Genomic DNA, 288358 nt, shown 5'->3' on the forward strand with positions numbered 1-288358 from the left:
TTCGAAATGTGGTGCTACAGAAGAATGCTGAAGATAAGGTGAGTAGATCACGTAAGTAATGACGAGGTATTGAATAGGATTGGGGAGAAGAGAAGTTTGTGGCACAACTTGACCAGAAGAAGGGATCGGTTGGTAGGACATGTTCTGAGGCATCAAGTGATCAACAATTTAGTATTGGAGGGCAGCGTGGAGGGTAAAAATCATAGGGGGAGACCAAGAGATGAATACACTAAGCAGATTCAGAAGGATGTAGGTTGCAGTAGGTACTGGGAGATGAAGAAGCTTGCACAGGATAGAGTAGCATGGAGAGCTGCATCAAACCAGTCTCAGGACTGAAGACCACAACAACAACAACAACAACAACAGTGTGAATGAACAGGGCATGTGGTCTGTAACTGAGGAAAGTGTCATGATGATCTTAGCACTAGAAAAGATTCCTGAATAGTCCCCAATTCGGATCTCCGAGAGGGGGACTGCCAAGTGGGAGGTGACCATGAGAAAAAGATTGAGTAACCAACGAAAGGATAACATTCTAAGAGTCGGGGTTTGGAATTACGGAAGTATGAACATGGTAGGGAAGCCAGTAAATGGAAATGCAGAGGCTCGATCTTGATGTAGTGGGAGAGAAAAGTCTTTCTGGCCAGATGAGGACAGAGTAATATCAACAACATCAGAAAATGATATAACAGGAGTAGCATTATGGAAGGCAGGGCAGAGAGCGTGCTATGTGAACAGTTCCGTGACAGGCTTTTCTCATGAGAAATAGTGGAAATGAGCGTACGGCATTGTGTGCTGGGAGCCCCTCTTTCGGGGAAGTTCGGCCACCGAGGGAAAGTACTTATTGCATTCGAAGCCACATTGGACGACTTGCGCGTCGGAGCTGGGGATGAAATAATGATGAGTGCAACACAACACCCAGTCCCTGAGCAAATCTCCTGCCCCAGCTGGGAATCAAACTCGGGCCCTTGGCAGGGCATTCCACCGCGCTCACCTCTCAGCTAACGGGGGCGGACTTCTCATGAGAATCGACAGCAAACCAACACCGACAACGATAGTTCAGCTACACATGCCGACGTCGTAAGCTAAAGTTGAAGGGTTGGAGGAAGTGTACGAGGATACCGAGCGGGTAATGCAGAATGTAAAGGGAGATTATATTCTATATTTAGTCATGGGAGACTGGAATGCGGTTTTAGGGGAAGGAGTAGAAAAAAGAGATGCAGGAGAACATGGGCTTGATAATACGAACGAGAGAGGAGAAAGACTAATTGAGTTCTGAAATAAATTTCAGCTAGTAATAGCGAATACTATTTTCAAAAATCGGAAAAGGCCGGGAGTTACAGGACGACCTTAGTTAGATTACATCATGGTGAGGAAGGGATTCCGAAGTCAAATACTGGATTCTAAGGCATACTATAGTTTAGTAGTGATGAAGGGTAGGCTAAAGTTTAAAAGACTAGTCAGGATGAATCAATACTCAAAGAAGTGGGATGCGGAAGTACTATAGAATGAAGAGATACTCTTAAAGTTGTCTAAAGCTATTGATAATACGCTAAGGGACAGCTCAGTAAACACTCATTTGAAGATGAACGAACATCTCTAAAAATAGCATCATTCAAGTCGGAAAGAAAAAAATAGGTACAAAGAAGGTAAGTGCGAAGAAACAATGGGTAATTGAAGAAATACTTCAGCTGATCGATGAAAGAAGGAAATACAAAAAAATTCAGGGAGATTCAAGAATACTGAAATGCAAGCCCCTTCGGAATGTAAACAAAAGAAAATGCAAGAAAGTTACGGCGAAATGCCTGCAAGAACAATATGAAGGACTGATATAGAAACGGCTGCTGCAAGGACCTACTCACCTTATAGGAAGGTCAAAACAATCTTCTGCGAAGTTAAAAGAAAGGGTGGTGACATTATGTATGCAACGGAAATTCCAATGTTAAATGCAGAGCAGAGAGCGGATAGGAAAAAGAGTGCATTCAAGGGCTCTATGACGGACAAGACTTGTCTGATATGATAGAGGAATAAACAGGAATAGATATAGAAGAAATAGGGCATCCAGTATTACAATCACAATTATAAAGAGCATTGGAAGACTTAGGATCTAACAAGGCAGGAGAGATAAGTAAACTTCCATCAGAATATCTAAAACCATGAGGGGAAATAGCTACAAAACGACTATTCACACTAGTGTGTAAAATAACCCATGACGGACCGAGCAATGGAGACATCAAAGCAAACTAAACTTACAATATCATCATTACTACCCAATAGGTGTCTACTAGTATGAAACATAGGCCTTAACTTGAGAAAAATATTTCTGAGAAAGTACTTCTGCCTCACAGCACTGTACGGTAGTGAAATAAAGATTGTGGGAAAACCGGCACAGAAGACAATCCAAGCATTTGAGATATGGTGCTACAGACGAATGTAGCAAAACAGGTGGACTGACAAGGACCGCACAGAATAGAAAAGAAAAGGAATATGTGGAAAGCACCGACAAGAAGATATGTAAGGCATCAGAGAAGTGGAGGTGGGCTGCAAGTACTACTCTGAGATGAAGAGATTAGCCTCACCCACCCACATCCTGTAGCAACTCATAAAACTCCCCTACCACCTCCTCCATCTTGGAACACCCCCAAATTACCTAGTTTCACGTAAATTGGGCACTACCCCCCCCCCTCCCTGTTTCCCCCCGCCCCTCCCCTCCCTGGTCACTGTTCTTGATTCTCTGCCACGCCTCTCCCATCACATTCCCCCAGTGCTACAACTCCACACTCTCTAAGTCCTCTCCCAACGAATCTTTAATCACCATTCCTTATCCGAACAAGAAAACCGCCCTGATATATCTCCTTCCTACCAGATCTAAAAGAAATCACCGTGTATTTCTGGTCAGAGCTCCCTTCTTCTTCTCTCCTTGCCACCCATATCCTACAGCTTGATGCGGAACAGCATCCCTCTTTGCTCTCCTGGATTCCTTCTCCAAACATCCGCCCACACAAACATACTCTTACGCACCACCACAACAGCTATGTTCCAAGATACGTCTGTTCCTGGCAGTCTCGGCCCACTCGTCTGTTACCTCATCTATTTTTCAGCTTAATCAGTCAAGATAACGTCTTTTTAGTTTTTTAACTCATGCAGCTCACATTTTGTCTTTTATCATTTGCGACACATTCATTTGCCATTTCATCTGTGTCAATATTTTAATTAATCAACAAATCCAACTTTCATATTTTAAATTATGCAACTGTATATATGTCTTTTTCTTATGTCAAACATTCACTTTTGTCTACCACCGTGTCCGGTTTCATAACATGTTTTACAACTTTCACTCTCATACGGCTGAAGAGCGCTGACCTGTACCCTCTGACTGCCTATCCCCCGCCCATATGGCGCCAGCGGAATGAAGTGACAATAAAGGAAAGGAAATTGTGCATGTTCGCTTTCAAAGTTAGCAAGAATTTAGACATCGAAATCAGTGCTCGATGGTTTGTATCTCAAAGTGATTTTGCAGCCTTCTATTTCGACAGTTAAGATTTAAATATCTTCAGCTGCAATGATGTCTGTTGCCAGGATCTGTAAAATCAGTAGGAAGAAGGTACCACTTCCATGTCTTTGAGGGCAATATGCGGTCTGTTAGGTCTAGACCTCTACGTGAGCTACGAAGAGTCCCTTGTATGCACACCATAGAGCTTTTATTCTGCTTGCACATCACTTATAGCAACATCTCTTTTGATGATAAAATACCTTGACCGGGATGACGTTCAGTTGTTTTTCTAAAAAGTATCCAGATTTTATCTCTGGTATAAAAGGCTGCAGTTGAAAAACTACGATCTGTTTCATCCGTTGAGATTCTCAATTGCGTTGCAGTATTCGACGAGGCACCGATCTCGTTCACCGCCAGATAATTAAACATATTTGACGCAGTACTCAGATGAAGACGAAAATTTGTCACGAAGGAGCGAAATGGATCAACATATCCAATCAGTCCGAGGACAGCGATAGTATAAGAAATCAGAATGCGTGTAGGTAGGTGGAAGCAAGTAAGCGCTGTATTAGGTTTGTTGCTTCAGTATCTTGTTGTGTCCTTTTAAGTGTTTTCTAGATTTCATCAAGCAGTTAATTTTGTCTTCAAAGTTTACTCGAAAATGTTCCATAACATTTGTTAAATTCGTCGAATGAAAAGACATCTGTAAGTTAGACCGTTTTGAGTGCAGTGATTTTAAGTCTCTGTAGGTTGGACCAGAAAATATAGTTACTGATGTGAATTGTTTGTAGCATTTGAACTATTGTTGTTGTTGTTGTGGTCTTCAGTCCTGAGACTGGTTTGATGCAGCTCTCCATGCTACTCTATCCTGTGCAAGCTTTTTCATCTCCCAGTACCTACTGCAACCTACATCCTTCTGAATCTGCTTAGTGTATTCATCTCTTGGTCTCCCTCTACGATTTTTACCCTCCACGCTGCCCTCCAATACTAAATTGGTGATCCCTTGATGCCTCAGAACACGTCCTACCAACCGATCCCTTCTTCTGGTCAAGTTGTGCCACAAACTTCTCTTCTCCCCAATCCTATTCAATACTTCCTTATTAGTTATGTGATCTACCCATCTAATCTTCAGCATTCTTCTGTAGCATCACATTTCGAAAGCTTCTATTCTCTTCTTGTCCAAACTATTTATCGTCCATGTTTCACTTCCATACATGGCTACACTCCATACGAATACTTTCAGAAATGACTTCCTGACACTTAAATCTACACTCGATGTTAACATTCTACATTCCATTATCCTTGTTTTTCTTTTGTTGATGTTCATCTTATATCCTCCTTTCAAGACACTGTCCCTTCCATTCAACTGCTCTTCCAAGTCCTTTGCTGTCTCTGACAGAATTACAATGTCATCGGCGAACCTCAAAGTTTTTATTTCTTCTCCATGAATTTTAATACCTACTCCGAATTTTTCTTTTGTTTCCTTTACTGCTTGCTCAACATACAGATTGAACAACATCGGGGAGAGGCTACAACCCTGTCTTACTCCCTTCCCAACCACTGCTTCCCTTTCATGTCCCTCGACTCTTATAACTGCCATCTGGTTTCTGTACAAATTGTAAATAGCCTCTCGCTCCCTGTATTTTACCCCTGCCACCTTTAGAATTTGAAAGAGAGTATTCCAGTCAACATTGCCAAAAGCTTTCTCTAAGTCTAAAAATGCTAGAAACGTAGGTTTGCCTTTCCTTAATCTTTCTTCTAAGATAAGTCGTAAGGTCAGTATTGCCTCAAGTGTTCCAGTGTTTCTACGGAATCCAACTACGGAATTTGAACTATCTTTTGTTTTTATGTCTTTTACATTGGTAGTCGTCGGTGGCAGTACTGTTTACCATTCTGTGTTTAGTAGCACGTGATGCAGTCGACGAATGTCGGTGGCTTATCAGCAGTTCAGCTTTAAGTGGATCTCGCTGAACGTTTGTGGCCGGTGCCGGACCGTGATTGAACCGAAAACCAATTTGCATCTTGATAAACAAGCCTCTCTGCGTTCGGCGAACTCTCCGTGGAGCTGCCTGCGAAATGCCGCGAGTCGTGAATACTCACTAAATGCCTCTACTTACGGGCAGTTAGGCAGGCTGCAGTTCCTCTCACTTGGGGGGGGGGGAGGGGGGAAGAGGGGGGGGGGAGTACATGGGATGTATCGAATACTTGTCTACACTAAGAGTCATTGTAAAAGTTCAAGAAGCTATGATAAACAGTGATACATTGTAAGTGAAATATATATGTAAACTAGACGTTCAGGTTTCTTAATATACCTCGTTGGTCATTTGGGACACATCGCCTTAACGAAATTTGTTTTCTGGTTATTATTCCGCTGGTAACTGTGTTCGAATAGGAAGCGTTACCACAATGTATTCTACTTACTAATTGTGCTCTAATAAGGGGATCTTTCTATCGCCCACCAGAGACATCTCCTGATGTAACCGAGAACTTTAGAGAAAATCGCAGTTCACTTGTACGTAGGTTCCTCGATCACAATGTAATCATCGATGTAGATTGTAATAATCCATCAATCAACTGCGAAAACCACAATTTTGTTAGTGGTGCGCGTGGTAAGACATCCTGTGAAACACTGCTTAAATGCCTTCACTGAAAGCTCCGTAGAACAGATAGTTCGAAACCCCACTCGAGATGAGAATATATTAGATCTAATGGCAACAAATAGACCTGACCTCCTTGAGGATGTCCAAATAGAAACTGGTATCAGTGACCATGGCGCGGTTGTGGCAACAATGATTACCCAGTTACAAAGGACAATTTAAACAGGCAGAAAGGTTTGTATCTTAGTAAACTAGATAAAAAATTAGTAGTGCTATATTTGAATGAAGAACTCGAATCTTTCAGGACAGGACAGGAACAATGGCTCATGTTTAAAAGAATAGCTGACAATTCACAAGGTGGATATGTACCCAGTAGAACAGTTCATAATGGGAGGGAACATCCGTTGTATACGGTCACTGTAAAGGAACCTCTACAGAAACAGATATTACCGCTGAATAAGTCTAAAGCAAAGCATAGGGCTATAAATAGAGAGCTGCTGAATGAAACCCTTTCCGCGGTCAAGAGAGCGGTGTGTGATGCCTTCACTTACTACCGCAGCAGAATACTGTCAAATAATATTTCACAAAATCCAAAGACATTTTGGTGGTATGTACAGACTGTTAATGACACGAAAATTAGTGTCCAGTTCATAGTGAATGAGATAAGAACTGAAATTGAGGATAGCTAAGCATAAGCCGAAATGCTTAACTCCGTTTTCAAATGTTCCTTTACGAAGGAAAATCCAGAACTGCCCCCACTGTAATCCTCGTGCCACTGAAAAGATGACTGAAGTAAGTATCAGTGTTACTGGTGTTAAAAAATAAGTAAAATCATTAAAACAGAACAAAGCTTCTGGGCCCGATGAAATCCCTATCAAATTTTATTCTGAATTTGCGTCTGCGTTAGGTTCTCTTCCATCTTTAATGTATTGTAGACCCCTCTAACAAAAAGTTCTTGGAGAAAAGCACAAGTCACACTTGTATACAAGAAGGGTAGTAGATGTTATCTACAAAATTACCGTCCATTATCCTTCACATCAATTTGTTGTGGAGTCTCATAACATATTCTGATCTCAAACATAATGAGTATCTAGAACAGAAAGATCTCCTAAAGGGCAACCAGCATGGATTCCGAAAACATCGATCATGTGAAACACGACTCGCATTTTTCACTCATGACCTACTGAAAGCTTTGGATCGAGGCAGTCGGGTAGATGCAGTATTTCTTGATTTCCGAAAGGCTTTTGATTCAGAACCATACCTACGCTTACTTTCAAAAGTACGATCATATGGGGTATCAAGCAAAATATGTGACTGAATTGACGACTTTTTGGTATGGAGGACGGAGCATGTTGTCTGGAAGGACAGTCATCGTCAGATGTAGAAGTAACTTCAGGTGGGACCCAGGGGAGTGTGTTCGGACCGTTGCTGTTTTTGTTATATATAAATGACCTTTTAGACATTGTTAATAGTAACCTCAGACTTTTTAGCAGTTTGTTCAATTATCTGTGATGAAGTACTGTCTGAAAGAAGCTGAATATTCAGTCTGATCTTGCTAAGATAGCAAATTGATGTAAAGATTGGCAAATTGCTTTAAATGTAAAACTGTGCACTGCACGAAATCAAAAATCGTTGTATCCTATGACTGTTGCAATCGGCAATCTCATACAAATACCTGGTTGTAGCACTTTGTAGGGAAATGAAATTGAATGATCAAAGCAGGTGGTAGACTTCGCTTTATTGGTAGAATACTGAGGAAGTGCAGTCAGTCTACAAAGCTTACAAATCACTCGTGCGACCGGTTCTAGAATTGTGCACAAGTGTGTAGGACCCAAATAGGACGAACGAATGTTGTTGAACATATGCAAAGAAGAGAGTTCGTTTGAGCCTTGGGAAAATGTCGCGGGATACTGAAGAAATTGAAGTGGTAGACCCTTGAAGATAGACGTAAACTATCCCGAGAAAGTCTATTAACAAACTTTCAAGAATCAACTTTCAATGATGGCTAGGATTATATTACAACCCCATATCTATCGCTCATATTGGGATCTTGAGAATAATACAAGAATAATATCTGCACTCACAGAGGCATTGGAACAATCATTTTCGCTCACTCCATACGTGAATGGAACGGGACGAAACCCTAGAAAGTTACAATGGGACGAACCCTCTGCCATGCGTCTCATGGTGTTTAGCTCGTCATGTGCTTCAGTAGAATGTATTAATATTACAAGTACGAGAAAGTTGTTAATAAGGTAAGGAATCCAAGACTTCGTTCTTTAATTGTAATATCCATTTGTGTACAAACATTTTAGGCATGTTTACGTTATTTTCTTTTTACTTTAAACCACATTTAATTCTACATAAAGAAATGGTTTCATGTTATGGTGTGCCGGCCGGAGTGGCCGTGCGGTTCTAGGCGCTACAGTCTGCAGTCGAGCGACCGCTAAGGTCGCAGGTTCGAACCCTGCCTCGGGCACGCATGTGTGTGATGTCCTTAGATTAGTTAGGTTTAATTAGTTCTAAGTTCTAGGCGACTGATGACCTCAGAAGTTAAGCCGCATAGTGCTCAGAGCCTTTTGACCCATGTTATGGTGTGAGTTTGCTTCACTATTACCATATTTGTCCCATACCTTCGCTGTAGTACGAAACAGCCGAAATACGCTGCCTGACAGAGTACGTGAGTTGCTCCTGTTTGGTGTTGTTTCCATTTACGAGGTCTCTTGAAAAAATTCCGGAAGTTTGCCCAGAAAATTTTTCTACGCTTACATTTTACTTATTGGGCATGGTCTCTTTTCGAAATACTCTCCTTCACAATTGATACATGGCTGCCACTGCCGATTCTACTTTCGGAAGCAGTCTTCATAGCCCTCGCAGGAACGGGCGAGGCGCCGTCTGCAAATATTCTTTTATCTCATCTATCGTTGCAAATCTTAGTTCTTTGAAAGGGGTTTCCTACATTGACAACAAAAACAAATAAATATTGGATTACATGTGAAAATTAACCGCTCATGTGATATGTAATTTTCTCTCATGTGTATTATTATTATTATTATTTAAAATTCTGTGCGTTCTTTTCGAGTGCAAAGATTAATAAAGATGCACTATATCACCAATGAACTACATAGATGAGAAGGAACCACCTTTATGTCATCTTTTATCCATTGTCACTCTCTCTCTTGCCTTCGATGCGAGTAGTCGGACATCTTGGCGAGTGCTGTGCAATGTAATCATTATTGTACTTGTAATCAGATAATGTTTTAATTTCGTGCTATTATTTACTTTTAATTGTAAGAGGTGAGCCCTATCTCATGTCCGCTTCCTTTGAATATCCGTAATTCAAGTTATTTTCAGCGCAACAATAGCAGCCGCCGTTGCAGCCAGAGCCGCCATTACGTGGCAATTTTAATTTATGAAATTAGCGGAAGCGAATTGTTCGCCCGCTTCAGTTATAATACACATTTTTCCACAGCCGCTAGCCGCTGCAACGGAAGACATAGCTTTAAGATTTTTATTTTCGGTTTAACAGCCGAGATCCAGAGCCACGACCCAGACTACAATGCATTACGAAAGAAAATGGTAAGAAATTATTCTCTCGCGCGTGTGTGGGCAAATGCAAATAATAATCAGAGGTCTCATGTTTTAGCAGAAAAGTTTAGCCGAGGCAAGAACCTAAAAAAATTCATTTTTAAACTTTTATGTAACGTGTTACAAGGACAGGATGTCTTAGAGTTATTAACGTGATTAATGATTTCGCTAAGGATAAACTTTCACTGAACAAACCATCTTACAATAAGCAATTTAATTCAAATCAAAGAAAAATCAAAATTACACTAATAACCAAATTAGCAATTAATTTTGAGGGAAGCCCACTACGTAATTACGATATTCATATAGAAAGAATGAGAAAAATATTTTATAGTGTCACAAATCACGCGAGAGCTCATGAGCCTAGGGACAAATTTGGTTGCAACAAGATGCATTCCAAGATGCTGTGTCAGGATTTCATTCAAGAGCCAACGGAAATGTTACATTCTTCTACATTGTCTCGGACAGTCTGTCTTTGATTGATACAGCTCACTTTCGATATTGTTCCTGACATGAGCGCCGTCAATAGACGTCTAAGGGCGTCCTGAGAGAGGGCCACCTTAAACTTCCGTCCGGATATTTTTAAACCGTGCGAATGTTCGTAACACCGAATGCGGCTTAAGCACTCATCACTGTAGACTTCCTGCATCATTTGGTGTGTCTCTGTAGAGGCTTTCTTGAGTTTCAAGCAAATTCAAATGCAGAGGCTGTGCTCCTGTAAGTCTGCCTTCTGGAAATATGGAAACTGTGAGACGCAATGTTCTACTCAATACAACACTGAACAATAACAAACAGCCATACAACAATGGCACACCCAGCAGTTACACATTAAACACAGGCGTACGCAGGGATGCCAGACACAATTTACTCCGACAAACCGTTGGCGCGAAATTACGAATGTTCCGGAATTTCTTGGACAGACATCGTGTAAGGGGCGGGAGCAGCGTTAGATGACGTATGCACACTATGAAAGACTGGAAGATGCCGCATGCCATTGTGAAACAGCGTAATGAGCACGTGACACAATTTCGAAGGTGAACCACTGTGGTCATCCAGTTGGCAGGCTGATCGAATCACGCAATATCTAGATTTTTGCGGAATCTGGATGCGACAGTGCCCCAATGATCGACAACATGGGGATGCGAGGGTTGGAATACTCGTCTTAATGGTTATTGTGCGCAAAGATCATCCTAACCTCTTCACATCTGTGCTTCCCGCCCGCAGAACAGTAAATCAATTTCTGTAACATTCTGTGTCATCTGGCAACATTGGTCGGAGATACGCAGAAGTCAGACTAGAAAATTACCGTCCTATGCATAGCCTGCCGTTAACACCAGAACAGAGACTGCAAAGTTAGGAGCTCCAACTGGTCAGGGTGGACTGGTGATAAATTGTGCTGTGCTGTGCCGTTCCGAGGCACCCCTCCACGATTAGCGTCGGCAAGGACGGTGGTGACGTAGGCAGAGGTCCCTTCCTTCCAATATTTGGACAGGAACAATGGCGTTACTCCCGGTATTAGGGTGGGGCGAGCCATCGGGTAAGACTCATGTCACAGTTGGTAGCCTGCAGACTAGCCCTTGTAAAAAGGGTATTCCTGTCCAAGAGAAGTCTATTAGTATCAAACACAGGCCTTAACCCTTTCCGTCAAGAATTAGTTTTCTTCCTGAAAAAATATCCAGTTCTTCGAATTAAATTATGCTTTTTCAGATGTACAAAATATTCCGAGGTGCCCCCCAAGCGCAGATACAACGCGTCCCCAAATGAGGACATTGTGTTCAAGTGGATGCAAAGTTAAGTCTGAAAGTCAAAGAATTTTATTTGATTTTAATTCACCGAAATGCATAAATTACACAAATGAAGCATTTGCATAACGATTGGACTTCACGATATCCAGTGTTTTGTGGCCTTATACGGTGAGTTCATTTATTTGGATAGGAGCGTATGGGGCCTGAAGATGGCAAAATGAATTGCTGAAACTGGTTGCTTTCAGAGTAAAATAAAATTTCTTAAAGTATACGGCTGTTGGTGAAGTTTATTGACATTGAAAAATTCATTTTATGTCGATTTTGAGATGGGCAAACGGCCCTATAGATTGTTTTCAGCACCTACTTGATGGAATAGTTTGAGGTTGCAAAACCGCCTATAAACCGTCGAAAATGGCTCTCGAAAATCGTGTTCAATTTCAAAAGTAGCTAACTGTATGTTGTCTTCGGGTGCAAAGACCGCTAAATGCCCAATAGCCGTGGCTCTCATCCTGCCATGTCCGGATGCAAAGCACGTGAACAGACATCAGAGTTACCAATCTGGACATTCAAAGCTATCTTTCAGTCTGTTACTATCAGAATAGATACTTGTCTTATTGAGCTTTAGGTTGGCTGCGCTTAACAAATTCGTACGCAACACTAACATTCTCGCTGAAAACGCATTGTCGTTTGGATGGGACGAGTGTTTCGTGATTATCTCAGTGTCACTTATCATGCAGTTGACGGCTTTTGCGTCTAGTTTACTCAGCTTTTAATAAGCCGTATGATATAAAACGTCTAACATTACCTCCATCATTATCCTCTCGTTCAAAATTATCGCCACGATCATCGGATAGATCGTCAATCTCAGATTAATTAATGAGCTATAAAACTTCTTCTTCTGTAAGTGGCCTTCGTCTATCTTAGACTCGGGGCATTGTGAAATCACCGCACGATGACTAAAAAGACAGCCAAATAATGTCCTAAATTTCTACGCTATTATAACTTTTCGATCACAATGTCCTCATTTGGAGACATGTATAAAGTTATAAATGTGTCACTTACCTGTCGTTCTGAAAGACACCTTTAGTTTTCACCTTCAAGAGTGCACCTTTCTATTCACATATAATTTTTTTTTTTTTACCTCCACTCAGAAGATATTAACCAGCTGATGGGAGGTACAAAGATTATTGGGAAGCGTCCTTAAGAGTGTGCACATTCAGTTTTGTTTTGTGCTACCACAGATTGACAGGGAGTGTCGTCACTGGTCTCAAATAAACTCTCTTCTTGTGAAAATATGAGGACAAAAATGACAAATGGCAAAATTTAACGAATTTTAATACACTAAGCGTTTATTTAGTGTGTTTTTATATGACGACATCATGACTGATAGGGTTAATTTGAGGAATTAATGTCTCAGAATGTACGTCTGGAGCACAGCATTTTGTGGTAGTGAAACACGGATTGTCGGAAAACGGGAACGGAAGAGTATCTAAGCATTTTAGATGTGTTACTAAAGGCGAATGTTGAAAATTAGGTGCACTAATAAGGTGAGGAATGAAGAGGTTCTGCTTGTAATCGGAGAGGAAAGGAATATATAAAAAACACTGACAAAGAGAAGGGTCAGGTTGATAAGACATCTTTTAAGATATCAGAAAATGGCTTCCATGTTACTAGAGCGAGCTGTTGAGATCAGAAACTGTAGACGAAGACAAACATTGGAATGTATCCAGCAAATAATTGAAGGCGTAGGTTGCAAGTGTTACTCTGAGATTAAGAGGTCGGCATAGGAGAGAAATTAGTGACGGGCCGCATCAAACCAGTCAGAAGACTTGTTGTTGATGTTGTTGTTGTTGCTGTGGTCTTCTGTCCAGAGCCTGGTTTGATGCAGCTCTCCATGCTAATCTATCCTGTGCAACGCTCTTCATCTACCAGTACCTACTGCAACCTGCGTGCTTCTGAATCTGTTTAGTGTATTCCTCTCTTGGTCTCCCTTTACGATTTTTACCTTCACGCAGCCCTCCAATACTACGTTGGTGATCCCTTGATGCCTCAGAATACGCCCTACCAACCGATCCCTTCTTCTAGTCAAGTTGTGCCACAAACTCCTCTTCTCCCCAATTCTATTCAATACCTCCTCATTAGTTATCTGATCTACTCATCGAATCTTCAGCATTCTTATGGAGCAACACATTTCGAAAGCTTCTGTCCTCTTCTTGTCTAAACTATTCATTGTCTACGTTTCACTTCCATACATGGCTACACTCCATACAAATACTTTTAGAAAAGACTTCGTGACACTTAAATCTATACTCGATGTTAACAAATTTCTCTTCTTCAGAAACGCTTTCCTTGCCATTGCCAGTCTACATTTTATATCCTTTCTACTTCGACCATCATCAGTTATTTTGCTAGCCAAATAGCAAAACTCCTTTACTACTTTAAGTGTCTCATTTCCTAATCTAATTACCGCAGAATCACCCGACTTAATTCGACTACTTTCCATTATCCTCGTTTTGCTTTTGTTGATGTTCATCTTATATCCTCCTTTCAAGACACGGTCCATTCCGTTCAGCTGCTCTTCCAAGTCCTTTGCTGTCTCTGACAGAATTACAATGTCATCGGCGAACCTCAAAGGGTTTATTTCTTCTCCATGGATTTTAATTCCAACTCCGAATTTTCTTTTGTTTCCTTTACTGCTTGCTCAATATACAGATGGAATAACATCGGGGAGAGGCTACAACACTGTCTCACTCCTTTCCCAACCACTGCTTCCCTTTGATGCCCCTTGGCTCTTATAACTGCCATCTGGTTTCTGTACAAATTGTAAATAGCCTTTCGCTCCCTGTATTTGACCCCTGCCACCTTCAGAATTTGAAAGAGAGTATTCCAGTTAACAATGTCAAAGCTTTCTCTAAGTCTACAAATGCTAGAAACGTAGGTTTGCCTTTTCTTAATCTTTCTTCTAAGATAAGTCGTAAGGTTAGTTTTGCCTCGTGTTCCAACATTTCTACAGAATCCAAACTGATCTTCCCCAAGGTCGGCTTCTACCAGTTTTTGCATTCATCTGTTAAGAATTCGCTTTAGTATTTTGCAGCCATGGCTTATTAAACGGATAGTTCGGTAATTTTCACATCTGTCAACATCTGCTTTCTTAGGGGTTGGAATTCTTCTTGAAGTCTGAGGATATTTCACCTGTCTCATACATCTTCCTTACGAGATGGTAGGGTTTTGTTAGGCCGGGCTCTCCCGAGGCTGTCAGTAGTTCTAATGGAATGTTGTCTACTGCTGGGGCGTTGTTTCGATTTAGGTCTTTCGGTGCCCTGTCAAACTCTTCACGAAGAACACTTATGACAAAAAAAGGAATAAGACACAACAGTACGTTCTCATGTATTACCTGTTATATGACAGTATCGTGATGCCATTTTTCTATATTGCAATTCTTGCCCTCACATGACACGTGTCTCTATGATCTGTTAGCGTGATGTTGAGGCACTCTGTGGGCAGCAAGATCCTCAGATCTGTCCCAGATAGTACATGTGTGGGACCACCTCGGACGCAAACTCCATTCTGTAGCCATTTTCCAAGATACCAAGGACGATTTACATTTGATGTGGGGCACTCGCGCCTCTGCAGGGGCTTGTTATTTTTTCAACATTCCGTGATCTTTTCCTGAATAAAAGCCAGTGGAAAGTATAGCTCTAGTTTGCAAAACAAAGTGACACGAATTTATTATCGACGCTGTATGGTTGGCTGTGGGCTCTGTGAAAGTTCATAAGGACTTCATTTCTGAACGAGTAATAACATTAGGTTGCTCTAATACCACACGGCGCTACGAATAACAAAACATCTGAGCTCAGGGACCAACAATCAAGGTAATTAATCTAAATATGTTTTACGACATTTAGTGATATCATTAATTTCTGAACAACGTGAACACATTGAAAGATATTTCAAAACGGGATGCTTGCTGTATACAAAATTGACATTACTCACGAATTATAGCTATGTAACGCCATTCTTTAGCAAACATAAATTTTGTATACGAAATATATATACACTACTGGCCATTAAAATTTCTACGCCACGAAGATGACGTGCTACAGACACGAAATTTAACCGACCGGAAGAAGACGCTGTGATATGCAATTGATTAAGTTTTAGAGCATATTCACACAAGGTTGACGCCGGGGGTGACACCTACAACGTGCTGACATGAGGGAAGTTTTCAACCGCTTTCTCATACACAAACAGCAGTTGACTGGCGTTGCCTGGTGAAACGTTGTTGTGATTCCTCGTGTAAGGAGGAGAAATGCGTACCATCACGTTTCCGACTTTGATAAAGGTCGGATTATAGCCTATCGCGATTGCGGTTTATCGTATCGTGACATTGCTGCTCGCGTTGGTCGAGATCCAATGACTGTTAGCTGAACATGGAATCGGTGAGTTTAGGAGGGTAATACGAAACGCCGTGTTGGATCTCAATTGCCTCGTATCACTAGTAGTCGAGATGACACGCATCTTATCCGCAAGGCAGTAACGGATAGTGCAGACACGTCTCGATCCCTGAGTCAACGAATGGGAACGTTTGCAAGACAACAGCCATCTCCACGAAAAGTTCGACGACGTTTGCAGCAGCATGGACTATCACCTGCGGTTACCCTTGACGCTGCATCACAGACAGGAGCGCCTGCGATGGTGTACTCAACGACGAACCTGGGTGCACGAATGGCAAAACGTCATTTTTTCGGATGAATCCAGGTTCTGTTTACAGCAGCACGATGGTCGCATCCGTGTTTGGCGACATCGCGGTGAATGCATATTGGAAGCGTGTATTCGTCATCGCCATACTGGCGTATCACCCGGCGTGATGATATGGGGTGCCACTGGTTACACGTCTCGGTCTCCTCTTGTTCGCATTGACGGCACTTTGAACAGTGTACGTTAGATTTCAGATGTGTTATGACCTGTGGCTCTACCCTTCGTTCGATCCCTGCGAAACCTTACATTTCAACAGCATAATGCACGACCGCATGCTGCACGTCCTGTACGGGCCTTTCTGGATACAGAAAATCTTTGACTGCTGCTCTGGCCAGCACATTCTCCAGATCTCTCACCAACTGAAAACGCCTGGTCAATGGCGGCCGAGCAACTGGCTCGTCACAATACGCCAGTCACTAGTCTTGATGAACTGTGGTATCGTGTTGAAGTTGCATGGGCAGCTGTACCTGTACACGCCATTCAAGCTCTGTCTGACTCAATACCTAGGCGTATCACGGCCGTTATTACGGCCAGAGGTGGTCGTTCTGGGTACTGATCTCTTACTGATCTCTCAGGATCTATGCACCCAAATTGCGTGTAAATGTAATCTAATTACAGTTCTAGTACAATATATTTGTCGAATGAATACCTGTTTATCATCTGCATTTCTTCTAGGTGTAGCAATTTTAATGGCCAGTAGTATATTACTTCGCAAGGTTTCTATAGCGCCTGCATAACGAATTCAGAACACGCTGTGAAGTCACCGCTAAGCTCTCGGCGCTGACTACGAACAGAGTGGCTGAATGTATGTCTAAAATAAGGGAGGAGTGAACTAGGATGTACACTTGATTCCCCACAAGTATAAACTGAAATCAGAAGAAGATAAACAACTTCATCTGTCAACTGCAAATTCCAAATGCAAATTACAATTATCATTCTGCTTCCTTATAAATTACTCTCCCTGACTGTATGTAACCGAACTCAGTAGTGGAGACTTTACACCTGCTGCTAACAGGGTGCCCCATCTTCTCTCAACACACTGACACCTCCTCCCTAAAATACAGTCCTGGGGCGGTCGCCATTCTGTCACCGCCCCCTTCCTTCGCCGCGCAGTGCCTTTCATCTGCCCCTGCACCATAACGACGCCGTGTGGAGTGGGGCCCCAGTGTCTCTGGCCGTTTCCGCGCACGTTTTTCTCCAGGGAACTGTCGACGCAGCTCCCACCGTCCGTCTCTGTCGAGGACCGGATATCCTCCTCTTGCTTTTCTTAGTAGGAGAGAGAGACCTGGAGCGCTCCAACAGTAAAACCTGGTCCGCCTATACTGACCAGTGGCTGATGAGGGAGTGTTTTTACAGCACTGCAAGACAATATAACTGTGAAAGAAAAATCTGCGCATCGTAGAGCCGTAATTGTGTAGCAGACAGCATTTGTCTTTCTACAAAAAGATGAGACGACGAAGAATCAAAAATTGCCATGTTACGTTATAGTATCCTCCAGCCATGTTTTGTATTTGTTCTGTAATTATAAATAACAATATTAGTGATTAAGGTTCAGTACACATGAGTACCATAACGCAATCGGTTTTCCTTGTGTATACACTATACTCAGACATAGCTACTGAGTATTGAAAACATCATCTCCCGTATGTATTGTTGCGGTATGCATTCTACAAGTTTGTGAATTCCTCAGTGGAATACTACACTGGCCGTATGGGCCACTTTTTGTGTAAATGTGAAATTTGGAGGAGCGACTAAAATGGTACATGTTACGTGGTCTCCTTATTACACAAAAGTATGTCTTCGGTACACAGAAAATAATGAATCAGCCGGTTATAAAGGCAGTTTTTAGTTAAAGCGTATTTTTTCTACTCTCGACGGACAGATATATCATGCTACGATGAAAAGGACTTTGTACATCGGTCAGAGCCGACACACTATGCCAATAATATTTTCATTCAGTTTGGAAAGCCCGTTCTCCTGGAGAACGGATGGTTCAGCAGCGAAATCTGATGCGAAAGAAGAAAAAAAAGAGAGTTAATTCACAAGTGCTAGGTTAACAAATTTACGTTCCACGTGGTGAATGTGGAGGAAATTCCAGATTCTTACAGAAGATACCTGAATGCCTACGTGAAAATTTGTCTCTTCAAGGAACATCAGTTAAATGCAGCGCGAATTTAGACGCATCCTCGCTACCAGATTTAGTTTAGGTGATATTAAATGCAGAAAATTTTCGACATAGAACGATCTTTATAAATTAATAACTCGCTAAGGCCTTAAGTGATTCAGGCAAACATAGTATCAATGGATGGGTCACATTGAGCGTTATCTGATAGTTTTGACAGTTCTCTGTATTTCATGTCTCAAACTACAGGTCGTAATGTATATTCTGCGCATGAAAAAGTGAATTTTCTGGCAAATAAAACATGTAGTAAAAGTAGCGGTAACATTAGTAAGTAGAGGTAATTAGGGATGTATGACTTTATTTCAATCGGTTAGAAATTATTAGTGATACAACGACATAAGGTAACGCCCATATAAGCGAAAACACATTCCTGCGAAAAACATTAAAACTACAGAAAAACTAAGACCAGCATTGAAAATCTGATGAAATTTACGACTGAATTCATGTGTAGTATGACCAGATAACATTGAATTAATAAATTACATATGTTCTAAATTAGAAAATATTTTAGTTTCACTCACATTCGTTGTGAACTATATCGGCAGCCGTTTTCGTGCGAGACAGATTTCGATGGGCACTGGAAGCGAGCTTGTGTACAGACAATTCGTATATGTGGCTGGAAGTGACCTCGTTTTTTTAACAAATATCTTTTCTAAGTATTCGGTCGGTACTTATGAAAGTTTCGTGCGTAGCGATTTTATCTTGTTTGTGCTTGGAAGAAATTCAAGTTGTGTGAACGGTTGTTTTGGACAGTAAATATTTCACGACCCTCGATCGAAAAGAGTTTGAAAACATTGTTTAGCGTTTCGTATCAAAATACTGTAAGGTAAGGAGACTTTGTCTAAATATCTGTTTAACAGATATCACTGATGGTGATCAGCAGTTAAAAACATCGTGAGTTTGCGATTATAGAACTTCACCTTAGTTGTGTACTGAAGCACATTGAATAATTTTCGTGACTTTGCTGAAGCTTCAGCAAACACGTGATTTTAGTTGATCTACTAAAGTTCTCGCACGGATAATTATTATTTGCTGATGATACAAGTATAGTAATAACATCCAAAAACCAAGAACTAAGTGATGTAACTGTAAATGATGTTTTTCACAAAATTATAATGTGGTTCTGAGCAAACGGACTCTCATTTAATTTTGATAAAACACAGTATATACAGTCCCGTACAGTAAATGGCACAACTCCAGTAACAAATATAGACTTTGAACAGATGTCAGTAGGTAAGGTAGAATTTTCCAAATTTTTAGGTGTGTCGACTGATGAGAGGTAAAACTGGAAGCAACACATTGATGGTCTGCTGAAACCTCTGAGTTCAGCTACGTATGCTATTAGGGTTATTGCAAATTTTGGTGATAAGAATCTCAGTAAATTAGCTTACTATGCCTACTTTCATTCACTGCTTTCGTATAGCATCATATTCTGGGGTAATTCATCGTTGAGTAGAAAAGTATTCATTGCTCAAAAACGTGTAATCAGAATAATTGCTGGAGCCCACCCACGGTCATCCTGCAGACATCTATTTAAGGATCTAGGGATCCTCCCAGTAACCTCACAGTATATATATTCACTTATGAAATTTGTTGTTAATAATCCAACCCAGTTCAAAAGTAATAGCAGTGTGCATAGCTATAAACCAGGAGAAAGGATGATCTTCACTATGCAGGTTGAAATCTGACTTTGCACAGAAAGGGGTAAATTATGCTGCCGCAGAAGTCTTTGGTCACCTACCAAACAGCATCAAAAGCCTGACAGATAGCCAACCAAAATTTAAAAAAAATTAAAAGAATTTCTAGATGACAACTCCTACTCATTGGCTGAATTTTTAGATATAAATTAAGGGAGGGAAAAAAACCAACTTAAACATTAGTGTCATGCAATATTTTGTGTAATGTAATATCTTGTACAGACATCTTTTATTAACCTGACACGTTCCACATCATTACGAAGCGTCGTATTCACGATCTATGGAAGAAGTATTAATCTAATCTAATCTTTTATAACAAACTATGGCGAAGAGTAGGAAAAGATACTTCATTTGTTTTTCTCTCGAGTAAAGTCAGTATGATAAAAGCAAGCAGTCAATGTTATTTCACCGCAAATTCTGCCTGCAATTTCAATAAACTTGTGACTATCTTAACTTAGGGTTAAATGTGACGTCGACAGTGATGAAGGACAGCAATGTCTTCAGCAAATATTATCACTGATATCCTTTCATCTCGAACTTTAATGCCACTCTTGACACTGCCTTTTCTTTCCTTCATTCCTTCTGTGATGTATACATAGAACAATTGTGGTTAGTGACTACATCCCCGCCTAATACCATTTTTAATCCGAGAACTTTGTTCTTGATAATCTAGTCTTGATTGTATCCTCCTTGTTTTGAACATGTTGTATATTATGAGTCTGTCCCAACAGCTAACCCCTATTTTTCTCAGAATTTCGAACATCTTGCATCATTCTCCAATGTCGAACGTTTTCTCTAGGTCTATAAATCCTATGAAGGTTTCTTTATTTTTCTTCAGTCTCGCTTTCGTTAACAACTTCAACGTTATAACTGCTTCTCCGGTACCTTTACTTTTCCTAAAGCCAAACTCATCGTCATCTAACACAACCTCAACTTTGTTTTCCGTTCTTCTGTCTATTATTCTCATCTGCATCTTGAATGCATGAGCTTGTAAGCTGATTCTACAATAATTCTCGAGCTATCAGATCTTGCAATCTTCGGAATTATGTGGATCATTTTTTTTCCGAAGGCCCAATGGTATACCGCCAGATTCATATATTGTACACGCCAAAGTAATAGTCGTTTTGTTGCTACTTCCCACAATGATTTTATAAATTTTGATGGAGTGTTATCTATCCTCTCTGAGTTTACATCTACATGGTTATTCTGCAATACACACTTACGTGCCTTGCAGAGGGTTCATCGAACTATTTTCATACTACTTCTCTACCATTCCACTCTCGAATGGCGCGTGGGAAAAAAGAACGCCTAAATCTTTCTACTCGAGCTTTGATTTATTTTATTGTGATGATCATTTATCCGTACGTAGGTGGGTGTCAACAAAATCTTTTCGCATTCGGAAGAGAAAGTTGATGATTGAAATTTCGTAAATAGATCTCTCCACAAAGAAAATCGCCTTTGTTTCAGTGACTGCCACCCCAACTCGCGTATCATATTAGTGACACTCTCACCCCTATTGCGCTATAACACGAAACGAGCTGCCCTTCTTTGCACTTTTTCGATGTCCTCCGTGAATCCCACCTGTTAAGGATCCCACACCGCGCAGCAATATTCCAGCAGAGGACGGACAAGTGTAATGTAGGCTGTCTCTTTAGTGGGTTTGTCGAATCTTATAAGTGTTCTGCCAACAAAGCGCAGTCTTTGTTTCGCCTTCCCCACAGTATTACATATGTGGTCTTTCCAATTTATGTTGCTCGTAATTGTAGTTCCTAGGTATTTAGTCGAATTGACAGCACTTAGATTTGTGCGATTTATCGTATACCCAAAATTTATCGGATTTCTTTTAGTACCCATGTTGATGACCTCACACTTTTCTTTGTTTAGTGCCAATTGCCACTTTTCACACCGCACAGAAATTCCCTCTAAATCATTTTGTAATTGTAATTGATCGTCTGATGATTTTGCTAGACCGTAAGTGACAGCGTCATTTGTAAACAATCTAAGGAAGCTGCTCAGATTATCATCTGCTTTATACGACATTAAATCTTCCAAAGCTCTTTAAAATCCTGATTCTATTTGAAAGGTGGCTACACTGAGTCACAGCGCCAGAGATTGCGCCAAAGAGTTTTATTCCGCCGCCTCCACTGGCAGTGCTTGTTCAGAAGTTGCTGTGGGCAGTCGTAGTTCTGAGGTTGCCGTGGTCATTGTTTGTTGAGAGGATGTCGATAGCAGTACCAGTTGTGTGCATGTCGTGTGCAGTTGTTCTGATGGGTTAGACAGCCGATGCTGTTCGATTGGGGATGTTGTAATGATCAGAGTGTATATTTCGTCAATATATATGAAGGTAAAAAAACATTTTTTTATTTCAAATTTCCTAACTAACAATGTCTCTTGGTCACAGGTTCAGTCAACAAACCATCTGGCTTGTGTTCATGTATTAGAGTTTAATTCTGGTTTCTATGTGCAATTATAGTATTTCTGTTTTTTTTAATTACTTCAGTGCAAATTGTGCTTAAAATACCTTGTCTTATTGAGGAAGAACCGTGCCAGATGTGTACGTTGAATCACACTTCCACACACAGAACAGTTACACTTGTGCTTTGTTGTTTCCTAGTTTTTGTTTCGAAGCTTTTATAGTTGCTGGGGACTTAATTAATTAATTGTGTTAACGGAAATTTCCTTTCATTCTTTGTTGTTATTCCATGCAGTCAGATTGCGTACGAATACTAGTCAGGGCCAACCGGTTACGAGACTGCGTAACCGGACAGTCAGCTACTAAAATTAAAAATTATTTGCATTATATTTAATTAAGCCCCCATGCATATTACTGGATGCCCTATCTAGCCTATATCTGGTCCTGTTTCTTCTTCTATCAGCCCTTCATAGAGGCCATGTGGTCTTTCCACGTATCCGCTGTCTGCTCTTCTTTTATCAGCGGAAATCGCATTATATTCTTAATGATACGTTCCTTGCTTTTAATTTCATTGATGGCTGTTTTGACTTTTCTATATGCTGAGGCACCCCCTCCTACAATCATTTCTTTCGCGATTTCTTCCCATTTTGTCATCTAACTATTTCACCTTACCATCGCTCCTCTTCCTACTTATTTCATTCCTAAGTGCCTTGTATTTCTGTATTCCTGAATTTCCCTCAACATTTTTCTACTTTCTTCCTTCATCGATCAACTGAAGTATTTCTTATGTTGCCCATGGTTTCTGCACCTTCTTTGTACCTACGTTTTTCTTTCCAACTTCTCTGAGTGCCCTTTTTAGAGACGTGCACTCCTCCACTTCCTAATGGGTACTGAGCTATTCCGTATCACAATATCTATAGCCTCAAAGAACTTCAAGCATATCTTTTCAGTCCCTAGTATTTCCATATCCCGCTTCTTTGCGCGCTGATTCTTCCTGACTACTCCCTTGAATTTCTCCTACTCTCCGCCGTTACTAAAGTGTGATCTGAGTCAATATCTGCATCTGAGTACGTTTAACAATCCAGTGTCTAATTTCTGATCTCTGCCTGACCATGGTTTATCTTCAGTGAAATCTTACCTTATCGCCCGGCCTTTTTCAAGTATACCGTCTCCTCTTGTGATTCTTGAACAGAGTACTCGCTATTACTGGCTGATACTTTTTTGCAAACCTCAATCTTCCTCCTCTCCCTTCACTATTATCTAGCCCATATTCTTCTGCAACCCTTTCTTCTATTCCTTCCCCTACAACTGTATTCCAATCCCCCACGACCATTAGATTTTCATCTCCCTCTACTTACTGAGTTACCCGTTCAGTATCCTCATACGCTTTCTCTACCAATTTATTTTCAGCCTGCGACGTTCTCGGTTTGCTGTCAATTCATCTGAGAACAACCTTATTACTGAACCGTTCCCAGCTGCTCACTCTCTGCTCTACCTTCCTACCCTCCTGTGACAACCTTTACAACTTGGAGTACCAGATGGACGAATAGTTCTCTAATAGTTTACGGATATAATCAAATCTCTATTTTCCTCTACAGCCTTTGCCCTCAACAATTTCCTCTAGTACTATGGAAATTACTCCATAGTGACTTAACAGAAGACCTATTAATCTTTATCTCTTTCTTGTTTTTCACATTAATTTTCTATCCCATTCTGCAGAAAATGTCCTCTTTTCTTATCTTCTCAGTTAACATAATTTTCAAAGTCCTGCCAGCAGCATATCCCACACGCTTCGATTCTCTTCTCTTCTCTTTCGATTTCTGGACTTCATGTTCTATGCTGTGCTCCAAATTCCACACCAAGAAATTTGTTCATTAAATTATTGCTGGGCCGGTATTTGAACTAGTAGATATCAGCCGTAGTCTAGCGATAATGTCTTAGATCAGTAATCGAAACGTCTTTGGTCACTCGATCGATCCGCCCCACCGCTTAAAGTCTGAATAAAAATCTTCAGCAATGATAGCTGAAGACTCCCGGCGGAAGTCACCATCATACTGCCAAAGGCCTTGTCAAAGAGGGCCGAGGAGCGGACAGAGATTCAGGGCACACGCTTGCCTTTGGGGTGGAAACTGCCCCTAAAGGCGGATGAGTCAGCAATATCAACGGCATGAGGGTGCACAAGGCAATGGAAACCATTGACGTAAAGATGTGTATCCATAGGAAATGTAGAAAAAGTTTCATGATGACCTCTCCATTGGCACAAGATGCTGGACTTGTCCCCTATTCGAATCACCGGAAGGGGACTGCCAAATGGGAGGTGACCATGAGAAAAAGATTGAATAACTGACGAAAGGATAACATTCTATGAGTCGGGGCGTGGAATTTCAGATACTTTAACGTGATAGCGAAGCGAGAAAATCTGAAAATGGAAATACTAAGGGGCTCAATATAGATATTGTGTGGTCAATGAAGTGAAATGGAAAGACAAAGATTACTGGTCTGATGAGCAGAGGGTAGTATCAACCGCAGGAGAAAATGACATGGTGGGCCGCATCAAATCACATAGAAGATAAAAAGAGAATAATAGTTTATTCAGAAGTCAGACGGAACCCACATTATTCCTCACGTGCTGATCACTTCTGATTTCATTCATGGACTTGTGAAGCACATTTTAAAATTAAAAAGATTATAAGATTAAAAGGATATAGCACTGTTTCTGTTCGAGAGAGGTGGTGTACCTACAACAGCACTACATCTGCAGTAATTGTACAGCAAAAATGTAGTTACTGAACTAGCGCTCTAGTGTCGAAACCCTTTGAAGTGGAAGAATAAAGAAATAAACGCCAGACCTCTGAGGCTATTGCTAGAATGCTCTATCTTCAGTCTGCAGGGTGTCAGTCCATGTAGTATAGCGATGTTCTGCACAAGACAAGACATTACAACAACTCACAGACAGCATATTATGATTGGGTGCAATGCAACAAATGTAAGCGGTAAAAACTTCCGACCGCTAATACGTCTTCAAATAAGGTGTATCATACTAAGTTCTCCGCTACCACGATTGGAAACGTTCCGTCGCTATATACTGTCTACTAAGCGTCCTTATTAATATAGCTTACTACAATCTTCATCCTTCTGGCTCCTATGAGGCCATTCACGACCACTACTCACACCGGATCAATATTTGTATCCCTTCGTATCTTCCTACTGACATAGACAGTCCTTTCCTACATATGATTTTTTTTTATGTGCCTACACTGATGATCTTACCTACTGTTCCATCCACTGGCTCATCAGAGCGTGTCCACATAACCAGTCATTCCTCTTTGTAAGAGTTTCCCCGCGCTGCCTTCTATGACTTTACCGCTCAACGCTTCCGAATTTTGTTTCCATACACTACAGGAGAGCATGATACAGCAAAAAATTTTGCAGTCTCATGAGATTTCCTAGCTACGTAAGACTCTCTTTCGCATGAAAAAACAACATCAGAATGCTTATTTTTACATTTTTCTAATTTTTAATTGCTATGCAACTCGTTTGTTGAGTAAAACCTCTGCCCTAATCACCAAGTAGCACCGAATATCTGTAGTGCATAACATAATTCTACCACTATGTCTTCGCTATATTTCGTACCTTCCACGACTGATTTCTCCTTTAATCATGGCATTCAACATTGTCGTATTGTTTGATTAGCCTTATCCAAATTTAACGGCAGTATTATCCGTACACTAACTTCGAATCCCTTTACCCTTGTTTTAATCCTTTCCTATGGGGAGAAAGTGGGCTCATTGGATTCTTGGGCTAATGAGTATTTCGGAAATCACTAGCCAGTTATCATCAATTTGGAATTGTGGCCTAGAGGATCTCTGATGGGAAAGTTTGGTGTAGGATACTCAATCCCAACATCTGCCTTAAGTCCCAGAAAAACTTCTGAAACCATGGGTCGCAAGCAGGTATGTGGAAATACCTTTAATTTAGAAAGTACCTTTATCAACCTTAGACTTGGTGTGTGGCCCTCCCACCGTTATGTCATTGTTGTTCGTTTGTTCTACTAATAATGGCTTAGCTGTTACGATAAATATGAATACTGACCGAAGTTCTTCTGAACACGAACTTTCATTAAAGTAATTTGGTGTGTGGTTATTACAGCCTGTTCTTTCATTCCTCACCACCTATACCTGCTTGAGGTCTATAACGTCTTATTCCACATTTGGAGAAACGTCTAAAATTATACAGAAACTAATTATGTCAAGGGAACAATTACTAGAAAAAAGTGACAGTATTTTCTTCGAACCAACTAAAATATTACCTAATGTTAGAAAATACGTGAGTCAGGGATTATCTGTCCATGAAAAGCATATGGTATTAAACACGGATCCAACTTCAGCTATATCTTGCTTCTGGTCCAGTTTTATGTAGCCCTTGTTTCCAGATAATCCTGAAGCTGTATACGTTTGCACACTAAGCTGTCGAACACAGCGAGTCCCCCGGTGCTGCCCGATTGCTTAGTGCCGATTACTGTACCGTCTCTCCAGAGCAGTTTCAGGCATGAGACGTACGAAAATATTAAAATACACACTAGTTACGTCATTAATGACGTTGACACGCATATTGAAATTTGAAATGTTTACAGATTCGGAATATTCGAATGCACCGCAAACACATGCATGTCCCTACTCTGGGCCGGAGCAGTGGGTCGAAATCTGGACGTACGTACGTGCACAAGTGCTGTAATCTTGCAGCGCCGAAACGACACAAGAATGCACTGGTTTTAGAGGGAAATGATTAACACTCAGTTCTGCAACTGTCGTTTGGTCATTTAACGAAGACAGATTTAACAGCTATTTCACACTTGGCATTTCATCTTACTATTTATGCACAACTTCCATAGAAGAATGGATGGTATGCAGGAAAGAAGGAGGATGATGGTTTTAAGTTCCGTCGACTAGATCATTAGAAACAGAGCATAATCGAGATTGGAAAAGGACGTGGAAACGAACTATCCTTTTCCTTCCGAAAGGAATCACCAAAATTTTCTTCCTACCGTATTAATAAAACAAACAACTATCTATGTTATAGATTCACAAGTGTCTTGAACGCATTGTATGAATTTAAAATGATCAATTGTTTCTTCCTGTTGTGAGACATAATCAGTTCTAAATATAATAAAGAAAAGACGAAATGGAAAGTTGCTATTAAATAAAGAGTCTAAGTTGTGCAATATAAACGGAAGATTTAAAATATACCAGGTATCGTGTTCCGAAATTAATAAGTCGAGCAATCTGTCGGCACCCATTTCGGTCGCTTGACGTCAACTACTGTGCCTGCTCATGTGTTATATTTAAGTAATGGAACAATTATGTTGGTTGACCATGTTTGCCTTGTAAGTGTATAAAGTACAACTAAAAATGATTAATAATTCCGTAATCATAATTTTTCAGGTTCTGAAATCTAATAGACTGGAGTCGTGAGTATTGGAAAGAACTAAGACGAAGTATTTCTTGCACCATGGGAACCACTCTTCCAATGAAACGAAAACAACATGTTACTTCATTACTGCGATTAGAGCATGTAATATTATCGATAGTGAACCAGCCAAGCATAAGGAAAACATGGTTATTGTAGACACAAAAAATTCCGACAGCTAAGGGCCAGAGTATGAAAAAGTAGTATTGAATGCCGAACGTCACATTGTTACCATCATGTCTCACGATTTTAGAGCAGGCTCTTGTTTTCTTGTTCTTCTTCTCACATGGGTCAATAGTGATATGTCTGCCGCGTCTATCTCATCTGAGAGAAGAATCATAACTTCAGACGATCTGGCGAATGCTCTCACAACTTCGTTGACTTCCTGCACTGAGGAGCCAAAACATTACGAGCCAAAACATTACACCAAGGTGGTTCACCTTTGGAACGCAATACAGCATGGAACATGCGTGGCATGAACTTGGCAGTATGTGGCAAATTTCCGTAAATTACAGTGATTTGTGGACCTGGAGTTGGCACTCAATGGCGTCCCAGATGTGTTCCAACGAGTTCAGACCAGGTGAATGTGATGGGCAAGAAATCATCACAAGTTCACTACCTTGCTTCCGAACCACTATAGCATGATTATGGCCATCTCACACTGCGAATTATCCTACTGGAAGTTACTGTCGTGGAAGACATGAAGCTTGAAGAGATGCATGCGGTTCACATTAACATTCACTTAATCCACGGATGTCATAGTACAATTACTATTACATGTCCATGGATACCCAAATGAATGTTCCCCATAGCATGATACTAACCCTATCAACCTGCATCTCTAGCTCGACGCAGCCGTTCACCTGGATGAGGGTGCATGCACACGCTGCTGTAACAAGGAACAACATTCATCCGATTATACAGCATGTACCCATTGATCCGTTGCCCCGTCTCGATGCCAACTGTAATCGTAATTGACGATGCTGTTGGGCCAACACGAAAACATTCAGAGATCGTCTGCTGCGAGACCCCATGTCGGCAATGTACGCTGAATAGGTGTGCTCCGAAACACGTGTGTCTGCACCAATTTCGCACTCACTCGCCAGATATGCCTATCCTGCTGTGCCGAGCGGGTAAGCCCCGATCTTCCATGTTCTACAATGAGGCGTGGACGTACAGCACCAAGTCACACACTCGTGGCTTCACAGTAATTCAACGACTTTTCGTAGTTCCTCAAGTCAGAATCACAAGATCAATCAGCTTCGCCGTATCTGATATTCACGTTCCCAGGTGTCGAACAATAACAACCTGTTCTTTTTTTAATTTCCCTAATCTGAAGGGATCCGCCATCTTCAGTCCGTATCGTCTAAGGTGGATTCCCCACTCGTATCTTCGCCCCTTACAAATTTTCATAATCACATCACGTGACCGCAGCGCCCCCAAGCAGCATTCAATCTCTCGGTGGAAAGTGGCCCTCAACTACTGGCTCACCTGTGTATTTCTGAATCGCAGTAAATGGATCTGAACCCAGCTCTTTCCGTTTCTGAGCGCACTTTTCTTGGCAGTACGCCGAAACAATGAAGCTTTTTGATACCACTTCTCGCCTGGTCAGCATTCTATCCGTAGTCTGTTGCAAAACGTGATCAAAAAATTTTGTGCTTGCACACGTTGCTGCAGCGTATATGCAACAAAGCGCGACTCCTATGCGGGTATAGAATCACAGACATTTAGGCAGAAGTTAGAGTGACTTTCGAACGAAAACATTTATGGTCGCCCCTTATACGTTCTCCGTGTCCAAACATTGAAACTATTTCCTTACAAATTATCAGTCGTCCGACTGGTTTTACGATGTCCGCCATATGTTCCTATCTTGCACAAATCATTACACTTCTAGGTACTGTATGTAGAGCAGTTATTGTCTAAGCGTTGCCCCTGTCTTTCTCAGCTTTCTTTCAGACCAGAGATTCTCCACTAAAGTGAGTTAGGTGATCGTAGGCAAAACCCGAGATGCCGCTTTTACAAACTCCAAGTAGGTGATTAAATGATCTTTAACATAGGATAGAGAAAGAGAGGCGTTGTATTAATCTAATAACGTTAGATTTTCACCCCGTGCAACTTAGTCTCAAAGAGAACCTTACCCTCATAGCTATCTCCTCATATACTGTGGGGGGCGGGGGAGGGGGGGGGGGCGTCAGCGAAGCGGAAGCGGTACGGAGTTTTTGACTTCCTCCCACCTGCTGCCATAACCCAGTATGGTTATGGCTCCCAGAGCGCTCCTAAAATATCGTCCATTATCTACTGGCATTGCGTGACGGAACTGCAGGGCTGAAGGAGAGGAACGGCGACCCTTCCAAAAGGTCAACTACTATGGCGAAGACGGAGAGTTAGGAAGACTACAATTTTAAATTAGTGCCTCTTAATCGTATAACAGAGGATTTTACTCTCTAACCGATCAACAATAAATTCGACGCCGGTCTCAACTGTCTGCAACCAACGACAGCGCATGTTTGAAGGCCACTAGAACCTTTTCTCCAAATCTACATCTGAAACCATTGGTCCAACAAATTATTTAACTTCCTGGTTGTCTACAAATCCTGCACACACCGATCAGCATAACATTAATCACACATCAATATGCGGAGTACGTAGAGCGCGAGACACGGGAAAACTGTTGTTACCGTGTATGACATTATCACCGCTATTATTTAATCTGTGCGATGCAGATCTACATTCACTTCTACAGGAAAATGTCAGGGCGATACACTACAAAAATCTCCTATCCTTCTATACTACAAACGTGAGCCTCACTTTCTGGCTTTTAAAAATTTCCCTAAACAAATAAAGTTAGTAAAATCTTTAAACCATTACTGAAAATTAAAGAAATTAAAGAAAAACGTAAAATGGTTTCAAGATAAATAGACTAATTTATCAATTCCGTCGGATAATAATAAAAGCAATAGACATAATAGCGAGCTCAATGCAGAATATACGAAGTTGTAGCCTGACTCCATCGTAATTCCTTCGAAATATCTCCAGCCTAATCTGAGGATCCATTTTGCCCCGACGCAGAGGACAATAACGAAGAACGAAGTTATTGGATCCTTTTCGTATTCCAGTCAAACACGTTGCCAAATTTTTTTGAACGTGGCTGCTTGGTTCAGTGACCGTTTCTAAATTAAAATTGAGACAAATGAGCCCTCGGTATTTTTAGTCTTATTCACAAGGTTTCAACACTTCTAAGAGTGCCTTCATCAGAATTAAAACAATTAAAATGGCCTACAACATAGTTACAAATTAATAGGAAAAGACATTTTTTTATATAAAAAGTACCTGTACAGGCCCTTAGTGGCTCCCTTGCACGCATTCCTTTTTATGTATTTTGTGACTAAAGCCCGTCTGGCCTGTTAATTATTTTATATGTGACATGTAGGTCCTGCCCCTGTTTTTTATTGTTCGTCAGTACTTACACTTTTTATATAAAAATGTCTTTTCCTATAAATTTGTAGCTAAGTTATAGGCCATTTTAACTGTTTTAATTCTGATGAAGGCACTCTTAGAAGTGTTGAAACCTGGTCAATAAGTTTAAAAATAATTGTGACCGAGGGATCATTTGTTTCAATTTTGCTTAGCCAAATACCTTGGCCTGTAAATTGACCCGAAGTCCACTTGGTCTCCACATATTAAATGCATTTGGAAAAAAAGGCAATTTATATGATGCATTCCAATACATGTGTTGGTTGATTGCCGGTTCAAGAGTACTTCTCTGTTCTACGTTCTTCCCGCCGTGTACGTTCTACAGTAGGGCCTAATTGCCTTTGCTCCTTTGCTATGGCTCGGCCACTGACTATGCCCTACAAACGCTACACAGATTCCAGTATAAAGCTATCAGATGCTGCGTGGGTGGTCTGTGGTCAACCAATAGGAATGCTCTTCTTGTCGCAGCTAATAAACCTCCACTCGAAGTCACAAAACGTGCATTGCCACCGATATATTTACTCAGAGGTACAAAATTTGGACATAACCCTATGTTTTCGAGGATACGGGTTTTGGCCGAGAAGCGCTTTAGTAGATGATCTTTCTTTCTTTTTCACTCTTCCGACCGGTTCCATGCGGACCAACAACAAATTCTTCTCCTGTGCGAACCTTTCCGTCTGAGAGTGGCAGCTGCAACAAACGTACTCAAATATATGTTGGATGTATTCGAGTCTCTGTCTTCCTCCATAGTTTCCTACAGTTTTTACCCTCTACAGGTCACTCTGGTACCATGGTATTTATTCCCTTATGTCTCAAGGGATGCCGTATCATGCTGCCCCTCTTGCTCTTGATCTCTTCGGAATTTTATCGATGTTTTTCCGAAAGGCTTATGGTGTATCTCAAGTCTCATACACACTACGATCGAACGTGAATAGTCGTTTTGTTGCTACTTCCCCCAATGATATTAGAAATTCGGATGAAATGTGAGCTATCGCTTCCGTTTATTTGATCTCAAGTCGTCAAAAGCTCCTTTAGATTCTGATTTGATACTAGACACCTATCCCTTTCCAGACGGTTCCTGTTCCGTCTTCCAGCACGTCATCAGATAAGTCCTCCCGCTCAAAGAAGCCTTCAAAGTACTCTTTCCACGTATTCGCTCTCTCCTCTATATTTGACAGTGGAATTCCTGTTGGATTCTTACTGCTACCTACATTTCTTTTAACTTGATCGAATCTAGTTGTATATAGTTCAGAGGTGCGCCATTTTCGTCTTCTACGACTCATGTTCTTAGTCACAAAGATCTTGTTAATTTATTTATTTCCTTGAACGTATAAAAGGTCTTACTATTATCCTGGAAAGATACGGAGGACTTCATTTATTTGAAATTCACGGCACACTCTTTTGTGAAATACGAAAAGATGAGATATTCTTGATTAACTTGTTACGAATAAAATAACGACTGGTAGATAGTATGAAGATCTGCTGGGGCAGATGAAAGACGAAAAGCTGTGGCTGAGCGGCTCTAGGCGCTTCAGTCCGGAACCGCGCTGCCGCTACGGTCGCAGGTTCAAATACTGTCTCGGGCATGTATGTGTGTGGTGTCATTAGTTTAGCTAGGTTTAAGTAGATCTAAGTCGAGGGGACTGAAGACCTCAGATACTTAGTCCCGTAGGGCATAGAGGCATTTGAACCATTTTTTGAAGACGAAAATGGAGACTTGTTTTACAAACGGAAAAAAATGTCATACCTTTCCAGGAAAATATAGCTGTGAACCATTGTGTTATGAGACCATCTAAGGAAACAGAGCTCTTCGTCAGGCCTTGAAGACCCGAGAGGTGTCTGTCGGCCGCCGTGTCATGCTCTGCCTTGAGGCCTCTTCCGGATGCCGTATAGAGGGGCATGTGGTCAGCACATGGCACTCCTGGCAATTTTGTAAACTTTTCCAGTCCTTGGAGCCGCTACTACTCGGTCCGGTATGTTAAATAATATATCGGCTCTAAAATGAGCTCTAAAATGGTTTTTATATTTTGACGACTATGTGGAGATGCACCTTGGAAGACACGGCTGCAACAAGGGAAGTAGCCACAATGCTTTAATTTTATTATCAATCTTATTGTGCCTGGTGCATGTTCCATTTTAGCGAGTTTTAACTGGTTCTTTTGCTTTTAATTATTCTGATGATGGAAGCATGTGTTCCGAAACGAGTCAATCTTAGTGTTTTACACTATAAACAAGTGGTTGAGCCGATATATTTTTAACATTGACATTCACAACCATGACCTCTCATCCAGTATGGATAAAATCAAAGATCGGTCCAGTATCCCCTCAAACGACACCACGAGGCCGAGTGCACCCAGCATCAGCCTCCTCGTAAAGAAGAAACCTTGGCAATATCAGGAAGCGAACCCAGGTCCTCCACATAGCAGCCATCTACGCTGCCACTCGGCTTTGGAGATAGCTTAAGCAGGGAAATACGGGGTTTAAATTGTTAGAAAATCCACCCTTTACTCCAAATCAGTCATTGTTTTACTTTCTCCTAAACCTAGAAAAAAAGCAGTTAGTGGTTGAAGACATTCTGACCCAATGATGGTATCTCTGTAACAGATCATAAGTACATTGCACACATTACAATATTGCATCTCAGTATAACGTCGGTGTCAAACCGTGTCCGGCCATCCTGATTTAGGTTTCCCGTGATTTCCCTAAATCGATTCAGGCAAATGACGGGATGGTTTCTTTGAAAGGGGACGGGCGATTTCCTTTCCTTTCTTTCTTTCTTTCGCTTGTGCAATGTTTTCTGCGGATACACAGGGTCGGCATGGTTAATCGGATGTGGCAATGTTAGTTGAAGGGGTGGCCACATGCCCTTCCCGCCGCCACCCCACACCCCCTGGGAAGGAAGTAGTGTACCCCAAATGTCGGCGCCTAGTGTAATCCATGGAATAGTGCGAAAGTGTTCAGATGTCTGCGAGCCGTGGATCTGAGGCAGGACGTGGGGACCAGCCCGGTATCCACCTAGCGGGATGTGGGAAACTCCTAAAAACTACATCCAGGCTGGCCGGCACAGTGGCCCTCGTCGTTAATCCGCCGGGCGGACTCTATCCGGGACCGGCGCGCCTACCCGAGTCCTGGAAGCAGCTCGTTAGAGCGCTCGGCTAACCTGGCGGGTGAGCGATTTCCTTCCCCATTCTTCCCTTATCCGAAGGGACCGATGATCTCGCTGTTTGGTCCCTCCTCTAAATCAACTAACCGACCAACAAGTGTCAATTTCACAGCCTGGAAGAAGCTGGACTAAATTCATTGATCTAAAAGGCGACAACTTGGCACCGTCAGCATGTTTCACAGCAAAAATGACTGTCTGTGTCACTGACTGGCGATGCAGTTTAAATATTATTCAACAATGTGACCTATTTTCTGTTCCTGACCCTGTTTACTACTACTCAGCGAGAGCCGACCAGTGTGAGAATTACAGCACAGTCAGCTTCATCCCTCTTACATCCAAGTTGCTGACGAGAATTGTATACAGAAGAATGGGAAATAAAATTTAGGATCTGTTAAATGACGACCAGTTTGGCTTTGTGATAGGTAAAGGCGGCAGAGTGACAAAAATGTTTCAAATGGCTCTGAGCACTATGGGACTTAACATCGGAGATCATCAGTGACCTAGAACTTATAACCACTTAAACCTAACTAACCTAAGGACATCGCACACATCCATACCCGAGGCAGAATTCGAACCTCCGACCGTAGCTGTCACGCGATTCCAGACTGAACCGCCTAGAACCGCTCGGCCACAACGGCCGGTGCAGAGTGACAGTTCTGATCTGTGGTTGGTAATGGAAGCATGACTGAAAAAAAGCCCAGAAGCGCCTGGAAAAGCGTTCGACGACGTAAAATGGTGCAAGATGTTCGAGATTCTGAGAAAAATAGGAGTAACCTATAGGGATATTCGGATAATATACAACACGTACAAGAAGCCTGAGAGACAAGTAAGATTCGAAGGCAAAGAGAGAAGTTCCCGGATTATAAAAGTTATAAGATAATGTACACTTTCGCTCTGACATTGAAAATCAACTGAAATATCGTGTGGCGAGGACCTCTCGGCTGGTAGACCCCATCGTCTGGTGCTAGTCTTTTGAGATGACGCCATTTCAGCGACTTGATCCTGGGTGTGTATGAAATTATGACGAAGACAACACAAACATCCAGTCCCTGAGCGGAGAAAATCTCCCACCTAGCCGGGAATCGAACACGGGCCCCCCGGCAAGACAATCCGGCGCGCAGTCCACTTTTTTTATTTATTTATATCGTTTTGTATGAGACAGGCGAAATACCCTCAGACTTCAAGAAGAATATAATAATTCCAATCCCTAAGAAAGCAAGTGTTGAGAGATGTGAAAATTACCGAACTATCAGTTCAATACGTCACAGCTGCAAAATACTAATGCGAATTCTTTACAGACGAATGCAAAAACTAGTAGAAGCCGACCACGGGGAAGATCAGTTTGGATTCCCAAGAAATGTTGGAACACGTGAGGCAATACTGACATTACGACTTATCTTAGAAGAAAGATTAAGGAAAGGCAAACCTACGTTTCTAGCATTTGTAGACTTAGGGAAAGCTTTTGACAATGTTGACTGGAATAATGTCTTTCAAATTCTGAAGGTGGCAGAGGTAAAACACAGGGAGCGAAAGGTTATTTACAATTCATACAGAAACCAGATGGCAGTTATAAGAGCAGAGGGGCATGAAAGGGAAGCAGTGATTGGGAAGGGAGTGAGTCAGGGTTGTAGCATCTCCCCGATGTTATTCAGTCTGTATATTGAGCAAGCAGTAAAGAAAACAAAAGAAAAATTCGGAGTAGGTGTTAAAATCCATGGAGAAGAAATAAAAACTTTGAGGTTCGCTGATGACATTGTAATTCTGTCAGAGACAGCAACGGACTTGGAAGAGCAGTTGAATGGAATGGACAGTGTCTTGAAAGGAGGATATAAGATTAACATCTACAAAAGCAAAACGAGGATGTAGTCGAATTAAGTCGGGTGATGCTGAGGGAATTAGATAAGGAAATGAGGCGCTTAAAGTAGTAAAGGCGTTTTGCTATTTGGGGAGCAAAATAACTGATGATGGTCGAAGTAGAGAGGGTATAAAATGTAGTCTGGCAATGGCAAGGAAAGCGTTTCTGAAGAAGAGAAATTTGTTAACATCGAGTATTGATTTAAGTGTCAGGAAGTCGTTTCTGAAAGTATTTGTATGGAGTGTAGCCACATATGGAAGTGAAACATGGATGATAAATAGTTTAGACAAGAAGAGAATAGAAGATTTCGAAATGTGGTGCTACAGAAGAATGCTGAAGATTTGGTGGGTAGATCACATAAGTAACGAAGAGGTATTGAATGGAATTGGGGAGGAGTTTGTGGCACAACTTGACTACAAGAAGGGATAAGTTGGTAGGACATGTTCTGAGGCATAAAGGGATCACCAATTTGGTACTGGAGGGCAGCGTGGAGGGTAAAAATCGTAGAGGGAGACCAAGAGATGAATACACTAAGCAGATTCAGAAGGATGTAGGCTGCAGTAGGTACTGGGAGATGAAGAAACTTGCACAGGATAGAGTAGCATGTAGAGCTGCATCAAACCAGTCTCATGACCGAAGACCACAACAACAACTACATCATTTTGTTCGGTATTGTTCGTTTCAGTTGGTCTGGGTGGACGTCACATGACGTACATTCAAGTGTATCGTTGACTCCTGTACTCAGTTTTTGTATTACAGAAGACAATCGACCTTGTGACCGAACACGCTGAGCTACCGTGCCGGCGTCCACTCAGCTATCTTAGCGGATGTTGTTGAACCTATCATGGTACAAACAATGAAAGAAATGAAAAAAAAACGATTCAAGAGTGGGATAAGAATTCAAAGTGAAAGGATATCAATGACAATACTTACTGATGACATTGCTCTCGTCAGTAAAAGTGAGAAAGAACTGCAGGAATTGTTGATTGGAAGGAACAGTCTAATGAGTACAGAAAATGGAATGAGAGTAAATAGAAGAGAGACGAAAGTAATGAGAAGTAGCAGAAATGAGAACGGCGAAAACGTAACATAAAGACTAATGGTCTCAAGGTAGACGAAATTAAGTAGTTCTACTACCTACGCAGCAAAGTAACGAATGACTGACGGAGCAAGGAAGGCATCTAAAGCAGAGAAGCACTATCAAAAAGGGCATTCCTGGCCAAGAGAAGTATTAGGCATCGGCAGGGAGACGTTCGAATACATCCAGTAAATAACTGACGGTGTAAGCTGGAAACTCTACTCCGAGGGGAGATCTTATCACGAGAGGCATTCATGGCGGGCGGCATCAAACCAACCAGGCAAGTGATGACTCAGAAAAAAATGTTTATCTACAAATCCGCCACTGAAAACTTTGTAAAATATATAGTACGCTTAATCACAGATATTTACCCTTTTCCAAATGATTATGTTACCTAGGCGCATACAGTAATATAAATTGCATAAAAAAGTACACACACACACACACACACACACACACACACACTCTAGCTTATATTACAGACTGCTATTGGTAATATAGAGGAGTTACTGTAGACAGCTATAACTTTCTTCAGATTATTACACGCGTTTTTACTGCTTTTAGGAAAAGTTGCTTCCATCGTAGCTAAAGACGCTAACTCATTCTAATGTTTACGGGAATACATTACTAGGCAGTTCGACGTCGACAGCTATAACGTAAGTCAACAGAACTGGGAATAAGACCAGTAAAATCAGTGTCGCTTGAATAACTAAGAATCTTACTACTTTTACTGTTAATCAGGTATAGGCCTACAAAGAAGTACAGATATTTGGGACATCGGCATATTCATCTTAGGAAGTAGTTATTTTCACAACATTTCGACGGTAAGAGTGAAGAAAAAAATCAAATTAACTTTTCCTTGGAAATACGTACCACTCAAATTATCTCATTTCTCCGTGCCTTAGACTAACTTTTGCGCTAGAGTGAGTAGATTCATTAAGAAAAATATAATCGTCGGAAACGTGTGCATAAAGATAAAATTACACTCCACCAGGATCACACAACAAGGGCTTTCACGGCCAGTTGTGCGGTGCCGGAAAAAAATTAGTACACACTTTTAGAGATTTTCAGTTCATTAAAGACTTGTTTCTCCAACAGTGAATAGTGAGAACATGAGAGGATCACATCTATAGATCAACAGCACAAGTATCGATCCATGCTAAAACACGCGTATTAGTACGTAGTGTAGCCTCCACGGGTGGCAATGGAGGCGCTGACTCTGACATCCAGTGAATCGTAGAGATGGAGAATACTGTCCTGGAGTACGTATGCACACCTGCTCAACCTGTTCACGTACTTCTGTAAGAGTTGTTGTTTGACGATTCGCAGGAGTCCTTTCTCGTCCCATCATATTCCACAAGTGATCGAATGGAAACACGTCTGGAGACCGTGTTGACCGGGGAAGCGGCTGCACGTCTTGCAGAGCTCGTTGACTTTCACTGCATTGTAAGGGCGAGCATTATCGTGTTGGAGCAACTCATCACCTTCCTGTTGCAAGAATAGCAAAAGAACGGGTCTAAGAACATTTTGCATACACCTAGTCCTGGTTAGTATCCTCCCAAGGGATATAAAAGGTGAACGAGAGGTGTAGATCATAAAGACCAGGATGAGAGCAGTGCAGTTTGGTCGAATGCATTCTACGAGACAGAGCACACCATATCTGTGTGGTAGGTGCAAACGACCATCACTCGTGTACAGGCAGAATCTGCTTTCTTCGCTGAAGACCACGGCGCACCATTCCACCTCCAAAGCGATCCTCTGGCGGTACCAGCCTAGCCTTGCACGTCCATGCTGTGACGTGAGTGGAAGACACCCTAGTGGTGTGTGTGCTTCTTATGTGAGCTGTGGCAGCATTACGATCTGGCACTTGCAGTGTGACGATCCTGGCTGGCGTCTGTACTGTGTGAACGTCGGGGACCTCGTCTATGGATGTGAGAATGTTCACGTGACCACTGATACCCCACATCGTTACATAACTGATGCAACATTTCCAGCTCGTGTGGCAGTTCTCCAAAAGAACTGCCCCACCATTCGGAAGGCCGCAATTTGACCCATTTCACGCTAGCTCAGTTGGCTATAGGAAACACGAGTGCATCTGCGTGGCATGGGGGTCTGCTTGCTTCACATGTTTGCACCGCACATAGCCTTTTGGCTGTGAGCATTCCCCATTAAAGCGTAGACATATATGACGCTCTGGTAGCGATGCCTCTGCGCTACCTGCTGGCGGACGACGCTGAAACCACCATAAGTACATATACTATATCCCACGAGGCGTACGCCGTCATCGGATCAAAATCCAGGTGTACTGATCCTTTTTCCCGGCAGTGTATTATTTGCTAGTGAATATTTCTGGCTGTATTGTCGTGACCGATGAAACTTTTTGTTCCTGATGCTTCATGCAAAACTTCGTTTAACGTCTTCGTAGGTTCTCGCTGGTTCCGCAGATTTTTATCAGTTCTACCGGCCGGCACAATTCAGAGGACCAGCAGCACCTGTGAAGATGTTAAATACACCTCTGGACAAACTACACGGAACAAAACAGTTTCATAGACCACGCCCATATACTGGGTGGTTATCATTAAACTTTCCATACTGAAAGCGTTATAACACGGAAACAAATTACCGTAGGAGTACTAAACTTGGCAGCATTAATGTCAACAACCTGTGGAAGAGAAATAATGCAGAATCAATTCAATTAAAGTATTTTTAATGTGCTGCTACGGTACACCATACCATTACACACTCGTATGAGTACTGCTACTAAAGGGGCTCCATATGGCGCCCGTCAGTGTCCAGAAGAGTCAGAATGCGCAGCATTGCATTCTGCGCAGGAGAACCAAGCACGTCCGTAGCTATGCTGGCTACCTCTCTTGACATGCTGCGCTTCAGGTCAGCACGTGTGTGAATTTTCCGCTGTTAAACCCTGTCCTTCAGGTAGCTCCACAACCAGAAATCACAGTGAGTGAGCTCAGGTTATAGTGCCGCCAAGCATTTGGAAACGATCGGCTGAAAATCCGTTCTTTTCCAAATGTATTTCGGAGAATCAGGTCAATCTCAAAAGCGATGTGCGGTAGGGCCCCATCTTGCATGAAAACTGTTGAGTTCAATGTGTCACTCTTCTGTAGACCGGGTATGACATGCTGGCGAAGCATAAGGCACTAACGCTGGCCGGCCACACTAACGTCTTTGATCCTTGAGCTCCAACCTGTCCAAAAAAGGATGGACCAAAGATGAAAGTATCCGTGAAGCCGCACCATACGGTGACATGGTCACCATGCAGAGGAACTTCATGCTAGTGACTGGAGGTGAATATCCCTACACTCGGCAATTCTGCGTATTCACCTCACCCGTCACAGAAAAATAAGCTTCGTCTGTCCATAGGATGGACAATCAACTACAATCCTTTCGTGAAAGTGGAGAGCAAAGTCAACACGTCGTTGTGCGTCCTGTGGTGCAATCTTCTGCACGATATGGATATTGTAACGATATCGTTTGAAAATGATTCGAAGCACCTTCCGTACTGTGGATCAGGGGATGTTCAACTGTCGTGACACAGCATGCGCGTTGCCTGACGCTGGGGAATTGTGAGCAGCGTTGTCTGCCATAGCAAGAGCGGTTTCGTCAACCACCTGTGGTGTAATCGGTCGTCGGCCTCTTCACGGAGCGACGCCTGGTTCTGCAGTTGATTCAAACTTGTTCATCATGCTCCGCACAGCAGGTGGAGAACGAGGACCCTTCCATAATCCTTTCAGCACGCGATATTCTCGAAGTGCAGCTGCAGCATTACTGTTCTTTTGATAATGTTCACCAATAATGCCCTTCTCCTTTTGTCCAGGCCTACGTTGACACGTCAATAAGCGCACTGCGGCTGATCAGGTGTGTGAGATCATGAACCACGATGACCGGTAACGGAACTTACTGGCCTTAGAAATGGACGGTGGCCCTGTTAAGTATGGAAATCATGCACCCCATACTCTGGAAATTAATACTGCCGTTTTTGGTACTGGTACGGTAATTAGTTGCCGTGCTATAACGTGTTACATAAGGAAAGTTTAATTACACTACTGGCCATTAAAATTGCTTCGCCACGAAGATGAGATGTTACATACGCGAAATTTATCCGACAGGACGAAGATGCTTTGACATGCAAATGATTAGCTTTTCAGAGCACTCACACAAGGTTGGCGCCGGTGGCCGGTGGCGACACCTACAACGTGCTGACATCAGGAAAATTTCCAACCGATTTCTCATACACAAACAGCAGCTGACCGGCGTTGCCTGGTGAAATGTTGTGATGCCTCGTGTAAGAAGGAGAAATGCGCACCATCACGTTTCCGACTTTGATAAAGGTCGGATTGTAGCCTATCGCGATTGCGGTTTATCGTATGGCGATATTGCTGCTCGCGTTGGTCGAGATCCAATGACTGTTAGCAGAATATGGAATCGGTGGGTTCAGGAGGGTAATACGGAACGCCGTGCTGGATCCCAACGCCCTGGTATCACGAGCAGTCGAGATGACAGGCATCTTATCCGCATGGCTGTAACGGATCGTGCAGCCACGTCTCGATCCCCTGAGTCAGCAGATGAGGACGTTTGCGAGGCAACAACCATCTGCACGAACAGCTCGACAACGTTTGCAGCAGCACGGACTATCAGCTCGGAGACCGTGGCTGCGGTTACCCTTGAAGCTGTATCACTGACAGTAGAGCCTGCGATGGTGTACTCAACGACGAGCCTGGGTGCACGAATGGCAAAACGTCATTTTTTTGGATGAATCCAGTTTATGTTTACAGCATCATGATGGTCGCATCCGTGTTTGACGACATCGCGGTGAACGCACATTGGTAGCGTGTATTCGTCATCGCCGTACTGGCGTATCACCCGGCGTGATGGTATGGGGTGCCACTGGTTACACGTCTCGGTCACCTCTTGTTCACATTGACGGCACTTTGAACAGTGAACGTTACATTTCAGAAGTGTTACGACCTGTGGCTCTACCCTTCAGTCGATCCCTCCGAAACCCTGCATTTCAGCAGGATAATGCACGGCCGCATGTTGCACGTCCTGTACGGGCCTTTCTGCATACAGAAAATGTTCGACTGCTGCCCTGTCCAGCACATTCTCCCGATCTCTCACCAAATGAAAACTTCTGGTCAATAGTGGCCGAGCAACTGGGTCGTCACAATACGCCAGTCACTACTCTTGATGAACTGTGGTATCTGTTGAAGCTGCATCGGCAACCTTAAGTGTACACGCCATCCAAGCTCTGTTTGACTCAATGCGCAGGCGTATCAAGGCCGTTATTACGGCCAGAGGTGGTTTTTCTGGGTACTGATTTCGCAGGATCTACGCACCCGAATTGCGTGAAACTGTAATCTCATGTCAGTTCTAGTATAGTATATTTGTCTAATGAATACCCGTTTATCATTTGCATTTCTTCTTGGTGTAGCAATTTTAATGTTCAGTAGTGTATAACCACCCTGTGTATTCACCAACAGCCGGCCGACGTGGCCGTGCGGTTAAAGGCACTGCAGTCTAGAACCGCAAGACCGCTACGGTCGCAGGTTCGAATCCTGCCTCGGGCATGGATGTTTGTGTTGTTCTTAGGTTTAACTAGTTCTAAGTTCTAGGGGACTAATGATCTCAGCAGTTGAGTCCCATAGTGCTCAGAGCCATTTGAACCATTCACCAACAAACATTTGTTCAAATGGCTCTGAGCACTATGGGAGTTAACTTCTAAGGGCATTAGTGCCCTAGAACTTAGAACTGCTTAAACCTAACTAACCTAAGGACATCACACACATCCATGCCCGAGGCAGTATTCGAACCTGCGACCATAACTGTATCGCGGTTCCGGACTGTAGCGCGGTTCCGGACTGTAGCGCCTAGAACCGCTCGGCCACCCCGGCTGGCAACAAATATTATCATCTGTGTTTTATCACAAACAAATCTTGCAATATCTCTACTTTATTCTTCATTTAAGAGAGAGTCAATGCGTCAACTATTCCAGCGAACTGGCAAAATAGACTACGTTTTCGGTATGTAGATGTACGTGAGTCAAAACTTTGAGATTTGCATAACTACGTCTCGATGGCATAGCTAATAGAGGGAATGCAATTAAGGCACAATGTTAGATCATTCAACATTGGCTAGGTAAATTTGTCAGTCCTAGAACTCCTTTGCTTCAAGCATATTACCAAGAGAAGAGGGAGTGGCGAGGTATTTGCATAGAACTCCCTCTCAGAGTGGCTGAGTCAGTGTTTACACAGAAGCAGGAGCAGACGGCGGTCCTCTTGGGAGAGTCCGGCTGCTGCCCCTACACACCTCAGCGCCTCTGTGCGGCGCCTGCTGCAAACTTCTGGTGGGCTACAGCAGGAGCTTCAGCGTTACAGCACACTCGGGTGACAGAACTGAGACCTTAGTAAGTATTCCACATTCGTACTGTGTTGGCTGTTGAAATATAATATACTTGACGAAAGAGAAATTAATTACGATAACATTACGATTTTTCGGAATATTTTACAGGCATGTAGCACTGATTTCGTAGATTAGATTTTTACCTAAAACAAGTAAAAGGCTTCATTTCCGTTTTCAATTGCCAATTTCATTCCCTTCCACACCTACGTATACATGATTACTCTGCAATTCACAATTAAGTGCCACCGAGCGAAGTGACGCAGTGGTTAGCACACTGGACTCGCATTCGGGAGGACGACTGTTCACTCCCGCGTCCGGCCATCCTGGTTTAGGTTATCCGTTATTTCCCTCAACCGCTCCAGGTAAATGCCGGGATGGTTCCCTTGAAAGTGCACGGCCTACTTTCTTCCCCGTCCTTCCCTAAACCGATGAGACCGATGACCTCGCAGTTTGGTCTCTTCCCCCAAACAAGCCAACCCAACAATTAAGTTCCTGGCTATTTCCATCCCGTTCCACCCTTGAACGACCCGGGGAGAAAACGAACACACAAATATTTCCGTACAAGATCAGATTTCTTTTATTTTGTTATGATCATCATTTATCCCTATGCATGTGGGCTCCAACAAGATATTTTGGCACTTTCAGGCGAAAGTTGGTGACTGAAATTTCATGAGAAGATCCTGTCGCTACGAAAAAGCCTTTGTTTTAACGATTGACAATCTAGTTGGCGTATAATATTCACGGCACTATCTCCCCTGTTTCGCGATAATGCAGAAGTAGCTGCCATTCTTTGATCTTATTCGATGCCATTCGTCATTACTATCTGATGCGGATACCACAGCGCACAGTAGTACTACAGAAGACGGCGGACAAGCGTAGTATAAGCAGTCTCTTTACTAGACCTGTTGCATTTTCTAAGTGTTCTGAAAATAAATCGCAGTCTTTGGTTTCCTTTCCCCACAGCATTATCTATGTAATCCTTCCAATTTAATTTATTCGCAATTGAATTTCCTAAGTATTAAGTTGAATTTACAGCAACTAGATTTGTGAGATTTGTCGTATAACCGAAATTTAGGGGATTCTTTTTGTACTCATATCAACGGCTTCATAATTTTCGTTCTTTTGAGTTAATTTCCACTTTTCACACCATACAGACATAACTTCTAATTCGTTTTGGAATTTGTTTGAAGCATCTGATGAGTTTATAAGACGGTAAATGAGAGCAACATCTGCTAATAATTTAAGAGGGCTGCTCATATTGTCTTTTGAATTTTTTACGTAGATCAAGAACAGCAGAGGACTTATGAAACTTTGCCGGCCGGAATGGCCGTGCGGTTCTAGGCGCTACAGTCTGGAGGCGAGCGACCGCTACGGTCGCAGGTTCGAATCCTGCCTCGGGAATGGATGTGTGTGATGTCTTTAGGTTAGTTAGGTTTAATTAGTTCTAAGTCCTAGGCGTCTGATGACCTCAGAAGTTAAGTCGCATAGTGCTCAGAGCCATTTGAACCATTTATGAAACTTTCCTGGGGAGCGCCAGGTATTACTTCTGTTTTACTCGATGACTTTCCGTTAGTTATTGCGAACTGTGATCTTCCTGACAGGAAATCACGAATTCAGTAGCACAACTAAGACGATACTCCATAGCTACGCAATTTAATTAGCATTCGCTTGTGTGGAACAGCGTCACAGGCTTTCTAGAAATCTATAAGTATGGATTAATTTGACATCCTCTGTGGATAGCACTCGTTACTTCTTGAGAATAATGAGCTAATGGTGTTACACAAGAACGATATTTCCTGAATTCGTATTCGCATCTTGTCAATACCTCGTTTCCTTCAAAGTAACTCATAATTTTTTGAACACAGTATATGTCCCAAAATACTATTTCAAATAGATGTTAGCTATGTGGGTCTGTAATTCAGAGGATTAGTTCTATTAACTTCCCTGGGTAGTTGTGTGATTTGAATTACTTACTAGTTTTTAGGTAAGGATCTTTCGACGAGCGAGCGCTTGTATACGATTGCTAAATATGGATCTATTGTATCAGCATACTCTGAAAAGAGTATGCCTAACTAGTATACGGTCTGGATCGGAAGTCTTGGCTTTATTAAGTGATTTAAGCTGCTTCGCAACACCGAGGATATCTACTTCTAAGTAACTCATGTTGTCAGTTATTCTTGATTCGAAATCTGGAATATTTACTTTGTCTTCTTTGGGGAAAGAATTTTGGATAACCGTGTTTAGCAACGCTGCTTTTGAGGCACTGCCTACAGTAACATCGTCACTGTTATAGCGTGAAGGTACTGATTGTGTCTTGTGGCTGGTGTACTTTTACGTATGACCAGAATCTCTTTGAGTTTTCTGCCAGATATCGAGACAGTTTCTTTGTGGGGCTATTAAAAGCATCTCGCATTGAAGTTCGTCGTATACTTTGAGCTTCTGTAAGACTTAGCCACTCTTGTGGTTTTTTCTTTCCTTTAAATTTTGCCCTCTTTTCGTTGTTTCTGCAGGTGTGTTCCGATCTATTTTGTGTACCACAGCGTATCAGTACAATGTCTTTATTTATTTATTTGGTATTTATCTCTCAGTTTCCGTCGATACTATTTCTTTTTCTTCAAATCACATCTGGTATACGTTTACTTAGTCAGATTGGAAGAAGTGGAGACTGTGTCTTCGGAAGGTGACAAGGGAATTTTTAATCTGCTTTTTTAAACAGGTGTATTTTGCATTATAAAGCGACAGAATATCAAGGTTCTGTAAGAATAAAGTAAAACTTTTGTTCGATGTAGCACGAATACTCCCAATAGGGCGAATTCACCTAATCGCAAATGAAATGAAAAAAGCTATTTGTTTTAACATATTTTGTGCGGATTATGCCCCAGAGGTCACGTTTATTTCTATCGTCATTTCTGAAACGGCCAAGAGCTAGTGATAAAATAATTATTCATTTGACGTTGGTTTCGATGTTAATATTACTTCCACCTACCATAAAATTATTTACAAGAGGAATTTCTACCGTGTTAGCTGCTGTCAATAATTTTATGAAAGCTGAAGACAAACTAAAGACTGAAACTGATAGTAAGTAAAGAACTATTTTATGAATTGCTCTTGGCAATTTTAGTGTTACGGTTTCGGAATGTTGAATGTTCATTTCAAATACGGAACCTCCTCCCCTAGGAAAACGACACTTTCAACCGGGTTCGCTATTGACCCAAATACATTACGTTAATGTCGATTAGCTGAAGAGAGATCAAAGTATACGTCTGTTATGACCCAAGTAGCAAAAAGCCCCTTCCTTTTTTGTTTGTGTCCTATCTGAGTCCTATTTGTCAAGAAAAAGCGAGAGACTGAGTTAAACAATAAACAGGTAAGAAAATGAGTAAGCCAAAGCCTGTAAACGAAATGGATGTGCTACAGAAAAACACATTCAGGTCTAGCTTAATTCCAATTAAAGAACCGGCCGCGGTGGCCGAGCGGCTCTAGGTGCTTCAGTCCAGAACCGCGCTGTTGCTACGGTCGCAGGTTCGAATCCTGCCTCGGGCATGGATGTGTGTGATGTCCTTAGGTTAGTTAGGTTTAAGAAGTACTAAGTCTATTGGACTGATGACCTCAGATGTTAAGCCCCATAGTGCTTAGAGCCATCTCTCATCTAATTAAAGAAAAATACGGAAAGGGTTAGTCCCTAGTTTGGTTTTAAATATTGGAATGTCGTCTCAGTTATGTGACTGCATTCGTGGTTTCCTGTCAGAGAGGTCACAGATCGTAGAAATTGACGGAAATTCATCGAGTAAATCAAATGTGATTCATTCTTTCCCCAAGGTAGAGTTAGAAGCCCTCTGCTGTTACTTATCTATATAAACGATTTAGAAGACAATCTGAGCAGCCGTCTTAGGTAGTTTGCAGATGATGCTGTCATTTATCGTCTAGTAAACTGATCAGAAGATCAAAACAAATTGCAAAACGCTGTAGAAAGTATATCTGAATGGTGCGAAAATAGGGAATTGACCCTAATTAATGAAAAGTGTGAACTCATCTACACGAGTGTCAAAAGGAATCCGTTAAACTTTGGTTACACGATAAATCAGTCTAATATTAAGGCCGCAAATTCAACTAAATACCTAAAAATATGAAAAAAGTTCAAAGAACGGCAACACGATTGTATTATTGTGAAGTAGGGGAGAGAGTATCACCGAAATGATACAAGGTTTTGGGTGGACATCATTACAACAAAGGCAGTTTTCGTTGCGGCGGGACCTTCTCACGCAATTTCTATCACTAACTTTCTCCTCCGAATGAGAAAATATTTTGCTGACGCCGACTTACATAGGGAAAAACGATCACCAATGAAATAAGGGATATTAGAGGTAGCATGGAATGATACAGGTGTTAGTTTCTTTCCGCGGGCTATACGAGATTGGAATAATAGAGAATTGTGAAGGCGGTTCTAGGAACCCTCTGCCAGGCACTTAAATGTGATTTGTAGAATATCCATGTAGATGTAGATGTACATGTTTGATGTAGATATAGACATTGCTAAGAAATTAGTGTTCAGTCAGTAGACAGTAATTAAAGCATTACCACACAATGGGATAAAATAAACAGCGTCTATAGAACTTCAGCAGACCAGAAGATCAAATCAGTGAGTTAATAATAGGAAAATTATTTCAAGGGAGTGCCTTGTGTCATAAGTAATTTATAGAAGTATCCCAGGGCTAAGTATTTTAAGATCATTCGTGACTTGCAGTGAAATTAATCGGATTCTATACAGTGGTCGAGATATCAGGCGGACATCCTGCGGTTCGCTTCCTGCCATGTATATAGATTGCCTCATTACCAAGCGCAAACTTCACCAGCTTGGGCCGACACGCTACTGGCTCTTCGCCAGCCCGCTCAAGGCGGGACATAATCAAACCTTATCGTCTTTACGATGCACTAAAAACATGCTAGGTAACCTATTCCCCCCTTAGAAAAGTGACACATCTTCGCACCCATATATTTACAAAGGCATGTTTAGTCTGAACACGATATATGGTGGTGATTTAAGACAGCTTCAAACTGTAGCCGCAAGTCAAAAGAAGGAAAAGAGACATGCAACGCGAAAAGAATATAATCGAAACAAACAAATGACAAAATGGTGGGATGGCAATTTTCTTTACTTTACTTAGTGACTAAAAACTGAGAAATGTCAAACAATGATGGACAGAAATTTATGAAATTTCAAACATCGTAAAATTTATAAGTTTTTAAATGTTTCTAAATTGCGTTTTTACTTCGAATGTTTCATACTTTGAACTCGTCTTGTTTAAGACATTAGTACAATGTGTGTATCTTCCAAGCTTTCTCTATACTATATATATGAAAATGTAACTGTTCTCGAAAGAACAGATATCATTGACGACCGTGCAGCTTCTCTAGAATAAATGGTAATTAATTGAACCCCCAGCTGCCGACAGGTGTTGTTGATATACCTCGACGGGGGCAGCTGAAAACGTGTGCCCCGACCGGGACTCGAACCCGGGATCTCCTGCTTACATGGCAGACGCTCTCTTCATCTTTTTTTTCTATTAATTTTGTTCGCTATAGTTCGTTGCGTTCGGTCTGGGTGGACGTCACAAGACATCCCTTCAAGTTGATCGTTGATTCCCTGACTCAGTTTTTTTTTTATTATTATTACAGAGAGCACGTAGCCCTCTGACCGAAAACGCTGAGCTACCGTGCCGGCTCCATCTGAGACACGGGGGACACAGATGAATAGCGAGACTGCAGGACTTATCCCTTGCACGCTTCTCGTCAGAGCCACTTTCCCAACTGTCCACAATCTACATCCATTAGGTACATTACGCATGTAGATTGTGGACAGTTGGGAATGTGGGTCTGACGGGAAGCGTGCAAAGGATAAGTCCCTGCAGTCACGCTATTCATCTGTGTCCTCGATGGCGCAGATGGATAGAGCGTCTCACATGTAAGCAGGAGACCCCGGGTTCGAGTCCCGGTCAAGACACACATTTTCAGCCGTCCCCACCGAGGTATATCTACAACACCTGTCGGCAGCTGAGAGTTCAATTAATTATCATTTATTCACTATACTGATTTTAAATGTACCCGATGCCCCAGTAACGTTATTAAACTTCTTTCCTCCTTCTTACTGAATGCATTAAACATTTACCATATTTCTTTGTTACTATGTTTATCCAGAATTTGCATTTGCCCCGTAAATTTTGTATATTTCCATTTAGTTCTATGATTTTTTTGACACATTTAAATTATTTTCTTCCGAGTTATGTATTTTAGTATGCCATTTCAAGACAGTACATATTTGCGTTAATGAGAGGTGCTCCAAAATTACGTTCGTAACTGTCAGAACAAAAAACTATTAGGATTCAGTATAAGTGCTAAGATTTCAAGTGACTGTCTCGTAAGTAAGAAGTGCCTTTCAACGCCATGAATGAAAGTGAAGGTACGTATCTCACCCGGTATGCCGGCCGGAGTGGCCGAGCGGTTCTAGGCGCTACAGTCCGCAGCCGAGCGACCGCTACGGTCGCAGGTTCGAATCCTGCCTCGGGCAAGGATGTGTGTGATGTCCTTAGGTTAGTTAGGTTTAATTAGTTCTAAGTTATAGGCGACTGATGACCTCAGAAGTTAAATCGCATAGTGCTCAGAGCCATTTGAACCATTTTCACCCGGTATCTGGCAAGACACACAAAATCTCCGTAATGGCACGGCATTCTATGACCATAAATTCTAAAACACTGTGAACTCAAAGACTGGAATTAATTACTACTTTACTTCGTTCTCCTTTGACAACTGTAGTTGTAGCTGTTTTGAATGCTCAGTTTTAGTTCCGTTACATTGCGTATTGATTTTGTTGTCTAAAAGTCTGTTCCAAAAATGTAATCAGAGGTTTCGTTGCTCTTCATCTACATCTACATGTACATACTCAGCAAGCCAAAGTACGGTGCGTGGCGGAATGTACCCTATACCACTAGTAGTCATTTCCTTTTCCATTTCTTTCGTAAACAGAGCGAGGAAAAAAGACTATTTGTATGCCTCCGTATGACCATTAATTTCTTACGAAGTACTGCGCAGAAGCCTTCTCACAACGGAAAAATGTAAAGTTAGTTTGCTACCAAAAGGCGTGTCCTGAGTTATATGTGGCGGATTTTACATAGGCCAGTACTCTATCCATATCATCTCCAGCAAGTGCAGGCCCTCAACAATGCAGACTTCCCTCCTAGGGAATCCCCTGTTGGTAAGCAGTATTGTGTTCACGTATGAGGCTCGAATTACTAGTGATAGTATTTTTAACTAATATAGCTGTCACATTTGGACCGATGTCAATCTTAATGGAAGAGACTTACCACGGCACCAGCAGCGCTATTCGTTGAACGTCTCGGCAGCACTGCTGGGAGATTGTATAATTGGGCCACACTTCTGAAATACAATCGCTCAGCAGTCAGCTTCAAATGCCGGTCCTCTCAATTTAGTCAGTTGTGTTCATCGGATTCTCATATGAGTTCGAAGCATCTGCGTAACGCGCCTACCGGTAACAGATCTAGCAGCTCGCCTCTGAATTGGTTCGATGTCTTCCTTTAATCCCAAACAGTCCTGTAGTATTTATGAACAGGTCGCATTAGCTTCCCATAAATGGTGTCCTTTATATATGAAACACACTTTCCTAAATTTCTCCCAATATACCGAAGTCGACCATCCGCCTTGCCTACTGCAATCCTCACATTCTCGTTTCGTTTCACATCGCTTCTTAATGTTATCCCCCAGATATTTAAACGTCGTGACTCTGATTAGCAGGACACTACTAATCCTGCGATCGAATGTGAGGGTTTCGTTTTTCTTACTCATCCGCAGTAACTTTCACTTCTCTAGTTTTAGAGCTAGGCTGTCATTCATTACACCAACCAGAAATATTGTCTAAGTCTTCATCTATCCTCATACAGCCACTCAACTTCGTTACGTTCACGTACACCACAGCATCCTCAACAAACTACCGCAGATTGTTGCCCACCCATTCAGCCAGGTCATTTACGTGTAAAGGGAATAATGGTGGTCTTATTTACATCTACATCTACATGATTACCCTGCAAATTAATATTTAAGTGCTTGGCAGAGTGTTCATCGCACCAAAATCATACTATCACTCTAGCATTCCACTCCCGAACAGCGCGCGGGAAAAACGAACAACTAAACCTTTCTGTTCGAGCTCTGATTTCTCTTATTTTATTTTGATGATCATTCCTACCTATGTAGGTTGAGCTCAAAAAAATATTTCCGCATTCGGAGGAGAAAGTTGGTGACTGAAATTTCGTAAACAGATCTCGCCGCGACGAAAAACGTCTTTGCTTTAATGACTTCCATCCCAACTCGTGTATCATATTTGCCACACTCTCTCCCCTATTACGTGATAATACAAAACGAGCTGCCCTTTTTTGCACCCTTTCGATGTCCTCCATCAATCCCACCTGGTAAGGATCCCAGACCGCGGAGCCATTTTCTGACAGAGGACGAACGAGTGTAGTGTAAACTGTCTCATTAGTGGACTTAATGCATCTTCTAAGTGTCCTGACAATGAATCACAACTTTTGGATCGCCTTCCCCGCAATATTATATATGTGGTCTTTCCAACTGAAGTTGTTCGTAATTTTAACGCCCAGGTACTTAGTTGAATTGACGGCCTTGAGAATTGTACTATTTATCGAGTAATCGAATTCCAACGGATTTCTTTTGGAACTCATGTGGATCACCTGACACTTTTCGTTATTTAGCGTCAACTGCCACCTGCCACACCATACAGCAATCTTTCCTAAATCGCTGTGCAACTGATACTGGTCTTCGGATGACCTTACTAGACGGTAAATTACAGCATCATCTGCGAACAACCTGAGAGAACTGCTCAGATAGTCACCCAGGTCATTTATATAGATCAGGAACAGCAGAGACCCCAGGACGCCTCCCTGGGGAACACCTGATATCACTTCAGTTTTACTCGAAGATTTGCCGTCTATTACTACGAACTGCGACCTTCCTGACAGGAAAAGCAATTAAACAGAGAACCGACTCGTGGAGATACCATCTTGGACCTACTGATAACAAACAGACCCGAACTTTTCGACTCTTTAAGTGCAGAACAGGGAATCAGTGGTCATAAGGCCGTTGCGGCATCCCTGAATATGGAAGTTAATAGGAATATAATAAAAGGGAGGAAGGTTTATCTGTTTAGCAAGAGTAATAGAAGGCAGATTTCAGACTACCTAACAGATCAAAACGAAAATTTCTGTTCCGACACTGACAATGTTGAGTGTTTATGGGAAAAGTTCAAGGCAATCGTAAAATGCGTTTTAGACAGGTACGTGCCGAGTAAAACTGTGAGGGACGGGAAAAACCCACCGTGGTACAACAACAAAGTTAGGAAACTACTCCGAAAGCAAAGAGAGCTTCACTCCAAGTTCAAACGCAGCCAAAACCTCTCAGACAAACAGAAGCTAAACGATGTCAAAGTTAGCGGAAGGAGGGCTATGCGTGAAGCGTTCAAAGAATTCGAAAGTACAATTTTATGTACCGACTTGACAGAAAATCCTAGGAAGTTCTGGTCTTACGTTAAATCAGTAAGTGGCTCGAAACAGCATATCCACACACTCCGGCATGATGATGGTATTGAAACAGAGGATGACACGCGTAAAGCTTAAATACTAAACACCTTTTTCCAAAGCTGTTTCACAGAGGAAGACCGCACTGCAGTTCCTTCTCTAAATCCTCGCACAAACGAAAAAATGGCTGACATCGAAATAAGCGTCCAAGGAATAGAAAAGCAACTGGAATCACTCAATAGAGGAAAGTCCACTGGACCTGACGGGATATCAATTCGATTCTACACAGAGTACGCGAAAGAACTTGCCCCCCTTCTAACAGCCGTGTACCGCAAGTCTCTAGAGGAACAGAGGGTTCCAAATGATTGGAAAAGAGCGCAGGTAGTCCCAGTCTTCAAGAAGGGTCGTCGAGCAGATGCGCAAAACTATAGACCTATATCTCTGACGTCGATCTGAATATTAGAACATGTTTCTTGCTCGAGTATCATGTCGTTTTTGGAAACCCAGAATCTACTATGTAGGAATCAACATGGATTCCGGAAACAGCGATCGTGTGAGACCCAACTCGCTTTATTTGTTCATGAGACCCAGAAAATATTAGATACAGGCTCCCAGGTAGATGCTATTTTTCTTGACTTCCGGAAGGCGTTTGATACAGTTCCGCACTGTCGCTTGACAAACAAAGTAAGAGCCTACGGAATATCAGACCAGCTGTGTGGCTGGATTGAAGAGTTTTTAGCAAACAGAACACAGCATGTAGTTATCAATGGAGAGACGTCTACAGACGTTGAAGTAACCTCTGGCGTGCCACAGGGGAGTGTTATGGGACCACTGCTTTTCACAATATATATATAAATGACCTAGTAGATAGTGTCGGAAGTTCCATGCGGCTTTTCGCGGATGATGCTGTAGTATACAGAGAAGTTGCAGCATTAGAAAATTGTAGCGAAATGCAGCAAGATCTGCAGCGGACAGGCACTTGGTGCAGGGAGTGGCAACTGTCCCTTAACATAGACAAATGTAATGTATTGCGAATACATAGAAAGAAGGATCCTTTATTGTATGATTATATGATACCGGAACAAACACTGGTAGCAGTTACTTCCGTAAAATATCTGGGAGTATGCGTGCGGAACGATTTGAAGTGGAATGATCATATACAATTAATTGTTGGTAAGGCGGGTACCAGGTTGAGATTCATTGGGAGAGTGCGTAGAAAATGTAGTCCATCAACAAAGGAGGTGGCTTACAAAACACTCGTTCGACCTATACTTGAGTATTGCTCATCAGTGTGGGATCCGTACCAGATCGGTTTGACGGAGGAGATAGAGAAGATCCAAAGAAGAGCGGCGCGTTTCGTCACAGGGTTATTTGGTAACCGTGATAGCGTTACGGAGATGTTTAATAAACTCAAGTGGCAGACTCTGCAAGAGAGGCGCTCTGCGTCGCGGTGTAGCTTGCTCGCCAGGTTTCGAGAGGGTGCGTTTCTGGATGAGGTATCGTATATATTGCTTCCCCCTACTTATACCTCCCGAGGAGATCACGAATGTAAAATTAGAGAGATTAGAGCGCGCACGGAGGCTTTCAGACAGTCGTTCTTCCCGCGAACCATACGCGACTGGAACAGGAAAGGGAGGTAATGACAGTGGCACGTAAAGTGCCCTCCGCCACACACCGTTGGGTGGCTTGCGGAGTATAAATGTAGATGTAGATGTAGAAATCACGAATTCAGTCACACAACTGAGACGATAGCCCACAGGCCCGCAGCTTGATTAGAAGTCGCTTGTGAGGAATGGTGTCAAAAGCCTTCCCGAAATCCAGAAACGCGGAATCAACCTCAGATCCCCTGTCGATAGCGGCCATTACTACGTGCGAATAAAGAACTAGCTGCGTTGCACAAGAACGATATTTTCTGAAACCATGCTGATTGCGTATCAATAGAGCGTTCCCTTCGAGGTGATTCATAATGTTTAAATACAGTATGTGGTGTCACCGCCAGACACCACACTTGCTAGGTGGTAGTTTTTAAATCGTCGGACCCGCGTGTCGCCACTATCAGTGATTGCAGACCGAGTGCGGCCACACGGCAGGTCTAGAGAGACTTACTAGCACTCGCCCCAGTTGTACAGCCGACGTTGATAGCCATGGTTCACCGAGAATTACGCTCTCAATTGCCGAGACGATAGTTAGCGTAGCCTTCAGCTAAGTCAATTGCTACGACCTAGCAAGGCGCCAATTATCCTTTGCTATGTATCTAATGACGCATATACTGTATCAACAAGACCAATGTTCACCAATTGTGGATTAAAGTTAAGTATTCCAGAAGCTACGTACTTTTCTTTATAGCATTCATTACGTATCCTGTTTCAGACCTCACGCCATCCTGCGTGAGTTTAAGCGCGTGCCTTTCGGTTACCCGTCACTGTGGACTGACTGTCTTGTCAGTCCACTACACAGTATATGCTCCAAAACCCTACTGCAAACCGACGTCAATGATATAGGTCTGTAGTTCGATGGATTACTCCTACTACCCTTCTTAAACATTGGTGCGATCTGCGCAATTTTCCAATCTGTAGGCACGCTGGGGCGCTCCTGACGATACCTTTGTCTGTGAAGAAGACTCATCGTCGAGGAAAACATACTGGATTCTATTACCTAAGAAGTCTTGTAGCCATTTACATATATGGAAACCTATTCCGTATGCTAGTACCGTCGTTAACAGCCGCGTGGTTCAACGACAGCGTTACGTTGTTGCCGGCCGGAGTGGCCGTGCGGTTCTAGGCGCTTCAGTCTGGAGCCGTGTGGCCGCTACGGTCGCCGTTTCGAATCCTGCCTCGGCCATGGATGTGTGTGATGTCCTTAGGTTAGTTGGTCTAATTAGTTCTAGGTTCTTGGCGACTGATGACCTCAGAAGTTAAGTCGCATAGTGCTCACAGCCATTTCGTTACGTTGTTAATGCTGCAACATACTAGCGTAGAGTTTGTTGCAACACAGAAATGGTTCTTCCTAACGAAGGAAACAATATATATATATATATATATATCTTGGTTTTTCAAGATGAAAACATTGTGTTTTCTTAAATGGGCACAATGTCGCTTACACAATTAATTTTAAAAATTTTACCAAACTGTCTTCATTGTGGAAATACCCCATTTTGGAATCTGTAATTATTACCTGTGAGGGGTAGCTGGACGATACTGTACCTTCAGTTTCTCTAGTGCCTGAAGGGAAGAATATGAGAAGGTGATACAGTAGCTCGGAAAAGTGTGAGACAAATTGTAGGAGATTGAATAAGAGACGTAGTGAGTAAGATGAAATGCATTGGCAGAGTAGCGAGATGCATATTACATGCGACTGATTGACTGACGGGACAGCAGATAATATTCTACCAGGACTTGTCTAGCAGCTCTCACACTTTCCCCCAAAACTCCTGGGTCGTCGAAATTCCAGAATGCCTTCGGTGGGTGGAGCCAGTCGAAGCCTGCACTGCCTGCGCCCAGTACTTTTTTGCCGGCGCTGTGCGGTATCGACTTTGCATTAGGCAGCACTTTCTCGAAAAACACGCTGCGCTGAAGGAATTTTAAACCATTCGTGTGGGCTGGCAGATGGCTGAAGCGGAAGCCGCCGGGGTACAGTGGAGGCATGGACTAACGTCGGACCTCAGCGTCTGTTGTGGTATTAGGCTTCGTTGCGCTTCCAACACAACAACTACAGACGTAAATTATGTTTTCCTTTTCATGCTTATCTTGAAAGTGACGTATTTTCTGAATTTTTCTCATACATGATCTCTGTAAAATACTTTCCATTCTTTATATTAATCTTAAATGAAATATGTCTGCCTTGTAGAAAACAAATATGATGAGAAATGCGGTGAGAACTGTTGTTTGTAACTCGAATACATAAACCAGTCTCATATGTGGCATAAGAAACTGATTGACATTTAATCACCACTGGTTTCGAATTGCTTAAAATCCTCAATCAGACGGATCTTCTAAGTGTGCATCCTGCGCTCTCGTTTGGTGGCCGTGCTGTGCTGTCGTCTACATATGTGAGCGAGGTTTTCGTTCAACATTGCTACTGCACTTTCTGTAAATATCGCATGTTCACTTTGTGTATGCTATTCAGTTGATTAAAAATTGGTTTAATAAGCAGTATGGTTCCATGGTTCTCAACAAACCATCTTCATGCCAATGTTGATTTCTGTTTGTTCGATTATGCTTCGTGCAAAAGTAGAATGTGTAAAATGCTCTTTCGGCGCTTCGAAATACTTTTTGTACTACACTTTCAGCGTTTACTTATAATTCATATATTTCTGAAGATTTGTAAGTAGGCTGTTCAGGTTTTTTTATTGGTAGCGCCACGTAGCGCTCTGCATGGAAATCCACTACTTCCGTGTGCATTTTCTTTTACTGCTCAGACTTTGAGAAAGAAAAAACACCGCAATTTTACTGTAATGAATGATCAGGACTGTCTTTATGGACTGTGAGAAAATTTTAGCTTTTGACCAACAGTGTATCAATAAGTGTGTGCAGTTGATATATTTGTTAGCGTTAATATAAAAAAAAATTTAACAAATATGTATTGGCCAGTGCCCAAAACAATTTGTAAATCTTTTTATGGGGAGCATGGGAACTATGTAAGTAGGTTGTTTAGGTTTTTTTATCGGTAACGCCACGTAGCGCTCTGTATGAAAATCACTGGTTGTGCACACATGCAGTATGTGGCTGCTATGCATTGTTGTTTGCTATTGTAGTGTTGAGCAGTTGGCTGTTAACAGCGCGTAGCGTTGCGCAGTTGGAGGTGAGCCGCCAGCAGTGGTAGATGTGGGGAAAGAGATGGCGGAGTTTTGAGAGCGGATGATCTGGACGTGTGTCCATCAGAGACAGTAAATTTGTAAGACTGGATGTCATGAACTGATATATATGTTATGACTTTTGAACACTATTAAGGTAAATACATTGTATGTTCTCTATCAAAATCTTTCATTTGTTAACTATGCCTATCAGTAGTTATTGCCTTCAGTAGTTTGAATCTTATATTTTGCTGGCAGTAGTGGCCCTCGCTGTATTGTAGCAGTACGAGTAACCAAGATTTTTATGAGGTAAGTGATTTGTGAAAGGTATAGGTTAATGTTAGTCAGGGCCATTCTTTTATGGGGATTATTGAAAGTCAGATTGCGTTGCGCTAAAAATATTGTGTGTCAGTTTAGTGTTGATCAGAATAGGTAAAGAGTGAAATGTCTGAGTACGTTCAGTTTTGCTCAGCTGTTTGAAAATCAAATAGCGTAAGAGTTTTATCAGCACAGTAATTCATAAATTTTTCTAAGGGGACGTTTCAGATTAACTTTAGATTTTTCCGCTGTGAGAATGTTTCTGCACGGTAGTTCCCCAGAAATCTGATTTTAGTTCTTGTGCCAGTAACAGAACCATACAATTTTAAGGCAGAGGTTTCAAAATGCTAAGTTGCACTGTGTTTCGTAGTGAATACTAAACCTTGTTATTGTCAAAGTTAAGCAGTGTCACTGTTCATTTCGTAACATAACTCATTAATACGATTTGTCTGAATGTTGTCTAGCGATCCGAGAAGGCAGGTTTCCTGGACCCTACGTATTTGGCGTCAAGGCAGGATTCAACAAAACTTTAAGCGCCCCTATGACTCATCATCATCATCATTTAAAACTGATTATGCTTTCAGCGTTATGACTGACTCAGAATTTCTCCACAACAGTCAGGCGAAGATAGGCATAGCAACTCCAAGAGGACCATTCCAAGTAATGTACCGTGTTGTTGAAACCTGCTTTTCTGTTGATGCTAGCTTTACCCTATTTTAATGTTTCATCATCTACTTCCGATTCCACAGTTAACTTCATATTGTTGTTTACAGTACATTCACAGTGGAAAGAGGAGGAATTCTCTATGGTCCAGAATAACAGCAAATGGTGTCTTGAGCAACCTCTGTTCATGGTGCCTTCACGATCGTAACGGCACAGTGCACGGAGGGGAAAAGGGAGGTAATTGTGTATACGTAGACAAACAGATAGCCGATTCCAAACATTTAGATCCCAGCGTAAATGCCGTGATATCCAGGGGCGTTTACAGTTGGTTCCCAGCTTCAATTCATGCGATACCTCGACAACGGTTGATTTGCGAACCCAATTTTGTAAGAGCTTTTCAGCTACTTTGAGCCTGTACTTTCAATGTGAAAATTATTGAGCATCACTTCTGAAACACTCTACACAATAATGCATGATTTTTTTGAAGGGGGGGGGGGGGGCAGTAGTTACTAGCAATTTATAGGGACGTAAGAGCTAAACAATTCCTAGAAAATGTTATTTATTTCTTATATTGAGGTCTGAACTGGCTTCTCTGCCGAACATGTAGGACTTTTTTCCCAGCAGGAATCTATTTCCTGCACGCCACAGGTGGGATTTGTTTTATATTACGTAATTATCTAGGTGCCAAGTAACATTTTAAGTTGTATTCTAGTTAACGTATCGAAAACTGATGTGTAATTTAAAAATACTCTTGTAAATAAATAAATTCAAACGATGGGTAGCCCCAAAAATTATATAATTTAGGTTCAACACCGGCGATCAATAACTGAAAGCAAACGCAATGGCTGTATTTGCACAGGTATCTTCCTGAAGCTGTTTAAGTAACCACAATATCTAGATTTGTAGGAGACACGTGCAGGAAGAGAAATTTACCTACACGTGCAACGATTGCCTGAACGATCATTGAGTATCATTCTTCACTTTGATCGCTTTAGGGGTACAACAGGGAACATTTACTGAAACAGTTTGTCAAAGACTTTTGTCATTCCGCAGGTGTGTCTATGCAGCCTTTGGTGGTCAATCTATAGTGAAGATGGCGTTCCGAAAGTTGAAAGAACGTACAGTAATAATAGTAATACATTTAGTGTGCAGGGAAATGCAGTAGTCTGTGTGAATGTAGTCAGCCGTGTTGTGTTCATTTGCCAGTAGGTATTTACTAAGTGGAATAATTTTAAGGAGCAGGAAAAATTAAAAATTCCGAAAAAATTATGTTAAATAGTGGACACATGGAAATGTTATAGCCTGTAGCCTTTGAATGATTGAACAGCAAATAAAAGGAACAGGAAATATAGTTAAGGAGATTTAAAGAAATTTTCAAAACATGGAATCATGCGCTGCTGGAAAAGGAATCATTCCGTAAATAAAACTTCGGGGCCTAAAATGCAACAAAAGGTTTCCAAGTATTCTATCACAGCTTCAAGTTTAAATTAAATGTCTACCAAGGAAGTGTTTGATTTTGATATGAAAAATTTGAATTTCGCTGAGTTAATACTGAAAATAATGAAATGCTAGAAAAAAGGTTTTTTAAATTTCTAAATTGTCGAGAACCAGTTCCCAAATTAGAAGTACGATATTCCTGTAACAGTCAAGGTGGTACACCAATTACTGAATAAAGCACAACACAAAGAATTCCCCCCCCCCCCCAAAACCATGGACCTTGCCGTTGGTGGGGAGGCTTGCGTGCTTCAACGATACAGATAGCCGTACCGTAGGTGCAACCACAACGGAGGGGTATCTGTTGAGAGGCCTGACAAACGTGTGGTTCCTGAAGAGGGGCAACAGCCTTTTCAGTAGTTTCAGGGGCAACAGTCTGGATGATTGACTGATATGGCCTTGTAACACTAACCAAAACGGCCTTGCTGTGCTGGTACTGCGAACGGCTGAGAGCAAGGAGAAACTACAGGCGTAATATTTCCCGAGGGCATGCAGCTTCACTGTATGGTTAAATGATGATGGCGTCCTCTTGGGTAAAATATTGCGGAGGTAAAATAGTCCCCCATTCGGATCTCCGGACGGGGACTACTCAGGAGGGCGTCGTTATCAGGAGAAAGAAAACTGGCGTTCTACGGATCGGAGCGTGGAATGTCAGATCCCTTAATCGAGAAGGTGGGTTAGAATATTTAAAAAGGGAAATGGATAGGTTAAAGTTAGATATAGTAGGAATTAGTGACGTTCGGTAGCAGGAAGAACAAGACTTTTGGTCAGGTGAATACAGGGTTATCAATACAAAATCAAATAGGGATAAAGCAGGAGTCGGTTTGATTATGAATAACAAAATAGGAATTCGGGTAAGCTACTACAAACAGCATAGTGAACGCATTATTGTGGCCAAGATAGACACGAAGCCCACGCCGACTACAGTATTACAAGTTTATATGCCAACTAGCTCTGCAGATGACGAAGAAATTTAAGAAATGTATGATGAAATAAAAGACATTGTTCAGATAGTGAAGGGAGACGAAAATTTAATAGTCATGGGTGACTGGAATTCGGTAGTAGGAAAAGGGAGAGAAGGAAACGTAGTAGGTGAATATGGATTGGGGATAAGAAATGAAAGAGGAAGCCACCTGGTAGAATTTTGCACAGAGCACAAATTAATCATAGCTAACACTTGGTTCAAGAATCATAAAAGAAGGTTGTATACATGGAAGAAGACTGGAGATACTGACAGGTTTCAGATAGATTATATAATGGTAAGACAGAGATTTAGGTACCAGGTTTTAAATTGTAAGACATTTCCAGTGGCAGATGTGGACTCTGACCACAGTCTATAGGTTATGAACTGTAGATTAAAACTGAAGCAACTGGCAATAGGTGGGAATTTAAGGGAATGGGACCTGGTTAAACTGCCTAAACCAGAGGTTGTACAGAGTTTCAGGGAGAGCATAAGGGAACAAGTGACAGGAATGGGAGAAAGAAATACAGTAGAAGAAGAATGGGAAGCTTTGAGAGATGAAGAAGCGAAGGCAGCAGAGGATCAAGTAGGTAAAAAGACGAGGGCTAGTAGAAATCCTTGGGTAACAAAAGATATATTGAATTTAATTGATGAAAGGAGGAAATATAAAAATGCAGTAAATGAAGCAGGCAGACAGGAGCACAAACGTCTCAAAAATGAGATCGACAGGAAGTGCAAAATGGCTAAGCAGGGATGACTAGAGGACAAATGTAAAGATGTAGAGGCTTATCTCATTAGGGGTAAGATAGATACTGCCTACAGGGAAATTAAAGAGACCTTTGGAGAAAAGAGAACCACTTGTATGAATATCAAGAGCTCAGATGGAAACCCATTTCTAAGCAAAGAAGGGAAAGCAGAAAGGTGGATGGAGTATATAGAGGGTCTATACAAGGGCGACGTACTTGGGGACAATATCATGGAAATGGAAGAGGATGTAGATGAAGATGAAATGGGAGATGTGGTACTGCGTGAAGAGTTTGACAGACCACTGAAAGACCTGAGTCGAAAGAAGGCCCCAGGATTAGACAACGTTCCAATACAACTACTGACAGCCTTGGGAGAGCCAGTCCTGACATAACTCTACGATCTAGTGAGCAAGATGTATGAGACAGGTGAAATGCCCTCAGACTTCAAGAAGAATATAATAATTCCAATCCCAAAGAAAGCAGGTGTTCACAGACGTGAAAATTACCGAACTATCAGTTTAATAAGTCACAGCTCCTAAATACTAACACGAATTCTTTACAGACGAATGGAAAAACTGGTAGAAGCCGACCTCGGGGAAGAACAGTTCGGATTCCGTAGAAATATCGGAACACGTGAGGCAATACTGACCCTACGACGTATCTTAGAAGCTAGATTAAGGAAAGGACAATCTACGTTTCTAGCGTTTGTAGACTTAGAGAAAGCTTTTGACAATGTCTTTCAAATTCTGAAGGTGCCAGGGGTAAAATACAGGGAGCAAAAGGCTATTTACAATTTGTACAGAAACCAGATGGCAGTTTTAAGAGTCGAGGGACATGAAAGGGAAGCAGTGGTTTGGAAGGGAGTGAGAAGGGTTGTAGCCTATGCGCGATGTTATTCAATCTGTATATTGAGCAAGCAGTGAAGGAAACAAAAGAAAAATTCGGAGTAGGTATTAAAAAGCATTGAGGTTCGCCGATGACATTGTAATTCTGTCAGAGACAGCAAAGGACATGGAAGAGCAGTTGAACGGAATGGACAGTGTCATGAAAGGAGAGTATAAGATGAACATTAACAAAAGCAAAACAAGGATAATGGAATGTAGTCGAATTAAGTCGGGTGATGCTGAGGGAATTAGATTAGGAAATGGGACACTTAAAGTAGTAAAGGAGTTTTGCTATTTCGGGAGCAAAATAACTGATGATGGTCGAAGTAGGGAGAATATAAAATGTAGACTGGCAATAGCAAGAAAAGCGTTTCTGAATAAGAGAAATTTGTTAACATCGAGTATTGATTTAGGTGTCAGGAAGTCGTTTCTGAAAGTATTTGTATGGAGCGTAGCCATGTATGGAAGTGAAGCATGGACGATAACTAGTTTGGACAAGCAGAGAATAGAAGCATTCGAAATGTGGTGCTTCAGAATAATGCTGAAGATTAGATGGGTAGATCATATTACTAATGAGGAAGTATTGAATAGGATTGGGGAGAAGAGAAGTTTGTGGCACAACTGGACTTGAAGAAGGGATCGGTTGGTAGGACATGTTCGGAGGCATCAAGGGATCACCAATTTAGTATTGGAGGGTAGCGTGGAGAGTAAAAATCGTAGAGGCAGACCAAGAGAAGGATACACTAAACAGATTCAGAAGGATGTAGGTTGCAGTAGGTACTGGGAGATGAAGAAGCTTGCACAGGATAGAGTAGCATGGAGAGCTGCATCAAACCAGTCTCAGGACTGAAGACCACAACAACAGCAACAACAACAAAGAATTTATTTCAGAGGTGTTGTAAGTTTATAGAGTTTCATTTGACTGCTGCACCTTTGAACTAATACGACATAGCTCTAAAATATCGGAAAATAATGTACGCAAAATTAAAGGAAAAAGAGAAAATATACACTCCTGGAAATTGAAATAAGAACACCGTGAATTCATTGTCCCAGGAAGGGGAAACTTTATTGACACATTCCTGGGGTCAGATACATCACATGATCACACTCACAGAACCACAGGCACATAGACACAGGCAACAGAGCATGCACAATGTCGGCACTAGTACAGTGTATATCCACCTTTCGCAGCAATGCAGGCTGCTATTCTCCCATGGAGACGATCGTAGAGATGCTGGATGTAGTCCTGTGGAACGGCTTGCCATGCCATTTCCACCTGGCGCCTCAGTTGGACCAGCGTTCGTGCTGGAGGTGCAGACCGCGTGAGACGACGCTTCATCCAGTCCCAAACAAGCTCAATGGGGGACAGATCCGGAGATCTTGCTGGCCAGGGTAGTTGACTTACACCTTCTAGAGCACGTTGGGTGGCACGGGATACATGCGGACGTGCGTTGTCCTGTTGGAACAGCAAGTTCCCTTGCCGGTCTAGGAATGGTAGAACGATGGGTTCGATGACGGTTTGGATGTACCGTGCACTATTCAGTGTCCCCTCGACGATCACCAGTGGTGTACGGCCAGTGTAGGAGATCGCTCCCCACACTATGATGCCGGGTGTTGGCCCTGTGTGCCTCGGTCGTATGCAGTCCTGATTGTGGCGCTCACCTGCACGGCGCCAACACGCATACGACCATCATTGGCACCAAGGCAGAAGCGACTCTCATCGCTGAAGACGACACGTCTCCATTCGTCCCTCCATTCACGCCTGTCGCGACACCACTGGAGGCGGGCTGCACGATGTTGGGGCGTGAGCGGAAGACGGCCTAACGGTGTGCGGGACCGTAGCCCAGCTTCATTGAGACGGTTGCGAATGGTCCTCGCCGATACCCCAGGAGCAACAGTGTCCCTAATTTGCTGGGAAGTGGCGGTGCGGTCCCCTACAGCACTGCGTAGGATCCTACGGCCTTGGCGTGCATCCGTGCGTCGCTGCGGTCCGGTCCCAGGTCGACGGGCACGTGCACCTTCCGCCGACCACTGGCGACAACATCGATGTACTGTGGAGACCTCACGCCCCACGTATTGAGCAATTCGGCGGTACGTCCACCCGGCTTCCCGCATGCCCACTATACGCCCTCGCTCAAAGTCCGTCAACTGCACATACGGTTCACGTCCACGCTGTCGCGGCATGCTACCAGTGTTAAAGACTGCGATGGAGCTCCGTATGCCACGGCAAACTGGCTGACACTGACGGCGGCGGTGCACAAATGCTGCGCAGCTAGCGCCATTCGACGGCCAACTCCGCGGTTCCTGGTGTGTCCGCTGTGCCGTGCGTGTAATCATTGCTTGTACAGCCCTCTCGCAGTGTCCGGAGCAAGTATGGTGGGTCTGACACACCGGTGTCAATGTGTTCTTTTTTCCATTTCCAGGAGTGTGTCACAGTAATTGAGTAACGCATTTTATACTCTCATTGTACTAGAAATGTTACTAGATAGATGTGAATAATTACAGAGGAATATCGCTTCCACCAATTCACCATAATATACTTTGAAAACTAGTGATGAACAGAACTGAAAAAACTGAAAACAAACGATTAAATTGTAAATTAGATGGATATGACGGATGAAGACGTATCTGGTATTCAGCAGATCAGATTTTCATTCTCAAATCGATGATCCACCAACGTCGTAGCAGCAGCAAAAGCTCGGTAACGTTTAAATATCAACTGACTCAAAACAATACATAGGAAGAACAGTATGTTATTTTAATACAAGGTAAATGTCAAACGGATAAGAAAGAGAATGATTCAATAGTGCTAGAAAAAGGAATTAGGAAGCGCTACCCGAAAACCAGGAAATTCCTTAGATATACCCAAAATAACGAGAAAATGTAGAAAGAAATATTTTAAGAGGTAAAGGATTAAATTACTATTTCGAATTAGAAGCGAAAGAAGTAAGATGATGACTGAAAACTGGAGGAAACAAAGGCACCACATGGGAAGGAACTGAGACTGGTACATCGGCCTTAGGTGGTTGTAACGAGAAAATTAAAGACACTAAATAATGAAAATAGTTCGTCTTTGATGTATATCGGTCCCGTTTCGTAGAATCCACCCTCATTTCTTTCTATCTTTTATACAGATTTTGTGTAAACCCATGGGTCTAATTTGAGGTTGCGTAAAAATTAGTAACTTCGGTCATTTTACTTCCAGCAACTTATTTTTATATAGAGCTTTTCTGGAGATGAGAGCTTTCTGAACCATGTAGAGAAATGTTTCATGAATTCCACAGCCCCATGGACTAAAGACTGGACTTAAGGGAACAAAGGTTGTCTGCCGCCTCAGAAGCTTTCAGCCCTACGTCCCGTGGTCTTTGTGCTCTATGGACTAACTGAATACGGGCAGAGCAAGGAGGAACATTCTTTCGCTGTTTTCACGCCGTTGGCAGCCCTGAATTATTCATGACCACCCGAACTGGCTCTTTCTGTCTGTGATGGACCGCATCGCTAGTGTTACAGCGGGCAGTAGACGCTCTTCAATGTTTGCTCTGCTCTTCCACAAAATATTCGTATCTTGTGACGCGGAATAGAATTACAGGGCATGCTCTGAGATTTTCTAACATATCTCAGACAGTATACTCAATAATACAGCGAGAAAATAATTCGGGTTAATATGTCTATTATCACTCTTCGGTACCTACAAAAACCCACACCGATGGCAGTGCACGTTAAATCACCGCTACCAGGACGGGGAGGTGCACCGGCTCCACACAGAAGTCGCCCGGCCGTGTGCCGGCCGCCATGGATGTTGGTTCTGGGCGAATACTGGGATGATATCCTACTCCCGCTTTAGCTACACTATTCGCAACCATTTATGAGAAAAAAGAAAGTTCCCCTCACTTCACATGAAGGACACAATAGGCAAACAGTTGTGGGTACACATTTTCCGTCTCTGGAGGGAGGGGGGGGGGGGGGGCGAGGGTGGTAACGGCGTGGTGATAGGCCATACCATAAATTAATAGTCATGCCAAATCCGTTAATAACCATGCACAGATTAGTGGGAAAGACACAAAAAGAAGACTCTTGAAAACTTACAGTGGTAGGTATTGTATTGTAAAGTATTTTTTATTGGTCCTGTAGATAATATACGATATAGAAAGCACATCAATATACAGGACAGCTTAGAGCAGGTGATGTGATGGTAGGATATGAGATGTGCTGTGATGATTATATTGCTTCCAATAATGGGTATTATCTAAGACTAAATACATTCCAAATAATTCAAGACGTAGATGAATAACAGATATTTAGAAAAAAAAGTCTATGGAATGCTTTAACTCTGCTGACAGCATCCATATTACATTATAGCAGGTTACAGACTGTATGATTTACAAAGATAAAATTCAGATTCACTTGTTTGTTTACTCACATTTTTGCTTATACCGAGTGAGTGGATCAAATCTCATACGTATGTGCCTTATGTTTTTCAGACACACTGCTGCTAATCTGAATAATTTTTTGGCTTTCAATCGCTCGATATCTCAAGGAAACTTCATGTATGCTGTAAAATAAATACTTCATTTGAAGTAATCTTTTACTGACTAAAATTCCTATGGGCTATAGTTTTTATTGGTGTTTGGTGATGAACGTATAATTATAATCCCATATATTTAATACCTTTCTTGTACGGTTTCGTTGAATTGGGAACCAACCTTACTTTGTTATTTGATCTTGAGTCATAGTGATGCGAATCAGAGTTTCCGCCTTCTTCGTTGATGTTTTTCTCCTTAAAAACAGTAGTTCCAGTATGAATTATAATGAAAGGAGTAATATAACCACTTACTTAAAGAGTGATTCACATGTACCTGTTGTGTGAGCAGTAGTCTAATCACAACTTTCCTTTGCTATTTAACAACTTTATTAACTCTGCGCTATGGTTACAAAAAATTATTTCACAACTGATTATTGAACGATCGACGTTGCTGTACATTAATATTGATCTGATCACGAAGCATACGTTACTCGGTTTGGTACTGAGACAGGAGAGAGAGAGAGAGAGAGAGAGAGAGAGAGAGAGAGAGAGAGAAATGTTGTGCGGACATGGAGCTGGGCGGTATATCGACTACGGAATTTGAGTTTAGTCATTCCTACGTAACGTTGTGTTACAGTGATCGAAACAATCGACGGATCTGTGACGACAGGGATTAAAATTTCATAAACGACCTCGCACCTGTTCCCTCCAAGACAGAGATATTGTTACTCACCCGTTGATAATAGCCCTGCTTCCCGCCGACCGTATAGTCCAACGATTCTTTTATTGTCAGAGGGTGTTGTAGCCTGGTGTTGAATGGAATTAATAGAAAGCGAACAGGCGAAAGGTAGAACAAATGAAAGACTTTTCAGGCGTTGATTAGAAAATATACTGTCATCAAAGAACTACAATTTAAGGCAGTCATGTTACTAAAGTTATGACGGTATCATCAAGAATATTGGCGTAAATGGCTGGCTTCCATCCTGTTGAAGGCCAGGAAACGTACAAGATAAGTATTTGTGAAATTCAGGGAAGCAATTAAATTGAGAGCTAATCCCTAGAGAGAGAGAGAATATGTTCGAGAACGCTACCTGAGTACCGGTGAAAGCAAACCACGGGAGTAGTTGTGACTTACATTTCTGGAGGCATGGCTCGGCGTTTGAAGATTAGGCTGAAGGAACCTTTTGAGGTCCATACCTCCGAAGGAGGTGAGGAACTAGTGTCCCTGCACAACCGCTTGCTTTGTAGTCATGTATGAACTTAAGGGATACTAACTCGAAGACAGTTAGGCATCTTGAGGGATTTTAATGTTAATTAGTCGGTGGCCGGGAAAAATAGCTAGCCCCTTCCACCCGATGGTCTGTCGATGTGATTTGATGGTGGGAGAAAATTAGCCTTAATGCCAACTCGAATGACGGAATTAAGGAGTTTTCAATTAATCAGGTTCGTGTTTGGTATCAATCGACTCTTTATTCCGCTAGTAATGTAAATCAGTAGTCACGTTATCAGAATTTGTTTGTGGCAGTCGAAATGTCAGTTGTGTAGCCACGTGAAGTGTACGCTCAACAGAAGTATGTGGGCTATAAGGGGAGGAGAAACAACCTCCGCAATTGAGTGGAATCACATCTGTGGATGAGGTGCTCATCATTTGAAATGATAATTTCTCTGCAGAGTACAAAGCAGTTTTTTGCACCCTACAACTACGACCAGCTGTTAACATTTGACTGGGTGCCGTAACAAGTCTTCAGTGACAGCAGAGCCAGCAATAGGGATCCTAACACGGTTTCTCTGTTGCTCTTCATGCGTGACTATTTTTAGCACGAGCAAATAAATAACAGGTCTGCAACAACTACTGCATTTAGTTCTGGCACTGAAACGTTATATCTATTCCGAAATATTTTCAGGCTGAATATGTTATTTGGTTTGTTAAAGGAATGATCACTTAAAATATCTAAAATGTCAACTCTTTGTTTTAGATCTTCTGGCAAATGTTTTTAAAATAAAGACAAATGATAAATATTAACCTGTGTTAGAACATGTGCTAAAGGTAGGCAGTATATTGAATCAGAAACATCTTATTTGTAGCGAAGCATAAGAAGAATTTCAATGTTTGTAGGTGTGATGTCATATCGTAACACCGCTACTCTGAGCTTCCAGTCATTGCGTGCTGCCAAATGTGCCTGATTTTTGCCTGGAATTAATACAGTACTCAATTCATTACTGCCATTTGCAAATATTTAACTGACTCGTAGAACGATCACTACATCAAACCATAATTACTTCAGATTTGTGCTTATCAACAAGTTTACTGGGGTATTAGTGAAGCACTTTTGCGCATTAGCTGCCCGCTTGCGTTGCTATGCCAACAGCATTTAGCCACAAAAAAACATGTCTGTTTTTAAATGAATATTTTGTCTCAAACTGTAAACTACGAGTCGTCTGCTTTGTTCAATCATACTGACTCCGCTTTCTCACATTCATTTTATGTTGCGGTTAAAAAACTCTCAAAATAAACTTGATAAAATGGTTTGCACTGGTTACGATCTGACACTAAGTAGTAATAATTCAAGCTACAGACTTTACTTCAGATCTGATCATGAGGCTAAATCCCGAGCTCAGGGCGCCGAACGATGATTTATTTGCTGAACAGCTGATGTTTAAAAGGTCGGAAGCTCATAATTACCGTTTTCAGTATTTTGTTTCACAAGACAGCAATACTGGGCGCCTATAGACAGTAAACAGAATAGCCGAGAGTGATTGGCTTCTTCAGATGTCCCGGAGAGAAGTGGGGGAAAAAGTTGCAGTTACTGTCTACAAATGCAAATAATCTATATTTTTCTCTGATTTACATAAATACAAATAAACACACAATAAATACAAATAAACTGCTTGGGTAGTGGGTGTAACGCTAAGCAAGCAACGCAGTGAACTGTAGTGTGAAGTTGAACAACAGTAGTATTTACACTGGTAAGGTCTGAAACGTCTGCATTTCTGTAGCCTCCATTCTAGTGAATCGATAGCAGCGAGAAAATGTTCCTACAGTTTCACAGCGCTTGTAATCAGAGAGCCATTTGATGCAGCAGATCTAGCGAAAAGTGCCAGGCAGTTAACATCTAAATGCGCATTAACGCTGAGGAGATTTTTGCTTTGTAATGGTAGCCTTCTAAACTCGCATTGAGTCAGCCAACGCCGTATCTAGGCTACAATTACAGTTAATTAGAAGAATTAAACAGCAGTTAACGATCTTTTAGCTTACCCTTGCTGATGGATATATATATATATATATATATATATATATATATATATATATATATATATATATATATATATATATATATTCCACGAATAGGAAATGAGGGAAGTAAAGGTCTTTTTGATACGGCAGTAATTTGTAACACATAGAAAATCGATAGGATGCGATTTGCTGAAGACTAAGGGGAGATTGTTGAAAGTGGATAGGTAGTGGGTTGGGTGCTTACTGAATTGGATAGTATACTTACTATCTGATGACTATCGTGTGCACGACAACAACAAGAATATGAAAGAAATGAGGAGCGCAGTTGATGGACTCCCTGGATCGTTAAATGTTAAACTTGGACAAGTTATTCACGACGATGTGGATGACTGTGTGAGGTGAAATGTGTTTCTGTAATAAGAAACAGAAAACAACAAATACGAGTTTCAGACCATATATTCATGAAAAGCCATGTTTGCAGCAAAGCTGTGTAGGGGTGCAAAACATTTACAAAGAGCAAGATAGAAAGGAGTAGATTGGAGGCATTTGGTAAAGATGTTAGAGGAGACGGTTCAAAATCAGTTGCATTGGTTAAGCAAGGAATGAAGTTGTCCAGTACGCGGTACATGCATGCCCCCACCCCCAGGCAATTTCAACTTTTGTTCTGATTGGTACGGGTCTGATAGGTTTGTATGCAGCACGGAAGGGTTGCAAACTTTACACATGGGGTCACATTGTGTTTTCACACATGCCAGCAGGTACATAGTCTATAGAACCGCTTCTTCGGACGTTCAGTGTTGAGAAGACTGCTCGTCTACCTTCGTTCAGATTCATGCGTGGCTCGGTTTTAAAATCGGGGATTTAGATTATTAATTTATGTTAGGTTTTATTTTCGGAGGTTCCGCTATTTTGATTGGGGACCTGTGTCCTTTTACGTAGGTCTTCCTATGCGAGAGGTTTTCTGTCAGACCTAGGATTGAAGATGATATCCTGTTTCACACCATGTAACACGCAAGCACTGTTTTAGTGTATTTTAACCTATTTACCCTCAGTTATGCATCCTTTATTGGGCTCGTATTGTGAAGTACGTACAGAGATTTTTCTAACAACTAATGTTGGTTCTCTTCAGTTTTTCCTATGTTGACAACGTGGATAAGTTTTATTATTGATTTATTATTTTGCAGATGCACCTGAAGATGAGATACAAGTTCTGAAACCGTGTTGTGGTTTTCTTTTTAGAAATAATATTTGTAGAACTGTAGCGGATTTTATCGCCGGCCGGCCATAGTGGCCGAGCGGTTCTAGGCGCTACAGTCTGGAATCGCGCGACCGCTACGGTCGGAGGTTCGAATCCTGCCTCGGTCATGGATGTGTGTGATGTCCTTAGGTTAGTTAGGTTTAAGTACTTCTAAGTTATAGGGGACTGATGACCTCAGCAGTTAAGTCCCATAGTGCTCAGAGCCATTTGAACCTATTTTTTTTTTTTATCGCCGACGATGAATATCTACAGTTATGTATGTCCCATCAAGAGAAAAATACAAAAATATATATTAAAAACAAAGTCAACTGAATGGACAGAGCTGTTACGATCACATCAAAATGTGAAACGTTGTAAATCGCAGTAGCTGAAAGAGCGGTAGAAGGAAACGATCATAATGCTAGGTCTAGACGTAAGTATACAAGGCCAATCACTCATGATTTACTATCTGTATGTATGCAGAAATGAAGAGGATAAATAGTGAGACACAGAAGTGGAAAACATTGTGACACGTACGTGACACGAATCCAGATGTACAATGTTGTATGACCAAGAATATACCGGGTTATCAAAAAGTCAGTATAAATTTTAAAACTGAATAAATCACGGAATAATGTAGGTAGAGAGGTACAACTTGACACAAATACTTGGAACGACATGAGGTTTTATTAGAACCAAAAAAATACAAACGTTCAAAAAAGTCCGACAGATGGCGCTTCATGTGATCAGAATAGCAATAATTAGCATAACAAAGTAAGACAAAGCAAAGATGATGTTCTTTACAGGAAATGCTCAATATGTCCACCATCATTCCTCAACATTAGCTGTAGTCGAGGAATAATGTTGTGAACCGCACTGTAAAGCATGTCCGGAGTTATGGTGAGGCACTGGCGTCGGATGTTGTCTTTCAGCATTCCTAGAGATGTCGGTCGATCACGATACACTTGCGACTTCAGGTAACCCCAAAGCCAATAATCGCCCGGACTGAGGTCTGGGGACCTGGGAGGCCACGCATGACGAAAGTGGCGGCTGAGCACACGATCATCACCAAACGACGCGCGCAAGAGGTCTTTTAAGCGTCTAGCAATATGGGGTGTTTTTTTTTTTTTTTTGTTCTAGTAAAAGCCCACGTCATTCCAACCACGAGCGTCAATTTTTACCTCTCTATCTACATTATTCTGTGGTTTATTAAGTTTTCAAATTGATACTGGCTTTTTGATCACCCGGTAGGTGAAAGAGTAACAATCAAAGTGAATGCACACATTACATTAAGTACCTGACAGTGTTAACAGCTGGCTGCTAATAGGAGATATCTGTGCCCAGTCAAGGCACATTGTTAGGAATAAACGAACTCCCCATCAAAGGTTGATCACTTGTGCAGATACAACAGTTACTTCGTCTTCAAAACTTTAATCGCTGGATAGCAATTCAGGGTCATGAGGTAACTGATTTCTGTGTGGTTCAATTTTCATGTATTACGTAAATTTTCGAATAGTCCCAAATGTATACCCATGTATAAAACGGATTTATGGTACCAAAATATGTTTAATGGTGATAAATCAAAAATTAACTGTTGCCACATGTATTTTTACGCTCCATAGTTTCATACAGCATCCGTTAAGGAAGTTAATGTATCTGGTCGTTATCAGTGAAGATTGTAATGACATTTCTGTACATGTTGTTTGAAAATACCATGTTTATTCGCTAGGACAATCAAAGAACTGGATTCCAGAGGAGACTTCGGATCAAGTTTGACCTTTGCCATACACCTTGGTCAGCCCTGTCATCCTTCACCGCTCACACCTTCTTCTGCACTGGCCTTCCTAGCTCCCTTTCCCTTCCCTTACTGCCTCCTCTTCCACTCATCTCCCTCGCTCGCCCTCCTTCCTTTTTAAGACATGCGCTTCATGTACGTCATTATATATTACAACGTTTTCAAGTAGTGAAGGTTACTGCCATCATCATATCAAAACTTAGAACTTGTAGAACAGGTTCAGTGTCACTACCAATAAAACGTTTGGCTGGATTAGGCATAGATTTTATTGATACTGGCACTGAAACTTGTTACACACGTTCTGAGGTTTGATCTAATGATGAAACTAGCCTTAACTACTCAATACATAAAGACATATATAAAGCGAAGCGATCTGTACCGTGTTATTCACAAAACAAACAATGATTGCGGTCTCATAAAGGTAATTTATTTTTGGTCAAAGAGTCCTCGAAATATTGAAAATGTCGTTCCTACACACACAGGTTTGTGCAAAACAATGCTAAGCCTACTTAATCACAAAGTATCCAAACATTCCTGAGATACGACACTGTTCTTGACAGTAGAGACTGTAGTCCAGCAACTCTGTATCCTCCCTCCAGACTTGTTACTAGCATCACATCATTGAATGTTGGCGTATTCTGCTATTTTTGCCAAAAACGCAGTTCGTAATAAGTTTGAAAAAATTATTTTCGAAATCGCTTAACAGCTGTATTCTGTAGAAAAATTTCTAAATAAACATTGATAGTTAGTGGAGTACATATATACCTACTTTATGTTATAACTTATGTTTCACTTGTAACATCAATGGAAACAAAGACAATACATTAGATATCTAAGCCACTGTATTTTTGACTGGTGTAAGTGGTCTGTGAGCAGCTACAAAAAGAAGAGCTGGTTTACTTGACATGTAAGCACGTGCTCCACGCTATTTAGATACTTGACGCACAAATAATATATGAACTGGTAACGAACAATTTGACGAATAACCAGAAAATAATAAAAGTGGAGAAAAAGTTCGAAATTCTTATGTTCCTGTGTTGATGAGAATTTAAAATGGCAAAAAACACATTTTGGAAATCATAAAATAACTTAATTCAGCCACATTTGGACTTAGAGTCATTGCATACCTTGAGCAATGAGAAATCTTTAGGTTGATATATTTTGTTTATTTTCATTCCATAACGACGTATGGAAAAATATTCTGGGGCTACTCACCCTTAACAAAGAAAGTCTTCATCGCTCAGAAACGTGCTGTAAGAATAATATGTGGTGCTCATCTACAGTCAACGTGTAAACATTTGATTAAGCAGTTTGGCGTGCTTCACAGTGAATTTATTGTTTCGTGGAGCTCGTTGTAAAGTCCAGTGCAGCTCAAAAGGTACTTTGATGTAGATAATTAGAATACCGGAAGTAAAAATTACATTAATTCCCCACTTTAAGCTTGTCTTTAGCACAAAAATTGGAGCACATTGCTGCAATTGAAATTTTGGATAACTTGCAGAGAGGTATAAAATGTATGACAGAGTGGAAAGTTACTTATAAAAACAGACTGAAAAACTTTCTCCTTGGAACTCCTTCCATTTTGCACAAGAATTTATATTTTTCCAATGTATTAAAAAGGTGGTGGGTAGGAATTAATTAAGCCAAGTTACCTTGCGTTAGAAATGCGGAACGCACTAAAAGACTGTGATATGACTTTCTAAATGATCACCTGTTGTTCGGAAACCTGTCACAGTCCTTTCAAGGCTTCAATAGTCTTGAATGAACTGTGACAGTAGCCCGAACAACGTGGGATTGAAGTACTAGGGCATGTTTTAAAACTCTGAAATACTGCATTGATAATGGCTAGTTGCTAGCCGAAATGTAGATTTGCTGTAATAAAGCCTAAAAGAAAAGGACAACTAATAGCTGTTTTCCATCATCTTGAATTAATTAAGTCACATCTGTGTATTTTATAACATTAATAATGAAGTAAAAGAAAACGAAGAAAACTTATAAATGTTCAACATGTATCCATATTCACAAATTAATTTGCAATGTGAATGTAACACGACTCATTCCACGTCATTACGATTTATCTTACAAATGATCCATGGAACATGAAATTAGCTAACTAGCTAATCCTTTGAAGCCTGCGCAAATTTAATTTTTTTGTGTAGTACATGCCGTACACTTTCTTGCGATAAACCCACATTCTCAGCTACGCCATGGTGATGTCTTTAATCCGGAGAATAGTCCGCGCTAATCAATCCTGCACAACTCTCCTTCTCCACATAACTACTACAACCTTCATTCATTTTAACCTGCATATTTGTTCAAGTACCTTCTTTTTATTCTTCTGCTTCTTCTTGCGTTACAGCCTCTGTAGGACCACGGCTAACCCCTTCGTGGACTGCATTTTCCTATTCTTCTCCCAGAACCTCTTCATTCTTTCTCTTCTCCTCTCCCACTCTTCTTCCGAGATCTTCAGTTTCCACTGGTGACATTCTAATCTTTTCCTGTATTCTTCTATCATTGATCTCCGGCATATTTCTCGGCGTATATTTGTTCCTCTAATTTTCCTTTCCTTTCCTTCGACCTTTATCCCCAACTCCAACCAGTCCTTCCGAAGTTCAACAATCCACTTGGTTCCTGTCTTTCCCCTTGTCCTCCCTGTTGATTCCCACACTCTTCGTCATTCTGCCCATACTCATCCTAACTACATGCCCAGCGAGCCTTGCCCTTTTGAGTCTGATTTCCCCGGATATTGTTCTCATATTCCGGTACAATTATTCCCTAGGTCTTCGCATCCACCTCTCTCCACCTCTTTTGGGATCTAGTATTTTTCCCAGTATTTTTCTCTCTTCTTTCCCTAGTTGTTCAAGTACCTCTACATATGTAACCTATTTCTATTCTCTCTATTGAAGATCCTTTGGTGCCCAAGGACATTTCCTGATTGATCTCCTATTTAAGTTACGTTTTGCAATAAATGTCTCTCTTCCACAATTCGATTCAGTACTTAGTTATTCGATCTATCTTCAAACATCTTCTGTAGGCACACCACTGGGCTGAGCACACAGTTGCAAAATACAAGAATGCGTTGCAAAAATAAAAATTTCTCATCTTTGACTGTAAAAAATAACTTTTACAAATTCGTGTTCTTTCAGTTGATGATTACAGCAAGGTTATCTTGTCAGACTCTTCTCAGGAAACCGTAAGTCGCTTGTCTGTGCTGTTCGACTGGTCATATGTCTCTCTCTTATCCGCATGTATCCTAGCTAAGTACAAACGAGCGTAGAGATTTCTATACACTGTACCTGCTCTACCTTAACGCTCTTACCTGAACGACGTACCGTAATCAGTCGTCCCGACCAGAGCGAAATATTTTCAACTCCCGCCTCAATAGACAGTTAATCACTTATTTACGACAACAATAATGTCTACATTTGCCCTTGTATGCGCTCTCTGTCATTGTACGACTACCTTTCTTTTCCATCAGGCCTTCTCTGCTATCTAAAAGTCTATACATGAGGCAGTTTACTTATATGTGTCTCCCTTATAAATAGCTATGTCTCATTTCCTGAAGTAATTCCATGAGGAGAGTTTGGTTCAATTTGATTCCTCTCCATTAACCTTCTCATGAAATTTCAATCAGCAGTTTTCTCCTCCGATTGCGAAAACATTCTGCTGGCGCCCACCAACATAGGGGGAAGTGATCATCATGTTAAAATAAGAGAAATTAGGGCTCGCACGGAAAAATTTAAGTGCTCGTTTTTCCCGCGTGCCGTTCGATGGTTCAAATGGTTTAAATGGCTCTGAGTACGATGGGACTCAACTGCTGTGGTCATAAGTCCCCTAGAACCTAGAACTACTTAAACCGAACTAACCTAAGGACATCACACACATCCATGCCCGAGGCAAGATTCGAACCTGCGACCGTAGCGGTCGTGCGGTTCCAGACTGTAGCGCCTTTAACCGCTCGGCCACTCCGGCCGGCCACGTGCCGTTCGAGTATGGAAAGGTAGAGAGACAGCATGAAGGTGGTTAAGTGAAACCTCTGCCAGGAACATTATCGTGAAAAGCATAGTAATCACGTAGATGTAGATGTATAAACATCTTACAGCCCCTTTCATAGATATCAATCATTCCGTTCAACTACTCTTTTAAGTCTTGTGCTGTCTCTGACAGAAATACAAAGTCATCAGTAATCCTCAAAATTATATTTCTCCTTCCTAAACTTTAATTTCCTTTTTAAAAATCATCCCTCTTTTTCGTTTCTGCTTGCTCAGTGTACAAACTGAATAAGATGTGGGATAGTCTACAAAACTGTCTCACTCTCTTCATGTCCTTCGATTCTTATAACTACGGATAGCTGTCTTTAAAATCTGAGAATAACTTTTCGGCCTCTGTATTTTATCGACTCTGCCTCCAGAATTTCAAAGAGGGTATTCCAGTCAACACTGACAAAAACCTTCTCATAACCTGCAACTTTCATTTTGACAAGTTTTCACACTTGCACTTCTATAATGCGTAATTCCCTTGCGGCCAAGCATTTGTGGCAAGTGTACCTGTAATGCAGTGGGACGCCACGTGCATACCGTATCAGGTAGCTGTGTGTGTTTACGTGACCGTTCAATAGCGGCGAGATTCAATTACGCGGAGTGGGTATCGTACTCGCCGGATCGTATGACGCGCTTTAGCGGACGCTGGTCTGAGATAATCCGCGGGCTTACCAGCACACAGCGCAGGGACCCCTCTGCAGATACCTTGATGCCACTGTGTCTCCGTAATAGTGGGGCGCCTCACCTCAGCTGATATCACAGCAGTCCTATTGTCACGTAACAGCGGTAGTCTCACTATTACTGATTGTATTACTGCTTATTTGAACAACGACGAGACTGAAGTACGAGGTGCGTTCAAGTTCTAAGGCCTCCGACTTTTTTTCTCCGGACTGGAAAGAGATAGAAACATGCGCATTGTTTTAAAATGAGGCCGCGTTCATTGTCAATACGTCCCAGAGATGGCAGCACCGTACGGCAGATGGAATTTTACCGCAAGTGGCGAGAATGAGAACTGTTTTAAATACTTGGAATGGCGAAGTTTTCCTTACTTGAACAGTGTGCAATCATTCGTTTTCTGAATTTGCGTGTTGTGAAACCAATTGAAATTCATCGACAGTTGAAGGAGACATGTGGTGATGGAGTTATGGATGTGTCGAAAGTGCGTTCGTGGGTGCGACAGTTTAATGAAGACAGAACATCGTGTGACAACAAACCGAAACAACCTCGGGCTCGCACAAGCCGGTCTGACGACATAATCGAGAAAGTGGAGAGAATTGTTTTGGGAGATCGCCGAATGACTGTTGAACGGATCGCCTCCAGAGTTGGCATTTCTGTGGGTTCTGTGCACGCAATCCTGCATGACGACCTGAAAATGCGAAAAGTGTCATCCAGGTGGGTGCCACGAATGCTGACGGACGACCACATGGCTGCCCGTGTGGCATGATGCCAAGCAATGTTGACGCGCAACGACAGCATGAATGGGACTTTCTTTTCGTCGGTTGTGACAATAGATGCGACGTGGATGCCATTTTCATTCCAGGAACAAAGCGCCAGTCAGCTCAATGGAAGCACACAGATTCACCGCCACCAAAAAAATTTCGGGTAACCGCCAGTGCTGAAAAAATGATGGTGTCCATGTTCTGGGACAGCGAGGGCGTAATCCTTACCCATTGCGTTCCAAAGGGCACTACGGTAACAGGTGCATCCTACGAAAATGTTTTGAAGAACAAATTCCTTCCTGCACTGCCACAAAAACGTCCGGGAAGGGCTGCGCGTGTGCTGTTTCACCGAGACAACGCACCCGCATATCGAGCTAACGTTACGCAACAGTTTCTTCGTGATAACAACTTTGAAGTGATTCCTCATGCTCCCTACTCACCTGACCTGGCTCCTAGTGATTTTTGGCTTTTTCCAACAATGAAACAGACTCTCCGTGGCCGCACACTCACCAGCCGTGCTGCTATTGCCTCAGCGATTTTCCAGTGGTCAATACAGACTCCTAAAGAAGCCTTCGCCGCTGCCATGGAATCATGGTGTCAGCGTTGTGAAAAATGTGTACGTCTGCAGGGCGATTACATCGAGAAGTAATGCCAGTTTCATAGATTTCGGGTGAGTAGTTAATTAGAAAAAAACCGGAGGCCTTAGAACTTGAATGCACCTCGCAGGATAGCATAAAAGCGAAACAGAGACGGGTGTGTGATCCGTTTAGTGACAATACGGACGGCATACGAGAAATTCCACTAACTTAAGGCCAGGCTCTCGTTCGAAATGGTCAAATATTCGATTTTTATTGCATTTTTTGAAAGGTATATGTGTGTACAGCGTTGGGGCGATAGTTTTTTTGATGTCTGTCTTTCAAAAGTTTCTATAGCCCTTTCTTTGAAGTAGTGTCATGGCCGCCGTAGAACGCTCTCAGCCAGAGACGCTCGACTCAGGTAGAAAACATGACGTGCCGTGACGCACGTTCACAAAACGATTTATACTGCAGTGTGCATGCAAACACCTTCGCCGGAAAATCTGATGAACAACGTGTGCAGGCTGCTGAACGCAGCATACTCAGCTCAGACATATCGCCTTTTTCTCCCCAAGCACTAACAATACATATAAAAGATTTCCCTAAACATTAAACAAGTTTCCCTGCAGAAACAATTTTTCAAAACTGCGTGCAGCATAAAATAATAACGGTTCAACGTATTAACTTCTGTCTTTGACTCCCGAGAAATGAACACTTTTCCTTGGTTGAAGGTTGTCAATATCATATATTTTTTGTAAAGCCATAAAGAGTGAAGAAATCGATCGCAAAGCTCGAGTTAGCAACATATCTTGAATTTAAGGTTATTTCAGTGTGCCGGCCGGAGTGGCCGAGCGGTTCTAGGCGCTATAGTCTGGGGCCGCGTGACCGCGACGGTCGCAGGTTCGAATCCTGCCTCGGGCATGGATGTGTGTGATGTCCTTAGGTTGGTTAGGGTTAAGTAGTTCTAAGTTGTAGGGGACTGATGACCTCAGAAGTTGCCCCATAGTGCAAAGAGCCATTTTTCAGTGTGGTTAGGTCTAGGCTCCCATGAATTTAATGTAGGATCTACCGATGTCATCTATTTTTGACAATTCCTAAGGGGCTACATTACACGCCGGCTGCGTACTTCACACTCCCGGGCCCTTGATTAAAGCATAATTACGAGCGCCATTTCGTTTTTTCTATTGAAAACTTGAAACAAAGTTTAACGTATGATCAGTCACAGTGCCTAAACGTATCCTTTCTAGTCTTTTCATTTCCTCCAAATTTTTCTAAAATTTGCCTATTTTTTGGTCATAGGACCAAGTAACTTGGAAAAGGCGAAGCTGCTCGACTGTTCTCGTGCTGCTGACGTGAATGAGTATGGAAAGCGATCAAGATGTTGGAAGTCCACGGACCAACAAACTTGGAGATCAGAGGCTTTCCCGCTCTTTAGAGAAAGAGCTGCCGCTTCGGTTCTGAGGCTGCCCTCGGCTCCTTACTGCGACTGGCTGATTTGGTGATGGCAGCTAACAACGCACAGAGGGTGCCGGCTAAGCTGTCAATTTGTAGCATTGTACTCAGGGTTGATCGCGGTCCTCTAGTTTGGAGCAGGGTGGAAGGTCTAAACCAAAAGCTCACACCACTTTGCGACGTTATCGGATGCGAATTTCTCGACCTCCGCTATCGGGTGCAGAATTGTAGGGTTCCCCTTAGTAGGTTAGGCGTGCACTACACGCAGGAAGTGGCTACTAGGGTAGCGGAGTACGTGTGGCGTGTACATGGGCTTCTTTAGGTTAGAGAACCCTTCCCTTGCGATCAAAGACGATTTGCCTGTTAAATCAGCCAAAGCGACCTCAGAGAATCTTGGTCCTCGCAGATCAGAGACAGAAAAGATTAATATGAATTTAGTAAACTGCAGGAGCATCTAAGGAAATGCCCAGAATTAATATCGCATACTGCACAGACAGTATTGGGAACAGAAGTGAAATCTTATGGGACTTAACTGCTAAGGTCATCAGCGCCTAAGCTTACACACTTCTTAACCTAAATTATCCTAAGGACGAACACACACACCCATGCCTGAGGGAGGACTCGAACTTCCGCCGGGACCAGCCGCACAGTCCATGACTGCAGCGCCCTAGACCGCTCGGCTAATACCGCGCGGCTATTGGGAACAGAAAACTGGTTGAAACCAGATGTCAATGACAACTAAATCCTAAGTTCAGATTGCAATGTTTATCGTAAGGATAGGTTAGTCGCCAACGGTACCGGTGTGTTTGTTGCAGAAAAAAAAATCGATAAAATCTAGCGACATGGTCAGGGTTTCCGAATAAGATTTAATCTGGGTGAAACTATCAAAGATCGGTCAAAAATGGTGACCGGATGCTTTTATAGATCATCTGGGTCATGATCTGTAGTTGCAGAGCGCTTCAGACAGAAATTGCTGAATATCATTATTCCTGAGCATGCCGCTGTAATAGGGGGTGACTTCAACTTGCCAGGTATAGATTGGGAGTGTTATACCATCAAAACTGGTGCCGGAGACAGGGAATCGTGTGGCATTGTTCTGAATGTCTTGTCCGAAAATTACCTTGAGCACATAGCTAGAGAACCAACCCGTGAGGATAACGTCTTAGACCTCCTGGCGACAAACAGACCTGAACTTATCGAATCAGTTAACGCAGAGGAAGGTATCAGTGATCGTAAGGCTGTAACAGCACCTATGACGACGGGTCCTACAAGGAATGTTTAGAAAGGAAGCTGTATTTTGTCAGCAATGGTGACAGAATACAAATTTCAGAATGTCTCAGCAGTTAGAGATTTACTATTGAAATTTCGGGACAACACTTTTCAGGAGTCGGGCAACGTATTACTTTCCCCGACATACATTTCGCGTATTGACCATGAGGACAAAATTCGAGAAATTAGAGCCAGTACAGAGCCTTACCGCCAATTATTCTTCCCATGCACTGTTTGCGACTGGAACAGGGTTGTAGGGATCAGATCGAAAGTACACTCCGCCACAAACCATTAGGTGGCTTGCAGAGTATGATGTAGACGTAAATGAAAGGCGACGATCTGTAGCAGACGTGGTGACAGATAACAATGGTGGTGCCAGTACAAGTGTTTCGGGGGTGGACATCGTTGAACATGAGATTCCACTGCAGGTAACACCCAGATATCTCCATGCTCATCGGACGGCACCATCATTATTGATACAGTGGGCCTGGGAACATCGAGATTAGACCACGAGTCAACTGAAACGCGTCGCCTGATCGAATGAATCACATTTCTTGTTACACTAGGTCGATTGCTATGGCCGCATACGCCATTACTAGCTGAATGACTCGTCAAACACGCACTACGCAATGGACGCAGGCTAACCACTACTCTATTATGCTACGGGGGACATTCACCTTGTAACGGATTTGTACTAATTCATTATTTAAAACCACATTATATGTTTAAATATTTCGTGCATGTTTTCCTACATGAATTTTTGCTCAAATTATTTGAAGTAATCTTCAAATTACACTCCTGGAAATTGAAATAAGAACACCGTGAATTCATTGTCTCAGGAAGGGGAAACTTTATTGACACATTCCTGGGGTCAGATAGATCACATGATCACACTGACAGAACCACAGGCACATAGACACAGGCAACAGAGCATGCACAATGTCGGAAACTAGTACAGTGTATATCCACCTTTCGCAGCAATGCAGGCTGCTATTCTCCCATGGAGACGATCGTAGAGATGCTGGATGTGGTCCTGTGGAACGGCTTGCCATGCCATTTCCACCTGGCGCCTCAGTTGGACCAGCGTTCGTGCTGGACGTGCAGACCGCGTGAGACGACGCTTCATCCAGTCCCAAACATGCTCAATGGGGGACAGATCCGGAGATCTTGCTGGCCAGGGTAGTTGACTTACACCTTCTAGAGCACGTTGGGTGGCACGGGATACATGCGGACGTGCATAGTCCTGTTGGAACAGCAAGTTCCCTGGCCGGTCTAGGAATGGTATAACGATGGGTTCGATGACGGTTTGGATGTATCGTGCACTATTCAGTGTCCCCTCGACGATCACCAGTGGTGTACGGCCAGTGTAGGAGATCGCGCCCCACACAATGATGCCGGGTGTTGGCCCTGTGTGCCTCGGTCGTATGGAGTCCTGATTGTGGCGCTCACCTGCACGGCGCCAAACACGCATACGACCATCATTGGCACCAAGGCAGAAGCGACTCTCATCGCTGAAGACGACACGTCTCCTTTCGTCCCTCCATTCACGCCTGTCGCGACACCAGTGGAGGCGGGCTGCACGATGTTGGGGCGTGAGCGGAAGACGGCCTAACGGTGTGCGGGACCGTAGCCCAGCTTCATGGAGACGGTTGCGAATGGTCCTCGCCGATACCCCAGGAGCAACAGTGTCCCTAATTTGCTGGGAAGTGGCGGTGCGGTCCCCTACGGCACTGCGTAGGATCCTACGGTCTTGGCGTGCATCCGTGCGTCGCTGCGGTCCGGTCCCAGGTCGACGGGCACGTGCACCTTCCGCCGACCACTGGCGACATCATCGATGTACTGTGGAGACCTCACGCCCCACGTGTTGAGCAATTCGGCGGTACGTCCACCCGGCCTCCCGCATGCCCACTATACGCCCTCGCTCAAAGTCCGTCAACTGCACATACGGTTCACGTCCACGCTGTCGCGGCATGCTACCAGTGTTAAAGACTGCGATGGAGCTCCGTATGCCACGGCAAACTGGCTGACACTGACGGCGGCGGTGCACAAATGCTGCGCAGCTAGCGCCATTCGACGGCCAACACCGCGGTTCCTGGTGTGTCCGCTGTGCCGTGCGTGTGATCATTGCTTGTACAGCCCTCTCGCAGTGTCCGGAGCAAGTATGGTGGGTCTGACACACCGGTGTCAATGTGTTCTTTTTTCCATTTCCAGGAGTGTATTTGCAAGCGTTCGACATTTTGTGACGAAATATAAATTACGACATAAGCCGCAATCGGGCACTGAAATAAATCCTGTCGCGAACGAGCGTAAATTCGTGCCTGACCAGAATTGGAAGCCGCATTTTCCGCTTTAAACGAGCGGTCGCCTTAAACGCTTGGACTATCCTAGCACGCTTCGCGTTAAACTCAAATCCCCAACTTGTCACAAATTCCAGAATGAGATTTTCACTCTGCATTGGAGTGTGCGCTGATATGAAACTTCCTGGCAGATTAAAACTGTGTGCCGGACCGACACTTGAGCTCGGGACTTTTGCCTTTCGCGGGCAAGTACTCTACCAACTGAGCTACCCAAGCACGACTCACGCCCCGTCCTCACAGCTTTACTTCTGCCTGTATCTCGTCTCCTACCTTCAAACTTTACAGAAGCTCTCCTGCAGGACGGGGCGTGAGTCGTGCTTGGGTAGCTCAGATGGTAGAGCACTTGCCTGTGAAAGGCAATGGTCCCGAGCTCGAGTCTCGGTCCGGCACACAGTTTTAATCTGCCAGGAAGTTTCATATCAGCGCACACTCCGCTGCAGAGTGAAAATCTCATTCTGGAAACATCCCCCAGGCTGTGGCTAAGCCATGTCTCCGCAATATCCTTTCTTTCAGGAGTGCTAGTTCTGCAAGATTCGCAGGAGAGCTTCTGTAAAGTTTGGAAGATAGGAGGCGAGATACTGGCAGAAGTAGAGCTGTGAGGACGGGGCGTGAGTCGTGCTTGGTTAGCTCATATGGTAGAGCACTTGCCCGCGAAAGGCAAAGGTCCCGAGTTTGAGTCTCTGTCCGGCACACAATTTTAATCTGCCAGTAAGTTGTAACAAATTACATACGTAGCGTCTCCTGTCCATTTACGCTCACTGCTTGCAACCTCGTGCTAATTTCCGCTAGAGGTCGGATGAAGAGTGCATATGCACCGAATGATTTGTAGCGTATGTCGCATATACATTATGTGGTATCACCGCCAGACACCACACTTGCTAGGTGGTAGCTTAAATCGGCCGCGGTCCATTTAGTACATGTCGGACCCGCGTGTCGCCACTGTGTGATCGCAGACCGAGCGCCACCACAAGGCAGGTCTCGAGATACAGACAGCACTCGCCCCAGTTGTACGACGACTTTGCTAGCGACTACACTTACGAAGCCTTTCTCTCATTTGCCGAGAGACTGTTAGAATAGCCTTCAGCTAAGTCCATGGCTACGACCTAGCAAGGCCCCATTAGCCTTACATAGTTTGATAGTGATCGTATGAAATGTCTCAACAAGAAGAACGATGTATACAACAAGGATAAATAAAAGTTAAGTATTCGAGGAGCTGCATACTTTTCTTATTAGCTTTCACTACTTATCCTGTTCCAGAAGTCACGCCCGTCTGCGTTAGATAGCGTGCATAAAGGCCTCCTCTATCTACAAGGTGTTGGCACATTTACCAACACATCACATTAAATGTGTGCTGTCTGTTCTTTTGGACATACGAAATAAGTTTGATGTTGTGTTTGCATTAACAGTAATCGTTTTGCGATCTAACAAAGAACAGAACATTGTAAAGATTGACGTAGAATTTTACCTTGATAGTATCGATTCTCATGTAGTTCTGAGGTTGGCAAGAACTGATGATGAAGGCACGGAAAATTAGCATGCGCACCAGGGTGTACAGGAACAAGGACACGGCCTGCAGGTTGCTTTCACTAAAGTGACATCAAGTGAGCGTGCTGGTAGTGGAAAGTCCTAACCGTGGGCAGTTAATCGTCCAACCACAGGAAATGCGATAAGTTGTATTTCAGTAAAACATTGAGTTGTGTTTATTTTGTGCCAAAGGTGATTTTTACCGTTGCAAAGTACTGTAGAATGTGCTATCGTAAAGGAAGGCTTGTCTGCAATCCGAGGTAAGAAGAATATTGCAGAGGAGGCGTTGTGGAGTATTTTGCGCTGTAAATACCGGTTAATGTTTTATATCAGGTTCAACAAGAGGAATATTAAGAAACTCATTACCACCTGAAAATGAATAACGTGCTTACTCGTATGGGATCGTTATTAAATGGAGCCACTATTAAGATCAGCTATAGTTCAAGCATACAACTCGTCCAGCACCACCATCACAAGGCCATTTCTACGATTCAGTAATGTTACAGGTTGAAATTGCAGACCGCTGTGGCTGAGCGGTTCTAGGCGCTTCAGTCTGGAAACCCGCGATCGCTACGGTCGCAGGTTCGAATCCTGCCTCAGGCATGGATGTGTGCGCTGTCCTTAGGTTAGTTAGGTTTAAGTAGTCCTAAGTTCTAGGGGACTGATGACCTCAGACGTTAAGTCCCATAGTGCTCAGAGCCATTTGAACCATTTTGAACAGACTGATTTGTTTATTTGCATTATATAAACCTACATTTAGGTTCAGCTACTTTTCTCATACGATGAATTGTTAGCTTTGTGGATAATGATATTGTTGCCAAAATTAAATAAGTTTCGACTAATCCATACATGTTCGACAACCAATTGTGATACGCCATGTACCCCCCCCTCCCCATGTACCGTGGGGCTTCTTGTAGAGCACAGACGTATGTGGTACAGTTAGAAGTGACTACTTCTTCTTCTGAGACTATTGACACTGGCTTACGTTTGACCACAGTGACATTTTGAATGGAGGTTGAACAAACCGAGCGCTGTATCACGTGTGAGATACAGAGGCGAGCGAGTGCTCCGCGACTTACCCCAGTTCACTGCTAGTAGCGCCACGTCACCTTAACGCGTCTATGTAGCGCACAAGTATTGCACCACAATTTAGTATAAAATTAAAAATCAAAATTTATGTTTAAAACTTTGGTAAATTATAGTTTAGTGTAATAATGTTCCAAGTACCAAATCTTGATGTTCTAAATTCAATAGTTTACGGAAAAATGCCGTTTTAAGAGAAAAATCAGAGGCGCTAAATAATGACGCTAGGAAGGCAGAATTTGGTCAGAAGGTGCAGTTACAAGTTATAAATAAGTGATGCTGGTTTCCAAAACCATAAAACAAAAATTAACGCCAGAGTCCACGTTTCTCGGAAAAATCAGAGGCGCTAAATAATGGACTTAGAAACTTGAAAATTTGTTTTATGGTTCAGTACACCCCAAAAATAATAACAGAGAGTCCACGTTAATCTACCTCTTATAGTTTTTGAGAAATTAAATAAAAACTAATTTTGTAACTAAAATGTACCTAAGTGTTGTATATTACGTACTTGAAATTTTAATGTTAGAGAATTTTGGTTAAACCAGATGATCAAATATATCAAATAATAGAGCTACACCAAGTTAAAGACTTGTAACATAAATAGCAACTGATATAAGTCTTAGCAAAGGTATGGTTCAGAGGTAACAATCTACCATTAGTTCCACTAAATAAATTCTGTTAAGCAAAGTTTTCATTCTAGCGAGCTGAAATTTTCTACGTGCTTTCAAACTGTTTATCTGCATACCAGCAAAAGTTGAGAAGTTTCTGAAGTAATTGGTAACTATATTATTAAAGATTATCTGCCCGAGATAGCGGTCATTTGTAGACTGCCGCCGTATGCAAATAGACAGAGACAACAGATGATTTCTGGGCAGTCCGCGCCGGCACATTATAAATACAGCCCCTGAAGCAGTAGGAAGGTTCACTTCGCTCTCAGACACCGTGAGGTCCACGCCAGTTAAACGTCTGGTCGCGCGCTGCCTCGGATGACGTCAGAGCCGAGCTGTGACAAGCGCGTATTTGGCAGTGAAAACGGATAGTGAACTCGCGAGGACTGTACACCGTCCTGGATCGTTTAGAATTCGGTAAAATACCTGTTAGTCTGCCGTCCGTGTGAACTTCAATTCCGCGTGGCAAGTGGTGAATTTATTTCCGCTTTTATGGCGAGCATTCAATTTTTGAACATTTATTGCGAACTATCAATTGAGTGATGTTAGTCAGGGCGAAAAACACTCTGGTAGGAAGTTACCGTAGAGGTCGCCTCTTAGCTGCTAAAGGTGCAGTTAGATTAGAAAGACTTGTTTTCAATTGAACATAACGCAATTTTAAGTGTTGTTTGTGAGAAACTTTAATTTAATTAAATCATGATTGGAACTTTAAACATTTATTGAAGTCATAGTCTGATCCCGCAAAGAAATGGGAAATAGATACTTTTCTTTCAGTGGGCTGGACCGGAATGTGGCCTTGCAGACTGGAAACTAAGGTCAGTATGTTTTCCTTCGCTTTCTGGCTGACCACCAAATTAGTTTCCAGGCTCACGTGATTAAAGACGGCATCAAACCTTTAAAACCAGGGGCGTAACTTACTCGCCGCCCCACAAGGTTCAGTTTAGTATGATAAGAGATGCTCTCTTGTAGCAGTGACCATTCTTCTGTTCTTCAGTGGGAAGGAAAGGCATTATTCACCAAGAGTTCTTTCTCCTTTGCGGCTTCGTAACGCAGTTAAAAACAAATGGCTGTCCTCGTCTCGTTAGCAACAGAGCTGCATGCTATCACGCCGCAATAAAAAGCGAGGGGAGAGGTTCCGAACTAGACGGCACAAAGCTTTGAGTACCCCACCCAAGGTCTCTGTTGCCGGCACTGAGTTTTTTCGTTAAACGCGTTTTAAGGAACGGTTGTTGTGGCAGACCCTCTAACATCTAACAGTATCAAACCCATGTAGTACCACGTGCAGCCTCTGAGCGGAAGCTACGGAGTGCTGCAGTATAAATCCTCAAGGTCTTCATTTTCTAAAGGGGAACTTCTTACTAGAAGGACACTCAAAAAACAACTGCTTGCATCTAGTCGAACGTCTCATGTTGCACCCGAAACTGTGTCACCGACTGATAAGGCGAATATATTTGGGAGAACGACGGTTCAAGTTTCAGTCCAGCCTCCCAGATATAGGTTTTTCGTGATTTCGCTAAATCGTTAATGAATGCCGAGATGTGTCCCTTCAAAGACACTGTTCATTTCTTTACTAATGCTTCCGTAAACCAACTAGCGCTCTGTCACAAATTCCCGTGTCGCCGACGCGACTTTCGGCCGTATTCTACTGACCTTCGTACAAAATTATGTCTGTATATGCTTGTAATTCTAGAGGGGAAACCTGATAATGAAAGACCAAGAACGAAGAGAAGAGATGTAGTCTTTCACCCCTGCGGTTAAATTTATACTTCGCAGAAGCATTGGCAGAATGAAAGAAAATACTCAAAGTGGAATTAAAATTCGGGATGAAAGGACGTCAGTGGTAAGATTCACTGATGAAATTTATGTTCTCAGTGAAACTGAGGATAAATTGCAGGACCAACTGAATGTAAGATACATTCTAGTGAGAATTAACCGAAGAAAGGCGAAAGTAATGAGGATTGCTGGTAATAAGACCAGAATGGGCGACTATTCCCTAATATTTTTACAGAAGGAAGGTCGTTACGATAGTTTTGAATTTACATGCCACATGTCTGTAGATACACATTGACTTAATGCGGTAGTTTCCATTACCTTCTGCATCCTAATGCCGGTGAACACTGCTAGTTCTTCCGCCTCTTAGCAGCAGTTTCCGAACTCAAGGACAAGAGATAGCCCTTAATCGCCGTCTCCATATCCATGCTCTTTGACAATGGGAATCAGGGAGTCCTGCGGTTACTTTTTTTTTAACAATTGAATGGTGTTGAAGGATATTATTTTTTGTATTACATTCCTTTTTAAATTCCATGCACTTATTACACAAGGAAACAATGACTTCTATTGCATCAGAGTGATGGGTGTTACTAAACTTAATGTGCCTATATAAGCCAGAGATTCTAGCTTCAAAAATCGTTGGAGAATCCGAGGTGATAAGTAGATTTTAAAAATACTGTACACTATATTGCATGATAATTCATATCGTTCTTTGACTGTCTACCAGTCTAGATTTTTCTGGTTTTGGTACTTCTGCTACCATTCAAACAAGAGTGTCACCGTCAAATACTCTTTAAGTCTCTGTATTTCCATCTTTTCAGATATGGTTGAAGGACTTATAACACTACCGTCCGCTACTGTTATACTATAACCTCAAAGCTGGAGGCTGTTCGTATTGTGAAATTATTTTTATCAAAGCAATTACAGTATAAAGAAGCAGAGCAGTGCTACCCTCTGAAAGGAATTTTCTTACCTTGACCGTGATGTACCTAACGGAGGTGGCACATCTATAGTGAAAGTCAGAATTTCATAAATATTTAACCAGTAATAAACAACATTTTGCCTATCCACACTGTCCAAATGATAAAGAAAACGGTCGCCAGCCTAATTAGACATAAGAATAAGTAACAATTTTGTTCAAGAAACTAAATATGAGTAACTTTAATGGACAGACACAGCCTATACTTTATCACACGAGAGTGTGACTAACATATGCTGACGTTAAAGAATGTGCTAACAGTTGTAGAAGAACAACGCTACTTGTATAAGTACAACAGATCATGACACACACTATTGTCTTCAGGGCTTAGTTTACCAGGAAATCAAAGTTTTTACAAATAAAAAAGTAAACACTCTTATGGTATCGACACAGTCAAATAATATTTATAGCAGTTGAACTACAAAATGTTAAATAAAACAAAAGGGCAAAATAAATTAATAGAGCCTTAGAGTTCTGGTGTTAACCTCGCCTGTTCAATGCAGAATTTCAAATCAAAGACCTCTCAGCCGTCTAATTTCTAAACAGTAATTTCACTGGGCTACCATTTTCGGCGCTATACTATGCCATCTTCAGCCCACTGTCCGACGATCTCCACAGTTCTGAGAAACTGTGAAACACTCTTACAAATTACAGCCAAATCGATTCATGTAGGGTAGTCAGAAACAGTCTGAAAAGATAGAAGTGGTGGTTAAGGATAGTTTTTGTTGAGAAATAGTTGTTAACAAACAACTTCGATACCTTGCGCTGTTTCGTGTTAGCATGAAGTTAGCCAATCAGGTCATTATGACACAAAAGTTCAAGCGACACGCCACATGTAGTTAAGTGTTCCCGTGTCTTGCGGACTTTAAGACGCTACAGACAATAAGTCGCACCTTAAATTTTAAGCAATTTAAAAAAATTACACTTTTACCATTTTTATTACTAGCCAGATTAAAAATATTTTAAGTTTATAAAACGGAACTAACTTTTAAAATACCTGGGAATCATCATCTGAACATTCTTCTTCTTCTTCTTCTTCATCTTCCTTCTTCTTCTTCCTCTTCGTCGTCATCGTTGTCTTCTTCGTATATAAGATGGTGTCCACTGTCATCGGGAGCGTTACTTATCCCGCACTTTTTGAAACATTTAACAATAATGTCTTCTGTCACTCTACACCACGACTGTTTTATCGACCGACACACTTGTTTGAGTGAAGGTCGCTTTAAAGCTGCCTTCGGCATGAATTCATGTTGGGCTTCATACATCATCGGTTTGTTCCATTCCCCTCTCATACAAACTTTAAATGATTTATCTAACGAGACATCAAGAGGTTGGAGTTTGAAGTAAGTCCCCCCGGAATAACGGCAAGCTCTGTAATTCCCTGTCTCAGTTTCTCTCCCACAGAAGTTTTCAAATTAGTACTTGCACAAGATGACAACTCTTCTTCTATGAGGTGCCTTTTCTTCTCTCCCACACTAAGTTAATGTAATTTCATACCAGCCTCGTCCCTCCATCCCTTGTCATGTACGTGAACAACATCATCTGGCGGTATTTCAGAAGGTTTCGGTGTACTGCTGTCAGCACAAGAGTGTAATACATTTTTTTAATGTCCACTTCTTTTTATAGTAGTTTTATCATCTTTCATGGTAACAGTTCTGTTACCCGTTACATCTAATACGTAGGTTTTTGGATAGGGTCCGCCTTTAGCAAAACACAATTTTGTTTTTTAACCCTAACATGTTCCACTGCAGTTGCAACATCTTCAGTGGGCTTTTATTTTTATCTTGTTACCACATGGTATTGTTAAAGCAAACACGGAGAAAAGAGCTTCAGCCCCAAGATGATTATTTCGAAGGTACATCAAACGGCAGAGGAGTTTCGTCCTTGTTCGCAATTTGGCTTAGTTCCACATTGATTTTCTTTCATGGTTGAATAATAAATCGATGGGAAGATAGTATTTTCTCTTCATAGCCTGTAACACCACAGCTCTTATGCTGTATGAATTTATTTTGCTTTTCCTTTATTTAATGTTACGTTGTTGATTTTCTGTAAGTGTGATTGAATCGATAACATAAAATTGTGTACTCTTTTCTTTGTCAATCCTTTGATGTCATGATTTGATTCTATGCAAAGTAGTGTATCTGCAATTTATATTCTTTGTCCCATTTGGAGGGAACAGAACTTATTATATGTAATTGTAATTTTGTGTGAATAATTTTTTGTTGAAGTGTCAATATGTGAAAATGTTCTGTTTTATTTAATGTATTTATTTGCTGTTATGTAAATTGCTGATCCTCACTTAGGGCTCTTAGTTATTCTGTACATAAAAGGTGTAGTGGTTCCCCTCAGGAACGGAAATCTGTAGCGCGCGCAAATTGTGATTGGCATAGGTGGAAAAGGTGGAACTGATAGTCAGTCGGAGACGAGCAGTAGTCGGAGACGAGCCACTAGTCGGAAAGGAGCTACCAGTCTGTGCACTGTCAGTGTAAAGGTGCATATCATGCTGATTTAGAGAGAGGCTTTTACTGCTTCTTTCCAATGCCTCGGATGGGTGGATAAATAGCTGGATCTATTCTGGAATTTGTACGAATCATCGCCATGAAGATACGATAAAGTCCGGCAATTCTACCTGTAATTCCACCTACCAACATGCAGTTGCCACCACATTGCGCAATCACTGTAACGTAATACTATATTGATGTACAGTGAAGGATCAGCCTAATGGATGTGTTAGTGTGCTGAAATATAAGGTAATTCATATCGGAATTTATTTACCTACCTTGATTTTACTCCTCATCATAACACCTCTCAGGGTCCTCTCCGTTTGAAGTAAAGTGATTACCGAGTGTCCTTACTGAAAGTACGTTGAAGCCTAGAGCTTTGTTAAATAATGCCTCTTGAACTTATTAGAAAGATAGTTAAAGCTAATGTGGTAACAGAGTGAGTTAAAGCAAATGTTATTTGTCCAATAATAATTTTCCTATTGAAACTGTTATTTAAAGTGCTGTTACCAACTTCAAACTTTAGGCTGAGTCTTATTAAGTAAATGACCACGTTGTTGTCTGTAGTAAATTCTAAAAAGGAGAGTCAGTTCCTTGCAATTTTGTCAACATTGTGTTTCGTTGTAGTAAAAGTGAGAAAGCTGCAGTTGTGAAACGTTACATTCTCAGGTATGCCAAGTGTTTGTCTCTCTTGTGTGCATATTAACAGTATAAAGACCACTCAGTTTGTGTAAACCCTGAAAGTGATAGTGTTTTTCTGTACCTGTTATAATTTTGAAAATAGTTCCTGCTGCTCTAACTGTTAGCTTCAATCTTAAAACATATGTGTGTTAGAGTTCATTGCACTCGCGTGTTGCTAAGTCTAGGTTGTGTCTGTTGTGTTGTCCATTATAGTTACTTATACCTACTTTCATAAACGAGAATGTTAATCTTTCTCTTGCCTAATTAGGCTGGCGACCATTTCCCTTATTCTATAAACAGTATAGCTAGGCAAAATTTTGTTTGTCACTATTCCAATATTAACGTAATTCTGACTTTCATTTCCGATAAGCCACTTCCATTAGGAACAATACGGTCAACTTAACAAAATTCCTCTCAGAGGGTAACACTGCTCTGTTGCTTTGTGCCATAGTTACTTTTACAAAATTGTTTTATGTTACAATCTGCTTCTGGCATTGAGGTTATGGTACAGTAGTTAGCAGAGAGGGAGTGTTATACGTGGCGCCGCGTGACAGGACGTTGTTCAGTTTGCACCTACAGACGGAAAAAATTATAAGTAGTTAGCATTTTACAAACATTGAGTGAACATAAAACGTCCAGCGGCACGAACCTGTACATTACTTGACAGAACTAGTAGTGAAAGTTCAGTTTAAATTAAAAATAAAAGGTATCAGTACTTAATAATAGCTAAAATGGACAGGAAATCAGAAATAAGTGTAGACACGCGAGAGCAGAATGCAACCGAGAGCAGTTCAGGCAGCACACCAACAGATGGCATGACGCGCGATTTAAATTACGTACGTTATCACGCAGACGTTAATAAACAGATCGAAGCTATGTGTGTAGCGCGTACTAAGGAAGACAATGTAGGCGATGTTATCGAAGACAGTGGCTATACTGATGAATCAAGGGATATGTTTGAATCACCAAAACCAGAAAGGGGTGTAGGATCTGAACACGAAAAGGCAGTAGAATCTCAAAGTGAAAAGACACCAGATGTGACTGATTTGTTAAAAATGTTGTCTGCACAAATTACAGCACTGGGGCAACAAAATGTAGAACAAAGATAGCTAATTGCAGCACAGGGGCAACAAAACGCTGCACAAAATGACAATATTAAGGCACAAATTACAGCACACAGTGACAATATTAATGTACAAATCGAAATGCAGAGTACCAGACTTAGTAAACAAATTGAAGAAGTCAACTCAAGGGTAGGAACAGTGAGTAATGAAATCAAAACTATTAAAAGCGAAATTACTGTCATCAATGGCAATATTGCCAATGTACAAGGACAAATCGATGACATTAACGAAAGATTTGACTCTGAAATAATTAAAATTCAAGATCAAATAGAACCATTAGTCTGTACTAAGGTTGACGAAAAGGTATTCGGTATTAAATCCGAAATACAAACCGAATGTAACGCGGGATTTGCACAGATTAAACAATCTGTAACAGAAACAAGCAGAGCTCTAACCAAACAGATTCTTACTTGCGAAAAGAATTGTGAACATAACACTTCACAAATCCAAGGCAAAGTGTATGACTTGGAAAGGAAAATACAAACCGGACCTACACATTTTACTGAAAGAATGCCTCTCAGTAAAATATTAGAGGGCGAAGAGAAATTCGACCCTGCAAAGAGGCATAACGGATGGCACCCCCTAGACTTTGTAAAGAATTGCGAAAGAAATTTTCCTGAATATTTGACTGACCAGGAAAAAATTAATGTTGTAATCAGCGCATTAACGGGAGAAGCAAAAAGATGGGGGTTGAATCTGGATACAAACCAGATGTCTTTTGAAAATTTTAAGCAAAAGTTTATTGACGAGTACTGGTCAGAACAAAAACAAGACCAGTTGTGGCGTGAATTTCTAATGGCCAGACTGTATGATGTCAGAGGTAGGCAAACCATGAAAGAATTTTGCGGATCATGGTACAGAAAACTGATACACCTAAAAGCGAGAAGAACTGAAGCCGAGATCGTTTGGGTTCTTTGGCAGAAACTGCCTGAGGATTCGAAACGATATGTTGGAAGTACACACAGTAGTTTTTCTGCGTTCTTGGAAAGGGTAGAGGATGAAGATCACTGGCGAAGAAATCGCGAGTACGGTCCCCATAATAACAATAATTATTTGCGAGAAAGTAATGACCAAAATGAACAACCTGAAAACGAAAGATATCGTGTAAACGCGATTCAAAGAGGTCGTGCGAGAGGTAGAGGAAATTATACGACGCGCGGCAGAGGATACATAGCGCGAAATTCCCAAACTAGAGACGAAGTGGAAAACTAAAGACCGCGTGTGTTACGGGCCGGATTCACGCGGAAACTGATTTTGGGCCCAAAGAAAAGATGCCAAATATTAGATTCGAGAAGGAAAGAAGTAAACTACGGGGCAGAAAGGTTAAGGACGTGCCTGTAGCAGACGAGCGCGGAGTGATACATAGTGGCGTTTCCAGCGCTAAGTCACGTGACCGTTCGTGCTCGGGCCAGCGGTTGCCGAAGCAGCGTACATTGCACTTGGCAGCAGACACAAATGGCAGACGTCACAACAAGATGGCTGCCGTAGGGAGAGACAGAAGAGGCGGGATCGGACACTTCCGATGGCCGGTTTCAGTAGTAGATGTATGTAGAAATGAGAATAAAGTTGATATGTCATGTGATAAAGATAACTCAGTTTCGGAATCGTGCGAAAAGACTTTATTAAAGAATGAAAGGGAGACAGAAAAGGCGAGTAAAGAGGGAAATATTGGCACTGTTAATGATGTGTATGAGGTAAAAGACGTAGATGTGGGGGAAGTTATGATGAATAAAGAGGAAAGGGAGGTAGAATACGCCACGCAAAAGACGTGTGCACAATTAATGATAGGTGAAAGTGATATAAAAGAGGACGTTAGTAAACATGACATTATAAGCAGTGCAGGTGAAGTTATTGTTGATGGAAAGGTGCTTAATGATTTTAATGCAGAAGGATCTGATAGGGATTTCGCACGATTACCTGAAAATGACAGCATGGAAGAAAATGAAATGAAAGTTATCGAAGTACATGACGATTATAGTAAGTATGAAGTTAAGGCTGGAATCGTTCAAAGTGATATAACAGAAGTGTCTGACTGTGCAAACGATGTGCATTGTGTAGAAAATGAGTCAAAAAACGAAGTGGCTGAAACATCTAGTGATAATCTGCCTCACTGTTTAAAAGTTGCCTTACTGCTCGAATCTGATGACGAAAATGAAATCAGTGATAGCTCAGATGATGAAGGGTATACGAATACAGATAAGAATGAATATGCTAACTTTCCCTATTGTGCAAAGGTTGAGGTTTTAAGTGAATCTGATGGTGAGGAAGAGAGTAGTGATGACTCCAGTGAAGATGAATTTTCGGGTGTAAACGAAAGCGAATACACTTTTACTGAAAGAGGGTATGAGAAAATTAGTGACATTTTACCAAGGCAAGATACAGAAAGTGAAACTGTGCCAAAACCGGATGAATTATTCAGTAGTGTAACACAGAGGCATAGTTTGCAGGAACCTCCAGATGATACTATACTGGGGCAAGCCTTAGCAAATGTTTTGAAGGAGTGTGAATTGCAGGAACAAAAAGAACCACCTGGTAAGATGATAGCAGAACAGGAGATGTTGTACCTTGCTAAAGATTTTGAATTTCCAAAACCTAAAAAGCCACCTGATGAAACAAAACGTTGGCAAGATCTGAATAGCTCAGTGAAAGATGTAGAAAATAGGAGGCCTAAAAAGCCACCAGACTTAGTTACTATTTTATGAACCCTAAAAGACTGCCTTGTTAATAAAGAGACTGGGGGCAGGATGTATGTATATACATTTTGTTAATATAATGCATGACTTTATTATTATTGTATCTGAGTGTTACCTGAAAGTGGATTATTGTTTTGTTGATCTTGAAACCTGTGGCAGGTTGTTGTTTATTTATTGTAGTGTACTGTTTGATTTTGCTTAGGAGCTGTTTATTTTCAATTGAATACTTATTGTTGCCATCCTAATTATGAAATAGGGCCATGTAGTGTGAGAAACCTGAAAACTTTATGACTAATGATGCTTATAGTAACTTAATGAGAGTGCAAAGAACTCCACATGATAATAATTTATTTCTTATATACTTAAAATTCAGAAAGGGCTTATATTTACACTATGTTGTTTATTTAAAGGTAAATGTCCTCAGATGAGGGTTGTTAATCCTCAGGGGACAATGCACTCTTTGCATTGTCAGGTGCCTGACGAGCACCAGGAACCCGAGTCGTTGCTAGCACTACTTCCATTTCTTTTCGTGCTGCCAACCTTCCTCTTCATCATTCAGAACTTTTACTATCTTCTTTCCTTCTTCTCTATCAGAGTGTATTGAATAGTGTGGCAATGATGTAAGATATTGTGTATTATTTGTGGACAAGTAAATGGAAAAATAATATGGATACACTAGAAAATGACCAAGAATAATGAAAATATAGTGGGTACTGTAAAGGAAAAATGAAATGAAAAAGTAATTGGAAAGAGAAATATGGATAAGAAAAGGTAAAACTACTGAAAACAAGGTAAATTAATATTATAATATAATTAAATGTAAATGTTTTTGAAAATAGGGGTAAAAATGATATTGAAAAACTTTGTGTGTTTAAAACTGAGGAGATGAACCTGACTAAGGTATGGGAAATAAGTGTGTGAAGTATGTGTCTAGTGCCAGCAAAAGAGTTGGCAGAAATCACTTACAGTAGAATGTAAAATTATTGTCCTGATCTTCATGTATGTAATGACCTAACTGTATGTGGAAAAGCAATGACAAATGAGTAGTAAAAATACTTTATCCTAACTTGATCCTGAATATGACATTTAATTTTTCTCGATTAATGTATATGTTACCTGATTGTATCATTTGAAAAGAAATGGTTTTGTTACCAGTGTCTAATTGCTGTTTCAAAGTTGCAGGTTTAATGTTTTATACCATTAATGCAAATTTTACCAAAGATGTGACAGAATGATGAAAAACCTGGAAATGATGACAATAAACTGCTCAAAAATATGTTGATGGGCAGTAAAACAAGACAAAATAATAAAAATGCTGTGGTCCTGAAGTTGAGGACTACAAAATATGCTATGTGAGCAATAGCCAAAGGACTTGCCATTGTGGGGCAAGAAGTTGATAAGCGGTCACGAACTGCCAAACCTAGAGGATGGGGGCAGTGTGTCAATTTAAAAATGTGTTTTTTAGTGTTCTTTATCTAAATTGTGTTTTGTGTCTATATGTTATAGGTAAAGACTGCCAAAACCAATAATGGGCAGAATGTGTAACATGGACTGCTAGTGCTGAGGCAAGCAGTGAATTAAGTTAGGTTTTTTGAGCAATATGTTATGAACTGACTATTCTTATTGAAGTCAGTGAAAAGTTATTATAAAATATATATGCAACTGATTTAAATGGATGTAGATGTTTTGAGACTAAGTTTTCTTGGATAACTTAAAGTTTTGGACTGCCTTGTTTTAAAACACTGCAGTGATGATTAAAGATAGGCTCTGAATAGGTTAGTATGTTTATGTGCAACAAATATTTTGGACTGCTATTAATGAAGAGCAGCTTTATTTTGAAACATCCTTGCCAAGTTGCTTTGGTATTTAAAGAGTCAGTTGGAAAAAGGTTTCCATAGCTGTTTGTGTAAATATTTGTACATATGTGGATGCAAACTGATATTTTCAATATTTCATTAATTGCTGAACCTTGTAAAATGTACTGTGATCATGACTCTACTTGTGTCTGAAACTTACATTCCTTTTAAAATTATTGAGAGACAAACTTCTGTTCTGCTAAGTTAGAATGTTCTGTGTTATAGTATATGTGTTTATTCTTTTATTATTTGTTGAAGGCTATACCTTTGCTACTAATATGCAGATTTATTTGTGTACTGATTGCCTATTAATTGAACTGTGTGTGTATGAAATGAACATGCTTAAAGATATTTTGTGTAATGATGCAAAATTAGTTTCCTTAAACCAGTGTGAAATTGAAAATTGCTTTAGATATTGTACTTTGAAAATATTTTGGAAGAAAAAATAAGCAGTTTCTTAGTGTATATACTGTATGTTTGTAATGTGTGTTTTTTTTTTCTCCCAACTGAAGTTGGATGGAATAATTTTTTTTTTTTTTGCAGCCAGCACCACTTAGGTGTTATGGATGTTTCCTTAAAGTATCCCTGACGGGAAACTTCAACGAAACATGGGGCATGTGTAACACCACAGCTCTTATGCTGTATGAATTTATTTTGCTTTTCCTTTATTTAATGTTACGTTGTTGATTTTCTGTAAGTGTGATTGAATCGATAACATAAAATTGTGTACTCTTTTCTTTGTCAAACCTTTGATGTCATGATTTGATTCTATGCAAAGTAGTGTATCTGCAATTTATATTCTTTGTCCCATTTGGAGGGAACAGAACTTATTATATGTAATTGTAATTTTGTGTGAATAATTTTTTGTTGAAGTGTCAATATGTGAAAATGTTCTGTTTTATTTAATGTATTTATTTGCTGTTATGTAAATTGCTGATCCTCACTTAGGGCTCTTAGTTATTCTGTACATAAAAGGTGTAGTGGTTCCCCTCAGGAACGGAAATCTGTAGCGCGCGCAAATTGTGATTGGCATAGGTGGAAAAGGTGGAACTGATAGTCAGTCGGAGACGAGCAGTAGTCGGAGACGAGCCACTAGTCGGAAAGGAGCTACCAGTCTGTGCACTGTCAGTGTAAAGGTGCATATCATGCTGATTTAGAGAGAGGCTTTTACTGCTTCTTTCCAATGCCTCGGATGGGTGGATAAATAGCTGGATCTATTCTGGAATTTGTACGAATCATCGCCATGAAGATACGATAAAGTCCGGCAATTCTACCTGTAATTCCACCTACCAACATGCAGTTGCCACCACATTGCGCAATCACTGTAACGTAATACTATATTGATGTACAGTGAAGGATCAGCCTAATGGATGTGTTAGTGTGCTGAAATATAAGGTAATTCATATCGGAATTTATTTACCTACCTTGATTTTACTCCTCATCATAACACCTCTCAGGGTCCTCTCCGTTTGAAGTAAAGTGATTACCGAGTGTCCTTACTGAAAGTACGTTGAAGCCTAGAGCTTTGTTAAATAATGCCTCTTGAACTTATTAGAAAGATAGTTAAAGCTAATGTGGTAACAGAGTGAGTTAAAGCAAATGTTATTTGTCCAATAATAATTTTCCTATTGAAACTGTTATTTAAAGTGCTGTTACCAACTTCAAACTTTAGGCTGAGTCTTATTAAGTAAATGACCACGTTGTTGTCTGTAGTAAATTCTAAAAAGGAGAGTCAGTTCCTTGCAATTTTGTCAACATTGTGTTTCGTTGTAGTAAAAGTGAGAAAGCTGCAGTTGTGAAACGTTACATTCTCAGGTATGCCAAGTGTTTGTCTCTCTTGTGTGCATATTAACAGTATAAAGACCACTCAGTTTGTGTAAACCCTGAAAGTGATAGTGTTTTTCTGTACCTGTTATAATTTTGAAAATAGTTCCTGCTGCTCTAACTGTTAGCTTCAATCTTAAAACATATGTGTGTTAGAGTTCATTGCACTCGCGTGTTGCTAAGTCTAGGTTGTGTCTGTTGTGTTGTCCATTATAGTTACTTATACCTACTTTCATAAACGAGAATGTTAATCTTTCTCTTGCCTAATTAGGCTGGCGACCATTTCCCTTATTCTATAAACAGTATAGCTAGGCAAAATTTTGTTTGTCACTATTCCAATATTAACGTAATTCTGACTTTCATTTCCGATAAGCCACTTCCATTAGGAACAATACGGTCAACTTAACAAAATTCCTCTCAGAGGGTAACACTGCTCTGTTGCTTTGTGCCATAGTTACTTTTACAAAATTGTTTTATGTTACAATCTGCTTCTGGCATTGAGGTTATGGTACAGTAGTTAGCAGAGAGGGGGTGTTATAAGCCTTGTGGAATTTCCTGAGATATTTTGGTTTTGGTTCGCTTGCTAAGTCCATGACGGGTCATAAACCTGTAGCAACAGCCAACTCCACCCTTAAAGTCTGTCATGTTCCACGTAGTGGTAACTTAGGAGCGTGTATTTGAATCGTTTTTGTAATAATTCCAATGACATTTTGACGGTGTCCTTAATCAATTTCAATACTTCGTCTTCTAGTTTTGCCCATTTTGAATTCAGTCCTCTATTTGCCCATTTAGTCTTCCTCATTTTGTTCAGTTCTTGTTTACCAGCGAACGGTTTTTTTCTGTTGGTGGAGTGCCGAAATGCCGCGCAGCTGCTCTGTTTTCATGATATTACATTCAATTTATAGCCAACATCGTATGAATACCTTCCTTTTTTTCCGTTACGAAACTAGCTACTAACAAAATTATGGTTCTCTTACTGATCACACAAATCACTTTCAAGTTCAGTGGCACCGTAGACTCCAATGGCGTATCATATCCTAGACAGTGTTCTGGGTTTGTGATGGCAGGGCGGGAGGGCACAGTGTTAGCAATGTAGGCTTCGATGGGCGGTACTGTCTTCACTTAAAACTTCCAGGCTGATAGGTGTAAGGTGTCAGGAAAATCCAACACCTTTCATGAAAACCCTGACATGATAGCAAATCCGACAGTATGTCACATAGTTCCGAATAAATCCTGACATTAAATTAACCAAAGTAATACGATCAACGAGTGAGCAAATGGAATACCACAGACTAACACAAGAACGCCTAAATGCATATCATACCTTCCCACCATAAACAGACGCAGTTCCGAGGGGAGAAACGAGAACAAAAGCCGAGAGAAGAGTCGTGAAGGCTACGAGGCCCGACGATAAGGGACGGACCCCCACGTCGCCATCCGACCGCCAAGACCACCCCCCAGCCCATGTTAAAAGATAGAGCTCTCCAGAAGAACAGTATAGATCTTATGATAACGTTAAAGGGGCCACACCAGCTGAAAGTTTTAGCGTGGGACTATACGCGTCTCTTTTACGTTGCAAACATTAAAAACATTGCCCCACCACAAAAAATATAACGTTCCTCATTGGATAGACAGAATTTTTGTAGGCAGAGCTTGAGACCCTGATTGGTCAGTTGAAAACACTGCCAGATAGCTTTTCTAAAACCAACCTCGGTAAATTGTTGTAAGGAGAAGTTAGAAGGAGTTGCTTGCGAGACGGCGAGGTGTGTGGAGCTGTGCCGCCCCTCTGCCCCCTGACGCTGCCTAAACACTGACAAGGTAATGAACTCACGCGATGCGAGCGCATAAGGCTTCACTCAGAACTGCAGAAGTCTCATCTGTTACATCCCCTTTTTACGTATTACTAGTGTCGATCGTCAATTAAATCTCATGGTGTTCACATTTGCTACTTGGAGTAAAAATCTGAAACGCGATGATTTTTCTGTTATACAATTTTTGAGAGGCCACATCAGCCGCTGTACTTTACCACAAGTTAAATAAGTAATTAAAGATAATTGAGGGTCACTGTAGAACATTTTGATAGTTTTTCTTTCATGAAACTTAACTTAAACCTAGAATAGATGTGATATGGCATAGGTCATCCTTCGATCCATATGAGAACTTGGAAACCCATTAAGGGAATATTCGTTCACATTTTTGTTGAACGCAGTTGGTTTTTATCATCCTGTATTGAAATATATCCTTTTATAAGTAGTGCAATCTATAAAGAATGTTTTGTGAGTCGAATAAAAATTCCAATGGTAAACTTAACTGCTTTTAAACGTTATTTTACCAGCTAACTAAAAATAGGAAAGCCTTGCATCCCTTCCATTAAATTTAGTTAGTATTAGGATTCTTTTACAGGGACTGCAGCGGAGCTGACGCTGAAATCATTAAGTATTTGATTATGTCATCGCTAGTCTCACTGAAATCTTCTGAACTCTACATGTCATGTGTGGTCTGGCGTCTCCTTACCAGCAAAAGGTCCCAGGTTCAAACTAGTCAATTCCCAAAAAAACACGCTCAGAGCGTCGTTGCGCGAATGTGGTAGGAAGACACGACTTAGAACAAACAGACACCACGCAGAATATTAGATAGGCCGTGGTCACTCTATAAAACTCGCCCCTGACGTTTCGTCTCCGTCTGCGGAAGGCAGTCTCCGAGGTAAAGCGGCGAACTGCAAAGAGAACTCTAGGAAGCGCTGATTATATAGGCGTTACACCGGGAGCCACTGTCCATCAAATTTACTATGGAGACGGAGAGTAATGGGCAACTTAATTTTCTTGATGTGTCTGTGACTAAACGATGGGACGGAACGTGGGGCATGAGGTGTATGGAAAGGGCACACACAGTGATCGTTATATGCGTAAAGATTCAAACCAGCACCCTAGACGAAAAATAAAAATCTTGGTAGATAAGGTGTACGAAATTTGTGAACCTGTTTCTTTAAAAAATGAGATTGAACACCTACGGTCGACTTTCGTGAAGAATGGCTATTGTAGCAAGGAGATTGATCGAACACTTCGCTCTAAGCAGAGAATCAGGTGCATCGACAAACAACAGCCGCCCAACGGCAAGTTTTCTCTTCCGTCCATTAGTAAGGTCACAGATCGCGTTGGGAAAGTGTTAAGTAAGTATGGGCTGTTCCGATACCATTGCTTGGCAAGCTGTTCAAGTAGAAAAATACAATAACTAAACACAAGGTGTCATCCCATTTGTTAAATTTGGCTATATGCTTGTATACCTTCAGCCACTTGTTTGGATCTTGGCCATCGTCATCAGATAACCCGGAGGGCTGTCTCATGTGGTGACACACAGTTGCTGTCATGGTAATGTCCTCTTCTTCTTCTGTCTCCGATAGATTGTGGTCTGTTGAATATGGCTCGAACTCGAGTTTCTCGCCACGTAAACGGCGGCTCTGTCTTGGCCTGATGGGAGCCATTGTGTCATAGATAATGTGCGCTATCACAAGTTCCAATACCGGGCGCCTCCACCAGAATAATGACACGTAGAAGAAAGTATAATTAGATCAACGACGAACACTAACGTCACTTAACGGAGGTATATTCAGCACTTGCACATAGAAGAGAGCGGGGCGAACTGCCTCCGACCAGAACACATACGGTATATGTACAGCTACAGAACATTCCAGTAAAATGAATCTTGACATTTGTGGATACTTATAGAATATACTCAAACCTAATATAGAAATTAAAATTGCACAGTCCAGATGAATCTTGATCTCACAACCCTCCATGGAACAGTTTACTATCATAACCACTGTACCATTGTGCTACTCATCCGCTTCTGTGACAATATTGTTATGAGTCTTACTGTGCAGTGTGGGGTCCCCATCAGATAGAATTGACAAAGGATCTCAAAAAAGATCAAAGAGGAGCAGCTCATTTTGTACTATCGTGAAATAGAAGAGATGTCACAGATATGGTACGTGAATTAGGGTGGCAATCATTAAAACAGGTACAGAAATAGCATGAAGGTTGTTAAATGAACCCCGTGCCAACCACTTAGTTGTGATTTGCAGAATAATCATGTAGATGAAGCTAGTCCTTAAAACTATTTTCAGACCCACCAGGAAAATAAAAGAATATTTAAGATCGGCCAAAGGTGCACGACGTCCTTTGGCTACACGGGGCGTATATAAAATTCCTTGTAGTTTGTGGACAGGTTTACATCGGTACTACAAAGACAAGAGCTAACAGCCGTCTTGTTGAAAAAAAGACGAATTGCCACCTGGGTCACAGGGATAAATCGACCGTAACAGAACATGTTTACTAGGAAGGTAATCATGAAATAAAATTCAGCGAGACGAGCGTCACATCTAAAACCCAGCATTATTACGCGCACATGAATAGAGATACTATCGAGATTGATAAACACCGGAATAATATTAACAGGAAAGAGGAGGGTGTTAAACTGGATAAAATTTGGATGTTAGCGTTGCACCGAAAGCATGACGATCGATTACTTTCAATCGTGAATGTTGACATTACCAGAAGCAACCTTGTTACCGACACCACGTGATGGACAGTAGCGCCCTCTGTAATGCCTATACAACCAGCGGTGTCTCGTGTCATCTCTGCAGTTCGACGCTTTACCTCGGTGGACGTATCCCGTAGTCGGAGACGAAACGTCAGGGGAGAGTATTATACATCGACCACGGCCTATCAGCCCGGAAGTCTTAAGTGAAGACACTGTTAGCAAGCTTGTGAATCCTCGCAACTCATGTCCGTCGCATCGGTGTACTGCCGCTACCAGTTGAATCCAATGTTGCCAATTTTAAGACTGCTTGGAATTTTAAATCAAACACTGGATATTAACAGAATCTTCCATCGGTTCTTGGGAGAACAACATTATAATAATAAATGAAAAGCACCAGTTTGCTTTTGTTCTACAAAACTGCTGATGTCAGCAGTTTGTTTTCTAACATACCAGTAGTAGAATGTATTGACATTCTGACAGAGCTGATGCACAAGTCCAATGTCAATCCTGTGGAATTGAATGACTTGAGACTGGCCACACAGACCTGCCTTGCACAGAACTATTTCCAGTTCCAAGGCACTCTTTATAAACAATTAGATGGCTTAGCTATGGGTTCCCCTCTTAGTCCACTGTTGGCTGAAATATTTATGGACCATTTTGAACAAAATTTTCTAAAAACAGAACCTTTGAGTGCAAACATCAAATACTGGTTTAAATATGTAGATGATGTCTTGTGTATGTGGACTGGTACTACAAGACAACTCAACACATTCTTGAAAAACCTAAACAGTCAACATAAAAATATCCAGTTCACTATGGAAATTGGCAATAAATCCATAAAATTCTTAGATCTCACCATTGACATCAGTACACACACACACATTGTTTCAAAATTTACAGAGAAACAACAACTACAGACACAGTAATACCTTCTTGCTCACAACACCCCATAGCTCACAAACATGCAGCTTTCCACTCAATCGTACACCGTCTCATATCTATCCCCGTGTCCAGAGATGATTTTAAAGCAGAGTTACATGCAATAAAATTTATTGCCTCAGCCAATGGCTACAATCCAGTTCTTATTGACCACATCTTGCACAGGAAACAAAAACGGAAAATTATACCCCTCCTCTATGCCCCACCTGCTTTCCCACCACTGTCTGCAAGAAATGGTGTACTCTACCATTTCTAGGTCAGGTATCACAGACTGTGGCCAAAGCACTGAAATCCTGCAAGTATAGGGTTTCCTACTATGTCAGGAACACTACAGCCCAGTGTGTTTTTAATAGCAAAGACAAGATCCAGTTGTTAGCCAACAGTGGGGTATACAAAATCACCTGTTCTGATTGTGACAAATTTTACATTGGTCAGTCAGGCAGAGACATATCAACTAGGCTGGCTGAACATGAACGCAGCCGGAGGTTGCAGAATTCAGACTCTGCATTTCCTGAGCATGTACTGAGTGAGGGTCACAACTACCAGCCAGTGTCCCATGTACTTCACTTAGCAAACAAAGGCCATAAACTCAACCTGCTGGAAGACCTGGAAATTAACAAACATCTTGCTCACAGTCCAGATCTCATCCTAAATGACCAGACACAACTCAACACTTCCCCTCTCCTAAACTTCATATAATCATCTTTGTTGTTCATTACTTCCCACACTCTCTCTTCCTACATATTCCCATTTTCCTGTAGTCATTAAGTTGTTTTATCTGTTGAAGTTGTCTTTGTATCCCACATATGCTGTAGTTTCAATAGTTAAGGGTTTGCTTTTAACTTGTACTTGTATTACTGTCCATGTTTAACTCCCCTTCTAGTTGTCTCATCAAATACTGTTCATATTTTACTTTGCTCATTTATTTAATGTAAACTGGTATACGGCCACTGTTTTGATTATAATGTTAATGTTAAAATGCAGTATCAACACACTCTCAAACTGTAGGTTCCCTCAAACACCTCAATTTTCCTGCATTTACTAATTTCTGTTTATCTTATTGATATTGCTTAAGTTCCTCGTGTATTCTGTATTTAGATTGACAACTGTCTCTTCTTTTTTAATTGGAGGTGTATCACTCTCCATGTTTCATACCTCTTGATGCAGCCTTATCTAGTACTAATTTTATCTTATTTCATTAGTTTTGTTTATTAATAGAAACTGTTATGTAGGCATGCTATTCCTATTTTGTGCTAAAGGTTTTCCTGTCAACTCCATCGTTATTTATGTACTGTTCAGTTTTTACTATTTCATTGCAGAGATGTTACTCACTGTATGTTTCTACTTCACTCTAGATGTGTTACTTCTCTTCCAATGTTGTCTGCTAACATTTAACTTCTTTGGTGATAATACTCTGTAAATGTCTGAAGATGGCCTTGTAAGCCGAAAACCGGTTAGCAATAAAAATAATATTGTAGAACAAAAGCAAACTGGTGCTTTTCATTTATTATCAAACACTGGATGTTTTACAAGACGCACCTGAATTTTGGAGGCTTTTTTTCGTAGAAAAAAGTGCCTCATACAGTCTTTAAAAAAAGGTACTTATTCTCATGCCGTAGATGATAGCACTGGGGACTTCTCAGCCTTTGGATCTGATTTGAACCTTACTACCGTTCCATATATAATTCTTATACCACTCTCGTGTTCGGTTTTAGGAAACCAAACGAAGAACGCGTTTGCCGATAGCGGCTGTGACGTCCCGCTTGAATTTGCTCATACAACGCCCTGATTGGCTAACTCCAACGCTCATTAACTCGGAAACGTGGTCATGAATCGACTTTCTCTTAACAATTACTTCTCAGCACGTGTCCTGTAGCAACTTTACAAACTTTTTAGACTGTTTATGACCACCCTGTATATGACGTAACATCTGAAAAAAATCGATATTGGCATACATTACTATCCGCTTTAAGGGTGGAGCGGGGAAATGGAGGGTCAAAGTGCAAAAATAACAGACAGCGAACTGTAGAAGCACAGTTTTCGTGGTCACTACATAGTTTTTTGACAGTCCCAAATCAATTTAATTCCTATGTTTGGAGACGAGGGCAGGAAATACTGACACGTAAGAGTAACTGAAGGGGATGGCTTTTTGTACAATATCTTCCCTGATTATTGTCAGTCACCTGGAAATGTAAGAAAGAGTGGAAATGGAATGACATGTAAAAATTTTATGAAATAACTGACATTAATGTTCAACTCATTGGCTGAAATTCCGATGATTTACCACTGATAGGTCGTAGAACGGGGTATCTTAGAAGACGGTGAACTACAAATAATCCTAATTAATGAAATTGCAAAGTATTTGACTATTACAGAAACGACAAGGGGTGCGAGCAGAGGACAATGAAACAAGCAAATAATCCTATCAACTATAGGCCCATAAACGATTTTTTTTCTCTGATACACTGTATGAATAAGTGCAGTCATGCCAATATTGCAACACTGTTAATCTCAATGGCTGCAATACTGCTGCTGTTAATGGTGAAAGGATGCGTATGTGGTAGATGCATGAGAGTACACAGGCACACTTTCACGTCACTGCTCGGATATGTGTAGCATAAATCTTCGATAACAAGGTGTCGGACTTTGCTCTCAGATTCCCCAACTTTAAACCGTTGCACTCTTAACAGTTTTAAATAAGCCAGAGAGACAGCAACCGTACAAGATATAAACCAGCCAAAATGTTGCAAAAAAGTTTTACTTCTATCGGGTTCCGACCTCTAATACCGGTGTCTTCATCTGAAAATCTACAATTACCTAAATGATTATGAATAAAGATTAACACAGAGAGAAACTATTAAGAGGACAGTTTTTATTCCGAGCAGACTCATAAGGAGACTGCAGACACATGTAGGAAATGTCGAACTAATTTAAAAGCAATAATGCTAGCGTCACATAAAATATTTCATTTAGACGTTAATATAAAACCACATACAATTAAAGACACTGAAATCGACATAAAATTGGTAACTACCATTAAAAGCCCGCATCTCGTGGTCGTGCGGTAGCGTTCTCGCTTCCCACGCCCGGGTTCCCGGGTTCGATTCCCGGCGGAGCCAGGGATTTTCTCTGCCTCGTGATGGCTGGGTGTTGTGTGATGTTCGTAGGTTAGTTAGGTTTAAGTAGTTCTAAGTTCTAGGGGACTGATGACCTAAGATGTTAAGTCCCATAGTGCGCAGAGCCATTTGAATCATTTTTGCCATTAAAATTACAGCTTCGTGGCATAACAGAGTACACGCCGCTAAAGAATGCAAGAGGTAACCGTCACAGTCAGACTAAGAAGGTAATCATCAACAACTTGACTTTTTATTTTAAGGAGGAAAAAGTACACTCACAATTTATCAACCCAAACAATATATCCCGCGCGAAAATTTTGGCCGCAATTCCGATAATACCCAGTTATGATCTTATGAATGTAGTGTTAGTTTAATTTAGTGCTTACTGGTTCTCCGTCATTCGCTCTGTCCCACTACAGCCACCTAATGCCCAACTGCTAACACTGTACAGCCGACTGATAACCAGTTCCCTCCTATTTGTTGGACTTTGATGGCGAAGGAGATGGAGGGGTGAGGTGGACACATTTGCCCAACGTTTTATTAAATATTGTCCGCGAATACACTTTTTTCTACACGAAAAAAAGTTAGTAAAATGGGTACATAAAATGTCAACCTCACAAACATATAGGTTCTATAGTATTCAACAACAATCTATTTCTATTTGAAAACTATAAGTAATGTGGGTAAATCAAATGTCAACCTCACGCACAAATGCGTTCAATAATATTGAACACTGGTCTCATATCGATATTCTGCAGCGATACCGGGTGAGTCCGTAACACCCCTTTTATTTCGTGAACGGTTACACATATCGGAACGAGGTTTTAGGCAAATGTTAGAGCGTCAAGAGACACGTATTTTTTTGTTTGGTTAATGGTTTTAGCGCTGGTATCATCGGAGATATCGAAGCAAGTACCTTTTTAAAAAACTGGACAGTATCCTTTTTTTAATTGCATCCGATAGCTGTTGAGAATATAATTATAGCGATATAGCACTTGTTCATGTTGACGTTGAACACTTGTAAAAAATTCGAAAAATTTTCTATAATTTGAGAGCATGATGGCCGTAATAAGCATTAGTGGTGCAAACACCGCCAAGCAGATCTCTCGGGCTATGCTGTGTCAGAATGTCAACACATTTGCTCGTTTACTTCCTTGCACTGCAGGCCGCTCATTTCTGCTTCAACAATCGTTACGTGCAGACATGTATACCAACGAGGACAAGTTGGATTCTCTACTTATATATGGTGAAAATAAAAGAAATGCCGTAGAAACAATGCGACGGCATGTAGTTATGTATCAGGGTCACCAATGTCCAACTCGCCAAGCAGTTACACGAATGACGAAGACTCTAGTGACGACAGGTTGCTTGAACGTCAAAAACAGGACAAGAAAGAAGACAGCAACTGTCAGGGAACACAAACAAGCTATTCTGGCTACGACCCTAATGAGCCCACACAGTGGTTCGAGACATATTGCCAAGGAATGTGGAAGTAGCCACAGGAGTGACAGTCGCATCCTGCTTCGACAGGTTTGGCGTCCGTATCATCTGTCACTACATCAGGCGCTCTACGACAGTGATTCCGGACGTCGTGCAAAATTTTGACGGTTTGCCCTTCAGCGTGTGTGTGTGTGTGTGTGTGTGTGTGTGTGTGTGTGTGTGTGTGTGTTGGGGCTTATGGGCGCTGAACTTCGAGGTCATCAGCGCTCTGACACACATTAAAAGGAACGAAAGGGCCTTCAGCAACTGGGAGATGACCTACTATTTTCTAGCGTGTGCTCTTTGACGATGAAGCAACGAGTACTAACCACGCCAACGTAAATTTGCATAATATACACTATTGGGTAACCAAACCTCCTTGCTTCGTCAGGTGTATCATCAGCGGCCGTGGAGCCTAAACATATGGTGCGACATCATAGGATATCGCACTGTGGGACCTTACTTCATCTCAGGCGCTCTAAATGAACATTCGTATGCACACTTTCTGACGGACATTCTACCGGTTCTTCTAGAAGAGGTACCACTGGATATTCAACAGTGTATGTGGCTAAAATACGACAGTTTTCCAGCTCACTCGTCCCATGTTGCGACGCAGGTACTGAATGGAAACTTTCCTGGACGTTGGATAGGACGAAATTCTATTGTAAAATGGACTGCGAGGTGCCCCGATTTGGTTATTCTTGAATTTATTCTTTGGGGAGCACTCAAAAATGCGTTCTATGACGAAGCCCCAACTACGCCAAAGGATATGTGTCGTCTAATCGCCCGTGCATCATCCGCTGTAATTACATCTGTTCATTGTTCTTTCGAAAGGCGATTGCAAATGTGCCTTTCACTCCGTGATCAATAGATTGAACACATGCTTAAATAAAGGATAAATTTCTTTTCATTTCATCGTATTTTTTATGACGTAATTTATGTTAAGTGGTATGGGTAGTTACTGCCGGCCGGCGTGGCCGTGCGGTTCTAGGTGCTACAGTCTGGAACCGAGCGACCGCTACGGTCGCAGGTTCGAATCCTGCCTCGGGCTTGGATGTGTGTGGTGTCCTTAGGTTAGTTAGGCTTAATTAGTTCTAAGTTCTAGGCGACTGATGACCTGAGAAGTTAAGTCGCATAGTGCTCAGAGATTGTTAGTAAATTGTTTACTTTATTTACGTATGTACGAAACTGCACTGCAGTGCCAAATAAATTGACAGCGTGTGTTGCACATACTTGTAGCTGGTAACACTGTTATTCAGCATGAAACGACGTTTCGTTAAGAAGAATATTTATTTTGCTGTGTACGGGTGGTTACCAAAGAATTTTATTAAAATGTTTGGTTCAGCGAATGTATGCCATATAATATAATTTAGAGCAACGTAGGTAGATACAGTTGTCCAACAAGAAGCACACAACCACGTACAGGAAAAGAGGTCAAATTCTCCTTCCAATTTTTAGATATTTAATGCGGTAGTTGCTTTTCAAATGGCTCTGAGCACTATGCGACTTAACTTCTGAGGTCATCAGTCGCCTAGAACTTAGAACTAATTAAACCTAACTAACCTAAGGACGTCACACACATCCATGCCCGAGGCAGGATTCGAACCTGCGACCGTAGCGGTCGCTCGGCTCCGGACTGTAGCGCCCAGAACCGCACGGCCACTACGGTCGGCGGTAGTTGCTTTTTGCAGCGTATAACGCATCTTTATCTTTGAAGAATGAACAGATGACTTTTATGTTTCAGCTCACGTAAATCAGGGAGGATACACAAATGTGAAACGGTTTTCCTAAGCACTCTGTGATGCACTAGATACTAGGCTATGTCGTATTTATACTTACAACATTCATAGGTCAACCTGCATCAAGGTCGCATATTGATTGAAGGGGAAATTATGCTTTATTCTCATACCGCCGGCCTACCTAACGGTGTACAACCACGCAGACTGGTCCGAGGTGGCTGCTTGGCAGTGTTTGCAGCGAAAATACAGTTTCCAGCCACCGTGCTCTGACGTTCTAGGACATTTCTCGAATTTCTTTTACCACAGGGTTCAACGCTAACATTAACAAATGCTACACCACTATAACTGTCTTCCAGAGCCAACGAATATATTTGAAAAGCGTATCCTGTTTCATTTTTTTTTTTAAACGTACTTACTTTAATATTTCAGTTGATTCCCCCGCTAACCAAATGAAAACATACGTGCCTCTAGACGCTCTAGTATTTACAGAAAACTGCCTGTTTAACAGTTCACGAAATAAAAGGATTGTTACGTCTTACGTGACTGAAAGTTTTAAAAGCAAAATGAGGAAAGCTGAGCAACTGAAGACTCAGTGTGAAGTGAAATTAGTGATTCTTCGCCTTACAGTGTAGCCATGTCAGTCACGTTGAAGAATAGGGCATCTCCTGCAATCACACTTCAACACTTTCAGCTTTGAAGACCAATACTTGGTTGAGAATACTTGGTTGTAACAGCCAAGTAACTATCTACTGTGTGAATGATGGATGTATGGAAAGCAGATATAAGTCTTAAGTTTGTAAATAGTGTAAGTTTAATTTTAAATCTTGCACATCATCTGACTGTTCTTAACTGAGGATCACTGAAATGAATAATTTACTTTAATTTTTGACAATACTTGGTCGTAATAGCCAAGAAATTAGCAAATGTCTCAATGATGGATTTCATGAAAGCAGATGTAAGTATTAAACCTGTAAATATTAGAAGTTTAAATTTAATTCATGCTAATATTTTTACTGTTTATTGACTGAGGATCATTAAAATTAATGAAACTCAAGTTTTTCTAATCACAATTGTGTTTATCTGACATGTTCCACACCCAGGAGGATTCCCTCTTTTATGGGTCTATGGAATGAATAATTAATCTAATATAAATCTAATCCAGCGCACAACAATGGGATTAATAATAGAATAGCGCTCCGTTACTTCTTTAGTCATACGCTCACTCGCTTCATTCAATTACACTGCATTTGTGAAGCGCGACATAACAATGTTCAAAGCAAAGTGATCTCTTTTACAAGGCACATGCTAGAAACCGCGCACTCTGGCGTAATGAACAAAGCATGTTGCCGGTGTCACAGCAGCATTTCACAAGCCTCTTACTCATTCCACCGTGCAGTACTTAGCGTTCGGGCATTAGCGACCGTGTTTTTCACGCGCGTGTGCGCGGGAATTCGCACCGACATTAAAGACCACTGTTTGCTGTACGTGATTGGCCACACGACGTGTTTTAGCAAGCTGTGCACCCTTGGGATTCTGCATTCACGCGATGCGAACGCGCTTGGATGCATTCGATGTGCGTGTTTCTCACGCACGGGAAATAGGCTGCGTTTTGAATCGTCTGGAGGAAGCGGCCTTCTAGGAAGAAAGGAGGCTACTAATCTGTTACATCCAACACAGCAGAACAGTGCAGCGACCGGTGATTTACCTAAACTCTGTTCGTGTGCGTTTCCGGTGTTGTTTACACTAGTTACAAATTACTGTGTTTCGTGCAGTGCCACTCGTTAGTGGAAAAATTAACACTCTCGAAGCGCGCCTGAGCAATATGGAGCCACTGATGTGAAGAGCCCGCTGCAGAAGAGTCGGTATAAGTCAGAGGAATAGTCTGTATGCAAATATTACTTCTGTGGGCAAATCGTACGTCTGGACGGCGAAGTAATAATTACGAAAGTGCAGAGACATCCACGGCAGTAGAGCACAGGGAGCGAAGAATATAATAACAAATAAAAAATGAGAGAATCATGGCGAGGAGTTACAGCAGCCGTCTGGGGAAATCGGATGAAATGGATGATAAGCAGAAATCGTATCTTGGTAGGCGCTGACAGTAAAATATTTCATTAATATTTATATGCAGTGTACTACGATATATATTCATGAATAAAATGTTAACAAGCAAATTTTTAGACTAAAAATACCAGTCCTCATTCCAGAATGTTAAAAACATGTTCAAATGTGTGGGACCAAACTGCTGAGGTCATCGTTCCCTAGGCTTACACACTACTTAAGCAAACTTATGCTACGAACAACACACACACCCATGCCCGAGGGAGGACTGCAACCTCCGGCGGTAGGGAGCACGCAGTCCGTGACATGGTGCCTCAAACCCCGCGGCTACTCCGAGAGGATGATAGATAACGATGTCACCATGGTACAGATCCTTGAGAGAGACAGTGGTAATCAGCAAAATCCCTTTGTCTAATGTGCATGAATATTTCTGATTATGAATGTCATTGCACCATTAAAAGCTGGCCGGTGTGGCCGTGCGGTTCTAGGCGCTTCAGTCTGGAACCGCGTGACCGCTACGGTCGCAGGTTCGAATCGTGCCTTGGGCATGGATGTGTGTGATGTCCTTAGGTTACTTAGGTTTAAGTAGTTCTAAGTTCTAGGGGACTGATGACCACGGATGTTAAGTCCCATAGTGCTCAGAGCCATTTGAACCATTTTGAGCACCATCAAAATTGTTGCCGTCATGTTATCTCACAAAATTGTGAAGTGCACTACATTGTTGAATGGCAGCATCTACCACATCCGTATTAACATTGACTGGGCCGTGGAATATTCCCAATTTATTAGATAAAATGCCAAGTGCCCATGCCACATAAGGTCTTGCTTCTGATAGTCTTGAGTTAAAGACTTTTTGCTTATTACTCAAGTTTTATGCACTGTTTGGTCCGATTAAATTATCACTCACTGCAGGAGCTCCGTCAGCTAGAAATAAGTAACAGATTTTCAGTCCACAAGGATCATTTGGGAGTGATGCTGCATCTGGAAAATTCAGATATAATTGTGAACTTTTTACTTAGTTCAGTTACACTACAGTCTCCTTAATGACCAAATGCCCTTCCGTTTATTAAGCCGAAACAATTTCTGTCTGGTCATTAGTACCATAGGAAATTAGTTATTGTAATTATAATAATAGCTGATTGATCTTATTTTGGTCTGGAACCGAGTGACAGCTACGGTCGCAGGTTCGAATCCAGCCTCGGGCATGGATGTGTGTGATGTCCTTAGGTTAGTTAGGTTAAATTAGTTGTAAGTTCTAGGTGACTGATGGCTTCAGAAGTTAAGTCGCATAGTCCTCAGAGCCATTTTGACCATCTTATTTTAAAGCTGCTAAAGTGTTTTCCAGCTATGGATCCCTCACAGTGACGGAAGTCTTCTGTTTTCCCATACTGGTCGCTGATATTCTTCCACTCTTCTGTGGGCGGTGGTTTCCTTTATTCCTCTTTCAGCATCTGCAATGACAGAAGTTACAGAAGGGTGAAAGGCTATCAAAGTTTAGATGATGGCGTTGCTATCCGAAGTGGAGAAGAATTACAGATTCCGGTGAATGGAGTGAACAGCCCAATGAGCAAGAATATGGACTGAGATCAATCGGAGAACGACAAAAGTAATGAGAAAGAGTAGAAATGAGTACAGAATGATCAGGATCGGTGATCACGAGTAATATCAGGTTAAGAAATTCTACTACTTAGGCAGAAGAATAATCGAAGAGGGTCGGAGCAAGGAGGATAGAAAAAGCAGGCTGCCACTGGCGAAGGAGATGCTAATAGCATGAAAACATAGTCCTTAATTTGAGGAAGACATTTCTGAAAGCGTACGTTTGGAGTACGGTATTCTACGTGTTAGACACAGACTGCTCGGAAAGTGGACCAGAGGAAAATCGAAGAATTTAAAATGAGATGCTACAGAAGAATGCTGAGAATAAGGTGGACTGAAAAGGTGAGTAATGAAGAGATTCTCGCCAAAATCGGCAAGGGAAGGAATGTGTGGAAAACTCTGACTAGAAGAAGGGACAGTACATCCGTTAAGACATCAGGGAACGACTTCCACAGTACTAGAGGGAACTGTAGAGGGTAAAAACTGTAGAGCAAGACAGAGACTGGGGTATATACAGCAAACAATTGAGGATGTGGCCTGCAAGAGTTTGTCTGAGATGAATAGGTTGGCACAGGAGAGGAATTCGTGGCGGGACGCATAAAATGTGTCAGAAGACTGAAGATTAAAAAAACTACAAAATAAAGTAAAAGCGTCCGCCATATGAGCGTAATGTACCTCCCATAATGCCAGAAATTGTAGCTCACCAAAAATAAAAAATAAAAAAAAAACCTCAAAATGTAGAGAACATATCGAATTTCGTGTCTCAAAAACCTGTAAAATGTTATTTGCTGCCGGCCAGTATGGCCGAGCGGTTCTAGGCGCGTCAGTTTGGAATCGCGAGACCGCTGCGAATTTTCTTTTTGCCTACATTCATATATTTCGGGAAATTCTTCCCATTGTCTGTGTACTATGCAATTTATTCGGGATGTTTACAATACATGTGAAGTGGTGCATTGTCCTGTTACCTTTCCTGTAATGTATAAAAACGCGCAACATTTAATTAAATATTGACCTTTACATAGAGTTTGTGGCAGACCTCTATATAAAGAGCGATCACTAATTAAAAATAGCACGTTGTTTTTAAAGATTAACCGACGCCAGTGGACAACTATTGCAGCGCACAATGCAAGGAAAGCATCCATAATTAACGAAAATCCGCTCATAGTTGGTATTAACAAGACGTGCAGACAGAAAATGCTTCCGCAGCTTGCACCGATGCTCTACTGATGGGATTTCCATGGGATTCACTCTGCGTGAGAAAAGCACTGGCAGGGCGCACGTGCTTCATGAATTCCGGCGTAAACGCCCGTGGAAAACACGCTCCAGCGGACGTAGCCTAAACGGCTGCAGCGGCACGGATCAAGTGAAATTTAAGGGCTGTACATTCAGAAGGTCATAACTACATACTATCAGCACTATAGCCCAAATTTTCACTCTAGATCGATTAACGTGGATGACATCTTACATGTATGCTTTTTTCCCCTGAAAATATCAAGACAAGTTGGAAATTATCAACGACACTCACGAGAAAAATCACCTTCACATGAGAGCACGAATTCCGTCAATTGAAGTATTTTGATAAAACATTAACAATGTCAAAATTTCTGTCAATATATTTCGCAAAGATACCTGCACTGATCATATAATGCTATCCTGTTCAACACATCCTCATTTTCAAAAAACAGCCTTTTCTGTTTCTTCCAACCACAGTATTGTGTTCTTCTTTATCTAGTGAAAATCTCGAAGCTGAGATTAATTTGACTGAAACTGTTGCGCTCAGTAATGGATACGAGCCAGCCGCAGCGTATGATATTTTCAACAATAAAACCAGTAACAGAATTACCACTGTCAGCACTTCTAACGAACGTAATGAGAAGGGAAAAAAACTCTATAGCTTTCTTAGGACCTGTATCAAGGGATTAGGTGTCTGCTCCAAAACAAATATGATCGAAATGTAGCATTTTTACTAATGACAACTTAAAAAGTTTATTCATGATTTGAAAGCTGCCAATTACCTTTACAAAACCAACTTGTCAATAATTTAATTGCGATACGGGTCCAGGACAAGTAATTTCCTTTAGATACGAAGGACACCTCTTAGGAAAAAAAAGGCACAAAACGTGTATAACTCATCTTTTCCGACTATTTTTTAACAACAGACGATAAGCCTAAAGAAGCTGATGACGTCATTAACCTACACATAGCGAAGAAAGGCTTCAGATTTAATAATCTTGAACTGTTATAAATTATCAAACACCGTTCTGTTTCTATTCTTATAGAACAGTTCCATTAACTTAATAAACTCATTTCCAGTGGTATAAGGCCTTCAGCTAGTTGCCTCCCTTCTTCCTCTCTCTCTTGTTGATTTAATATATTACAATCGTTTCGAACAAACATGTATCTAATCAAACGGTTCAAATGGCTCTGAGCACTATGGGACTAAACATCTGAGGTCATCAGTCCCCTAGAACTTAGAACTACGTAACCATAACTAACCTAAGGACATCACACACATCCATGCCCGAGGCAGGATTCGAGCCTGCGACCGTAGTGGTCGCGCGGTTCCAGACTGTAGCGCCTAGAACCGCTCGGCATGTATCTAACATTAGCTGTTCCAGTGTGCTATATAATGTTCATTTTGCATAATACTGGCTATTGATACGTGAGAAGGAAATTTGCATGCTGTTTTCAAATGGTTTCCGTAAATTAAGCAATTGGTATCTTCGATCGCTACTAGATGGCACAACTTGTTTCATGACCACTTTGTGGCAATGTAGGCTTGTGACTCTTTTAGTCTGATGCAACTTCCAGTCCTTAGCGGCGTGTATCGTGCTAAGCCAATTTTACTTCTAGTTACCAGCTTTGTGTTAGTTTAATTGTCTTTGATTTTATTTTGTAGTATTTTATGTGGCGAGAATATTATTGCTCTTCAATTTATTCTTCAGTTAGTACATGTGATTATAGTCGTCTTATAAATTTGTTCGGAACGAAAACTGTCTATTCCTTAGTTTCTTGCTATGTTCATAATTATTTATAATCTTTTTACGGAACTGTGAATTTTCTGAAGAAGGCACCCATAGTCGGTGACGAAACATGGCTAAAGCGAAATTTTGTTACAACCAGGTTGCTGCTACCATACCTCTGAATTCTTTTGTGCGGAATACTCAAAAGATATGATGTACTTCAGCTCTGTTCACAGTGTCTATGAACTTCGAGAAGGCATTCGAAACAGGCCTGGGAGTTTTGATCGTGTATTTGTATCGAAGAAAGAAATTTAACATCAGGATTTATGGTCACGAAGTAGATGAAGTAAAAGAATTCTGACACCTAGGCAATAAACTAAGCAATAATGGACGGAGCAAGGAAGACTTCAAAAGCAGACTGCTACTGGCAAAAAGGGCATTCCTGGCCAATAGAAGTATGCTAGTATCAAACATAGGCCTTAATTTTAGGAAGAAGTACAGAACTGTATGGTAGTGAAACACGGACCGTGAGAAAACCGTAACAGAAGAGAATAGAAGCATTTGAGATATGATGCTACAGACTATTTTTGAAAATTACGAGGACTGATAACGTAAGGAATGAGTAGGTTCTCCGCAGAATGGGAGAGTAAAGGATGATAGGACATCTGATAAGACATCAGGGAATGACTACCATGGTATTAGAGGGAGCTGTAAAGGGCAAAACTGTAAAGGAAGACATAGATTGGAAAACATCCAGCAAATACTTGAGGGCGTAGTTTGCAAGTGCTATACTAAGGTGAAGAGGTTGGCACCGGAGAGGAATAAGTTGTAAGTAGGCTGTTAAGGTTTTTATGTTGGTAACGCCACGAAGTGCTCTGTATGAAAATCGCTGACTGCGCTGTGTGCAGTCTGTGGCTGGTTGGACTCAATTTCGGTTTATTCACTAGTGTAGCGTTAGGCAGTTGGATGTGAACAGCGTGTAGCGATGGGCTGTTGGAGGTGAGCCACGAGCAGTGGTGGATTGTGGAGAGATATGCCGGAGTTTTGAGAGATTATATGAGCGGACGATCTGGACGTGTGTCCGTCAGGAAAAGGAAATTTGTAAGACTAGAAGTCATGAACCAATATATATATATATATATATATATATATATATATATATATATATATATATATATATATATATATTACGACTTGTGAACACTACTAAGGTAAATACAGTGTTTGTTCTCTATCAAAATCTTTCATTTGCTAACTATGCCTATCAGCACGTATTGCCTTCAGTAGTTAGAAACTTTTATTTGGCTGGCAGTATTGGCGCTCGCTGTATTGCAGTAGTTCGAGTAACGAAGATTTTTGTGAAATAAGTGGTGGTATATGTTATTGTTACTCAGGGCCATTCTTTTGTGGGGATTATTGAAAGTCAGATTGCGTTGTGCTAAAAATATTGTGTGTCAGTTTAGTGATGAACAGAATAAGTAAAGAGAGAACTGTCTGAGTACGATCAGGTTTGATTAGCTGTTTGAAAATCAAATTACGTAAGAGTTTTTCCAGCACTGTCATTTTTCTACATACAAAGGGGAAGCTTCAACGTGGTGGGCCGTGTAAAACCAGTCAGAAGACTGCGCACTGATGATTAGATGCGTGAAACCTTCCTACACATGAAAAGTGGCCACCTGGAACAGTGGTTCTAATGTATTCATTCTGAAATGGATTTCTACAGTTTGTATCCTCACGAAATCTGTTATATATTCATACGCTCATTCGGAATAACTCCTATTGGGAAAACCACAGATTTCGAGACCTGTGTTTATTACTCTTATTTCCTTGTTTCATTGTTGTCCTTTCGTGGTTACCGATAATATTCAAACACACTGTATTAATGTTTGTTGCTACTTGGCAGACTGGTCACAATCATGGTTAAATCTGTGCGTGTGGTTGTGGAGATACAGAGAAATATTCTAAAGTGACTTACATTTCTTTCACATCCAATGCATTGTCTGCCTGGTAGCTGATGTTCCCTGTGATATTTCTCTTGTACACGCATGGTACGCTTGGAAATCCGATATATTGTAAACAAATAAAAACAAACCTGAATGAGATTTTCACTCTGCAGCGGAGTGTGCGCTGATATGAAACTTCCTGGCAGATTAAAACCGTGTGCCCGACCGAGACTCGAACTCGGGACCTTTGACTTTCGCGGGCAAGTGCTCTACCAACTGAGATACCGAAGCACGACTCACGCCCGGTACTCACAGCTTTACTTCTGCCAGTACCTCGTCTCCTACCTTCCAAACTTTGCAGGAGCTGTCCTGCGAACCTTGCCGAACTAGCACTCCTGAAAGAAAGGATATTGCGGAGACATGGCTTAGCCACAGCGTGGGGTATGTTCCCAGAATGAGATTTTCACTCTGCAGCGAAGTGTGCGCTGATAAGAAACTACCTGGAAGATTAAAACTGTGTGCCCGACCGAGACTTGAACTCGGGACCTTTGCCTTTCGCGGAACAAGTGCTCTACCAACTGAGCTACCGAAGCACGACTCGCGCCCGGTACTCACAGCTTTACTTCTGCCAGTACTTCGTCTCCTACCTTCCAAACTTTACGGGAGCTCTCCTGTGTACCTTGGTGAACTAGCACTCCTGAAAGAAAGGATATTGCGGAGACATGGCTTAGCCACAGCCTGGGGGATGTTTCCAGAATGAGATTTTCACTCTGCAGTGGAGTGTGCGCTGATATGAAACTTCCTGGCAGATTAAAACTGTGTGCCCGGAAACATCACCCAGGCTGTGGCTAAGCCATGTCTCCGCAATATCCTTTCTTTCAGGAGTGCTAGTTCTGCAAGGTTTGCAGGAGAGCTCCTGTAAAGTGTGGATGGTAGGAGACGAGGTACTGTCAGAAGTAAAGCTGTGAGTACCGGGCGTGAGTCGTGCTTCGGTAGCTCAGTTGGTAGAGCACTTGCCCGCGAACGGCAAATGTCCCGAGTTCCAGTCTCGGTCGGGCACACAGATTTAATCTGCCAGGAAGTTTCATATCAGCGCACACTCCGCTGCAGAGTGCAAATCTCATTCTGGAAACATCCCCCAGGCTGTGGCTAAACCATGTCTCCGCAATATCCTTTCTTTCAGGAGTGCTAGTTCTGCAAGGTCCGCATGAGAGCTCCTGTAAAGTTTGGAAGGTAGGAGACGAGGTACTGGCAGAAGTAAAGCTGTGATAGCGGGCGTGAGTCGTGCTTCGGTAGCTCAGTTGGTAGAGCACTTGCCCGCGAAAGGCAAAGGTCCCGCGTTCGAGTCTCGGTCGGGCACACAGTTTTAATCTGCCAGGAAGTTTTATATCAGCGCACACTCCGCTGCAGAGTGAAAATCTCATTCTGGAAACATCCCCCAGGCTGTGGCTAAGCCATGTCTCCGCAATATCCTTTCTTTCAGGAGTGCTGGTTCTGCAAGTTTCGTAGAGGAGCTGATGTAAAGTGTGGATGGTAGGAGACGAGGTACTGGCAGAAGTAAAGCTGTGAGTACCGGGCGTGAGTCGTGCTTCGGTAGGTCAGTTGGTAGAGCACTTGCCCGCGAAACGCAAAGGTCCCGAGTTCCAGTCTCGGTCGGGCACACAGTTTTAATCTGCCAGGAAGTTTCAAAACAGACCTAATTTAAGCTTAACATTAAAACATGACAGTGTTACTGATGAACAGACAGGCACCCTTACACAACTTGGTATTATGTACAAGGGGGTGCTGAAAAGTAATGCTTCCAATTTTTTTGTTCTGTTTAAAATATTGAATGAGGTATTAAATTTCATCCACATTAATCGATCGACTTTCCAACTTCGCTGAAGAAAGTTGCAAACCTCTTCCTCCAGAGAGATCTGAATTGCAGCCTGTAACATGGCCGTGTGTAACGGAACTATGCCGTTGTACTGCGTGACACGAATTCAAAGAGTCCGTCCACATATGGACCAACTTCTCTTTCCGTATGACAGCGCCGGTCCACAAAGGAGCGCCGCTACAATTGAAAACAATGCGACGCCTTCGGTTTTCGTCTATCACCCTCCGTACAGTCTCGGCTTGGCCCTATCCAATTTTCATCATTTGTTTCTTAAACAAAGAAAAAAGAAGAAAAAGAAAGCACATTCGAGTACTTTACTTTGATAGTGATGAAATGTTGCAAGCAGAAGTGATTTTGTGGTTCCGTCAACAACTAAAAATATTCTAAAATGACGGTATCAACAAACTGGTCCCTTGTTGGCAGGTACGTGTTCTTCCCTTGGGTGATTTTACTGAGGAACAAACATGCACAAAATAAATGCAAAATGTTAATAAAATTTCTTTTATTTAAAAAGCTTTAAGCTTGGAGATATTACTTGCCTGCACGCCCTCGCATATGTGGAGATAGGCTTCACACCACTCACTGCTTTTTGTGGGCGTTTGTTAGGAAGGTACAGATGAAACTTATCGTTCGTTGTGGAAAGTTACTACAATCTGCTAATAAATTGCACCTATAAATGTAAATTTCTAGTTAATGACGAAGTACTTTTTACAATAGAGTCGATGCCAAAACGAAAGTAACGAAAGAATCTGATTCACGTGCTATGGTAAGTCAAAATACTATCTGCTAGGCTTGAGGTGGGGAGCAGGAAACACCCCTCCTCGTTCCCTTCCGCCCCCAGTTGCCGATGATACAGCATATCACACATTGTGTTGCTGGTGGTCCGAAAAATGTGAACTTACCAGTAGATCAATTGAAGACATATAGTCTGAAAATGAGTCCATGATCATATTTCTGGGACTTTATTTTACATGTCCGTCTTGGTCACATAAATTTTTACATTTCACTATGACCGGTTTCGGCTACAGCAATTTTTAGATCATAAAATATTCTGATATGGCATCAACGTCAAACTAAACATGTAGGTACACTGCAAGTGCTCACAGACTCTTACCAGTAGAGTCTGTTCTCAGCCTTGTAGTCTTTCAATGTTGATCTTCTCTTTTCACTAACGTATTGACCAACTGGGATCACGTTAACAACTTCAGTTCCTCTTCTTCCTTTATTGTTGTTTCCTATTTTTCCAGTATTCTCTTATTTTTCTCTCTTCCTTTCTTCTGTCCATGTTGTTTCCGATTTTTTATTTCTTCATCTTTTAAAGCCTTCCAAATTTAGTATTTTATTTTTAAAACGGTTTCTTTCTGCTATTTGTGTTTCTTTGATGTTGTTTCTTTCTATATCTTTCCTTACTTCTGTAATCCATGCCATTGTCGATTTCTTCTTCCAGAAATATAGGAGTATTTGTTTTGTTAGTCTATTTCCATCCATTCGGTAGAGGTGTCCAAAGAAGGTTAATCTTCGTTTGGCCATTACTTCAGATATTTTCTCTACATATTTGTAGATCTCCTCATGACTCCTTATTTTCCAACCATCTGCAGTTTTTATTGCACCCATTATTTTTCTAATAATCCTTCTTTCCAGTACCTCTCGTCTGTCCATCTTACAGTTCATCGTTAGGCATTCAGGTGCATGTAAACATTCTGGTCGTATCACTGTGGTGTAATGTAATGTTATAGTTTTGTTTTACTATGTATACATTTCTTGTTGTAAAAATTTTTGGTCAAACCATATGATCTTTCCATTTTCTTAATTCTTACATGTATTGCAGATTTTTCTAGTCCATTCTGTTGCACAGTCCCCCCAAGATATTTAAATTTATTTACTCACTTTATTTTACCTATTTGTGTTTCCATGAATTTTGGCGCATTTTTTATATTTGTAATGAATTTTGCTTTTTTCGGTTGAAATTTTGAGACCAGTTCTGTTTGCTATTTTATCCAGAAGATTTATCTGAACAACATCTTCTGTCAGGTTTTCTGAAAGTATTGCAAAATCATCCGCAGAAGCCAAGCAGTTTACCTTAATTCTATTTGTTTTCCCTCCCAGAGTTATTGGTTCAATTTTGTCATTTCCTTGTTTCGAATTACAGATCCTTACAATATTTCCTAGAACACAAACAGTAAACGTCATAAACCATCACCTTGTCCAACACCAGTTTTTATTTGAAATGGCTGAGATACTTCTCCTGTAAATTTGACTTTAGATATTGTACCTGTTAGTGTTTCACGAATTATATTTGCTAATTTTGATTTAACACCAAAGACTCTAATGACCTTATCTATTGTTGCTCTGTCTATACAATGAAATGATTTCTTGAAATCAGTAAATGACACTTATTAGTTTACTGGTTAACATTCTGTGGTGAATTATTGACTTTAAGATAAAAATTTGTTCTACACAGGATCTTCCGTTTCGAAAACCACCCTGATATTCTCCCAGTGGTTTGTCTAAAGTATCTACCACTCTGTCCAGGAGAATTTTTAATAATATTTTGTACGCCACTGGTGGAAGTGACACTCCTCTGTAATTATTGACATTTTGTTTGTCTCCCTTTTTATGTAGATGAGTGGATTAATGCTGTTTTCCACTCTACTGGAATGTTTTCAGTCTTCCCAATGTTCTCAAAAAGCCGCTGTAGATCCTTTATGATTTTTGGTTCTGACCATTTGAGTAATTCTACTGTAATGGAGTCTTCACCAGTTGCTTCATTTTTTTTGAGTGTTTCGATGGCTTCATGAATTTCTAACTCTGTTGGTGGGAAATCTTCCTCTAGGTTTTGAGGTGTCACTAGAAATTGTAATTTATCTGTTGGAACTGGACAATTTAACAGCTTTTCAAAAATATTTTGCAAAATTTTCAGAATTTTCTTCGTTATTTAATCCCATTTTGCCATTTTCATCTCTGAAACAAGTACTTGGTGACTGATATCCTTGAAGTATGCATTTAAAAGATTGGAAAAAATTTCTATTATTATTTTTGGTGAAATTTTCTTCTATTCCAATAAGCTGAGAATTTTCGTAGTTTCTTTTGATTTTCCGGATTATTTTTGATGTTTTTTTTCTTTGTTGTCTGAATTGTTCAAGGTATTCCTCTTCTTCGAACATCTCCATTTTCTCCATTTTTGAGCTCTTTCTATTAGTACTTCTTCACACTCACCTTTTACTGTATCATATCTGAATCATATCTTCTTTTATTTTTCACGTAAAGCGCCTGCTGCAAACACGAAAACTCTACTTGTAAGGTGCATTCAGACATCACATCGCTACTGTTAACAAGAAAAAGAGGAGAAAATCCTACCGTTGTCGTTGCTGTAACTTAATATTAGATATCTGTAACGACACGAAAAAATGCAGTACAGCACTTACATATACAGTGCTCACCTAGCTAGCCACGCAGTCCGATGCGCTGCTTCCCGAGCGGGAATGCGTGCCTGTCCCCGGAACGAATCCTTCCGGCGGATTAGTGTCCAGGTCCGGTGTGCCGGCCAGCCTGTTTTCCATCTACCTCGGCGAATGTGCTCTGGTTCCCCTTATATCGCCTCAGTTACACGTTCGTGTACACCATAATTTCTCTACCACGCAAACATTTGGGGTTACACTCGTCTGGTATCAGATTTTTCCGCGGGGGGGGGGGGGGGGGGGGGGAGGGAGGAGAGGGGGGAGGGGGTCCACTGGAACCGAACCGCACAATAAACCTGGGTTCGGTGTCGGGCGGCGGTGGGGTGGGTGGACTGCTCTGGCCTGTTGTGGGGTTGTGAACCACTGAGGGGTATAGGTCCCCGGTTTAATACATACATACATACAGAGCACCAGTGTCAATAAATGACAATGCTGCTGGTGATACCATATACACAATAATGTGTACATGAGCGATGTTATTCCAGACATATCCAATTAAGGGCAAGAACGCACTGGCCAATAGCCGCGGTGGATGCTGGATAGGCGGCTGCCTATGTCTGCAGTGAAATATGAACGACAACGTACCGATTGCAGCAGCTTTTCTTCCCCATACCCACGTGTCTCAAATTTCTGCCCACGATGCTTCAGAGAACGTGGGCTTCGGAGGCTTGGCTGCTGTGATAAGTAGGATAGATGGTGATCTGTGGCATCTTTGCCAAACGAACATAAGGCTGGTGCACGCAAAAGTGTTTCGGAGCACACCGTGCATCGTATATTGTTGGACATAGAGCTCGCAGCAGAACACTCTTGCGTGTTCACACGTTGACTCAACGACATCCCTTCATGCTTCATGTCTTCCCCGACGTCGATGTCACCTCCCAGTAGTATAACTGTCTGTGTCTCACTGATACAGTGGTTTCAGGGGCTATATAGTGTACTCACATTCATGTCTTGTCGACGAACCTCACCTGATGTGAGTCCTATGGAACCCGTCTGGGTCTCTATGGGTCAACATCAACGAGTATGCAAACCAGCGGCGCGTTATTTACGTGAATTACATGACCTGTGGGTAGACATATAATGCCTCATAACTCTACAAACCGACCAACAAACTGTCGGATCCCTGTTACGCTGAATCAGTGATGTTTTTCCAAACAAACGCGGACAAACAAGCTATTAAGCTGGTGGTCATAATGTTTTGGCTTCTCACTGTAAGAATGTGTGGTCAAAATTTTGTCGATCTACAATTACCAGTAAGTGTAGTAGCCAGCCCCACAGTTTTTACTGTTCATACACGAAAGTCAAGCTTTTTCAGGGTTTTCCCAAGAAACACACATGAACAAATAGTGCTTTTATGAGACGCTTTTATGGGCCACTTTATGAGACCTAATTCAAAAGAACCAACCGATTTGCTCCATTTGCCTGGTCTGGATTATGTGCCTAATCTTGAATATGTGACGGTGTAATGTAGGATTTACAAATGGTCACTATGCCAAGGACTACACGGAACACGTGACTTCTTATCTCCGTGATCAATAGAAATCAGGGTTTGATACCCTGAAAACTCGCGCTGCAAGTTAGAATATACTAGCACTGTACATTTTCGTCTATAGATCCTACTGCCTGAGGAAAATTTGGTCCGGATTCAAATTTTACAGAAAAATGTAAGACTCTGTCGTCGGTTGAGGAAGGCATTCTAATACCGAGCTGATTCATATGGCCTCACAAACTTTTAGCACACTTTCACTGACAGTAGTTGTCATAAACAATATGCGTAGTGCCGGCCGCAGTGTCCGAGCGGTTCTAGGCGCGTCAGTTCGGAACCGCGCTGCTGCTACGGTTGCATGTTCGAATCCTGCCTCGGGCATGCATGTGTGTGATGTTCTTAGGTTAGTTAGGTTTAAGTAGTTACGGTGCGCTTGGAGCGTGGTATGGCGGTCCTCCCGTGTGCCATACAGACGGACAGACGTGGTTGACCGAAACCTTTTTTTTTTTTTTTTTTTTGGTCATCAGTCTACTGACTGGTTTGATGCGGCCCGCCATGAATTCCTTTCCTGTGCTAGCACTTGCAACCTACGTCCTCAATTATTTGCTTGACGTATTCCAATCTCTGCCTTCCTCTACAGTTTTTGCCCTCTACAGCTCCCTCTAGTACCATGGAAGTCATTCCCTCATGTCTTAGCAGATGTCCTATCATCCTGTCCCTTCTCCTTATCAGTGTTTTCCACATATTCCTTTCCTCTCCGATTCTGCGTAGAGCCTCCTCATTCCTTACCTTATCAGTCCACCTAATTTCCAACATTCGTCTATAGCACTACATCTCAAATGCTTCGATTCTCTTCTATTCTGGTTTTCCCACAGTCCATGTTTCACTACCATACAATGCTGTACTCCAGACGTACATCCTCAGAAATTTCTTCCTCAAATTAAGGCCGGTATTTGATATTAGTAGACTTCTCTTGGCCAGAAATGCCTTTTTTTGCCATAGCGAGTCTGCTTTTGATTTCCTCCTTGCTCCGTCCGTCATTGGTTATTTTACTGCCTAGGTAGCAGAATTCCTTAACTTTATTGACTTCGTGGCCATGAATTTCGATGTTAAGTTTCTCACTGTTCTCATTTCTACTACTTCTCATTACCTTCGTCTTTCTCTGATTTACTCTCAAACCATACTGTGTACTCATTAGACTGTTCATTCCGTCCAGCAGATCATTTAATTCTTCTTCACTTTCACTCAGGATAGCAATGTCATCAGCGAATCGCATCATTGATATCCTTTCACCTTGTATTTTAATTCCACTCCTGAACCTTTCTTTTATTTCCATCATTGCTTCCTTGATGTACAGATTGAAGAGTAGGGGCGAAAGGCTACAGCCTTGTCTTACACCCTTCTTAATACGAGCACTTCGTTCTTGATCGTCCACTCTTATTATTCCCTCTCGGTTGTTGTACATATTGTATATGACCCGTCTCTCCCTATAGCTTACCCCTCCTTTTCGCAGAATCTCGAACAGCTTGCACCATTTTATATTGTCGAACGCTTTTTCCAGGTCGACAAATCCTATGAAAGTGTCTTGAATTTCTTTAGCCTTGCTTCCATTATTAGCCGTAACGTCAGAATTGCCTCTCTCGTCCCTTTACTTTTCCTAAAGCCAAACTGATCGTCACCCAGCGCATTCTCAATTTTCTTTTCCATTATTCTGTATATTATTCTTGTAAACAGCTTCGATGCATGAGCTGTTAAGCTGATTATGCGATAATTCTCGCACTGTCAGCTCTAGCTGTCTTTGGAATTGTGTGGATGATGCTTTTCCGAAAGTCAGATGGTATATCGCCAAACTCATATATTCTACACAACAACGTGAATAGTCCTTTTTTTGCCACTTCCCCCAATGATTTTAGAAATTCTGATGGAATGTTATCTATTCTCTCTGCCTTATTTGACCGTAAGTCTTCCAAAGCTCTTTTAAATTCTGATTCTAATACTGGATCCCCTATCTCTTCTTAATCGACTCCTGTTTCTTCTTCTATCACATCAGACAAATCTTCACCCTCATAGAGGCTTTCAATGTATTGTTTCCACCTGTCTGCTCTCACCTCTGCATTTAACAGTGGAATTCCCGTTACGAAACCTTAACGACTAGTTTGTCTGCTCACACTTTGCCTTGTAGTACAGCATCAGCCCGATGTCACACCTGAAAGCCGCGCAAATCAAGCATTGGAGCTGATCGAGAATTAGGATCTGAAATTCATATCAGGTCGGAAATGCGTGTAGGCGCAACACATACGTGAAGGTAAAGTAATTTAAGACCTACCAGCGTAGAACAAGACCTGAAATCAACGAGTTGTCTTAGAAACAAGTGGTCCGAGCCACACAAAGCCAGAAAAAGAATATATTACGTGATTAAAAGTATCCGGACATCTGGCCGAATACGATTTACAAGTTCGTGGCACCCTCCATCGGTCATGCTGGAATTCAATATGGTGTTGGTCCACCCTTAGCCTTGATGACAGCTTCCACTCTCGCACACATACGTTCAGCCAGGTGCTGAATTGTTTCTTGGGGAATGACAGGCCATTCTTCACGGAGTGCTTTACTGAAGAGAGGTATCGATGTCGGCCGGTGAGGCCTGGCAGGAACTCGGCGTTTCTAAACATCCCAAAGATGTTCTATAGGATTTAGGTCAGGACTCTGTACAGGCCAGTCCATTACAGGGATGTTATTGTCGTGTAACTACTCCGCCAAAGGCCGTGCATTAAGATCAGGTGCTCTTCAACAGTGGGAAGCAAGAAAGTGCTTAAAACATCAGTTAGGCGTGTGCTGTGATAGTACCATACAAAGCAACAAGGGGTGCAAGCCCCCTTCGTGCAAAACACGACCACACCATAACACCACGCCTCCGAATTTTACTGTTAGCCCTACACACGCTGGCAGATGACGTTCACCGAGAATTCGCCTTACCCAAGCTCTGCCATCGGATCGCCACATTGTGTACCTCCACACAACGTTTTCCGACTCTTTGATCGTCCCGCTCTTTACACAAGGGAGTCGTTTGACATTTACCGGCGGAATGTGTGGCTTATGAACAGCCACTCGACCATGATATTCACCTCCCGCGTAACGGTTATCGTACTTGCAGTGGATCCTGATGCAGTTGGTAATTGCTGTTGATGGTATGGATATATGTCTGCATATTACACAATACGACCCTCTTCAACAGTGGGCGGTCTCTGTTAGTCAACAGACGAGGTCGGCCTGTACGCTTTTGTGTCCCTTCACATTTCCACTTCACTATCACGTCAGTAACAGTGGACTGAGAGATATTTAGGGGTGTGGAAATCTCGCGTACAGACGTGTGACACAAGTGACACCCAGTCACCTGACCACCTTCGAAGTCCACATGTTCCGAGAAGCGCTTCATTCTGCTCTCTCACGATATCTAATGACTACTGAGGTAGCTGATACGGAGTACCTGGCTGTAGGTGGCAGCACAATGCACCTTATATGATAAACGTAATTTTTTAGGGGTGTCAGAAATGTGAAAACTTGGGGGCTTATCCGCATGGCAGAAAATTCACAAAATAGTTAAAGACATTTGGACTAAAGGAATCATATCCAGTGACTGGAAACAAGCATTGAGCCATCCACTCCGTAAAAAAATCGCTCAACAGAGGAAAGGCCGCTGGACCTGATGGGATACCAGTTCGATTTTACACAGAGTACGCGAAGGAACTTGCCCCCCTTCTTGCAGCGGTGTATCGTAGGTCTCTGGAAGAGCGTAGCGTTCCAAAGGATTGGAAAAGGGCACAGGTCATCCCTGTTTTCAAGAAGGGACGTCGAACAGATGTGCAAAACTATAGACCTATATCTCTAACGTCGATCAGTTGTAGAATTTTGGAACACGTATTATGTTCGAGTATAATGACTTTTCTGGAGACTAGGAATATACTCTGTAGGAATCAGCATGGGTTTCGAAAAAGACGGTCTTGTGAAACCCAGCTCGCGGTATTCGCCCACGAGACTCAGAGGGCCATAGACACGGGTTCACAGGTAGATGCCGTGTTTCTTTACTTCCGCAAGGCGTTCGATACAGTTCCCCACGGTCGTTTAATGAACAAAGTAAGAGCATAGGGACTATCAGACCAATTGTGTGATTGGATTGAGGAGTTCCTAGATAACAGAACGCAGCATGTCATTCTCAATGGAGAGAAGTCTTCCGAAGTAAGAGTGATTTCAGGTGTGCCGCAGGGGAGTGTCATAGGACCGTTGCTATTCACAATATACATAAATGACCTTGTGGATGACATCGGAAGTTCACTGAAGCTTTTTGGAGATGATGCTATGGTGTATCGAGAGGTTGTAACAATGGAAAATTTTACTGAAATGCAGGAGGATCTGAGGCGAATTGACGCATGGTGCAGGGAATGGCAATTGAATCTCAATGTAGACAAGTCTAATGTGCTGCGAATACATAGAAAGATAGATCCCTTATCATTTAGCTACAAAATAGCAGGTCAGCATCTGGAAGCAGTTAATACCATAAATTATCTGGGAGTACGCATTAGGAGTGATTTAAAATGGAAAGATCATATAATGTTGATCGTCGGTAAAGCAGATGCCAGACAGATTCATTGGAAGAATCCTAAGGAAATGCAATCCGAAAACAAAGGAAGTAGGGTACAGTACGCTTGTTCGCCCGCTGCTTGAATACTGCTCAGTAGTGTGGAATCCGTATGAGATAGGGTTGATAGAAGAGATAGAGAAAATCCAACGGAGAGCAGCGCGCTTCGTTACAGGATCATTTAGTAATTGCGAAAGCGTTACGGAGATGATAGATAAACTCCAGTGGAAGACTCTGCAGGAGAGACGCTCAGTAGCTCGGTACTGGCTTTTGTTAAAGTTTCGAGAACATACCTTCACCGAAGGTGATCTACCCATCTAATCTTCAGCATTCTTCTGTAGCACCACATTTCGAAAGCTTCTATTCTCTTCTTGCCCAAACTATTTATCGTCCATGTTTCACTTCCATACATGGCTACATTCCATACAAATACTTTCAGAAACGATTTCCTGACACTTAAATCTATACTCGATGTTAACAAATTTCTCTTCTTCAGGAACGTTTTCTTTGCCATAGCCAGTCTGCATTTTATATCCTCTCTACGTCAACCATCATCAGTTATTTTGCTCCCCAAATAGCAAAACTCCTTTACTACTTTAAGTGCCTCATTTCCTTATCTAATTCCCTCAGCATCACCCAACTTAATTTGACTACATTCCATGATCCTCGTTTTGCTTTTGTTGATGTTCATCATATATGCTCCTTTCAAGATACTGTCCATTCCGTTCAACTGCTCTTCCAAGTCCTTTGCTGTCTCTGACAGAATTACAATGTCATCGGCGAACCTCAAAGTTTTTATTTCTTCTCCATGGATTTTAATACCTACTCCGAATTTTTCTTTTGTTTCCTTTACTGCTTGCTCAATATACAGATTGAATAACATCGGGGAGAGGCTACAACCCTGTCTCACTCCTTTCCCAACCAGTGCTTCCCTTTCATGCCCCTCGACTCTTATAACTGCCATCTGGTTTCTGTACAAATTGTAAATAGCCTTTCGCTCCCTGTATTTTACCCCTGCCACCTTCAGAAATTGAAAGCGAGTATTCCAGTTAACGTTGTCAAAAGCTTTCTCTAAGTCTACAAATGCTAGAAATGTAGGTTTGCCTTTTCTTAATCTTTCTTCCAAGATAAGTCGTAGGGTCAGTATTGCCTCACGTGTTCCATCATTTCTACGGAATCCAAACTGGTCTTCCCCGAGGTCCGCTTCTACCAGTTTTTCCATTCGTCTGTAAAGAATTCGCGTTAGTATTTTGCAGCTGTGACTTATTAAACTGATATTTCGGATATTTTCACATCTGTCAACGCCTGCTTTCTTTGGGATTGGAATTATTATATTCTTCTTGAAGTCTGAGGGTATTTCGCCTGTCTCTTACATTTTGCTCACAAAATGGTAGAGTTTTGTCAGGACTGGCTCTCCCAAGGCTGTCAGCAGTTCTAATGGAATGTTGTCTACTCCCGGGGCCTTGTTTCGACTGAGGTCTTTCAGTGCTCTGTCAAACTCTTCACGCAGCATCGTATCTCCCATTTCATCTTCATCTACATCCTCTTCCTTTTCCATAATACTGTCCTCAAGTACATTGCCCTTGTATAGACCCTCTATATACTCCTTCCACCTTTCTGCTTTCCCTTCTTTGCTTAGAACTGGGTTTCCATCTGAGCTCTTGATATTCATACAGGTGGCTCTCTTTTGTCCAAAGGTCTCTTTAATTTTCCTGTAGGCAGTATCTATCTTACCCCTAGTGAGATAAGCCTCTACATCCTAACATTTGTTCTCTAGCCCTGCTTAGCCATTTGCACTTCCTGTCGATCTCATTTTTGAGACGTTTTTTATTCCTTTTTGCCTGCTTCATTTACTGCATTTTTATATTTTCTCCTTTCATCTATTAAATTCAGTATTTCTTCTGTTAACCAAGGATTTCTACTAGCCCTCGTCTTTTTACCTACTTGATCCTCTGCTGCCTGCACCACTTCATCCCTCAAAGCTATCCATTCTTCTTCTACTGTATTTCTTTCTCCCATTCTTGTCAATTGTTCCTTTATGCTCCTCCTGAAACTCTCTACAACCTCTGGTTTAGTCAGTTTATCCAGGTCCCAACTCCTTAAATTCCCACCTTTTTGCAGTTTCTTCAGTTTCAATCTACAGTTCATAACCAATAGACTGTGGTCAGAGTCCACATCTGCCCCTGGAAATGTCTTACAATTTAAAACCTGGTTCCTAAATCTCTGTCTTACCATTATATAATCTGTCTGATACCTTGTAGTATCTCCAGGCTTTTTGCATGTATACAACCTCCTTTTATGATTCTTGAACCAAGTGTTAGCTATGATTAAGTTGTGCTCTGTGCAAAATTCTACCAGGCGGCTTCCTCTCTCATTTCTTACCCCCAATCCATATTCACCTATTACGTTTCCTTCTCTTCCTTCTCCTACTATCGAATTCCAGTCACCCATGACTATTAAAGTTTAGTCTCCCTTCACTATCTGAATAATTTCTTTTATCTCGTCATACATTTCTTAAATTTCTTCGTCATCTGCAAAGCTAGTTGGCATGTAGACTTGGACTACTGTTGTAGACGCATATATATATATATATATATATATATATATATATATATATATATATATATATATATATATTTTTTTCGAAAAGTCGGTTAATGTGTGGAAGGGCTTGCCAACGGAAGTAAATTATGGCGGAATAATAGGAGACTTAAATAGATTCTGAGAACGGAAGATTCTTGAAAATTTGAAAATGATGACGAACACGTAGCACTGAACGAACGAAGATATACGCACTAACGGATGGAAATATTATGCCGAGGTTAACGAAACAGAAGAATAAATAATATAAGAAACACAACTACACGTGCATTCAGACTGGGAAACAGGAACACAAATTCTAACTGAGACTAAGCACAGTTCGCACCATACACTCCCAGATTTGTAAGTTCTGGCTGAAAAAAAAGTGACTACCAGTAATAAGTTAGGTATTTCCATCAACTCCCATATAGAATGAAATATTTTTCATGAAGTTGTGAAAAATTACACAAGCCCAGTTACCATGCTCACTACTGCAATCGAGTTCCCAGTAGCAGCTTCTTTCATCAAAATCCGAGATACGAGTGAAGAATATCCAAGTCAAATCGGAGTCCACACGCATAGCGGAAGCCGTCGGAGGAAACCCTTTCCGCTCGCTGCCAACTTAAGTACAATAGAAACTCGACGACAAGAAACGAAACCTCTTTGCCTCACTCTACACCTACGCAAGCGTTGTCTAAACTGCCAAAATAGCAGACAAGAAGTTTACTCGTTACCAAACACTACGAAAACACAATATAGAGACGCATTAAATCGATCTATCATTCAAAGAAGGTACGAATGGGATAGGACAGAAGCACAACACTAAAACATCATAATCAAATGTGGGAAAGGTGGAGGAAAAACAGATACTTAGTAAATCAACATATGTGTGTGTGTAGAAATGGTACAGAACAAACATGAATTGAGAAAATGTATTAAGTTGCGGCAAATAAGAACGCAGTGATGACTTTCTCCTGGCATGATTTAATAAGTGCAGCGAAAGTATGAGGAGTTACAGACACGCAAATTGTTGTTGAATCTCAGCAAAACATTTTGCAATCTTAAAGTATGCGACACTGAAGAGTCACATTACAGTCTCCACATTTCTCATTCACTGTCTCTTTCTGTTTCGAGTCACTGTAACTTCCTCCGGAAATACCGTCTTCTGTGAATGAATACTGGAAATTGCTTTAAAATGCCGTCATCTTGTAATGTTGCCAATGCAACTGTTCCTAAAGAGCGAAACGGTCGCGAGTTGTATCTTGATTATGCTAAGTTTGAAGCAGAAACGAGCTGATGGAATTTCGGACCCTACGCTGTAATTGGCCCAGTATGTTCCACGAACCTCTTCTCCAATTACAACGCTGTTGACCTCAGACAAGCACCGTGCTTCGGCTCTCCTGCATTCCTTGCCAGCGAAGCACTCGCAGCATCAACAGTTCGCGCAGCTGTAATTTGCTTATGAATCTGATACGGCACAAAGCTGACCCACAATTTGCACACTGGCCGGGGCCGTAATTTCAGAAGTGGCTGTTTAATTAGCTTGTCAGGCCAGGGGAAACTCGCCGAAACAGCCGTGTGTTCTGTAGAGGACTGAACGCCTACGGCTGCCTGGAGTTTCCTCACTGTGCCACGGAACTGTATGACATACATACAGCGCACGATTTCTGTCGTGGGATTCGGCCCACTCTCTCTTTCGACTAATCGCAGTAATGTTAAAAGTAGCGGTCGAAATAGCACAGTGTAACACTTATATGGTTTATGAGTAGAGTTACTATAGGTAACTGTGTATTTGCAATTTATGAATTGTATATTCTGTGTTGTGTAAACTCCTTGATCTATGGCAAGAAAATCAGAGTTTTGTAATGTATATATGAAAAAGATAGACACAAAGCCCATGCCTACTACAGTAGTACAAGTTTATATGCCAACTAGCTCTGCAGGTGATGAAGAAATTGATGAAATGTATGACGAGATAAAAGAAATTATTCAGGTAGTGAAGGGAGACGAAAATTTAATAGTCATGGGTGACTGGAATTCGTCAGTAGGAAAAGGAAGAGAAGGAAACATAGTAGGTGAATATGGATTGGGGGGAAGAAATGAAAGAGGAAGCCGCCTTGTAGAATTTTGCACAGAGCATAACTTAATCATAGCTAACACTTGGTTCAAGAATCATCAAAGAAGGTTGTATACCTGGAAGAATCCTGGAGATACTAAAAGGTATAAGATAGATTATATAATGGTAAGACAGAGATTTATGAACCAGGTTTTAAATTGTAAGACATTTCCAGGGGCAGATGTGGATTCTGACCACAATCTATTGGTTATGAACTGCAGATTGAAACTGAAGGAACTGCAAAAATACGGGAATTTAAGGAGATGGGACCTGGATAAACTGAAAGAACCAGAGGTTGTACAGAGTTTCAGGGAGAGCATAAGGGAACAATTGACAGGAATGGGGGAAAGAAATACAGTAGAAGAAGAATGGGTAGCTCTGAGGGATGAAGTAGTGAAGGCAGCAGAGGATCAAGTAGGTAAAAAGACGAGGGCTAATAGAAATCCTTGGGTAACAGAAGAAATATTGAATTTAATTGATGAAAGGAGAAAATATAAAAATGCAGTAAATGAAGCAGGCAAAAAGGAATACAAACGTCTCAAAAATGAGATCGACAGGAAGTGCAAATGGCTAAGCAGGGATGGCTAGAGAACAAATGTAAGGATGTAGAGGCTTGTCTCACTAGGGGTGAGATAGATACTGTCTACAGGAAAATTAAAGAGACCTTTGGAGAGAAGAGAACCACTTGTATGAATATCAAGAGCTCAGATGGAAACCCAGTTCTAAGCAAAGAAGGGAAGGCAGAAAGGTGGAAGGAGTATATAGAGGGTTTATACAAGGGCGATGTACTTGAGGACAATATTATGGAAATGGAAGAGGATGTAGATGAAGATGAAATGGGAGATAAGATATTGCGTGAAGAGTTTGACAGAACACTGAAAGACCTGAGTCGAAACAAGGCCCCGGGAGTAGAAAACATTCCATTAGAATTACTGATGGCCTTGGGAGAGTCAGTCATGACAAAACTCTACCATCTGGTGAGAAAGATGTATGAGACAGGCGAAATACCCACAGACTTCAAGAAGAATATAATAATTCCAATCCCAAAGAAAGCAGGTGTTGACAGATGTGAAAATTACCGAACTATCAGTTTAATAAGTCACAGCTGCAAAATACTAACGCGAATTCTTTACAGACGAATGGAAAAACTGGTAGAAGCGGACCTCGGGGGAGATCAGTTTGGATTCCGTACAAATGTTGGAACACGTGAGGCAATACTAACCTTACGACTTATCTTAGAAGAAAGATTAAGAAAAGGCAAACCTACATTTCTAGCATTTGTAGTCTTAGAGAAAGCTTTTGACAACGTTAACTGGAATACTCGCTTTCAATTTCTGAAGGTGGCAGGGGTAAAATACAGGGAGCGAAAGGCTATTTACAATTTGTACAGAAACCAGATGGCAGTTATAAGAGTCGAGGGGCATGAAAGGGAAGCACTGGTTGGGAAAGGAGTGAGACAGGGTTGTAGCCTCTCCCCGATGTTATTCAATCTGTATATTGAGCAAGCAGTAAAGGAAACAAAAGAAAAATTCGGAGTAGGTATTAAAATCCATGGAGAAGAAATAAAAACTTTGAGGTTCGCCGATGACATTGTAATTCTGTCAGAGACAGCAAAGGACTTGGAAGAGCAGTTGAACGGAATGGACAGTATCTTGAAAGGAGGATATATGATGAACATCAACAAAAGCAAAACGAGGATAATGGAATGTAGTCAAATTAAATCGGGTGATGCTGAGGGGATTAGATTAGGAAATGAGACACTTAAAGTAGTAAAGGAGTTTTGCTATTTAGGGAGTAAAATAACTGATGATGGTGGAAGTAGAGAGGATATAAAATGTAGACTGGCAATGGCAAGGAAATCGTTTCTGAAGAAGAGAAATTTGTTAACATCGAGTATAGATTTAAGTGTCAGGAAGTCGTTTCTGAAAGTTTCTGTATGGAGTGTAGCCATGTATGGAAGTGAAACATGGACGATAACCAGTTTGGTCAAGAAGAGAATAGAAGCTTTCGAAATGTGGTGCTACAGAAGAATGCTGAAGAAAAGGTGGGTAGATCACGTAACTAATGAGGAGGTATTGAATAGGATTGGGGAGAAGAGAAGTTTGTGGCACAACTTGACTAGAAGAAGGGATCGATTGGTAGGACATGTTCTGAGGCATCAAGGGATCACAAATTTAGCATTGGAGGGCAGCGTGGAGGGTAATAATCGTAGAGGGAGACCAAGAGATCAATACACTAAGCAGATTCAGAAGGATGTAGGTTGCAGTAGGTACTGGGAGATGAAGAAGCTTGCACAGGATAGAGTAGCATGGAGAGCTGCATCAAACCAGTCTCAGGACTGAAGACTACAACAACAACGTATGAAAAAAGCGAAAGAATATGTTGAAATGATTAGTCAGCAAATTTTTGTATTTGGGTGAGGTAAATTTCCCAGATTCTGAATACTTTATGACGAGATTACCATATTCAGCTGCGTGCTCATACATCTGGTTTTATATTCCTCGATTCAAATGAGCCACTACTATCCTTTAGGTATTGTTGAACTATTTACCGAATTTCATTAAGTGTTACATCATTATGCACTCTATACGAGTAGTGTACTTTGTTCGGATCCCGTCGTTTCACTAGAAGAACTTTTGCCCCTCCATGTTTTAGAGTTCGGTTGTAAGTCGATTGGTCCCGGAAACATGGAAAGAGAACGTGCGAAAATAAATATTTTATTCTACGAGATGTTAACAACAGCAATTTGATTGACTTCGACGAATGGCAATCCTCGACTTACCTGATAGATCGGACTATTTAACTATAGTCCAATCTCAGAAAGGCCGGCCGCGGAGGGCGAGCGGTTCTAGGGATTACAGTCCGGATCTGCGCGACTGCTACGGTCGCAGGTTCGAATCCTCCCTCGGGGATGGTTGTGTCTGATGTCCTCAGGTTAGTTAGGTTTAAGTAGTTCTAAGTTCTAGGGCACTGATGACCTCCGCTGTTAAGTCTCATAGTGCTCAGAGCCATTTCAACCATTCTCAGAAAGCTTTCGTGGAAGGTTTAAGTAGAATGCCTTTATCGAAATTTATTTGTAATCCCTAATTTCTTTTATTTGGTTTCCAAATTAAAAAATTTAACAAATACAATATTTTGAGCAGTATTTCTATTCATTTTCAGGGTAAGTAATGAAAAAATTTAAAATAAAACAGTTTCCACATGGGGAGTCGATCCCACGACCGTTTCATTGGCAGGACACTTAGAAGATGCTACAATTTCACTAAAGAGACAGCTTACACTACACTCGTCCATCCTCTGTTAGAATATTGCTGCGCGGTGTGGGATCCTTACCAGGTGGGATTGACGGAGGACATCGAAAGGGTGCCAAAAAAAAGGGTAGCTCGTTTTGTATTATCACGTAATAGGGGAGAGAGTGTGGCAGATATGATACGCGAGTTGGGATGGAAGTCATTAAAGCAAAGACGTTTCTCGTCGCGGCGAGATCTATTTACGAAATTTCAGTCATCAAATTTCTCTTCCGAATGCGAAAATATTTTGTTGAGCCCAACTTACATAGGTAGGGATGATCATCAAAATAAAATAAGAGAAATCAGAGCTCGAACAGAAAGGTTTAGGTGTTGGTTTTTCCCGCGCGCTGTTCGGGAGTGGAATGGTAGGGAGATAGGGGAGATAGTATGATTGTGGTTCGATGAACCCTATGCCAAGCACTTAAATGTGAATTGCAGAGTAATCATGTAGATGTAGATGTAGATTCTGTGCTCTATCCGCTGCACCAGACCCTGCCTGGAACATACTGTAACATAAATGGTACATGCCTCGCCCGGCCCGCGCTAAAATTCTATCTTGTTCTAAATGCTGGCCATCTGCTTCTGCAACTTCTGTCGCTTCCAGGTCTCTCCAAGGACTGCGGATATTATACATCGGGACGAAGTTGGTGATGATGAGTACTCACGGTCGCCTTGTAAGACAAAAAATATCCTCTGGCACAGCCGCATCACATCTATAAAGTGCTGCTCACGATACACTGCCGTGTTCATTACAGACTTAAAAGTCTCCACTGCCACGCAGAAGGTTGAAATGTATCTCAAAGATGCCTACAATCTTCCTCTACAAGGTTGCGAAAGCGCAGCATTTGCCGACACCACCCTGGGGTTCGGCAGTGCTCCAAACAGCAAGGTGTCTAGTCATGCGTAAATAACGTCATATTTCAGAAGTCCGTATGAGATGTAAGGTAAGTCAAGCATCTCATATTGGCATCAAATTCTGACCAACGTCGCATTGGACGTGTTCCACCATCGGTAATTCGCCACACACCATTGTTACCCACATTTCACCATTTCTATGGACGCCTCTGCGATGGACGTCATAACTGCGATGCTCTGCGATGAAATCAAGCGGATTTCTTATGGGTGGCCGAGGAAAACGTTTCCGACATGAAAGAGCCTGACAAGGAGGCATAAAGAATATCGACGAAACCACACCTTCCCTCGTGGCGCTGACTGCCACACATTTCGCGGTGGAAATCGACAATTCGCAGAACGGTGAGTAGTTCTGAGCAGCGGTGTGTCTAAAATGCTTTACAGCTACATCTACATATACATTTATACTCCGCAAGCCACCCAACGGTGTGTGGCGGAGGGCACTTTACGTGTCACGGTCAACACCTCCCTTTTCTGTTCCAGTCGCGTATGGTTTGGTTCGCGGGAAGAACGACTGTCTGAAAGCCTCCGTACGCGCTCGAATCTCTCTAATTTTACATTCATGATCTCCTCGGGAGGTAAAGTAGGGGGGAGCAATATACTCGATACCTCATCCAGAAACGCACCCTCTCGAAACCTGGCGAGCAAGCTACACCGCGATGCCCGGGCGCCTCTCTTGCAGAGTCTGCCACTTGAGTTTGTTAAACATCTCCGTAACGCTGTCGCGCTTACCAAATAACCCCGTGACGAAACGCGCCGCTCTTCTTTGGATCTTCTCTATCTCCTCCGTCAACCCGATCTGGTACGGATCCCACACTGATAAGCAATACTCAAGCATAGGTCGAACGAGTGTTTTGTAAGCCACCTCCTTTGTTGATGGACTACATCTTCTAAGGACTCTCCCAATGAATCTCAACCTGGCACCCGCGTTACCAACAATTAATTTTATATGATCATTCCACTTCAAATCGCTCCGCACGCAAACTCCAAGATATTTTACGGAAGTAACTGCTACCAGTGTTTGTTCCGCTATCATATAATCATACAATAACGGATCCTTCTTTCTATGTATTCGCAATATATTTTATTTGTCTATGTTAAGGGTCAGTTGCCACTCCCTGCACCAAGTGCCTATCCGCTGCAGATATTCCTGCATTTCTCTACAATTTTCTAATGCTGCAACTTCTCTGTATACTACAGCATCTTCCGCGAAAAGCCGCATGGAACTTCCGACACTGTCTACTAGGTCATTTATATATATTGTGAAAAGCGATGGTCCCATAACACTCCCCTGTGGCACGCCAGAGGTTACTCTAACGTCTGTAGACGTCTCCCCATTGATAACAACATGCTGTGTTCTGTTTGCTAAAAACCCTTCAATCCAGCCACACAGCTGGTCTGATATTCCGTAGGCTCTTACTTTGTTTATCAGGCGACAGTGCGAAACTGTATCGAATGACTTCCGGAAGTCAAGGAAAATAGCATCTACCTGGGAGCCTGTATCTAATATTTTCTGGGTCTCATGAACAAATAAAGCGAGTTGGGTCTCACACGATCGCTGTTTCCGGAATCCATGTTGATTCCTACAGAGTAGATTCTGGGTTTCCAAAAACGACATGATACGCGAGCAAAAAAGATGTTCTAAAATTCTACAACAGATCGACGTCTGAGATATAGGTCTACAGTTTTGCGCATCTGCTCGACGACCGTTCTTGAAGACTGGGACTATCTGTGCTCTTTTCCAATCATTTGGAACCTTCCGTTCCTCTAGAGACTTGCGGTACACGGCTGTTAGAAGGGAGGCAAGTTCTTTCGCGTACTCTGTGTAGAATCGAGTTGGTATCCCGTCAGGTCCAGTGGACTTTCCTCTGTTGAGTGATTCCAGTTGCTTTTCTATTCCTTGGACACTTATTTCGATGTCAGCCATTTTTTCGTTTGTGCGAGGATTTAGAGAAGGAACTGCAGTGCGGTCTTCCTCTGTGAAATAGCTTTGGAAAAAGGTGTTTAGTATTTCAGCTTTACGCGTGTCATCCTCTGTTTCAATGCCATCATCATCCGTCAGTGTCTGGATATGCTGTTTCGAGCCACTTCCTGATTTAACGTAAGACCAGAACTTCCTAGGATTTTCTGTCAAGTCGGTACATAGAATTTTACTTTCGAATTCACTGAATCCTTCACGCATAGCCCTCCTTACGCTAACTTTGAGATCGTTTAGCTTCTGTTTGTCTGAGAGGTTTAGGCTGCGTTTACACTTGGAGTGAAACTCTCTTTGTTTTCGCAGTAGTTTCCTAACTTTGTTGTTGAACCACGGTGGGTTTTTCCCGTCCCTCACAGTTTTACTCGGTACGTACCTGTCTAAAACGCATTTTACGATTGCCTTGAACTTTTTCCGTAAACACTCAACATTGTCAGTGTCGGAACAGAAATTTTCGTTTTGATCTGTTAGGTAGTCTGAAATCTGCCTTCTATTACTCTTGTTAAACAGATAAATCTTCCTCCCTTTTTTATATTCCTATTAACTTCCATATTCAGGGATGCTGCAAAGGCCTTGTGATCACTGATTCCCTGTTCTGCACTTACAAAGTCGAAAAGTTCGGGTCCGTTTGTTATCAGCCACCCATTAGAAAACAGCGTTATTTGAACGCTGGACATTCGGTTCCACCATGGCAGAGTTATCAATAGAAGGGATGAAATGTGGGTAAGAGGAGATGTGACGACCCTCTCATCATGCGACACTTTCGCAGTGGCTTTGGACAAAAAACTGTGATGAAGTTTGGGGCCAGTGCTACAACACTAACCACCTTACCCGTCACATGAAGTGATCTCTGACCTTTCTGTCCCGTCTGTCGATGCCTTTCTGCTTCAAGTGTGGCCGAGCCCGAAGGTGCCGTCGCAGGTTGCCACCCTTTGCACCGTTAAAGAGAAAGGTTGTAGACACCTCTGAGTCAAAGCTTAACTTCTATGTCGAAATGAGAGATAATTACGGAATTTAAAAGAATATCACCCTATATTTGTGTTGAGGAGTCTAAATAGCACTCTTTTTTGTGGCCATTCGCCATCTATAGACTACACTAGACGTCTAGTGCTTCCCTGGTTACCTGGTTACTGAAAAATGGGTATTTGATCCTTTTTCCAACACTTTACAAAAAAGAAAAAGAAACTATTATAAATGCCCATAAAAATTCAGTAGTCGTATCAAATCTTCTACTGACAACCTTTCAATTAGAGAAATGTTCAAATGTGTATGAATTGATAAGATACCAAACTGCCGAGGTCATCGGTCCCTAGACTTACACACTACTTAAACTAACTTATACTAAGAACAACACACACACCCGAGGGAGGACTCGAACCTCAGGCGGGAGAGGCCGCGCAATCCGTGACAAGGCGCCTCAAACCACGCGACCACTACACTCGGCCTCAGCTAGAGGTTTCAGGGTTTACAAATAAAGGACGGTACGGGCATGGCATAAGCCTTTTGTTATGGCCGATCGAAATAAATTTAATGTTGCTCTGAAAAATAAACGACATCGCAAAATCTTTAAGACAGGAAACAGATAATTGATGTGGCAACAAGTAGCTGACATCATAATGTCTTACTGTGGAAAAGTGTGTTCAAATGGCTCTGAGCACTATGGGACTTAACTTCTGAGGTCATCAGTCCCCTAGAATTTACAACTACGTAAACCTAACTAACCTAAGGACATCACACACATCCATGCCCGAGGCAGGATTCGAACCTGCGACCGTAGCGGGAGAAGTGTGTATTGTGTGTTAAAGTGTTTTTATTCTTCTTTAAGAATCAAGTTTTCTAAACCTGCGACCGTATCGGGAGAAGTGTGTATTGTGTGTTAAAGTGTTTCTATTCTTCTTTAAGAATCAAGTTTGCTAAATATCGCTAGCGATTATTTTTGTCACTATGACCGGTTCAGACAGATCTATGTTTTCATCATTGGATCTTGTAACATTACTAGATGTACTATGAAACCCAAAAGAATCCGAACCACCTGAATTGCGTCTCATCTGATCTGCATGCAGCCCCAATAACGTAGCTGTCTTTCAGATCCTCTACTCTCTTTGTAGTACGGTCGTTTGATTATACAAAATAGATATCACAAGGAATCACTAGAGAACACCGCTATTTAAGGCAATCAGTCCAGCTGTAAATCAACATGGCGATGTTGTAAACTATAGGAAATACATCATTAGAGATGAGACAGCCCTCGACGCTTGTAAACTCAGTTTTGTTATAGTAAGTGACATTTCAAAATCACTACCACACTCACTAGAATTTGAGTTAATGAACTCCGTCACATAAGTCATTCATCAATCTTTAAGCGAAATTAAATATTTTTATGAAGAAGAGATTTTGAGACAATATTACTCCTGACGTTCTGTGACAATTCGAAGTATTTTTAATTCTTACTAAGTTTTCTCACATCTGTGAAACATCGTTCCTGATACGAGTGGTTTGTCCTAAACTGGATATTGAACTAATCAATTAAAACCAACGCGATTAACAATGGCATGCTCTCTATGGCAGCCTGAAAAATAACATCGCATCAACAGCAATTTCTCTGTATTCATGACTAAGCAATTATTTTTGCTCATGTTACAACTTTAAGCGGCATGGCGAATTATTTTGTTCTGGATCCATATTGAAACGAAACACCTATAGCCACTGCAACACAGCATAGCTTTCTTGTCTGATCCAGACTCCATCATAGTAAACGTTCGTCATTGGTGACTAGACACGAAAAGAGTCCAGAAATACCGGAGTTTCCACCAGTATCAGTTAGCAAGTCTGAACTTGAAAATTTTTGTGCTCTGCCTGGAACTCTGTCAAGAATTTTATCTTCCTGTTAAGTAACCAACAGAAACGTTTAACATAATTTAAAGATACGAAGTATGCACGTGTTTAAAATGAAGTGCCATGAAGTAATGTTTTGTGACAGGGACTCGAACCCAGCTCGTGATTAGATTATTAACTAACAAGGAGAGACCACGACGTTGGGATCAAAGATTTACATCAAACTTTGCACACTTTTAGTAAGCCATTAAAGCAAACTGATGTGGTAGTACTAACATGCACTACTCGGGCAATTTCGAGAAAATTCCACGACAAATTTTACACTTCTGTTGTGTTGCTTACGTCTCTGTACACAGATGCCGGACGTTATAGTTCATAGTGGTCAAGTAATTACAGTTCGAAAGTCGTGAGACGAACGAGTATAAGGCGACGGTTCGAGTTCCACTCAGACTATTAGTCTATTACCTCATTCATCTCTGGTCATATCACTTAATTTATGTGACATTTGAGGGGTAATAAATGTTAAAATACCACAAGCATTTTTCTTGAAGTTTTGGTGAATTTCTTGTTACTTGACTACTTAATATTTTTATTTACGTTTAGTTCTTAGAACACACATATTTGTGAGTGTCGACAAGTAAACGAAGAAATGCATTCTGATTTATACGATGACATCTTTGCCGATGAAGCATGTCTTCCAGCTTGCGCAGTTAGTCATAACGTGATAATGTACTCCGATTTGGCAACCATTCGCTGTTTTTCTCTATCGGCAGGTGAAATACTTAATCAAGGTCCTTCAGAACTGTTTATTTCTGGTCGATAACGAACAAGAAATTGCTTCTCGGGAAGGTACTATTAAAATCCATTCCATCGTACATCACCAATCGTCTGCACCTATATTTGCCAAAATGTTGCGTTACGCATGGTTTGACTATCGGAAGAAAGAGAAATTTTCCAAAACGTCAACGAAGTGTGTTTTCACTTACAAACTCTGAAGATTCCATGTAAGTGCGGCAAAACTGTATTCATTCGATGTATTACATGCCGTTTCAGTTTATGTTTTCCATGTCTGTATGACAAATACCATCCAGCAACGCGATATTTCGTGAGTACATCCGAGGAGTAACTGGACATTACTCTTGTGGTGTGGCACATTGTGACCTATTGTATTACTGACTGTGAAAAATGTCATTCGCACCATTGTTTGTCGAGGTTTGACTTGGATTTTCCAAGCCTGTACGTCGTCCCTAACAATCTAATAATAAATAGTAAATAGTCAAATAAAATATGAAATTCACGACAACTTCATGAAAATGCCAGTGGTTTTTTTCATTATATTACCTTTCAAATGCCATATAAAGTAAATAATGTGACCTGTAAACAAAGAAATGTACACTGAAAAAGTAAGCGGGATTCGAACCGTCGCTTCATCGAACGTTAACCATTTCTGACATTTTTCTTTTTTCTTGTTTTGCTTATTTTCAGAGTGCCTTGGTACTATCGTGAAACTTCAGTAGGTCATAGTCAAACCATCATGTAATATAATCTGCAAATGGGAGTTAAAATTAACTATAACAAAACAATAATAAAATAAAGAAAAAAAGAGAACATAGCCGACAAAGCACCACCAAGACCTATTGATATGTATAAACAATTTTTTATAGTTTTTATATTTATTCAAATCTACAAAGAACGAAACCTGTCTAGCTTGAAGGGGGAAACCAGATGGCGCTATGGTTGGCCCGCTAGGTGGCGCTGCCATAGGTCAAACGGATATCAACTGCGTTTTTTTTAAAAATAGGAATCCCCATTTTTTATTACAAAGCAAAAAAGTGGTCCGACTGAAACATTCATATTTCTTTACGTACTACACGAATATGTAATAAAAAAGGGGGTTCCTATTTTTAAAAAAACGCAGGCCAATCAAAGCGCCAACTGCTTTCCCCCTTCAAGCTAGACGAGTTTCGTTCTTTGTAGTTTTTTCGGTTGATGCTTATTTCGTGAGATATTTGGCCCGGTCAGTGTCAGTGGACCACCCTATATATATATATATATATATATATAAGAGAGAGAGAGAGAGAGAAACAAAAGCAAAAGACAACGAATCATATTATTCTTTTTAAATAGCAAACTAAGAAAAATTCCAATTATTATACACTCTCATGTTTATATATACTTCATCTATACACATTTTACACATTTTACAATAAAACTGGAGCGATAGTTAGTCAAAACACTAAACGTAACGAGGAGGTAAACTAGGAGAGAACAAACAGAAGCAAATCAGATGGGAAGCATACATAAATGAAATTAATATCGAGGCATGACCAACAGGTAGTGATCATGTACCGCATGAAGTTCATGTGATCTTACCCATTGGCTTCTACATTATAATGAACAAAGTGTCCCAGTAACCACATAACTGTATGGGTTTTCGACCGTGGAAAGAAGGAAGAACTGGTCGCAACATGATGTCCGTAGTATATAAAGTCTCAAAATATCGGGTAATGAAGGCCAATTGCGTCCTAGTCCAGGACCAAATTGTCATATGACCTCTATAAGTATAGCGATATCGTATCGTACCTGTAGACGTACGACTACATAAATCCGTGGCACTAAGCCCAATACGGAAAAGTCGCTCGTTCGTTGGAATCAAGATTTTTACTTCCTTATACCAAGAGGATGCCACGCACTTCGGCAATATCGGAAGACTGCCGTCCAGTTTGTTTGCGGCGATCCTGTTTCAACGAGGTTTGGGCAAAGGACTGCTTTCCAATTACGTGGTGAGGTCGAGTCTCCATAAAACGACAGTCCCGACATAGCTCACCGCAGGATACACGTCACGAATGTGTTTTAACTTAGAATTTATGCGACCAACACCAACAGGGTGGTCAAGACTAGCTGGACGGACATCCAGAAATAAACGAAACGTGAATGTGTGTTTCTTGAGGTATCATCGAAACAGTATGTCGCACATATAGCATCTGCATTTTCCTTCGTATGTCAGCCAGCCCCAACGCCCCACAGTAACGAGGCTTCGTGACCACCTCACACCGTAAACCAAAGATATGTCTTTTCCATAAGAAACGACCATTCAGTTGCTATAGTTTCTTCGCTATCATCCAGGAAAACGGATAAACTTTGGCCAGGTAATAAGCTTTGCACAAAACATATGTATCCAGTATTCGGACTTTCTGGAGTGAAGTAAGAGAACGCCTTTCATGTTCTAATATCGCTCCCTAAATTTTTTTCCGTAACGGATTATGTGTGATTCTGTAGTTCAGTCGCCATTCGACGTCGCTAATATTAAGCAGTCGGCCAGTTTGCGTGGGTCCGTAAATACTAGCGAGCCGCTTAGCCCGAAATCGGAGCGGGAGAGTGTGATCGGTGGTGAATTTAGAAGGGCAAATAGTCGGAAACCAGGCAAGGGAGATGCATTTGGGTAGACATGATGTGGCAATTAATGCAAACGATAAGAGGATTGGGATCGGAAATTGATTCTCTAAAAACCAACAAAATGTACCCGTGGTCTAGGGGCAGCGTCTTTGATTCATAATCAAAACGACTTCGGTCCCGGGTTCGATCCTCGCCACTGCCTAAATTTTGATAAATAATCAGCATTGGTGGCCGAAGACTTCCGGCATAAGAAGCCAGCCTCATTCTGCTAACGGCCTTGTCAAAGAGGGCGGAGGAGTGGATAGAGGTTCAGGGCACTCTCTTGTCATAGGGGTGGGAAATTGCCCCTAAAGGCGGAAGAATCAGCAATGATCAACGACATGAGGAAGCAGAAGGCAATGGAAACCACTGCATTAAAGACACGTAACGAGTATCCACAGGACATGTGGCCTGTATTTGAAGAAGTGTCATGATGATCTCTCCATTGGCAAAAGATTCCGGAATAGTCCCCCATTCGGATCTCCGGGAAGGGACTGCCAAGGGGGAGGTTACCATGAGAAAAACATTGAATAATCAACGAAAGGATAACGTTCTACGAGTCGGGGCGTGGAATGTCAGAAGCTGGAACGTGGTAGGGAAACTAGAAAATCTGAAAAGGGAAATGCAAAGGCTCAATCTAGATATAGTAGGGGTCAGTGAAGTGAAGTGGAAGGAAGACAAGGATTTCTGGTCAGATGCGTATCGGGTAATATCAACAGCAGCAGAAAATGGTATAACAGGTGTAGGATTCGTTATGAATAGGAAGGTAGGGCAGAGGGTGTGTTACTGTGAACAGTTCAGTGACCGGGTTGTTCTAATCAGAATCGACAGCAGACCAACACCGACAACGATAGTTCAGGTATACATGCGGACTTCGCAAGCTAAAGGTGAACAGATAGAGAAAGTGTATGAGGATATTGAAAGGGTAATGCAGTATGTAAAGGGGGACGAAAATCTAATAGTCATGGGCGACTGGAATGCAGTTGTATGGGAAGGAGTAGAAGAAAAGGTTACAGGAGAATATGGGCTTGGGACAAGGAATGAAAGAGGAGAAAGACTAATTGAGTTCTGTAACAAGTTTCAGCTAGTACTAGCGAATACCCTGTTCAAGAATCACAGGAGGAGGAGGTATACTTGGAAAAGGCCGAGAGATACGGGAAGATTTCAATTAGATTACATCTTGGTCAGACAGAGATTCCGAAATCAGATACTGGACTGTAAGGCGTACCCAGGAGCAGATATAGACTCAGATCACAATATAGTAGTGATGAAGAGTAGGTTGAAGTTCAAGACATTAGTCAGGAAGAATCAATACACAAAGAAGTGGGATACGGAAGTACTAAGGAATGACGAGATACGTTTGAAGTTCTCTAACGCTATAGATACAGCAATAAGGAATAGCGCAGTAGGCAGTACAGTAGAAGAGGAATGGACATCTCTAAAAAGGGCCTTTACAGAAGTTGGGAAGGAAAACATAAGTACAAAGAAAGTAGCTGCGAAGAAACCATGGGTAACAGAAGAAATATTTCAGTTGATTGATGAAAGGAGGAAGTACAAACATGTTCCGGGAAAATCAGGAATACAGAAATACAAGTCGCTGAGGAATGAAATAAATAGGAAGTGCAGAGAAGCTAAGACGAAATGGCTGCAGGAAAAATGTGAAGACATCGAAAAAGATATGATTGTCGGAAGGACAGACTCAGCATACATGAAAGTCAAAACAACCTTTGGTGACATTAAAAGCAACGGTGGTAACATTAAGAGTGCAACGGGAATTCCACTGTTAAATGCAGAGGAGAGAGCAGATAGGTGGAAAGAATACTTTGAAAGCCTGTATGAGGGTGAAGATTTGTCTGATGTGATAGAAGAAGAAACATGAGTCGATTTAGAAGAGATAGGGGATCCAGCATTAGAATCGGAATTTAAAAGAGCTTTGGAGGACTTAGGGTCAAATAAGGCAGAAGGGATAGATAACATTCCATCAGAATTTCTAAAATCATTGGGGGAAGTGGCAACAAAACGACTATTCACGTTGGTGTGTAGAATATACGAGTCTGGCGACATACCATCTGACTTTCGGAAAAGCATCATCCACACAATTCCGAAGACGGCAAGAGCTGACAAGTGCGAGAATTATCGCACAATCAGCTTAACAGCTCATGCATCGAAGCTGCTTGCAAGAATAATATACAGAAGAATGTAAAAGAAAATTGAGAATGCGCTACGTGACGATCAGTTTGGCTTTAGGAAAAGTAAAGGGACGAGAGAGGCAATTCTGACGTTACGGCTAATAATGGAAGCAAGGCTAAAGAAAAATCAAGAATCCTTCATAGGATTTGTCGACCTGGAAGAAGCGTTCGACAATATAAAATGGTGCAAGCTGTTCGAGATTCTGAAAAAAGTAGGGGTAAGCCATAGGGAGGGACGGGTCATATACAATAAGTACAACAACCAAGAGGGAATAATAAGAGTGGACGATCAAGAACGAAGTGCTCGTATTAAGATGGGTGTAAGACAAGGCTGTAGCCTTTCGCCCCTACTCTTCAATCTGTATATCGAGGAAGCAATAATGGAATTAAAAGAAAGGTTCAGGAGTGGAATTAAAATACAAGGTGAAAGGATATCAATGATACGATTCGCTGATGACATTGCTATCCTGAGTGAAAGTGAAGAAAAATTAAATGATCTGCTGAACGGAATGAACAGTCTAATGAATACACAGTATGGTTTGAGAGTAAATCGGAGAAAGACGAAGGTAATGAAAAGTAGTAGACATGAGAACAGCGAGAAACTTAACAACAGGATTAATGGTCACGAAGTCAATGAAGTTAACGAATTCTGCTACCTAGGCAGTAAAATAACCAATGACGGACGGAGCAAGGAGGACATCAAAAGCAGACTCGCTATGGCAAAAAAGGCATTTCTGGCCAAGAGAAGTCTACTAGTATCAAATACCGGATTTAATTTGAGGAAGAAATTTCTGAGGATGTACGTCTGGAGTACAGCATTTTATGGTAGTGAAACATGGACTGTGGGAAAACCGGAACGGAAGAGAATCGAAGCATTTGAGATGTGGTGCTATAGACGAATGTTGAAAATTAGGTGGACTGATAAGGTAAGGAATGAGGAGGTTCTATGCAGAATCGGAGAGGAAAGGAATATGTGGAAAACACTGATAAGGAGAAGGGACAGGATGATAGGGCATCTGCTAAGACATGAGGGAATGACTTCCATGGTACTAGAGGGAGCTGTAGAGGGCAAAAACTGTAGAGGAAGACAGAGACTGGAATACGTCAAGCAAATAATTGAGGACGTAGGTTGCAAGTGCTACTCTGAGATGAAGAGGTTAGCACAGGAAAGGAATTCGTGGCGGGCCGCATCAAACCAGTCAGTAGACGAACGACAAAAAAAAAAAAAAAAAAAAAAAAAAAAAAAAAAGTGGGATCCAAAAGTGATTTTGTTAGAATCGATATGGTTGACGTAAATTTAAAAATTAATGCTGTTCAATCCGAAATAGCTTCGGTTGTGAAGGGCGAAGTAGGTAAAATGGCTAGTGGCATCGAGGAATTGATAGACGGAAAATTAAAAACCATTCCAGATGAAATGGGAAAAATTTCTGAAGATGTTGGGATACTTGACTCTAAGGTAGATCAAGTGGAGAAAAATTTTAGTGGTAAGGTGGAGAAGTTGCAGGCAGATCTGGGAGGCAATGTAAGAAATAGTACGAGTAGGCAAGATGCTCTAATGGCTGAGGCGATAGAGGCTATTAGCAACTTATCCGTTCGTATAGGTAAAGCTGAGAAAAAAGTAGATAAAATAAAGGAACAAGTAGAATCTGGCATTAAATTTGAAAATAGTGAAGTTCGAAAGCAAATCAAAGAAATAAAAAGCGAACTGAATTCTTTAGCTGCACATCATACCTCTACAGTGATCAGTGTTCCGTGGATGAACTCGGGATCGGTCAAATGTTTTGCAGACGACGGGAAATATCACCCATTAAATTTTCTAATAGGATGCAGGGATGGTTTTATAAGGGGAATGTCCGACGAGGCGAAGACACAACAAGTGAAAAGTCATTTGGAAGGTGAGACGCAATTGTGGGAATACATACACACCGTGATACGTTTATAGCCTACGAAAAATTTGAAAGCAGTTTCCTGAACAAGTTCTGATGTGAAGCGAAGCAAATGCCACTCCTAAATGAGTTTCTAACCGGCCAACAGGCCAACATTTCTATACGGAAACGGGTCGATGCGAGAATTTTGCAAACGTCAACTTGCGAGATTAATGGATGTGAAACTCCGTTGGGAGTGCTTACTGAAATTACGATGTGAAAAGGTGGTTACCGGAAAATTTGCAGTGGGATCTAGTGCACAGTCCAAGCAACTAAAAAAATGGCTCTAAGCACCATGAGATTTACCATACGACGTCATCACTCCCCTAGACTTAGACCTACTTAAACCTAACTAACCTAAGAACAACACACAAAGCCATGCCCGAGGCGGGATTCCAACCTGCGACCGTAGCAGCAGCACGGTTCCGGAATGAAGCGCCTAGAACCGCTCGGTCACAACGGCCGGCTCCTAGCAACTCAATACTGTGTCGAAGGCACGGGTAATACCAACAATAATAAAAATGAAAACAGTAGAAGGAAAGACCACTGGAACTGTGTAAGTACTGTTGTAGTACTGCTATATACTGAGCTGACAAAAGACGTGGGATTGCGATATGCACATATACAGGTGACTGCAGTAACGCGTGCACAAGGTATAATTGGACAGCTCCATGGCGGAACTGTGATTTGTACTCATGTATTCCAATCAAATTCTGAAGGTGGCAGGGGTAAAATACAAGGAGCGAAAGGCTATTTACAATTTGTACAGAAACCAGATAGCACTTATAAGAGTGGAGGGGCATGAAAGGGAAGCAGTGGTTGGGAAGGGAATGAGACAGGGTCGTAGCCTCTCCCCGATGTTATTCAGTCTGTATATTGAGCAAGCAGTAAAGGAAACAAAAGAAAAATTTCGAGTAGGAATTAAAATCCATGGAGAAGAAATTGAGACTTTGAGGTTCGCCTATGACATTGTAATTCTGTCAGAGACAGCAAAGGACTTGGAAGAGCAGTTGAACGGAATGGACAGTGTCTTGAAAGGAGGATAAAAGATGTACATCAACAAAGCAAAACGAGGATAATTGAGTTTAGTCGAATTAAATCGGGTGATGCTGAAGGAATAGATTAGGAAATGAGACACTTAAAGTAGTAAAGGAGTTTTGCTATTTGTGGAGCAAAATAACTGATGATGGTCGAAGTAGAGAGGATATAAAATGTAGACTGGCAATGGCAAGGAAAGCGTTTCTGAAGACGAGAAATTTGTTAACATCGAGTATAGATTTATGTGTCAGGAAGTCGTTTCTGAAAGTATTTGTATGGAGTGTAGCCATGTATGGAAGTGAAACGTGGACGATAAATGGTTTAGACAAAAAGAGAATAGAAGCTTTCGAAATGTGGTGCTACAGAAGAATGCTGAAGGTTAGATGGGTAGATCACATAACTAATGAGGAGGTATTGAATAGGACTGGAGAGAAGAGAAATTTGTGGCACAACTTGACTAGAAGATGGGATCGGTTGGTAGGACATATTATGAGGCATCAAGGGATCACCAATTTAGTATTGGAGGGCATCGTGGAGGGTAAAAATCGTAGAGGGAGACCAAGAGATGAATACACTAAACAGATTCAGAAGGATGTAGGTTGCAGTAGGTACTGGGAGATGAAGAAGCTTGCACTGGATAGAGTAGCATGGAGAGCTGCATCAAACCAGTCTCAGACAACAACAACAACATTCAAGTGAAAAGGAGTCCGATGTAATTACGCCAGCACGAATTGAATGAACAGACTTTGAACGCGGAATGTTACCTGAGGCTAGGCACATGGGACAGCCCACTTCGGAAACAATTAGGGAATTCAATATTCCGTCATCCACAGTGTCAGGAGTGTGTCGAGAATACCAAATTTCAGGCAATACTTCTCACCAAAAACAACGCAACGACCGAAAGCAGCGGCGTTTGCGTAGGTTTGTGAATGCTAAGAGACAAGCAACACCGCGTGAAACAACGGCAGAAATCAATGTGGGACGTGCGAGCAACGTATTCTTTAGGATCCTCTTGGTCTATGGCAGCATATGACCGCCGCGAGTGCCTTTGCTGACAGGGCGACATCGCCTGCATCGCTTTTCCTGGTCTCGTAACCACACAGTTTCAACCATAGACGACCCCGCAACCGTACCCTGGTTAGACGAATCCCGTATTCATTTGGTAATAACTGATGGTAGTTGGTGTTGGCTCCGTAACAGTGTGACCTGTGTTTACATGGACCAAGCGAACCGGACACTGACTGAAAATGTCTGTGTTCGGCTTCTTGTAGACCGTTTTCAGCACTCCATGGACTTCATATTGCCAGAGAAATCGCCGCGCCGCAATTGGTCGCGACCGGTTTCAAGACGATTCTGCACAATGCTGTCTACTGATATCTCCATCCATATCGCCTGACAATCAAGCTACAGTAGCACATTACGATCAGTATAGTAAGGTACTTAAAAATGTTACCAGGAAGGCAAAGAGTCTGTGGTACGCAAACAGAATAGCTAATTCACAGGATAAAATTAAAACCATATGGTCTGTTGTGAAGGAAGTGTCTGGTCAGCAGCACAAGGTCGACCATATGAAGTCTTTTAGCAGTAAAAATATTTCTCTTACTGATAAATCAGATGTATGTGCAGTATTTAACAATCATTTTCTGAGCATTGCTGGTGAATTAAATAAAAATTTAGTTTCTGCTGGAAATCATATAACTTTCTTGGCAAGTGCATTGCCTAGATTGATGTCTGAAATACTCCTCTGTGATACAGACAAGAGGTCGATCGAGTCAATAATTAGATCACTGAAGACTAAGGACTCTCATGGTTATGACGGAGTGTCTAGCAGAATATTAAAGTACTGTGCTGCAAATGTTAGCGCTGTATTTAGCCATATTTGTATTGTTTCCTTTAGGAATTGTCAGTTTCCTGAGCGATTAAAGTACTCAGTAGTAAAACCGCTTTATAAAAAGGGAGAAAGTGATAATGCAGATAATTTTAGACCATTTCTATGCTATCAGTGTTTGCAAAAGTTATCGAAAAGGCTGTGTATGTAAGGTTAATTGATCATTTTATATCACACGATATGCTATCAAATGTACAGTTCGGCTTTAGAAGTCGGTTAACAACTGAAAATGCTATATTCTCTTTTCTCTGTGAGGTACTGGATGAGTTAAACAAAAGGTATCGAACGCTTGGCATATTTTTTGATTTAACTAAGGCATTTGTATGTGTTGATCACAAAATATTTCTCCAGAAGTTGGACCATTACGGAATACTTGGAGTAGCTCACAACTGGCTCACCTCTTACTTTAGCAACAGGCAGCAAAAGGTCATTATTCACAATGCTGATATGGGATCTGAGTGGGCTACTATCAAGTGGGGGGTGCCCCAGGGATCAGTGTTGGGGCCGCTCCTGTTACTTATTTATATAAATGGTATGCCCTCTAGTATTACGGGTAACTCTAAAATATTTCGATTTGGTGATGACACTAGCCTGGCAGTAAAGGATGTTGTGTGCAACAATGGCTCGGTTTCTAATAGTGTGGAGTACATGGCTTGTAGAAAATAAACTACCGCTAAATCACAGTAAGACTCAGTTTTTACAGTTTCTAACACACAATTCAACAAAACCTGACATTTTAATTTCACAGAACGGGCATATGATTAATGAAACTGAACAGTTGAAATTTCTAGTTGTTCAGCTAGATAGTAAGCTGTCGTGGGAGGCCCACGTTCAGGATCTTCTTAAAAGACTTAATACTGCCATTTTTGCTATTCTAACGGTATCAGAAGTAAGTGATCGTTCCACACAAATGTTAGTCTATATTATTTATTTTCATTGGCTATTGTCGTATGTATTATATTTTGGGGTAACTCTTCTCATTCTAAATGGATATTTTGGGCTCAGAAACGGGCGGTTCGGGCAATAGGTGGTGTTAGTTCACCAACCTCTTTTCGACCTCTGTTCACGAGTCTGGGTATTTTGACATTGGCCTCCCAGTACGTATATTCCTTATTGTCGTTTCTTGTTACCAATATTAGTTTAATCCCAAGAATAAGCGACTTCCACTCGGTTAATACTCGGCAGAAATCAAACCTACATCTGGATCGGACTTCCCTAACTCTTGTGCAAAAAAGGTCTGGAGTATACTGCTGCATCCATTTTCAATAAGCTGCCACTCGAATTCAAAAATCTTAGCAGTAATCCACGCGCTCTCAATTCGAAACTGAAGAGTTTCCTCATGGGTCACTACTTCTATTCTGTCGAGGAGTTCCTTGAAAAATTAAGCTGATTTTTATTGTATTGCTGATGGCGTTTACTTAAACTTATGGACTGACTTTTTTAAGGTTCATGAACTTTTATTTTTATCTGTTATTACGTTTATGTTGTATTGCATGTACTGACACGTTCCATGACCTTGGAGATTTGCTCCTCAATTTGGTCCTACGGAACTTGACGAGTAAATAAATAATTAAAAAACGAATTCCATCGAAAATTTATGGGACACAAGCGAGAAGTCAGTTGTCCACGAAATACTGCACGGCCAACACGTTCTCAATTATGGACGGCTATGGAGGCACAAGGCTCAGTGTTTCTGCAGGGGACTTCCAACCCCTTGCTGAGACCACACCACGTGAAGTTGCTTCATTACACCGGGCATAATGAGGTCCGACCCTCTTTTTGGAGGTACGACATTACTTCAGCCACGTCTTTGCGTACATTAGTACTGTGCTGCTTTCATGGTGGGTACTCAGTCGTACGTTGCAACTGCACTAAATGAAATGTTTAATGCTTCAGCTGCAATTGCAGTAGGAGCAGCAGTAGCTCTAGAGCTGTTGAGATGCGTCTAAAATATTGTGAATACGTAAATAACTCAACAATTTGGTGCTCTAATCTCAAGACAGTGTTTATACAAGACGTAAAAGCACAAACAGTTCTTATTAACTCTTAAAATAGCTCAGGGGCTAAGGGAAGCTTTTCAGCAGGAGTTGGGACCTACTGCGTATTAAGAGATGCTGACGTTGTTTGTAATTAATAACAAAAACTGAGGGAAGTATACAATAATAGAAACAAGAAATCTGCAGTATGAATGGGTCCGCCAACAAGTCGTTGACGAGATATCTGCGTATGTTTGATTGAGATCCGCCACTGACTTCAGAAGGGAATGTTGCTGTGTAAGTCGGCTTAAATTTCGCCTACTATTAAGAGCTGGAGGTTGTGGTATATGCTTCATGAAGGACTGGATAAACTGTGAGGATTCTATAGATTGACCTCCAAGATTACCTTACCTCAGTCGGCTGGGTTATTGTGTCAAGAGTAACCTCAAACTTGAAATTCTCTTGTTGATAAGACTCAAGACCTTGGGCAGCGAATTGTATAGTCTGGTCAAAATTTACGAGATATCAATCGTACACAGATGATGTATATGAGTCTCACCGTTATCTACAATACTGATGTAGGCCGAAGCTTTGATTTCCACATTTGAACCAGCTTCTGGCGTAGAATCTATTACAGAATAGTGTCAATGCAGCTGCCACGTTTTCACGATTACCTTTGTACGTCTTTCTGCCCGATGCAGATTGCAACTCATGCCTCAGTCTACTGCTAATCACATTGTAAGTTCGCTTCAGTGTTGTTGAGGCTCTCCGGCAATGGAATAGCACTTAGCAATTAGGGAAATTGCGTTAATACTGCCTGTACATCATACTTAGGTGGCATATTTATCATATGCAGTTGATATTCCTGAGACAATATCTTTACACATCGTAGAGCCAAAGAAACTGGTACACCTGCCTAATATCCTGTAGGGTCCCCCCGAGCACGCAGAAGGGCCGCAACATGACGTGGCATGGACACGACTAATGTCCAAAGTAGTGCTGGAGGGAATTGACACTATGAATCATGCAGGACTTTCTATAAATCCGTAAGAGTACGAGCGGAGGGAGATCTCCTCTGAACAGCACATTGCAAGGCATCCTAAATATGCTCAATAATGATCATGCCTGCGGATTTTGGTCTCCAGCGGAAGTGTTTAAACTAGGAAGAGTGTGGCCGCAACATGACGTGGCATGGACACGACTAATGTCCAAAGTAGTGCTGGAGGGAATTGACACTATGAATCATGCAGGACTTTCTATAAATCCGTAAGAGTACGAGCGGAGGGAGATCTCCTCTGAACAGCACATTGCAAGGCATCCTAAATATGCTCAATAATGATCATGCCTGGGGATTTTGGTCTCCAGCGGAAGTGTTTAAACTAGGAAGAGTGTGGCCGCAACATGACGTGGCATGGACACGACTAATGTCCAAAGTAGTGCTGGAGGGAATTGACACTATGAATCATGCAGGACTTTCTATAAATCCGTAAGAGTACGAGCGGAGGGAGATCTCCTCTGAACAGCACATTGCAAGGCATCCTAAATATGCTCAATAATGATCATGCCTGCGGATTTTGGTCTCCAGCGGAAGTGTTTAAACTAGGAAGAGTGTGGCCGCAACATGACGTGGCATGGACACGACTAATGTCCAAAGTAGTGCTGGAGGGAATTGACACTATGAATCATGCAGGACTTTCTATAAATCCGTAAGAGTACGAGCGGAGGGAGATCTCCTCTGAACAGCACATTGCAAGGCATCCTAAATATGCTCAATAATGATCATGCCTGCGGATTTTGGTCTCCAGCGGAAGTGTTTAAACTAGGAAGAGTGTGGCCGCAACATGACGTGGCATGGACACGACTAATGTCCAAAGTAGTGCTGGAGGGAATTGACACTATGAATCATGCAGGACTTTCTATAAATCCGTAAGAGTACGAGCGGAGGGAGATCTCCTCTGAACAGCACATTGCAAGGCATCCTAAATATGCTCAATAATGATCATGCCTGGGGATTTTGGTCTCCAGCGGAAGTGTTTAAACTAGGAAGAGTGTGGCCGCAACATGACGTGGCATGGACACGACTAATGTCCAAAGTAGTGCTGGAGGGAATTGACACTATGAATCATGCAGGACTTTCTATAAATCCGTAAGAGTACGAGCGGAGGGAGATCTCCTCTGAACAGCACATTGCAAGGCATCCTAAATATGCTCAATAATGATCATGCCTGGGGATTTTGGTCTCCAGCGGAAGTGTTTAAACTAGGAAGAGTGTGGCCGCAACATGACGTGGCATGGACACGACTAATGTCCAAAGTAGTGCTGGAGGGAATTGACACTATGAATCATGCAGGACTTTCTATAAATCCGTAAGAGTACGAGCGGAGGGAGATCTCCTCTGAACAGCACATTGCAAGGCATCCTAAATATGCTCAATAATGATCATGCCTGCGGATTTTGGTCTCCAGCGGAAGTGTTTAAACTAGGAAGAGTGTGGCCGCAACATGACGTGGCATGGACACGACTAATGTCCAAAGTAGTGCTGGAGGGAATTGACACTATGAATCATGCAGGACTTTCTATAAATCCGTAAGAGTACGAGCGGAGGGAGATCTCCTCTGAACAGCACATTGCAAGGCATCCTAAATATGCTCAATAATGATCATGCCTGCGGATTTTGGTCTCCAGCGGAAGTGTTTAAACTAGGAAGAGTGTGGCCGCAACATGACGTGGCATGGACACGACTAATGTCCAAAGTAGTGCTGGAGGGAATTGACACTATGAATCATGCAGGACTTTCTATAAATCCGTAAGAGTACGAGCGGAGGGAGATCTCCTCTGAACAGCACATTGCAAGGCATCCTAAATATGCTCAATAATGATCATGCCTGCGGATTTTGGTCTCCAGCGGAAGTGTTTAAACTAGGAAGAGTGTGGCCGCAACATGACGTGGCATGGACACGACTAATGTCCAAAGTAGTGCTGGAGGGAATTGACACTATGAATCATGCAGGACTTTCTATAAATCCGTAAGAGTACGAGCGGAGGGAGATCTCCTCTGAACAGCACATTGCAAGGCATCCTAAATATGCTCAATAATGATCATGCCTGGGGATTTTGGTCTCCAGCGGAAGTGTTTAAACTAGGAAGAGTGTGGCCGCAACATGACGTGGCATGGACACGACTAATGTCCAAAGTAGTGCTGGAGGGAATTGACACTATGAATCATGCAGGACTTTCTATAAATCCGTAAGAGTACGAGCGGAGGGAGATCTCCTCTGAACAGCACATTGCAAGGCATCCTAAATATGCTCAATAATGATCATGCCTGCGGATTTTGGTCTCCAGCGGAAGTGTTTAAACTAGGAAGAGTGTGGCCGCAACATGACGTGGCATGGACACGACTAATGTCCAAAGTAGTGCTGGAGGGAATTGACACTATGAATCATGCAGGACTTTCTATAAATCCGTAAGAGTACGAGCGGAGGGAGATCTCCTCTGAACAGCACATTGCAAGGCATCCTAAATATGCTCAATAATGATCATGCCTGCGGATTTTGGTCTCCAGCGGAAGTGTTTAAACTAGGAAGAGTGTGGCCGCAACATGACGTGGCATGGACACGACTAATGTCCAAAGTAGTGCTGGAGGGAATTGACACTATGAATCATGCAGGACTTTCTATAAATCCGTAAGAGTACGAGCGGAGGGAGATCTCCTCTGAACAGCACATTGCAAGGCATCCTAAATATGCTCAATAATGATCATGCCTGGGGATTTTGGTCTCCAGCGGAAGTGTTTAAACTAGGAAGAGTGTGGCCGCAACATGACGTGGCATGGACACGACTAATGTCCAAAGTAGTGCTGGAGGGAATTGACACTATGAATCATGCAGGACTTTCTATAAATCCGTAAGAGTACGAGCGGAGGGAGATCTCCTCTGAACAGCACATTGCAAGGCATCCTAAATATGCTCAATAATGATCATGCCTACGGATTTTGGTCTCCAGCGGAAGTGTTTAAACTAGGAAGAGTGTGGCCGCAACATGACGTGGCATGGACACGACTAATGTCCAAAGTAGTGCTGGAGGGAATTGACACTATGAATCATGCAGGACTTTCTATAAATCCGTAAGAGTACGAGCGGAGGGAGATCTCCTCTGAACAGCACATTGCAAGGCATCCTAAATATGCTCAATAATGATCATGCCTGCGGATTTTGGTCTCCAGCGGAAGTGTTTAAACTAGGAAGAGTGTGGCCGCAACATGACGTGGCATGGACACGACTAATGTCCAAAGTAGTGCTGGAGGGAATTGACACTATGAATCATGCAGGACTTTCTATAAATCCGTAAGAGTACGAGCGGAGGGAGATCTCCTCTGAACAGCACATTGCAAGGCATCCTAAATATGCTCAATAATGATCATGCCTGGGGATTTTGGTCTCCAGCGGAAGTGTTTAAACTAGGAAGAGTGTGGCCGCAACATGACGTGGCATGGACACGACTAATGTCCAAAGTAGTGCTGGAGGGAATTGACACTATGAATCATGCAGGACTTTCTATAAATCCGTAAGAGTACGAGCGGAGGGAGATCTCCTCTGAACAGCACATTGCAAGGCATCCTAAATATGCTCAATAATGATCATGCCTGCGGATTTTGGTCTCCAGCGGAAGTGTTTAAACTAGGAAGAGTGTGGCCGCAACATGACGTGGCATGGACACGACTAATGTCCAAAGTAGTGCTGGAGGGAATTGACACTATGAATCATGCAGGACTTTCTATAAATCCGTAAGAGTACGAGCGGAGGGAGATCTCCTCTGAACAGCACATTGCAAGGCATCCTAAATATGCTCAATAATGATCATGCCTGCGGATTTTGGTCTCCAGCGGAAGTGTTTAAACTAGGAAGAGTGTGGCCGCAACATGACGTGGCATGGACACGACTAATGTCCAAAGTAGTGCTGGAGGGAATTGACACTATGAATCATGCAGGACTTTCTATAAATCCGTAAGAGTACGAGCGGAGGGAGATCTCCTCTGAACAGCACATTGCAAGGCATCCTAAATATGCTCAATAATGATCATGCCTGGGGATTTTGGTCTCCAGCGGAAGTGTTTAAACTAGGAAGAGTGTGGCCGCAACATGACGTGGCATGGACACGACTAATGTCCAAAGTAGTGCTGGAGGGAATTGACACTATGAATCATGCAGGACTTTCTATAAATCCGTAAGAGTACGAGCGGAGGGAGATCTCCTCTGAACAGCACATTGCAAGGCATCCTAAATATGCTCAATAATGATCATGCCTGGGGATTTTGGTCTCCAGCGGAAGTGTTTAAACTAGGAAGAGTGTGGCCGCAACATGACGTGGCATGGACACGACTAATGTCCAAAGTAGTGCTGGAGGGAATTGACACTATGAATCATGCAGGACTTTCTATAAATCCGTAAGAGTACGAGCGGAGGGAGATCTCCTCTGAACAGCACATTGCAAGGCATCCTAAATATGCTCAATAATGATCATGCCTGCGGATTTTGGTCTCCAGCGGAAGTGTTTAAACTAGGAAGAGTGTGGCCGCAACATGACGTGGCATGGACACGACTAATGTCCAAAGTAGTGCTGGAGGGAATTGACACTATGAATCATGCAGGACTTTCTATAAATCCGTAAGAGTACGAGCGGAGGGAGATCTCCTCTGAACAGCACATTGCAAGGCATCCTAAATATGCTCAATAATGATCATGCCTGCGGATTTTTGGTCTCCAGCGGAAGTGTTTAAACTAGGAAGAGTGTGGCCGCAACATGACGTGGCATGGACACGACTAATGTCCAAAGTAGTGCTGGAGGGAATTGACACTATGAATCATGCAGGACTTTCTATAAATCCGTAAGAGTACGAGCGGAGGGAGATCTCCTCTGAACAGCACATTGCAAGGCATCCTAAATATGCTCAATAATGATCATGCCTGCGGATTTTGGTCTCCAGCGGAAGTGTTTAAACTAGGAAGAGTGTGGCCGCAACATGACGTGGCATGGACACGACTAATGTCCAAAGTAGTGCTGGAGGGAATTGACACTATGAATCATGCAGGACTTTCTATAAATCCGTAAGAGTACGAGCGGAGGGAGATCTCCTCTGAACAGCACATTGCAAGGCATCCTAAATATGCTCAATAATGATCATGCCTGCGGATTTTGGTCTCCAGCGGAAGTGTTTAAACTAGGAAGAGTGTGGCCGCAACATGACGTGGCATGGACACGACTAATGTCCAAAGTAGTGCTGGAGGGAATTGACACTATGAATCATGCAGGACTTTCTATAAATCCGTAAGAGTACGAGCGGAGGGAGATCTCCTCTGAACAGCACATTGCAAGGCATCCTAAATATGCTCAATAATGATCATGCCTGCGGATTTTGGTCTCCAGCGGAAGTGTTTAAACTAGGAAGAGTGTGGCCGCAACATGACGTTGCATGGACACGACTAATGTCCAAAGTAGTGCTGGAGGGAATTGACACTATGAATCATGCAGGACTTTCTATAAATCCGTAAGAGTACGAGCGGAGGGAGATCTCCTCTGAACAGCACATTGCAAGGCATCCTAAATATGCTCAATAATGATCATGCCTGCGGATTTTGGTCTCCAGCGGAAGTGTTTAAACTAGGAAGAGTGTGGCCGCAACATGACGTGGCATGGACACGACTAATGTCCAAAGTAGTGCTGGAGGGAATTGACACTATGAATCATGCAGGACTTTCTATAAATCCGTAAGAGTACGAGCGGAGGGAGATCTCCTCTGAACAGCACATTGCAAGGCATCCTAAATATGCTCAATAATGATCATGCCTGGGGATTTTGGTCTCCAGCGGAAGTGTTTAAACTAGGAAGAGTGTGGCCGCAACATGACGTGGCATGGACACGACTAATGTCCAAAGTAGTGCTGGAGGGAATTGACACTATGAATCATGCAGGACTTTCTATAAATCCGTAAGAGTACGAGCGGAGGGAGATCTCCTCTGAACAGCACATTGCAAGGCATCCTAAATATGCTCAATAATGATCATGCCTGGGGATTTTGGTCTCCAGCGGAAGTGTTTAAACTAGGAAGAGTGTGGCCGCAACATGACGTGGCATGGACACGACTAATGTCCAAAGTAGTGCTTTAGGGAATTGACACTATGAATCATGCAGGACTTTCTATAAATCCGTAAGAGTACGAGCGGAGGGAGATCTCCTCTGAACAGCACATTGCAAGGCATCCTAAATATGCTCAATAATGATCATGCCTGCGGATTTTGGTCTCCAGCGGAAGTGTTTAAACTAGGAAGAGTGTGGCCGCAACATGATGTGGCATGGACACGACTAATGTCCAAAGTAGTGCTGGAGGGAATTGACACTATGAATCATGCAGGACTTTCTATAAATCCGTAAGAGTACGAGCGGAGGGAGATCTCCTCTGAACAGCACATTGCAAGGCATCCTAAATATGCTCAATAATGATCATGCCTGGGGATTTTGGTCTCCAGCGGAAGTGTTTAAACTAGGAAGAGTGTGGCCGCAACATGACGTGGCATGGACACGACTAATGTCCAAAGTAGTGCTGGAGGGAATTGACACTATGAATCATGCAGGACTTTCTATAAATCCGTAAGAGTACGAGCGGAGGGAGATCTCCTCTGAACAGCACATTGCAAGGCATCCTAAATATGCTCAATAATGATCATGCCTGCGGATTTTGGTCTCCAGCGGAAGTGTTTAAACTAGGAAGAGTGTGGCCGCAACATGACGTGGCATGGACACGACTAATGTCCAAAGTAGTGCTGGAGGGAATTGACACTATGAATCATGCAGGACTTTCTATAAATCCGTAAGAGTACGAGCGGAGGGAGATCTCCTCTGAACAGCACATTGCAAGGCATCCTAAATATGCTCAATAATGATCATGCCTGCGGATTTTGGTCTCCAGCGGAAGTGTTTAAACTAGGCAGAGTGTGGCCGCAACATGACGTGGCATGGACACGACTAATGTCCAAAGTAGTGCTGGAGGGAATTGACACTATGAATCATGCAGGACTTTCTATAAATCCGTAAGAGTACGAGCGGAGGAAGATCTCCTCTGAACAGCACATTGCAAGGCATCCTAAATATGCTCAATAATGATCATGCCTGGGGATTTTGGTCTCCAGCGGAAGTGTTTAAACTAGGAAGAGTGTGGCCGCAACATGACGTGGCATGGACACGACTAATGTCCAAAGTAGTGCTGGAGGGAATTGACACTATGAATCATGCAGGACTTTCTATAAATCCGTAAGAGTACGAGCGGAGGGAGATCTCCTCTGAACAGCACATTGCAAGGCATCCTAAATATGCTCAATAATGATCATGCCTGCGGATTTTGGTCTCCAGCGGAAGTGTTTAAACTAGGAAGAGTGTGGCCGCAACATGACGTGGCATGGACACGACTAATGTCCAAAGTAGTGCTGGAGGGAATTGACACTATGAATCATGCAGGACTTTCTATAAATCCGTAAGAGTACGAGCAGAGGGAGATCTCCTCTGAACAGCACATTGCAAGGCATCCTAAATATGCTCAATAATGATCATGCCTGCGGATTTTGGTCTCCAGCGGAAGTGTTTAAACTAGGCAGAGTGTGGCCGCAACATGACGTGGCATGGACACGACTAATGTCCAAAGTAGTGCTGGAGGGAATTGACACTATGAATCATGCAGGACTTTCTATAAATCCGTAAGAGTACGAGCGGAGGAAGATCTCCTCTGAACAGCACATTGCAAGGCATCCTAAATATGCTCAATAATGATCATGCCTGCGGATTTTGGTCTCCAGCGGAAGTGTTTAAACTAGGAAGAGTGTGGCCGCAACATGACGTGGCATGGACACGACTAATGTCCAAAGTAGTGCTGGAGGGAATTGACACTATGAATCATGCAGGACTTTCTATAAATCCGTAAGAGTACGAGCGGAGGGAGATCTCCTCTGAACAGCACATTGCAAGGCATCCTAAATATGCTCAATAATGATCATGCCTGCGGATTTTGGTCTCCAGCGGAAGTGTTTAAACTAGGAAGAGTGTGGCCGCAACATGACGTGGCATGGACACGACTAATGTCCAAAGTAGTGCTGGAGGGAATTGACACTATGAATCATGCAGGACCTTCTATAAATCCGTAAGAGTACGAGCGGAGGGAGATCTCCTCTGAACAGCACATTGCAAGGCATCCTAAATATGCTCAATAATGATCATGCCTGCGGATTTTGGTCTCCAGCGGAAGTGTTTAAACTAGGAAGAGTGTGGCCGCAACATGACGTGGCATGGACACGACTAATGTCCAAAGTAGTGCTGGAGGGAATTGACACTATGAATCATGCAGGACTTTCTATAAATCCGTAAGAGTACGTGCGGAGGGAGATCTCCTCTGAACAGCACATTGCAAGGCATCCTAAATATGCTCAATAATGATCATGCCTGCGGATTTTGGTCTCCAGCGGAAGTGTTTAAACTAGGAAGAGTGTGGCCGCAACATGACGTGGCATGGACACGACTAATGTCCAAAGTAGTGCTGGAGGGAATTGACACTATGAATCATGCAGGACTTTCTATAAATCCGTAAGAGTACGAGCGGAGGGAGATCTCCTCTGAACAGCACATTGCAAGGCATCCTAAATATGCTCAATAATGATCATGCCTGCGGATTTTGGTCTCCAGCGGAAGTGTTTAAACTAGGAAGAGTGTGGCCGCAACATGACGTGGCATGGACACGACTAATGTCCAAAGTAGTGCTGGAGGGAATTGACACTATGAATCATGCAGGACTTTCTATAAATCCGTAAGAGTACGAGCAGAGGGAGATCTCCTCTGAACAGCACATTGCAAGGCATCCTAAATATGCTCAATAATGATCATGCCTGCGGATTTTGGTCTCCAGCGGAAGTGTTTAAACTAGGCAGAGTGTGGCCGCAACATGACGTGGCATGGACACGACTAATGTCCAAAGTAGTGCTGGAGGGAATTGACACTATGAATCATGCAGGACTTTCTATAAATCCGTAAGAGTACGAGCGGAGGAAGATCTCCTCTGAACAGCACATTGCAAGGCATCCTAAATATGCTCAATAATGATCATGCCTGCGGATTTTGGTCTCCAGCGGAAGTGTTTAAACTAGGAAGAGTGTGGCCGCAACATGACGTGGCATGGACACGACTAATGTCCAAAGTAGTGCTGGAGGGAATTGACACTATGAATCATGCAGGACTTTCTATAAATCCGTAAGAGTACGAGCGGAGGGAGATCTCCTCTGAACAGCACATTGCAAGGCATCCTAAATATGCTCAATAATGATCATGCCTGCGGATTTTGGTCTCCAGCGGAAGTGTTTAAACTAGGAAGAGTGTGGCCGCAACATGACGTGGCATGGACACGACTAATGTCCAAAGTAGTGCTGGAGGGAATTGACACTATGAATCATGCAGGACCTTCTATAAATCCGTAAGAGTACGAGCGGAGGGAGATCTCCTCTGAACAGCACATTGCAAGGCATCCTAAATATGCTCAATAATGATCATGCCTGCGGATTTTGGTCTCCAGCGGAAGTGTTTAAACTAGGAAGAGTGTGGCCGCAACATGACGTGGCATGGACACGACTAATGTCCAAAGTAGTGCTGGAGGGAATTGACACTATGAATCATGCAGGACTTTCTATAAATCCGTAAGAGTACGTGCGGAGGGAGATCTCCTCTGAACAGCACATTGCAAGGCATCCTAAATATGCTCAATAATGATCATGCCTGCGGATTTTGGTCTCCAGCGGAAGTGTTTAAACTAGGAAGAGTGTGGCCGCAACATGACGTGGCATGGACACGACTAATGTCCAAAGTAGTGCTGGAGGGAATTGACACTATGAATCATGCAGGACTTTCTATAAATCCGTAAGAGTACGAGCGGAGGGAGATCTCCTCTGAACAGCACATTGCAAGGCATCCTAAATATGCTCAATAATGATCATGCCTGCGGATTTTGGTCTCCAGCGGAAGTGTTTAAACTAGGAAGAGTGTGGCCGCAACATGACGTGGCATGGACACGACTAATGTCCAAAGTAGTGCTGGAGGGAATTGACACTATGAATCATGCAGGATTTTCTATAAATCCGTAAGAGTACGAGCGGAGGGAGATCTCCTCTGAACAGCACATTGCAAGGCATCCTAAATATGCTCAATAATGATCATGCCTGCGGATTTTGGTCTCCAGCGGAAGTGTTTAAACTAGGAAGAGTGTGGCCGCAACATGACGTGGCATGGACACGACTAATGTCCAAAGTAGTGCTGGAGGGAATTGACACTATGAATCATGCAGGACTTTCTATAAATCCGTAAGAGTACGAGCGGAGGGAGATCTCCTCTGAACAGCACATTGCAAGGCATCCTAAATATGCTCAATAATGATCATGCCTGCGGATTTTGGTCTCCAGCGGAAGTGTTTAAACTAGGAAGAGTGTGGCCGCAACATGACGTGGCATGGACACGACTAATGTCCAAAGTAGTGCTGGAGGGAATTGACACTATGAATCATGCAGGACTTTCTATAAATCCGTAAGAGTACGAGCGGAGGGAGATCTCCTCTGAACAGCACATTGCAAGGCATCCTAAATATGCTCAATAATGATCATGCCTGCGGATTTTGGTCTCCAGCGGAAGTGTTTAAACTAGGAAGAGTGTGGCCGCAACATGACGTGGCATGGACACGACTAATGTCCAAAGTAGTGCTGGAGGGAATTGACACTATGAATCATGCAGGACTTTCTATAAATCCGTAAGAGTACGAGCGGAGGGAGATCTCCTCTGAACAGCACATTGCAAGGCATCCTAAATATGCTCAATAATGATCATGCCTGCGGATTTTGGTCTCCAGCGGAAGTGTTTAAACTAGGAAGAGTGTGGCCGCAACATGACGTGGCATGGACACGACTAATGTCCAAAGTAGTGCTGGAGGGAATTGACACTATGAATCATGCAGGACTTTCTATAAATCCGTAAGAGTACGAGCGGAGGGAGATCTCCTCTGAACAGCACATTGCAAGGCATCCTAAATATGCTCAATAATGATCATGCCTGCGGATTTTGGTCTCCAGCGGAAGTGTTTAAACTAGGAAGAGTGTGGCCGCAACATGACGTGGCATGGACACGACTAATGTCCAAAGTAGTGCTGGAGGGAATTGACACTATGAATCATGCAGGACTTTCTATAAATCCGTAAGAGTACGAGCGGAGGGAGATCTCCTCTGAACAGCACATTGCAAGGCATCCTAAATATGCTCAATAATGATCATGCCTGGGGATTTTGGTCTCCAGCGGAAGTGTTTAAACTAGGAAGAGTGTGGCCGCAACATGACGTGGCATGGACACGACTAATGTCCAAAGTAGTGCTGGAGGGAATTGACACTATGAATCATGCAGGACTTTCTATAAATCCGTAAAAGTACGAGCGGAGGGAGATCTCCTCTGAACAGCACATTGCAAGGCATCCTAAATATGCTCAATAATGATCATGCCTGCGGATTTTGGTCTCCAGCGGAAGTGTTTAAACTAGGAAGAGTGTGGCCGCAACATGACGTGGCATGGACACGACTAATGTCCAAAGTAGTGCTGGAGGGAATTGACACTATGAATCATGCAGGACTTTCTATAAATCCGTAAGAGTACGAGCGGAGGGAGATCTCCTCTGAACAGCACATTGCAAGGCATCCTAAATATGCTCAATAATGATCATGCCTGCGGATTTTGGTCTCCAGCGGAAGTGTTTAAACTAGGAAGAGTGTGGCCGCAACATGACGTGGCATGGACACGACTAATGTCCAAAGTAGTGCTGGAGGGAATTGACACTATGAATCATGCAGGACTTTCTATAAATCCGTAAGAGTACGAGCGGAGGGAGATCTCCTCTGAACAGCACATTGCAAGGCATCCTAAATATGCTCAATAATGATCATGCCTGCGGATTTTGGTCTCCAGCGGAAGTGTTTAAACTAGGAAGAGTGTGGCCGCAACATGACGTGGCATGGACACGACTAATGTCCAAAGTAGTGCTGGAGGGAATTGACACTATGAATCATGCAGGACTTTCTATAAATCCGTAAGAGTACGAGCGGAGGGAGATCTCCTCTGAACAGCACATTGCAAGGCATCCTAAATATGCTCAATAATGATCATGCCTGGGGATTTTGGTCTCCAGCGGAAGTGTTTAAACTAGGAAGAGTGTGGCCGCAACATGACGTGGCATGGACACGACTAATGTCCAAAGTAGTGCTGGAGGGAATTGACACTATGAATCATGCAGGACTTTCTATAAATCCGTAAGAGTACGAGCGGAGGGAGATCTCCTCTGAACAGCACATTGCAAGGCATCCTAAATATGCTCAATAATGATCATGCCTGGGGATTTTGGTCTCCAGCGGAAGTGTTTAAACTAGGAAGAGTGTGGCCGCAACATGACGTGGCATGGACACGACTAATGTCCAAAGTAGTGCTGGAGGGAATTGACACTATGAATCATGCAGGACTTTCTATAAATCCGTAAGAGTACGAGCGGAGGGAGATCTCCTCTGAACAGCACATTGCAAGGCATCCTAAATATGCTCAATAATGATCATGCCTGGGGATTTTGGTCTCCAGCGGAAGTGTTTAAACTAGGAAGAGTGTGGCCGCAACATGACGTGGCATGGACACGACTAATGTCCAAAGTAGTGCTGGAGGGAATTGACACTATGAATCATGCAGGACTTTCTATAAATCCGTAAGAGTACGAGCGGAGGGAGATCTCCTCTGAACAGCACATTGCAAGGCATCCTAAATATGCTCAATAATGATCATGCCTGCGGATTTTGGTCTCCAGCGGAAGTGTTTAAACTAGGAAGAGTGTGGCCGCAACATGACGTGGCATATACACGACTAATGTCCAAAGTAGTGCTGGAGGGAATTGACACTATGAATCATGCAGGACTTTCTATAAATCCGTAAGAGTACGAGCGGAGGGAGATCTCCTCTGAACAGCACATTGCAAGGCATCCTAAATATGCTCAATAATGATCATGCCTGCGGATTTTGGTCTCCAGCGGAAGTGTTTAAACTAGGAAGAGTGTGGCCGCAACATGACGTGGCATGGACACGACTAATGTCCAAAGTAGTGCTGGAGGGAATTGACACTATGAATCATGCAGGACTTTCTATAAATCCGTAAGAGTACGAGCGGAGGGAGATCTCCTCTGAACAGCACATTGCAAGGCATCCTAAATATGCTCAATAATGATCATGCCTGCGGATTTTGGTCTCCAGCGGAAGTGTTTAAACTAGGCAGAGTGTGGCCGCAACATGACGTGGTATGGACACGACTAATGTCCAAAGTAGTGCTGGAGGGAATTGACACTATGAATCATGCAGGACTTTCTATAAATCCGTAAGAGTACGAGCGGAGGAAGATCTCCTCTGAACAGCACATTGCAAGGCATCCTAAATATGCTCAATAATGATCATGCCTGCGGATTTTGGTCTCCAGCGGAAGTGTTTAAACTAGGAAGAGTGTGGCCGCAACATGACGTGGCATGGACACGACTAATGTCCAAAGTAGTGCTGGAGGGAATTGACACTATGAATCATGCAGGACTTTCTATAAATCCGTAAGAGTACGAGCGGAGGGAGATCTCCTCTGAACAGCACATTGCAAGGCATCCTAAATATGCTCAATAATGATCATACCTGCGGATTTTGGTCTCCAGCGGAAGTGTTTAAACTAGGAAGAGTGTGGCCGCAACATGACGTGGCATGGACACGACTAATGTCCAAAGTAGTGCTGGAGGGAATTGACACTATGAATCATGCAGGACTTTCTATAAATCCGTAAGAGTACGAGCGGAGGGAGATCTCCTCTGAACAGCACATTGCAAGGCATCCTAAATATGCTCAATAATGATCATGCCTGGGGATTTTGGTCTCCAGCGGAAGTGTTTAAACTAGGAAGAGTGTGGCCGCAACATGACGTGGCATGGACACGACTAATGTCCAAAGTAGTGCTGGAGGGAATTGACACTATGAATCATGCAGGACTTTCTATAAATCCGTAAGAGTACGAGCGGAGGGAGATCTCCTCTGAACAGCACATTGCAAGGCATCCTAAATATGCTCAATAATGATCATGCCTGCGGATTTTGGTCTCCAGCGGAAGTGTTTAAACTAGGAAGAGTGTGGCCGCAACATGACGTGGCATGGACACGACTAATGTCCAAAGTAGTGCTGGAGGGAATGGACACTATGAATCATGCAGGACTTTCTATAAATCCGTAAGAGTACGAGCGGAGGGAGATCTCCTCTGAACAGCACATTGCAAGGCATCCTAAATATGCTCAATAATGATCATGCCTGCGGATTTTGGTCTCCAGCGGAAGTGTTTAAACTAGGAAGAGTGTGGCCGCAACATGACGTGGCATGGACACGACTAATGTCCAAAGTAGTGCTGGAGGGAATTGACACTATGAATCATGCAGGACTTTCTATAAATCCGTAAGAGTACGAGCGGAGGGAGATCTCCTCTGAACAGCACATTGCAAGGCATCCTAAATATGCTCAATAATGATCATGCCTGCGGATTTTGGTCTCCAGCGGAAGTGTTTAAACTAGGAAGAGTGTGGCCGCAACATGACATGGCATGGACACGACTAATGTCCAAAGTAGTGCTGGAGGGAATTGACACTATGAATCATGCAGGACTTTCTATAAATCCGTAAGAGTACGAGCGGAGGGAGATCTCCTCTGAACAGCACATTGTAAGGCATCCTAAATATGCTCAATAATGATCATGCCTGGGGATTTTGGTCTCCAGCGGAAGTGTTTAAACTAGGAAGAGTGTGGCCGCAACATGACGTGGCATGGACACGACTAATGTCCAAAGTAGTGCTGGAGGGAATTGACACTATGAATCATGCAGGACTTTCTATAAATCCGTAAGAGTACGAGCGGAGGGAGATCTCCTCTGAACAGCACATTGCAAGGCATCCTAAATATGCTCAATAATGATCATGCCTGCGGATTTTGGTCTCCAGCGGAAGTGTTTAAACTAGGAAGAGTGTGGCCGCAACATGACGTGGCATGGACACGACTAATGTCCAAAGTAGTGCTGGAGGGAATTGACACTATGAATCATGCAGGACTTTCTATAAATCCGTAAGAGTACGAGCGGAGGGAGATCTCCTCTGAACAGCACATTGCAAGGCATCCTAAATATGCTCAATAATGATCATGCCTGGGGATTTTGGTCTCCAGCGGAAGTGTTTAAACTAGGAAGAGTGTGGCCGCAACATGACGTGGCATGGACACGACTAATGTCCAAAGTAGTGCTGGATTGAATTGACACTATGAATCATGCAGGACTTTCTATAAATCCGTAAGAGTACGAGCGGAGGGAGATCTCCTCTGAACAGCACATTGCAAGGCATCCTAAATATGCTCAATAATGATCATGCCTGCGGATTTTGGTCTCCAGCGGAAGTGTTTAAACTAGGAAGAGTGTGGCCGCAACATGACGTGGCATGGACACGACTAATGTCCAAAGTAGTGCTGGAGGGAATTGACACTATGAATCATGCAGGACTTTCTATAAATCCGTAAGAGTACGAGCGGAGGGAGATCTCCTCTGAACAGCACATTGCAAGGCATCCTAAATATGCTCAATAATGATCATGCCTGCAGATTTTGGTCTCCAGCGGAAGTGTTTAAACTAGGAAGAGTGTGGCCGCAACATGACGTGGCATGGACACGACTAATGTCCAAAGTAGTGCTGGAGGGAATTGACACTATGAATCATGCAGGACTTTCTATAAATCCGTAAGAGTACGAGCGGAGGGAGATCTCCTCTGAACAGCACATTGCAAGGCATCCTAAATATGCTCAATAATGATCATGCCTGCGGATTTTGGTCTCCAGCGGAAGTGTTTAAACTAGGAAGAGTGTGGCCGCAACATGACGTGGCATGGACACGACTAATGTCCAAAGTAGTGCTGGAGGGAATTGACACTATGAATCATGCAGGACTTTCTATAAATCCGTAAGAGTACGAGCGGAGGGAGATCTCCTCTGAACAGCACATTGCAAGGCATCCTAAATATGCTCAATAATGATCATGCCTGGGGATTTTGGTCTCCAGCGGAAGTGTTTAAACTAGGAAGAGTGTGGCCGCAACATGACGTGGCATGGACACGACTAATGTCCAAAGTAGTGCTGGAGGGAATTGACACTATGAATCATGCAGGACTTTCTATAAATCCGTAAGAGTACGAGCGGAGGGAGATCTCCTCTGAACAGCACATTGCAAGGCATCCTAAATATGCTCAATAATGATCATGCCTGCGGATTTTGGTCTCCAGCGGAAGTGTTTAAACTAGGAAGAGTGTGGCCGCAACATGACGTGGCATGGACACGACTAATGTCCAAAGTAGTGCTGGAGGGAATTGACACTATGAATCATGCAGGACTTTCTATAAATCCGTAAGAGTACGAGCGGAGGGAGATCTCCTCTGAACAGCACATTGCAAGGCATCCTAAATATGCTCAATAATGATCATGCCTGCGGATTTTGGTCTCCAGCGGAAGTGTTTAAACTAGGAAGAGTGTGGCCGCAACATGACGTGGCATGGACACGACTAATGTCCAAAGTAGTGCTGGAGGGAATTGACACTATGAATCATGCAGGACTTTCTATAAATCCGTAAGAGTACGAGCGGAGGGAGATCTCCTCTGAACAGCACATTGCAAGGCATCCTAAATATGCTCAATAATGATCATGCCTGCGGATTTTGGTCTCCAGCGGAAGTGTTTAAACTAGGAAGAGTGTGGCCGCAACATGACGTGGCATGGACACGACTAATGTCCAAAGTAGTGCTGGAGGGAATTGACACTATGAATCATGCAGGACTTTCTATAAATCCGTAAGAGTACGAGCGGAGGGAGATCTCCTCTGAACAGCACATTGCAAGGCATCCTAAATATGCTCAATAATGATCATGCCTGCGGATTTTGGTCTCCAGCGGAAGTGTTTAAACTAGGAAGAGTGTGGCCGCAACATGACGTGGCATGGACACGACTAATGTCCAAAGTAGTGCTGGAGGGAATTGACACTATGAATCATGCAGGACTTTCTATAAATCCGTAAGAGTACGAGCGGAGGGAGATCTCCTCTGAACAGCACATTGCAAGGCATCCTAAATATGCTCAATAATGATCATGCCTGCGGATTTTGGTCTCCAGCGGAAGTGTTGAAACTAGGAAGAGTGTGGCCGCAACATGACGTGGCATGGACACGACTAATGTCCAAAGTAGTGCTGGAGGGAATTGACACTATGAATCATGCAGGACTTTCTATAAATCCGTAAGAGTACGAGCGGAGGGAGATCTCCTCTGAACAGCACATTGCAAGGCATCCTAAATATGCTCAATAATGATCATGCCTGCAGATTTTGGTCTCCAGCGGAAGTGTTTAAACTAGGAAGAGTGTGGCCGCAACATGACGTGGCATGGACACGACTAATGTCCAAAGTAGTGCTGGAGGGAATTGACACTATGAATCATGCAGGACTTTCTATAAATCCGTAAGAGTACGAGCGGAGGGAGATCTCCTCTGAACAGCACATTGCAAGGCATCCTAAATATGCTCAATAATGATCATGCCTGCGGATTTTGGTCTCCAGCGGAAGTGTTTAAACTAGGAAGAGTGTGGCCGCAACATGACGTGGCATGGACACGACTAATGTCCAAAGTAGTGCTGGAGGGAATTGACACTATGAATCATGCAGGACTTTCTATAAATCCGTAAGAGTACGAGCGGAGGGAGATCTCCTCTGAACAGCACATTGCAAGGCATCCTAAATATGCTCAATAATGATCATGCCTGGGGATTTTGGTCTCCAGCGGAAGTGTTTAAACTAGGAAGAGTGTGGCCGCAACATGACGTGGCATGGACACGACTAATGTCCAAAGTAGTGCTGGAGGGAATTGACACTATGAATCATGCAGGACTTTCTATAAATCCGTAAGAGTACGAGCGGAGGGAGATCTCCTCTGAACAGCACATTGCAAGGCATCCTAAATATGCTCAATAATGATCATGCCTGCGGATTTTGGTCTCCAGCGGAAGTGTTTAAACTAGGAAGAGTGTGGCCGCAACATGACGTGGCATGGACACGACTAATGTCCAAAGTAGTGCTGGAGGGAATTGACACTATGAATCATGCAGGACTTTCTATAAATCCGTAAGAGTACGAGCGGAGGGAGATCTCCTCTGAACAGCACATTGCAAGGCATCCTAAATATACTCAATAATGATCATGCCTGGGGATTTTGGTCTCCAGCGGAAGTGTTTAAACTAGGAAGAGTGTGGCCGCAACATGACGTGGCATGGACACGACTAATGTCCAAAGTAGTGCTGGAGGGAATTGACACTATGAATCATGCAGGACTTTCTATAAATCCGTAAGAGTACGAGCGGAGGGAGATCTCCTCTGAACAGCACATTGCAAGGCATCCTAAATATGCTCAATAATGATCATGCCTGGGGATTTTGGTCTCCAGCGGAAGTGTTTCAACTAGGAAGAGTGTGGCCGCAACATGACGTGGCATGGACACGACTAATGTCCAAAGTAGTGCTGGAGGGAATTGACACTATGAATCATGCAGGACTTTCTATAAATCCGTAAGAGTACGAGCGGAGGGAGATCTCCTCTGAACAGCACATTGCAAGGCATCCTAAATATGCTCAATAATGATCATGCCTGGGGATTTTGGTCTCCAGCGGAAGTGTTTAAACTAGGAAGAGTGTGGCCGCAACATGACGTGGCATGGACACGACTAATGTCCAAAGTAGTGCTGGAGGGAATTGACACTATGAATCATGCAGGACTTTCTATAAATCCGTAAGAGTACGAGCGGAGGGAGATCTCCTCTGAACAGCACATTGCAAGGCATCCTAAATATGCTCAATAACGATCATGCCTGGGGATTTTGGTCTCCAGCGGAAGTGTTTAAACTAGGAAGAGTGTGGCCGCAACATGACGTGGCATGGACACGACTAATGTCAAAAGTAGTGCTGGAGGGAATTGACACTATGAATCATGCAGGACTTTCTATAAATCCGTAAGAGTACGAGCGGAGGGAGATCTCCTCTGAACAGCACATTGCAAGGCATCCTAAATATGCTCAATAATGATCATGCCTGGGGATTTTGGTCTCCAGCGGAAGTGTTTAAACTAGGAAGAGTGTGGCCGCAACATGACGTGGCATGGACACGACTAATGTCCAAAGTAGTGCTGGAGGGAATTGACACTATGAATCATGCAGGACTTTCTATAAATCCGTAAGAGTACGAGCGGAGGGAGATCTCCTCTGAACAGCACATTGCAAGGCATCCTAAATATGCTCAATAATGATCATGCCTGGGGATTTTGGTCTCCAGCGGAAGTGTTTAAACTAGGAAGAGTGTGGCCGCAACATGACGTGGCATGGACACGACTAATGTCCAAAGTAGTGCTGGAGGGAATTCACACTATGAATCATGCAGGACTTTCTATAAATCCGTAAGAGTACGAGCGGAGGGAGATCTCCTCTGAACAGCACATTGCAAGGCATCCTAAATATGCTCAATAATGATCATGCCTGGGGATTTTGGTCTCCAGCGGAAGTGTTTAAACTAGGAAGAGTGTGGCCGCAACATGACGTGGCATGGACACGACTAATGTCCAAAGTAGTGCTGGAGGGAATTGACACTATGAATCATGCAGGACTTTCTATAAATCCGTAAGAGTACGAGCGGAGGGAGATCTCCTCTGAACAGCACATTGCAAGGCATCCTAAATATGCTCAATAATGATCATGCCTGCGGATTTTGGTCTCCAGCGGAAGTGTTTAAACTAGGAAGAGTGTGGCCGCAACATGACGTGGCATGGACACGACTAATGTCCAAAGTAGTGCTGGAGGGAATTGACACTATGAATCATGCAGGACTTTCTATAAATCCGTAAGAGTACGAGCGGAGGGAGATCTCCTCTGAACAGCACATTGCAAGGCATCCTAAATATGCTCAATAATGATCATGCCTGGGGATTTTGGTCTCCAGCGGAAGTGTTTAAACTAGGAAGAGTGTGGCCGCAACATGACGTGGCATGGACACGACTAATGTCCAAAGTAGTGCTGGAGGGAATTGACACTGTGAATCATGCAGGACTTTCTATAAATCCGTAAGAGTACGAGCGGAGGGAGATCTCCTCTGAACAGCACATTGCAAGGCATCCTAAATATGCTCAATAATGATCATGCCTGGGGATTTTGGTCTCCAGCGGAAGTGTTTAAACTAGGAAGAGTGTGGCCGCAACATGACGTGGCATGGACACGACTAATGTCCAAAGTAGTGCTGGAGGGAATTGACACTATGAATCATGCAGGACTTTCTATAAATCCGTAAGAGTACGAGCGGAGGGAGATCTCCTCTGAACAGCACATTGCAAGGCATCCTAAATATGCTCAATAATGATCATGCCTGCGGATTTTGGTCTCCAGCGGAAGTGTTTAAACTAGGAAGAGTGTGGCCGCAACATGACGTGGCATGGACACGACTAATGTCCAAAGTAGTGCTGGAGGGAATTGACACTGTGAATCATGCAGGACTTTCTATAAATCCGTAAGAGTACGAGCGGAGGGAGATCTCCTCTGAACAGCACATTGCAAGGCATCCTAAATATGCTCAATAATGATCATGCCTGCGGATTTTGGTCTCCAGCGGAAGTGTTTAAACTAGGAAGAGTGTGGCCGCAACATGACGTGGCATGGACACGACTAATGTCCAAAGTAGTGCTGGAGGGAATTGACACTGTGAATCATGCAGGACTTTCTATAAATCCGTAAGAGTACGAGCGGAGGGAGATCTCCTCTGAACAGCACATTGCAAGGCATCCTAAATATGCTCAATAATGATCATGCCTGCGGATTTTGGTCTCCAGCGGAAGTGTTTAAACTAGGAAGAGTGTGGCCGCAACATGACGTGGCATGGACACGACTAATGTCCAAAGTAGTGCTGGAGGGAATTGACACTATGAATCATGCAGGACTTTCTATAAATCCGTAAGAGTACGAGCGGAGGGAGATCTCCTCTGAACAGCACATTGCAAGGCATCCTAAATATGCTCAATAATGATCATGCCTGGGGATTTTGGTCTCCAGCGGAAGTGTTTAAACTAGGAAGAGTGTGGCCGCAACATGACGTGGCATGGACACGACTAATGTCCAAAGTAGTGCTGGAGGGAATTGACACTATGAATCATGCAGGACTTTCTATAAATCCGTAAGAGTACGAGCGGAGGGAGATCTCCTCTGAACAGCACATTGCAAGGCATCCTAAATATGCTCAATAATGATCATGCCTGGGGATTTTGGTCTCCAGCGGAAGTGTTTAAACTAGGAAGAGTGTGGCCGCAACATGACGTGGCATGGACACGACTAATGTCCAAAGTAGTGCTGGAGGGAATTGACACTATGAATCATGCAGGACTTTCTATAAATCCGTAAGAGTACGAGCGGAGGGAGATCTCCTCTGAACAGCACATTGCAAGGCATCCTAAATATGCTCAATAATGATCATGCCTGCGGATTTTGGTCTCCAGCGGAAGTGTTTAAACTAGGAAGAGTGTGGCCGCAACATGACGTGGCATGGACACGACTAATGTCCAAAGTAGTGCTGGAGGGAATTGACACTGTGAATCATGCAGGACTTTCTATAAATCCGTAAGAGTACGAGCGGAGGGAGATCTCCTCTGAACAGCACATTGCAAGGCATCCTAAATATGCTCAATAATGATCATGCCTGCGGATTTTGGTCTCCAGCGGAAGTGTTTAAACTAGGAAGAGTGTGGCCGCAACATGACGTGGCATGGACACGACTAATGTCCAAAGTAGTGCTGGAGGGAATTGACACTATGAATCATGCAGGACTTTCTATAAATCCGTAAGAGTACGAGCGGAGGGAGATCTCCTCTGAACAGCACATTGCAAGGCATCCTAAATATGCTCAATAATGATCATGCCTGGGGATTTTGGTCTCCAGCGGAAGTGTTTAAACTAGGAAGAGTGTGGCCGCAACATGACGTGGCATGGACACGACTAATGTCCAAAGTAGTGCTGGAGGGAATTGACACTATGAATCATGCAGGACTTTCTATAAATCCGTAAGAGTACGAGCGGAGGGAGATCTCCTCTGAACAGCACATTGCAAGGCATCCTAAATATGCTCAATAATGATCATGCCTGCGGATTTTGGTCTCCAGCGGAAGTGTTTAAACTAGGAAGAGTGTGGCCGCAACATGACGTGGCATGGACACGACTAATGTCCAAAGTAGTGCTGGAGGGAATTGACACTATGAATCATGCAGGACTTTCTATAAATCCGTAAGAGTACGAGCGGAGGGAGATCTCCTCTGAACAGCACATTGCAAGGCGTCCTAAATATACTCAATAATGATCATGCCTGGGGATTTTGGTCTCCAGCGGAAGTGTTTAAACTAGGAAGAGTGTGGCCGCAACATGACGTGGCATGGACACGACTAATGTCCAAAGTAGTGCTGGAGGGAATTGACACTATGAATCATGCAGGACTTTCTATAAATCCGTAAGAGTACGAGCGGAGGGAGATCTCCTCTGAACAGCACATTGCAAGGCATCCTAAATATGCTCAATAATGATCATGCCTGGGGATTTTGGTCTCCAGCGGAAGTGTTTAAACTAGGAAGAGTGTGGCCGCAACATGACGTGGCATGGACACGACTAATGTCCAAAGTAGTGCTGGAGGGAATTGACACTATGAATCATGCAGGACTTTCTATAAATCCGTAAGAGTACGAGCGGAGGGAGATCTCCTCTGAACAGCACATTGCAAGGCATCCTAAATATGCTCAATAATGATCATGCCTGGGGATTTTGGTCTCCAGCGGAAGTGTTTAAACTAGGAAGAGTGTGGCCGCAACATGACGTGGCATGGACACGACTAATGTCCAAAGTAGTGCTGGAGGGAATTGACACTGTGAATCATGCAGGACTTTCTATAAATCCGTAAGAGTACGAGCGGAGGGAGATCTCCTCTGAACAGCACATTGCAAGGCATCCTAAATATGCTCAATAATGATCATGCCTGCGGATTTTGGTCTCCAGCGGAAGTGTTTAAACTAGGAAGAGTGTGGCCGCAACATGACGTGGCATGGACACGACTAATGTCCAAAGTAGTGCTGGAGGGAATTGACACTATGAATCATGCAGGACTTTCTATAAATCCGTAAGAGTACGAGCGGAGGGAGATCTCCTCTGAACAGCACATTGCAAGGCATCCTAAATATGCTCAATAATGATCATGCCTGGGGATTTTGGTCTCCAGCGGAAGTGTTTAAACTAGGAAGAGTGTGGCCGCAACATGACGTGGCATGGACACGACTAATGTCCAAAGTAGTGCTGGAGGGAATTGACACTATGAATCATGCAGGACTTTCTATAAATCCGTAAGAGTACGAGCGGAGGGAGATCTCCTCTGAACAGCACATTGCAAGGCATCCTAAATATGCTCAATAATGATCATGCCTGGGGATTTTGGTCTCCAGCGGAAGTGTTTAAACTAGGAAGAGTGTGGCCGCAACATGACGTGGCATGGACACGACTAATGTCCAAAGTAGTGCTGGAGGGAATTGACACTGTGAATCATGCAGGACTTTCTATAAATCCGTAAGAGTACGAGCGGAGGGAGATCTCCTCTGAACAGCACATTGCAAGGCATCCTAAATATGCTCAATAATGATCATGCCTGGGGATTTTGGTCTCCAGCGGAAGTGTTTAAACTAGGAAGAGTGTGGCCGCAACATGACGTGGCATGGACACGACTAATGTCCAAAGTAGTGCTGGAGGGAATTGACACTATGAATCATGCAGGACTTTCTATAAATCCGTAAGAGTACGAGCGGAGGGAGATCTCCTCTGAACAGCACATTGCAAGGCATCCTAAATATGCTCAATAATGATCATGCCTGGGGATTTTGGTCTCCAGCGGAAGTGTTTAAACTAGGAAGAGTGTGGCCGCAACATGACGTGGCATGGACACGACTAATGTCCAAAGTAGTGCTGGAGGGAATTGACACTATGAATCATGCAGGACTTTCTATAAATCCGTAAGAGTACGAGCGGAGGGAGATCTCCTCTGAACAGCACATTGCAAGGCATCCTAAATATGCTCAATAATGATCATGCCTGCGGATTTTGGTCTCCAGCGGAAGTGTTTAAACTAGGAAGAGTGTGGCCGCAACATGACGTGGCATGGACACGACTAATGTCCAAAGTAGTGCTGGAGGGAATTGACACTGTGAATCATGCAGGACTTTCTATAAATCCGTAAGAGTACGAGCGGAGGGAGATCTCCTCTGAACAGCACATTGCAAGGCATCCTAAATATGCTCAATAATGATCATGCCTGCGGATTTTGGTCTCCAGCGGAAGTGTTTAAACTAGGAAGAGTGTGGCCGCAACATGACGTGGCATGGACACGACTAATGTCCAAAGTAGTGCTGGAGGGAATTGACACTATGAATCATGCAGGACTTTCTATAAATCCGTAAGAGTACGAGCGGAGGGAGATCTCCTCTGAACAGCACATTGCAAGGCATCCTAAATATGCTCAATAATGATCATGCCTGGGGATTTTGGTCTCCAGCGGAAGTGTTTAAACTAGGAAGAGTGTGGCCGCAACATGACGTGGCATGGACACGACTAATGTCCAAAGTAGTGCTGGAGGGAATTGACACTATGAATCATGCAGGACTTTCTATAAATCCGTAAGAGTACGAGCGGAGGGAGATCTCCTCTGAACAGCACATTGCAAGGCATCCTAAATATGCTCAATAATGATCATGCCTGCGGATTTTGGTCTCCAGCGGAAGTGTTTAAACTAGGAAGAGTGTGGCCGCAACATGACGTGGCATGGACACGACTAATGTCCAAAGTAGTGCTGGAGGGAATTGACACTATGAATCATGCAGGACTTTCTATAAATCCGTAAGAGTACGAGCGGAGGGAGATCTCCTCTGAACAGCACATTGCAAGGCGTCCTAAATATACTCAATAATGATCATGCCTGGGGATTTTGGTCTCCAGCGGAAGTGTTTAAACTAGGAAGAGTGTGGCCGCAACATGACGTGGCATGGACACGACTAATGTCCAAAGTAGTGCTGGAGGGAATTGACACTATGAATCATGCAGGACTTTCTATAAATCCGTAAGAGTACGAGCGGAGGGAGATCTCCTCTGAACAGCACATTGCAAGGCATCCTAAATATGCTCAATAATGATCATGCCTGGGGATTTTGGTCTCCAGCGGAAGTGTTTAAACTAGGAAGAGTGTGGCCGCAACATGACGTGGCATGGACACGACTAATGTCCAAAGTAGTGCTGGAGGGAATTGACACTATGAATCATGCAGGACTTTCTATAAATCCGTAAGAGTACGAGCGGAGGGAGATCTCCTCTGAACAGCACATTGCAAGGCATCCTAAATATGCTCAATAATGATCATGCCTGGGGATTTTGGTCTCCAGCGGAAGTGTTTAAACTAGGAAGAGTGTGGCCGCAACATGACGTGGCATGGACACGACTAATGTCCAAAGTAGTGCTGGAGGGAATTGACACTATGAATCATGCAGGACTTTCTATAAATCCGTAAGAGTACGAGCGGAGGGAGATCTCCTCTGAACAGCACATTGCAAGGCATCCTAAATATGCTCAATAATGATCATGCCTGGGGATTTTGGTCTCCAGCGGAAGTGTTTAAACTAGGAAGAGTGTGGCCGCAACATGACGTGGCATGGACACGACTAATGTCCAAAGTAGTGCTGGAGGGAATTGACACTATGAATCATGCAGGACTTTCTATAAATCCGTAAGAGTACGAGCGGAGGGAGATCTCCTCTGAACAGCACATTGCAAGGCATCCTAAATATGCTCAATAATGATCATGCCTGCGGATTTTGGTCTCCAGCGGAAGTGTTTAAACTAGGAAGAGTGTGGCCGCAACATGACGTGGCATGGACACGACTAATGTCCAAAGTAGTGCTGGAGGGAATTGACACTATGAATCATGCAGGACTTTCTATAAATCCGTAAGAGTACGAGCGGAGGGAGATCTCCTCTGAACAGCACATTGCAAGGCATCCTAAATATGCTCAATAACGATCATGCCTGGGGATTTTGGTCTCCAGCGGAAGTGTTTAAACTAGGAAGAGTGTGGCCGCAACATGACGTGGCATGGACACGACTAATGTCAAAAGTAGTGCTGGAGGGAATTGACACTATGAATCATGCAGGACTTTCTATAAATCCGTAAGAGTACGAGCGGAGGGAGATCTCCTCTGAACAGCACATTGCAAGGCATCCTAAATATGCTCAATAATGATCATGCCTGGGGATTTTGGTCTCCAGCGGAAGTGTTTAAACTAGGAAGAGTGTGGCCGCAACATGACGTGGCATGGACACGACTAATGTCAAAAGTAGTGCTGGAGGGAATTGACACTATGAATCATGCAGGACTTTCTATAAATCCGTAAGAGTACGAGCGGAGGGAGATCTCCTCTGAACAGCACATTGCAAGGCATCCTAAATATGCTCAATAATGATCATGCCTGGGGATTTTGGTCTCCAGCGGAAGTGTTTAAACTAGGAAGAGTGTGGCCGCAACATGACGTGGCATGGACACGACTAATGTCCAAAGTAGTGCTGGAGGGAATTCACACTAATAATCATGCAGGACTTTCTATAAATCCGTAAGAGTACGAGCGGAGGGAGATCTCCTCTGAACAGCACATTGCAAGGCATCCTAAATATGCTCAATAATGATCATGCCTGGGGATTTTGGTCTCCAGCGGAAGTGTTTAAACTAGGAAGAGTGTGGCCGCAACATGACGTGGCATGGACACGACTAATGTCCAAAGTAGTGCTGGAGGGAATTGACACTATGAATCATGCAGGACTTTCTATAAATCCGTAAGAGTACGAGCGGAGGGAGATCTCCTCTGAACAGCACATTGCAAGGCATCCTAAATATGCTCAATAATGATCATGCCTGCGGATTTTGGTCTCCAGCGGAAGTGTTTAAACTAGGAAGAGTGTGGCCGCAACATGACGTGGCATGGACACGACTAATGTCCAAAGTAGTGCTGGAGGGAATTGACACTATGAATCATGCAGGACTTTCTATAAATCCGTAAGAGTACGAGCGGAGGGAGATCTCCTCTGAACAGCACATTGCAAGGCATCCTAAATATGCTCAATAATGATCATGCCTGCGGATTTTGGTCTCCAGCGGAAGTGTTTAAACTAGGAAGAGTGTGGCCGCAACATGACGTGGCATGGACACGACTAATGTCCAAAGTAGTGCTGGAGGGAATTGACACTATGAATCATGCAGAACTTTCTATAAATCCGTAAGAGTACGAGCGGAGGGAGATCTCCTCTGAACAGCACATTGCAAGGCATCCTAAATATGCTCAATAATGATCATGCCTGCGGATTTTGGTCTCCAGCGGAAGTGTTTAAACTAGGAAGAGTGTGGCCGCAACATGACGTGGCATGGACACGACTAATGTCCAAAGTAGTGCTGGAGGGAATTGACACTATGAATCATGCAGGACTTTCTATAAATCCGTAAGAGTACGAGCGGAGGGAGATCTCCTCTGAACAGCACATTGCAAGGCATCCTAAATATGCTCAATAATGATCATGCCTGCGGATTTTGGTCTCCAGCGGAAGTGTTTAAACTAGGAAGAGTGTGGCCGCAACATGACGTGGCATGGACACGACTAATGTCCAAAGTAGTGCTGGAGGGAATTGACACTATGAATCATGCAGGACTTTCTATAAATCCGTAAGAGTACGAGCGGAGGGAGATCTCCTCTGAACAGCACATTGCAAGGCATCCTAAATATGCTCAATAATGATCATGCCTGGGGATTTTGGTCTCCAGCGGAAGTGTTTAAACTAGGAAGAGTGTGGCCGCAACATGACGTGGCATGGACACGACTAATGTCCAAAGTAGTGCTGGAGGGAATTGACACTATGAATCATGCAGGACTTTCTATAAATCCGTAAGAGTACGAGCGGAGGGAGATCTCCTCTGAACAGCACATTGCAAGGCATCCTAAATATGCTCAATAATGATCATGCCTGCGGATTTTGGTCTCCAGCGGAAGTGTTTAAACTAGGAAGAGTGTGGCCGCAACATGACGTGGCATGGACACGACTAATGTCCAAAGTAGTGCTGGAGGGAATTGACACTATGAATCATGCAGGACTTTCTATAAATCCGTAAGAGTACGAGCGGAGGGAGATCTCCTCTGAACAGCACATTGCAAGGCATCCTAAATATGCTCAATAATGATCATGCCTGCGGATTTTGGTCTCCAGCGGAAGTGTTTAAACTAGGAAGAGTGTGGCCGCAACATGACGTGGCATGGACACGACTAATGTCCAAAGTAGTGCTGGAGGGAATTGACACTATGAATCATGCAGGACTTTCTATAAATCCGTAAGAGTACGAGCGGAGGGAGATCTCCTCTGAACAGCACATTGCAAGGCATCCTAAATATGCTCAATAATGATCATGCCTGGGGATTTTGGTCTCCAGCGGAAGTGTTTAAACTAGGAAGAGTGTGGCCGCAACATGACGTGGCATGGACACGACTAATGTCCAAAGTAGTGCTGGAGGGAATTGACACTATGAATCATGCAGGACTTTCTATAAATCCGTAAGAGTACGAGCGGAGGGAGATCTCCTCTGAACAGCACATTGCAAGGCATCCTAAATATGCTCAATAATGATCATGCCTGCGGATTTTGGTCTCCAGCGGAAGTGTTTAAACTAGGAAGAGTGTGGCCGCAACATGACGTGGCATGGACACGACTAATGTCCAAAGTAGTGCTGGAGGGAATTGACACTATGAATCATGCAGGACTTTCTATAAATCCGTAAGAGTACGAGCGGAGGGAGATCTCCTCTGAACAGCACATTGCAAGGCATCCTAAATATGCTCAATAATGATCATGCCTGCGGATTTTGGTCTCCAGCGGAAGTGTTTAAACTAGGAAGAGTGTGGCCGCAACATGACGTGGCATGGACACGACTAATGTCCAAAGTAGTGCTGGAGGGAATTGACACTATGAATCATGCAGGACTTTCTATAAATCCGTAAGAGTACGAGCGGAGGGAGATCTCCTCTGAACAGCACATTGCAAGGCATCCTAAATATGCTCAATAATGATCATGCCTCCGGATTTTGGTCTCCAGCGGAAGTGTTTAAACTAGGAAGAGTGTGGCCGCAACATGACGTGGCATGGACACGACTAATGTCCAAAGTAGTGCTGGAGGGAATTGACACTATGAATCATGCAGGACTTTCTATAAATCCGTAAGAGTACGAGCGGAGGGAGATCTCCTCTGAACAGCACATTGCAAGGCATCCTAAATATGCTCAATAATGATCATGCCTGGGGATTTTGGTCTCCAGCGGAAGTGTTTAAACTAGGAAGAGTGTGGCCGCAACATGACGTGGCATGGACACGACTAATGTCCAAAGTAGTGCTGGAGGGAATTGACACTATGAATCATGCAGGACTTTCTATAAATCCGTAAGAGTACGAGCGGAGGGAGATCTCCTCTGAACAGCACATTGCAAGGCATCCTAAATATGCTCAATAATGATCATGCCTGCGGATTTTGGTCTCCAGCGGAAGTGTTTAAACTAGGAAGAGTGTGGCCGCAACATGACGTGGCATGGACACGACTAATGTCCAAAGTAGTGCTGGAGGGAATTGACACTATGAATCATGCAGGACTTTCTATAAATCCGTAAGAGTACGAGCGGAGGGAGATCTCCTCTGAACAGCACATTGCAAGGCATCCTAAATATGCTCAATAATGATCACGCCTGCGGATTTTGGTCTCCAGCGGAAGTGTTTAAACTAGGAAGAGTGTGGCCGCAACATGACGTGGCATGGACACGACTAATGTCCAAAGTAGTGCTGGAGGGAATTGACACTATGAATCATGCAGGACTTTCTATAAATCCGTAAGAGTACGAGCGGAGGGAGATCTCCTCTGAACAGCACATTGCAAGGCATCCTAAATATGCTCAATAATGATCATGCCTGCGGATTTTGGTCTCCAGCGGAAGTGTTTAAACTAGGAAGAGTGTGGCCGCAACATGACGTGGCATGGACACGACTAATGTCCAAAGTAGTGCTGGAGGGAATTGACACTATGAATCATGCAGGACTTTCTATAAATCCGTAAGAGTACGAGCGGAGGGAGATCTCCTCTGAACAGCACATTGCAAAGCATCCTAAATATGCTCAATAATGATCATGCCTGCGGATTTTGGTCTCCAGCGGAAGTGTTTAAACTAGGAAGAGTGTGGCCGCAACATGACGTGGCATGGACACGACTAATGTCCAAAGTAGTGCTGGAGGGAATTGACACTATGAATCATGCAGGACTTTCTATAAATCCGTAAGAGTACGAGCGGAGGGAGATCTCCTCTGAACAGCACATTGCAAGGCATCCTAAATATGCTCAATAATGATCATGCCTGCGGATTTTGGTCTCCAGTGGAAGTGTTTAAACTAGGAAGAGTGTGGCCGCAACATGACGTGGCATGGACACGACTAATGTCCAAAGTAGTGCTGGAGGGAATTGACACTATGAATCATGCAGGACTTTCTATAAATCCGTAAGAGTACGAGCGGAGGGAGATCTCCTCTGAACAGCACATTGCAAGGCATCCTAAATATGCTCAATAATGATCATGCCTGGGGATTTTGGTCTCCAGCGGAAGTGTTTAAACTAGGAAGAGTGTGGCCGCAACATGACGTGGCATGGACACGACTAATGTCCAAAGTAGTGCTGGAGGGAATTGACACTATGAATCATGCAGGACTTTCTATAAATCCGTAAGAGTACGAGCGGAGGGAGATCTCCTCTGAACAGCACATTGCAAGGCATCCTAAATATGCTCAATAATGATCATGCCTGCGGATTTTGGTCTCCAGCGTAAGTGTTTAAACTAGGAAGAGTGTGGCCGCAACATGACGTGGCATGGACACGACTAATGTCCAAAGTAGTGCTGGAGGGAATTGACACTATGAATCATGCAGGACTTTCTATAAATCCGTAAGAGTACGAGCGGAGGGAGATCTCCTCTGAACAGCACATTGCAAGGCATCCTAAATATGCGCAATAATGATCATGCCTGCGGATTTTGGTCTCCAGCGGAAGTGTTTAAACTAGGAAGAGTGTGGCCGCAACATGACGTGGCATGGACACGACTAATGTCCAAAGTAGTGCTGGAGGGAATTGACACTATGAATCATGCAGGACTTTCTATAAATCCGTAAGAGTACGAGCGGAGGGAGATCTCCTCTGAACAGCACATTGCAAGGCATCCTAAATATGCTCAATAATGATCATGCCTGCGGATTTTGGTCTCCAGCGGAAGTGTTTAAACTAGGAAGAGTGTGGCCGCAACATGACGTGGCATGGACACGACTAATGTCCAAAGTAGTGCTGGAGGGAATTGACACTATGAATCATGCAGGACTTTCTATAAATCCGTAAGAGTACGAGCGGAGGGAGATCTCCTCTGAACAGCACATTGCAAGGCATCCTAAATATGCTCAATAATGATCATGCCTGCGGATTTTGGTCTCCAGCGGAAGTGTTTGAACTAGGAAGAGTGTGGCCGCAACATGACGTGGCATGGACACGACTAATGTCCAAAGTAGTGCTGGAGGGAATTGACACTATGAATCATGCAGGACTTTCTATAAATCCGTAAGAGTACGAGCGGAGGGAGATCTCCTCTGAACAGCACATTGCAAGGCATCCTAAATATGCTCAATAATGATCATGCCTGCGGATTTTGGTCTCCAGCGGAAGTGTTTAAACTAGGAAGAGTGTGGCCGCAACATGACGTGGCATGGACACGACTAATGTCCAAAGTAGTGCTGGAGGGAATTGACACTATGAATCATGCAGGACTTTCTATAAATCCGTAAGAGTACGAGCGGAGGGAGATCTCCTCTGAACAGCACATTGCAAGGCATCCTAAATATGCTCAATAATGATCATGCCTGCGGATTTTGGTCTCCAGCGGAAGTGTTTAAACTAGGAAGAGTGTGGCCGCAACATGACGTGGCATGGACACGACTAATGTCCAAAGTAGTGCTGGAGGGAATTGACACTATGAATCATGCAGGACTTTCTATAAATCCGTAAGAGTACGAGCGGAGGGAGATCTCCTCTGAACAGCACATTGCAAGGCATCCTAAATATGCTCAATAATGATCATGCCTGGGGATTTTGGTCTCCAGCGGAAGTGTTTAAACTAGGAAGAGTGTGGCCGCAACATGACGTGGCATGGACACGACTAATGTCCAAAGTAGTGCTGGAGGGAATTGACACTATGAATCATGCAGGACTTTCTATAAATCCGTAAGAGTACGAGCAGAGGGAGATCTCCTCTGAACAGCACATTGCAAGGCATCCTAAATATGCTCAATAATGATCATGCCTGCGGATTTTGGTCTCCAGCGGAAGTGTTTAAACTAGGAAGAGTGTGGCCGCAACATGACGTGGCATGGACACGACTAATGTCCAAAGTAGTGCTGGAGGGAATTGACACTATGAATCATGCAGGACTTTCTATAAATCCGTAAGAGTACGAGCGGAGGGAGATCTCCTCTGAACAGCACATTGCAAGGCATCCTAAATATGCTCAATAATGATCATGCCTGGGGATTTTGGTCTCCAGCGGAAGTGTTTAAACTAGGAAGAGTGTGGCCGCAACATGACGTGGCATGGACACGACTAATGTCCAAAGTAGTGCTGGAGGGAATTGACACTATGAATCATGCAGGACTTTCTATAAATCCGTAAGAGTACGAGCGGAGGGAGATCTCCTCTGAACAGCACATTGCAAGGCATCCTAAATATGCTCAATAATGATCATGCCTGGGGATTTTGGTCTCCAGCGGAAGTGTTTAAACTAGGAAGAGTGTGGCCGCAACATGACGTGGCATGGACACGACTAATGTCCAAAGTAGTGCTGGAGGGAATTGACACTATGAATCATGCAGGACTTTCTATAAATCCGTAAGAGTACGAGCGGAGGGAGATCTCCTCTGAACAGCACATTGCAAGGCATCCTAAATATGCTCAATAATGATCATGCCTGCGGATTTTGGTCTCCAGCGGAAGTGTTTAAACTAGGAAGAGTGTGGCCGCAACATGACGTGGCATGGACACGACTAATGTCCAAAGTAGTGCTGGAGGGAATTGACACTATGAATCATGCAGGACTTTCTATAAATCCGTAAGAGTACGAGCGGAGGGAGATCTCCTCTGAACAGCACATTGCAAGGCATCCTAAATATGCTCAATAATGATCATGCCTGCGGATTTTGGTCTCCAGCGGAAGTGTTTAAACTAGGAAGAGTGTGGCCGCAACATGACGTGGCATGGACACGACTAATGTCCAAAGTAGTGCTGGAGGGAATTGACACTATGAATCATGCAGGACTTTCTATAAATCCGTAAGAGTACGAGCGGAGGGAGATCTCCTCTGAACAGCACATTGCAAGGCAACCTAAATATGCTCAATAATGATCATGCCTGCGGATTTTGGTCTCCAGCGGAAGTGTTTAAACTAGGAAGAGTGTGGCCGCAACATGACGTGGCATGGACACGACTAATGTCCAAAGTAGTGCTGGAGGGAATTGACACTATGAATCATGCAGGACTTTCTATAAATCCGTAAGAGTACGAGCGGAGGGAGATCTCCTCTGAACAGCACATTGCAAGGCATCCTAAATATGCTCAATAATGATCATGCCTGCGGATTTTGGTCTCCAGCGGAAGTGTTTAAACTAGGAAGAGTGTGGCCGCAACATGACGTGGCATGGACACGACTAATGTCCAAAGTAGTGCTGGAGGGAATTGACACTATGAATCATGCAGGACTTTCTATAAATCCGTAAGAGTACGAGCGGAGGGAGATCTCCTCTGAACAGCACATTGCAAGGCATCCTAAATATGCTCAATAATGATCACGCCTGCGGATTTTGGTCTCCAGCGGAAGTGTTTAAACTAGGAAGAGTGTGGCCGCAACATGACGTGGCATGGACACGACTAATGTCCAAAGTAGTGCTGGAGGGAATTGACACTATGAATCATGCAGGACTTTCTATAAATCCGTAAGAGTACGAGCGGAGGGAGATCTCCTCTGAACAGCACATTGCAAGGCATCCTAAATATGCTCAATAATGATCATGCCTGCGGATTTTGGTCTCCAGCGGAAGTGTTTAAACTAGGAAGAGTGTGGCCGCAACATGACGTGGCATGGACACGACTAATGTCCAAAGTAGTGCTGGAGGGAATTGACACTATGAATCATGCAGGACTTTCTATAAATCCGTAAGAGTACGAGCGGAGGGAGATCTCCTCTGAACAGCACATTGCAAAGCATCCTAAATATGCTCAATAATGATCATGCCTGCGGATTTTGGTCTCCAGCGGAAGTGTTTAAACTAGGAAGAGTGTGGCCGCAACATGACGTGGCATGGACACGACTAATGTCCAAAGTAGTGCTGGAGGGAATTGACACTATGAATCATGCAGGACTTTCTATAAATCCGTAAGAGTACGAGCGGAGGGAGATCTCCTCTGAACAGCACATTGCAAGGCATCCTAAATATGCTCAATAATGATCATGCCTGCGGATTTTGGTCTCCAGTGGAAGTGTTTAAACTAGGAAGAGTGTGGCCGCAACATGACGTGGCATGGACACGACTAATGTCCAAAGTAGTGCTGGAGGGAATTGACACTATGAATCATGCAGGACTTTCTATAAATCCGTAAGAGTACGAGCGGAGGGAGATCTCCTCTGAACAGCACATTGCAAGGCATCCTAAATATGCTCAATAATGATCATGCCTGGGGATTTTGGTCTCCAGCGGAAGTGTTTAAACTAGGAAGAGTGTGGCCGCAACATGACGTGGCATGGACACGACTAATGTCCAAAGTAGTGCTGGAGGGAATTGACACTATGAATCATGCAGGACTTTCTATAAATCCGTAAGAGTACGAGCGGAGGGAGATCTCCTCTGAACAGCACATTGCAAGGCATCCTAAATATGCTCAATAATGATCATGCCTGCGGATTTTGGTCTCCAGCGTAAGTGTTTAAACTAGGAAGAGTGTGGCCGCAACATGACGTGGCATGGACACGACTAATGTCCAAAGTAGTGCTGGAGGGAATTGACACTATGAATCATGCAGGACTTTCTATAAATCCGTAAGAGTACGAGCGGAGGGAGATCTCCTCTGAACAGCACATTGCAAGGCATCCTAAATATGCGCAATAATGATCATGCCTGCGGATTTTGGTCTCCAGCGGAAGTGTTTAAACTAGGAAGAGTGTGGCCGCAACATGACGTGGCATGGACACGACTAATGTCCAAAGTAGTGCTGGAGGGAATTGACACTATGAATCATGCAGGACTTTCTATAAATCCGTAAGAGTACGAGCGGAGGGAGATCTCCTCTGAACAGCACATTGCAAGGCATCCTAAATATGCTCAATAATGATCATGCCTGCGGATTTTGGTCTCCAGCGGAAGTGTTTAAACTAGGAAGAGTGTGGCCGCAACATGACGTGGCATGGACACGACTAATGTCCAAAGTAGTGCTGGAGGGAATTGACACTATGAATCATGCAGGACTTTCTATAAATCCGTAAGAGTACGAGCGGAGGGAGATCTCCTCTGAACAGCACATTGCAAGGCATCCTAAATATGCTCAATAATGATCATGCCTGCGGATTTTGGTCTCCAGCGGAAGTGTTTGAACTAGGAAGAGTGTGGCCGCAACATGACGTGGCATGGACACGACTAATGTCCAAAGTAGTGCTGGAGGGAATTGACACTATGAATCATGCAGGACTTTCTATAAATCCGTAAGAGTACGAGCGGAGGGAGATCTCCTCTGAACAGCACATTGCAAGGCATCCTAAATATGCTCAATAATGATCATGCCTGCGGATTTTGGTCTCCAGCGGAAGTGTTTAAACTAGGAAGAGTGTGGCCGCAACATGACGTGGCATGGACACGACTAATGTCCAAAGTAGTGCTGGAGGGAATTGACACTATGAATCATGCAGGACTTTCTATAAATCCGTAAGAGTACGAGCGGAGGGAGATCTCCTCTGAACAGCACATTGCAAGGCATCCTAAATATGCTCAATAATGATCATGCCTGCGGATTTTGGTCTCCAGCGGAAGTGTTTAAACTAGGAAGAGTGTGGCCGCAACATGACGTGGCATGGACACGACTAATGTCCAAAGTAGTGCTGGAGGGAATTGACACTATGAATCATGCAGGACTTTCTATAAATCCGTAAGAGTACGAGCGGAGGGAGATCTCCTCTGAACAGCACATTGCAAGGCATCCTAAATATGCTCAATAATGATCATGCCTGCGGATTTTGGTCTCCAGCGGAAGTGTTTAAACTAGGAAGAGTGTGGCCGCAACATGACGTGGCATGGACACGACTAATGTCCAAAGTAGTGCTGGAGGGAATTGACACTATGAATCATGCAGGACTTTCTATAAATCCGTAAGAGTACGAGCAGAGGGAGATCTCCTCTGAACAGCACATTGCAAGGCATCCTAAATATGCTCAATAATGATCATGCCTGCGGATTTTGGTCTCCAGCGGAAGTGTTTAAACTAGGAAGAGTGTGTCCGCAACATGACGTGGCATGGACACGACTAATGTCCAAAGTAGTGCTGGAGGGAATTGACACTATGAATCATGCAGGACTTTCTATAAATCCGTAAGAGTACGAGCGGAGGGAGATCTCCTCTGAACAGCACATTGCAAGGCATCCTAAATATGCTCAATAATGATCATGCCTGGGGATTTTGGTCTCCAGCGGAAGTGTTTAAACTAGGAAGAGTGTGGCCGCAACATGACGTGGCATGGACACGACTAATGTCCAAAGTAGTGCTGGAGGGAATTGACACTATGAATCATGCAGGACTTTCTATAAATCCGTAAGAGTACGAGCGGAGGGAGATCTCCTCTGAACAGCACATTGCAAGGCATCCTAAATATGCTCAATAATGATCATGCCTGGGGATTTTGGTCTCCAGCGGAAGTGTTTAAACTAGGAAGAGTGTGGCCGCAACATGACGTGGCATGGACACGACTAATGTCCAAAGTAGTGCTGGAGGGAATTGACACTATGAATCATGCAGGACTTTCTATAAATCCGTAAGAGTACGAGCGGAGGGAGATCTCCTCTGAACAGCACATTGCAAGGCATCCTAAATATGCTCAATAATGATCATGCCTGCGGATTTTGGTCTCCAGCGGAAGTGTTTAAACTAGGAAGAGTGTGGCCGCAACATGACGTGGCATGGACACGACTAATGTCCAAAGTAGTGCTGGAGGGAATTGACACTATGAATCATGCAGGACTTTCTATAAATCCGTAAGAGTACGAGCGGAGGGAGATCTCCTCTGAACAGCACATTGCAAGGCATCCTAAATATGCTCAATAATGATCATGCCTGCGGATTTTGGTCTCCAGCGGAAGTGTTTAAACTAGGAAGAGTGTGGCCGCAACATGACGTGGCATGGACACGACTAATGTCCAAAGTAGTGCTGGAGGGAATTGACACTATGAATCATGCAGGACTTTCTATAAATCCGTAAGAGTACGAGCGGAGGGAGATCTCCTCTGAACAGCACATTGCAAGGCAACCTAAATATGCTCAATAATGATCATGCCTGCGGATTTTGGTCTCCAGCGGAAGTGTTTAAACTAGGAAGAGTGTGGCCGCAACATGACGTGGCATGGACACGACTAATGTCCAAAGTAGTGCTGGAGGGAATTGACACTATGAATCATGCAGGACTTTCTATAAATCCGTAAGAGTACGAGCGGAGGGAGATCTCCTCTGAACAGCACATTGCAAGGCATCCTAAATATGCTCAATAATGATCATGCCTGCGGATTTTGGTCTCCAGCGGAAGTGTTTAAACTAGGAAGAGTGTGGCCGCAACATGACGTGGCATGGACACGACTAATGTCCAAAGTAGTGCTGGAGGGAATTGACACTATGAATCATGCAGGACTTTCTATAAATCCGTAAGAGTACGAGCGGAGGGAGATCTCCTCTGAACAGCACATTGCAAGGCATCCTAAATATGCTCAATAATGATCATGCCTGCGGATTTTGGTCTCCAGCGGAAGTGTTTAAACTAGGAAGAGTGTGGCCGCAACATGACGTGGCATGGACACGACTAATGTCCAAAGTAGTGCTGGAGGGAATTGACACTATGAATCATGCAGGACTTTCTATAAATCCGTAAGAGTACGAGCGGAGGGAGATCTCCTCTGAACAGCACATTGCAAGGCATCCTAAATATGCTCAATAATGATCATGCCTGCGGATTTTGGTCTCCAGCGGAAGTGTTTAAACTAGGAAGAGTGTGGCCGCAACATGACGTGGCATGGACACGACTAATGTCCAAAGTAGTGCTGGAGGGAATTGACACTATGAATCATGCAGGACTTTCTATAAATCCGTAAGAGTACGAGCGGAGGGAGATCTCCTCTGAACAGCACATTGCAAGGCATCCTAAATATGCTCAATAATGATCATGCCTGGGGATTTTGGTCTCCAGCGGAAGTGTTTAAACTAGGAAGAGTGTGGCCGCAACATGACGTGGCATGGACACGACTAATGTCCAAAGTAGTGCTGGAGGGAATTGACACTATGAATCATGCAGGACTTTCTATAAATCCGTAAGAGTACGAGCGGAGGGAGATCTCCTCTGAACAGCACATTGCAAGGCATCCTAAATATGCTCAATAATGATCATGCCTGCGGATTTTGGTCTCCAGCGGAAGTGTTTAAACTAGGAAGAGTGTGGCCGCAACATGACGTGGCATGGACACGACTAATGTCCAAAGTAGTGCTGGAGGGAATTGACACTATGAATCATGCAGGACTTTCTATAAATCCGTAAGAGTACGAGCGGAGGGAGATCTCCTCTGAACAGCACATTGCAAGGCATCCTAAATATGCTCAATAATGATCATGCCTGGGGATTTTGGTCTCCAGCGGAAGTGTTTAAACTAGGAAGAGTGTGGCCGCAACATGACGTGGCATTTACACGACTAATGTCCAAAGTAGTGCTGGAGGGAATTGACACTATGAATCATGCAGGACTTTCTATAAATCCGTAAGAGTACGAGCGGAGGGAGATCTCCTCTGAACAGCACATTGCAAGGCATCCTAAATATGCTCAATAATGATCATGCCTGGGGATTTTGGTCTCCAGCGGAAGTGTTTAAACTAGGAAGAGTGTGGCCGCAACATGACGTGGCATGGACACGACTAATGTCCAAAGTAGTGCTGGAGGGAATTGACACTATGAATCATGCAGGACTTTCTATAAATCCGTAAGAGTACGAGCGGAGGGAGATCTCCTCTGAACAGCACATTGCAAGGCATCCTAAATATGCTCAATAATGATCATGCCTGGGGATTTTGGTCTCCAGCGGAAGTGTTTAAACTAGGAAGAGTGTGGCCGCAACATGACGTGGCATGGACACGACTAATGTCCAAAGTAGTGCTGGAGGGAATTGACACTATGAATCATGCAGGACTTTCTATAAATCCGTAAGAGTACGAGCGGAGGGAGATCTCCTCTGAACAGCACATTGCAAGGCATCCTAAATATGCTCAATAATGATCATGCCTGCGGATTTTGGTCTCCAGCGGAAGTGTTTAAACTAGGAAGAGTGTGGCCGCAACATGACGTGGCATGGACACGACTAATGTCCAAAGTAGTGCTGGAGGGAATTGACACTATGAATCATGCAGGACTTTCTATAAATCCGTAAGAGTACGAGCGGAGGGAGATCTCCTCTGAACAGCACATTGCAAGGCATCCTAAATATGCTCAATAATGATCATGCCTGCGGATTTTGGTCTCCAGCGGAAGTGTTTAAACTAGGAAGAGTGTGGCCGCAACATGACGTGGCATGGACACGACTAATGTCCAAAGTAGTGCTGGAGGGAATTGACACTATGAATCATGCAGGACTTTCTATAAATCCGTAAGAGTACGAGCGGAGGGAGATCTCCTCTGAACAGCACATTGCAAGGCATCCTAAATATGCTCAATAATGATCATGCCTGGGGAGTTTGGTCTCCAGCGGAAGTGTTTAAACTAGGAAGAGTGTGGCCGCAACATGACGTGGCATGGACACGACTAATGTCCAAAGTAGTGCTGGAGGGAATTGACACTATGAATCATGCAGGACTTTCTATAAATCCGTAAGAGTACGAGCGGAGGGAGATCTCCTCTGAACAGCACATTGCAAGGCATCCTAAATATGCTCAATAATGATCATGCCTGGGGATTTTGGTCTCCAGCGGAAGTGTTTAAACTAGGAAGAGTGTGGCCGCAACATGACGTGGCATGGACACGACTAATGTCCAAAGTAGTGCTGGAGGGAATTGACACTATGAATCATGCAGGACTTTCTATAAATCCGTAAGAGTACGAGCGGAGGGAGATCTCCTCTGAACAGCACATTGCAAGGCATCCTAAATATGCTCAATAATGATCATGCCTGCGGATTTTGGTCTCCAGCGGAAGTGTTTAAACTAGGAAGAGTGTGGCCGCAACATGACGTGGCATGGACACGACTAATGTCCAAAGTAGTGCTGGAGGGAATTGACACTATGAATCATGCAGGACTTTCTATAAATCCGTAAGAGTACGAGCGGAGGGAGATCTCCTCTGAACAGCACATTGCAAGGCATCCTAAATATGCTCAATAATGATCATGCCTGCGGATTTTGGTCTCCAGCGGAAGTGTTTAAACTAGGAAGAGTGTGGCCGCAACATGACGTGGCATGGACACGACTAATGTCCAAAGTAGTGCTGGAGGGAATTGACACTATGAATCATGCAGGACTTTCTATAAATCCGTAAGAGTACGAGCGGAGGGAGATCTCCTCTGAACAGCACATTGCAAGGCATCCTAAATATGCTCAATAATGATCATGCCTGGGGATTTTGGTCTCCAGCGGAAGTGTTTAAACTAGGAAGAGTGTGGCCGCAACATGACGTGGCATGGACACGACTAATGTCCAAAGTAGTGCTGGAGGGAATTGACACTATGAATCATGCAGGACTTTCTATAAATCCGTAAGAGTACGAGCGGAGGGAGATCTCCTCTGAACAGCACATTGCAAGGCATCCTAAATATGCTCAATAATGATCATGCCTGGGGATTTTGGTCTCCAGCGGAAGTGTTTAAACTAGGAAGAGTGTGGCCGCAACATGACGTGGCATGGACACGACTAATGTCCAAAGTAGTGCTGGAGGGAATTGACACTATGAATCATGCAGGACTTTCTATAAATCCGTAAGAGTACGAGCGGAGGGAGATCTCCTCTGAACAGCACATTGCAAGGCATCCTAAATATGCTCAATAATGATCATGCCTGCGGATTTTGGTCTCCAGCGGAAGTGTTTAAACTAGGAAGAGTGTGGCCGCAACATGACGTGGCATGGACACGACTAATGTCCAAAGTAGTGCTGGAGGGAATTGACACTATGAATCATGCAGGACTTTCTATAAATCCGTAAGAGTACGAGCGGAGGGAGATCTCCTCTGAACAGCACATTGCAAGGCATCCTAAATATGCTCAATAATGATCATGCCTGGGGATTTTGGTCTCCAGCGGAAGTGTTTAAACTAGGAAGAGTGTGGCCGCAACATGACGTGGCATGGACACGACTAATGTCCAAAGTAGTGCTGGAGGGAATTGACACTATGAATCATGCAGGACTTTCTATAAATCCGTAAGAGTACGAGCGGAGGGAGATCTCCTCTGAACAGCACATTGCAAGGCATCCTAAATATGCTCAATAATGATCATGCCTGCGGATTTTGGTCTCCAGCGGAAGTGTTTAAACTAGGAAGAGTGTGGCCGCAACATGACGTGGCATGGACACGACTAATGTCCAAAGTAGTGCTGGAGGGAATTGACACTATGAATCATGCAGGACTTTCTATAAATCCGTAAGAGTACGAGCGGAGGGAGATCTCCTCTGAACAGCACATTGCAAGGCATCCTAAATATGCTCAATAATGATCATGCCTGCGGATTTTGGTCTCCAGCGGAAGTGTTTAAACTAGGAAGAGTGTGGCCGCAACATGACGTGGCATGGACACGACTAATGTCCAAAGTAGTGCTGGAGGGAATTGACACTATGAATCATGCAGGACTTTCTATAAATCCGTAAGAGTACGAGCGGAGGGACATCTCCTCTGAACAGCACATTGCAAGGCATCCTAAATATGCTCAATAATGATCATGCCTGCGGATTTTGGTCTCCAGCGGAAGTGTTTAAACTAGGAAGAGTGTGGCCGCAACATGACGTGGCATGGACACGACTAATGTCCAAAGTAGTGCTGGAGGGAATTGACACTATGAATCATGCAGGACTTTCTATAAATCCGTAAGAGTACGAGCGGAGGGAGATCTCCTCTGAACAGCACATTGCAAGGCATCCTAAATATGCTCAATAATGATCATGCCTGCGGATTTTGGTCTCCAGCGGAAGTGTTTAAACTAGGAAGAGTGTGGCCGCAACATGACGTGGCATGGACACGACTAATGTCCAAAGTAGTGCTGGAGGGAATTGACACTATGAATCATGCAGGACTTTCTATAAATCCGTAAGAGTACGAGCGGAGGGAGATCTCCTCTGAACAGCACATTGCAAGGCATCCTAAATATGCTCAATAATGATCATGCCTGGGGATTTTGGTCTCCAGCGGAAGTGTTTAAACTAGGAAGAGTGTGGCCGCAACATGACGTGGCATGGACACGACTAATGTCCAAAGTAGTGCTGGAGGGAATTGACACTATGAATCATGCAGGACTTTCTATAAATCCGTAAGAGTACGAGCGGAGGGAGATCTCCTCTGAACAGCACATTGCAAGGCATCCAAAATATGCTCAATAATGATCATGCCTGGGGATTTTGGTCTCCAGCGGAAGTGTTTAAACTAGGAAGAGTGTGGCCGCAACATGACGTGGCATGGACACGACTAATGTCCAAAGTAGTGCTGGAGGGAATTGACACTATGAATCATGCAGGACTTTCTATAAATCCGTAAGAGTACGAGCGGAGGGAGATCTCCTCTGAACAGCACATTGCAAGGCATCCTAAATATGCTCAATAATGATCATGCCTGCGGATTTTGGTCTCCAGCGGAAGTGTTTAAACTAGGAAGAGTGTGGCCGCAACATGACGTGGCATGGACACGACTAATGTCCAAAGTAGTGCTGGAGGGAATTGACACTATGAATCATGCAGGACTTTCTATAAATCCGTAAGAGTACGAGCGGAGGGAGATCTCCTCTGAACAGCACATTGCAAGGCATCCTAAATATGCTCAATAATGATCATGCCTGGGGATTTTGGTCTCCAGCGGAAGTGTTTAAACTAGGAAGAGTGTGGCCGCAACATGACGTGGCATGGACACGACTAATGTCCAAAGTAGTGCTGGAGGGAATTGACACTATGAATCATGCAGGACTTTCTATAAATCCGTAAGAGTACGAGCGGAGGGAGATCTCCTCTGAACAGCACATTGCAAGGCATCCTAAATATGCTCAATAATGATCATGCCTGGGGATTTTGGTCTCCAGCGGAAGTGTTTAAACTAGGAAGAGTGTGGCCGCAACATGACGTGGCATGGACACGACTAATGTCCAAAGTAGTGCTGGAGGGAATTGACACTATGAATCATGCAGGACTTTCTATAAATCCGTAAGAGTACGAGCGGAGGGAGATCTCCTCTGAACAGCACATTGCAAGGCATCCTAAATATGCTCAATAATGATCATGCCTGCGGATTTTGGTCTCCAGCGGAAGTGTTTAAACTAGGAAGAGTGTGGCCGCAACATGACGTGGCATGGACACGACTAATGTCCAAAGTAGTGCTGGAGGGAATTGACACTATGAATCATGCAGGACTTTCTATAAATCCGTAAGAGTACGAGCGGAGGGAGATCTCCTCTGAACAGCACATTGCAAGGCATCCTAAATATGCTCAATAATGATCATGCCTGGGGATTTTGGTCTCCAGCGGAAGTGTTTAAACTAGGAAGAGTGTGGCCGCAACATGACGTGGCATGGACACGACTAATGTCCAAAGTAGTGCTGGAGGGAATTGACACTATGAATCATGCAGGACTTTCTATAAATCCGTAAGAGTACGAGCGGAGGGAGATCTCCTCTGAACAGCATATTGCAAGGCATCCTAAATATGCTCAATAATGATCATGCCTGGGGATTTTGGTCTCCAGCGGAAGTGTTTAAACTAGGAAGAGTGTGGCCGCAACATGACGTGGCATGGACACGACTAATGTCCAAAGTAGTGCTGGAGGGAATTGACACTATGAATCATGCAGGACTTTCTATAAATCCGTAAGGGTACGAGCGGAGGGAGATCTCCTCTGAACAGCACATTGCAAGGCATCCTAAATATGCTCAATAATGATCATGCCTGCGGATTTTGGTCTCCAGCGGAAGTGTTTAAACTAGGAAGAGTGTGGCCGCAACATGACGTGGCATGGACACGACTAATGTCCAAAGTAGTGCTGGAGGGAATTGACACTATGAATCATGCAGGACTTTCTATAAATCCGTAAGAGTACGAGCGGAGGGAGATCTCCTCTGAACAGCACATTGCAAGGCATCCTAAATATGCTCAATAATGATCATGCCTGCGGATTTTGGTCTCCAGCGGAAGTGTTTAAACTAGGAAGAGTGTGGCCGCAACATGACGTGGCATGGACACGACTAATGTCCAAAGTAGTGCTGGAGGGAATTGACACTATGAATCATGCAGGACTTTCTATAAATCCGTAAGAGTACGAGCGGAGGGAGATCTCCTCTGAACAGCACATTGCAAGGCATCCTAAATATGCTCAATAATGATCATGCCTGGGGATTTTGGTCTCCAGCGGAAGTGTTTAAACTAGGAAGAGTGTGGCCGCAACATGACGTGGCATGGACACGACTAATGTCCAAAGTAGTGCTGGAGGGAATTGACACTATGAATCATGCAGGACTTTCTATAAATCCGTAAGAGTACGAGCGGAGGGAGATCTCCTCTGAACAGCACATTGCAAGGCATCCTAAATATGCTCAATAATGATCATGCCTGCGGATTTTGGTCTCCAGCGGAAGTGTTTAAACTAGGAAGAGTGTGGCCGCAACATGACGTGGCATGGACACGACTAATGTCCAAAGTAGTGCTGGAGGGAATTGACACTATGAATCATGCAGGACTTTCTATAAATCCGTAAGAGTACGAGCGGAGGGAGATCTCCTCTGAACAGCACATTGCAAGGCATCCTAAATATGCTCAATAATGATCATGCCTGCGGATTTTGGTCTCCAGCGGAAGTGTTTAAACTAGGAAGAGTGTGGCCGCAACATGACGTGGCATGGACACGACTAATGTCCAAAGTAGTGCTGGAGGGAATTGACACTATGAATCATGCAGGACTTTCTATAAATCCGTAAGAGTACGAGCGGAGGGAGATCTCCTCTGAACAGCACATTGCAAGGCATCCTAAATATGCTCAATAATGATCATGCCTGGGGATTTTGGTCTCCAGCGGAAGTGTTTAAACTAGGAAGAGTGTGGCCGCAACATGACGTGGCATGGACACGACTAATGTCCAAAGTAGTGCTGGAGGGAATTGACACTATGAATCATGCAGGACTTTCTATAAATCCGTAAGAGTACGAGCGGAGGGAGATCTCCTCTGAACAGCACATTGCAAGGCATCCTAAATATGCTCAATAATGATCATGCCTGCGGATTTTGGTCTCCAGCGGAAGTGTTTAAACTAGGAAGAGTGTGGCCGCAACATGACGTGGCATGGACACGACTAATGTCCAAAGTAGTGCTGGAGGGAATTGACACTATGAATCATGCAGGACTTTCTATAAATCCGTAAGAGTACGAGCGGAGGGAGATCTCCTCTGAACAGCACATTGCAAGGCATCCTAAATATGCTCAATAATGATCATGCCTGCGGATTTTGGTCTCCAGCGGAAGTGTTTAAACTAGGAAGAGTGTGGCCGCAACATGACGTGGCATGGACACGACTAATGTCCAAAGTAGTGCTGGAGGGAATTGACACTATGAATCATGCAGGACTTTCTATAAATCCGTAAGAGTACGAGCGGAGGGAGATCTCCTCTGAACAGCACATTGCAAGGCATCCTAAATATGCTCAATAATGATCATGCCTGCGGATTTTGGTCTCCAGCGGAAGTGTTTAAACTAGGAAGAGTGTGGCCGCAACATGACGTGGCATGGACACGACTAATGTCCAAAGTAGTGCTGGAGGGAATTGACACTATGAATCATGCAGGACTTTCTATAAATCCGTAAGAGTACGAGCGGAGGGAGATCTCCTCTGAACAGCACATTGCAAGGCATCCTAAATATGCTCAATAATGATCATGCCTGGGGATTTTGGTCTCCAGCGGAAGTGTTTAAACTAGGAAGAGTGTAGCCGCAACATGACGTGGCATGGACACGACTAATGTCCAAAGTAGTGCTGGAGGGAATTGACACTATGAATCATGCAGGACTTTCTATAAATCCGTAAGAGTACGAGCGGAGGGAGATCTCCTCTGAACAGCACATTGCAAGGCATCCTAAATATGCTCAATAATGATCATGCCTGCGGATTTTGGTCTCCAGCGGAAGTGTTTAAACTAGGAAGAGTGTGGCCGCAACATGACGTGGCATGGACACGACTAATGTCCAAAGTAGTGCTGGAGGGAATTGACACTATGAATCATGCAGGACTTTCTATAAATCCGTAAGAGTACGAGCGGAGGGAGATCTCCTCTGAACAGCACATTGCAAGGCATCCTAAATATGCTCAATAATGATCATGCCTGCGGATTTTGGTCTCCAGCGGAAGTGTTTAAACTAGGAAGAGTGTGGCCGCAACATGACGTGGCATGGACACGACTAATGTCCAAAGTAGTGCTGGAGGGAATTGACACTATGAATCATGCAGGACTTTCTATAAATCCGTAAGAGTACGAGCGGAGGGAGATCTCCTCTGAACAGCACATTGCAAGGCATCCTAAATATGCTCAATAATGATCATGCCTGCGGATTTTGGTCTCCAGCGGAAGTGTTTAAACTAGGAAGAGTGTGGCCGCAACATGACGTGGCATGGACACGACTAATGTCCAAAGTAGTGCTGGAGGGAATTGACACTATGAATCATGCAGGACTTTCTATAAATCCGTAAGAGTACGAGCGGAGGGAGATCTCCTCTGAACAGCACATTGCAAGGCATCCTAAATATGCTCAATAATGATCATGCCTGCGGATTTTGGTCTCCAGCGGAAGTGTTTAAACTAGGAAGAGTGTGGCCGCAACATGACGTGGCATGGACACGACTAATGTCCAAAGTAGTGCTGGAGGGAATTGACACTATGAATCATGCAGGACTTTCTATAAATCCGTAAGAGTACGAGCGGAGGGAGATCTCCTCTGAACAGCACATTGCAAGGCATCCTAAATATGCTCAATAATGATCATGCCTGCGGATTTTGGTCTCCAGCGGAAGTGTTTAAACTAGGAAGAGTGTGGCCGCAACATGACGTGGCATGGACACGACTAATGTCCAAAGTAGTGCTGGAGGGAATTGACACTATGAATCATGCAGGACTTTCTATAAATCCGTAAGAGTACGAGCGGAGGGAGATCTCCTCTGAACAGCACATTGCAAGGCATCCTAAATATGCTCAATAATGATCATGCCTGCGGATTTTGGTCTCCAGCGGAAGTGTTTAAACTAGGAAGAGTGTGGCCGCAACATGACGTGGCATGGACACGACTAATGTCCAAAGTAGTGCTGGAGGGAATTGACACTATGAATCATGCAGGACTTTCTATAAATCCGTAAGAGTACGAGCGGAGGGAGATCTCCTCTGAACAGCACATTGCAAGGCATCCTAAATATGCTCAATAATGATCATGCCTGCGGATTTTGGTCTCCAGCGGAAGTGTTTAAACTAGGAAGAGTGTGGCCGCAACATGACGTGGCATGGACACGACTAATGTCCAAAGTAGTGCTGGAGGGAATTGACACTATGAATCATGCAGGACTTTCTATAAATCCGTAAGAGTACGAGCGGAGGGAGATCTCCTCTGAACAGCACATTGCAAGGCATCCTAAATATGCTCAATAATGATCATGCCTGCGGATTTTGGTCTCCAGCGGAAGTGTTTAAACTAGGAAGAGTGTGGCCGCAACATGACGTGGCATGGACACGACTAATGTCCAAAGTAGTGCTGGAGGGAATTGACACTATGAATCATGCAGGACTTTCTATAAATCCGTAAGAGTACGAGCGGAGGGAGATCTCCTCTGAACAGCACATTGCAAGGCATCCTAAATATGCTCAATAATGATCATGCCTGCGGATTTTGGTCTCCAGCGGAAGTGTTTAAACTAGGAAGAGTGTGGCCGCAACATGACGTGGCATGGACACGACTAATGTCCAAAGTAGTGCTGGAGGGAATTGACACTATGAATCATGCAGGACTTTCTATAAATCCGTAAGAGTACGAGCGGAGGGAGATCTCCTCTGAACAGCACATTGCAAGGCATCCTAAATATGCTCAATAATGATCATGCCTGCGGATTTTGGTCTCCAGCGGAAGTGTTTAAACTAGGAAGAGTGTGGCCGCAACATGACGTGGCATGGACACGACTAATGTCCAAAGTAGTGCTGGAGGGAATTGACACTATGAATCATGCAGGACTTTCTATAAATCCGTAAGAGTACGAGCGGAGGGAGATCTCCTCTGAACAGCACATTGCAAGGCATCCTAAATATGCTCAATAATGATCATGCCTGCGGATTTTGGTCTCCAGCGGAAGTGTTTAAACTAGGAAGAGTGTGGCCGCAACATGACGTGGCATGGACACGACTAATGTCCAAAGTAGTGCTGGAGGGAATTGACACTATGAATCATGCAGGACTTTCTATAAATCCGTAAGAGTACGAGCGGAGGGACATCTCCTCTGAACAGCACATTGCAAGGCATCCTAAATATGCTCAATAATGATCATGCCTGCGGATTTTGGTCTCCAGCGGAAGTGTTTAAACTAGGAAGAGTGTGGCCGCAACATGACGTGGCATGGACACGACTAATGTCCAAAGTAGTGCTGGAGGGAATTGACACTATGAATCATGCAGGACTTTCTATAAATCCGTAAGAGTACGAGCGGAGGGAGATCTCCTCTGAACAGCACATTGCAAGGCATCCTAAATATGCTCAATAATGATCATGCCTGCGGATTTTGGTCTCCAGCGGAAGTGTTTAAACTAGGAAGAGTGTGGCCGCAACATGACGTGGCATGGACACGACTAATGTCCAAAGTAGTGCTGGAGGGAATTGACACTATGAATCATGCAGGACTTTCTATAAATCCGTAAGAGTACGAGCGGAGGGAGATCTCCTCTGAACAGCACATTGCAAGGCATCCTAAATATGCTCAATAATGATCATGCCTGCGGATTTTGGTCTCCAGCGGAAGTGTTTAAACTAGGAAGAGTGTGGCCGCAACATGACGTGGCATGGACACGACTAATGTCCAAAGTAGTGCTGGAGGGAATTGACACTATGAATCATGCAGGACTTTCTATAAATCCGTAAGAGTACGAGCGGAGGGAGATCTCCTCTGAACAGCACATTGCAAGGCATCCTAAATATGCTCAATAATGATCATGCCTGCGGATTTTGGTCTCCAGCGGAAGTGTTTAAACTAGGAAGAGTGTGGCCGCAACATGACGTGGCATGGACACGACTAATGTCCAAAGTAGTGCTGGAGGGAATTGACACTATGAATCATGCAGGACTTTCTATAAATCCGTAAGAGTACGAGCGGAGGGAGATCTCCTCTGAACAGCACATTGCAAGGCATCCTAAATATGCTCAATAATGATCATGCCTGCGGATTTTGGTCTCCAGCGGAAGTGTTTAAACTAGGAAGAGTGTGGCCGCAACATGACGTGGCATGGACACGACTAATGTCCAAAGTAGTGCTGGAGGGAATTGACACTATGAATCATGCAGGACTTTCTATAAATCCGTAAGAGTACGAGCGGAGGGAGATCTCCTCTGAACAGCACATTGCAAGGCATCCTAAATATGCTCAATAATGATCATGCCTGCGGATTTTGGTCTCCAGCGGAAGTGTTTAAACTAGGAAGAGTGTGGCCGCAACATGACGTGGCATGGACACGACTAATGTCCAAAGTAGTGCTGGAGGGAATTGACACTATGAATCATGCAGGACTTTCTATAAATCCGTAAGAGTACGAGCGGAGGGAGATCTCCTCTGAACAGCACATTGCAAGGCATCCTAAATATGCTCAATAATGATCATGCCTGGGGATTTTGGTCTCCAGCGGAAGTGTTTAAACTAGGAAGAGTGTGGCCGCAACATGACGTGGCATGGACACGACTAATGTCCAAAGTAGTGCTGGAGGGAATTGACACTATGAATCATGCAGGACTTTCTATAAATCCGTAAGAGTACGAGCGGAGGGAGATCTCCTCTGAACAGCACATTGCAAGGCATCCTAAATATGCTCAATAATGATCATGCCTGCGGATTTTGGTCTCCAGCGGAAGTGTTTAAACTAGGAAGAGTGTGGCCGCAACATGACGTGGCATGGACACGACTAATGTCCAAAGTAGTGCTGGAGGGAATTGACACTATGAATCATGCAGGACTTTCTATAAATCCGTAAGAGTACGAGCGGAGGGAGATCTCCTCTGAACAGCACATTGCAAGGCATCCTAAATATGCTCAATAATGATCATGCCTGGGGATTTTGGTCTCCAGCGGAAGTGTTTAAACTAGGAAGAGTGTGGCCGCAACATGACGTGGCATGGACACGACTAATGTCCAAAGTAGTGCTGGAGGGAATTGACACTATGAATCATGCAGGACTTTCTATAAATCCGTAAGAGTACGAGCGGAGGGAGATCTCCTCTGAACAGCACATTGCAAGGCATCCTAAATATGCTCAATAATGATCATGCCTGGGGATTTTGGTCTCCAGCGGAAGTGTTTAAACTAGGAAGAGTGTGGCCGCAACATGACGTGGCATGGACACGACTAATGTCCAAAGTAGTGCTGGAGGGAATTGACACTATGAATCATGCAGGACTTTCTATAAATCCGTAAGAGTACGAGCGGAGGGAGATCTCCTCTGAACAGCACATTGCAAGGCATCCTAAATATGCTCAATAATGATCATGCCTGCGGATTTTGGTCTCCAGCGGAAGTGTTTAAACTAGGAAGAGTGTGGCCGCAACATGACGTGGCATGGACACGACTAATGTCCAAAGTAGTGCTGGAGGGAATTGACACTATGAATCATGCAGGACTTTCTATAAATCCGTAAGAGTACGAGCGGAGGGAGATCTCCTCTGAACAGCACATTGCAAGGCATCCTAAATATGCTCAATAATGATCATGCCTGCGGATTTTGGTCTCCAGCGGAAGTGTTTAAACTAGGAATAGTGTGGCCGCAACATGACGTGGCATGGACACGACTAATGTCCAAAGTAGTGCTGGAGGGAATTGACACTATGAATCATGCAGGACTTTCTATAAATCCGTAAGAGTACGAGCGGAGGGAGATCTCCTCTGAACAGCACATTGCAAGGCATCCTAAATATGCTCAATAATGATCATGCCTGCGGATTTTGGTCTCCAGCGGAAGTGTTTAAACTAGGAAGAGTGTGGCCGCAACATGACGTGGCATGGACACGACTAATGTCCAAAGTAGTGCTGGAGGGAATTGACACTATGAATCATGCAGGACTTTCTATAAATCCGTAAGAGTACGAGCGGAGGGAGATCTCCTCTGAACAGCACATTGCAAGGCATCCTAAATATGCTCAATAATGATCATGCCTGCGGATTTTGGTCTCCAGCGGAAGTGTTTAAACTAGGAAGAGTGTGGCCGCAACATGACGTGGCATGGACACGACTAATGTCCAAAGTAGTGCTGGAGGGAATTGACACTATGAATCATGCAGGACTTTCTATAAATCCGTAAGAGTACGAGCGGAGGGAGATCTCCTCTGAACAGCACATTGCAAGGCATCCTAAATATGCTCAATAATGATCATGCCTGCGGATTTTGGTCTCCAGCGGAAGTGTTTAAACTAGGAAGAGTGTGGCCGCAACATGACGTGGCATGGACACGACTAATGTCCAAAGTAGTGCTGGAGGGAATTGACACTATGAATCATGCAGGACTTTCTATAAATCCGTAAGAGTACGAGCGGAGGGAGATCTCCTCTGAACAGCACATTGCAAGGCATCCTAAATATGCTCAATAATGATCATGCCTGCGGATTTTGGTCTCCAGCGGAAGTGTTTAAACTAGGAAGAGTGTGGCCGCAACATGACGTGGCATGGACACGACTAATGTCCAAAGTAGTGCTGGAGGGAATTGACACTATGAATCATGCAGGACTTTCTATAAATCCGTAAGAGTACGAGCGGAGGGAGATCTCCTCTGAACAGCACATTGCAAGGCATCCTAAATATGCTCAATAATGATCATGTCTGGGGATTTTGGTCTCCAGCGGAAGTGTTTAAACTAGGAAGAGTGTGGCCGCAACATGACGTGGCATGGACACGACTAATGTCCAAAGTAGTGCTGGAGGGAATTGACACTATGAATCATGCAGGACTTTCTATAAATCCGTAAGAGTACGAGCGGAGGGAGATCTCCTCTGAACAGCACATTGCAAGGCATCCTAAATATGCTCAATAATGATCATGCCTGCGGATTTTGGTCTCCAGCGGAAGTGTTTAAACTAGGAAGAGTGTGGCCGCAACATGACGTGGCATGGACACGACTAATGTCCAAAGTAGTGCTGGAGGGAATTGACACTATGAATCATGCAGGACTTTCTATAAATCCGTAAGAGTACGAGCGGAGGGAGATCTCCTCTGAACAGCACATTGCAAGGCATCCTAAATATGCTCAATAATGATCATGCCTGCGGATTTTGGTCTCCAGCGGAAGTGTTTAAACTAGGAAGAGTGTGGCCGCAACATGACGTGGCATGGACACGACTAATGTCCAAAGTAGTGCTGGAGGGAATTGACACTATGAATCATGCAGGACTTTCTATAAATCCGTAAGAGTACGAGCGGAGGGAGATCTCCTCTGAACAGCACATTGCAAGGCATCCTAAATATGCTCAATAATGATCATGCCTGCGGATTTTGGTCTCCAGCGGAAGTGTTTAAACTAGGAAGAGTGTGGCCGCAACATGACGTGGCATGGACACGACTAATGTCCAAAGTAGTGCTGGAGGGAATTGACACTATGAATCATGCAGGACTTTCTATAAATCCGTAAGAGTACGAGCGGAGGGAGATCTCCTCTGAACAGCACATTGCAAGGCATCCTAAATATGCTCAATAATGATCATGTCTGGGGATTTTGGTCTCCAGCGGAAGTGTTTAAACTAGGAAGAGTGTGGCCGCAACATGACGTGGCATGGACACGACTAATGTCCAAAGTAGTGCTGGAGGGAATTGACACTATGAATCATGCAGGACTTTCTATAAATCCGTAAGAGTACGAGCGGAGGGAGATCTCCTCTGAACAGCACATTGCAAGGCATCCTAAATATGCTCAATAATGATCATGCCTGGGGATTTTGGTCTCCAGCGGAAGTGTTTAAACTAGGAAGAGTGTGGCCGCAACATGACGTGGCATGGACACGACTAATGTCCAAAGTAGTGCTGGAGGGAATTGACACTATGAATCATGCAGGACTTTCTATAAATCCGTAAGAGTACGAGCGGAGGGAGATCTCCTCTGAACAGCACATTGCAAGGCATCCTAAATATGCTCAATAATGATCATGCCTGCGGATTTTGGTCTCCAGCGGAAGTGTTTAAACTAGGAAGAGTGTGGCCGCAACATGACGTGGCATGGACCCGACTAATGTCCAAAGTAGTGCTGGAGGGAATTGACACTATGAATCATGCAGGACTTTCTATAAATCCGTAAGAGTACGAGCGGAGGGAGATCTCCTCTGAACAGCACATTGCAAGGCATCCTAAATATGCTCAATAATGATCATGCCTGCGGATTTTGGTCTCCAGCGGAAGTGTTTAAACTAGGAAGAGTGTGGCCGCAACATGACGTGGCATGGACACGACTAATGTCCAAAGTAGTGCTGGAGGGAATTGACACTATGAATCATGCAGGACTTTCTATAAATCCGTAAGAGTACGAGCGGAGGGAGATCTCCTCTGAACAGCACATTGCAAGGCATCCTAAATATGCTCAATAATGATCATGCCTGCGGATTTTGGTCTCCAGCGGAAGTGTTTAAACTAGGAAGAGTGTGGCCGCAACATGACGTGGCATGGACACGACTAATGTCCAAAGTAGTGCTGGAGGGAATTGACACTATGAATCATGCAGGACTTTCTATAAATCCGTAAGAGTACGAGCGGAGGGAGATCTCCTCTGAACAGCACATTGCAAGGCATCCTAAATATGCTCAATAATGATCATGCCTGCGGATTTTGGTCTCCAGCGGAAGTGTTTAAACTAGGAAGAGTGTGGCCGCAACATGACGTGGCATGGACACGACTAATGTCCAAAGTAGTGCTGGAGGGAATTGACACTATGAATCATGCAGGACTTTCTATAAATCCGTAAGAGTACGAGCGGAGGGAGATCTCCTCTGAACAGCACATTGCAAGGCATCCTAAATATGCTCAATAATGATCATGTCTGGGGATTTTGGTCTCCAGCGGAAGTGTTTAAACTAGGAAGAGTGTGGCCGCAACATGACGTGGCATGGACACGACTAATGTCCAAAGTAGTGCTGGAGGGAATTGACACTATGAATCATGCAGGACTTTCTATAAATCCGTAAGAGTACGAGCGGAGGGAGATCTCCTCTGAACAGCACATTGCAAGGCATCCTAAATATGCTCAATAATGATCATGCCTGCGGATTTTGGTCTCCAGCGGAAGTGTTTAAACTAGGAAGAGTGTGGCCGCAACATGACGTGGCATGGACACGACTAATGTCCAAAGTAGTGCTGGAGGGAATTGACACTATGAATCATGCAGGACTTTCTATAAATCCGTAAGAGTACGAGCGGAGGGAGATCTCCTCTGAACAGCACATTGCAAGGCATCCTAAATATGCTCAATAATGATCATGCCTGGGGATTTTGGTCTCCAGCGGAAGTGTTTAAACTAGGAAGAGTGTGGCCGCAACATGACGTGGCATGGACACGACTAATGTCCAAAGTAGTGCTGGAGGGAATTGACACTATGAATCATGCAGGACTTTCTATAAATCCGTAAGAGTACGAGCGGAGGGAGATCTCCTCTGAACAGCACATTGCAAGGCATCCTAAATATGCTCAATAATGATCATGCCTGGGGATTTTGGTCTCCAGCGGAAGTGTTTAAACTAGGAAGAGTGTGGCCGCAACATGACGTGGCATGGACACGACTAATGTCCAAAGTAGTGCTGGAGGGAATTGACACTATGAATCATGCAGGACTTTCTATAAATCCGTAAGAGTACGAGCGGAGGGAGATCTCCTCTGAACAGCACATTGCAAGGCATCCTAAATATGCTCAATAATGATCATGCCTGGGGATTTTGGTCTCCAGCGGAAGTGTTTAAACTAGGAAGAGTGTGGCCGCAACATGACGTGGCATGGACACGACTAATGTCCAAAGTAGTGCTGGAGGGAATTGACACTATGAATCATGCAGGACTTTCTATAAATCCGTAAGAGTACGAGCGGAGGGAGATCTCCTCTGAACAGCACATTGCAAGGCATCCTAAATATGCTCAATAATGATCATGCCTGCGGATTTTGGTCTCCAGCGGAAGTGTTTAAACTAGGAAGAGTGTGGCCGCAACATGACGTGGCATGGACACGACTAATGTCCAAAGTAGTGCTGGAGGGAATTGACACTATGAATCATGCAGGACTTTCTATAAATCCGTAAGAGTACGAGCGGAGGGAGATCTCCTCTGAACAGCACATTGCAAGGCATCCTAAATATGCTCAATAATGATCATGCCTGCGGATTTTGGTCTCCAGCGGAAGTGTTTAAACTAGGAAGAGTGTGGCCGCAACATGACGTGGCATGGACACGACTAATGTCCAAAGTAGTGCTGGAGGGAATTGACACTATGAATCATGCAGGACTTTCTATAAATCCGTAAGAGTACGAGCGGAGGGAGATCTCCTCTGAACAGCACATTGCAAGGCATCCTAAATATGCTCAATAATGATCATGCCTGGGGATTTTGGTCTCCAGCGGAAGTGTTTAAACTAGGAAGAGTGTGGCCGCAACATGACGTGGCATGGACACGACTAATGTCCAAAGTAGTGCTGGAGGGAATTGACACTATGAATCATGCAGGACTTTCTATAAATCCGTAAGAGTACGAGTGGAGGGAGATCTCCTCTGAACAGCACATTGCAAGGCATCCTAAATACGCTCAATAATGATCATGTCTGGGGATTTTGGTCTCCAGCGGAAGTGTTTAAACTAGGAAGAGTGTGGCCGCAACATGACGTGGCATGGACACGACTAATGTCCAAAGTAGTGCTGGAGGGAATTGACACTATGAATCATGCAGGACTTTCTATAAATCCGTAAGAGTACGAGCGGAGGGAGATCTCCTCTGAACAGCACATTGCAAGGCATCCTAAATACGCTCAATAATGATCATGTCTGGGGATTTTGGTCTCCAGCGGAAGTGTTTAAACTAGGAAGAGTGTGGCCGCAACATGACGTGGCATGGACACGACTAATGTCCAAAGTAGTGCTGGAGGGAATTGACACTATGAATCATGCAGGACTTTCTATAAATCCGTAAGAGTACGAGCGGAGGGAGATCTCCTCTGAACAGCACATTGCAAGGCATCCTAAATATGCTCAATAATGATCATGCCTGCGGATTTTGGTGTCCAGCGGAAGTGTTTAAACTAGGAAGAGTGTGGCCGCAACATGACGTGGCATGGACACGACTAATGTCCAAAGTAGTGCTGGAGGGAATTGACACTATGAATCATGCAGGACTTTCTATAAATCCGTAAGAGTACGAGCGGAGGGAGATCTCCTCTGAACAGCACATTGGAAGGCATCCTAAATATGCTCAATAATGATCATGCCTGCGGATTTTGGTCTCCAGCGGAAGTGTTTAAACTAGGAAGAGTGTGGCCGCAACATGACGTATCATGGACACGACTAATGTCCAAAGTAGTGCTGGAGGGAATTGACACTATGAATCATGCAGGACTTTCTATAAATCCGTAAGAGTACGAGCGGAGGGAGATCTCCTCTGAACAGCACATTGCAAGGCATCCTAAATATGCTCAATAATGATCATGTCTGGGGATTTTGGTCTCCAGCGGAAGTGTTTAAACTAGGAAGAGTGTGGCCGCAACATGACGTGGCATGGACACGACTAATGTCCAAAGTAGTGCTGGAGGGAATTGACACTATGAATCATGCAGGACTTTCTATAAATCCGTAAGAGTACGAGCGGAGGGAGATCTCCTCTGAACAGCACATTGCAAGGCATCCTAAATATGCTCAATAATGATCATGCCTGCGGATTTTGGTCTCCAGCGGAAGTGTTTAAACTAGGAAGAGTGTGGCCGCAACATGACGTGGCATGGACACGACTAATGTCCAAAGTAGTGCTGGAGGGAATTGACACTATGAATCATGCAGGACTTTCTATAAATCCGTAAGAGTACGAGCGGAGGGAGATCTCCTCTGAACAGCACATTGCAAGGCATCCTAAATATGCTCAATAATGATCATGCCTGCGGATTTTGGTCTCCAGCGGAAGTGTTTAAACTAGGAAGAGTGTGGCCGCAACATGACGTATCATGGACACGACTAATGTCCAAAGTAGTGCTGGAGGGAATTGACACTATGAATCATGCAGGACTTTCTATAAATCCGTAAGAGTACGAGCGGAGGGAGATCTCCTCTGAACAGCACATTGCAAGGCATCCTAAATATGCTCAATAATGATCATGCCTGCGGATTTTGGTCTCCAGCGGAAGTGTTTAAACTAGGAAGAGTGTGGCCGCAACATGACGTGGCATGGACACGACTAATGTCCAAAGTAGTGCTGGAGGGAATTGACACTATGAATCATGCAGGACTTTCTATAAATCCGTAAGAGTACGAGCGGAGGGAGATCTCCTCTGAACAGCACATTGCAAGGCATCCTAAATATGCTCAATAATGATCATGCCTGCGGATTTTGGTCTCCAGCGGAAGTGTTTAAACTAGGAAGAGTGTGGCCGCAACATGACGTGGCATGGACACGACTAATGTCCAAAGTAGTGCTGGAGGGAATTGACACTATGAATCATGCAGGACTTTCTATAAATCCGTAAGAGTACGAGCGGAGGGAGATCTCCTCTGAACAGCACATTGCAAGGCATCCTAAATATGCTCAATAATGATCATGCCTGGGGATTTTGGTCTCCAGCGGAAGTGTTTAAACTAGGAAGAGTGTGGCCGCAACATGACGTGGCATGGACACGACTAATGTCCAAAGTAGTGCTGGAGGGAATTGACACTATGAATCATGCAGGACTTTCTATAAATCCGTAAGAGTACGAGTGGAGGGAGATCTCCTCTGAACAGCACATTGCAAGGCATCCTAAATACGCTCAATAATGATCATGTCTGGGGATTTTGGTCTCCAGCGGAAGTGTTTAAACTAGGAAGAGTGTGGCCGCAACATGACGTGGCATGGACACGACTAATGTCCAAAGTAGTGCTGGAGGGAATTGACACTATGAATCATGCAGGACTTTCTATAAATCCGTAAGAGTACGAGCGGAGGGAGATCTCCTCTGAACAGCACATTGCAAGGCATCCTAAATACGCTCAATAATGATCATGTCTGGGGATTTTGGTCTCCAGCGGAAGTGTTTAAACTAGGAAGAGTGTGGCCGCAACATGACGTGGCATGGACACGACTAATGTCCAAAGTAGTGCTGGAGGGAATTGACACTATGAATCATGCAGGACTTTCTATAAATCCGTAAGAGTACGAGCGGAGGGAGATCTCCTCTGAACAGCACATTGCAAGGCATCCTAAATATGCTCAATAATGATCATGCCTGCGGATTTTGGTCTCCAGCGGAAGTGTTTAAACTAGGAAGAGTGTGGCCGCAACATGACGTGGCATGGACACGACTAATGTCCAAAGTAGTGCTGGAGGGAATTGACACTATGAATCATGCAGGACTTTCTATAAATCCGTAAGAGTACGAGCGGAGGGAGATCTCCTCTGAACAGCACATTGCAAGGCATCCTAAATATGCTCAATAATGATCATGCCTGCGGATTTTGGTCTCCAGCGGAAGTGTTTAAACTAGGAAGAGTGTGGCCGCAACATGACGTATCATGGACACGACTAATGTCCAAAGTAGTGCTGGAGGGAATTGACACTATGAATCATGCAGGACTTTCTATAAATCCGTAAGAGTACGAGCGGAGGGAGATCTCCTCTGAACAGCACATTGCAAGGCATCCTAAATATGCTCAATAATGATCATGCCTGGGGATTTTGGTCTCCAGCGGAAGTGTTTAAACTAGGAAGAGTGTGGCCGCAACATGACGTGGCATGGACACGACTAATGTCCAAAGTAGTGCTGGAGGGAATTGACACTATGAATCATGCAGGACTTTCTATAAATCCGTAAGAGTACGAGCGGAGGGAGATCTCCTCTGAACAGCACATTGCAAGGCATCCTAAATATGCTCAATAATGATCATGCCTGCGGATTTTGGTCTCCAGCGGAAGTGTTTAAACTAGGAAGAGTGTGGCCGCAACATGACGTGGCATGGACACGACTAATGTCCAAAGTAGTGCTGGAGGGAATTGACACTATGAATCATGCAGGACTTTCTATAAATCCGTAAGAGTACGAGCGGAGGGAGATCTCCTCTGAACAGCACATTGCAAGGCATCCTAAATATGCTCAATAATGATCATGCCTGGGGATTTTGGTCTCCAGCGGAAGTGTTTAAACTAGGAAGAGTGTGGCCGCAACATGACGTGGCATGGACACGACTAATGTCCAAAGTAGTGCTGGAGGGAATTGACACTATGAATCATGCAGGACTTTCTATAAATCCGTAAGAGTACGAGCGGAGGGAGATCTCCTCTGAACAGCACATTGCAAGGCATCCTAAATATGCTCAATAATGATCATGCCTGGGGATTTTGGTCTCCAGCGGAAGTGTTTAAACTAGGAAGAGTGTGGCCGCAACATGACGTGGCATGGACACGACTAATGTCCAAAGTAGTGCTGGAGGGAATTGACACTATGAATCATGCAGGACTTTCTATAAATCCGTAAGAGTACGAGCGGAGGGAGATCTCCTCTGAACAGCACATTGCAAGGCATCCTAAATATGCTCAATAATGATCATGCCTGCGGATTTTGGTCTCCAGCGGAAGTGTTTAAACTAGGAAGAGTGTGGCCGCAACATGACGTGGCATGGACACGACTAATGTCCAAAGTAGTGCTGGAGGGAATTGACACTATGAATCATGCAGGACTTTCTATAAATCCGTAAGAGTACGAGCGGAGGGAGATCTCCTCTGAACAGCACATTGCAAGGCATCCTAAATATGCTCAATAATGATCATGCCTGCGGATTTTGGTCTCCAGCGGAAGTGTTTAAACTAGGAAGAGTGTGGCCGCAACATGACGTGGCATGGACACGACTAATGTCCAAAGTAGTGCTGGAGGGAATTGACACTATGAATCATGCAGGACTTTCTATAAATCCGTAAGAGTACGAGCGGAGGGAGATCTCCTCTGAACAGCACATTGCAAGGCATCCTAAATATGCTCAATAATGATCATGCCTGGGGATTTTGGTCTCCAGCGGAAGTGTTTAAACTAGGAAGAGTGTGGCCGCAACATGACGTGGCATGGACACGACTAATGTCCAAAGTAGTGCTGGAGGGAATTGACACTATGAATCATGCAGGACTTTCTATAAATCCGTAAGAGTACGAGTGGAGGGAGATCTCCTCTGAACAGCACATTGCAAGGCATCCTAAATACGCTCAATAATGATCATGTCTGGGGATTTTGGTCTCCAGCGGAAGTGTTTAAACTAGGAAGAGTGTGGCCGCAACATGACGTGGCATGGACACGACTAATGTCCAAAGTAGTGCTGGAGGGAATTGACACTATGAATCATGCAGGACTTTCTATAAATCCGTAAGAGTACGAGCGGAGGGAGATCTCCTCTGAACAGCACATTGCAAGGCATCCTAAATACGCTCAATAATGATCATGTCTGGGGATTTTGGTCTCCAGCGGAAGTGTTTAAACTAGGAAGAGTGTGGCCGCAACATGACGTGGCATGGACACGACTAATGTCCAAAGTAGTGCTGGAGGGAATTGACACTATGAATCATGCAGGACTTTCTATAAATCCGTAAGAGTACGAGCGGAGGGAGATCTCCTCTGAACAGCACATTGCAAGGCATCCTAAATATGCTCAATAATGATCATGCCTGCGGATTTTGGTCTCCAGCGGAAGTGTTTAAACTAGGAAGAGTGTGGCCGCAACATGACGTGGCATGGACACGACTAATGTCCAAAGTAGTGCTGGAGGGAATTGACACTATGAATCATGCAGGACTTTCTATAAATCCGTAAGAGTACGAGCGGAGGGAGATCTCCTCTGAACAGCACATTGCAAGGCATCCTAAATATGCTCAATAATGATCATGCCTGCGGATTTTGGTCTCCAGCGGAAGTGTTTAAACTAGGAAGAGTGTGGCCGCAACATGACGTATCATGGACACGACTAATGTCCAAAGTAGTGCTGGAGGGAATTGACACTATGAATCATGCAGGACTTTCTATAAATCCGTAAGAGTACGAGCGGAGGGAGATCTCCTCTGAACAGCACATTGCAAGGCATCCTAAATATGCTCAATAATGATCATGTCTGGGGATTTTGGTCTCCAGCGGAAGTGTTTAAACTAGGAAGAGTGTGGCCGCAACATGACGTGGCATGGACACGACTAATGTCCAAAGTAGTGCTGGAGGGAATTGACACTATGAATCATGCAGGACTTTCTATAAATCCGTAAGAGTACGAGCGGAGGGAGATCTCCTCTGAACAGCACATTGCAAGGCATCCTAAATATGCTCAATAATGATCATGCCTGCGGATTTTGGTCTCCAGCGGAAGTGTTTAAACTAGGAAGAGTGTGGCCGCAACATGACGTGGCATGGACACGACTAATGTCCAAAGTAGTGCTGGAGGGAATTGACACTATGAATCATGCAGGACTTTCTATAAATCCGTAAGAGTACGAGCGGAGGGAGATCTCCTCTGAACAGCACATTGCAAGGCATCCTAAATATGCTCAATAATGATCATGCCTGCGGATTTTGGTCTCCAGCGGAAGTGTTTAAACTAGGAAGAGTGTGGCCGCAACATGACGTATCATGGACACGACTAATGTCCAAAGTAGTGCTGGAGGGAATTGACACTATGAATCATGCAGGACTTTCTATAAATCCGTAAGAGTACGAGCGGAGGGAGATCTCCTCTGAACAGCACATTGCAAGGCATCCTAAATACGCTCAATAATGATCATGTCTGGGGATTTTGGTCTCCAGCGGAAGTGTTTAAACTAGGAAGAGTGTGGCCGCAACATGACGTGGCATGGACACGACTAATGTCCAAAGTAGTGCTGGAGGGAATTGACACTATGAATCATGCAGGACTTTCTATAAATCCGTAAGAGTACGAGCGGAGGGAGATCTCCTCTGAACAGCACATTGCAAGGTATCCTAAATATGCTCAATAATGATCATGCCTGCGGATTTTGGTCTCCAGCGGAAGTGTTTAAACTAGGAAGAGTGTGGCCGCAACATGACGTGGCATGGACACGACTAATGTCCAAAGTAGTGCTGGAGGGAATTGACACTATGAATCATGCAGGACTTTCTATAAATCCGTAAGAGTACGAGCGGAGGGAGATCTCCTCTGAACAGCACATTGCAAGGCATCCTAAATATGCTCAATAATGATCATGCCTGCGGATTTTGGTCTCCAGCGGAAGTGTTTAAACTAGGAAGAGTGTGGCCGCAACATGACGTGGCATGGACACGACTAATGTCCAAAGTAGTGCTGGAGGGAATTGACACTATGAATCATGCAGGACTTTCTATAAATCCGTAAGAGTACGAGCGGAGGGAGATCTCCTCTGAACAGCACATTGCAAGGCATCCTAAATATGCTCAATAATGATCATGCCTGCGGATTTTGGTCTCCATCGGAAGTGTTTAAACTAGGAAGAGTGTGGCCGCAACATGACGTGGCATGGACACGACTAATGTCCAAAGTAGTGCTGGAGGGAATTGACACTATGAATCATGCAGGACTTTCTATAAATCCGTAAGAGTACGAGCGGAGGGAGATCTCCTCTGAACAGCACATTGCAAGGCATCCTAAATATGCTCAATAATGATCATGCCTGCGGATTTTGGTCTCCAGCGGAAGTGTTTAAACTAGGAAGAGTGTGGCCGCAACATGACGTGGCATGGACACGACTAATGTCCAAAGTAGTGCTGGAGGGAATTGACACTATGAATCATGCAGGACTTTCTATAAATCCGTAAGAGTACGAGCGGAGGGAGATCTCCTCTGAACAGCACATTGCAAGGCATCCTAAATATGCTCAATAATGATCATGCCTGGGGATTTTGGTCTCCAGCGGAAGTGTTTAAACTAGGAAGAGTGTGGCCGCAACATGACGTGGCATGGACACGACTAATGTCCAAAGTAGTGCTGGAGGGAATTGACACTATGAATCATGCAGGACTTTCTATAAATCCGTAAGAGTACGAGCGGAGGGAGATCTCCTCTGAACAGCACATTGCAAGGCATCCTAAATATGCTCAATAATGATCATGCCTGCGGATTTTGGTCTCCAGCGGAAGTGTTTAAACTAGGAAGAGTGTGGCCGCAACATGACGTGGCATGGACACGACTAATGTCCAAAGTAGTGCTGGAGGGAATTGACACTATGAATCATGCAGGACTTTCTATAAATCCGTAAGAGTACGAGCGGAGGGAGATCTCCTCTGAACAGCACATTGCAAGGCATCCTAAATATGCTCAATAATGATCATGCCTGCGGATTTTGGTCTCCAGCGGAAGTGTTTAAACTAGGAAGAGTGTGGCCGCAACATGACGTGGCATGGACACGACTAATGTCCAAAGTAGTGCTGGAGGGAATTGACACTATGAATCATGCAGGACTTTCTATAAATCCGTAAGAGTACGAGCGGAGGGAGATCTCCTCTGAACAGCACATTGCAAGGCATCCTAAATATGCTCAATAATGATCATGCCTGCGGATTTTGGTCTCCAGCGGAAGTGTTTAAACTAGGAAGAGTGTGGCCGCAACATGACGTGGCATGGACACGACTAATGTCCAAAGTAGTGCTGGAGGGAATTGACACTATGAATCATGCAGGACTTTCTATAAATCCGTAAGAGTACGAGCGGAGGGAGATCTCCTCTGAACAGCACATTGCAAGGCATCCTAAATATGCTCAATAATGATCATGCCTGCGGATTTTGGTCTCCAGCGGAAGTGTTTAAACTAGGAAGAGTGTGGCCGCAACATGACGTGGCATGGACACGACTAATGTCCAAAGTAGTGCTGGAGGGAATTGACACTATGAATCATGCAGGACTTTCTATAAATCCGTAAGAGTACGAGCGGAGGGAGATCTCCTCTGAACAGCACATTGCAAGGCATCCTAAATATGCTCAATAATGATCATGCCTGGGGATTTTGGTCTCCAGCGGAAGTGTTTAAACTAGGAAGAGTGTGGCCGCAACATGACGTGGCATGGACACGACTAATGTCCAAAGTAGTGCTGGAGGGAATTGACACTATGAATCATGCAGGACTTTCTATAAATCCGTAAGAGTACGAGCGGAGGGAGATCTCCTCTGAACAGCACATTGCAAGGCATCCTAAATATGCTCAATAATGATCATGCCTGGGGATTTTGGTCTCCAGCGGAAGTGTTTAAACTAGGAAGAGTGTGGCCGCAACATGACGTGGCATGGACACGACTAATGTCCAAAGTAGTGCTGGAGGGAATTGACACTATGAATCATGCAGGACTTTCTATAAATCCGTAAGAGTACGAGCGGAGGGAGATCTCCTCTGAACAGCACATTGCAAGGCATCCTAAATATGCTCAATAATGATCATGCCTGCGGATTTTGGTCTCCAGCGGAAGTGTTTAAACTAGGAAGAGTGTGGCCGCAACATGACGTGGCATGGACACGACTAATGTCCAAAGTAGTGCTGGAGGGAATTGACACTATGAATCATGCAGGACTTTCTATAAATCCGTAAGAGTACGAGCGGAGGGAGATCTCCTCTGAACAGCACATTGCAAGGCATCCTAAATATGCTCAATAATGATCATGCCTGCGGATTTTGGTCTCCAGCGGAAGTGTTTAAACTAGGAAGAGTGTGGCCGCAACATGACGTGGCATGGACACGACTAATGTCCAAAGTAGTGCTGGAGGGAATTGACACTATGAATCATGCAGGACTTTCTATAAATCCGTAAGAGTACGAGCGGAGGGAGATCTCCTCTGAACAGCACATTGCAAGGCATCCTAAATATGCTCAATAATGATCATGCCTGGGGATTTTGGTCTCCAGCGGAAGTGTTTAAACTAGGAAGAGTGTGGCCGCAACATGACGTGGCATGGACACGACTAATGTCCAAAGTAGTGCTGGAGGGAATTGACACTATGAATCATGCAGGACTTTCTATAAATCCGTAAGAGTACGAGTGGAGGGAGATCTCCTCTGAACAGCACATTGCAAGGCATCCTAAATACGCTCAATAATGATCATGTCTGGGGATTTTGGTCTCCAGCGGAAGTGTTTAAACTAGGAAGAGTGTGGCAGCAACATGACGTGGCATGGACACGACTAATGTCCAAAGTAGTGCTGGAGGGAATTGACACTATGAATCATGCAGGACTTTCTATAAATCCGTAAGAGTACGAGCGGAGGGAGATCTCCTCTGAACAGCACATTGCAAGGCATCCTAAATACGCTCAATAATGATCATGTCTGGGGATTTTGGTCTCCAGCGGAAGTGTTTAAACTAGGAAGAGTGTGGCCGCAACATGACGTGGCATGGACACGACTAATGTCCAAAGTAGTGCTGGAGGGAATTGACACTATGAATCATGCAGGACTTTCTATAAATCCGTAAGAGTACGAGCGGAGGGAGATCTCCTCTGAACAGCACATTGCAAGGCATCCTAAATATGCTCAATAATGATCATGCCTGCGGATTTTGGTCTCCAGCGGAAGTGTTTAAACTAGGAAGAGTGTGGCCGCAACATGACGTGGCATGGACACGACTAATGTCCAAAGTAGTGCTGGAGGGAATTGACACTATGAATCATGCAGGACTTTCTATAAATCCGTAAGAGTACGAGCGGAGGGAGATCTCCTCTGAACAGCACATTGCAAGGCATCCTAAATATGCTCAATAATGATCATGCCTGCGGATTTTGGTCTCCAGCGGAAGTGTTTAAACTAGGAAGAGTGTGGCCGCAACATGACGTATCATGGACACGACTAATGTCCAAAGTAGTGCTGGAGGGAATTGACACTATGAATCATGCAGGACTTTCTATAAATCCGTAAGAGTACGAGCGGAGGGAGATCTCCTCTGAACAGCACATTGCAAGGCATCCTAAATATGCTCAATAATGATCATGTCTGGGGATTTTGGTCTCCAGCGGAAGTGTTTAAACTAGGAAGAGTGTGGCCGCAACATGACGTGGCATGGACACGACTAATGTCCAAAGTAGTGCTGGAGGGAATTGACACTATGAATCATGCAGGACTTTCTATAAATCCGTAAGAGTACGAGCGGAGGGAGATCTCCTCTGAACAGCACATTGCAAGGCATCCTAAATATGCTCAATAATGATCATGCCTGCGGATTTTGGTCTCCAGCGGAAGTGTTTAAACTAGGAAGAGTGTGGCCGCAACATGACGTGGCATGGACACGACTAATGTCCAAAGTAGTGCTGGAGGGAATTGACACTATGAATCATGCAGGACTTTCTATAAATCCGTAAGAGTACGAGCGGAGGGAGATCTCCTCTGAACAGCACATTGCAAGGCATCCTAAATATGCTCAATAATGATCATGCCTGCGGATTTTGGTCTCCAGCGGAAGTGTTTAAACTAGGAAGAGTGTGGCCGCAACATGACGTATCATGGACACGACTAATGTCCAAAGTAGTGCTGGAGGGAATTGACACTATGAATCATGCAGGACTTTCTATAAATCCGTAAGAGTACGAGCGGAGGGAGATCTCCTCTGAACAGCACATTGCAAGGCATCCTAAATACGCTCAATAATGATCATGTCTGGGGATTTTGGTCTCCAGCGGAAGTGTTTAAACTAGGAAGAGTGTGGCCGCAACATGACGTGGCATGGACACGACTAATGTCCAAAGTAGTGCTGGAGGGAATTGACACTATGAATCATGCAGGACTTTCTATAAATCCGTAAGAGTACGAGCGGAGGGAGATCTCCTCTGAACAGCACATTGCAAGGCATCCTAAATATGCTCAATAATGATCATGCCTGCGGATTTTGGTCTCCAGCGGAAGTGTTTAAACTAGGAAGAGTGTGGCCGCAACATGACGTGGCATGGACACGACTAATGTCCAAAGTAGTGCTGGAGGGAATTGACACTATGAATCATGCAGGACTTTCTATAAATCCGTAAGAGTACGAGCGGAGGGAGATCTCCTCTGAACAGCACATTGCAAGGCATCCTAAATATGCTCAATAATGATCATGCCTGCGGATTTTGGTCTCCAGCGGAAGTGTTTAAACTAGGAAGAGTGTGGCCGCAACATGACGTATCATGGACACGACTAATGTCCAAAGTAGTGCTGGAGGGAATTGACACTATGAATCATGCAGGACTTTCTATAAATCCGTAAGAGTACGAGCGGAGGGAGATCTCCTCTGAACAGCACATTGCAAGGCATCCTAAATACGCTCAATAATGATCATGTCTGGGGATTTTGGTCTCCAGCGGAAGTGTTTAAACTAGGAAGAGTGTGGCCGCAACATGACGTGGCATGGACACGACTAATGTCCAAAGTAGTGCTGGAGGGAATTGACACTATGAATCATGCAGGACTTTCTATAAATCCGTAAGAGTACGAGCGGAGGGAGATCTCCTCTGAACAGCACATTGCAAGGCATCCTAAATATGCTCAATAATGATCATGCCTGCGGATTTTGGTCTCCAGCGGAAGTGTTTAAACTAGGAAGAGTGTGGCCGCAACATGACGTATCATGGACACGACTAATGTCCAAAGTAGTGCTGGAGGGAATTGACACTATGAATCATGCAGGACTTTCTATAAATCCGTAAGAGTACGAGCGGAGGGAGATCTCCTCTGAACAGCACATTGCAAGGCATCCTAAATATGCTCAATAATGATCATGTCTGGGGATTTTGGTCTCCAGCGGAAGTGTTTAAACTAGGAAGAGTGTGGCCGCAACATGACGTGGCATGGACACGACTAATGTCCAAAGTAGTGCTGGAGGGAATTGACACTATGAATCATGCAGGACTTTCTATAAATCCGTAAGAGTACGAGCGGAGGGAGATCTCCTCTGAACAGCACATTGCAAGGCATCCTAAATACGCTCAATAATGATCATGCCTGCGGATTTTGGTCTCCAGCGGAAGTGTTTAAACTGGGAAGAGTGTTCCTGGAGCCACTCTGTAGCAATTATGGACGTCTGGGGTCTCGCATTTTCCTTCTGGAATTGTCCAAGTCCGTCGGAATGCACAATGGGCATGAATAGATGCAGTTGACCAGAGAGGATGGTTACGTACGTCTCTCCCGTCTGTCGTATGTGGACTTATCAGGGGTCCCAGATCACTCCAGCTCCATACGCTCCACATCATTACAGAGTCTCCACCAGCTTTAACAGTCCCTTGCTGACATGCAGGGTCCATGGATTCATGAAGGTTTCTCCATACCCGTACACGTCCATCCGATCGATGTAATTTGAAACGACAGTCATCCGAACAGGCAACATGTTTCCAGTCATCAGCAATCCAATAGTTTAACCGACGGGTGGCCCTAGCCACACGGCATTTCCATTTTGAACAGTCCAATGTCAGCGCTGATGGCCCCAGGCGAGGCGTAAAGCTTTGTGTCATGCAGTCACCAAGGGTGCACGAGTGGGCCTTCAGCTCCGAAAGCCCATATCGATGATGTTTCGATGAATGGTTCGCAAGCTGACACTTGCTGATGGCCTAGCACTGTAATCTGCTTCAATTTGCGGAAGAGTTTGTAACGACAACTGTACATATAAGCCGGCCGAAGTGGCCGTGCGGTTAAAGGCGCTGCAGTCTGGAACCGCAAGACCGCTACGGTCGCAGGTTCGAATCCTGCCTCGGGCATGGCTGTTTGTGATGTCTTTAGGTTATTTAGGTTTAACTAGTTCTAAGTTCTAGGGGACTAATGACCTCAGCAGTTGAGTCCCATAGTGCTCAGAGCCAATTGAACCAATTGTACATATAATAATTTTTTTTCTTTATGAATTTAGATAAATTAATGTAAGCAATGGTTCGAATTTTTTTTTCGGTTCGTATCGTTATGTTAAAGAGACTGTGAGCAACTTTTGAAATGAATATTATTATTTATGTTAGATTTCAAATAATGTGGTAATCAAAGGAAAGTGTATTTAATGTTAAAACTATTGTAAGATGTGAAAATTGTAATTTATACACTTGGTCCATACGTAGGTAATGCATTAGGATACGTGTAGTAGAAAACCTGTGGTGAATACCCTACCTGTAGGGGAGCGGGAAGAGGTGGAGGCAGGCAAGGCGGGAAAACGCACACTGGCGCGGTTCGGCACAAGGGGCACAGTATTACAGTCGGAGGCGAGCAACAGTCGGAGTTGGGAATCGGTCAGAGGAACACGTACTCTACCGAGGAGGCTACCCAGGAAAAGTGGATTCCATTGAGCCTCGGATGAACCGATTCCGACGACTACTTGGCATGGCTATATTCTGAGGCACAAAATTGGAAAGATTACGACGCTAAGAAGATGGAAAGTGCCGATGTAGTGTGAGCCTTAGCCGTGCTTGCATGCGTGCTGTGCTGCCCGCTATGTCGATGCCCACCATCCGCCGCCCCGACTTGCACAGGTCAAACATTTATTTCATCTTTAGAAGTGTATCTGTGTGGACCAGTGTCGAAAATGTTTCTGACTGTTCAATAATAACGTGACTTTTACCAGAATTGCATTAGCCATGACTTATCCTGATCACTGACCTAGACAGGATCCTTACCTCGTATTGTGCAACCCGAGTATCCTGAACTGAAAGTTTAATGTTAGTGTTAACGAAAATTATCAGCAGATTAATCGATGCAATAAAGAAGTCTAAAGTTCTGTGTGTTATTGCAAATGTTGGTAAAGAACAAAAGTATGACTAAATTGAAAGAGAGTTTTTTTTGGATTGAGTTAGCAATATTATTTTATTAATTTGAGACAGAAATAATGACAGTTAAATTATTTAGAAGTAAGACAAAAGAGTAGTTATTCATAGATTGATAATTTTGAGGGTTAATTTGCCTTCAGTACTTAATAGTTTCAGTTTAACGACCATAACAGTTTCAGGGTCCCCCCCCCCCCTCTATTGTCCATTCTTTCAAACCTTGAAATGTGCTGAACAGATTTGACTAGTAAAGCTAAATTCTATATTAATCCTAAGTGTATTAGTGTTTTTCCATCCTTAATAGTGACATTGTGTGTGTGTTTTCAAGATTGTCAATGCTAGGGCAATCTATGCCCGATTTCAGTCTGATCAATATACAAAATGCAGTTTGTAGTAATCATTGCTGTGTGGTGTTGTGTAAATTTAGCTCGTCCAAATTAGTACAAAAAAGAGAAAACTTTAGTTCAGTGGATTTTTCTGGTTCCAAACTTTGCCATATAACGCATCATTACTACGTGTTACTATGCTTGTACAAGCACCCACTTGTACAAGGGAAAACTCACTCATTGCCTAAGTAGGCTGGCGACCGAATTATTAATTATAGGTAGCATCTACTGTGTGTACTTCTTGTCCATGCGAAAGAGTAATTATACTTTACATCTGCTTGATGCATCACTGTAGTTATTGACTGACTATAAGTCCGATCTTGCTTCTATTAGGTACACGCGGTCAACTAATGTACTAAAATCCTTGTTTATTAGGTGAAGCCCGTGAACTTATTACAGTACAGGCTTTATAGAGCTAACGTACGTCCGAGCAGGGCGGTAGTGTTACAAGTTGCACTTCTATCACGTTGAACGATTCTCTTCAAGTCGTCGTTTGTTCCGTTCTTGCAGGATTTTGTCCAGCCCCAGCGATGTCGGAGATTTGATGTTTTACCGGATTCCTGCTATTCACTGTACACTCGTGACATAGTCGTACGGCAAATTCCCCCCACTTTAGCGCTACCTCGGAGATGCCGTGTCCAATCGACCGTGCGCCGACTATAACACCACGTTCTAACTGACTTAAATCTTGATAGCCCACAATTGAAGCAGGAGTAACCGATCTAACAACTGTTGCAGACACTTGTCTTATATAGGTGTTGCCGACCGTAGCGCCGTATTTTGACTGTTTGCATATCTGTATACACAGTTCTATACAAGTTTTTTCGGCGCTTCAGTGTAGGATATGAAAGTGATGATCAAGTTGTTAGAGATGTATAAGCATAACCCACGCAGCTTTTGCAGCTGCAATCCCAGTGTGGTAACGACAAAGGCGTCTGTCTATAAAGTATGATATATACGTTCGAAACGCGGCGGTGCTACAGATTATATTTCATTGCTTCAGCCTACATAGTTATCATACACTCCTGGAAATTGAAATAAGAACACCGTGAATTCATTGTCCCAGGAAGGGGAAACTTTATTGACACATTCCTGGGGTCATATACATCACATGATCACACTGACAGAACCACAGGCACATAGACACAGGCAACAGAGCATGCACAATGTCGGCACTAGTACAGTGTATATCCACCTTCCGCAGGAATGCAGGCTGCTATTCTCCCATGGAGACTATCGTAGAGATGCTGGATGTAGTCCTGTGGAACGGCTTGCCATGCCATTTCCACCTGGCGCCTCAGTTGGACCAGCGTTCGTGCTGGACGTGCAGACCGCGTGAGACGACGCTTCATCCAGTCCCAAACATGCTCAATGGGGGACAGATCCGGAGATCTTGCTGGCCAGGGTAGTTGACTTACACCTTCTAGAGCACGTTGGGTGGCACGGGATACATGCGGACGTGCATTGTCCTGTTGGAACAGCAAGTTCCCTTGCCGGTCTAGGAATGGTAGAACGATGGGTTTGATGACGGTTTGGATGTACCGTGCACTATTCAGCGTCCCCTCGACGATCAGCAGTGCTGTATGGCCAGTGTAGGAGATCGCTCCCCACACCATGATGCCGGGTGTTGGCCCTGTGTGCCTCGGTCGTATGCAGTCCTGATTGTGGCGCTCACCTGCACGGCGCTAAACACGCATACGACCATCATTGGCACCAAGGCAGAAGCGACTCTCATCGCTGAAGACGACACGTCTCCACTCGTCCCTCCATTCACGCCTGTCGCGACACCACTGGAGGCGGGCTTCACGATGTTGTGGCGTGAGCGGAAGACGGCCTAACGGTGTGCGGGACCGTAGCCCAGCTTCATGGAGACGGTTGCGAATGGTCCTCGTCGATACCCCAGGAGCAACAGTGTCCCTAATTTGCTGGGAAGTGGCGGTGCGGTCCCCTACGGCACTGCGTAGGATCCTACGGTCTTGGCGTGCATCCGTGCGTCGCTGCGGTCCGGTCCCAGGTCGACGGGCACGTGCACCTTCCGCCGACCACTGGCGACAACATCGATGTATTGTGGAGACCTCACGCCCCACGTGTTGAGCAATTCGGCGGTACGTCCACCCGGCCTCCCGCATGCCCACTATACGCCCTCGCTCAAAGTCCGTCAACTGCACATATGGTTCACGTCCACGCTGTCGCGGCATGCTACCAGTGTTAAAGACTGCGATGGAGCTCCGTATGCCACGGCAAACTGGCTGACACTGACGGCAGCGGTGCACAAATGCTGCGCAGCTAGCGCCATTCGACGGCCAACACCGCGGTTCCTGGTGTGTCCGCTGTGCCGTGCGTGTGATCATTGCTTGTACAGCCCTCTCGCAGTGTCCGGAGCAAGTATGGTGAGTCTGACACACCGATGTCAATGTGTTCTTTTTTCCATTTCCAGGAGTGTAGATAAAGGCGAGACTCCGTATATTTTAGGAACATCAGCTGCATTTGATCACCTATGCCTGCGGTACAGGCCGGCTTAACCCCACTTCTCTCTTTGCTTAGCTGCTGTTCCAATATTGGGGACTCTTGGAAATACTCAAGAGAATTTCGCAGAGGAACAGCAATAGGCTGGGGTATGTGTTGGAATTTGTGGCAGTGAAGGAGACGTAGACCAGAAGAAATAGAAAATGTTATAGGTTTATTACACGGGATAAGAATCAGTAACATCATATCCCAAAGAGGAACTTGAAACATTTAGCTCAGAACAGGATCATGTTGAGGTATGCCTACTATGGCTCAAGTATGAACGATCAGTTAACCGTGCGCTCGTTAAAAATGTTTCTATTAGAGGTGTTCATGGCACCACAGACACTTGATGGTATATGATCACTATACAGACACATCTAAAGGAACAGAGTGTACTCAATAGTAAATGCAAAACACAGTATAGAGATATAGACATATGTCGAATGACACGAGTTTGTCCGTCTCAGGCGCTGCAGTCATGGACTGTGCGGCTGGTCCCGGTGGAGGTTAGAGTCCTTCCACGGGCATGGGTGTGTGCGTGTTTGTCCTTAGGATAATTTAGGTTACGTAGTGTGCAAGCTTATGGACGGATGACCTTAGCAGTTTAGTCCCATAAGATTTCACACACATTTGAACATTTTTGAAACGAGTTTGGCAGTCAAGAGCATAGGAGGCCTTCAACAAATGCCGTAGAAGAATATTGCTGAAAAATCTCTCAGAATAACTGACAAACTTTCAATCGTATAGGAAGGCTGTCAGTTTCGCGAAAGTTGGTTTCTAGGCTCTAATGGACGAGGCAGGGACTGATGTTAAGTTTAGCAGACTTAAAGCAGAAATGGTTATCTCCGTTTCCAAACAGCCGTTTACAAAGCAAAGGTGGGCAATGTTGATCCAGTTCAATTCTAGTACAACTAAAAAGGTGGATCAATAGCGTTGAGAAACAGCTGAGATCGTTAAAGAGAAACAAAGCTCCAGGCCTTATGGAATACCTATCGATTCTATACCGAATATCGGGCCAACACCTCTTTTACCCATAATATGCAGCATGATCCCACGGATAAGAACCTGTACCAAATTATAGGACACAAGCACAGAAAAGACTCCTCCACAAGAATAGCAGCACAAGTGAGCCACAAAACCACTATCCAATATGGTTGACACTCTGTCGTTATTATACGGTCTGAGTAAATATTCTCAGCTGAAATTTTTTCGGGTATTACAGTTTTGAGTATGACTGTTACTCTGCAACAGTACACTAGTTTCAACATAGGAATATACAGCCATCCGGTTTCACATAATTGATTGGTATATTGACCTAGGTTTCGTCAGCTGCTAGGGTTGTCTTCATCAGAATGAAATTTTGCTGAACTGTATAATTACATTGCTAGGAAGCAATGTCAGAATATTAATAGGGAATCTTGCACAGATTGACATATTTCCTGAAAACCTACACTGATTCGGTAAACAGCGAACACGCGAAACCCAAATCATCTTCACGAAAGCCGTGGAACATATATCGATGGAGATATGTAGCTGGCGTACGCTATTCATAAATTTCAGTCCAGTGGCGATCTGTCTCTTGCTATTGGGATTTGTTAGTTGTATTCTTTCTCGTTCGATACACTATCAGGAAGGATTTATCTCTAGATGGTCCACCTATCGGAAATGTGATTAAAGAGAATACACTATCGCAACAAGGAGAGACATGATTGGATTCAATCGTTTTTCTGCAAATCCAAAATGATTTGCTCCTTAAAGGCGCGAAACACGTAAAGTATACGCGATTGTAACGAGAGAATCTGCGCCCGTGGCATTCCCTCCCATTACATCGCGTCCGAGTGATTGCGTCACAGATTGGATCTTGATTATCATCATTCTCTTCAGCTGATTTTACACAGATTGCTGTTGTCAACGAAGAAAGAAATACGTGTCTTCACTGTCAGTGTCAACAATGAGTTCGGGCACAAAACCAACCGAACCGTTGCGTAGCATCAGTCTCATTGACAAAACTTCCGAAGAAAGAGTCGATTTCAAAGAGCGCTTTCTAGGAAGTCTATTTCGCATCCTTCGGGCTGTGAGAAGAAGTTGAGAAGAAGTGAGGAGGTAGGTGATCACCGACTTTTAAACTATTCTGCAGTTGCAGACAGCGGATCAGTTCTGGAAGACAAATATTTTGTGTTTTGTCTACGTTCGCATATTGCTATAATGGTGCAAGCCGAGAGGAGCAGAAATTCATTTGCTATTTCCAAAGCGCTTGCTACGTAATTGTAGTTTCAGTTTGTCGTCTTCTGGCTGAATGCAGCACGTGCCTCAATCGAAATTAGGTCCTATGTACACAGATATACGTTTTCTATTTGTGCATCTCATGATGACAGGAAAACATCATTCTAATTATTTTTTGAAAGATCTTCCGCGGAATATGTGGTTGTTCTATTGAGTTTTCCTCCAAAACTTATTCCTATAGCAAATTAAAGCCAGCTGTCTCTACATTTCAGCGCTTAGCCTACGATTTCCAAAAATGTGATTCACAGAAAATATCTGATTTTGAACTTCACGTATAATAGATACCCATAATCATAACTTACTTTCTACAAACATCGGAAACTCGTCATTTCAAGTCAAATACTTATTCTTTTCCGTGTTCAGCGTGTGAATGAAGACATCAAGTAGCAGTCACTACTACTGACTATTGGTTTACGAAAATTCAGTAACGTTTTACGTAATTACATAAAACTAATTTAGCAGTTTGAAAATGTAAGAGTACCTACAAGCGACATCCAGGTTAATAACTTCACTTCCAAGTCGCTTAGTAATCGTTACCCCTCTATAAATAGCAATAAAATACTATTTCATTTTCGTATGTGTCAATACTTCTACTACCATCGCAACTCAAAACAGTTTAGGAGGATTTATAAAATTGCCAGACTGTAACGTAACTCGGTGAATAATGCAAAAGTGGAAAGCAAAATTGTTAACTTCTGTTAGAAATTTCTTCTGTGGCCCATCAGAAAATAGGGTTTCAGATTAAATTCACGTCTGCGGTTCGAGTTTCTGCTAATAACAAAGGCTATACTGGCAAGACACGATAAATTTTTGGTATCGACGAATTATAATTGCCAGAAGCCGAAAGCGCATGTGAAATTTGCTATATTCAAAACAGAACATAGCTGATATTGATGAACTACGAAAAATCGTCACTGTATGTGCGGCAAAAGACGACAAAGTATGTTATGATGTGTAGGCAGGTCAGTAATTTCGATAGGTGGTTTGTATCTGTAGAAGTCCTGCTCACCTAGAAACTTTAACTTCAGTTGTGAAATAATGTTCTGTGTATCATCATTTCGTATATTGATGGAAGGATTTTGAAAATGTTTTAATGGAGTGATTTTTTTTTCTTAGGCACTGCAATAACGACTACACAGTTTATGCGATGAAGATTGGTATATAATCGTCACTGAGGAAGTGGTACAACCGTTTAGAAGCAGCAAAGCTCTGATGCATAGTTTCTCATTGCCACTACAGATGTCTGAATAAGATTTATGAAAGGCTCTATCTAAAGTATAACTTTCTATGAATGTGGAAGAAAAAAAGAACAGTAAGGAAGACAGAAATAAAACAATTAGAAGCTTTTGAAACAAGACCCTACCTGTGATCTGTTGGCGGACAAGGCGAAGTTGGTGTGTTTTGGAGGGGGGGGGGGGGGGGGGTGTAGTGACGAAGGGACAGAACTGGGGCGACTCATATACGTGTCAGTGACTATGCAGAAGAAACTTCAGATCTATTACACAAACAATTAGGCTGTGTTCATGTGGGATGCAATGACGCCGTTAATGAACGAGAAATCTAGCTCTATTTTAGTAATGGTCGTACACGAACACTTGATCTGATGACTCTAACTATAATGTCCATCTTGCTTCAGGTATTCTAAAGCATTATTTAACTGAACAGTAAGTGCTACTCCGTTTTTATAAAAGCGTTTCCAGACATACCTCTAAAGCGTTATTTGTATATGTGCTTTTTAGTCTTGATATTTTTTTAAATGGTTGGTTGGTTTTTGGGGAAGAAGACCAGACAGCGTGGTCATCGGTCTCATCGGATTAGGGAAGGATGGGGAAGGAAGTCGGCCGTGCCCTTTCAGAGGAACCATCCCAGCATTTGCCTGGAGTGATTTAGGGAAATCACGGAAAACCTAAATCAGGATGGCCGGACGCGGGATTGAACCGTCGTCCTCCCGAATGCGAGTCCAGTGTCTTACCACTGCGCCACCCCGCTCGGTTATTTTTTTTTTTTAAATATTTGTTATTCGCATACTTAGTAATTTAATGTTGTTGTATGTGGATCTCAGCAGTGGACTGGTTTTCTTCGATGTGCTGGATGAGTAGATGAGTTAAGGGAAAAGGTTACAGTGACTCGTCTCTTTCGGAAGTACTACATTGAGATACTATTACTTTTAACGTACAGAAATCCATTTCAACCATTAAACGGAGGACATCGAAAAAGTGCAAAGAAGGGCTGCTCGTTTCGTGTTATCGCGCAACAGGGGTGAGAGTGTCACTGATGTGACACGAGAGATGGGGTGGCAGTCACTGAAACAAAGGCGGTTTTCTTTGCGTCGAGTTCTATTTACGAAACTTCAATCACCAAATTTCTCTTCCGAATGCGTAAAAAGACTAAGGTGCTCCTTTTCACCACGCGCCATTCGAGAGTGGAACGGTAGAGAAGTAGTATGAAAAATTGCGGACGTAGGTTGCAAGTGCTACTCTGAGATGAAGAGGTTAGCACAGGAAAGGAATTCGTGGCACTTAAGTGTTAATTGCAGAGTAACTATGTACATGAAGATGTAGATGTAAACAACTAAATCAAATGCTCTGCTGACGTGACTGGTGAGTAGTAACTATTACTAAGCAACAAAATCGATTAACATTATCAACGTTTCAGTAGCAGTAGGTGAGATTATTCCTAAATTAGTATCTTCTGCCCTACATTCTGCATTTTTGATAAACTTCTCTATTTGTTGAATGGTTGCATTGCACTGCTCATAGCCCAGAAATTTGGCCTGGGATTGGGAATGCAATTTACTGATGATATGGAAAACGATTTGTACTCGTAACATCATGAGGTTTACATAAATAGTTTGCACGTGCAGAATGAACTAATGTTGAACAAGTATTTCAGTTAGCCAAAAGGCGATAATCATGATTACTAAATTTATCAACTCTCCGACATTCTTCAGAATTTTTGCAGATTAATTTGATTTGACTCGTTAGTAAGGTTTTACAATACATAATCAAATGTATAGTGCCCACTGCCTATCATTAACGTTTTAGTGTACCTTTAACTTACTAAGTGACTACATTATTCTCAACAATTGTTTGGGTGCTGCAAAAAAAAGAATTATGATCAATCAGGTGTTTTGTTCAGTTTCATAGGTGTTTCAGTCTAAAATACAGCACTTTTATGATTGTGATAAGCTCTGGCGAGTGCTACATATGGTGCAAAGTATTACATGAAACTGAATTCTTTGTTTAGGGAAATTCTCCTTGAAGCCAGATTTCACGTGACTATTTTCGTATCAGGTGACACTGTGGTTACTAAAGACTGTTTCTTTTACGTTTGCAGATGTTTTCGCGAGTGAAGTCGCTGTTCGGCTCGCCAGCTGCCAGCCAGGGGTGTCCCAGGCTGGTCGACGAGCCGCCAACACCTGCGCCTCTACGCCGCCTTCGGCCACCTCGACCAAAGCCGAATGAGAAGAAGGTCGAGTCCACCACCACCGACTGCGAAGAGGCCGCTGCTGATAAGCCAGAGATTCAGCCAATTCATGTAAGCAGCAGGAGCAACATTGTATGATAATTACTGTCAGATGGTTCTAAGAACAAGGAAATGAATTGCAGTAATGTTACGCAGACATATTTAATGACATAAATTTTTCTCTTCACAGTTTGGTCCGAGACCGAGAATTGTGCATTTTGACTTGCCTGACGTTGGAGATGAAGAGGAGGAAGTCTCTGGCTCTTACTATCCTCCTGGAGTTCCAGTTCCACCCAGTCGGCTGCAGATCTTCGCCAACAGACCGCGCAGACGGAAGATTATCCGAGAGCCACCGTCGCAGGAAGTGCAGACTGCGATGGCACATCTAAGAGCTGAGATAAAAGCAATGGTAAGTTACCCGTGTAGTTGTTAAACGCACAGCATAACATTATCAATCGAAACTTAGATTTCTTTTTCTAATTTTGCTGCATCGGACTCTTGTAATGGATGTAAATCTAGAATTAATTTAAATCGACACCCTCATCCAAACTCTGTAAAACACTATGATATGATGAGGAGGAATGATAAGGTAATCCTGAAGCCAAACACAATACGTTGTTTCAGAATAGGTGGCAAAGAAAAAAGATTGTCATCAGATTGATCTAAAAAATAATGGGCATATATATAATTATGAACGCTTGTGTTAATTCCTTGAACGGAATGTTTATGGAAAGGTGATATTGTTAATATGAAGATTCAATTATAAATCAATTTTTTTCCATTACTTGCAAAACTCATAGTCATCTCATTGTTAGAGATTGTTTGTAGACTGTCATACCTTAAGTGCTAGAAGTAGCTTGCTCAAGCAAGCAGCATAATAAAAATAATTCTTTTTCTCATTCGCAGGAGAAACCGGCAGCTACAACTTGGACTGGGCTTTTAGTGGAGAGTCTAGTCGACCTGTATCGAAAGAAGAGGGATTACCGGAGGAACCATGGATTGGCAGAGAGACCAGGGTTCATCATTCGAATGAAGGGAAGACTCGTACCTGTTCGTGAGGCAGTGAGAAGATTTCTGCATCTGAAGAAGAAGGCGGACAAGAGACAGCTGCCTACAGGCATAGATTCAACTCTGCGTGATTACTTTGTTCATTGTGAACACCCTGACCCTAATTACCCTCCCATTATTCTGTTAACACCAAAGCTACTTGAAACCGCGCTGTGAAGGGACTGTAAAAAATCAGTCTGGTTTGGCTTGAAATAAAACATCTTAAAGCCTATTTACTTGTGCTTTTCATTTCATAGCAAATTTTTAAAACTTTCTACACACATTGAACTAGAGTAAAGTGAAAAATGATCTATAGTGTCAGTAGGAGCCTCTTAAATAACCTACTTGGTAGGAAATACATCAGAGATAACCTGGCAAGCATAAGCTGAACTGGAGCATTTGGCACTAGAGTTATCGTCACTAAGGTTTTGAATGGGGCAAATCAATTTAGTGCGGTCAAACTTGACAAACCTGGTAACAACGTTCAGAGACGCTACAAGTCAGCCAGATTTCTTCTACAACTTTCCAATCGCTTTAGAGCTTTGCAGACTGTGGAAACCGCCTCCAGACAACCCAAAGAGCTCAGATAGAGTCGGACAAGTAAGGAAAAGTGCAACTTTGGTTAACTGAAGAGCGAAAAAAAGGCTGAGAGGATACTTCTGATAGGCAATTTTTGACGGTATGAAATGTCGGAATTAATGCAGAACTTCGTGGGTAGTCAGCACTTTAGAGCAACTAGTTTTAAGTCAAGCGTAGGACTCAGCTATGTATCTCGTGATATGAGGAATGTACGAGGGATATTCGTAAAGAAGAATATGTACTCATTAATGTGGACAAAGGCAACTTTTTAGAGCGTAACATTATATCTTTGGATGATATCAGGAACACCGCTGAGAATCCTTCTTTCATTAAGGTGAAGTTTGTGCCAATCTTTGAATAACACAACAGGTCTTAAAGCCTCGGAATTCAACCAGTTATGCCTGCCATGTATGTACGTGACTGATGAATGGCACCTCACACTGTCACACAACATGCGACGTAGCTTGTATCTCAATGCTTTAAGAGATTACTTGCATTCCTAATGGTCAGAGGCTGTCTGCATGACAGACCTCTGACAGCTAATCCCAGTGATTTGCAATAAGTTCAATAAATGGCAAATATTTGCAGAGCTATCAACAGAACAAGCAGCAGTTAAACGATAAGGTAAAATACGGTGACTGGGTACAACAAACATTTAAAAAAATGGTATTTTCGGCTACAGATAACAATACTATTTAATGTGAAATACTTGTATCGCGAAAGGAAACTGAAAAGTCAAAAGATATTTCTTCAGGTGTGCTTGACTAGGATAACACAACACCTTCAGAAAGTCACAGCAATTAAAGAGATATATCTAGGTGGATACAGGTTAATATCAAATTGCTGTAGACATCACAAGAGGGAAAATGGATGGAATGAGCCGCCAAGCCAGAAGTAAACACGTACAGTATAAAATAGCTCTTCAAGTGATGTACTTCAGTGATGGAGTTGGGATCATAGAACATACTGGCTTTGTCAGTATACTGGCACCAACAGAAAATGTTCTACACATAATTTAACTGTTAGAGAGGATATGAGTCAGACAGTGGTAATAGGTGCAAAGTCGCCAAAATCTTAGAGGATTTCGGTAATTTGGAAATATGTGTTAAGATCCTATGAGACCAAATTGCTGAGCTTATCGGTCCCTAAGCTTACACAGTAACTTAGCCTAACTTAGCGTAACTTTAAGGACAACACACACACCCATGTCCCAGGGTGGACTCGAACTTCTGACAGGAGGAGCCGCGCGAATCGTGACAACCCGCGACAGAAAGCGCGGCTATCCAGCGTGCCGGCGGATTTCGATACTTATTTGATGTAGGACAGTAAAGATTGGCGGCACCTGGAGTTACTGATGACGACTTTCGACATTTTTCCAACTAAAACACTCCTAGGATTAGCAGAAGGACACAGTGGCTGACAATCAGTATCTAAATCCCGGTGACTTTCATGAAAAAAGGCGAGCACTATAATAACTGCTATATATGACCTTCTATGGAAAATGACAGCAAAAAAGATTATACACCAGTTAGATAAATTTACGTACGACCACTTTCAATAGAGTTTTGTTTTACTAGAGCTCAGAGTTAATTATAGTGGAATTCCAGAGAATCTTGTTCCACAAAATCCTATATTACAGCCGGCCAGTGTGGCCACGTGGTTCTAGACGCTTCAGTCTGGAACTGCACGACCGCTACGGTCGCAGGTTCGAATCCTGCCTAGGGCATGGATGTGTGTGATGTCCTTAGGTTAGTTACGTTTAAGTAGTTCTAAGTTCTAGGGCACTGATGACCTCAGAAGTTAAGTCCCATAGTGCTCAGAGCCATTTGAACCATTTTTTTTATATATTACACGCTGCTAGGACAACCAACACTGGCGCTATACTACAAATAATACATCACAGCGTTTCTCAAGTATATTTAAAAGTGTCAAGACTGCCCAACGTAAAATTAATCCATATGAATGCACAAGGGCATTCAGAGGAACGAGCCATACTCTCGCTGCTGATACACGTTAAAATTCTGTTTTTATGTGCGTCCATAACATAAAGCACAATGTTTTTGTCACGTTCCTATTGTCGTCAATTTATTGCCCACATAGAGAGCGTTCCACTACGTAAGTTATTCCCCACAATTTTGTCCAGCGCTCGAAATAAATCTAATGTAGCGACACCACCGTTTAAGATAGGAAAAATTTAAATTCGGTGCAATATTCCTGAGCGCACACGTTACGCCAGGCGCGGCCTGTTGACAGTAGGTTACGCTTACCAGCTGTTGCGAAGTAGACTGAAGGCCACAGGGCCGTAGAACCACTGAAAAGAGTAAACATAGCGGATTGCTAAGTTTTGGACGCTAGGTAAGTGTTGACACAACGCGTTCTGAGAATCATATCCATTTTGCGGTATCTGCTAACACAGAGCACCGCCCGTGTCCTTTGTAGTACCAGGTGCTATGTGGCTGTGGCAATTCGGCGAACTGTACTGGAGAATTGTATCCCCAATGCGTTCAGTGAGGCAACCTTTTGGAAGGGTATCGCTGTCGGGTGTAGAAGGCCTCCCCCGACATCCGTGTACGTCGTCTTGCGCATGTTCACAACGCTGCCCGATAGCGCGCCGTAGCGGGACAACCTCTGAAGCGTTACGTGGATTTCTTCGCTCGACCGCACCAAGAGCACCACGTCGTCTGCGAAGGCAGCACATCGGAAGGTCACGTCTGGAATGCTGCTGCCTTCCAGTCGGCGAAGACCGTGCAGTATGGGTTCGAGGACCGCCGCGAATAAGATTCCTGATAAAGGACATCCCTGTCGCACCGACCGTCCAAGAGCGATGTGTTAAGTCTTGTGTCCGTTGATCATTATCCGGGAGCGCGCCCCGTGGATTCAGCGTAAGATCACCCTTGCTGACGCCTGCGAGAGGCACATGCGCTCGAGCACGGCGCGAAGGAAACTGTGGCCGATACGATCAAAGGCGCGATCAAAATCGACGGCGACAAGAGCACCTCGCAGGCGGCAGGCCGCCGTCAGCGCCGTGACGTCACGGTAGGCGCAAAGTGCCCTGTGGATGTTGTTGTCTCCTCCTAAACATGTCTGGTCAGGATGGACCATGTGTCCGATGGTGGTCTGAAGGCGGGTGCGGAGATTGCGGGCGAAAAGTTTATAATCCGCGTTAAGTATGTAACCTCCATCTTTCTAATCGGTCTATCCTGCTTGCGATATAAAATATGACCATGGATTGCGTGTATACCTAATGGAATTTTTATAGCTGGAGAAGGATATCTTTCCCGAAGAAGTAATTAATTGCGGTCGTCAGGCCACTAGGGCGATTTATATCAGAAATTTTGTACAAGCTGATAGGAAAGAAAAACATTCATTATTAAACACTGAGGTGGCAACTGAAGGTTGTCACCTTTTTTGAAACTAATTTTAAGTGAGCGTGTAATGATAAAGAGAACCGTGAAGTCACTTTTACGTTAAGTTTGTCATTAAATTTTGAAAAAGGCGATCGAGTAATTATTTGAAAGTATCCATGTTAGTACTGGACTTCGTTACGTGAACAATGATGTTCAGAGACCTCAACATAACGTCATCAAAGAAATTTAGAGAAAGGCAAGCAAGTTTTACTTTAAAGTTACCCAATTTGCAAATTGGATTTCATATTATTGTCTGAACAACTGAGCCTTTTTTACTGACTTGAACAGAATTAAATACTGGAACACGTACCAAACCAAACAGCCATGTGAACCAGGCTATACGTAAAATAAATAAAACTTCCGCGCTCTTAATTTGTGCATTTTCTTTTGATTTGGAAGTTTTCCAGTGGTAGATCCTCAAACATCGGTTAGCATATGAGGAAAATCGGGGAACAAGGACCCTGCTTGGTAACAATGTCTGGGGTAATGAGGACACAATCGCCCTGAATTTAACTGATTATTTTTTAAATAAAGTTAATTAATCAAATCTCATTCAGTTGTGTTGTGGGTTAGCCGTTAATACTTTCTACCAATGAACAGTGCTGTGCGTGCGACGAAACTCGGAGCCGACGACGAATCTGTGTTGCTGGAACTGCTGCTGCTGTTGAAGACGGTTGCATCTTGTGACACCACAGCTAATTACAGGAACGGGCAATCGTAATTAATACAGCCTCTTCCGCCCGTCCACTGTCCGTACTCCTGCTACTAGACATCTGGCCGGCGCACATACATGATGCCGCCGAAAAAACTACTCTCTACTGCGAGAGCGTTAACACCACACATCCGCACACTGCAAGCGCTGGAACCCGTCTCCCGCTTTCTCCGCTCGCTCTGTGCAACAACTCGTAACGTTAGTGACAGCTCAGGACGGTGCACAAGTCCCGCCCAATCACCCCCCCTCCACACCGATCCATATCCTAAGCTCCGCCCGTGGTCTGCCGCATGTTCCAACATCAAAGTTGTTCGTATCACAGATATGCCAGTCATAACAAGGGAGAAAATCAGTAGTTTGTACGAAATACAGTTTTTCCGGTACCATTGTGAAAAGAAATAGAAATATGTTCATTAATATGCGAGTTGAAATATTATCAATAAGAAAGTAAAAAAAAAAAGGTATCCACCCTGTCTTTTTTATTTCATGACCTTTCATCTGCACTATATCAAAAAATCTGATATTTGTTAACTGCAGTGAGTGCAAATTTCCGTCACGTCGCGACGTGTAAGAAATTCTATTGGGAAATATTAATTGGTAGTATCGCCAAGGATGCTGTCCATTATCTCGATTGTCTAAAGTCAACGTTGTGCATAACCAAGGCAAAGTCGATGTCTTGGTTTGTTTCTGATTACCTCATTAGCACTAAAGAATAAAGAGTGGGATACTGTAAAAATGCGTAATGCAAGCAGTCAGATATTTATACAGTGACATTCTTCATTAAAATTTGCCTGTGTAATGGGTGAATTTTTACTTGTGAACTCTTATGACTGCTTGCTTATAGCAGAGACGAGATTACTTTCAGTTCTTCTTCAGTGTTTGAGAGCTTTAGAGCTGCCTATTGTTAAACATATGTACATAATTTCGTCAGTGTCATTCCACCACATCTTTGTTGTTGTTGTTGTGGTCTTCAGTCCTGAGACTGGTTTGATGCAGCTCTCCATGCTACTCTATCCTGTGCAAGCTTTTTCATCTCCCAGTACCTACTGCAACATACATCCTTCTGAATCTGCTTAGTGTATTCATCTCTTGGTCTCCCTCTACGATTTTTACCCTCCACGCTGCCCTCCAATCTTATCGTACTTTAATGACTGTTAGATATCAGTTTTGACAGCAGTTGGCCACAACAGTCAAGATTAGGTACCTTGTGTATGATAACTTTATTGAGAGTGCATATCTATGTTTCATTTTGACAGTATTGTACAAACTGCTAAGAAGTACTAACAGCACAACACTGCTAGTATGAACAACCGCGGTAAAACAAAAAACGACGAACAAAAACACGGCAGAGACGAGGACTACCAAAGATCATATTGATACGCTCTTGGTTGGTGTGGCGGGGGGTAGGTGTGGAGATGGGTTAATGGGCGGGGCTTGTGCAAATGTCCCGGGCTGTCGCTAACGTTTCCTTGCAACAACTCCCTACCCAAGGATATTACAACGCACAAGCACTGCTATTATCTTTGCGAGTCGCTGCCAATAACAATTCTTTTGGCTTTTCCCCAGAGCTTATAAGTTTCACAGTAAAACACAGATTAATACAATGAAACGTCAACAGACTTCTACCTAAATGTACACGTACAGTGAAGCAATGTCCTCACTTATTAAAAGAAAACATTTATATATATCTGGTGCCATGCATCCTGAATTTTCGGTGTTACAAGTAGCGTAAGAGGACGATAGTCGTAACATCGATGAATACCGCTCGGTTTTGGAACTGGTATCATGATGCCTTCGAGGAAATCAATGGGGACGGTAAAATCGACGCGGAGGAGGTCTTGAAACATCTGAATGCACTGAGCGCCCATCAGGGGGTAGAAGACGCGGTAGAATTCGTTCGGTAAGCCGTCTGGGCCCGGCGATTTGTTGGGGGCGCTGCGTGCCAAGGCCGCTGTTAAGTCTTCAGCAGTTACGGGAGTCCGCAGTGCGTCGTCCTGGGGCACTACTCTGGGGTCAGCCAGACCGCACAGGTTGTCTTCGTACTCGCCAACAGTCTGTGGGTCCTCGGCGTAAAGCGACCTGTAATGTTCGACGAAAGCCGTAGCAATGGCACACTGCGAGTTGACGAGCTCACCCTCTACTGTCTCCACTGATGTTATAAGGTGGCGCTTGCGGTGGCGTGTCTCTCTGATAACGTGATATACGGATGCCATTTCGGTGAGGATGGTGTCCTGCACCCATTCCCTGACTCAGCTGCATCAGGCTGTTCTGCGGTGAGACGGAGTAGCCGAGTTTTGAGACGATTAGCCGCTGTCTGCCGTTCGCGTGATGGTGGCTGGGTCATGAGTTCTCTCAGTGCAGTGGAACAAAACTCCGGCTTCGCCCGACGCCAGCACGCTCTGTCACGGCCACATCCCATGAGTATCCGTCGGAGGGCCGTTTTGGGGCGGTCGAGCCACCAATGTAAGGTGGAAGGATGTGTATGCAATCTCCGGAGGCAGCGGTCCCATGTAGCAGCGATCTCCCGCCGACATGCGTCCTAGTACAAATAGGAAATGTTCAACGTCCATGGACCACGGCTGCGGTATGTGAGCTGTCGACGGATTGCGCCAAAGCAGATGTATGCCAAATGGTCGGTGAAGGCTGTCGGCCACAGTTTCGCGTCCCTCGTCGCGGCGTGGAGTCCTCGTGAGACGTACCGGGTGATCAGAAAGTCAGTATAAATTTGAAAACTTAATAAACCACGGAATAATGTAGACAGAGAGGTAAAAATTGACACATATGTTTGGAATGACATGGAGTTTTATTAGAACAAAAAAAAAAAAAAAACGAAGTTCACAAAATAACCGACAAATGGCGCTGGACAGCGAAACGTCAGTGGACTGGGCATGACAATCGTGTATAGGAGGAATTGTAATGAGAGAGAGAATCAGATGCGCCAGCAGTCGCAGCATGTTGACGTTACCTGAAAAGGCGCTTTTAGTGAAGCTGTATTATCAGAATGGGGAATGTGCTAATTCAGCGTTACGATCCTATCGTCATAGGAAGGGGATTCGAACGGGTAAAGGTCCGTTGACTAATGTAGCTGTGGCGAGAATGATTTCGAAGTTCGAAGCCACGGTGTGTTTAGACGATAGACCTCGTAGTGGCCGACCGATCACAAGGCGTAACGCCGCTGAAACAGTTCAGGAAGAAATGGAGACTGTAGCGGGTTCGTCTATGCACGGGGAAGTCAGCTCTCGTGCAGTCGTACGGCGCACCGGTATTCCATACACTACTCTTTGGTTGGCACTTAGGCGTACCCTCCAATGCTATCCGTACAAAATCCATCGGCATCATGAACTGTTACCTGGCGATTTAGTGAAGCGGAGGACATTTGCGGTGTGGGCGTTTCGAAAGATGGCGGAAGATGACGATTGGTTGAGTAACGCGTTGTGGACCGACGAAGCTCATTTCAAGCTCCGAGTGTCTGTCAACGCCCACAACTGCAGAATTTGGGCTACTGAAAATCCAAGAACTGTCGTGAAAACTGCATTGCACGACGAGAAAGTCACGGTATGGGTTGGATTTACCACATCTACCGTTATCGGGCCTTTTTTCTTCGAGGAAACGCGTGGTTCTGGATTTGTAACTGCTACCGTGACGGGTGAGAGGTACGCCGATATGTTACAGAATCGCATCATCCCCAGCGTGGCTGATAAACACCTGCTGGAACGTACGATGTTTATGCAGGATGGCGCTCCACCCCATATTGCTAGACGCGTGAAAGATCTCTTGTGCGCGTCGTTTGGTGATGATCGTGTGCTCAGCTGTCACTTTCGTCATGCTTGGCCTCCCAGGTCCCCAGACCTCAGTCCGTGCGATTATTGGCTTTGGGGTTACCTGAAGTCGCAAGTGTATCGCGATCGACCGTCATCTCTAGGGATGCTGAAAGGCAACATCCGACGCCAATGCCTCACCATAACTCCGGACATGCTTTACAGTGCTGTTCACAACATTATTCCTCGACTACAGCTATTGTTGAGGAATGATGGTGGACATATTGAGCATTTCCTGTAAAGAACATCATCTTTGCCTTGTCTTACTTTCTTATGCTAATTATTGCTATTCTGATCAGATGAAGCGCCATCTGTCGGACATTTTTTGAACGTTTGTATTTTTTTGGTTCTAATAAAACCCAATGTTATGCCAAGCATTTGTGTCAATTTGTATCTCTCTATCTACATTATTCCGTGGTTTATTCAGTTTTCAATTTTATACTGACTTTTTGATCACCCAGTATATCTGGTCGAGGCGGCTGGCAGAGTGGTCGGTGAAATATGTATAGCCACGGCGATCCCCCTGAACGAGCCACCACATCTCGTGTAGCGCCAGGTCTCGCACGACAGCCTCGGCTGCCGCCGCTTCATGGTAAAAATGGTCACGCACAGGCATATATTTGACGACGGAAATTATCTTGCAATTTTCTCAATTGCGCTTGAGAAGTACACGCTACTGATTACACATTATGTTGTCCTCATGGGGTACTACGAGTCTACGAAGTTTGCAGTAAATCCGCGTTCCAAACGTCATGGCCTCCCCTTGTTAGTTTAATCTTGTCTTCGCGGTCTTGACGGGAACAGGGGATTGTGGTATATTCCTATACTCTTCATTTAAAGCTGGTTTGGAAACTTGCAAAGTAAGAATTCATGGAGTAATTTGCTTCTATTTTTATGCGCTCATACATGTTGCAACATTTCTATGACGCTCTCCCATTGGTGAAATAAACTTGTAAGTATGCGTCTACCCTTTTACGTATTCGTTAAAACCGTTGTCCTGTTAATCCTATAAGGTATGATATGGTAATGTCTGACAACTGGTTTACATACGCCTGAACCTGTGTGATGATTTCATTTCATATCCCCACAAATTCCTAGAGTCAGGTATTTCTTTTGTTTGTATCGCTAGAGGTTTGTCGGTACGATATTCTAATGATAGGATACTACATGGACACGCCAAAGAATCTGGTACAGGCATGCTTATTCAAAACATGGATGTGTAAACAGGCAGAACATGGCGCTGCGTTGGGCAACGCCTATACAAGAAAACATGTATCTCACGTAGTTGTTAGATCAGCTACATCTTCTTCGTACAGTAGCAGGTTATGAAGGTTTACGTCAGTTTGAACGTGGTGTAATACTCGGCGTACGAGCGATGGGACAAAGTATATCCAGGGAAGCGATGAAGTGATGATTTACCAGTACGACCATTACACGAGTGTACCGTGAATACCAGAAGCCGGCGAAACATCAATACTCCGATATCACTGCGACTGCAAAAACATCCTGCAAGAATGGGAATAACGATGGCTGAAGAGAATCGTTCAACGTGACAGAAGTGCAGCAAATTGCTGGACCATCAGCAAGTGTCAGCGTGCAAACCATTCATCAAAACATCATCGATATTGGCCTACGGAGCCGAAGGCCCACTCTTGTATCCTTGATCACTGCACAACCCAAAGCTTTACGCCACGCCTAGGCCCGTCAACACCGATTTTGGAAGGTTGACGACTGGAAACGTGTTGCCTGGTCCGACTAGTGTCGTTTCAAATTCTATCGAGTGGATGGACGTGCACGGGTGTGGAGAGAACTTTATGAATCCAAGGACCCTGGATGTCACCAAAGGAATGTTCAAGCTCTGCAATTGTGTGGGAAGTGTGCAGTTGGGGTGATATGGGACCCCTGATACATCTAGATACGACTCTGATAGGCGATACGTACGTAAGCATACCGTCTGATCACCTGCATCCGTTCATGTCTATTATGCATTCCGACGGAGTTGGGCAGTTCCAGCTGGACAATGCGACATCCCACACGTGCGGAATTGCTACAAAGTGGCTCCAGGAACACTCTTCTGAGTTTAGACACTTCCCTGGCCACCAAACTCCCCAGTCGTGAACATTATTGAGCATATCTAGGTTGCCTTGTAACGTGCTGTTCGAAATAAATCTCCACCCCATCGTACTCTTACGGATTTATGGACAGTCCTGCAGGATTCATAGTGTCAGTTCCCTCCAGCACTACTCCAGACACAGTCTAGTCCATGCCACGTCGTGTTGTGGCACTTTTGCGTGCTCGCTGGGGCCTTACACGATATTAGGCAGGTGTACCAGCTTCTTTGGCTCTTCAGTGTATATCTGAACGTCCACCTTTTTTCAGTCAGGACTTCATAAGAGTTAAGTACATCATTAGCGACATCGTGTGTGAAGCACTGTCGCCTACGTATAGCTTTCCCATCTAGTAGAAATACGAAATCGCTGGCCACTTGAGTATATTACAGACCTAGTGTGATTCGTCCTATATGTATATCTCCAAAAAGGAATGCCCGTAAAATCACTGTGGCGTACACGTCATCGGTTTGATACTTGAGGCTAATATGATTCGGCATTACTACAATTAGCTACTTTCTGCTGAGAAAAAATGTTAGTAACAAAAATATGAACTTGCAAGTAATACGTCCACTACATCATTTACTTACACTAATAGTGTTGAAATATTCTCAGTATGATAACGGACGCACGGCCGAATGGTAATTGACGCTCTAGTTGTGACGTGGCTTAGAAGTTCTTACATAGTTCAGAAATAATATACGTCATGAATACCTACAAGTACATGTCTTAAGGATATCATCCATTATTAACTGTAAACGTTAATTCTCGTTTGCGCGTAGATATATTTACACTACTGTCCATTAAAATTTCTACACCGAGAAGAAATGCAGATGATAAACGGGTATTCATTCGACAAATATATTATCTAGATATATTTACACTACTGGCCATTAAAATTTCTACACCGAGAATAAATGCAGATGATAAACGGGTATTCATTCGACAAATATATTATACAAGAACTGACATGTGATTACATTTTTACGCAATTTGGGTGCGTAATTCGTGAGAAATCAGTACCTAGAACAACCACCTCTGGCCGCCTGGCATGGGCATTGAGTCAAACATAGCTTGGATGGCGTGTACAGGTACAGCTGCCGATGCAGCTTCAACACGATACCACAGTTCATCAAGTGTAGTGACTGGTGTATTGTGACGAGCCACTTGCTCGGCCACCATTGACCAGACGTTTTCAATTGGTGAGACATCTGGAGAATGTGCTGGCCAGGGCAGCAGTAGAACATTTTCTGTATCCAGAAAGGCCCTTACAGGACCTGCAACATGTAGTCGTTCATTATCCTGCTGAAATGTAGGGTTTTGCAGGGATCGAATAAAGGGTAGACCCACGGGTCGTAACACATCTGAAATGTAACGTCCACTGTTCAAAGTGCCGTCAATGCGAACAAGAGGTTACCGAGAAGTGTAACCAATGGCACCCCATACCTTCACTCCTGGTGATACGCGAGTATGGCGATGATGAATACACGCTTCCAATGTGCGTTCACCGCGATGTCGCCAAACGCGGATGCGACCATCATGTGAAACGTCCCCTTTGAACAATTCTACATGACTGTGCTTAAACTGACACACAATATTTTGTTAGCGCAACGCAATCTGACTTTCAAAATTCCCTACAAAAGAATGGCCCTGACTAACATTAAACTATACCTTTCACAAATCACTTACCTCACAAAAATCTTCGCTGCTCAAGCTACTGCAATACAGCGAGCGCCACTACTGCAAGCTAAATAAAAGATTCAAACTATGGAAGGCACTAACTACTGATAGGGATAGTTAGCAAATGAAAGATATTAATAGAGAACAAACAATGTATTTACCTTGATATCATCATATATAAATATAGCAGTTCATGACAAATTTCAAAACTCCGCCATCTCTCTCCCCACATCCACCACTGCTGGCGGCTCACCTCCAACTGCCCAACGCTACGCGCTGTTCGCAGCCAGCTGCCTAACACTACAATGGCGAGTATTACAACAATGCAAAGCAGCCACAGACTGCACACAGCACAGCCAGTGATTTTCATACAGAGGTGGCGTTACCAATAAAAAAACCTAAACAGCCTACTTACATAGCCCCCATGCTCCCCACAAAAAGTTTTACAAAATTTGTTTGGGCAGTGGCCAATAATGATTTGATAAAATTTTTCATAATTACAATAACAAAGAAATCAAATGCACACACTTATTGATAAAATGTTGGTCAAAAGCTAAAATTTTCTCACAGTCCGTAAAGACAGTCCTGATCATTCATTATAACAGTAATTACAGGTTTTTTTTTCACAAAGTCTCATTAGTAAAATAAATTGCACACAGAAGTAGTGGATTTCCATGCAGTCTTGAAGAAGTAGTGTTGTCCTTCCAACGGAAAGACAGTGCTGACTCTTGACATGCTGACAGGTAATGGGCCACAATGGAGCAAACCCACAGCAGAGTCATTCGAAGTTTTGAAGAATATTGGTAGGTAGGTCATCACAGAGCAGACCCACTGTAGTCCTGGTAGAAATAATGGTATTGATGAATCATCAAAGATGTAGACCCACTGTAGTCCTTGTAGAGATGGCCAGCAGCCATCTGTTGCGATTGTGCAGGTGCACATTCACCATCGAAGAGTCTTGCGGAGAATATAGCAAGTCCATAAACCACCACTTGTGCACTCACAAAGTTTTTGGAATTGTCCTTAGAACCAGCAATGCTGTTATCCAGTCCCTTGCTGAATTATTAACACACGTGCAAACACTAACAGTCCCTACTTCTCACATATTGTCCATATACTATGACCAACAGAAACGTGTGCAGTGAAATGTAACTTACAAGTTAATAATAAGATGAACTGGTGTCAATTACAATTTTATAAATTTACAACATGAAAATACAATTACAAAGGTACAAAATACGTCATTAAAGAACATAATAATACAGATAACATTTGTAGTACAGGCTTTACAAAAGAATAGAAATAGACATATACATCAGTGTTACAGGAATTATGACATAAGTAAATACATAAAGATCACAAGAACTTTTGAAACATCACCTTCACATGTGAACAACAAACCAGAATAAATAATGTCTAAGCATATTTACAAGGTAAATAACATATTATTAATGCAAATTATATTTGAGGATAACAGTATTCCTCATCATAGTGAATGTAGCTTAATATTAAAAGAAGAAAAAATTCTATGAAACTACACAGAGAAAGGAAGAAAACAAATACACAAGGGTACACAAACATATAGTGGGATAACACAAAAGGGGAAGGACAGGGTTTGTTTCATTGCAGTATTTTGCAAACAAAACTTTATTTGCTTCTTGGAGATCTCCCTTCATTCATCATTATTCCCAAAAGTCCTATCTAAGACTGCCTTCTGTATTTTGTTCACATCCTCTGTCAAAAATAGTTTTTTTCCACTGTACAGTATCCTTTTTATTTTGCCAGACCATTTTCTGATAGCTTCTCAATGCATTTCTTATAAATTTATAATAGTTAGTTTCTTATATAGTCTCCTCTTAAGCTAACTTAAATCTACCGAGCTCAGATACTAAACTAAGGGACGAGGCAATGCAGCAGCACATAACAAATTAACACAAACAGCAATGCAAAAAAAATGGAAAATTGCAAAGCAAGCTACAGTAAATATAAATTACCAAGCAATGCAACATTACAACTAATATGAGCCAATGTACAGTAGCAAGAAAAATAAGTCAGTAGTAAAACTAGCTTAACAGAGTAACACAATTTAAAATTCGGTAGCACTATGCCTGGCAAACAGCAGCAGGAAATATAAAAAATATAAAAAATATAAAACTTATATCTATACATGACAAAGCTCAAGCAGAAAAGATATTACAGTAAAAACAACAATGCAGATAAGGGAAGTGTATATTCACATCTTAATGTCTATGTAAATTGAAGTGGTGCACCACAACAACTTATTGTAAAAAAAAAATATTACCATGTGCTTGAAAAGAGAATTATGTGTCCAGTTACTGTTACTAGTCCCTTCTTATTGTTCTTTCCTTTCCAAGTGTTCCTTTTTTAAAGAATGTGGATTACAAATTTATTATTTAATAGATCTGTTGACAGAAAGTGTTCACATTAGCAAATGCATTTTATTTTATAAAAGCAATGCTGCAACACAGCTGGAAACCAGATATCAAGTGAAATAAGCAACTACGAAAAGCAAAGCATAAAAATATCATTCAATAGTCATGTGGCATTTCGTAAGTCAGTAGCTCTCAACTCTCATAGAAAGACACTTGTCATAATCAGGTGTGCAGATGTACGAATATTTCCCATCAATTCATAAGCATTGCAGTAATTAGCACAAAGTACGAGTAATCATATGTTTTCAGGTAATGAGCGTGTAATATTTGCGATGGTTTCTACAAAGGAATGTCAATAGCAAGGTTAATGGAAGTAATGAGGGTGTCGCATTTGCAATATTTTCTCTAAAGGAATGTCAATGGCGAGGATAAAGGCTTGCCTTTTTTCTTTTTTTTTTCTACCTGTGCTTCCGGAAAGGCACACCCTAATGGCTTGTTCTCCAGGTGTTTGACACAGCTGCGTGCCCACGACGCATTACGTGCAGGTGGTCACTTAACTTTCTTACGGAAATATTTACGACACCAGTTTCCGCTACAGTGACAGTCTCACATAAAAATATTTCACAGGTCAAGAATTAGCGTTGCAAATCTGTAGAAAGAAAATATAACGTTGTCCAAAAAATTTTCGCCGGCATTGTGATACATTCACGCATTTACACACATTTCATAACTCTTAAAGTACGATTCTTGGTTTCCAACATCCTTTTTCACAAGTCAAGAGTCCCTACCCACTATTCATTACTCCTTACCTTATTACATATATACGTATCCATCAACACTCGTCAATATTTCGTCATTATAAATATGAAGCATAATCAAATAACTCATATAGCCTCAGCCTATTAATCGTAAACATACCTCAGCAGCATAATACACATTGTCGTCGTAAAAATAACATCATAACACCTCAGTCAAATCTCAAAATCGTCGTAGCTTCCTCCAATAATTAAAAAAATTCTCTGCTCATGTCAAAAGTGTCATCTGCCTCAAACGTACTTTAAAAATCATGAATCCATACCAAATACATCATTCAAAGCTCTCATAGTATCACAATGGTTCCGAAAAAATATGAGCATTTCACAAAGTACAGACAAAATACAATTTCATAAGTGTGAAGTTATCCAACTGTGTAATTGCGTAAACATCTGTCACTGATGTAATAAAAAAAGTTTATCTCTCAGTTACATGATCAGATAGCTGTGTAATTTGTGTGTTAGAGAAATATGGTACCGATGTGTAAAGTTGTATAAGCAAATACCATATTAGCTAGGGTTCCTTGTGGTTGCCAAACACATGGTACACAAAGTAGGCGTATACCCCCCCTGAGGATTAATGTAATTATACCCTCAGGTGTTACAGGTTACAGCAATGGAATGAAATGTATCACGGAAAACTTTCTTTGTAATTCAAAAATCTTTAAAAATAAATGTTTTAAGTACAAAATTAATCACTGAAATGCGTGTCCTGTAGCGCTAAATGTGCGTCTTGCTGTAAGATAATCTCTGTGGAAGTGTCGTAGTTATCGTCCTCCGAAAGCTAAGTTCTACAGAAGTCAATGTACTTACCACATGATAAACAAAAGTGAAATGCTTTGCGTATCGATATCGTAGTTATTATGCTTATTGGTGTGATGAAAAAAGTACTGTACAGTAACGTATTGTTATGCCACGAAAAAGGCTGTCTCATTGTTGCTATACCACAAAAGTTACTTCTAAAACATGTTTTTCTTCCTAGAAGAATTCAGAAAACTGTGCAGATATAAAACAGATACACTGCAAAGCAACATTGTGAATTGTCACTCATTAGTAGCGTCGTGATAACATCGTGTAGCTGTCACATAAACTAACCACTGTGTCCTCTGGTATCTCACAGAAAGTACTTTAAACCCAGAATGTATTTTCAAGTAAACCAAAATGTTGCATTAAAATCTCATTAGCAGTACCAGTATGTGTTCTAAGTATGTAAACCTTATAGTCGTTACGTAATCGTGCAACTAACAAGCAAGAATGTACAAATGCAACACTGTGTAGTCTGTTCACTATAACAATGCATCCGTAATTTCTGTTTAAATAAGTTCTCTTGGTTCTTGACTGGATATTTAACTTCAAACATTGTTGCATGTTAACAGATTCTAAGTCTGGCAAAGCATACTAGAAATACGAAGTGAAAAATTTTGTGGGAAAGACAAAGTTAAAAGGCAGATTATCTCTCAATAAACGGTTTTACATATGAAATGTGGTACAATCTTTACTCTTTCTAGTGCGCAGCGTTTCAACTTCAACGCAATTATCATGCAGTATACGTCAGTAAAGAATACTGGAATTTTTTACAAGGTTAGCGTCTATGTTATTTTTCTCTGAGCCAGCCAGCGCACGTGGGTGCCTGCGGCGCGAGTCATTGTCTGTCTCTTTGTTGGTGCGCGTTGTTATTGGGATTAGGAGACCTAACTTCTACGAATTCGCCTTGCCGAGAGGGCCCAGCTCTGTTTGAATCCCGCCAGTTCTGATGCAATTCAGGTCTGTCGTTACGATCATATCGTCTGTCGTCATGTCGGTAGATTCCATAGTTTCTTTCTTGTCGGTCACATGGTGGAGAATTTCTCCCTGAATTGTAACTGCGCGCTGGTCCGTTGCGTCTAAAGTTATTCTGTCTCCCTTGATAGTATTTATTTTGGTTCCCATATTGTCTGTTTATCTTATTGTCTCTGTGATAGTCATTACCACGGAGAGGTGATCTTTCCCTGTAGTTATTACTACTCTGCCAACGGTTGTCATACGGGTGGTGTCTGTTTTGGTCACGATTTGTGTTGTGAGAATAGCCTTGTCGTGTCAAGTTATTACTTCTTTCATCGCGGAATTGCGACGGATGTGACCTGTAATTGTTGTGTTCCTGGTTTCGCGTTCCGCGATTGTCAGTGTCAATTTCTAATTCTTGTAAGAGTCCCTGAAATGCTTCAATGTCGTCTTTGCAACGTCCTGCCAAAATAATATGTCGTAAATGTTCAGGCAGTTTGATTAAGCAAGTGCGGATGAGTTCTGAGGGGCTGTATGGGTTTGAAAGATACTGATTCTTATGCAACATGTCTTCAAAATATTTCATAAGACTGGAAAATTCAGATTGTTCGTAACGTTTCATCATTATGATGCTATGTTTTACTCGGTCTTGTGTGGCTTGAGACAAATATGCTGAGAGGAAGGCATGGTAAAACTCTCCTTCACTGTGGCAATCGTGAATTACCGATCGCATTCTTACAGCTGGTTAATTCTCCAGGTAGCCACACATAAATTCTAATCTGTGTTCTAACGACCAGTTGGGAGGAAAACAATGCGAGAATTGATGGAGCCATGCTTGTGGATGAATGTCGTTGCCAGAATTCTTAAATGTTTTGAATTTACGTGTAGTGATGAACAGCTTATAGTCAAAATCATCATGTCGCCGAGTCGCATATCGGTCATTGTTAGGTCGTGTCGGCCGTTCCATCTCAAAATTCGGTGCACATTGCCAATTTCTTTCATAACTTCCGAAATGCCCTGTGTTATTATTTTGTGGCTGTTCCGTATTTCTGTGTCCCTCTTCCCGTATTGGGGTGCGAGTATCCTCTGAAATACGTAATTCTTGTATTACCTGTGTCATCTGATCTTGTACTTCCCGGATTTCTCTTTTGTACTGTGTATTGATTTGATTTTGATTCTGTTTGAATTTTCTAATTTGTTCATACTCTTCTGTGTCAGTGAAGGCTACAGGTCTTGTGTCATTCAGATCATCATCTACCTTTGTAGATAAGTTAGTGACCTGATCCGAAAGTTCGGCTACTTTCTCCGATAGTGAACACATTTCCTCAGTGTGTTTTTCTGAACCAAGTTTCAGAGTGTCCATTTGTGTTGAAATCGAATCTACTGTGTCCTTTAAGTTTTCCTGAGTTTTTGCAAGTTGCGTAACCGAATCGGTAGATGCAACTGAGTCAATTTTAGCCCACAAGGTCTCATGATTTTCATGAACAATGGTTTGCAGTTCTTTTATGGCTGCTTCGTGATTCTGCAATGCATTTTCAAGCCGCGAAAAAATAGGTTGAAAATGCTCACAAATTTGTGTTTTTACGTCATTACAGACTTTTGACATTTCGATTCAATGTTATGTAACTCAGTAGTTAAATCTTCACGTGTTTGTTCAAGTGTTTGTTCCAATGAGTCTAACTTTTTAAGATTTTGTTCCACTGTGTCTAACTTTTGAAGCTTTTGCTGTGTTTGTCTCTGATTTTGTTCCATTGTGTCTAACTGTTGCTGTGTTTGTCTCTGATTTTATTCCATTTGTTGCATTAATTGCAATAATAATGTATTAGTGTCTGGAATCTGTTTCTCTACGCTTTTCGGCAGTGCATTTGCACCGGCAACATTCACATTTTGACAAGCAGTAAATGTGTCTTGACTGATTTGAGAAAACGGTGATGACCCAAAACCTGAATCTACAGTATTTGCGAAATTGTGTCCTGTCATTTCGGATTCCTGAGGCGAGCTGTTGCCGACCGATCGACCGATAATGCTTCCCTGTTCACTACCTGTTTCACTGTCTACCCCATTGTTTGCAGCCCGCTCCATTTCCCAATGCACAGTTACCAAATTACTACTTTGAACATCAGTTAATTCATTACTCGGTGGCGCTAACACACTGCTTTCATTTTCACTGTCATTTCTCAGTTTACTTTGGAGAATAGTATTACGTTTTTCACACGCCATTATTGTCACAGTATTTCACACGACAACACAGAAAAACACAATTTGAAGATCAAAAATAAGAGAACACATTCACATAGCACTGAAAATAATATCTAGTTAATTGCAGCTGCGAAATACTTGGTGCAAATCTACATGCATGCCACAACTGTTTTACTGTACAACAATGAAAGACTGCAACTACAAAGGAGATTTTCTCTACAATTACGCGCTAGCAATAAACAATAGCTACACTAATTACACAAACTAAAAGAAAAAATCAGAAGATTCCAGTGAGGTATCGTCGGCTAAGGGTCGACATATGAAACGTCCCCTTTGAACAATTCTACATGACTGTGCTTAAACTGACACACAATATTTTGTTAGCGCAACGCAATCTGACTTTCAAAATTCCCTACAAAAGAATGGCCCTGACTAACATTAAACTATACCTTTCACAAATCACTTACCTCACAAAAATCTTCGCTGCTCAAGCTACTGCAATACAGCGAGCGCCACTACTGCAAGCTAAATAAAAGATTCAAACTATGGAAGGCACTAACTACTGATAGGGATAATTAGCAAATGAAAGATATTAATAGAGAACAAACAATGTATTTACCTTGATATCATCATATATAAATATAGCAGTTCATGACAAATTTCAAAACTCCGCCATCTCTCTCCCCACATCCACCACTGCTGGTGGCTCACCTCCAACTGCCCAACGCTACGCGCTGTTCGCAGCCAGCTGCCTAACACTACAATGGCGAGTATTACAACAATGCAAAGCAGCCACAGACTGCACACAGCACAGCCAGTGATTTTCATACAGAGGTGGCGTTACCAATAAAAAAACCTAAACAGCCTACTTACACATGATGCTGTAAACAGAACCTGGATTCATCCGAAAAAATTACGTTTTGCCATTCGTGCACCCAGATTCGTCGTTGAGTGCACCATCGGGGGGATCGAGAGGTGGCTGCACCATCCGTTACAGCCATGCGGATAAGATGCCTGTCATCTCGACTACTAGTGATGCGAGGCCGTTGGGATGCAACACGGCGTTCCGTATTACCCTCCTGAACCCACCGATTCCATATTCTGCTAACAGTCATTGCATCTCGTACACGCGAGCAGCAGTATCGCGATACGATAAACCGCAATCGCGATAGGCTACAATCCGACCTTTATCAATGTCGGAAACTTGATGGTACGCATTTATCCTCCTTACACGAGGCGTTACAATAACGTTTCACCAGGCAACGCCGGTCAACTGCTATTTGTGTATGAGAAATCGGTGGGACACTTTCCTCATCTCAGCACGTTGTATGTGTCGCCTCCGGCGCCAACCTTGTGTGAATGTTCTGAAAAGCTAATCATTTGCATATCACAGCATCTTCTTACTGTCTGTTAAATTTCGCGTCTGTAGCACGTCATCTTCATGCTTTAGCAATTTCAATGACCAGTAGTGTAAGTCTTGCTTGAAACAAATATCTACCATTTGTCTACAAAACGTTGAAATTTCCCAATCCACGATCACGAAAATCTTGTGGGCCACGTTGTGGGGCAGCGAATAGGTTGTTAAAATAAATGAATTGCTGTATAAATGCTTGCATGTTGAATCAGTTTCAGGCTTTTAGAATGTTGTTAATGCTATCTTTCGCCGTTCTCAACACTGGCTCTCTATTTACTTTTTAGCACCCAGAAAGTGATTTAACAAACGTGAAGCCTGTAACTAGAGTTCCTAGTGCCCACTTCATCTGAGAATACGATTATAGCTGCAGCTTATAGCTCTGAGGAATTAGGAGATTGTCCGGGATTTCTAATCAAAAACGGTTTTCCAAAATAGTTGAGTATATTCTGAAATTCACTGATAAAAAACACAAGTATCCCTACAACCTAACTAACAGAGCAGTTCAGAGTCTAATGCGCTGATGCAACTATAAATGTCCGAATTGAATGTTAAAATGAATGCTCGCCATAATTTGATGAGATTATTTCATCAAACGCCACGCTAAATATTTGGTAGAATGTCTGTCCCACGACGGCACGTGAAAATACGACAATACGCAAACTGAAGCTAGATAATGAAAATCATCCCAGAATTAACACTTCACTTGAAATGTTTTCATGGTTCCGCGTATCTCTAGTAACTTAATACGGCACCCGAGGCTGTTCGTAGCAGTGATACCGATGCGGCGCGACTCCCGACACAGATGGCGTGTCATTCAGCGTCTGGAGAGAACTGGGGCCTTCTTCCTCGCGCTGCATTCTTATATATAAAGCCGCGGTGTGGACGGCTAAGGGAACGCCTGATCAAATCGGCTCTCCCGACTAGCCGCTGGGCTAGTAACGCACCACTTCAAGTTACATAATAATTTATAGCTTCTTTTGCTGATGGCCGATGAAGCTCTCAATTTAAACGTGCATTTAGCACGCAGGTAAGTATAAAAAATAAAATTTTGACGTGGCTAAGTTAAATATTTTGGGCGAGAGAATTAATTAAATTACACTGCACGCAGTAGATGAGCTCTGAACTGGCCCTTTTGAGATCCGCTATCGCTATAATTTTATAGGTATTCAAAAGAAACTTTTCACATCTACATAGTCATAGTGGGCATCCAACCTATTTAAATCTAAACATCCTAGCCTTATTTATTAGCCTACTTAATCTATCTTGCTTCCTTCAGTTTTGAGATGAAAACCAGAAAATCATGAATTTCCACTAAAATCTTAATTTGTGAAATCCAAAGTACTGTTTTTATTAAATCATTATGAAAGATGAATCTAAATATAAATTTCGAAGCCTCTAGCTCTTTTCTGTTGCGCCAATGATTTTTTCAGAAAAACGTCCAAATTTCGAAAATGGCTGAAGTTATCGAACTGATATTTAACACATATTAATTTAGTATTATTCCTGACATGCTAGAAAAGTTTTAGGTCATTTGCTTGATTTTTAAGGTATTGTGCAACATTTATGACGTCAGAGCTAGTTACACCAGACTGGCTGGCACACAATGGAAAACTGATGTGAATTTACTACAGCGTGAGTAGGCTGCTTCCAGACAACGTCCAGATAATATTGACTCCTTTACTAGGAAATAAATTTGCTTCAAGAAATTAATTCCCGACTTTAAGTTAACGTAACACGAATATAGGCATAACAGGTTTGAGAACCAGGTGCGGTAGTATTAAATTCCTGATGCCGAAACATCCGCAATAATTTAACCGACTTTGAAGAGCTCCTAAATAACCGTACATTTCACATAATAATAGGTAGGAGAAAACTGGTTAAATCATTAAACTGACAACACTGAGATTGTTTGAGAGAGTAAATGAAATGGATATGGTGATGAGAGATGTAGATGATGTAATTGTAGCAATAGAGAAGACAGTCACCTTCACGGAGATAGGAATATCCAGCTGCATGCGGCATCGTTTGGGCCAGACTCAGTAACTGGGATGGGCGCTAGCCTAACGTGGATTCTTCTGCCTAACACAAGACTCACCATATGATGATACAAATGACTTTAGATAAAACAAATTTCACTTTGCGAAGTTCTAGATTTATACTGTAATCATCACAGGGAACTTCTGTCATACAAGAATAAATTTCGCTAAAAACAGTTCCCTTAGTGGTGCTCGTAACAAAACATCCTGCGAAACGTTACTGAACATACTCTGGAAAGTACCCAGAATAGATAGAAACCCCATTCACGACGGGAATAATTTGAATTCAATGGCAGTGAATAGAAGTCGAGTATTTGAAGATGTCCACACTGAAAATGGTACCAGTGACTGTGAGGCAGTTGCAACAACATTGATCACCAAAGAACAAAGGGCAACTAGAGCAAATTTAAATTCTTGTATGTTCCGTAAACTAGATAAACAGTCAGTATCGCCCAATTCCAATAAATAACTCAAACGTTGCAGGCCATGATAGGAGCATGTAGATATAAGCACACTGTGGTTCAGATTTAAAACAACAGTTGAGCATGCATTCGTCAGATAGGTACCTAATACAAGATTTCACGACAGGATGGAGACGTCATGGTATACGGCTACTGTACAGGAACTAATAAAGGAAAAGGATACTACTCAACGCCCCAGTATAGGGCTGTAGGCAGATGTTGAATGAAATGTGTCCGGTAGTCAACAACACAGGAAGTCTTCAAAGAGTACCGCAGAAGAATATTATCGAAATGTCTCTCACAAACCAGATAAAATATCAGTCGCTTATGGACGAGGCAGGGAATAATATTAAGTTTAGCACAATAAAAGCAGAAATAATTATCTCAGTTTTCAAATAGCCATTTGCAAAGAAAAGGTGAGCAGTGATGATCCAGTTTAATCCTCGTACAACTATAGAGATGAATCAGTGTCGTTGAGAAACAGCTGAGATCGTTAAAGTCAAGCAAAGCTACAGAGCCTGATGGAATCAGAACCAGATTCTATACCGAATATTCGGCTGAGTTAATACCTCTTTAAACCATAATATATTGAACATCCCACTGGCAAGAAACTGTGCCAAATGATAGGACTCAGGGGCAGATCAGACTCCTCCACAAGAAGGGCAGCAAAGGTGAACCCCAAAACCAGTCCAATATCATTGGCAGGTTCTCATTGTTATACAGTCTCAGAAAATTAGTTCTCAACTGAAATTTAATAGGGTATCTGGCACAGATTGACGTCCTCGATGAAAACTTGCATTGACTCGGTGAACAGCGATCACGTGCAACACAAATCGTCTACATATGACACGCTGAAAACCATGGAACCATAAATTGAGCTAGATGAAGCATTTATTGATTTCCGACAGCCGTTTGACTCAGTTCAACAAGCACGCTTCGCTCTCGCAGGGATCGCGAAGACACACATAACCTAATTTGACCTTCCAGAGAGGCAGTTAATCAATCATTCTCGCGTCCCATATGTAAATGGAATGGGAAAATGCCCCAGTACGTGGTACAATGGGAAGTATCCCCTTCCATACACTTTACAATGGCTTGCATAGTATACAGGGTGGCGCACGAAATGAGTTACCAGTTGTTTCTTTCACAATTTACGACGTACATTAGATATCCCGCTGGGATCTCTACAGCAGTACCAGCAGAGCTTGGAAAAACAAATGAGTTACGAAATGACGTGTAATTCACGATACTGCCGCTAGGAGACTAGTAAGCAGCGATGGCTGACAATGGAAGACTGACGACACACTAACGATCGGCAATTGTGTTACTTCTTCATGAAACGAAAAGCCTTGTTGTGACTCAGAGGCGTTTCCGACAACAGTTTAACACACGATGGGTCCCTTGCAAGAAGATCATCCACAGGTTGTACGATAAATTTTTACAGGAAGGAACAGTATTGGAAGCGAAGCGACCTCGGCCTAAGCCTGTTTGTGCGACGGAGAATATTGAAGCGGTACGAGTTGCTGTACAGGGAAGCCCCGGGAAAACGTGTAGAAAGGCAGCAGTGCAACTGGGAATGTCCAGGCGCTCCGTTCAACGTATTTTTAAAAGTGACCTCCATATATACCCATACAAGGTGACCTGTGTACAGAAGCTCACTGAAGAACACAAGACCGACGGTTTGCTCAGTGGGCGGAGGATAGGGAAGAAACTCTCAACAACGTTTGGTTTCCAGACGAGGCGCATTTTCACTTAGACGGTGTGGTTAACAAACAAAATGTACGCTTTTGGGCCACTGAAAACCCACAGGTGCTTCATGAACGACATTATGCTCCGAGGATTACAGCATGGGCAGCAAATTTCCTGTTACGGACTTATTGGACTCTTTTTCTTTGAAGAAACTGTGAACAGCGAGCGTAATTTGTTCATGCTTTGCAATAGCATCATTCCACAGCTTTTTGCTACTGCCTTGCCCTTCAACACGCAGTGGTTCATGCAAGATGGAGCAAGGCCACATACTGCCAACACTGTGTTGGAATTTTTACACTATCATTTCGACATGCGGATCATTTCCCTCAGGTTTCCAGGTCGCTTAAATGACGGACAAAACTGCCCCCCCCCCCCCCCAATAGTCCTGACCTCAATCTATGTGACTTTTCTCTTTGGGGGTACCTAAAGGAAACAATTTTCCCGAAACGTTCACATGATTTAATGGAACTCAGAGGACTTATTCTTCAAGCTTGCAGGGAAATTACGGAAGACATGTGCCGTAGGGTAATCACTAACTTCAGTGTTCGTTTCAAGGAAGTTAGGAAACGAAATGGTGGACATATTGAGCACGTGCTGAGTTAGATCAGATCTCCATGGACGGCTCTTCATTGTAGTACATGTTCCTTTCAGATTGTATTGACAATAAAGTTTATATTCAAAAACAAAATGGTAACACATTTCGTGCACCACACTGTAGCTATATATGTCGATGGAGATGTACAGCTGGCGTGCGTTGTCCATAAATTTTTCTCCAGTGGGAATCTCTTACTTTCTATTGGAATTAGTTACTTATAATCCTTTTACTTGAATAAACTCATAATAAGGATGTATTTCTAGACGTTCAACCTATCGGAAAAGGAAATAAAGAGAAGAGACTTTTGAGGAACGGAGAGACATGGTTGCACTCAGTCGTTATTCAAGTAATTCAAAATTATTTACTCCTTATGGATGCGTAACGACTCGAATGTATGCGACTGTAACGAGATGTTCTCAACCCCTGGAAGTCCCTCCCTTCAAATCGCGACCGTGTTTTCCCCTCACGTACTGCCTCTCGATCATCATCGCTGTCTTCGTTTCGCTTTACACAGACTCCGATTGTCAATGAATGAACAGATACGTGTCTGTGACGTCGGTGTCAACAATGACTTCGGGCACAAATCCAACCGAACCGTTGCGTAGCATCAGTCTCATTGACAAAACTTCCGAAGAAAGAGTCGATTTCGAAGTGCGCTTTCTAGGAAGTCTGTTTCGCATCCTTCGGGCTGTGAGAATAAGTTGAGAAGAAGTGAGGAGGTAGGTGATCGTCGTCTTTCAAATTATTCTGCATCCACAGACAACGGGTCAGGGAATTTTGACTGTTTTCGCGAAGTACTATAATGATGCAAGCCGAGAGGAGCAGAAATTCATTTGCTCCTTCCGAAGCGCTTGCTGCGTAACTGTACCTTTCAGTTTGTCATTTTCTGGCTCATGGCAGCATTTGTCCCACCGAAGCCTACGGTTTCCAATGATGTGCTTCACAAAAAATCTGATTTTGACCTTGACGTAAAATACAAATCCATAACAAAATCTTAATTACTAAAAATATTGAGAACTCGTCATCTCAAGTCAAATACTATTACTTTTCAGCATTCAGCGTGTGATTGAAGACATCTACTAGCAATCACTGCTATTAACTAATTCAGTAACGTTTTACGTAATTACGTTTAACTACTTTATCCGTTTAAAAACAACAAACAAAATTCAGGTTATTAACATTTCTTCTATGTCATTTATCCATCATTGTCTATAACCAGTCATAAAAAACTATTGCATTTTCAGATAGTGTGTCAATAGTTCCAGAACAGTATAGAAGCCTAAAACAGTATAGAAGAATCTATAAAACAGTCAGATCGTAACATAGCTCGGTGAATAATGGAAAACGGGGAAAAAATATTAATTTGGTTATAAATGTCTTCTGTGGTCGATCAGTAAATAGAGGTCCAGATGAAATAGATGCACATTGCTCGTGTTCGTGCTAATAACACAGGCTATACTGGTACGACACGATAAATGTTTGGTATCTGGGAGCTCCAATTGCCAGAACCCGAAAGGTATGACCACAAAGAAACATAGCAGATGTTGATGCACTACAAAGATTCGTTACGTGTGGGGGGCAAAATACGACAAAGCATGTTATGATGTGTAGACAGGTCGGTAATTTTGACAGGGCTTTGCATCTGTACAAGTCCTGCTCGCCTAGAATCTGGAAGTGTAGACACGAAATAATGTTTTGTATATCTTCAGTACGTTGATTTATGGAAGGTTTTTAAGATTGTGGAATGGTGTTGGGAGGGGGGGGGGGGGCAGAGTTGGTGCAACTCGTATTAGTTTCGTTGACAATGCAGAAGAAACTGCAGATCTACAGCAAAAATATGCAGGCTGTGTTAATTTGAGCTGCAATGATGTCATTAATGACAAAAACAACTAGCTATTACTTTACGAATGATTGCACATGATATAATGCCTTTAACGTTAATGTTCATTTCGCATCGTTTCTGTCATGCAGGATATAAATGTATACTAAATGTTACAACATTTTTATGAAAGCGTTTCTGGATACATATATCTGAAGCGATACTTGGATGTGGTGCTTTTTACTTCAGATTTTTTTTTTCTATTTTTGAGTTCTGTGTTTAGTAATTTAATGTTTTGATATGTGGATGTCAGCACTGGAATGGTGTATTTGATGTGCTGTATTAGTAGATGAGGTTTGGGAACCTGTAGTTACAAAGACTGGTCACTTTCGGGAGTAGTATATTGTATTACTATTAATGTTCACACATCAATTTTAACAAATAACTAAATCAAATGTTCTGCTGACTTTAGTATTGAGTCAAAGATATTACTGGGCAACAAAAGCGATTACCTTTATATCTCTTTCATTATCAGTAGCTGAGATAGTTGCTCAAATGGCATATTTTGCCCTACATTCTACGTCATATTTTGATTAATTTCTCTGTTTATTAATTGCCTGCATGCACTCCTCTTAGTCTTGAAAAATAGCCAAGGAGTAAAATTCACTGAGCACGTGGAAAACGATTAGTTCTCATTGCGTCAGAAGGTTTCATAAATAATTTGCACATAGAAAACGAAATAATGTGGGTGAAGAATTTCAATTAACCGAAAAGATGATCGTCACCATTATCACACTTATCAATTCTGCACACTGTGTATCATTGACATGGTAGTGTATCGTTAACCTATTTAGTAACTCCAATATTCTCAATAATTGTTTTCTTTCTAGAAATATTTGTTTTCTTTTTAAGATTAATCAGTTTTTTGTTCACTTTAATTGGTGTTTCAATCTAAAATACAGCCTTACTTAAAGTTAATTTTTTATGATTGTGATAAGGGCTGGCGTATGTTACGTATGGTGCAAAGTATCACATGGAACTGAATTGTTTGATTAGGCCAAACCGCTTTGTCAATAAGCCAGATTTCACATTACTATTTTCGTCTCAGTAAACACTGTGGTTACTAAAGACTGTTTGTTTTACTTTTCCAGATGTTTTCGCGAGTGAAGTCGCTGTTCAGCTCCCCAGCTACCAGCCAGGGGTGTCCCAGGCTGGCCGACGAGCCGCCAACACCTGCGCCTCTACGCCGCCTTCGGCCATCTCGACCAGCGCCGAATGAGAAGAAGGTGGAGTCCACCACCACCGACTGCGAAGAGGCCACTGCTGATAAACCACAGCTTCGGCCAATTCATGTAAGCAGCAGGAGAAACATTGTACAATAATTACCGTCAGAGTGTTCTAAGAACAAAGAAATGAATTCCAGTAATGTTACGCAGACATATTTATTGACAGGAATTTTTCTTTTCACAGTTTGGTCCAAGACCAAGAATTGTGCATTTTGACTTGCCTGACGTTGGAGATGAAGAGGAGGAAGTCTCTGGCTCTTACTATCCTCCTGGAGTTCCAGTTCCACCCAGTCGGCTGCAGATCTTTGCCAACAAACCGCGCCAACGGAAGATAATCCGAGAGCCACCGTCGCAGGAAGTGCAGATTGCGATGGCACATCTAAGAGCAGAGATACAAGCAATGGTAAGTTACCCGTGTAGTTGTTAAACGCCACAGCATAACATTAGAAATACAAACGTAGATTCCTTTTTTTAATTTTTCTGCATCGGACTCTTGTAAGGGATGTAAATCTAGAATTAATTTCAATCTACACCCCCATCCATACTCTGTATAACACTTGATGTGATGATTAGGAATGAGAAGGTAATCCTGAAGCCAAACGCAATACGTTTTTTGAGAACAGGTGTAAACGAAAAAAGATCGTGTTCAGAATGTTCTAAAGAAGAATGGGCATATATATGAATATCAACACTTTTCTCAATTCATTGAATGTAATGTTAATGGAGAGGTGATATTGTCAATATGAAGATTCTGTTAAATCAGGGTCTATGTTATACGTCTACTTCATTTTCCTTACTTGTAAAAGTCATAGTCACCCCATTATTAGGATCGGTTGTAGATTGTAACACCTTAAGTGCTAGATGTAGTATTGCTGAGGGAAGCAGCATATTAAAAATAAATGTTTTTGTCATTCGCAGGAGAACCCACCACCTTCAACATGGACTGGGCTTTTAGTGGAGTGCCTAGTCGACCTGTACCGGAACAAGAGAGATTACCGGAGGAACCATGGATTGGCAGAGAGACCAGGGTTCATCGTTCGAATGAAGGGAAGACTCGTACCTGTTCGTGAGGCAGTGAGAAGATTTCTGCATCTGAAGAAGAAGGCGGACAAGAGACAGCTGCCCACAGGCATTGATTCAACTCTGTGTGATTACTTTCTTCATTGTGAACACCCTGACCCTAATTACCCGCCAATTATTCCATTAACACCACAGCTACTTGAAACCGCACTGTGACGGGTCTGTAGAAAGTAGTCCGCTTTGGCTTGAAATAAAACACCTTAAAGCCTGTTTGTGTTTTTTATTGCATAGTAAATTTTTAAAAACTGTCTAGACACTATATGAAAATCAAAAATTATCGATAGTGTGAAGATGGCGTATGTATTTTTCCCGTAGGAACCTCTGAAGTATCCTGCTTGGAAGGCAGTACTTCAAAACTGGTCCGAAGCATAAGGAGTACTGAAGCGGTTGGCGCTGCAGTTAACTTCACTAAGATTTATGGGTGGCTCAAATCAGTTTACTGTGGTCAAACTGACCAAATCAGACAACAGTGTTTAGACACAATACAGGTCAGCTAGATTTAAGATACACTGTTCAGTCGCTCAGATCTTTGTAAACGGTGGACAACCGTTCCAGACAACCCAGAATTCACATTCCGACGAAGAAGTAAGGAAAAGTGTAAGTGATTGCTAATTATAGAGTGAAAGAAAGGTTGAGAGGGTACTTCTGGTAGGCAGTTTTATTTAGACACAATGTCTGCATTAATGAAGAATTCTCTGGGTAGACAAGAATATATAACCGACTGCCTTAAGTCAAGCGTACTTCATAGTAACGTAACTTGTGATTCATGGTATATGGCGAAGGATATTCATGCCTAACCGCTGTAAGACCACATGGATGCACCCACGCTCCAAACATTGCCATCTTATAGACTACGTTACTACTCGACAGCGTGACCAGAAAGACATTCTCATCACAAAAGCAGCAATAAACATCGATGAGTATTAGACTTGCCATAGACTTTTAGTCAGCCGTTTCAGAGTACCAAAGTATCGCAAGCCACGATCCCACAGCCGGCCAGTGTGGCCGAGCGGTTCTGGGCGCTGCAGTCTGGAACCGCGCGACCGCTACGGTCGCAGGTTCGAATCCTGCCTCGGGCACGGATGTGTGTGATGTACTTAGGTTAGTTAGGTTAAAGTAGTTCTAAGTTCTAGGGTACTGATGACCTCAGCAGTTAAGTCCCATAGTGCTCAGAGCCATTTGAACCACGATCCCACTTTTCAAACCCACCAGGCAGAAAGTTCAACATAAGCAACCTGAACAACAAAAACGTTCGCTCACACTTCCAAGACGTACTGCCTGAACAACTTAACAAAGCTCCAGCATCCACAGATGATGTCGAACAAGAATGTACCACATTAAAGAACATCATCAAAGAAACTGCTGCGAATGTTGTTGATTTTTGTACACGGAAAAGAAGGGACTGGTTTGATGACAACCATGGAGAAATCCAAGCCATCATCAATGCAAAGCGGGATGCTTACCTATCCCTTGCTCAATATCTGTCCTGCGCAGAAAAGAAAGCACACTTTCAAGAACTCAAGCAAAAATGTCAAAGTGAAATACGAGCAATCAAGAACAAATTGTGGCAACAGAAAGCCACAGAACTCCAAAATCCTTCCGATGCAAGGAACCTGCGTGGCTTCTACGCTGGTATTAAAGAGCTGTATGGACCTATCCGCTCCTTATCAGGAACACTGAAAGTTGCTGACAACTCCACCATTCTTACTGAAAGTCAGGACATCTTAAATCGTTGGAGAGAGCACTTCAGCTCACTGTTAAACCGCCCTTCTAGTGCTGCTGGAGACTTTCTCAAAAATGTCCCACAGTACCCACCACAACCCTGGATGGCTGATCCTACAACTTTTCAAGAATTTTGCAAGTCACTCAAGAGTGTGAAACCTGGGAAGGCTCCTGGACCTGACAGCATCCCGATGGAGCTTATTGAGGGTGGTGGCTTGCCTCTACAATCTAGACTCTTCTCACTCATTCTGTTAATGTGGGAAACCCGCAATGTACCAGCTGACTTGTAGAACTCTACAATTGCCGCCATCTTCAAGAAGGTCGACAGAAGCGCTTGTGGTAATTACCGGGGTATATCTCTACTCTCTGTCACTGGCAAAATTTTTGCAAGAATCCTTTTAAATCGCCTCCAGACGCTTTTAGAGACTATACTACCTGCGTCTCAATGCGGGTGTCGACCTTCAAGAGGGACAATCGACATGATTTTCTGTGCACGACAACTACAGGAGAAGTGCAGAGAACAGCAAAAGCCTTTAGTAGTTGTTCTTGTTTTCTACGATCTAGAAAATGCCTTTGATACAGTTCCCAGAGAAGCCATGGTCTTAAAATGCTTCGGCTGCCATGAACATTTTCTTGACCTGATTGAAGCTCTCCACGATGATATTACTAGACAGGTCCTCTGCCAGAATGAAACAACTGGTGAATTCCCAATAACAAGTGGGCTTAAACCAGGATGCGTTCTTGCACCAACATTATTTGCATTCTTCTGGCAGCTATGCTTTACCAGACATCCGTAAACAATGCAGGAATAGAACTAAAGTACAGGTTCGATGGAGGATTATTCAACCAGTCCAGACTCCATTCAAAAATGTTCACCAGTACCACTCGTGTGACAGAGCTGCAGTATGCTGATGACAATGCATCTCCTGCTCATTGACCTGCAAAGTTGCCGCTGTCAGTTGATTCCTTCAGCAGGGCGTACTAACGATTTGGTCTCTCCATCAATATTCCAAAGACGGGGGTGATGGCGCAGCCAACTCCTGTCTCCTCCGTTCCTGATATTAGCATATCCATTTATGATAGACCCTTGGCACAAGTGGACCATTTCCTCTACCTAGGAAGCATACTGTCATCTAATTGCTCATCTGGAAAAGATGTGGAGAATATATTATGTGCTGCCCATGTAGCATTTGGACGTCTTATAAAGCGTGTTCAAATGTTTCAAGTGGCTCTGAGCACTATGGGACTTAACATCTATGGTAATCAGTCCCCTAGAACTTAGAACTACTTAAACCTAACTAACCTAAGGACAGCACACAACACCCAGTCATCACGAGGCAGAGAATATAAAGCGTGTCTTCCTGAAAAAAGACCTAACACTGTACAACAAACTGATGGTGTACAAAGCTGTAGTCATTTCTACCCTGCTATATGGTTGCGAAACCTGGACGTTATATTGCTGTGATTTGAAGAAACTAGGACGCCTCAGCCAACAGAAGCTAAGATGTATCATGAACCTGAAATGGGATGACTTCATATCAAACACGGCTGTTCTTGAGAAAGCAAAAATGTATAGCATGGAAGCTCTCATCATTGGGCATCAACTCACATGGGTCTGACATGTCCAGCGAATGCAAAACAACAGACTTCCACGCCAAATGCTGTACAGCGAAGTGAGCACAGGTAAAAGGCCACGAGGTGCCCCTCTCAAACGTTATAAGGATCAGTACAAGAAAAATCTGAAAAACTTGAACATCGATCCGAGTAACTGGTCCACAATAGCAGAAGATCGAAGTCGCTGGCGCTCAGTTACCTCAAATGCTCTTCAAAACTTTGAGCTGGAACGTCGAAGAATGGAGAATGACAAATGCCGGAGACCTAAACTCCTCCAGACTCAGCCACGTCCTCCACCTTCCATCAGCTGCCTGTTCCATGCTAGGATTGGATTGCTAAGCCATCAACGACACTTCCACGCCTGAACCGTGACAAAGGAAATCTCAGGAGAGAAATGAAAATTCGGATACGAGTATAAGCCGACGACGACGATTCATATAGAGGGAAACCTACTGATTATTGTTGGTACAAGTAAATTTTTAGGGCGTAACCTCAACCCTACGATTTAGGGATTATCACTGACAATGATTCTTTCACTAAGGCGAATAGTTTGTCTTTTTTTGAGTTTTACAATATTCTTTAGAGCCCCGGGATTCGTTCAACTAACTGTGACAAACATGTATAAACTCAATGTTTTCTTTAAGAGATTACTTGCATTACTAATTCCCAGACGCAGTGTGCGTGACAGAATTGTCAGCTAATCCCAGTGATTTCCAATGATTTCAGAAACGTTACATGTTACCGAATAACAGATCTAGGAACTTACTGTATGCACGGTAGCAGCAGTTAAGCGGAGAGCTACAATAGGGTGATTGGATAGTAGAAAAAATAGAACGTTAGGGAATTTACAGCTACACATAACAATACTATTACAGATGAACTCCTCGTATCATACAAGGAAACTGAAAAACCAAAAGATATATCTGAAAGTGTGCTTGGCTAGGATAATACAATACCTTTTGAAAGTGACCGACATTGAAGGGATACCGAGATGGATACAGGTTATTATTATGTTGCTGTAGACATCACAAGAGGAAAGACAGATTAAATGTGGATTAAGGTGTCAGGACCGGTGTAATGGAGTAAAATATTTAACAGCTCATTCAGTGCTATGTTTCAGTGATAGAGTTGAGAAAACATAACATAATGGTTTTGTTAGTGTATAGGTTCCAACAGGGAAATTTTTGTACTTCATTTAACTATTAGAAAGGATAAAAGTCAGACAGTGGTAATAGCTATGAAGTCACCCAAATATGTGAGTATTTTGATACTTTTTTGTTGTCGGACAGTAAATATTGGCAGCACCTGGAGCTACTGATGACCAGTTTCGACAACTTTCCAACTAAAACACTCCCAGGATAAGCAGAAGGACACAGTGGCTGGTAATCAGTATCTAAATCCCTCTATCTTTCATGAAAAAATCGTGAGCCCTATCATAACTGCTTGATCTGACCAATAACGGCAAACGTCCGCAATAAATGCTTCACATCAGTCAGATTTACTTATGTAACACCAGTTTCAATATACTTTAGCTTTACTAGAGCTTACAAATGCCACAGAGGAATTCAAGAGCATCTTTGCTACAAAGTGCCTCAAATAAAACACACGGCTAGCACAACCAAGACTGGAAGTACACTACAGATAATATTTCACGTCTATTCTCAGCATCTCCAGAAAGGCTAAAGTCGTTCCATGTGCACAAGAACTGCAACCTTACCGATAGAAATCGAAGGCCTTTACGAGATTTATTTGGCACCGAATGACCTAACATGTTCAAGCAGATGACATTCAGCACTAAACAAACAGCAGGTGTGAACAGATTATATTAAATTCAAATTATTTACCAATAAATCCTAAGACTCTCTAACAGTACCTAAAAACGATACTGGAGCAACTGATTTACGAAAGCAAATACATTACATTTATTTAGGCAAAAATAACAAACTGCACTAACAAACAAAAATCTTTAAGTTACTCAACATGCAGATCGCCTAATTGTAATGGTATTGCGAATAAATGACTAAAATTATGTACTCACTTCTATATGCCACTCTTGTCATTGATGTATACTTCCTGGAAGACTGATATATGTAGCTGTAACACTCATTTCAAATGTTGGAGAAAAGGCTGTGACTTCCTGTTAGAAACCTTGACATCCATTCTGATAATAATCTTTTGACAACAGATCAGCTGGCCTTATTAACAAAAGAATCAGTTTCTGTTATAAAAATGCAGTCCTGGTACTGTCAAACCAACGAAGCTATCCTTTCTGTTCTTTCTGTGATCTTGCTAAAGTCTTTGATTGTGTAGATCAAGATACTCTACTAGGAAAGCTACAATGGTTTGTAGTTGAAGTCATTCTACTTGTATGGACGGTGTCTATGTTAATCACACAAAAAATAGTATCGGAATGGCAAATGTTACGTAACTACCAAACGACATACAGAGTTCGGAATGATTAAATGTGGTACCACACCAGATACATTGCTTAGCTTGTCCTGATATTGACCATGAATCATTTTCCAAGGAAATGAGTGTTTTTTTTTTTTAACTGTTACACGTTTTGATGACCGAGTGTACAGATAAGTGTCCAAAGAGAACCATACCGCTCTTGCAAATAGTTCACAGTGGAACCTTAACCCCATGTGTTTCAAAGACTTACATTTCCTTATTCCATAACTGCTAATAGATACCAGAAATAATGATCAATGGACACCCACCACCTGGTACTTCAAGTGTATAGTTCCAAGGTATTGTAAGCACACCATGGTTAGTAAAACCATATACTCGTTTGCTTATTGACATATAGAAACACGGGTTTTCTTAAGGATACAACAACAACCATAACATAATTCTATGTGACAGTAAAAACGCAATTAATTTTGATGTAAACGTAATGGCATCGCATATTTTGCGAATGATAGCAGCTGCCTTTACGTAACAAGTGTGCGCTACGGATCACGGAAAAACGCGAGCGAGTCGGTTAACCAATGGTATTCTCAACGATAACAAATACCTTTCTACTCCTGTTGCACCCCAAGCCGAAATGAAAAGCGGGGGATATGAACGACGAGATAAAATACTAAGTGCAAGATTGGCAAAATGAGATGTAGGATATCATCAAAATATAGGTGAAAAGCATATTATGAACAGTTACTGCCAAGCACAAAAATAAATTCTTGATCATCAGTCTATTAGTTTACATCAACCGAGGGTGCAGTATACTAATACTGCCACAATACTGTAAGAATAGTGATAATAGAAAAAGAAACCTCAACTACACAGTAATGTGACAAAAGTAATGCTTTACCTCCTAAAATCGTGTCGGACTTCCTTTTGCCCGAAGTAGTTCCTGTGAAACACATGAAGTACTGAGTGCTGTTGACAAGGGATTTCAGATCGATTCCGTATTTCTGGATTTCCAGAAGCCTTTTGACACCGTACCACACAAGCGGCTCGTAGTGAAATTGTGTGCTTACGGAATATCGTCTCAGTTATGTGACTGGATCTGTGATTTCCTGTCAGAGAGGTCACAGTTCGTTATAATTGGCGGAAAGTCATCGAGTAAAACAGAAGTGATTTCTGGCGTTCCCCAAGGTAGTGTTATAGGACCTTTGCTGTTCCTTGTCTATATAAACGATTTGGGAGACAATCTGAACAGCCATCTTCGGTTGTTTGTAGATGATGCTGTCGTTTGTAGACTAATAAAGCCATCAGACGATCAAAACAAACTGCAAAACGATTTAGAAAAAACATCTGAATGGTGCGAAAAGTGGCAGTTGACCCTAAATAACGAAAAGTGTGAGGTCATCCACTTGAGTGCGAAAAGGAACTCGTTATACTTCGGTTACAGGATAAATCAGTCTAATATAAAATCCGTAAATTCATCTTAATACCTAGGCATTACAATTACGAACAACTTAAATTGGAAAGAACACATAGAAAATGTTGTGGGGAAGGCTAACCAAAGGATGCGTTTTATTGGCAGGACGCTTAGAAAATGTAACAGACCTACTAAGGAGACTGCCTACACTACGCTTGTCCATCCACTTTTAGAATACTGTTACGCGGTGTGGGATCCTTACCAGATAGGACTGACTGAGTACATCGAAAGAGTTCAAAAAAAGGCAGCACGTATTCTATTATCGCGAAATATGGGAGAGAGTGTCACAGAAATGATACAGGATTTGGGATGAACATTATTAAAAGGAAGGCGTTTTTCGTTGCGACGTAATCTTCTGATGAAATTCCAATCACCAACTTTCTCCTCCGAATGCGAATGTATTTTGTTGACACCGACTTACATAGGGAGGAACGATCGCGACCATCAAATAAGGGAATTCAGAGCTCGTACGGAAAGATATAGGTGTTCATTCTTCCTGCGCTCCATACGAGATTGGAATAATAGAGAATTGTGAAGGTGGTTCGATCAACCCTCTGCCAGGCACTTAAATGAGTTTCACGGAGTATGCATGTAGATGTAGATGTAGTGCAGCAACTCGACGTGGAGTTGGCTCTACAAATCGCTGTAGGTCCCAAAAAATCGCTGTAAGTCCGCTGCGGAAGTACAGAGGCATGCCGCCTCTATAGCCCTCTATAATTGCGGGACTCCTTCCTGTGCAGGATTTTGTCCATGAACTGACCTCTCGACTGTGGACTATAAATGTTCGATGTGACTCACACCGGGAGATCTGGGTTGCCAAATCGTACGCTCGAATTGTACAGAATCCTCATGAAGTCAATCGTGAACAATTGTGGCCCAATAACACGGCGCATTGTCGTCTGCAACGTCTCTTAGCCAAAGGCATATAATGTAGTAAAGAGAAAACATTGTGTATCATGTTTTGTTCTTGTATAAAATTATGTACTTTTTTTATTATTTATTTTAGATAATATCTGTGTCGGCGAGTACTGAAACCGCCACAGACGATACTTATTAAATATCAAACAAAAATGAGAATATGTGACTAGTATAAATAATACAGAACGAACATTAATTTCTCTGTCGTCTTCTTGGAGTTACGTGAGTAGGATAGCCTGTGACGTTATATTGTACGCTAGCGTAGCATTCTTTTGTCAAGTTTGTAAGAGGGACGCCATTAAGTAAGGTTTTGAAAAGGTGTGTAATTAATCAAATTGTTTAAATGTTTTGAATAGAGTTACTTAGTGAAACCTTGCATTATGATTTGTAATAAGCTTGCCTGGTATTTTATCCCATCCCTTTAAGACATTTTCAGTTGTTTAAATATTATTCGTGGTGCAGAGCGGCGCTACGAACGAACGAGCCGTTGCCGCGGCGCATTCAAATTGCACTAAATGAAATCTATCATACCGCAAAGAAGCGGGCAGGTAATAGTGAAGTAAAAATTATTTCCTTCAGCTTTCGGAGTTGCAGAGTAGAGCAGCAGATTTTATGATGTGTTTTACAGGTTGATGCGGGCTGCTGATAATATATTACTAACAGTGCAAAAAGATAATTTACTTTCGTCACATAAAAGAAATCTTGCTGTGCGTAGTTCTGGTCTGGCAACCTTATAGTAAAAACATCTTTTTTCTCCGATAATAGTCTCATGTTCTCGTGTTAGTCGTGGTACTTATTGTTGTTTTACTGTTAAAAATCCACTGCAAAATTAAGATGTTGAACAATCATTGCGTACTGTAACATCAGTATTGATAACGATGTAATTTTCATTAACCTTTTCAATAACTATAAAGTAAGGAAGATATGTTGAACTTTATGGCGAGTTACAGTGACGAAAAAATGTTCCTTTAATAGAAAGCCAGATCCAGAACAATAGGAACACAATATATTCGGTTTTGTTGAAAATTAATGCTCAAAAGGTAGGCATAGCACAGCATCACTAAAAGGTATTTCGGGTCTCTTTTCGTAGTAACATATTTTGTCTCATACATTAGTTGTTACGCGAATTATAATAATAATAATAAAACAAAACAAATAGAAAAGAGACGAAGCGAAACATCTATAAGAATTCCACCATTGTTTGCTAACAAAAAGCCCATGAATAGCTGCAAATGGCGTACAAGTAGCCGAACATAACCATTCCCAGTCAACAATTTATTCAATTGGACCAGAGGACTCAGTCCCTTCCACGTAAACTTATCCCACACCATTATGAAGCTATCTCCACCATGGACACTGCCTTGTTGACAATTTATGTCCACAACTTCGTGGGGTCTGCGCCACATTCGATGCGTACCATCAGCTCGTACCAACTGAAATCAGGACTCATATGACAAGGCTACAGGTTTTAAGTTGTCTGAAGTCCAACCAGTAATGGTCATGATCCTAGGAGATGCAGTGAAGGCAATGTAATACTGTTAACAAAGGCACTCGCGTTGCTCGTCTGCTGCCGTAGTCCATTAACATCACGTTTCGCCGCGATGTCCTGAAGAACATGTTCGTTGTACAATGTTTGCCGTCGGCCACTGAGTTGTCCAAGTTGAGAGGTAAAGTCTGAAACTTGATATTCTCGGCACAAGTTTGCCTTTAAATAAAATGTAAATGTTGCGTGATTAGTGCCCCCATCCGGTAGACCGTTCGCCCGGTGCAAGTCTTTCAATTTGACGCCACTTTGGCGATCTGTGCGTCGATGGGGGTGAAATGATGATGATTAGGACAACACAAAACTCAGTCACTGAACGGAGAAAATCTCCGATCCAGTGGGGAGTCGAATCCCGGCCCTGTCGCGCAGACCACTCAGCTACCGGGAGCGGACAATTTTGCCACTCTGTATGTCGGAATACAGGGTTCCCTAACGGTTTCCGAAACTGAGAGTCCCGTGCATCTAGTTGCAACTATCATTCTGCGTTCAAAGTGTGTCAATTCCCGTCTTGCCCATAATGACGCTGGAAACTTTTCCAAATTAATCACCTGAGTACAAAATTAATGACAGCTCCTACCCTGCATCCGCTCTATCGGTATCTGCATACGTGCACCTCGCTGTTTCGTGATCTTTGTGACGTTAGTGTATTTGATATCACACTTTGATACCACATGAACACATGGTCAGTTACTTGGAGGTATGAGAATAATCTTATCTACAACAAACCCATTAAGTAAGGGAAAAATGAATCGGAAGTTTGTGTTGGAGAGGGCATTGAGCTTACATTTTACGTGGAGCACTGTTGACTTTCGTACTATGGTGGTGTAATTGTTAGCACTTCTGCCTAGCAAGCAAAAAGACCCGCTTTGAGACTAGGCTACAGCACAAACTTTAATTCATTTTATCTGCTTCGATAATTATCGTAGATATTAAAAGGAGACTTACATGCCTCAGGGAAATATTTAATTATAAGATCATTAAGTAAGCAATACAGAGTACATACGAAATATGTGGTACATGAAACGTCTAATTTGACAGTTTCAGATCAAGCTGTTGAATGCATGACATACCCCCAAAAGTCTTACACCATTAAAATGTCGCCTAACGATGTCATATGTTCAGAGCAAACTTTATCTCAGTAGCATAAGATCGTAGCCTGAAGAATCTAGCCGAGAATTTCGTTTTTGGACTGCTAGTCAGAACTTTCAGGCAGGTTGTTAATAAACCGCTACGATCATCATTTTCTTTTCCTTCTTTTGTCTTTTCCAGTTCCTCTACGGGGTCGGCGTTGTTGTATGAGTTTTGGCAATGGTAGTGACAGTCTGTGGCCGGATGCCCCTGTGAAGCTACCACTCCCCCCCTCCTCCCCCCAGGTACTCAGTTTATGGGCTCCGTTTGTTTGCGTCTAGAGTAAATGTCACACTCAAGCTTGGGAACGTCTTCTGAAAGTTTACGTAGCGTATATCTGAGGCGGTAAGTGGGTAGCAGGCCGGTACTTGGCTGGCTGTATGTGGGATAACCGCCTAAAAGCAATGTCAGGAGTGGCCGGCTCGCCACCCTTGTCTTTAAACTGTCAGGCCGATTCGGTGTGTGGCAGGATAGCCTCTCTGAATCCCAGATGCGGCGCGTTAACATTCACACTTACCCAGATGGGTCGATGAACTGTCAGGATACCAATCGATATACTCGACGTGATTAGTCTAACTACAGCATACGATACATGAAGATATCGTACGAGAGGTAAACATATCTAAACAACATACATAGTGGAAGACAACCTCAGGAGTATTTAACTATCACAGGCTTTCAAATGTGCGAATTACTTGCGTAAATATATTTTCAAAATACTTTCACGTTCATAGGCGTGAGACACAACGATGTGACAGACATATGGAAGGTGGTAGGAGAACAGATACGGTAATGGACAGATGACGTCGGTATTTGAAAAATATAGTTACTCTTCATTTAATAACTACACTACTAAAGAATTATTAATGACAATTAATTATTATATAGGTAATTATGATGTTGTATTTCGTAAGAGGAAGCATGGTGGAGAACGTTCATGTTACCGAGGACGGGGGCTTGGCAAAACGGCTGCCGACAAGTCTGCAGCTTCAGCTAAGTCAGCCCGCATCTCGTGGTCGTGCGGTAGCGTTCTCGCTTCCCACACCCGGGTTCCCGGGTTCGATTCCCGGCGGGGTCAGGGATTTTCTCTGCCTCGTGATGGCTGGGTGTTGTGTGATGTCCTTAGGTTACTTAGGTTTAAGTAGTTCTAAGTTCTAGGGGACTGCTGACCATAGAAGTTAAGTCCCATAGTGCTCAGAGCCATTTTTTTTTCAGCTAGGTCAGCAGCCCGTGTTTGTCGGGAATTGACCTCGAGTACTTCGTCAGTTGCCGTACCAGTCCACAATAGAAGTCTGTTGCTTGCACCCCCTTACTCACACACGCCAAAATACGGCAGTGTTGCTTGCAGATGACTATGACAACACACACACATAGGTTCCAGCTGCAGTTCGCGTTAATAAGTAGCACAACAATGAGTGCAGTGCCGACGTCGCTGTCCAGGTACTCGCTGAAACGTATAAAACATATCACAGGATAAACAACAGATCAATAATAGTGAACCACAACTGAAAGTTCACTGTGGCTACCGACACAGTATAATTAAAAATGACAAAGCTGCCAAACGCAAAATCAATCGACTAACGACATGCAAAAATGCGCGATCTTCTCTCTGATGGTGCATACTAGTATTCTACTTATTCAGTTTTAAAAGAAAAGAAGGTTTTTTAAATGCATCATTAACATGTTTTTATTTAAAACCATGTATTTACTGAAATTTAGTCATCTGATCACTCTGACATTTAACAAATTAAACATTAGTATACTGAAGCGTGTGTTGACAAAGATTGGAAAGGCTACATTAATTATTAGTTTCATCCTTAGATTATAGCACAATACTTTGTATGCTAAGCACAGGCGCGTCACGATGACATGACGCTAATATCAGTGAACTGGCAAGGGAAGTCCACGACGTGTGGGACGCGGATTTACTGCAAACTTCGCACGGTCGTAGTACTCCATTAGGACAACTAAATGTGTAAGCATCAGGAGTGCTAGTTCTGCAAGGTTCGCAGGAGAGCTTCTGTAAAGTTTGGAAGGTAGGAGACGAGATACTGGCAGATGTAAAGCTGTGAGTACCGGGCGTGAGTCGTGCTTCAGTAGCTCAGATGGTAGAGCACTTGCCGGCGAAAGGCAAAAGGTCCCGAGTTCGAGTCTCTGTCGGGCACACGGTTTTAATCTGCCAGGAAGTTTCATATCAGCGCACACTCCACTGCAGATTGAAAATCTCATTCTGGAAACATCCCCCAGGCTGTGGCTAAGCCATGTCTCTGCTATATCCTTTCTTTCAGGAGTGCTAGTTCTGCAAGGTTCGCATGAGAGCTTCTGTAAAGTTTGGAAGGTAGGAGACAAGATACTGGCAGATGTAAAGCTGTGTGTACCGGGCGTGAGTCGTGCTTCGGTAGCTCAGATGGTAGAGCACTTGCCCGTGACATTCAAAAGGTCCCGAGCTCGAGTCTCGGGCAGGGTCATAATTTTAATCTGCCAGGAGGGTTTAGTTCTAAGTTCTAGGGGAATTATGACCTCAGAAGTTTGGTCCCATAGTGTTCAGAGCCATTTGAACAATTTTACTGCAGGATGCTGATCCTAAGTGGTAAAAAATTAAACATGTTTTGGTACTTCAATCAAATCACAGATTGAGTCAGTATTACACCTTGCATAATTATTTATTGTTACATAGAAGTAATACCGCCAGTGACTTCTAATGTGTGTGTAAACGCCATCCACACCAGGATTACCTGATCTGGTCTATATATACGGGCTGGGGATATTATGGGATTCAGAAGTGTAAATGGAAAATTTCCACATGCTGTTACTTGCCGAACCTGCAGAGGCACGTCCATCGTTTATTGCGAACGTGCATTGTCTGTCAGAAGACTAAATGCATGAACCCAGCTAGTAAATTCCCTTGCATCCAGTTCTGAAAAATTGAACCAGGAAGAATCACTTCCGATGACATTGCTGGACCATACCCTCAAGGAAGGAAATGTGTAAAATATCTGATTGCAATACACGATTTGTTTTCAGAACATACCCGTCTGTACTTCACGAAGTCTATTCATGCTTCATCAATAGCTAAGACGTTGAGGGATACCTGTTTCCTTCGCTTCAGAAAGCCAAAAACTATATTGCCTGATAATACATCAGATTATACTGGTAAAAACTGGCGCTCATTTCTACGTCTGCATAACAGCAAACAAATTCTGATTTCAAGTTAAAATCCACAGAGTAACTGAACAGCAAGAATTTTCGAAGAATTCATCCTTTTTATTCAGACCTATACACCACATAAAAAGACAAACTGGGTTGATTTTATCACCCTCGTTGAGGAGACAAAGAGCGATGTTCCGCATATTTGCACAGGCACGCAGGAAATGGAATTATGCTAAACAAAGTCGAGAAAAATTAATGGGTGACTCCGTTTCCACTCGACCCGAGACGTGACGTCTCATGGAAAGTGAAATCATGCAAAATGCTTGTGTCATTGAATGCCAGCACTCTGACACGCAAAAGGGTATGTATGAAAAGCTTGCCGAATCCTGTCGTTTGACCTCGATAAGATGGTGCTACTCAGGTCCCATCCTAAGCCATTGCTTCTAAAGGAAAGAAACAGGAAGCGGCAATTATTGTACACTGGCCCATACCAAATAGTGAAAATTCTACATAACCGGTTCTTCGTCTCAGCGTATCCTAACTTGTGTAAAGTCTAAGGGCATTATCACCACAGGACATAAGAAAATTCATAAAGTACGCTTTTGCTTTTTTCGTTATTGGATATACTTATATCTGTACTTGTATTATTTATAATGTATTTTTATCTTGTAATTTGTGTGAGTGAGCATATCTGTGTAAAATGAGTATGAGGACTTGACATTTTCTAAAATAATGCGTGAATGGTTGAACTTGTAGCTCGAAACACTGAATGCAAATGGGGCTTGTGCAAGCAGTTAACTGTTCACTAAAAACGATGCCAAATTATATGACAACCTATGCAGTATTGTAATGTTGATTCACGTTTTGTGGACAGTGTCCTCCACACACTAGTTAGTGCCTTCTGTACTAAAAAATTTTTGTAATTTAAGTGAATTCAAGCTAATAGTTTTTATACTGTCATTTATATGTGTTCTTTTATGTAATGTAAATAGTTATCTAGATAGTACTCTAGAATTTAATCAATGAGGATGTGTATCCTCCCGTTAAATGTGTCACTATTGAGTGAAATGTCATTGTAATTACCTGCGTGAGGAAGTAGTTTGTGCCTAGAGCGCGTCTAATAAGAACATTCATAGCCGCTCCATTACCTAGACTACTAAAATGAACTTAGCACTATTCACTATTCGTAATTTTCTATAAGACAAAGATCATTAGAACCATTATATAGTAGTTTGAAGCTTCCTAAACTGAATACGTTAGCGAAACTAATTCCTAAGTGCCTGATTAGTAAACAAATCTTGAATTCTATGATTTCTGTGTCTACTCTAATGTATTACATGATAAGTTTTTCTCATATGCAATTTTGTTTGTGCTCTGAGTGGACACATGTATGTATACATTGTCTGTGTCCTGAACATCATGCCGTGAATTATTGGGTAGCTGTTTAAAGTGCGTCATGTGAGGTTACCTTCTGTCGTACTGCCGTGTTGGCATTGGGGTTAGCGAGCCATGTTCCATTTCTGGCCTTGGACGTTTTGCTTCGATGTCCCAACTTTTTATCTATATTCTTCTTTTTGTTAGACCCTGGGCAATTCGCAAGTATCCGATTGACTAATAAGTTCCAAACTTGGAAAATACAACCGACTCTTACTTACCCTTCGTGTTTGAGAATCATTAACCGCTTTCTGACTGACCATTTGTAATTTATTAGAAAGTACGCTCTTATGAAAATTAATATTAAAAAGACTGTCGTCCTGATCCTGGGTCAGCAGCGCAAATATTACGCACCGTTCTTGTGCACAAGTTACTCGTGTGACAAATAATGTTGCATGGACACACTGTGAACTGAAAAAAATCGCAAACGCTTTGGCGAAGCAAAACTTCTAATCTCTCTGAGAGGTCGATAAACATGAAACAAATGAATGTGTATAGTAGTGGTGTTCACTCACCCCTGCTCAGCCTAGATCGGGTACCGTACTGAGGTATCGTGAATCCCTCGGATACAGCAATCCTGTGACCCTGCTAGTAGTGCTCTCTTCACAAACACTATCACGGAATAGACATGTGTACGGTGAATTTAATAGCACGAGAACTCTAGTCACATGCCCGTGCGCTGTAGCCGTCACACAAAGACTCAGCCGTAAATCCGATCCCTGTGAAGGCATGTGAATCATTAAACTTTAAAGCTGTCTACTATGGAAGCAACAATTTAAGTGTATAACATAGATGGATACTCCAGCCGTGCGTGTGATGTCATTTTACCATAAATGTGAATTTAAGAGACATTTCTCCTCTGTGAGACAGTTTGCTTAGGAGTAAATTTTTTGAACACTAGGAAATTTTGAGTGCGCAGACAGAGCGTATACTACCAACTTACGGACAATGTATTTAAAGCGAGTCCCCAGTGAAGCGGATCATGACCAAAGTTTTGCATAGAAGCAGAAAGTGCTTGAGGACTTAAGTTCAGAATATAGCGTTGACAGCAATAAGCGAACATGTCGTTATTAAGCAGTGATGCTGGAATTTGAATTCGTTTCATGAACACTGTGAAGTACTGAGCCAATAGGTGAAAACACTTGCTGAGCCTACCACCATTCGCCTGCGCTGTCTAGGCTCGGGTTCCTGCATGCCGCCATTGCGATGACGGTGTCAGTGGAGGGGGATGTCTGCGGCTGTCAACCTGAGGGGGGAGCCTGTTCTCTCTGTCCCCTCCCCTTCATATAAAAAGCGCTCTTCTGCTGATGCGCAGGACGAAAATATCAAAAACAAGTCTACCTTGAGTTCATATGATTCAAACAACTTTATAATCCAC

This window comes from Schistocerca americana, chromosome 1 (genome assembly GCF_021461395.2).
Source record: "Schistocerca americana isolate TAMUIC-IGC-003095 chromosome 1, iqSchAmer2.1, whole genome shotgun sequence".
Classification (NCBI taxonomy): domain Eukaryota; kingdom Metazoa; phylum Arthropoda; class Insecta; order Orthoptera; family Acrididae; genus Schistocerca; species Schistocerca americana.